Below are 235,899 nucleotides of genomic sequence, written 5' to 3' on the forward strand. Positions count from 1 at the left end.
TGCTCGCCAAATATTAAATCTGTCGGTGCCAAATGCTGTCGCAGTTTTTAGCCACCGACCTGCTCAATACGCCACGCGGAATTTCTGTCTTTTCTCATCACAAAATTCACTTAAAAATTCCGAAATTTCCACACGCCGATCGGAATAATTATGCCGTCACTTTACCACACTTTTGATGTATGAAACACTGCTAGATCCGGCAACTTATCGTTTCCATCGGAACTATTACTACATACGTCCGAACTATTTCGTGGCTAGGCTCCGAATCTTCTCTAGAATACTTTTAAGTCTTCTCCGCCAGCAGAGAAAGGCGCGGAAGAATATTGCTGTACCATTGGTTAGTTTACTCAACAGCCAATAACAAAACAACACTCTCCCGCGTCAGTCCGCGCTTTCCATCAATAACCAATCGCAAAATAGTAAACCTAACGACTGCATTTTTTACCGACGTAATTATCTAATATGCTGAAGTTTTGTTTATGCATAAAGTTATTTACTATTATTATTTATATCTGAATTAACAAAAAAAAAGGTTCAAATGGCTCTGAGCACTATGGGACTCAACTGCTGAGGTCATTGGTCCCCTAGAACTTAGAACTAGTTAAACCTAACTAACCTAAGGACGGCACAAACATCCATGCCCGAGGCAGGATTCGAACCTGCGACCGTAGCGGTCTTGCGGTTCCAGACTGCAGCGCCTTTAACCGCACGGCCACTTCGGCCGGCTCTGAATTAACGTTCCCTTTACCATAAACTTACTTTACAAATCTATTCTGCAAAAGTCGCTTTCGTCCACATCCATACTTCTTCGAAATGTTCCCACATTAAATCCCACTACATAACTCGTTAAACAATTATCTTCATATTAACCTTAAACCACACTCACGCATCATTCATACTGCTAAAACATATTTATAGCATTTTACATACACAAAAAGACATAATAACACTTTATGAAAATACTAGAACAGTTTATGAAAACATTCTATTACTTTAGTGCACTATAGTGGGCACAATCGAAACTAAAAGCAGAGTCCCCCTATCCAATATTGTCCTCTATCAGCTGATACATAAACTAAGTGCGCGTTCAGTCTCGCTTCAGCATCTGTCACTATCCAGCTCTGAGACACATCTCCCACTAAACTGCCGCCAAGGCAGGATCGTTATACGGCGCTACACCTCAAAGTCTTTGGATAGTGCTATCTGGTGCTGATCCGTGGCGTAAGTGTCGGGAATCAAAGTGTGCCCTTAGTAGTGATCAGTCTAAAGACATCGCTGTCCGCCGGCCACAGCCCCATGATACTCCCGCTGTAGCTCTAACGGGATTGCAGGATTCTTCACATCTGGTAATGTATGTTGGATATAAGGAGCCCATCTTAGCCTATCTTCGATAATCATTCCAAGACACTGAGCAGTTTTCGCAACTGGAAAAGTATGTTGTACCAGTTACATCGTCTGGGGAAATGGAATCCTATGGCGAGTAAAGATCATATGAGTAGACATTCTATCATAGATTTAGATCCACATTCTGTACACCACTCACACAAATAGGGCACTTGTTGGAACAGGTTGAAGTACACGATGGAAAAATATGTGGGCGTCGTATGAATTGACATCATACAGCGATATGTAACAGTAATGGCAGAGTTTATAGAAATTGCAGCCTACAGACCATATAGATGCATTAAGTATTTCCAAACATTATTTGACTGCTGAGACAACACGTCATACATACTGAATATTTTGGTCGCGTTCGGCAGAATTCGGTCGCGCTGGGTAATGGTCAATAATTTCGAGTCGTGTAGCTCGTGTAGGTTGTTTCCGTCACCTGTCAGACACCTTCTGTCGTGAACCAGTCGTCTGTAGCGATTAAAAAGTGTTTTCTGAAGTGTAATCACCATTAGTGCTGTTCTGAATCGCAATTACGGTAGTGCTGCCTATTGTTGCGGGGATGTTTTCTCGACTAAGTGCCTCTCAAAACAAAGTGGAAATCAAACGTAAACGTGTTACGCTTACGATACAACAGAAGCTTGACATTATTAATCGGACTGAGAAACGTGAGAATAAAAAATAATTATGGAAGAATATAAAATAGGTTCTTCAACATACTATGATATTTATAAAAAATGATCAGCTTCATAAGTTTGCTTCACAGACACTTTCAGTAAAAGACATCGAATCACGAAAAGTTTTGAAAAAACCCAAACTAAATCAGTTGGATGAAATTTTGTACAAAGGATTCTTGCCAAAAGCTCTCAAGGGAAACTTGTAACTGGGCCTATGATTATCGTGATAAATTGGTATTGTCAGAAGGCGAATGTATTTCTTCTTTCGGTTGGCTCTACCGATTCAATACTCGTCATGGAATTCGGAAGCTTGATGTAGGTGGCAATCTACGATCGACAGGTCCAAATGCACCGAAACAATACAAAGAAACACCATAACGTAGCTGCTAGTCAGATCTACAATGCCGATGAAAAGATCCTAGTTTGGCGTTGATTGCCTAGTTCAGTTTTGTAGCTATGGATGAAAAGTGCGCCAAAGCTTTCCTTTTTTTAAAAAATAAAAAGGCAAGGGGTGCTAACAGTTTTGATGTGTTCAAATGCTTCAGGTGACCACATGTTGACTCTTCGAGTTTTTGGCAAGTACAAAGAGCCAAGAGCTGTTAAAGGCATTTAAAATTATCCTGAAATATATGGAGAACATTTCAATCACTGAATTACTTCGGAATAGTTTAAGAACCGTACATTCCATTCCTGTGGTAGACAGTTCAAAATTGGGTTTACCTCAACAGGGCAGGGCTGTACTGTTGCTAGATAACCGTACAACGTCCCCTCCAGCATCTGAATACATCTCAGGAATATATTAGCCACTTATTACCTTCCAGCAAACGAAAACTCCCTGATTCTGCCAGTGGATCAGGGAGTAGTTCAAAATTTCATATGTTTTTTACAGAGCATATTTTTTTCTAGAGCATATGAATCCAGACTGTTCAGTGATGCATTTTCAAAACAACTGAACATTAAAAAAGCTATTTTTGATCTGCTTTGGTTCAAATGGTTCAAATGGCTCTGAGCACTATGCGACTTAACTTCTGAGGTCATCAGTCGCCTAGAACTTAGAACTAATTAAACCTAACTAACCTAAGGACATCACACACATCCATGCCCGAGGCAGGATTCGAACCTGCGACCGTAGCGGTCGCTCGCCTCCAGACTGTAGCGCCTAGAACCGCACGGCCACTCCGGCCGCGATCTGCTTTGGTGTGGAATAAAGCTAAGCCTACTAAACATCGTAAGTTTTGGCGTAAACTGTATCCCAGAGCCTGCAAAGAGGAAACAGATTCCGCTGTTCCAGTCGACAATGATGCTGTGTTAAACTGCTAGATGCTGCACAAAATGAAATTAAAAATTCGCTGCGGGATTTGTGTATAGACACTGACAATAAAGAACCTGAACACGAAGAAATATCAGACGAACTGACAACAGGAAGTGAGATAGGAGCATAGCTAGAACTTCAACCAGCAGGTATGTAATCCGATGAGGAAGAAGAGGCTGATGCAACAAGCGCAACATCTCGACCTTCCTGGAATGAAGCGGCGGCCGTTTATACGATTTGCTGAAAGCAGAAAATCATATAATACTATAGAACTTGTAAATTTGTGTACTGTATGGAACGAGTTTTTGGAGAAAAAATCAAATACAAAAAAACAAATGGACTTAAGGTCTTGTTTCAAGTGAATGAAATATAGAAATACGGTGTGTACCGAAGTAGACTACATAACGTACACAGACAGTACTGTACGATGGTATAACACTGTACTGTCCTGAACATAATCCTGAACATAACGTAACGTCTTAAAATAAAGTTACTGAATGTATACAATAAAGTTTTTTCACTTGTTCTCTAAAATGTTGTTTTATATAGAAGAATACATTTTTTTTATCAGTTTAACGAAAGCCGAGGTCACAGGCCCGTCGGCGGTCGCCAGTTGCTTACCTTGCGTTTCACACGCCTTACACTTCTATACGGAATGGAAATACGTGCACATCGTACATAGTGCTAATAGAAAACGTAATGTATTCTGTAATCCACTCCTAGTATACATTAAAATCTGTGTATGTACACTACTGGCCTATAAAATTGCTACGGCACGAAGATTACGTGCTACAGACGCGAAATTTAATCGACAGGAAGAAGATGCTGTGATATGCAAATGATTAGCTTTTCAGAGCATTCACACAAGGCTGGCGCCTGTGGCGACACCTACAACGTGCTGACATGAGGAAAGTTTCCAACCGATTTCTCAAACACAAACAGCAGTTGACCGGCGTTGCCTGGTGAAACGTTGTTGTGATGCCTCGTGTAAGAAGGAGAAATGCGTACCATCCCGTTTACAACTTTCATAAAGGTCCGTTTGTAGCCTATAGCGATTGCGGTTTATCGTATCGCGACATTGCTGCTCGCGTTGGTCGAGATCCAATGACTGTTAGCAGAATATGGAATCGGTGAGTTCAGGAGAGTAATATGGAACGCCGTGCTGGATCCCAATGGCCTCGTATCACTATCAGTCGAGACGACAGCCGTCTGATCCGCTTGGCTGTAACGAATCGTGCAGCCACTTCTCGATCCCTGAGTTAACAGATGGGGACGTCTGCAAGACAACAACCATCTGGACGAACAGTTCGACGACGTTTGCAGCAGCATGGACTATCAGCTCGGAGACCACGGCTGCGGTTACCCTTGACGCTGCATCACAGACAGGAGCGCCTGCGATGGTGTACTCAACGAGGAACCTGGGTGCATGAATGGCAAAACGTCATTTTTTCGGATGAATCCAGGTTCTGTTTACAGCATCATGATGGTCACATTCGTGTTTGGCGGCATCGCGGTCAATGCACATTGGAAGCGTGTATTCGCCATCGCCATACTGGCGAATCACCCGTCGTGATGGTATGGGGTGCCATTGGTTACACGTCTCGGTCATCTCTTGTTCGCATTGACGGCACTTTGAACAGTGGACGCTACATTTCAGATGTGTTACGACCCGTGTCTCTACCCTTCATTCGATCCCTGCGAAACCTTACATTTCAGCAGGATAATGCACGACCGCATGTTGCAGGTTCTGTACGGGCGTTTCTGGATACAGAAAATGTTCGACTGCTGCCCTGGCCAGCACATTCTCCAGGATCTCTCACTAACTGAAAACGTCTGGTCAATGGTGGCCGAGCAACTGGCTGGTCACAATACGACAGTCACTACTCTTGATGAACTGTGGTATCGTGTTGAAGCTGCTTGGGCAGCTGTACCTGTACACGCCATCCAAGCACTGTTTGACTCAATGTCCAGGCGTATCAAGGCCGTTATTACGACCAGAAGTGGTTGTTCTGGATACTGATTTCTCAGGGTCTATGCACCCAAATTGCGTGAAAATGTAATCTCATGTCAGTTCTAGTATAATATATTTGTCCAATGAATACCCGTTTATCATCTGTATTTCTTCTTGTGTAGCAATTTTAATGGCCAGTAGTGTAGATTAAATAGCCCTAAACACTGAAGGACAAGTGGAATCACCGTATAGTGTACTAAGAGAACAACAGTACTTAGCATCAGAGGATACAGATTTGACAGGGTTGATTAATATTTCATACTTCATCGAAGTATTCTGAGCAGTGCCCCCAGGTCATCAAAATGTGTCTATTTTAATGAAAATATAACCAGTGAATATAGAAAGAAATGAGATAGAACGAATAGATGAGGACAATGTGGAAATTTCTTTAAAGGTAAATAATGAGCTGATCAAAGACAGTCTTAATGTATAAGCGACAGTCATATGAAAAGCGAACACTCGGCAGAATGGGACCCTGGAATGATTCCATTCAAAAGTAATCGCCACAAGCTTTAAGACGTTTATCCCACTGGGAAACGATGTGATCAGTTTTTCTTCCGCAGTACGCCGTGGGCCGCTGACGGATCCACAACTGCACTCACACTTGCACCTCCTCGCCCTACTGAAACGGACGGCCACGCATCTCTTTCTTTAGGTCGCCAGAAATTTGAAAATTACATGGAGAAAGATCCGGGATGTACGGGGGATGTTACAGTGTTTCCACACCAAATTGTCCTCGTCCGATTGGCAGAGTAAGTGTGAACGTTACCGCACAACAAGGTAATTCCGTCTGACAGCATTCGGGGGCGTTTTGATATTCTGGCGCGTCGCAGATTCTGCATAGTGTCGTCACTGATTGTGGTCCACCGCTCGAATAGCTCGAGGAGCAGAGATTCTGCAGTCGACCAAGGAGCTCATCATTACCTTACCTCTCCTTTCTTTGGTCGGACATGCGTGGGATGTTTCCATTGCTGGCGTTTTCGTTTGCCCTTTGGCTGTCGGAATGCTGTCGGGCGGGCGCCCGACACTGCCAATCGGACGAAGACTACGCTCCAGCGATTTGGTCGGGAAACACCGCAACGTCCTGAGTAAAGCCCGGATCTTCCGCCGTGTGATTTTCACACCTTTGGCGAGCTGAAGAATGACATGCGTGTACGTCGGTTTCAGTGAGACGAGGAAGTGCAAGAATGAGTGCGGTTGTGGTTCCGTCAGCGGCGGACGGCGTACTACGCAATAGAAATTGATAGCATCGTTTCCCAATCTGATAAGCGTCTTAAAGCGTGTGGTGATTACTTTTGAATGGAACATTCCAGGGTGCCATTGTTGCGGTGTTAGGTTTTCATTTGACTGTCTCTGATAGCGGACATCTTTAATAACTTTCTTGTATTGATAGCGAGTAGTACACAATTCAGACCTGAATATCACCTTATTAGATAATCTACGCATTCTAAGGAAAGATTGGTAAAATTGCCAACATAATGAAGGTGCCATGCAAAAACGTCAAACTGGCTTGAAGTCCATTGTGGGAATGAATCTGCAAATAATTTAAATCCATAAAGTAGACGGGAGTAACACCATGTACGAGGTTTATTCGGAAAGTAAGGTCAGAACGGTCGCATAGAAGAAAACCGCCTGTGCTTTCTGCCAATTCTCTACGCTGGTCTACAGCTCGATGTCTGTGCCAGAACTTTGTGGTTCATGTGAGCAGAGATGAAACTGAGGGAGAGTCAATTATGGGCTCTGTTTTGAGTGATCAAACTGTTCCCGTGGAGAATGCTTGAGGAACACCTTCATTGCCCCTTCAGAGTGCGGCCGAGAACATTGTCATGCAGAAGGAAACGTATGGCAGTTATGTTATGTGGGCTGCATGACATCAGGCGAAATTTCACATCAGGCCCTCATACTTGGCAGCCCCTTATACTTGGCGGGAGACACTGTTGTTATAAGCATCTTGATGTGCTCACTGTGCGCTCAGAACTGAAAAGAGTGACGTGACACGATCGACGAGCATACTAGAGACACTGTCCAACACATCTATGCAAAGCATCATCGGATTTTCACTGTGGTTTCCATTTCGCACACAATCGGATCTCATTTTCCTAGTAGCACTCGTTTATTCTGTATATAAGAAAAAAATCATGCATCGCATTTCTCATTCAGAAATCGCATTTTAATATTGTTTGTTGGTGAGAGGATCGGGCTACACCTCGTGTAACAGACAGAAAAGTCAACTATTACGATTTAGAATTCCACAGTGGCAGAATCGTGACCTATCGGCTTACCATTCTACAATACTGTATCTGGTAGTGTTTGTGACGCAACAGATGCAGGCATGGAACTGATGGGCTCAGGAGGGCCACGCTCGACGCCATACCGGTTCTCAGCAGTCCCACACGAGTAGTGCCCGAAAGGACAGCGGAGGTATATAGCTCACAGTGCCGTGTGGAACTTTACAGCCATGTCACACGCCTTGAGTCAGGAAACTTTTGCAGAAAAATCAGAGATCCACACACCCAGCGCGACTGTGGTGTGCAGAACCGTGGGCTGCCACATGGCCACCACAGCAGCAGCTTCCTTCGATGCAGCACCGGAGACAGCCGCACTGCTGTGCTGAGCTGGACGGCACCAGACATGCGAGTGGCAGCACGTCTTGTGTTCACATGTGTCCCGGTTCTGCGTAATGCTGGAGGCTCTGAGGAAGACGAATTTTTGTACGTTTCATTCAGCAGCGTCATACTGCCCTAGTCCCTGACACGATGATACGACGAGCCACTGGATGTACAACACGACCACGTCTGTTTTGTGCAGCTTGTAATTCGGACAGCAGCCATTAAATTTCTGACTTGCTAAGTACGGCAAGTGGAAGAAAATGGCTCAAATGGCTCTGAGCATGGGACTTAACAGCTGAGATCATCAATCCCCTAGAACTTAGAACCTAACTAACCTAAGGACATCACACACATCCATACCCGAGGCAGGATTCGAACCTGCGACCGTACCGGTCTCGCGGTTCCAGACTGACGCGCCTAGAACCGCACGGCCACACTGGTCGGCCAAGTGGAAGAGAGCGAGTATAGATAGATAGCGAGAGTGATTTAGGTGAGTATGATAAACCTCTTTCCTCGAAAATTTCCTCTTTTATATTTGCTCTGCGCTACGACAGATGACGTGTCACTGATCTCATTTTCACTAGGACTGGAGACACGCGTGGCGCGCGGTGGTTCTCGCTTCCACCGAACTGAGTGGAATACATAAGTTCTGAATAATGTTCACCAACCTGCAGTCTTCTATAGTTGTTTCCTCCTGCGCAGAAAAAGCACGTAGTTCGTGAGTCCGTCATCTTCAAGCTGTAATAAACTGTTAGAGAGGAATCGGTATCGCAAAGGTAACGAAATTTTGAATTGGTTTGTCTAAATGGAATACCACTCGTGTTTTTTCTTTTTTTTACAGGCAGAATACGCGAAACTGCACAATTATAGACCAGTTTACGCGAATCACAAATAATTACTTGTCAATTACTTGTCCAAAAAACCAGATACTTCTAATTAAGGTCTTAAGCAATACGGACTGGTACAGACAACATGTCTGTCCTCCGAGGGTGCCGATCCACTTGTGGTTTTACAGCCGAACCACTTCGCCCGCCATCCAAGTTAGGCGCAATCTTATGATTTCCGAAATCCTTCGTCTGCCTTTTCCTTTAGCAATTGTTCATTATTCTGCTGGTGATCAATACTTTCGAAGTAATGGAACGATAGCTGCTGCTGAGGGATGCTTTTATATGAAAGACAAGTAAATTCACCGTTTAGATTCTCTAATATTAGTGACAGAAGTTTATCATTTTGGCGCGGTATTTGCGAACAAAGCAGTCAATCGCGGAGGAGGACCGCAGTATAGGCGCTCTTTCTTACGTTACACATACTGGATAAACCATCTATCACTGGTACCTCACACCACATTAATTCCTTTTCCCACCGCTGCATTTTCAGCTGCTCTAAGAAGAGCGTCTTGTAGCTGAATATGATGACTGTAAAGCCAGAAATATTACACAAGTCCAGTGCGTGTGCTTTATCTTAGAGGTTTCGTGACGTTACCTTTTAACATAATAACGCAATATCCTGACCCACCTCTCTACACAGAACGTTGGACCTTTGGTCTGCACAGCGCGCTCACTGACGTCTGCTCATGGGTTGCCGACAGACTGGCACTCCAGCACTCGCCAGCCGCTACGACCGACGAATTTTGGAATAGAGCTGAACCAGCGTTCAGTCTCTTACCCATGTGCCTCTCACCCGAGATCAGCTGGGCTCGATGGACATCCAGGTTAGAGCGATTATTGCTGCCAGAGCTGCCAGCTGCATGTAAACAATTTCGCTTCCTGTGTACCCCCGGATCACCCGCAAATTTAATCATGTTTTCTTCCTAGTACAGTATACGTGCACAGTAGCTAACATTTTGTTATTTTCTATGCTTCCTGGTGCTGCAATTTTAATAGCTAGTTCTTTAATTAAACAGGCCGGGCAACAAAGCTCAACGAGAAGCTCGAAATACTTAGCTCTGGATTGGAGTATGGTGCAGAAATGTCACTCAAGTCTAAAAAAAAAAAAAAAGGTAGTTGACCGAGAACTGGTGAGCTATTTACATAATAGAACAGGTCATGGTGAGATGACACTGCATGAATTACAGCGTCTGTAGAGGAACTTCTAGTAGAACATAGACTGCTACATAACAGGCGCACAAACAAAGTATGAGGCTAGAATAAATCCGTTACAGAGGCCGCACATTTTATATCTTCTGTTATGTCGCGGTAGAATTACTTTAAATATTGATACAATAGGTTTAAAATGTTTCCATTAGATCACATGCGAGCAAAACATAGGTAAGTGTAAAGAAAAGGGCGAAAAGAAGAACCAAAGGAATTGCTGCATGGGCGGCGTCTGTCCCTGGAACGCGGTACAGATGCCGACTTTTGTCGGGAGAAACGCCACGCGTAAAATAATAACAAAATAAAATTTAAACTGATTTCTTCAACTTTAATATAACTGATCATTATAACATACAACACAATAATATGCATACAACTGAGCAGTAACATGAACTGATTTACAGCGTACAAGGTACGAGGTACACATTTACATAGATTCTTTCTTTATACTTAGTTCTCTAGCGTCCTTCCTGCCACAATCTACATATATGTCCACACATGTAGAGCGTGATTCACGAAGCCACTGACTTCAGCTCACATTTTGGATCCAGTCGCCTTTTTTGTGGATAGGAAATAATTTTCCCAACATTCACAGCAGCGTCTGGTTTCTAAATTTAATGGGTTCTTTCCAATTCTTGCAACGACCGTCGTAGCTGATCGTGTCCTGACCTGCGCAGTGACGGATTTTCATACTTCAGTGTTTGTAGCTGACGTCAGTAAATTCTTTGGGTTAAGCTGTGGTGTATATCAGGTCTGATCTTACAGCGTTTCACTGCCTGGTGTACTGAGGCTACTCAGTTGACACCTAAGTCTTGGGAGAGTGCACGGAATTTTGTTGATTATAGTTGTGGGAACAGTTGCGTTAGTAAAATTTGCTGGGGTGAGTCCCGCGTGAGCCTGATTTAATTGAGAGATTGCTTTGTTAGGTGCTGAGTTTTGTGGAATCGGTGTGACCGATATCCCGTCTGCATTGTATGTTGAGTGGTCGCCCAGAGGTAATTGGGTTGCTTGTCGTTTTTATTGAGGTGGTTTGGGTATTGTGCGTGTGTGTATCGAGAAGGGAAAGCCTCGAACACGTGATGGTAGTTGTATTTTCAAGACCACTAGCTTGCAGCAGACAGCGAATTGGCTCATAGAACGACGAACTGTTTCACTATACGCTGATGGTGTGCACGTATCACTGAGTAGACAAGCGATAGTAAATGGAAGGAACCATTTAACGAGCTACACGTAGCTAAACCAAAACTTGATTCATCAAGGTGACGAGTGGCCGATTTAAATGTTAGGGAACTTAGCGGTTCGCGTGTGGTCAACGCCTGAAGAGGTCAAGATTTGTTTTTAAATTGTAACTTAAGGTTAGTTGAAAAGTGGCGGTGACATTTAGGATTTTTTTTTTTTTATTACTTGTTTCCGTATTGTAGGGACTGATAATATATTTGCTGGCACTCGTTCACTGGTGATAACCAACGTGTTTTGAGATACCTAGATGGAAAATAAACACAATTTTATTGGCGTTAAAGGAAACCTTCCAGACTATTTAATTGGTATCTAGTGTGAATATATCTATAGAATTTTCGGAAGTATAAACGAGTGTAATTTAGAAATATTGATACAGTGGAGTCGATATCACGTATAATGTGGTGTTTTTTAAATGTGTTTGGTAAAAGGTTCTTGAACGAATGAAATTATAAATAAGCTACTGAAAGTAGATCTTCTCAATATTAAAGAAACGATTTCAATTAAGGGAAAAAGTTTTCTAAATGATGAATGAGTTTAACCGAAGTAATTGAATTATTTACGGAAAGGCCAAAGATTTTGCTACTAACAAAGATTCGTTATTCTGTGACGCATGTGAAGTCTCATCACTTACATATTATCGCTGCGTCGAGTTGGAAAAATATTTAAGGGAGAATTAAAAATGTTTTAATTCCTAACAGTAGTGGTGGAAGTGTCCATAAACAGAATAATCCTTTCAAGACGGTAGACAGATTGGTATTTTAGTACAAATAATAAAATAGTTCCGAGTTTATGTCAGAGAGTACGTACTGCGTTGTGAAAAGCTCGTTGCGAAAGATAACAATTGCTAGTTGGATGTCGCATTTATCATCACGCAAGATAATTAGGTACTTAAATTAGAGTAATTTGTTGCTCTGACGAGATCAGTTTCGTAGGCAACGAGAGTGGTTCATTAAATAGGCCCATTTATTCACTACTGCTTAACTTCAGTAATCATTGGCGTGTGAATATTGTTAAGTGATTATTCGCAGTTCTGTCGTGGCTTGGTACGATTTCGGCGTCGTGTCTAGGCAGGGTGTTGTTCCCATTATTTGGCAGACGGGCTGTTTGCATGGTCAGCGGTTGAGGTGGCTGCAATAGTAATTGTACTAAGGCTGATTTCGTGTCCGATTAGTTCATTGCCAGTGTGATTGCGGCGCGGGCTAGATTCTTGTCGTCATCAGAGGCTCCTCTCCAACTGGAATCATCTGCAATTAGATAGCGTTCTGCAGTCTTAACATCTATTTAAAAATAAGAAACTGTGCCTAATTAAAGGTGCGTTGATCGACTGGTGGCCTAAGTACTTTGCGCAACAGGATACTCTGCAATAACGGCACAGAGACGTTGGTACAGTACGATCCCTTGTCGTTGTCAATCGATCTTGGGTACTGCCAATCACGGACCAGTACATTCTCTCCTGTCTTAGGTACGTCCGGAAACTCGGTTGTTATCAAAACAAGCGTTTCTAGCTGCCACTCATCATTCACATAATGCGACGTCAAAGTCAAAAAATTTCTCTTCTTGTAGTTATCAGACCACAGATCAGCGTCTAAAGCGCACATTTTGCTCTTTAAGGCACATATTAGCTTTGGCACCACTGTCAGCCGTATTTTTTCTGCCTTTTCTTTAATATGCCGCGATACAGTGGTAGGGTGCGCAAGAACATCTTCTACACTGACTTTGCCGTAAGTGGCGCCAACATTGATGAGCTCCTGCGAATAATTCTTGAAGCTAATCTTACTGCAAGTATTTAGCGGTAGCAAATCTATTCCACTCATATCGACCAACCTATCAACAAGAACGTTCTTTATGCTACTTGGTACTGCAAGTGGCCGGTGGACTTCTGCTCCGCAGTTACTTTTGCAGTGCCGAATCATACCTGTTGTGCTTGATTGGTACGAAAGTATGGTATCACATGTGGTACATTGCACGAAACCAGCAGAAGCCTGCGCGACAGGATCCACTACAAGTGCAAACGATTTCCAAGCTTCACTTTTCGTCTCCTCTTCCGACATGTCTTTCTTCTTCAGGACTAATGAACCGCTCCTAATTCTCTCCATAACACTTCTCTTCGTTTCATGAATGGAACGTTTACGACCTATACTTGGTTTATCCATAACGCTGCCTGCGCTGCTCAAAGCCAGGTCGTCAACTGCGTTTACACACGGTTTCTATTGCGATTCACTGGACTTGCATTCGGGAGGACGACGGTTCAATCCCGCGTCCGGCCATCCTGATTTAGGTTTTCCGTGATTTCCCTAAATCACTCCAGGCAAATGCCGGGATGGTTCCTCTGAAAGGGCACGGCCGACTTCCTTCCCCATCCTTCCCAAATCCGATGAGACCGATGACCACGCTGTCTGGTCTCCTTCCCCAAACCAACCAACCAAACTATTGCGATTCGGCACTGTAGAGCGCGCGGCGGTTGTACTGTCACCGGTCGAGATTGAGTACGCTCGAGCGCCCGGCAGTGCTCGACAGTCCAACCGATAACCGAGAGGTGGAGGACAAGCGCCGCATGGTGCATTAGGCGGCCACAGCCGTATCGCAGCGTGGGCCTTTCCCAGCCGTCGAGCAGCGGCACGAAATGGGAAATGCTCGAGCGGTTGTTTTCATCGAGATGCAGAGCTCCACTAGAGACACCACACACTCTTATCGTACTTCAAGGCTAATATGGCGAAGAGTAGGCTTACGATCTACTACAGTCACGCTTATGACTTCTTCTATACTAAGAACGCCTGATTGCAGCATGTGAAACCAACTTAATATACAATATATGAACATAAGGAAAACCTTTGTCGGAAGGAAACATGTACTCACCGCCGCATATCGGCTACAGTTTGCGTAATATCCCAGCAACTTGCACCATATCCGCATACAGTGGTTATTACAAAGAAACTAATACAGCATGCACAATGCTATCTATTGGTCGCGATAGGAACCTATATTTACATCCTGCGCAGCATCTCTGCGGAGCGGAATCTGTGCCGAATTTAAGCTGTATGTAGCGAGATGCTAAATGACACTCGTTTGGCTGCATGAAGCCTCAGAGAGTACATTATGAGAGGTTTACTGAAATGCCTCCAATATAACTCAAAGAAATTCGCATCATTTGAGAAGGCTGTCAAAGGCACCACAGTTAGTGGCCTGTCACTTACGGACAACACTGAAATTGGATTGACACTGGCAAAGGAAAAGAAGAAATGAATACTTCGTTCCAAACGTACCTTTACAATGTGGGGTAATGGATATACCATAGATAACGCAGACCGCGTACACACCAGTCTCTGCCATGACGTTTGTAACCAACATGTAAGCCACGTGACTCGGGGCAGCACGCTAAACTTGTCGCAGCAAGTTGACACTCTGTCATTACGCGCTATACGAAGTTGAGCTGACAGTTTTTTTTTCATTTATTCCTGAAATAAAGCATTAATTGTAACAAAAGAAGACTTGTCACATTGTTGTTATGGATCATGTACCAGTAAAGGTAATTAATTTTTCCAAAATACCTAATATTAATGTGACAGATATTGTTATTACACGTGGCCATTTGAAAATTGTTGACAGTTATTTTCACAAACGTCATATTTATATTTATTTGGTGAATCACTGTTTTGTTGCACAGTCAAACGCTTTTATAACAAATGAAATCCGTTTATACCCAAAATGTCCGTTTTTCCCATTATAAGCGTTTGTATTTTATAACTTTTGCTTAATCCAGTACAGATACCAAAACAATTGACATATTACAGTATAGTAGAAAGTATAGTAGGCTAGAGATTTCCTGTGGTGTGTTAGATACAAACTTTCTGTCATTTTAAAACGTTAGTCTTTCACCGAGTTTTTTATCTAAGGATGAACATACATCCTAACTTCCAATATATCTCAGCAAGCATTTTGAAGTAGTTCTCTCTCGCAAGTGAGGTTTCCATCAGTTTACCTAATCTGCAGGATACAACACAAGACTTATCTCAACATACGTGAAAGTTTTTACTTCTAGTATAAAGCACAACATTTTATCTATAACAAAAGTATCATAAATTGTGCGCTATAATTGCGTAATGACATACTCAGCTTCCTGCCCCGAGTTGCGTGACTTAGATTTGTTTCAGTAAAATGACGCCATGTGCAGCTTATATTATGGGGATACTGGAGTACACACAGAGCTTAATTTTCGCTCCACGGCAAAGATGAGTGATACAGATGTGTCAGTATCTTTGTGAAACAGCAGAAATCACTAAACTTGAACAAGACCCCAGCGTCTGACGCAGTCCCTATGACATCCAGTGTAGAATTTGCAGCTGAATGAGGCTCCTTCTTCACGGTAATATGCCATAGAACCCTCAAACATGACTCTGTGTTCAGCGGTGAGAGGGAAAACTCTGCTTACATCCATCTATAAGAAGGATACGTGGGGTGTTCACGAAACTACGCACCGTCGCCATTGACATCCACCTGTTGCAGAACATTAGAACATGTTCTGAGCTCAGCCGCAATGAGGTACCTCGAACAGAATGACCTCCTCCTTGAGAACCAGGATCCACTCCGCAAAAGTCGGCCATGCACGTGACGTTCTGAAAGTTATGGGTCAAGGCATACAAGTGGATACGGTTTTCTGGACTTCCGAAAAGCTTTCACGTCGGTTATCTATACAGGGCTATTACAAATGATTGAAGCGATTTCATAAATTCACTGTAGCTCTATTCATTGACATATGGTCACGACACACTACAGATACGTGGAAAAACTCATAAAGTTTTGTTCGGCTGAAGCCGCACTCCAGGTTTCTGCCGCCAGAGCGCTCGAGAGCGCAGTGAGACAAAATGGCGACAGGAGCCGAGAAAGCGTATGTCGTGCTTGAAATGCACTCACATCAGTCAGTCATAACAGTGCAACGACACTTCAGGACGAACTGCTAACTCCATTCGGCGATGGTATGCGCAGTTTAAAGCTTCTGGATGCCTCTGTAAGGGGAAATCAACGGGTCGGCCTGCAGTGAGCGAAGAAACGGTTGAACGCGTGCGGGCAAGTTTCACGCGTAGCCCGCGGAAGTCGACGAATAAAGCAAGCAGGGAGCTAAACGTACCACAGCCGACGGTTTGGAAAATCTTATGGAAAAGGCTGAAGCAGAAGCCTTACACCGTTTACAATTGCTACAAGCCCTGACACCCGATGACAGAGTCAAACGCTTTGAATTTTCGGCGCGGTTGCAACAGCTCATGGAAGAGGATGCGTTCAGTGCCAAACTTGTTTTCAGTGATGAAGCAACATTTTTTCTTAATGGTGAAGTGAACAGACACAATGTGCGAATCTGGGCGGTAGAGAATCCTCACGCATTCGTGCAGCAAATTCGCAATTCACCAAAAGTTAACGTGTTTTGTGCAATCTCACGGTTTAAAGTTTACGGCCCCTTTTTCTTCTGCGAAAAAAACGTTACAGGATACGTGTATCTGGACATGCTGGAAAATTGGCTCATGCCACAACTGGAGACCGACAGCGCCGACTTCATCTTTCAACAGGATGGTGCTCCACCGCACTTCCATCATGATGTTCGGCATTTCTTAAACAGGAGATTGGAAAACCGATGGATCGGTCGTGGTGGAGATCATGATCAGCAATTCATGTCATGGCCTCCAAGCTCTCCCGACTTAACCCCATGTGATTTCTTTCTGTGGGGTTATGTGAAAGATTCAGTGTTTAAACTTCCTCTACCAAGAAACGTACCAGAACTGTGAGCTCGCATCAACGATGCTTTCGAACTCATTGATGGGGACATGCTGCGCCGAGTGTGGGAGGAACTTGATTATCCGCTTGATGTCTGCCGAATCACTATAGGGGCACATATCGAACATTTGTGAATGCCTAAAAAAACTTTTTGAGTTTTTGTATGTGTGTGCAAAGCATTGTGAAAATATCTCAAATAATAAAGTTATTGTAGAGCTGTGAAATCGCTTCAATCATTTGTAATAACCCTGTATTTATTAACGAATGTACGATGGTAAGGGATATCAAATGAAATTTGTGATTAGACTGAGGAGTTCTCTCTGAAACGAAAGCAACATGAAGTCTTGGGAGGAGAGTCACTGGCATGCGTGAAAGTAACTTCAGGCGTGCTCCAGGACAGTGCGTTGGGACCCACTGTTATGTGTGTTGTATAGTAACGACCTGGAGGCAATATTATTAATAAATTTAGGTTTTTTTCAGACGATACACTTACCTGTGATAACGTACTATCAGAACCAAGTTGCTGAAGCACATTTTCATAACAGACAGTTACCATACATTTTACAGTTCTTTCAAAGACTTGTAAACGGCATTTAAACTCATGAATTGGACTATATTTACTGCAAGTATTCACACTTCCGCTTTTGCTCTCATCCAGTAACAACACAAGCATCTGCACATGCACTTTTTTGTTAGTTTAGGCTTGATACACACACTAGAGATCCAAAGGTATTCAATACAAATAACTGCCACCATTTACTTTTCATCTGCAGAGGCGGCACACTATGCTTCATTAGATCTCTGTGAAGCTCTTAAATACTTAGAGGTTATTTCTTTCTGGCAAACAACTTAAAATATTATTTGTTACTGACATAACAACTGTGTATTAAGAATCAATTTCTTTCATGAAATTGGCTCTCAAATGATTTCAAGAATTGTAGGAATAACATTACTGTGTATGTCAGACATCTGGAAGAGGCGCTTACCACAAAGTACACACGTGAAGCAAAAAAAAATAAAAAATAAATAAATAAATAAATAAAAATAAAAAAATGAAAATTCTGGAGGACGTGTGCTACAACAAGCTGCCAAGCTGCGTCTTGCCGATCAGCGTGACACTCTGTAAGCTCCGATATCAGAGGACATCGGAGCTAATCTCAATTGAAATCGATTTGTCGCCGATGTCTTGAGAGCGGAGAAGATAGTGCGCTATAGCAGCAGCAGAGATTTACCTGGTTTTGTACGAAGTTTGCGCTTTTTGAGTCAGCAGGCTACATGGATCCTGGTCACGTTCCTACCGTGATGATATTGGCGGTCGTACTGTCTTTGGTGGGCACAGCTGTAACGCAGCAGCCCACCGCAAGCTTTCCTGAGGACTTCATTTTCGGTGCCGCTACGGCCTCGTATCAAGTGGAAGGAGCCTGGAACGAGGACGGTAAGAAAAATTCAGTCTGAGCATTCATTTTTGTTTGGCTGAACCCACATTTTGCAAAGTCTCATAGGGCGTGACGACCAATTTAGGTTTGCTCTTACTGTGGTTAATACATTACGTTCTATCTCTGCCACAAAATTACCCCAACGTGATGCACAAGGCGATTCAGTGATCATCTTACAATCTTTCAGAGATTGTGGAGAAGGGTAAATGTATCACTCTGAGGTAAGGGACCCCGGTCCGGAAACGAAAGAGTAGAAAGTTACTTGCGAAAATCATTCTGATAGCTCTGACAGTGGTATACATGCACTAGTAGCGTTGTTGTGAAGATTGTAGGGCAGGACATTTTCACGGTGATAGTGTGGACAAGAGCTATGAGCACTTGTTCATTTCTGGTACTGTGAATCTCGTTTTTTCTACAAAACGAGACTCAGCTCTTAGGGCATGCTCTTTAGAGCCTGTATTCATTGGGCATGTTTTTCTTGTTTTGGTCCACACCTACTCCTTAAAAAAATATAAAAAAATGGAAAACACCATTGCAGTACAATAGATGGCTTTCGAAGCTGAACAAGTGCTCGTAGCTGTTACGTACGCATTTTAAATATTTGATCTCTCATGCATTTTCAGAGTACACGTAAGACTGCTTGCTTATGTATCGAAGATCTAGCAGTTTCAGGAAGTTGGATATGTGTTATTGGTTCCCACGAGGGCGCTAACATCGCATGGATGTCAGGAGACCTTCCGTGATGCCTTGAAGATGGGACTGGCTGTTAAGAGACCCCATCAACCACACACACACACACACACACACACACACACACACACACACACGGTATTATTTTCTTGTAAGGAATACATCCCTTCCTCCCTGTCATTTTTTTATATGCACACATGAGTGAGGTGCATTGTTTACATTACACAAAGCGTGGTAATCAAATCTCAGTCAGTAGTCGTTCTAATTCGGTGCTTTAAGTGTACCTTGGCAGCTGATATTATAAGGGACGATAAAAAAGAAACGAGCCCGAGGCGTAATTACAGAACCTGTATGTTAGAAGTATTGGGCCATGGCTGTTGAGACACTTGTCCCACTGTGACACAAGGCGGTGAATGGCTGTCTCATAAAATTCCCAGGGCTGCGATGTTAACCAGTTCCGCACATACAGCTGGACGTCGTCGTCCGAGGTGAACCGTTTGCCCCTCAGAGCACTTTTAAGGCGACCAAAAATTGCGTAATCACAGGAGAAAGGTCCGGACTGTATGGAGGGTGGCCGAAAACCTCCCATTTGAATTTCTGTAGGAGTGCCGCAACTGTGTTAGCCGTATGAGGCTTTACGTTTTCGTGGAGCAGAATGACCCCACGGGTGAGAGTGCATCGTTTTGATTTGATCGCTTGGCGAAGGGTGGTCAATGTTTGCGAGTAATGCTGGGCATTCACTGTTGTCCCATGCAGCAGGACGTGAATCAGAAGGGGGCCATCTTGGTCAAAGGGCAACGTCAGCATAAGCTTTCCTGGACTCGTGTGGATGGCGTGACTTTCTTTGGTGGTGGTGACCCAGGATGCTTCCACTGGAGACTTTGTCGTTTTGATTCTGGTTCGAAGTGACGACTCGACTCATCTCCAGCCACTACTCGTGCCAGGAACGCATTCCCTTCCCGAGGATAGCGCTGCAGATAAACAAGACAGCGGGTCATTCGATATGTTCCTGGTATGGTTGGGCACAGACTTTGCGCATGTGCGGTCGTTCCTTCATCATGATGTCAACACTTCCGTCGCTCAATCCGATCACGGCGCCTATGGCTTTCACTGTAACTCTGCGGTCCTGGGTAATGAGAGCATCCACCAGCTGGGCGATGTCATCGGTAATGCAGTGTGGTGCTCCAGACCGTCCATCATCGGCTAACGACACTCGTCCTTCCCTGAAGCGCTTGTGCTACGCCTTCACCCTTGCAAGGGACATGCAGTTTTCGGCGTATCCTTGTGACATTCGTCGATGAATATCCGTTCCTCCTACTCCTTCCGCTGTCAGAAAACTAGCAATACCTCTTTGCTCTTCTGTTGACGCCTCCATGTCGCTGTTTGCAATGCGACAGGCAGCTTTCTTCTGCCAGCTCTGGATAGTCACGTGACGTGCACTCGTGCCCTCTAGCGACGGGCTGTGAACTTCCACGCTCTGCTCGGAAACACCTCTCGTTACGCACGCCACGATATTACCCTCCTGTCACCGGTTTGCGCATTCCAGACTCCGGCTCGTTTCTTTCTGAATACCCCTTACAGTTTATCGTCAAAGGCAAAAAACAGAATGTCAGCATTGGCAGTGGAGATCGTCATGTGAGAATCTTGGATTTTGAGCAAGCCGCAATGAAGAGATTTAGTAGTGCAGCTTCCACCTACATTCTTTTAGTGACATGTGCTACGGTCGTAGCTCTTTGCACGCTATTGCAGCCGACATATGCACCAGCATCAGAAGACTTATGGCCGGCCGCGGTGGTCTCGCGGTTCTAGGCGCGCAGTCCGGAACCGCGCGACTGCTATGGTCGCAGGTTCGAATCCTGTGTCTCGGGCATGGATGTGTGTGATGTCCTTAGGTTAGTTAGGTTTAAGTAGTTCTAAGTTCTAGGGGACTGATGGCCACAGCTGTTAAGTCCCATAGTGCTCAGAGCCACTTGAACCATTTTTTTGAAGACTTATGTACTAGAAATAACTGGTGTGGAATATAATGCATTGGTTTCCGTATTAAGGTTCAACACACGTATTCTTCACAAATGAGGCCTCCTTCATGTGTGCCACACATTTTTAAGAGTTATGATAGTCTCATTTGTAACTAAATCAACCAATATGGTATTGCTGGTAGCTCTCATTAACAAAGGTTTGTCAGAATCTGTAATGGTTGTTAATGATTTTGTAAATCTGTATGTCTGCAAGCAGACTTACCAGCTGATTTTGCAGCCCAAAATTACGAAACTATTGTGCTGAGTGAAGCATGATGAATATTCCAACGTTGATACGCAGTTACAGCTTCCTGTCCACTTAGTGTAACGCTCGATAGATCGTGCAAATCATCTTGCGTTTCCAGAACATTCATCTGATTTGAAACATCATAATTTTGTTTTTTGGGGGGATTATGTGAGGACTCTATAGTGTGGTAATCGGTTCTGACGTATGCTATGATATTTCCGTTGCTATGATATTACGTCCTGAATCTGGGTCTCCATGTCATAGAGTTTTTAATGAGCCCCGAGTCTTTGAACATGCTATTCTTTGATTGAAAAACTATCATAAAGTGGAAGGGGGTGTACGGTGTCATTCTTTAAGAGACAACATTATTTCTTCTGCAGTAGCACAACCAAATTGGTGGAGACACATTGAATAGCTGACATTACTGTACCTAGAAAAATTGAGATTTTCATCCGTAAACGTACAGTGATACGAAAGCTATCTACAGTGCATTGTGTGATGCTTGTGACCGTGTTTGGTGTGCTGGCGTGAACGTAAGGAAATGTACGCGACCTCTCGGAAACTGTGGAGGTGTCGGGGATGATCGTAAATAATTAGTCAATGACAAAACATCGCAGTAAATAACATGCATACACGTATGGATGGAAATCGGAGACTACGTTTGTATACTTAAAGAACAAAAGTAAAGAAAAAGTAGAACGACAAGGAATACTATATCGAACGTACACGAACAGCATACAACCGTTGTGGCAGCGCGCTCAAGTACGGAAGTAGGTCTTGGAGGTATATGTTGGACTTCAGTAATAGAAAGTTGAGCGAAATGTTGGAAGCTGTAGTAATGTGACGTGTATGGGAATATCTTTTAAGGATGTACCAGAACAAAACCGAAATAGACGGCATTATGTGAACATAGACGTAGCTAGTCACTTTGCTTCATTTTTGAATCAATGGAAAGAGAACTTTGTTGAAAAAGGATCAGATTTGGTGCCATGGAGACACTCTTTCTTCAAGGTAATGTGCCAGTCATCGTTGTAATGGTCGCAAGCACGAGAGACTGTCAGTTCAGATTCGGATTGATCTCTTTGCTTTGCGGTCAAAATTTGGCCTTTGCTTAAGGTGACAATTTGGCTTGAGAGGTGAAAAATTTTTGTTAAACGAGGAGATGATAGCCTTTCGAAAGACACATTTCAGACGGATTCGAAGAACTGCAATCTCCCTGGGCTAAAGTGCATACTAATAGCGCAGCGTACGATGGGAAATAAGCTTATAGGAAATTTCTTCATTTCTTATTCGCCAGTCTTATGTGTATCCTCCTAAGTGATGCAGCACAAAAAGGGTCGATAACGGCTAAACGTGTTACGTATCAGATTGGAGAAAAATCGAGTAAACTAACAAATATGTCGGGAACAACGGCGACAGTACACAAAACTAGCAAAGCGAATACAGTTTAACAGATGAGATGACAAAACACTGATGTTTCATTCTTGACACTGGCTCTAGCGTATACAGGGTGTTACAACAAGGTACGGCCAAACTTTCAGGAAACATTCCTCACACAGAAAGAAAGAAAATATGTTATGTGGACTTGTGTCCGGAAACGCTTACTTTCCATGTTAGAGCTCATTTTATTACTTCTCTTCAGATCACATTAATCATGGAATGGAAACATACAGCAACAGAACGTACCAGCGTGACTTCAAACACTTTGTTACAGGAAATGTTCAAAATGTCATCCTTTAGCGAGGATACATGCATCCACCCTCCGTCGCATGGAATCCCTGATGCGCTGATGCAGCCCAGGAGAATGGCGTATTGTATCACAGCCGTCCACAATACGAGCACGAAGAGTCTCTACATTTGGTACCGGGGTTGCGTAGACAAGAGCTTTCAAATGCCCCCATAAATGAAAGTCAAGAGGGTTGAGGTCAGGAGAGCGTGGAGGCCATGGAATTGGTCCGCCTCTACCAATCCATCAAAAATGGCTCTGAGCACTATGGGACTTAACATCTATGGTCATCAGTCCCCTAGAACTTAGAACTACTTAAACCTAACTAACCTAAGGACATCACACAACACCCAGTCATCACGAGGCAGGGAAAATCCCTGACCCCCCCCCCCCCCCCCCCGGGAATCGCCAATCCATCGGTCACCGAATCTGTTGTTGAGAAGCGTACGAACACTTCGACTGAACGACTGAAATGTGCAGGAGCTCCATCGTGCATGAACCATATGTTGTGTCGTACTTGTAAAGGCACGTGTTCTAGCAGTACAGGTAGAGTATGAAATCATGATAACGTGCTCCATTGAGCGTAGGTGGAAGAACATACTGACGAAACTAAAATGAGCTCTAACATGGAAATTAAGCGTTTTCGGACACATGTCCACATAACATCTTTTCTTTATTTGTGTGTGAGGAATGTTTCCTGAAAGTTTGGCCGTACCTTTTTGTAGCACCCTGTATACAGTGTGATTCTCGTTAACGTTTAAAAACCTATGATGCAACGTAGATGAAGCTGAGACAAGTAATTACTTATTGACGCAAGGGCCCACGAATATCGGGAAATAATCTGAAAGTGGATGAGAAATGAGGAATATGTGACGTCGCCAGATGACGTACCTCGCCGCACGGTGCAGTGGTTGGACTTACCAGTCTGTCGAACCTAATCTACCCAACCCAATTCACGTATTCAGGTCGGAGTGGTTCCGGAACTAGGTGCGCGAATCCAGGTCGCTTGTCACTCAGCGTTCGAGTTTCGCGTCTGACAGGCAGCATCCATTTCATTGCGTTAGACAGTTATGTGTTTACATTGAGGTAAGACTCGTTATTTTATTTACCGGTCTTGCAGATTCCGCTGGTTTATTGCGAAGTACATAACAACAAAAGTCTGTCGTATTGCGTCACAAGGAGACGAGTATAGGCTTCCGAATTTCGTTGTCACCAGTTAATGATCTACATTTTCTTAACTAAATAATGTCTGTAAAGAAAAGAAAGATGGGACGAAAGGAAAGAAACACAAAATAAGAACACCTTTGGCTTGGTTACAGCGAGGATAGTAGTTCTGCGACTTTTACGTTTACAACAGATCATGTTTACAAATTTATTCGAAATTTGTTCCGTTGTGCATAAATGTGTAGTACAACCCCCTACTGGCGACAGCAAGGTCGACAAAGTTACTTGATGACTTCACATATTCAACATTTGTCACCCAATTACTTATTACTTACTTATCGCAGTGGCGTCAACGTCGCTTCGTGTGTTTTTAAACGTTAGTAATAAGCAGCATCAAGTATACGAAAAAATAAGAAAATTGTGACACTGAATACTGTGGCACCTATTGAGTGAGAGAATATCTTGAGAATACAACTGATTTTGGGGAACGGGGAAAAAAAATGGTTCAAATGGCTCTGAGCACTATGGGACTTAACTTCTAAGGTCATCAGTCTCCTAGAACTTAGAACTACTTAAACCTAACTAACCTAATGACATCACACACATCCATGACCGAGACAGGATTCGAACCTGTGACCGTAGCGGTCACGCGGTTCCAGGATGAAGCGCCAAGAACCACACGGTCACATCGGCCGGCTGAACGGGAAAGAATACCGAAAAAATACTGACTCACAGCAGCACGAACCAATCACAGCAGGAAATGCTCATCGATCCTGTACCAGAAGAAACGGAAAAACCGGTGGTTTTGAGAATGCGATCATCGACGGAAAATTGAAAAATATTTGAAGTCGAAATAAGGAATAAATAGTGTGCACGAAACTTTGCTACAGAAAGTGTAGAAGGAATGGAGAACTTGCCGGTTGGAATTAAAGAATGACACGACCTTATTACCACCAAAATGTCGTCAAACATGGTGGTCATAGCACTAAGTAGTAACGCCCAGCAAAGAGTACGGCAAACCTACGAAGGACAGTGGTAAGCGAGGGAAAGTGTTTCTAACAAGGGAACCTTCCCATCGTACCTCCCTCAGATTTAGTTATAAGTTGGCATAGTGGATAGGCCTTGAAAAACGGAACACAGATCAATCGAGAAAACAGGAAGAAGTTGTGTGGAACTATGAAAAAAATAAGCAAAATATACAAACTGAGTAGTCCACGCGCAAGATAGGCAACATCAAGGACAGCATGAGCTAAGGAGCGCCGTGGTCCCGTGGTTAGCGGTAGCGGCTGCGGAACGAGAGGTCCTTGGTTCAAGTCCTCTCTGGAGTGAAAACTTTGCTTTTTTTATCTTCACAAAGTTATGATCTGTCGGTTCGTTCATTGACGTCTCTATTCACTGTAATATGTTTAGTGTCTGTGTTTTGCGACCGCACCGCAAAACCGTGCGATTAGTAGATGAAAGGACGTGCCTCTCCAATGGGAACTGAAAACATTTGATCGAAAGGTCATAGGTCAACTGATTCTTCCACAGGAAAACACGTCTGATATATTCTATACGACACTGGTGACGGCATGTGCGTCACATGACAGGAATATGTTGTTGACCCACCTAACTTTTACACTTGGCGAATGGGTAAAAAGATTCTTCTGCCTTGCCCGATTAAGGTTTTCTTGTGGATGTGATAATCACTCCCAAAAAAGTGATGAAAATATAACGGACGGACAGATAATAATTGTCTGAAAATAAAGAATTAAACTTTTGACTCGGGGGAAAGGCTTCAACCAAGGACCTCTCGTTCCGCAGCCGCTCACGCCAACCACGGGACCACGGCGCTCCTTAGCTCACACTCTCCTTGATGTTTCCTATCATACGCATGGACTACTCAGTTTGTATATTTTGCTCATTTTTTTGATAGTTCCACACAACTTCTTCCTGTTTTCTCGATTGATCTGTGTTCAGTTTTTCAAGGCCTATCCACTGTGCCAACTTATAACTAAAACTGAGGGGGGTGCGATGGGGAGGTTCCCTTGTAAGGGTTAGCAAATCCGAAGAGGAAATAGTCCCCTAATCCGAAGAGTGTGAGGAAATGTTAATCAATTCTTGGCTGGGAATTAGAGACAGAACCTCGTAGAGACATTACATGCAGGAGAAGGAAAGGTATAAACTGTAAAGAAAGAGTCAATGGGACGTTAGACCCTAATCCATGTAACTTCATTAAAACCGGTAATAATGAATGATACAGATAGTCTTTCTGTTTCCAACTTATACTGATCAGCCAGAACATTATGACCAACTACCTACTAGCCGGTATGTCCACCTTTGGAACGGATAAAAGCGGCGACGCAATGAGGCCTCGGCGGGTCGCTGAAGGGAGTTGGCACCACATCTGCACACACAAGTCACCTGATTCCCATATATTCCGGGGAAGGGGTCGATGGGCTCTGACGCCACGTTCAATCACGACCCAGATGTGTTCGATCGGGTTCAGATCTGGCGCGTTGGGGGGCTAACACATCAATTGCAACTCGCCACTGTGTTCCTCTAACCACTCCATTACACTCCTGGCCTTGTGACATGGCGGGTTATCTTATTTAAAAATGCCGCTCCCTTCGGGAAACATGATCGTGAAGGTGTTTACGTGGTCTGCAGTCAGTCTACGACACTCCTTGGCTGTCATGGGAGCTCCACTGGACCGATGGATGCTCATATGAATGTCCTCCAGAGCATATCGGAGCCGCCGCCAGCTTGCCTCCGTCCCACTGTACAGGTGTGAAGGAGCTGTTCCTCTAAAGATGACGGATTCGCGCCCTCCCATCGGCATGATGAAGAAGGTATCGGGATTCATTAGACGGCGCAGAGCTCTGCCCCTGCGCCAACGTCCAGTGCCGATGGTCACGAGCCCCTTTCAGTCGTAGTCACTGATGTCGTGGTGTTATACTGGTAGATGCAAGGGTCGTTGCATGCGGAGGCCCATCGTTATGAGTGTCCGCTGCACTGTGTGTACAGACACACTTGTTCTCTACCCATAATGAAAGTCTGAGTTACGCCACAGTTCGCCGCCTGTCAGTTTTGTTGTGGCGTAACAAGACAGCTACGCCACACTGAAGTAGCCGAAAGGCACGCGTTAATATCACGTAGGCTAGATAGAGGTCTGAAACAGGATACGTAATGAATGGTAGCAAGAAAAGTACGTAGCTGCTATACTTAACTTTTAATCCGTCATTGGTTTACAACGTTCTTGATGAGACATTTCATACGATAACTATCAAACTATGTAAGGCTAATGGCGCCTTGCTAGGTCGTAGCCATTGACTTAGCTGAAGGCTATTCTAACTGTCTCTCGGCAAATGAGAGAAAGGCTTCGTCAGTGTAGTCGCTAGCAAAGTCGTCGTACAACTGGGGCGAGTGCTAGGCCGTATCTCGCGACCTGCCTTGTGGTGGCGCTCGGTCTGCGATCACACAGTGGCGACACGCGGGTCCGACATGTACTAAATGGACCGCGGCCGATTTAAGCTACCACCTAGCAAGTGTGGTGTCTGGCGCTGACACCACAAGTTTCACCAGTCTGCCCAGCCTATGACGTCCGACATCTGTAATGAAGGATGGCCGCCCAATCCCACGACCTCTGGCCGCAGTTTGACCTTGTTTTCAACACCTGTTGAAGAAACTCACCACAGCACTCCTCGAAAACCCGACAAGTCGTGCAGTTTCCGAAATGCTCGTGCCGAGCCTCCGGGCCATCACAATCCGTCCTCGGCAAAACTCAGATAGATCACGGGCCTTTCCCATTCTACACACGGGCAGCACGCTCAATGATACCACGTGCACAGTGCGTGCGTCTGACTAGCAGTCATTCCGCGCCAGGTGACGCTGCTATCCCCTGGACTCGTTTACGATCGATAGTATGTATGAGGTCATAATGTTCTGGCTGATCAGTGTCTTTATACAAAGTTATTCCTACTAAAGGACAGTATCAACATCAAAAGGTGGCCACAGTTTATAAAATATTGGTATCACCTAAGTTTTGATCGGCTGGTTTGCTGTTGGACAAACTTTCGCCATATAAATTGGACCTTTCCCTAGTTCTCTGTTTCCCTTTGAACAAACTGTTGTTGTTGTTGTGGTCCAGTCCTGAGACTGGTTTGATGCAGCTCTCCATGCTACTCTATCCTGTGCAAGCTTCTTCGCCGGCCGAATTGGCCGTGCGGTTCTAGGCGTTACAGTCTGGAACCGAGCGACCCCTACGGTCGCAAGTTCGAATCCTGCCTCGGGCATGCATGTGTGTAATGTCCTTAAGTTAGTTAGGTTTAATTAGTTCTAAGTTCTAGGCGACTGATGACCTCAGAAGTTATGTCGCATAGTACTCCGAGCCATTTGAACCAAGCTTCTTCATCTACCAGTACCTACTGCAATCTATATCCTTCTCAATCTGCTTAGTGTATTCATCTCTTTGTCTCCCTCTACGATTTTTACCATCCACGCTGCCCTCCAATACTAAATTGGTAATCTCCTGATGCCTCAGAACATGTCCTACCAACCGATCCCTTCTTCTAGTCAAGATGTGCCACAAACTTCTCTTCTCCCCAATCCCATTCAATACCTCCTCATTAGTTATGTGATCTACCCACCTTATCTTTAGCATTCTTCTGTAGCACCACATTTCGAAAGCTTCTATTCTCTCCTTGTCCAAACTATTTATCGTCCATGTTTCACTTCCATACATGGCTACACTCCATACAGATACTTTCAGAAACGACTTTCTGACACTTAAATCTATATTCGATGTTAACAAATTTCTCTTCTTCAGAAACGCTTTCCTTGACAATGCTAGTCTACATTTTATATCTTCTCTACTTCGACCATCGTCAGTTATTTTGCTCCCCAAATAGCAAAACTCCTTTACTACTTTAAGTGTATCATTTCCTAATTTAATTCCCTCAGCATCACTCGACTTAATTCGACTACATTCCATTATCCTAGTTTTGGTTTTGTTGCTGTTCATCTTATATCCTCCTTTCAAGACACTATCCATTCCGTTCAGCTGCTCTTCCAGGTCCTTTGCTGTCTCTGACAGAATTACAGTGTCATTGGCGAACCTCAAAGTTTCTATTTCTTCTCCATGGATTTTAATACCTATTCTGAATTATTTTTGTTTCCTTCATTGCTTGCTGAATATATAGATTGATTAACATTGGGGAGAGGTTACAACCCTGTATAACTCCCTTCCCAACCACTGCTTCCATTTCATGTCCTTACAACTGCCATCTGGTTTCTGTACTAATTGTAAGTAGCCTTTCGCTCCCTGTATTTTACCCCTGCCACCTTTAGAATGCTAGAAACGTAGGTTTGCCTTTCCTTAATCTAGCTTCTAAGATACGTCGTAGGGTCAGTATTGCCTCACGTGTTCCAATATTTCTACGGAACGCAAACTGATCTTCGGCTTCTACCAGTTTTTCCATTCGTCTGTTAAGAATTCGCATTAGTATTTTGCAGCCGTGACTTGATAAACTGATAGTTCGGTAATTTTCACATCTGCCAGAACCTGCTTTCTTTGGGATTATTATATTCTTCTTGAATTCTGAGGGTATTTCGCCTCTCTCATACATCTTGCTCACCAGATGGTAGAGTTTCGTCAGGACTGGCTCTCCCAAGGCTGTCAGTAGTTCTATTGGAATGTTGTCTACTCCCGGGGCCTTGTTTCGACTCAGGTCTTCCAGTGCTCTGTCAAACTCTTCACGCAGTAACATATCGTCCTTTTCATCTTCATCTACATCCTCTTCCATTTCCATAATATTGTCCTCAAGTACATCGCCCTTGTATAGACCCCCTATATACTCCTTCCACCTTTGTGCTTTCCCTTCTTTGCTTAGAACTGGGTTTCCATCTGAGTTCTTGATATTCATACAAATGGTTCTCTTTTCTCCAAAGATCTCTTTAATTTTCTTGTATCCCGCGTCCGGCCATCCTGATTTAGGTTTTCCGTGATTTCCCTAAATCGCTCCAGGCAAATGCCGGGATGGTTCCTCTGAAAGGGCACGGCCGACTTCCTTCCCCATCCTCCCCTAATTCGATGAGACCGATGACCACGCTGTCTGGTCTCTTTCCCTAACCAACCAACCAACCAACCAATTTTCCTGTAGGCATTATCTATCTTACCCCTAGTGAGATAAGCCTCTATATCCTTACATTTTTCCTCTAGCCATCCCTGCTTAGCCATTTTGCACTTCCTGTAGATCTCATTTTTGAGACGTTTGTATTCCTTTTTGCCTGCTTCATTTACTGCATTTTTATATTTCCTCCTTTCATCAATTAAATTCAATATTTCTTCTGTTACGCAAGGATTTCTACTAACCCTCGTCTTTTTACCTACTTGAGCCTCTGCTGTCTTCACTACTTCATCCTTCAAAGTTACCCATTCTTCTTCTATGTATTTCTTTCCGTCATTCCTGTCAATTGTTCCCTCTATGATCTCCCTGAAACTCTGTACAACCTCTGGTTTAGTCAGTTTATCCAGGTCCCATCTCCTTAAATACCCACATTTTTGAAGTTTCTTCAGTTTTAATCTACAGTTCATAACCAATAACAATAACAAACTGTCTTTCGCTAACTCCCACAGAATGCAAACCGACTGAAGTCGCAAGAAACATTATTTGAATGTAACCCTATGTTTTATAGTAAAGTGCGCAACGAGAACGCTAGCAGACTTCAGGACAGTCGAGCAGGAGATAACATTTCAACACGGGCCCTCCCTCTCATGCATTTTACTTACAGGATAATTGGTGATACTGTGCTCAGGTATACTCGATGGTGTGCTGGAGTACATACCAGGAAGAAGTGTAGCGTACCGAGTTGATTCTGTCACATTTATTCATAAAATAGAGCGAACTTACAAATTTCAGCAAACTTTTAAAAAAAACTTTCACTATGGTTTATTAAGGGGCATCTGTCTTCCACAGTGCTAGTCAGCGAGGATTGGACTCGGTGAAGAAAGCAACAAGAACACTCATCTGCTACAAAAACTCAGATACTGAAACATTACGAACGGCGAAGTTCACCATCTGTCGCGCAGTTCGAGTTGTGAAAACTTGCTTGCGTTCCCCAGCGGAAAGATGTCACGAAACGTAACCAGGATCACGATGCATGAAGTGAATAGTGACCAGATATGGAACAAAGTCGGACCTGACTGAATCTACCAGGGCTATTCAATAAAGAATGATCATAATTTTTTATTGGCATAATTTCTCGCGCTAAAATTTAATCTTATGATATTCTGTTAGCTTAATGTGCAAAAAACACGTCGTAGTAGTTTCGTGGTTGGGACTCCTGGTCCCCGCTTGTAAGAGGGGGTAAGGTCAGAAATGTTCAGTATCGCCTACCGCTGCAGTGGAGGTAACACGCGAGGAACACTACGCGGCTCTGAAATTCTGCTTTCGTCTCAACCAATCTTCAGCTGAGGCCTACACATTGTTACCGGAGGGTTATGGAGAGTCTGTTCTTCCCTACAGCACAGATCGATAGTGGTTTAAAATGTTTAAAGAGCGAAGACAATCAGTTTCAAAGGATGGTGGACTCGGTGCTCCAGTTACTGCTCTTACAGAAGAAAACATCAACACCGCTGCTGTCATTGTGAGAGAAGATCGACGAATTACCTTAAGATCACTTTCTGAAATACTAAAAATTTCACTGGGTGCCACCCACGCGTTGGTGACAGAAAAATTACAAATGACACGTGTTTTTGCGCGATGGGTTTCAAGATTGTTGATTCCCGAACAAAAGGACATTCGCGTGCAGGTCTGCATGGATTTAAAGTTGAGGTTAGAGGAAGATAGGAGTTTATTTCAAATGTAATCACTGCTGATGAAAACTGGATACACCATTTTGAACCTGAGGGCTTTCAAAACAATATGAATTGAAATGTGGTGGCCCTCAACTACGCACCCTCTGACTCAGAGTTGAAATATTAAGTTTTGGCTGGTTTCGTTGTCTAGGGGCTGGGATACGTAGTTGCCACATTACAGGCCAAATACTGCTGAGTCTACAGTATACGATAAGAATTCACACATGAATCGAATGGTCGAAAGTTTCTATCACTCGGAAATTGCTAATAATGAAAGTAACATGTAGATTTATAAATGAAAAATTGCAATTAAATAAAATCTGCGGGTGCTATTTTAAGGACTTTAAATGATGAGTACGCTAGCACAAGTACTTTTGAGAATGCAGTATATTTCTACAAAACACTTATTGGTGTCGATGGTCCAGCAATTAAATAAAATATAAGTTGAATAACAGAGAAACAACAGATTCATACAGCACGTAATTAGTTATTATCAGCAACGTAGCTCGCGAGATATTCACTTCTAAACGTACACTACGTCTTCACTGTAGAAGCGACGGAAATCTCACAAGTGCACAAGTCAGCACTACGAAATTTTGCTGTCTGCCGCGACCACGCGCAAACCGCTCCACACTCTCGAATTCTCTCCCGCGACTCTCCGTCTGTCGCGCCGTCGCGTCCAGCACCCCACGTGTCCTGCGCGACTCCCCCGCACCGCACTCTTCCGAACTACCTCGTGTCCTCGGAGACGATCGCTGTGATTGGCTAGCGCGCTCCCGCCGTGTCTTCAAGCCAACGCCCACTCACAAACATAATGAAACATGCGAAATACTGGAGTTGCATTTAAATAACTTGAAATTAAATAAATATTCCTACAACTGGACTATAACCACGCTCTAACACACATTATTAGATACATAAACAAATTAAATAAACATATATCAAAAGAATAGAACAAAAGGTAGGCCAGTAGCCTAATGTCTCTGTGCTCTCTAAAACACAGTAAATATTTAACCAATTTCTTCATGAATAGTATATATCGGATATAAACAAAGATATAGATGAATAAGTATATTTATAAACATTCTGCTACCGTTTCTTTGTCAAACTGTGGATTACTTATGGCCTGTCGCGATCGATAATAATTGGCCACTTTGACCTGCAATACCTCATATACTATTTAAGTTACATGTCTGTAATTCATACCAATTTAGGTTTACACTAATAGCTTTGTAAAGACACGGCGGTCGACGAAATCGGATGAAGCATTTATATTTTGGAAAATCGTTGCTGGGTGTTACTTGTATAATTTGCCGTCAGATATTAAACATTAAATTAATAAAGATATTGAAAATCTGATTACATCATCAGAACCGTCGTGCAAATAGTGGTAATGTACATGTTTCTTTTTGAGGTATCATTATTCATCTTTCCACTATTAATTTCTATACGAGCTGTGAAATGTCTGCCACTAAGGTTTTACAAAGTCCGCCATCTTTGACACTCCCGGCATGTCTCCTTCATCGAGACAGCTTCACCATGGAGTTGCCAGCCACGCGGTCGGGCTGGACCCCTCTTGCTTCGGCCAACGTCCGGCACCACGTGGTTGCTAACGAGCTCGGGGCTCGGCCTTGCCGCGCGGCCCGAGCAGTGGCCGCCAACTCTGAACTTGGAATATTTCCAGGGCGCCGCAACTCGCCCGTCACCTCACAAACCTGAGAGCAAACAGCAAAGCTCAGTGTGGAAGTCTCCTTCATCACCAACCCCCAAAAAGCAAAAGTGGTTGTTTCTGCTGAGAAAGTTACGGTCATCTCATTCTTTGATATTCATGAAATGGTTTATCAGCATGTTGTACTTGCACTCACATCAGTAACTGGACAATACTGCAGGGATGTCCTGAAAACATTGCAAGTCCATATGAGGCGCAAACGACCAAATTTCCGTGAAGCAGGCTCGATGCTGCACCATGACAATGTGCGGCCGCATATTGCCAATGTTGTTGCTGAATGTCTTGCAAAAATCAACGTGAAGTGCATCCCTCACCCTCCATATAGTCCGGATTTCGCCCCATGTGACTTTTTTCTATTCCCTAAAATAAAGAAACGCCATCGTGGGAGGCATTATCAATCATCAGAAGCTATGGTGAAGGCCGCGGAGGCGACTTTGAAGGGCCTCTCAAAAAATGGTTTCCAGCATGTGTTTGAAGACTGGCAGAAACGCTGGGATAAGTGCATCGCATTCATGGTAGACTACTTTGAGAAGGACCATCGAAATTATGAGGATGAGTAAAGGTATGTTGTCAAAAAAATATGATCATCCTTTACGGAATATCACTCATCAAACGATAAGAAAATTATCAGTCGTCAGATTTCAGTAAAAACGCTTTCGGCAAATGTATTAACAGTTACAGAAACTTCCTAACAGGGAGAAACTGACTCACTTCCATCCAAAACCACATTCCAGGTGCACGCAACAGTGGCCCCTCTTATTCAACAGATTTCCGAATAGCGACTGTGCACAAAGTTCAACCTGCTCCAACTCCTGGCCTGAGAGAGGAAGGAGCTCTGTGGTGGGGAAGTGACCAGTGGACAAAGCGGGTTAGCAGTGGTACCAGGCGTCTCCCCCAGTCGAAAGATAGCAGACATAACACCTGGCTCATCTATTCAGCATTTCCCTCTGACTCAACATCGAAGTTGTGAAGAAGCGTTCATGTTACATTTCGGTCTAAAGCGCCAAGCACCAGCCTCGGAAACTCCAGCATATGGCTGTTCACAGGCCGTGCTACAAGGCGAGATCAAGAAAACCCACTTGAATTAAGCTGCCTGAGTATGTTTGCAATGACACTCACATTCATGCAATCAATCAAGCACCAATGTGCAGAAAAGGTGGAGAAAGCTGCATGTGATAATGAATACCAAGCGTAATAAATACGAGAATAAAAAGTAATCAGATCGGTTCCCAGTGTGACTCTTTAGACGGCTTTCGTAAAAAAAAAAAAAAATCTGAGAAAACACAGGCAAAGGAAAGACGCTCTGCAGAACTCTACAAAATTGGAAAATCACGTGAAAGTGGATGACTGACACCTTTCAACATTATCTCTGGTCAAACCCAAGTGTTTCCGGCAGACATATGGGAATAATATCAAGCAGGCTTGAAAAAATAGTTATCCACTGTGGAGGTGCACGTAACCTTTTTGGAGGAATTTGTGTAATATTAGTAGGGACACAATCTTCGTGTCACCCCAAAGTACCGTTATCCAACACCCTAGCTATGACGTCAGCTGATGACGTCATCCACCATGGCTGCTGTGACGTCATCTGATGACATCATCCAAAAAACAGGCCATGATGTCAGCTGATGATACAAGTATGTGGCGTCGCGTGACGTTAGCTGATGACGCGATTGATGTCGTTCAAGATGGCTGCTGTGAAGTCAGCTGATGATGAGTGTACCGTTGTCCAAGATGGTGGGAAAGTGCCACGCCCCCCTCCCCTGCCCTCCACTCCCTAGGAAAAGGGCGAGAAGTTCAAATTCCATTAGGACAATGCAACAATGACCCAGTACACAGTACTGCCACCAGAGGGCACTGTCATCCCTCCCATGGTGTAATTCTAGATGGCGGTCTGTGGGGTAAATTGGTGGGAAAATGACTCAGCATGTGCTGGGCTACTGGAGAGAAGAAGGAATGTACTTTATTTTTTCGAACAATTTATTTAAGGACGGATTTCACATAGTTTATTTATTACACTGATACAAAACACGTAATCTGCCATGCTTTGGGTCACATCACATAGCCTACAGACCTGCAAACTACTCGTAAATTACCGAAATAACGCATGTTAATCGCTCTGCAGACATGTAAAGAAATCCTAAATTACCGAAATAATGCACTACACGGCACACAGAGATGCAAACTACTCGTACATAATGGAGCACACTGATGTGCAGACACGAAATCAACTCGTAAATTGTCAAAATAATGCAATACACGGTATACAGACCTGCAAACTACGTGAGAATCACCGAAATAATGCGGTACACTAATGTGCTGACCTACAAACTACTCGTAAATCACTGAAATAATGCATGTGTAATGCCCTTCCAACACACCTACAACGCTTAAACAGCCAGAAGTAATATAGTGACAAACACTAACTGCAGGTAAAAAGGCTTTCAACCTATCATCAACATATCAGAGGACCCAAGGGCGTGCATGCGTCCACGCCGCCGCAAGCCACCGCCGGATGCAAGCCAGCGTGAGCCACCACTCTCACGCTGCCGCCTACAGTGAGCAGATGAAAGTCGCATCTATTTTTGGGTATATGTTAGAGTTCTTTGAGTGTTGTACTGACGTCACAGAACTCCAAGGTGTGGGGATCACACTGGTACCATACGTGAAACGCCTCTTGGCAGCATATATGTTTACCATTGCTGACACTATACCTGTGGATACTGCTGTCACATATCATGCTACAGAAATCTGTTCCAGAATAGCACAGGCTGCTGTCTCCCTAGCGATCCTAACGGGATATAAGAGCTGCGTCTAGCCATGCACGCGTGCCCAGCATGGCTGACACATCGCCGCAAAGCATTTGCATGGTGTCTCACCATCTAAAAGGTTCTCAATGTTACACTGATGTCACATGGATATGTAAAGTAAGAGCCAAGTCGACCTCTCGGAAATTGTATAGTGTGCCAGAAAAAGTTAACAGTCACTTTTGTAGGAGCTTTTATAAAGTCTCAGCGTGTCTGAATGGAAATCCTTGTCCTAACAAAACCTGTTTACGAAAATAGCGCAGAATAACGCCGAATGCATTTCTCCTGATGGTCCTAACGTGGCACCCCGTCCATCATGTGTTACCCTTCCTGCAAATCGTTAAGTCCTACTTTCAAAACATCTCCGAAACACTAACATTCTCATCACAATGTAGAGGCTCCTACATCCTGGCACAAAGGATGTCTTGTGAAATAAATGGAGCATTATGATTCTTATTGAATTTACCCGCCGAATTACGGATGCAGACGAGACTTTCAGCGGCAAAAAACTACACTCCTGGAAATTGAAATAAGAACACCGTGAATTCATTGTCCCAGGAAGGGGAAACTTTATTGACACATTCCTGGGGTCAGATACATCACATGATCACACTGACAGAACCACAGGCACATAGACACAGGCAACAGAGCATGCTCAATGTCGGCACTAGTACAGTGTATATCCACCTTTCGCAGCACTGCAGGCTGCTATTCTCCCATGGAGACGATCGTAGAGATGCTGGATGTAGTCCTGTGGAACGGCTTGCCATGCCATTTCCACCTGGCGCCTCAGTTGGACCAGCGTTCGTGCTGGACGTGCAGACCGCGTGAGACGACGCTTCATCCAGTCCCAAACATGCTCAATGGGGGACAGATCCGGAGATCTTGCTGGCCAGGGTAGTTGACTTACACCTTCTAGAGCACGTTGGGTGGCACGGGATACATGCGGACGTGCATTGTCCTGTTGGAACAGCAAGTTCCCTTGCCGGTCTAGGAATGGTAGAACGATGGGTTCGATGACGGTTTGGATGTACCGTGCACTATTCAGTGTCCCCTCGACGATCACCAATGGTGTACGGCCAGTGTAGGAGATAGCTCCCCACACCATGATGCCGGGTGTTGGCCCTGTGTGCCTCGGTCGTATGCAGTCCTGATTGTGGCGCTCACCTGCACGGCGCCAAACACGCATACGACCATCATTGGCACCAAGGCAGAAGCGACTCTCATCGCTGAAGACGACACGTCTTCATTCGTCCCTCCATTCACGCCTGTCGCGACACCACTGGAGGCGGGCTGCACGATGTTGGGTCGTGAGCGGAAGACGGCCTAACGGTGTGCGGGACCGTAGCCCAGCTTCATGGAGACGGTTGCGAATGGTCCTCGCCGATACCCCAGGAGCAACAGTGTCCCTAATTTGCTGGGAAGTGGCGGTGCGGTCCCCTACGGCACTGCGTAGGATCCTACGGTCTTGGCGTGCATCCGTGCGTCGCTGCGGTCCGGTCGCAGGTCGACGGGCACGTGCACCTTCCGCCGACCACTGGCAACAACATCGATGTACTGTGGAGACCTCACGCCCCACGTGTTGAGCAATTCGGTGGTACGTCCACCCGGCCTCCCGCATGCCCACTATACGCCCTCGCTCAAAGTCCGTCAACTGCACATACGGTTCACGTCCACGCTGTCGCGGCATGCTACCAGTGTTAAAGACTGTGATGGAGCTCCGTATGCCACGGCAAACTGGCTGACACTGACGGCGGCGGTGCACAAATGCTGCGCAGCTAGCGCCATTCGATGGCCAACACCGCGGTTCCTGGTGTGTCCGCTGTGCCGTGCGTGTGATCATTGCTTGTACAGCCCTCTCGCAGTGTCCGGAGCAAGTATGGTGGGTCTGACACACCGGTGTCAATGTGTTCTTTTTTCCATTTCCAGGAGTGTATTTCGCTCTGATCACCATGTTGCACCGACAATTAAACCTTGAAAAGTGGCCTACAGATCGTCAAATACGGGAAGACTCTTACTCAATTACACTGCTCTGCGAGTGAGGACATGGGTTTGAATATTAGAGCGTGAAACATATCTCCAGCCCTGCAATATATCATGTATAGCTTTCGACCACCAGACACTCGTACATATACCACGAAGACAGGCAGCACTGTATATACTCCTCGCAAAACTAGATATTTTCCTGCAGCCAACAGTCACAAGTCATCCACTCTGACACGTGACCAGAGTGCCCTCAGCAGACCGAAGTCATTCTCAGAACTGTTCTACAAATTTGGGCTCGTTTTGCTCTCGGCACAAACGCGTTACTGTTTCTGGTCTGGACTTGCTTGCTTGCTTGCTTTTCGACAGCCATCTCCAGACTCTGGGATTACAACAACACGTGTATTTTCGCATTGGTTTGTCATAATATTATACCATTTTCGCAGTACGTCTCGATATCAAGAACACATCAGTAACCTACCAATTGCTTGCACAACATAGTTCCGAAGATATGAACTGGAAATTATTTCTCTATAAACCCGAAACTTTAGCGAGGTGGAGCGCACTGTAAACCACTGAGTAACTACAAACTTACCACATCTGTCAAGACCTTTACGTGAGAACTCGAAAAAAATAGAAGAAACTGATATTTCCACACGCGAATACCAACGTCGGTGATGTAACAGATTCCAAATCATCCCTATAATTTAAAAAATCTACTAATGTGTTTCTCATGTCGAGAAAACCAGCATACCTGTCTTCCACCTATCTTTCACCTGCTAGATGCACACACCACAATCAATGTTGCTTCAACTAAATAAAGGCGCGAAATGTGCAGAAGCAGTCAAACGAACAATTTACATGGGATGGAATAACGGTCCAGCGCAAACACGCAGCCATATTGAATCTTCTCAAATTTCCACTCGATCACGAAAGCTATCCAATAGATATTACGTATTAGTTTACTAGTCTAGAGGACAACACAGTTAAGTTAACTACATTCTCCACTCCAACAGGTCTCTCCATTTGGAGGGCTCCTACCGTTAACGAGAAACGTGAATCATTCCCACCACAATCAAAATATCCACGGGTATGCTGCCGGTCTATAGTGTCCAACGGGCACAATATTTCGGCGATCAAACATGTCGCCATCATCAGGTGAACTGACGGACTGAGCTCCTGTGAACGTGCCGGCACGGAGATCCGTACGCTATGGCTGCTCAGAGGGAACTGGGTTCGGTCGCGGCGGCGGCCGATTTAAATACCCTCCGCCCGCGGCGCGCTCCCTCCGCCGTCCGCGCCCAGCGCCACGGTCGCGCGGTGGAACAGATTGCGACGGCGTCTGAGATGACGTCGGTGTGATGGCTCTGTCCGCCGTGGTCGTCACAACTATACGTCTGCTCGATTTACTCTTGATTAACCCGATCGCTGGTTCCCAAGCCTTGCTAAGATTATAGCCACAGTCACGGTTTATGAGGTCGTCATTGGTGCGAATTTCGATGGCCTCTCTAACAACGCTGTCCCAGTATCTCGACGTCTGTACCAGAATCCTCGTGCGGTCATACTCCATGGCGTGATTTTCCGACAAACAATGTTCAGCGACCGCCGACTTGCTCGGATACATCAGTCGAGTGTGCCTCTGGTGTTCACGGCATCGATCCTCGACGGTACGCATCGTCTGACCAATATACGACTTGCCACATTGACACGGAGTCTGGTACACGCCGGCCTTCCTCAAACCGAGGTCATCTTTGGCGCTCCCCCCAGTGCACGAGTTTTATTTGGAGGACAAAACACAGTTCCGACCCGGTGTTTCTTCAGAATGCGGGCGATTTTCCCCGAGAGTGCGCCTGTGTATGGAATAAATGCAGTGCCTACCTCCTTCTTCGTGACTTCATCCATCTCAACAGGTTGTGCTGCAGTGGTTGGGCGGAGAGCACGTTGAATCTGCCACTCTGAGTACCCATTTTTTCGAAATACAGTTCTCAGATGTTCCAATTCCTGGGGTAGACTCTCTGCGTCAGAGATAGTGCGCGCCCTATGTACTAGAGTTTTAAGTACCCCATTCCTCTGTGAAGGGTGGTGGCAGCTGTCTGCATGCAAATACAGATCAGTGTGCGTAGCCTTCCGATACACCCCATGACCTAGGGTGCCGTCAGCCCTTCTCTTGACCAAGACGTCAAGGAAAGGTAATTTACCCTCCGTTTCAGTCTCCATAGTGAATTTGATGTTGGGGTGTATGTCGCAGAAATTGTTAGTGCTGTTGAACAGGTTGCAGCTCGACTTCCGCCAGAATCAGCCGAGGAAATACTTGTCGTGCGTTGACGAAATCCAAGCCGATGAAGTCAAATATCAGTAGTAAAGAGAGGGCGGCCATTCGTGATCTGAGGGAGCGCTCTGAAATTGTTGTCTTACCGGCTGACAAAGGCAATGCTACAGTTGTTGTCTCCCATAAGGACTACACTGATAAGATGCAGAGCCTGCTAAATGGCGATTCCTACCGGAAGATCAGCGTTGACCCTACAAAGAAGGTGGAGAACAAGACGAGGGCGCTTCTCAAGGACGCAGATTTACCGGAGTGTGACGCTAAGAAATTGTTACCCCAAGGTCCGGTACCGCCTAGACTATATGGACTCCCGAAGGTTCACAAAGAGGGGGTACCATTACGTCCCATTGTCAGCAACATCAGGGCACCTACATATTTGTTGGCCAAATACCTGACGGGAATATTAAGTCCTTATGTGGGTAAATGCCCTCATCACATCCGTAATTCCGTGGATTTTGTTAAACGCCTCGATAGCTTCAGGTTGGATGAGTCAGATATCATGGTGAGTTTTGACGTCGTTTCCTTGTTTACGAAGGTACCCCTGCGAGAGTCACTAGAATTGATTAGTCAGAAGTTTGACGAGAAGACCACTGAACTTTTTAGGCATGTCTTGACTTCCACGTATTTTCTTTTTAATGGAGAATACTACGAACAAACGGAGGGAGTCGCCATGGGTAGCCCTCTCTCACCGGTGGTAGCGAATTTGTACATGGAGAACTTCGAGGCGGAAGCCCTGTCGTCATCCGTATGGAAACCTACTTGCTTTTTCCGTTACGTGGACGACACGTTCGTCATCTGGCCACATGGTACGGATAAACTCCTTGACTTCCTTACACATCTAAACTCCATACACCCCAACATCAAATTCACTATGGAGACTGAAACGGAGGGTAAATTACCTTTCCTTGACGTCTTGGTCAAGAGAAGGGCTGACGGCACCCTAGGTCATGGGGTGTATCGGAAGGCTACGCACACTGATCTGTATTTGCATGCAGACAGCTGCCACCACCCTTCACAGAGGAATGGGGTACTTAAAACTCTAGTACATAGGGCGCGCACTATCTCTGACGCAGAGAGTCTACCCCAGGAATTGGAACATCTGAGAACTGTATTTCGAAAAAATGGGTACTCAGAGTGGCAGATTCAACGTGCTCTCCGCCCAACCACTGCAGCACAACCTGTTGAGATGGATGAAGTCACGAGGGAGGAGGTAGGCACTGCATTTATTCCATACACAGGCGCACTCTCGGGGAAAATCGCCCGCATTCTGAAGAAACACCGGGTCGGAACTGTGTTTTGTCCTCCAAATAAAACTCGTGCACTGGTGGGGAGCGCCAAAGATGACCTCGGTTTGAGGAAGGCCGGCGTGTACCAGATTCCGTGTCAATGTGGCAAGTCGTATATTGGTCAGACGATGCGTACCGTCGAGGATCGATGCCGTGAACACCAGAGGCACACTCGACTGATGTATCCGAGCAAGTCGGCGGTCGCTGAACATTGTTTGTCGGAAAATCACGCCATGGAGTATGACCGCACGAGGATTCTGGTACAGACGTCGAGATACTGGGACAGCGTTGTTAGAGAGGCCATCGAAATTCGCACCAATGACGACCTCATAAACCGTGACTGTGGCTATAATCTTAGCAAGGCTTGGGAACCAGCGATCGGGTTAATCAAGAGTAAATCGAGCAGACGTATAGTTGTGACGACCACGGCGGACAGAGCCATCACACCGACGTCATCTCAGACGCCGTCGCAATCTGTTCCACCGCGCGACCGTGGCGCTGGGCGCGGACGGCGGAGGGAGCGCGCCGCGGGCGGAGGGTATTTAAATCGGCCGCCGCCGCGACCGAACCCAGTTCCCTCTGAGCAGCCATAGCGTACGGATCTCCGTGCCGGCACGTTCACAGGAGCTCAGTCCGTCAGTTCACCTGATGATGGCGACATGTTTGATCGCCGAAATATTGTGCCCGTTGGACACTATAGACCGGAAGCATACCCGTGGATATTTTGATTATCAAATACGCCGGGAGAAACTCAAGAATCACATTCCCACCACAGGTCAATGGCGCTGCACGCCAAGCACACATAGACAGTATCATCCTAGGAAAAAAACCGGCCTCATATATATTATATCCCTGTACTTACGACTAAATGTTGTGATTGTGGTCTTAGTTGGACGACATTCGACAATGAGTGAAGTATCAAAAATACACCCTGCTGACAGCTGTGGCTCAGCAAACAGAAGTATCGGTACCATTCTTATGACTTAACATGCTGTTCCCTTTGCTATCACAGTACTCCACGTCAAATCCATACCTTCCTTATGACTGGACATAGTCATTTCCTTTGCACATGTCAGAACACAAACACATGCTTTATAAGCCTGATGCTCAAGGCAAAACTATCATGCACCCCTTACTACTAAGTATAGTACTGCACTATTTTTATAAACAGGTTCTGTTAGGACAAGAATTTCCATGCAGACAAGCTGAAATATCATAAAAGCTTCTACAAAAGCGACCGTTAACTATTTCTGGGACACTATACATTTTCTGAGAGGTCGACTTGGCTCGTATTTTACATAGCCATATGACATCAGTATAACACTGAGAACCTTAGAGATGGTGAGTCGCCAAGCAGATTCTTCCTCAGTGATGTGTCAGTCACGCTGGGTGCACGGGCATGGCTAGACGCAGCTCGTGTGTCCTATTAGGATCACTAGGGAGAAAACAGCCTGTGTTATTCTGGAACAGATTTCTATAGCGCTATCCGTGACGTCAGTATCCACAGGTATAGCGTCAGCAACGGTAAACACATGTGCTGCCTAGAGGCGTTTGGTGTGTGGGACCAGTGTGAGAGTGTCTTGGAGTTCTGTGACTTCAGTATGACACTGTAAGAACTGTTACTCTACCCAAAAATAGACGCGACTTTCATCTGCTTGCTGTAGGCGGCAGCGGCGTGAGAGTGACGGCTCGCGCTGACTTGCGTCCAGCGGTGGCTCACGGCGGCGTCGACGCATGAGCGCCCTTCGAGCCTCTGATAAGTTGACGATAGGTCGAAAGTGTTTTTACATGCAAAGACTGTTTGTGCAGTACATTATTTCTGGCTGTTTAAGCATTGTGAGCGTGTTGGAAGAGCGTTATATATGCATTATTTCAGTGATTTACGAGTAGTTTGTAGGTCTGCACATTAGTGTACCGCAGTATTTCGGTGATTCTCGAGTAGTTTGCAGGTGTCTATGCTGTGTATTGCATTATTTTGACCATTTACGAGTTGATTTCGTGTCTGCAGATCAGTGTACTGCATTATTTACGAGTAGTTTGCATCTCTATGTGCAGTGTGGTGCATTATTTCGGAAAATTAGGATTTGTTTACATGTCTGCAGAGCGTTTAACGTGCGTTATTTCGGTAATTGATGTGATCCGAAGCATGTCAGATTATGTGTTTTGTATCAGTGTAATAAATAAACGATGTGAAATCCGTCCTTAAACAATTTGCTCGAAAATAAATAAAGTACACTCCTTCCTCTCTCCAGCAGCCCAGCACATGCTGAGTCATTTTCCCACCATTTTACCCCCAGACCGCCATCTAGGATTACATCATGGGAGCGATGACAGTGCCCTATTGTGTCAGTACTGTGTACTAGGTCAATTGGACTCCAGACCTCATGGTGGACAGACCAGATGGCGGTACTGCCTCAAATTGTTTAAATAAAGACTGGAAGCAAAATGAACACTTATGTCCACCACAGGCCGAGTTCTCTTTCCACCCATTCCTAGGAAGAGATGGCAGTTGGATGACTTAAGTTAGTGGAGGTAGCCCAAGTTAGGTATTCTACCCCATTTTCTTAGATGAGTATAGGTAGCTGTGGTGCGCTGTATTTTCCTGATGGGATTTGAACTTACCACCATTTTCTGGGGGACAAAAGGGGGGGGGGGGGGGGTTGACCTGTCTTGCCTCCAAAATCCAAACTTCCCACCAGGGGGGCGTGGCAGCGGGTCGTGGCACTTTCCCACCATCTTAGATAATGGTACTCGTGTCATCAGCTGTCTTCACAGTTGCCATCTCTAATGACGTCAGTCGCGTCATCAGCTGACGTCACGTAACGTCACACACCTGCGTCATCAGCTGCCGTCAAGGCCGCCACCTTGTATGATGTCATCAGATGACGTCACGGTCGCCATCTTGGATAACAGTACTTTGGGGTTTCACGAGCTTTGTCCCCAACTAATATTCCCCTGGAATTAAGCCTAAGAAATATGAAACGTTGCGCCGGTTGGTGGGTATAATTACCAAATCCAATAGCTGTAATGGTCTTGTCAAGACATCTACAACACTTCACAACAACGTACACAGCTATATAGCAAAAAAAAAAAAAAAAAAAAAGAAAAGCCAAGAAATGCAGATAAAGATGCTAGAGAGCAAAGTTTGAAACAAAATTCATTACGCCTTACAAAGGCTTACTCACAAAAATAAACGCACAAAAGCAGAACTTTCTATCTGGAGTACTATTGTAGATTAGGAGACCTAAGTGCCGTGGAAGAACGCGTGTCGGCATTGCTGTACAGGGTGCCTCTTCTCCGAGTCGTCAGGCACATTTTCTCTGCTGCCATTGCTTTGCGTGGCTGCAGTCAGCCGAAACAAACACCCCTCATCGCGTCTCTCATGGGGCGCGCTGTGTCGAAGGAATGCGTCGGTTCGTTCCCATTGCAAACAAAGCTATTTTTAAAGTAGAATAGTGCGTGCCTGTTCGATAGAGCGCTCCATTATTAGTCTAGTGCGATATTTATCGATATGTGTTAACAGAGACGAGGAGTAACTACTACTCCAGCAGCGACTCAGTAGCGCTGCACGCTTGGTGGCAGTAGTAAGCGCGGCCCAGGGCAGCGCCGTCGCTGCCGCAGTACTGGTCGTTCTTCGAGTTTTACCGTCCCTGGTAATACATATCGATAAAACGAATATCGGACTAGACTAATTTGGGAACGCTCTATCGAATGTGCACGTGCAATTCTACTTTGAAATAATTTTGTTTGTGATGGGAACCAAACCGACGCTATCCGTTGTCAATGCGCGTTGCGTGAGAGACGTGATGAGCGAAAATCGTTTGAGCTGACACCAGATGCGCAGTGAACAAACGAAATTGCAAATTTCTCCTTCGTGGGGGACCACAGTCAAAAGAATTTTTTTAAAGAAATTTCCGCCATTTGACTTAATTGATCGTTTATTTTACACAGTCACGATTTCGGCCTTCCCACACACCCACAACGCAGAGTATTCCACCCCTCAGCCACCCCAGGACATCCGACTCGCCCTCAGCTGTCTTTGTCTCCCCACTCCCCACAATGTTCACACTCTTGTCAACTACGGCCGCGGTCGTCTCGCGGTTCTAGGCGCGCAGTCCGGAGCCGTGCGTCTGCTACGGTCGCAGTTTCGAATCCTGCCTCGGGCATGGATGTGTGTGATGTCCTTAGTTTAGTTAGGTTTAAGTAGTTCTAAGTTCTAGGGGACTGATAACCACAGCAGTTGAGTCCCATAGTGCTCAGAGCCATTTGAACCAACTGCCCTTCCCCCTTGACGCCCACTACCACCCATCTTCACTGTTCCTCTACTGGAGAGTCGTGTTCTGTTTCTGAGTTTTGTGGCAGTCCCGCCGTTATTCACGTGACGTGCAAGTTGTTAAATTAGTGAGTTACGACTTTAAAATATTACAGCAACGCTATCTTTTCGGGATCAAAATTTTATTGTGTGTCTTAAACGATTATATTCACACTCTGGACAAGGAGTATTACAATGTAATCGTGTAAGAGTTACCAACATGTGTCGTAAGGGCATGTTAAGCATGAAGCTAAACAAATATCTACCTCCCCTTTCTTGGTAACACATAGATCATACGGCTCACATAGTAGTGCCGCTTGGTTACGGTCTCTGCCACTGTTTCTGTTCCGGCGTAACGACTAACGCCGGTACGAATATGAAGAACGTAAGAGCAGAGAGGGCAGTGAGACGATGTCAACCAATAGCCCGCTGACCAGGACCGCACCACGGCAGGAGCGGCCTCTGCAAGAAGAGAACACAGCAGCCAGCCTCGGCCGGACAGTAAAGACGGACACTGGTAGACTCGGACTAGAAGTGAGCACTAGAAGAGCTGTTACTTGTGATCCATATCCATTACTTGCATGAACATTGTGTATAGCGAAACACATTGATTATTTGCACGTTGCCAATAGCTTGCGAGACGACATAACCAAAGTTAAATATCGTCAATCTACATTATTGTAATAAAAGCCATTAATGTGATTTGCTTGAATTGTTGTACAGCTATCCGAGAAGGCAGCATCCTTTAGGCAACCTATAAGAGACGAGTGGGCAGGAGTCCACAGTTTCGACATACGTTAACGTCACTTGACGAACAGAAGTGACGAATGCAGGTCGCGGGAATATAATGGCTGTTAAATACGCCATACTGTTAATGGTTTTTCACTGTGCACAATGTCTGCTATATTATGTATGTTCGATATGTACTCATGCCGTGTAATATGACAACTGCTATGTAAGACAAGGTTTTTTTTCTTTTTTTTTACGATGACATGTCATTGATAGGTCTGATGTATTTTACCATGTAAGTAATGTTTCAAAATACGTAATAACTTCTTGTTCGTACGCCAGCAAATAAATGATATGTATGCTGTATTAATTTTCAGTCGAACATCCGCATGAGAATGGCTGTAAAGCCGAAATCATGATTGCGTACAAGACGGGGCTTGTGCAGAAAGTAAGTTCCGATCGATTGCGAAATAGAAACCACAGTGAAAACAAGAAAAATTTTATTTGCAATAGGTACACCTTCCACCTACTTCTTTACATAGTCGTCGCCCCAGCTTCGAGTTTTGTCGTAGTGTTGTATCAACTTTCCAATATCCTCGTCACAGTAAGCACCCGCCTGTGGATCAGCGTGGATGACTCCCTTTTTCAGTCACGTAGCCTCCCATTTGCAATGAAGGCTCGCAACAAATAAAACCGACAAGTATAAGCAACATTACTATGAACCTCGTGTAGTACGTAATTTCGACTGATCCATGGAATTCCAAAGACACACGCTGGATAGCTAACATACTGCTGTATTTGCTACGAATTTATGAGTACCTATCGAACGTGAGCAGGACTGATGCAGCAGACGTACCTCTCCCCCCCCCCCTCCCCTCCTGCTCTACATGTGAAGCAAATAGGGTATACCGGGAAAAAAATTGGCAACAAAAATACAATTCTAGGACCACGTCGACGGTGGGATAGCTTTCCAACACATGTAACTCTCACAGCATTAGGTTACTATAAAACTGGCAAATAGACGTGCAGAGAATCATGCAGGTCATTGCCACATGCAAACGCGATTGAGAAATGGTCACAGTGAAAAAAGACAAAAAAAAGCTTGTCACCACACTATAAGAACTGACAGACTTCAAACACCGTATAGCAATAAGCAAATCTTCCGAAGACCAATCCAAAATGTGAACAATACATGTACAATGGCAACTGGAAAAGCGAGTTGCACACACCTGATGATACTGTAGCCAGCAGCATATTTATGATGAGATGCTACTCATATCTGCCAGCGCTACATATCTAGGAAGTATGAGAGCAGACGTCAGCATGTGAGCCTGCACACCGTCCTGAGAATACTGATTGGTCTTGAGATGTGCAACAAATCTCTTGCACGACTCAAAGAAAGAGTCATTTCATTGGCTCCAAGCATCCACGGGAAAAATCATATGCAAACTGAGAGTTGAGGGCAGTCTCCGAGGAGTAGCGGTCCAGAGCTGTTTTCCAACGGCTTTCGTCGTATACCCGGCACCGCCTGGGTCGCAGTGCCGGCCGCGCGCCGACGGCGATTCACAGTGACGGCAGAGTGCGCCGCCTGGTGAAGACCCGTAACAGCCAGACCAATAGAAACGTGCTAAAATGAACTCACATTACGCGCCCGTGAGCTGCTGCCTACAGACTTATTAACACAAAAAGTACTTGTACTCGTTATAATAATAGTATCAGTAGATGTACCACCACGAATCGGCCTCTCATATATCGTTAGAGCTACAATAACAAAATGTTGTTGATGACAAATCAAAAATCAGAACGCTAATACTTCCGGCAGGTCAGGTAGCAGAGTCTACATGCACAGCGAAACTTTATGAAGTCGATGGTACGGGGAGGGAAACGTCTTGAGACAAATATGCAGTAACCTGGGTCATGTCTGCCGTCGTGATGGGACTCATTAAGAAAAACATTTTGATAACGTATGTAGTGTTACATTACGATCAGTGTATTACAAGACAGATCCATACGCTGTTTCCTACGAAGAAGAAAAAAGAGTAATTTTGCTTACCAACTTCGTAACAGTTACTGTTTCGTCGCTGTAACGCATTTTTTATAAACCATTATAGACCGTGATTCTCTTTTTCTTAAAGTGGAGTATCAAGTTATTGCGTCTTACCATTGCCGGATAATTCACAGCACTTACATACCTAGCTAAAATAGAAGATGTATTCGAATTTTAGGAGTCATAATCAGAAAAGATGTGACGCCCAGTTCCATCTGAGCTAGTATTAGTCCCCTACAGAAAACGAATTTCGGACAGATCTCGGCAACCTTAATACATCAGCTCCACAAACAACGTCTCCTATACGTACCGGGAAGGTAAATTCTATCCTATATCGCAACCAGCCAGACCCTATAGAGCAGAAGCTTACATGTCATGTGCATTCTCACTAGAATGTTCCATACTGATTTGTCTATGACGAATCGGCAGTCGGCTGGATGTGCAACATAGAATAACACCAAAAAAATGGTTCAAATGGCTCTGAGCACTATGGGACTTAACATCTCAGGTCATCAGTCCCCTAGAACTTAGAACTACTTAAACCTAACTAACCTAAGGACATCACACACATCCATGCCCGAGGCAGGATTCGAACCTGCGACCGTAGCGGTCGCGCGGTTCCAGACTGAAGCGCCTAGAACCGCTCGGCCACCAGCGGCCGGCAAGCTGTAGACCATAATGCTATTGTCCGTACCGCGTTGAGCCTTTATCGGTCCAGTTTAGTGGGGATGGACGTGCCTCCACACAGTCAAATCTACATTAATACTATAAATGGCTGTAAGCTGATCCCATGTCACTCCATCTTAGTAATTTTGTATACCAACAACTTCGCTGTTAACAAGTAGGTCAGCCTCTGGAATGCACGTAACCACGTTCAGTAATTAAGAATATAGGGTGACAGTTCTGTAACCAACTATTCGAGCTGATTGTGAGTAATACGTGTGCCTCTTTGCGCGTCATATCTATTTGAACTCGCTGGAATCTTGTGTTTTAGATATCTCAACCTGTATTAGTACTTGCCACCTCTCTCTTCCATCTGTCATCTTTTATGTGTGTATGGTAAACACAGGATGACGATCATTCGTACCAACGACAGAAAACAAAATCTGAGAAAAAATGGAAGCACCTTCGATCACATAGTGTCGCTACGCTACCAACAACCTAATATACACCTGCTCGATACGTCCTTCAGACATCTATACAACCACCTGTTACGCGCTATCTTTCCATTACGAGAATCACTCTGACCAGTTCCCCTCACCTCTCAATGTTTTTAATACACTAGTAAAGCCTCTGGGGAACTTGACGCTTTTGGCGGATTTAGAAACCATAAATAATAACCATGTCTTCCATTCTTGATTCAGTAGCGTATACCAGACCCTTAGCTGTAACAAGTCTGACAAACAGATGTTCATCCCATCTCTTCCGCATTGAGAGGGGGAAGAAACACACTACGTGGTCAAAAGTACCAGGATACGTCTGTACGCGAGATTTCCGCACTCCTAAACATCCCCAGGTCCACTGTTTCTGATGTGATAGTGAAGTGGGAACGTGAAGAGATACGTACCACACATAAGCGTACAGGCCGACCTCGTATGTTTACTGGCAGAGACCGACGACAGTTGAAGAAGGTCGTAATGTGTAATAGGCAGACATCTATCGAGAAGTAATTCCAAACTGCATCAGGATCCACTACAAGTACTATGACAGTTACCCGGGAGGTGAGAATACTTGGATTTCATGGTGGAGCGGCTGTTCATAAGCCACACATCACGCCGGTAAATGCCAAACGACGCCTCGCTTGGTGTAAGGAGCGTAAACATTGGACGACTGAATAGTGGAACAACGTTGTGCGGAGTGACGAATCACGGTAAATAATGTGGCGATCCGATGGCAGTGTGTGGATATGGCAAATGCCCGGTGGACGTCATCTGCCAGCGTGTGTAGTGCCAACAGTAAAATTCGGAGGCGGTGATGTTATGCTGTGGTCGTGCTTTTCATGGAGGGGGCTTGCAGCCCTTGTTGTTTTGCGTGGCACTATCACAGCACAGGCCTTCATTGATGTTTTAAGCACCTTCTTGGTTCCCACAGTTGAAGAGCATTTCGGGGATCTTTCAAAACGATCGAGCAGCTGCTCATAGCGCACGGCTTATGGCGGAGTGGTTACACAACAATAACATCCCTGTAATGGACTGGCCTGCACAGAGTCCTGACCTGAATCATGTAAAACACCTTTGGGATGATTAGGAACGCCGACTTTGTGCCTCTCCTCAGTGTAGCACTCCGTGAAGAATGGGCTGCCATCCCCTAAGAAACCTTCAGCACCTGATTGAACGTATCCCTGCGAGAGTGGAAGCTGTCATCTAGACTAAGGGTGGGCCAACACCATACTGAATTCCAGCTTTATCGATGGAGGGCGCGAGGAACTTGTAAGTCATTTTGAGCCATTTTGATCGCATAGAGTATGTTTCTCCGGCATACTAATTTACTTACGAGGATTGGACCACGGCGACCCAGATGATTCAGTTACGACATCAGCGGTGGCCCACCACGCATATCTGCCGTTGTCAGTATTGTTTTTGGTTATCAGTCTCAATCCAGTGATTTCCTTACCTGACGGTGTTGCGGAGGACAATGTCTTGGATTGATAGAAGTACGTTTCTCATGCTTTACTATAGTACTTTGGAGCAATACTTACGTCTTCATCGTTGGAGTCCGTGTTCAGAATTTCCATGTAGATAACTAAAACTGAATGCAGACAGAACGTAGCTAAAAAACATCCCTCAGTCTTGAGTTTCAAGACATTTTAAGGCTATTTCTAAATATTATTATTACCTCAAGTGGACAAACTGCTGCTTTTCTGCAAGTTATCCGTTAGCTGACACCACAAGTATGTAATTGGTACAGAGTACAGCCGGCCGGGGTGGCCGAGCGGTTCTAGGCGCTACAGTCTGGAACCGCGCGACCGCTGCGGTCGCAGGTTCGAATCCTGCTTCGGGCATGGATGCGTGTGATGTCCTTAGGTTAGTTAGGTTTAAGTAGTTCTAAGTTCTAGGGGACCATAGATGTTAAGTCTCATAGTGCTCAGAGCCATTTATGTAATTGGCACAGAGTACAGCCGGCCGGGGTGGCCGTGCGGTTCTAGGCGCTACAGTCTGGAACCGCGCGACCGCTACGGTCGCAGGTTCGAATCCTGCCTCGGTCATGGATAAGTGTGCTGTCCTTAGGTTAGTTAGGTTTAATTAGTTCTAAGTTATAGGGGACTGATGACCTCAGAAGTTAAGTCTACCTTTGTAATTGTATATTTCACTTTTTTTACTAGATGTAGTTTAACATGCCTACTAAAACATATGAAAGCAAAGTAAGTAGAATGCCTGGTAAGATGGCCTGTTAGCCCTAATCTTGCCAGGTTAAATAAATAAACAAAATATAGCACGACAGTACTCCTGGTGAAGCACTCTGGTTACAAATATCAGTCCATATCTTCTTCCTCCAGTAAATCTTTACAACACTGACTGTTGCGTCTTATATTTATAGAAGAGGTAATTACAGCACCACAAAAAGAGGCTAGCACTGATGTGGAATCAACCATTAGGATTAATGCTGCGGTGCCTTCTAGGTAAGGGCGAGAACATCTGGGATCGGATGCTGCACGAACATCCAGAGTACAGCTCCAACGGCGACAATGGGGACGTGGCTTGTGATTCGTACCACAAGTACCAGGAGGACGTGCAGATGCTGAAGGCGCTCGGGGTGAGTCCTCTTCTCCGCTCGGGTGAGCGTAAAGTGTTTACTTGATTACAAAAGTTTATTTCTGCTAGGTACAGCTATGCCGTTCGTTGCAAATGGTAGCTTAACTCATAAAGATTTTTATGGATGCACTTCCTCATGTGCTCCGTTTGTTGCCAGTAGAACGTCTAGACAATATTCACTTTCTCTCCACGTCTTTGCCTCTACAGCATCTCGTATTCTTGGCGTAAGAGTTTCCACACCAGGTACTTGGGAACTGAACACTTTATCGTAACGTAAGCCGACAAAAAGATTCAAGAGAGGTTGTGTCTGATGAACTGGTGGCCACGATGCTAGACTGTCTCTACCGATCTATCTGTCCGGAAAGATTCTATCCAAGAACTGTTAAACATCTAACCGCCAGGCAAGCTGTGCAAGATCGTTTTGAAAAACTACCCTCTGTTGAAAGTTCTGTAACTGAGGCGCAACGTGAAACTGCGACATGTCCAGTTGAACTGTTGCCGTAACGCTGTGCTAAATGAAAAAGAGCGGTTCAATAATTTTGTTGTGCATTAAGCCACTAAGCTCATTCACTTCGGCCTGTCCCTCATCTGTTGTAACATAATATGAGATGCAGGTTCTACACCCTACATATGTGGACATTGTGCTTTCTTACATTCCCAGGAATGTGAAAAGCCTTTTCATCGGAAAAAGCCGGCCGAAGTGGCCGCGCGGTTAAAGGCGCTGCAGTCTGGAACCGCAAGACAGCTACGGTCGCAGGTTCGAATCCAGCCTCGGGTATGGATGTTTGTGATGTACTTAGGATAGTTAGGTTTAACTAGTTCTAAGTTCTAGGGGACTAATGACCTTAGCAGTTGAGTCCCATAGTGCTCAGAGCCATTTGAACCAGCCATCGGAAAAACAAACTTAAGATAATCATTATCTTCATTGATTCTTAACCAGCATGTTCCTAGAAAATGCTGCACATGTGAGCCTAGCATCTAAGCTCGAAGGAGTTGCACTTTGTATGCGTGGAAATGTAGCCATTTGGGTAAAACCTGCACCACAGTGCTCTGAGGTATGCCTGTTTCTCAGATTATACGACGCGTCGATTTCCGTGGAGAGTTTTAAAACGCTGTAGGCGCGGTTATCAGCAGTGTCGACACTCACCTCGTCACCACGCTGCCAGTCACTTTAAACTTTTCACACAAACCTTCGATGCTCTTAACATCTGGGACATCTCGAGCATACACACTTGGGAACCGCCGCTGAAATGACCATGTTTTCTGAAACGTGAAAAGACATTGTGCTCTCTACTGCATTGATGCCATTGTGGTCACCGGAACTTCTAAATTACGCCTCTGCGACAGGAGAGAGGGAAGAGAGAGAGAGAGCAGATGCGGCCAGAGCATATCTAGAAGTGTACCCAAAGGGAGTTCATGAGGTAAGCTACCATTTACAAAAGACAAACAATGGAAAGACATGTGGAAGTGCATCCAAAAAAACTTTATACGTTAAACTACCATTTCACACAAATCGCATAGCTGTATGTAGCACAGTTATTTAGGAATAAGTTTTACAGCCAGGAAAAATGATACATACGAGGGTGAGTCACATGAAAACCTTAAATAGTTTTTTAAATATTATTTATTGTGCAGGAGTGGTACAAAGCTGTATCACTTTTCTACATAATCTCCCCCACGCTCAAGTCCTCCAGCGCTTACAAAGTGCTTAAATTCCAGTAGAAAAAGATTCTTTTGTTAGTCCGTGCAACCGCTCATGCACCGCGTGGCGTACGTCTTCATCAAAACGGAACTTCTTTCCTCACATTGCGTCTTTGAGTGGTCTCAACATATGGAAATCACTTGGGGCAAGGTTTGGTGAGTATGGTGGATGAGGAAGACACACAAAATGCAGGTCTGTAAATGTTGTAACTATTGTACGGGCAGTGCGGGGCCTTGCATTGTCATGTTGCTAAAGGACACCTGCTGACAGCAATCCACGTCGCTTTGATTTGATTGCAGGCCGCCGATGATTTTTTAGGAGATCTGTATATGATGCACTGGTAACAGTGGTCCCTCTGGGCATGTAATGCTCCAAAATGACGCCTTTTTCGTCCCAAAAGACAGTCTACATAACCTTCCCTGCTGATGGCTCTGTTCGAAACTTCTTTGGTTTTGGTGATGAGGAATGGCGCCATTCCTTGCTCGCTCTCTTCGTTTCCGGTAGGTGGAAGTGACCCAGGTTTCGTCCCCAGTAACGATTCTTGCAAGGAAGCCATCACCTTCTTGTTTAAAGCCCCGAAGAAGTTCTTCACAAGCATCAACACGTCATTCTCTCATTTCAGGAGTCAGCTGCCGTGGCACCCATCTTGCAGACACTTTGTGAAACTGGAGCTCATCATGCACAATGTGGTGTGCTGACCCATGACTAATCTGTAAATATGCTGCAGTGTCATTCAGTGTCACTCTGCGGCTTTCCTTCAGTAGGCCTATGGCTTCAACTGCTGCAATGTTCTGTGGAGCCACAACTCGTTGTGCCTGACCTGGACGAGGAGCATCTTCCACTGACGTCACACCATTTGCGAACTTCCTGCTCCATTCGTAGACTTGCTGCTGTGACAAACATGGATCACCGTACTGAACCTTCATTCGTCGATGAATTTCAATAGGTTTCACACGTTCACTACGCAAAAACTGAATAACAGAATACTGTTCTTCCCTAGTGCAAGTCGCAAGTGGGGTGGCCATCTTTATACTGATACTGCGACGGTGTGTGTGCATCTGCACTATGCTCCACCTACAGGCCATTCTGAACGCTGTTTGTAGCATGCTTACCAACTTACAGGATAACGGCGCTAAACTTCGATTTGTTATTACAAATTTAAAGTTTTCATTTGACTCACCCTCGTACATGTTGAAATTTTCCGATTCTAGCAAACTTAAGCATCTCCTAGGAGAGGACACAGCAATCGGTGTAATTAGTGAACAGATAACCGCCAAAAGTGACGTATTACACTGCCTGAAAGTGAAGCACTCAGAAGGCATGGTAGGAACTCAATGTAACTTCGTACAGGTACATATCTTCATCGAGTATATACACGCGTTCAATAAGTAATGCAACATATTCTTTCCTGAAAGTAGTTTGCTTCAATTCAGGATTCCAACACACCATATTATTCCCCACTCTTTTGCCTTAGACATCCTGTTTCTCGACATTATCTCTGTTCAGTGCGACAGCCTTACATCACCTTACAGGGGGGACCTGTATGCTCGCATGCTACCACTCTACTGGTCGACGTCGGAGCCAACGTCTTGCTGCATCAGTAAACTCCCCATCACCCATGTACAGCTTCTCGCAGAGTGCATCCTTCGTTGGGCCTAACAGATGAAAGTCGGAAGGTGCCGGAACCGGCTCATAGGTGGAATGAGGAAGAAAAGTCCAGTGAAGTTTTGTTGGCTTCTGTCGGGGGGCACAAACTTGCGTGAATTCTTATGATGTAGAAGTTCGTTTGCGACGAGGAACACGTTGATATCGTTTGACCAGTTTCATGAGGGAAGCAAAATATACTTCAGCGTTGATCGTTGCACCATGAGGGAGGACATCAAACAGAATAACCACTTCAAAGTCCCAGAGGACCATCGCCATGACTTTACCAGCTGAGGATGCGGCTTTGACTTTGTCTTTGGAGGACAGCTGGTGTGGCGCCATTCTATTCCATTAGAAGTGATGAACCCGTTGTTCATTGCCTGTAACAACGTTCGACAAAAACTGTAACGATGAACAGATGGTCGTTCTTTGCTCTTTACGGTCTTCTTTTAGGCGGTAAGGATCCTAGCGGGCACACACCTTTGAGTTCTCCAACTGATAGACAAGTGTGTCAGCACTGTCAACAGGTATGTTCAGTTATGCAGCGAGTTTGATTGTGATCCGGTGATCACCTAGGATGAGAGTGTCCGGACGTTCCAACGCTGCAGAAGTCACAGGTGTATGCGGATGGGTGGCACGCGGGAGGTCGAACATGTTCGAGCAACATTTTTGCGATGATCACAGACGCCTCACCCAACGACTAACCGTGCTTTTATTCACTGCCAGGTCTCCGCAGTCATTCGCATGCACTCATAAATATTTTCGATGCTCTGATTTTCTGTAAAGAGAGACTCTTTGCTTGGAATGCACCTGCTTTACAATCGCCATTTCGAAGGCCACCTATCGAAATTTTACAAAACTATAGGGTCTGCACGGGGCATATTTCACGATGTCCCACAACAAATTCATTTTTTCAACCGATACTGGCCGAGAAATATATTGTGTTGCATTACAAACTGAATGCCCCTCGTAAATGATTAGAGCTGTAATTCTCTGTGTTACGTAGAACAGCGACCAGAGTGTATTATTCTTGTATGTATTACGTGTTATTACAACCTGTTAGGCCAAAAAACTGGCGAGAACAGCGTCAGATGTGGAGTGACCCCTGTGAAGAACACATCCGATGATGATGCTTGGTTTGTGGGGCGCTGAACTGCGCGGTCATCAGTGCCCGTACAAAGTCCGAAGTTTTTTCACAGTCCAATTTTTCACAGTCCAATCTAGCCACTGTCACGAATGATGACGATGATGATGAAATGATGAGGATAACACAAACACCCAGTCCCTGGGCAGAGAAAATCCCCAACCCGGTCGGGAATCGAACCCAGGACCCCGTGATCCAGAGGTAGCAACGCTAGCCACCAGACCACGAGCTGCGGACGAAGAGCACAGATGTCTCTTACTCCTGTAAAACAGCGTGTCACCTCGTGTCACTTTCAATGGGGCTTTATAGAGGGTATCGATACTGTCAAGCTCGTCGAACCCTGCAATATCAATTTGTGGAGCATTCGGATGTGACAGTGGTCCGATGTTGGACAGTACTCGTTGTGAAGTTTCTGGTGTACCACGTCTGATGACAGCAAGGAAGGACCGCTGTATTCTACATCGAGCACATAGTAACGCCTCTTATATATCCGTCTGCCATCCGAGAGCAAGTATTTTGCTGAGTGTATTATCGTCATCCTGCACCATTGGTCGGAGGTTAGCAGCAACCGAACTAGCAAATAATCGTCCCATACATAGGCTGGCTGCCATTAACCACTGAAATGGCTCCGTTCGGAGTGACATTGCACTGTGGCGTGGTCCTGTACTGTCACGGGTGACCATCGTCGTCAAGTATAGCGGAGACCTGCGGAGAGGTCCCGTTCTTCCACTGTCTTACGGAGGCGCAGCTGTACGTCATAGTGCGGCGAACTGTGAGGTATGACTTCACGACACAGTTGGTACTGACAGAGGCAACTCTGATGTCAGAGACATCCTTCGTCCTCGTGTTTACCTCTCACGCGACGGTATCGTGGTGCCGTTTTACAGCAGGTCAAACCTCGTCTACACATGGCACGTATTCTATGAACTAATGCGTGATGTTAAGTCAGACACGTGGTCAGCAATACATCCCATATCAGTCACCAATATAAAATTTGTGCACCAGTTCGGGTGTCAACTCTGTCGCGATTCAGTATCCACGATTTCAAGGACTAGTTACGAAGCTGTGGGCCATCTGCCCTCAGGAGAGGATATAACTTTTTTTCTTTCTTTCTTTCTTTTTTTTTTTTTATTCATCAGTATTCTGACCAGTTTCACGTGGCCCACTAAGAATTCCTCTCCTGCGCCAACCTCTTCATCTCTGAGTAGCACCTGCAGCCTATGTCCTCAATTATTTGCTGAACGTATTTCAATCTCTGTCTTCCTCTACAGTTTTTGCCCTCTACAGCTCCCTCTTGTAGTACGCAAGTCATTTCCTGATGCCTTAGCAGATGTCCTATCATCCTGTCCCTTCTCCTTGTTAGTGTACTCCACATATACCTTTTTCTCTCCGATTCTGCGCAGAACCTCCTCATTCCTCACCTTATCAGTCCACCTAATTTTCAACATTCGTTTGTAACACCACATCCCAAATGCTTCCATTCTCGGTTTTCCCACAGTCCATGTTTCATTACCATACACTTCTGTGCTCTAAAATTCTCAAAAATCTCTTCCTGAAATTAAGGCCTGTGTTTGATACTAGTACACTTCTCTTGGCCAGGAATGCCGTTTTTGCCATTGCTAGTCTGCTTTTGATGTCCTTCTTGCTCCGTCATTGGTTACTTTGCTGCCTAGGTAGCAGAATTCCATGATTTCATCTACCTGGCGACCAGCAATCCTGATAACTTACTCACTGTTCTCATTTCTACTCCTTTCATCTTTCTTAGATTTACTCAATACTGTGCACTCTTAGAATGTTCGTTCCACTCACCAGATCATGTAATTCTTCTTCACTATCACTCAGGACAGCAACGTCATCAGAGAATCGTATCACTGATATCCTTTCACATTCAATTTTAATGCCACTCCTGATCCTTTCTTTTATTTCCATCATTGCTTCTTCGATGTACGGATTGAATAGCAGTAGCGGAAAGATCATATCCCTGCCATACACCCTTTTTAATCCGAGCACTGCGTTCTTGGCTGACCACTCTTGTTATTCTCTCTTGGCTCTTGTGAGTATTGTATATTATCCGTCTCTCCCTATAGCTTATCAATATTTTTCTCAGAATTTCACACATCTTTCACCATATTACATTGTCGAACGCTTTATCCAGGGCAACAAATCCTATGAACGTGTTTTTATTTGTCTTAGGTGCCTTTACTTTTCCTAAAGCCAAACTGATCTTCATCTAATACATCTTCAATTTTCTCTTTCATTCGTCTGTATATTATTCTTGTCAGTAAACTTGTCAGCTCTTGCGGTCTTCGGAATTGTGTGGGTAATATTTTTCCGAAGGTCAGATGGTATGTCGCCAAACTCATACATTCTACCCACAAACTTGAGTAGTCGTTTTGTTGCCACTTCCCACAGTGATTTTAGAAATTCTGATGGAATGTTTCTATCTTTTCTCCGTTATTTGATCTTAATTCCTCCAAGGTTCTTCTAAATTCAGATTCTAATACTGGATCCTCTAACTTCAAATTCAACTCCTGTTTTATCTTCTATCAAATCAGACAAATATTGCCCGTCACAGAGAGCTTCAATGTAATCTTTCCACCTATCCTCTTTCTCCTCTGCATTTAACAGTGAAATTACCGTTTCATTCTTGCTGTTAGCTACCTTGCTTTTCATTTCACCGAAGGTTGTTTTGACTTTCCTATTTGCTGAGCCAGTCCTTCCAACAGTGATTTTTCTGTTTCGATTTCTTTACATTTTTCATGCAGCCGTTTCGTCTTAGATTCCCTGCATTCCTATTTATTTCATTCCTCAGCGACTTGTACTTCTGTATTCCTGAATATCTCTGAACTTTTTGTACTTTATTCTTTCATCGACAAAATGAAGTATTTCTTCTGTTACACATGGTTTCTTTGCAGTCACCTTCTTTGTGCCTGTATTTTTCTTTCCAACTTCTGTGATCGCCCTTTTTAGAGATGTCCATTCCTCTTTAACTGTACTGCCTCCTGACTCCTGAGCTATTCATTGTTGCTGCATGCATAGCCTAAGAGAACTTCAAGCATATTTCGTCATTCCTTAGTACTCATGACACCCTTACCAAGTGAATCAGTATATTTACCCGTGCCAGAGCCATACCTACGTCATGATCATACTATGTTCCTTGTAAATTTGACGCGCGTTTTTAATCGCTTTAAGAACGTGACATACCCTTCAACCCACGAGGTTTCGTTCCATTCGTTCATCCCCTTCTGCGTGCTTCACTTTGTTTTTTTCAGGCAGTGTATTTTAGCCTTGTGATGCCCTGTTTATTTCAAGGAACGATACACACAAGTTGACATTTTCCAGTTCTAGGCAAACGCTGGCATCTCATGGAGGGGACACAGCGACAAATGTAAGTAATACACAGATAAACGCCACAGGTTTCTTCTTGCTGAGTTTAGGTATTTCCTATCGTCAGACACTATCGTTAGATGTTCATTATCCTAATGACACCACGTCAGAGATTTAAAACTCCGTTCGGTACCATAATTAAAACGAAATGGTCTGAGTTGGATGTGACACTTATCTCGCGCCTGATCATCGAAACTAGTCAAATAGACCAAATAATTCGCGACCTGCACCTGTGCATTAATTTTCAGTCTCACAGTTATTTCCCGGTCTGCAAACAGCATTTTCTAAACCTCCTTAGCATTTATGGTAACCATAAAGTACTTTCGATACGTGTGAGTGGGTGCTGAGTAGCTGAACCTACCCGCAATAGGTGGACGTGTACCGGTTCTCCATCTCGTGGGCGCGCATCCTGCCCACCGGGGACCTCGACGTCATCAACCAGCCGGGCATCGACTACTACAACAACCTCATCAACGAGCTGCTCGCGAACGGAATTCAGCCTATGGTAAGTAATAAAGTATCTTGCAGCGAACTTTACTCACAATTGCTCCATCTGGCTGGAGAGACAGCATCAAAACATGGTTAATTGTTTTTCACGACATGATTAAGTCACTCTCAGAGAATGCACGCTCCCGTAATTTTTGAAAACAAAAAAATCCCGCTGTGTTTTCAGATATCTACAGAAAATACAATAAAAAGCAACAGTGATGTAACACAAGTAATTGATTCAGTGTATGGAGGAAATTAGTGAAATGTTTTTGGTTGTGTAACGGTATATTTTCTTGGACAACCCTTGACTTAAAAGGAAAATATTTATTGTAGAAAAGTGGTTGACCCATAGTTATGATGCACTTGCCTGTCCTGGAATCTAAGCATTATAAACGCACTATGACAGAAATCTTCGCTTTTGAAATTCATTAGAAGCACTCCACATCAATTTAACAGTACTAGTATCCACAGCTACAATACTAGAACAGCGTATGACCCACATTTACTCTTGACTAAACTTGTCAATGACTCAGAAATATGTTCATCATAGCGTACAACCACAAAAATCTTTGATCATATATCCAACAACTGATATTGTCTAACAAGAAGGAAAGAAAAAATTAAATATAGCTTAAAAACCGTTTCTTCCGAAAACATTCTTCTATTTTATAGACAAGACTCCAAAACCAACAGCATTAGTAGTATAGAAGACAATTCTGTTCACTTTTGTCGTCAAATTTAAGTACTATTCGTTAGTGACATGAGTAGTATGAAAGATTAATACGTTTATTTTCATGGAGTTTATGCTGCGGTGCTTTTTAGTGATGTCAGTGAGGGGAGTGCATATACCAAACAGACAAACGAATGAGACGTACTTACCCTTTAAATTGACTCGTTCTACATAATTTCAGCGAAAATTGTGCCATTGATTACGAATAAAGAACTTGAACAAGCTGATGCTATGCTGTAATGTGACGTATTTCATTTTGGATTTTCTGTTGCATCTAAAATGGTTCATGAAGTAAGAATAACGTGAGAAATATTTCATCAAGAACACAGTTGTCCAAAGTGTCCGCCTAGATGAACATCCATATAAGACAGACAAAACTATCCAATATCTATATACTTCACGAAGAAGTGCCTACAAATAATTCAGAAACTGGCGGGCAGTTTGCAGTCTGAGGGTCAAAAGCCGTATATCGTCATGTCTCCTTCTACTGTAGAGCAAATACTGATGTAAAACTCTCATTGGGTCTGATACCACTAGAATACTGTGTGTTAGCCAAGTAACTACTTAGCCACACGTCTAATTATGCTATTCCAAGCCTATCTGTTTGTTTTTGAAAGTGATAAATGCTCCCCTTTCATTTCAAATTCACAGGCGCACTGAAAAAAGCTGAGCACATAATTGAACGCCAGTCATAGCAACCTGTATTTTTCATTGCAAACTTTCCCTTCGTACAGGTACATACCATCGGTGGGATTGTAAATGATTAGAGTTGGAATTCTCGGTAACAGGTAGAACTGCCAGTACAGTGTACTAGTTTGTTCGTGTTTAGTTATGATACCAGTCCTGGTAGGGCACGTAAGGGGCGCTCACAGCATCAGACGTTGAATGAACGCTGTGAAGGACCACAGAAGTGCCGCCTACTCGTGTGAGACAGCGTTGTCAGAACCTTACAGTGTTTCAATGGGACCTCCTTGTGGGCCTCCATTTGGCCGATAGGTCCAGCGATGGAATATCCTGTTCTGTGAGGCATTTGGGAGTGGAAATAGCCTTGCTTGTCAAAACATTAGGGCAGGCATACTTGTCATCTAGGTTCCGGTTGACCACGTCTGACCACTACAACGGAGGATCGCCGGATTGTGCATCGAGAATGTTGTAACCTCTTCACACCTGTGCCACCCACCTGAGAACTAGTAATGGTCTCCCTGCAGCATCCCGCACTATTCGTCAGGGTCCAGCAGCAGCCACGCGAAGGGATTCCTGACCTACGAGCAGGGCGCCGTTTAACATCACAACACGAACGGCTGCATCTGGAGTGTTTCTGTGCAATGCTGACGAATGTCACCGCATTGTGTTCAGCAATGAATTGTGGTTCTGCACAACCGCAAATGACCTTGGGAGAGGTCGTATACTTACAATGTTATGGAGAGACACAGCGGTTTTACTCCTGTTGTCACGGTGTGGTGAGCTATCGGGTACGACTTCAAGTTAAGACTGGTAGTGATCCATGGAGCTCTAACAGCGCAACAGTACATCGTCGACACGCTGTGATGTCACGTGTTGGGCTGCACACGGAAAGAAAGCGGGCTACCTGTGCAGGGAGGCCCGGTGCGAGGCGGCTTTACCCAGCGTGGGAAATATCCACTTGTTATGAAATGAACTGGCACGCAACGGCAGCTGGGTGGCCGAACCGAGCCGGAATCTGCGAGACATTCTTTGCCCGCTTTTGGCGCGCCGGTTGGCGATATGCTGTGCTGACAGAACTGAAGCGCACGCGCTGCCATATTTCTCAAACGATTTCACAGAAACTAAGGGGTTAAAAAAGATTTTTTGTGATACATACAGCTTTATATGGTTCAAATGGCTCTGAGCACTATGAGACTTAACTTCTGAGGTCATCAGTCCCCTAGAACTTAGAACTACTGAAACCTAACTAACCTAAGGACATCACACACATCCATGTCCGAGGCAGGATCCGAACCTGCGACCGTAGCGGTCGCGCAGTTCCAGACTGTAGCACCTAGTACCGCTCGGCCACCTTTTCCGGCATACAGCTTTATAGAATGAGATTTTCACTCTGCAGCGGAGTGTGCGCTGATATGAAACTTCCTGGCAGATTAAAACTGTGTGCCGGACCGAGACTCGAACTCGGGACCTTTGCCTTTCGCCTTTGCCCGCGAAAGGCAAAGGTCCCGAGTTCGAGTCTCGGTCCGGCACACAGTTTTTGTGGTGTCACCGCCAGACACCACACTTGCTAGGTGGTAGCTTTTAAATCGGCCGCGGTCCGGTAGAATAAGTCGGAGCCGCGTGTCGCCACTGTCAGTGATCGCAGACCGAGCGCCACCACACGGCAGGTGTAGAGAGACGTACTAGCACTCGCCCCAGTTGTACAGACGACTTTGCCAGAAGGGGATCACTGACAATTACGCTCTCAATTGCCGAGACGATAGTTAGCCTAGCCTTCAGCTACATTTGCTACGACCTAGCAAGGCGCCGTATTCAATTGCTAATTACTATTATGAAGCATGTATCATCAAGAGCGATGTTCTACAATTATGGATTAAAGTTAAGTATTCCAGAAGCTACGTACTTTTCTTTATAGCATTCATTACGTATCCTGTTTCAGACCTCACGCCAGCCTGCGTGAGTTTAAGTGCGTGCCTTTCGGCTTCCTCTCATTGTGTCTAGACTGACTTGTCTAGACACAACAGTTTTAATCTGCCAGGAAGTTTCATACAGCTTTATTCAACGGGTTTGTGGTGAAGTGCCCATCGTCTCGCTAATGGTCATACTTATCGTGATACTCTCATTTAGGTAAGACGCTGGACGAAGTTGGAAAAAGTTTGCAATGAAAAATACAGGTTGCTATGATTTTGCGATTTTGCGTTTGGTGCAAATTACAACACATGCTGCTGTGAATAAAATTTAGCTAAGATTCTAAATTTTTCTTTGGACTTTGAACGAGGTCTCTGTCTCCAATATCGAGAAAATTGAGTTTATGTAGCATTTTCACTTCCGACTGCATGAAATATTCATAAAATACCTCATATCTCTTAAACTGGTCGATATATGGAAACGATATTTGGGCAAATGATAGCACACAATGAGGAGAGTATTTTGCCATGTAGTTAACAGACATAACGTTCTTACCCGCGTCGATATAGGCGAAGATACAGTTATTTAAGTTTCTTTCAATCAAGTGCTGTAATTTAAAAAAAAAGTCGTTAACAGCTAGTGAAAAGAGAAAATAAAAGTGAAATTCCTTATATTGTGTTACAGCTAATCATCAAAATGAGATTTCCCTTAAGCTATTGACCTCTTTGGTCGTCTATTGCTTGTTTAATAAGACACTGTGTTTCAAGATTCTGTCGCAGTACCTATTGCAAGGTGAGTTTTGTAGTTTATACTGTGTTTTGGCAAAATAATCAAAAGCAAACCTCCCAACATAAGAAATTTAGCCATTCCTCATAACTGACAGCGTTTCCTCAAATGATAATTTGTTAACAATTCAGATAAAAATAAATCGTCAACTTTGTAGCAATTTTGGGCGGAATCGTGTAGCCCCTGTATTTTTAATAGTGAACGATTGGAGTAGAAGGTTACCAGAGGATTTTCTCCTTGTTTTTCATCTGAGAAATGTGAAAATATTCCGCAGTAAATAGTGTACGTTATTTCCGTTCCTATTCTATTTTGAGTGAAGTGGTGGTGAACCTGTCCACCATAATTATCTTTTAATGTGTTAAAGATAAATTATACATATTTATAATCTATTTAAACTGTAATAAGTAGCCTCAAGCGGTTCGTAAAGTAATGACTATCATGTTTTGTAGCATTGTTATCCATAGATACAAAGATTTCCTATTTCTAATAGAACAATAAGGCTTTTTTGCTGCAGAGTAGAACTCAGCTTCGTCACATTGAAGGTGTGAACACACTGGCGACTTTGAGAACATTGCCATCTATTCGTCAAAGACCCAAAGTGAATATCACTGATGAATCTGAAGATATATTTAGTGAGAAAATTCACTGTCTCACTTTGTACAGGGATAGGAGTGGAAAGATGGTTCGCTATTTGCTGTACTTTTTCGTGCGTCAAATATAACTGAGGGGCATAAATCTTTCCTTTCTTAAATTTCAGCCCCAGCGGTTTATCATTAAACGTATGCTGCGTTACGGGATTCCCCTGCAGTGCAACAGAACTAGTGATTTATTTTCATCTCAGCTGTTAAACTTTTTTAGTCAGAAATCGCCACTGGTGACGCTTTTCGGAAAGAGGGAAGGGTAACAAGGGAGGCCAAGATAAATCGTTCCTTTTGTGCAGTTTCAGAGTAATCTGGGAGCCTAGTGTCTTTTTAATAAGGAGCAGGTAGTACTGAAACATGATATTTTTTTCTGCGGCTTAAACTTGCTGAAACGGTGGTTTATTAAGTAAGGAACTGAGGATGAATCAGGTCAATATCTTATCAAGAAATACTGTACTTCCTCGATATAAGAATAAACGTGTAATTTTTTCACTTATTTTGTTGTTAAAACCCATAGAAAATCTCGTTTCACTATCATTGGTCCTGAAAATTATATTGTTTCACTACTTAATGAACCGCTTGAGATATCTCGTTAAGGTTAAACCTGGTCATAAATATTCAAATAACATACAGGAACACAGCTGGGAGACGTCGATATTTTGACATGAGCACAAGCAGACAAAGGCATATTAAGTAGACAGAGGCAGCAGAGCGGCTACTTTCTGTTTTTATTGTGTAATATTAATGAACTGTTGTTAAACTTTTAATTTATTACTATTAGCATAATTTCCTTTCAATTGTATTATTTCATAGAATTGGCAGACAAGTCTTTAATCTTTTGAAATAAATTAAGCATTGTTCTTCATTGCCACGTCACATTGTAAAAGTATTTTCAGGCTGGGGTTGGTACCATTCTGCAATACAACGGATGTCCAGCGACGACGGCGAGGAACTGCCGTTTAGACCATGTGGGAGCAAGCCCTGCGCTCTGCACGTGCTCGCGCACCTTCAGCCACGACACGCGGCAATAGGGACATTGTGGTCCCAGCAAAGCCGTACCTATTCTTATGTCATGTGTTTGTTGCTCATTTCTATCGGCATCGTTATTAAAATACCTCTGATCCGCTTTTCCCAATTTCTATAATAACGGAATATTTGTAAACAATGTAAATTTTACGAATGAAAATTACGCCTTTTTTTAATTGTTTTCAAACGAAAAATTTTAGCACAGCTGCTACAGCTGATTGATATTTCGGTTTTTTTCTCGGTTATTACTAAAAATAGAAAGCTTGTTATAACCGAGAGCAAGGAAATACCGAGAAATACGGATTATTCAGGACTAAATACCGTTGTCCGTTTTTACCGGTCGGTTTTTCCCGCCCCTAACGCAGACTACTGGCTTTCTTTCTGTCCTACTTCACTCTTAGTCGTTTCACTATTTTATGACAAACGTGCTAGATATCACAAAACGAAGTACACTACTGGTCATTAAAATTGCTACACCACGAAGATGACGTGCTACAGACGCGAAATTAAATCGACAGGAAGAAGATGCTGTGATATGCAAATGATTAGCTTTTCAGAGCATTCACACAAGGCTGGCGCCGGTGGCAACACCTACAACGTGCTGACATGAGGAAAGTTTCCAACCGATTTCTCAAACACAAACAGCAGTTGACCGGCGTTGCCTGGTGAAGCGTTGATGTGACGCCTCGTGTAAGGAGGAGAAATGCGCACCATCACGTTTCCGACTTTGATAAAGGTCGGATTGTAGCCTATCGCGATTGCGATTTGCCGTATCGCGACATTGCTGCTCGCGTTGGTCGAGATCCAATGACTGTTAGCAGAATGTGGAATCGGTGGGTTCAGGAGGGTAATACGGAACGCCGTGCTGGATCCCAACGGCCTCGTATCACTAGCAGTCGAGATGACAGCCATCTTATCCGCATGGTTGTAATGGATCGTGCAGCCACGTCTCGATCCCTGAGTCAACAGACGGGGACGTTTGGAAAACGACTACCATCTGCACGAACAGTTCGACGACGTTTGCAGCAGCATGGACTATCAGCTCGGAGACCATGGCTGCGGTTACCCTTGGACGCTGCGTCACAGACAGGAGTGCCTGCGATGGTGTACTCAACGACGAACCTGGGTGCACGAATGGCAAAACGTCATTTTTTCGGATGAATGCAGGTTCTGTTCACAGCATCATGATGGTCGCATCCGTGTTTGGCGACATCGCGGTGAACGCACATTGGGAGCGTGTATTCGTCATCGCCATACTGGCGTATCACCCGGCGTGATGGTATCGGGTGCCATTGGTTACACGTCTCGGTCACCTCTTGTTTGCATTGACGGCACTTTGAACAGTGGACGTTACATTTCATATGTGTTACGACCCGTGGCTCTACCCGTCATTCGATCCCTGCGAAGCCCTACATTTCAGCAGGATAATGCACGACCACATGTTTCAGGTCCTGTACGGACCCTTCTGGATAGAGAAAATGTTCGACTGCTGCCCTGGCCAGCACATTCTCCAGATCTCTCACCAACTGAAAACGTCTGGTCAATGGTGGCCGAGCAACTGGCTTGTCACAATACGCCAGTCACTACTCTCGATGAACTGTGGTATCGTGTTGAAGCTGCATGGGCAGGTGTACCTGTACACGCCATCCAAGCTCTGAGTCAATGCCCATGCGTATCAAGGCTGTTATTACGACTAAAGGTGGTTGTTCTGGGTACTGATTTCTCAGGATCTATGCACCCAAATTGCGTGAAAACGTAATCACCTGTCAGTTCTAGTATAATATATGTGTCCAATGAATACCCGTATATCATCTGCATTTCGTCTTGGTGTAGCAATTTTAATGGCCAGTAGTGTATTAAAATGTGTACACGCTGGCGGTAGCCTGCCGTAATAGTCTATTACTAATTACCGACCCGACCGCCTGTCCAGGTGACTATGTACCACTGGGACTTGCCACAAGCTCTGCAGTACATCGGCGGCTGGCCCAACCCGATTCTCGCAGATTACTTCGTCGAGTACGCCCGGCTACTGTTCGACGAATTTGGAGACAGGGTGAGTGTGACGCAAAGCGCGCTGCAGTCAGTACGGTGTGGTGGGAGTGCAGTGAGCGGAGGCGGCGGCTCGTGTGGGGACAGGTGCGCTGGTGGATCACGTTCAACGAGCCGGCCTCGTTCGTCGGCGGCTACTCGTCGGTGGGGGTGGCAGCGCCCTCGCAGAACGCGTCCGGCATCGGCGACTACCTGGCCGCCCACACCGTGCTCAGGGCGCACGCGGGCGCCTACAGGCTCTACGACGAGCAGTACAGGGCTGCGCAGAACGGTCAGTATACTCTCCGTCCTCCTCATCTCAGCACTGGACAAGTCACCAGTGAGAAATCGTAAGGATGTATACGCGTTCGTGAGGTGTACTGAAATGGGGTAGTCACACTTCCACTAGTTCACTGAACAGAGTGGATTGTAAAAGAAAATCGAACCTCTGTCTCATAAAACGTAAAGAGGGGCTAGTCATGAAGAGACAGACGTAAAACGTGCAAAGAATTATTCACCAAATTTAAACAGTTAAGATGCTGCCATATCTCCTTATTAAGAGATACACTGTGTGATCAAAAGTGTCAGGACACCCCCAAAAACATATGTCTTTCATATTAGGTTCATTGTGCTGCTTGACTACTGCTGACCGGTGTGGGATTCGTACCAGATACGGTTGATAGAAGAGATAGAGAAGATCCAATGGAGAGAAGCGCGCTTCGTTACAGAAAAATTGAGTAATCGCAAAAGCGTTACGGAGATGATAGTACTCCAGTGGAAGACGCTCAGTAGCTCGGTACGGGATTTTGTTGAAGTTTCAAGAACATACTTTCACCGAGGAGTCAAGCAGTATATTGCTCCCTCCTACGTATATCTCGTGAAGAGACCATGAGGATAAAATCAGAGAGATTACAGCCCACACAGAGGCATAGACTGGAATAGAAGCGAGAACCGATAGAGGTACTCAAGGTACCCTCCGCCACACACCGTCAGGTGGCATGCGGAGTATGGATGTAGATGTAGATGTAGATCTAGATGAACATACGTCTTTCATATTAGGTGCATTGTGCTGCCACCTGCTGCCAGGTACTCCATATCAGCGACCTCAATAGCCATTAGACATCCTGAGAGAGCAAAATGGGGCCCTCCGCAGAACTCACGGACTTCGGACGTGGTCAGGTCATCGGGTGTCACTCGTGTCTAACGTCTGTACCCGAAGATTTCCACACTCCTAAACATCCCTAGGTCCACTGTTTATGATGTGATAGTGAAGTGGAAACGTGAAAGGACACGTACAGCACAAAAGCGTACAGGCCGACCTCGTCTGTTGACTGACAGAGAACACAGACAGTTGAAGAGGGTCGTAATGTGTAATAAGCAGACATATATCCATACAACAACACAGGAATTCCAAACTGTATCAGGATCCACTGCAAGTGCTATGACAGTTAGGCGGGAGGTGAGAAAACTTGGATATCATGGTCGAGCGGCTGCTCATAAGTAACACATCACGCCAGTAAATGCCAAACGACGCCTCGCTTGGTGTAAGAACCGTAAACATTGGACGACTGAACAATGGAAAAACGTTGTGTGGAATGGCGAACACGATACACAATGTGGCGATCCGATGCCAGCGTGTGGGTATGGCGAATGCCCGGTGAACGTCATCTACCAGCGTGTGTAGTGCCAAAGTAAAATTTCGGAGGCGTTGGTATTGTGGTGTGGTCGTGTTTTTCATGGAGAGGGCTTTCACCCCTTGTTGTTTTGCGTGGCACTATCACAGCACAGGCCTACATTGATATTTTAAGCACCTTTTTGGTTCCCACTCTTGAAGAGCAATTCGGGGATGGCGATTGCATCTTTAAACACGATCGAGCACCTGTTCATAACGCACGGTCTGTGGCGGAGTGGTTACAACGTCACTGTAATGGACTTGCCTGCACAGAGTCCAGACATTTGTACTATAGACCACCTTTGGGATGTTTTGGAACGCCAACTTTGTGCCAGGTCTCACCGACCGACATCGATACCTCTCCTCAGTGCAGCACTCCGTGAGGAATGGGCTACAATTCCCCAAGAAACCTTCCTGTACCTGATTGAACGTATGCCTGCGACAGTGGACGCTGCCATCAAGGCTAAGGGTGGGCCAACACCATATTGAATTCCAGCATTACCGATGGAGTGCGCCACGAACTTGTAAGTCATTTTCAGCCAGGTGTCCGGATACCTACTGTTGATCACGTAGTGCATAATCTACACTCCTGGAAATGGAAATAAGAACACATTGACACCAGTGTGTCAGACCCACCATACTTGCTCCGGACACTGCGAGAGGGCTGTACAAGCAATGATCTCACACACGGCACAGCGGACACACAGGGAACCGCGGTGTTGGCCGTCGAATGGCGCTAGCTGCGCAGCATTTGTGCACCGCCGCCGTCAGTGTCAGCCAGTTTGCCGCGGCATACGGAGCTCCATCGCAGTCTTTAACACTGGTAGCATGCCGCGACAGCGTGGACGTGAACCGTATGTGCAGTTGACGGACTTTGAGCGAGGGCGTATAGTGGGCATGCGGGAGGCCGGGTGGACGTACCGCCGAATTGCTCAACACGTGGGGCGTGAGGTCTCCACAGTACATCGATGTTGTCGCCAGTGGTCGGCGGAAGGTGCACGTGCCCGTCGACCTGGGACCGGACCGCAGCGACGCACGGATGCACGCCAAGACCGTAGGATCCTACGCAGTGCCGTAGGGGACCGCACCGCCACTTCCCAGCAAATTAGGGACACTGTTGCTCCTGGGGTATCGGCGAGGACCATTCGCAACCGTCTCCATGAAGCTGGGCTACGGTCCCGCACACCGTTAGGCCGTCTTCCGCTCACGCCCCAACATCGTGCAGCCCGCCTCCAGTGGTGTCGCGACAGGCGCGAATGGAGGGACGAATGGAGACGTGTCGTCTTCAGCGATGAGAGTCGCTTCTGCCTTGGTGCCAATGATGGTCGTATGTGGAAATGGCATGGCAAGCCGTTCCACAGGACTACATCCAGCATCTCTACGATCGTCTCCATGGGAGAATAGCAGCCTGCATTGCTGCGAAAGGTGGATATACACTGTACTAGTGCCGACATTGTGCATGCTCTGTTGCCTGTGTCTATGTGCCTGTGGTTCTGTCAGTGTGATCATGTGATGTATCTGACCCCAGGAATGTGTCAATAAAGTTTCCCCTTCCTGGGACAATGAATTCACGGTGTTCTTATTTCAATTTCCAGGAGTGTACATTAAATGTTTACTACAATAAGTCAAATATTAAAGTTAGAAGTTGTGTAAGTTACATGCCTTGAGGCAGCATGTCTTCTCGCGCCCGAATCACCTGGAGCATATTCATCTAGACGGCAGTTATAAGTGTCGAGGGGGGCATGAAAGCGAAGCAGTAGTTGAGAAGTAAGTGAGATAAGGTTATAGGCTGTACACCATGTTATTCAATTTGTACACTGAGCTAGTAGTAAAATGTAGACTGACAAGTGTAAGAAAAGCGTTTCAGAATGTAGATTGAAGAGTTAAGAAGTCATTTCTGAAAGTATTTGTATGGAGTAAACAGTTTAGACAAGAAGAGAATAGAAACATTTGAAATGTGGTGCTACATAAGAATGTTGAAGATCTGACGCTGGGTTCAGGCCCGAAACTACTGACGATTCAATAACATCATCTCAGAAAATTTCTGGCTGGTTGCAGTATTTCCAACAGTATAATTTACGAAGACAGCTGCGGTGTCCTCGAAGCAAATTGGATAAAATAATCCCTTACTAGCAGAAGAGCCACGTTATTTGGCACTCTACTATGGTACGCAGTTAGCTAGGCAACGGAAGCAGCAGTAAAAGCGACGTTGTAGTGTTAGACCTTCACCACTAACCTCGCACTCTACCGCGACTCTTTAAAGAATCGGTTCCCAGTGTGTAAAAGAATTTTAAAGGTCTAATTACTAAACAAATTAATTAATTGGTCCAATATTTGACTTTAAGCATGTAAATAAAGTATTATTCAAGAGCCAGACACAAATTATATTTCTAAAATGAAATTTTTACTCTGTAGCGGAGTGTGCGCTGAAACGAAACTTCCTGGCCTGTTCAAACTGTGTGCCGGAACGAGACTCGAGCTCGAGACCTTTGTCTTTTGCGGACAAGTGCTCTACCAGAGTTTTAATCTGCCACGACCTTTCATACAAACGAACACTCCGCTGCAGACTGAAAATGTCATGCTCTAAACATCCACCAGGTTGTGGCTAAGCCATGCATGTCGCCGTAATATCTTTTCTTCTTCCTGTAAATTTCGGAGAATAACTTACCTGAACTTCGGAACGTAGGAGATGAGGTACTGGCGGAACTAAAGCTGTGAGGATAGGTCGCGAGTAGTGCTTGGGCAGCTCAGCCAGTACAGCATCTGACCGTAGAAGCCCAAGGTTCCGAGTTGGAATCCCGGTCTGTCGCACAGTTCCAACCAACTAATGAAATAATCAAATGCATAAAGCTTAGAAAATACCTGAAACTTTGTTGAAAGTTTGTTGCATGTAGCTAACTCCTGTTATTATCAAACTCTGATGAGTGATTTGAGCTGCGTTTCAAGAAAAGATTTTACATGTACGTGCAGTGGTTATGCGAATACTTTTTGTAAAAAGTATTTCGAGTAGTTAGTAGGTAATAAGCAATAAATTAAAATGTAATGTCTGAGGCTGCAATTTTATTGCATAAATAGCGGAAGTGTACTAAACAATAAACTTTTCTCGTTTCATTATTTTATAGACACTGTTAGAGGGATAAACTTTCTAAAAGGTTTGAAATTATATTAAAGTGAGTTGGAAATCGATAAGTGCTCCCATTCTCAAATACTGGTTGTATATGTTACTGTTGTTGTCGTCTTCAGTCCAGAGACTGGATTGATGCAGCTCTCCATGCTATTCTATCCTGTGCAAGCCTCTTCATCTCCGAATAACTATGGCAAACTACATCCTTCTGAATCTGCTTACTATATTCTTTTGCTCTCTCTCTACGATTTTTACCCCCACACTTCTCCCCAATACTAAATTATTGATTCGTTGATGTCTCACAATGTGACCTATCAACAGATCCTTTCTTGTTGCGCACAAATTTCTTGTCTCTCCGATCTAATCTTGAAAATTGTTATGTAGCACCACATTTCAAAAGGTTCTATTCTCTTCTTGTCTAAACTGTTTATCGTCCATGTTTCAACCCGATACATTGTTCCGCTCCGTTTAAACACTTTCAGAAAAGACTTCCTAACTCTTAAATCTATATTCGATGTTAACAAATTTCTCTTCTTCGGAAACGCTTTTCTTATCATTGCCAGACAACGATTTATATCCTCTCTACTTCGCCCATCATCAGTTATTTTGCTGCCCAAGTAACGTAACTCATCTATTGTTTTAGGTATCTCGCTTTTAATCTAATTCCCTCAGCATCACCTGATTTAATTCGACTACATTCCATTATTCCTGTTACGATTTTGTTGGTGTTCATCTTGTATACCCTCCTTTCAAGGCAGTGTCCATTCCGTCCAGCTGCTTTATGTTCTTTGCTGTCTCTGACAGATTTAAAATGTCATCGCCAAATTTCAAATTTTTTATTTGTTCCCCCTAATTCCTACTCCAAATTTTTCTTCCATTTCCTTTACTGCCTGCTCAGTGTACAGATTGAATAACATATGGTACAGGCTGCAATCCTATCTCACTTACTTCTACATCTACATTTATACTCCGCAAGCCACCCAGCGGTGTGTGACGGAGGGCACTTTACTTCTTTACTTTACTTCTCAACTACTGCTTCCCTTTCATGCCCCTTGACAATTAAAACTGCCGTCTGGATGAATATAGTCCGGGTGATTTGAGCTCCGCGAGTCATGCTACCTCAAGGCATGTAACTTACACAATTTCTAAATGTAATGTGGGATTTATTGTGTCAGATCTTTTCAGTTGATTACATCTCTTAATGAGGAGATTACGACAGCATTTTAAATGTTTCAATTTCTTCAAATGTATAAAATATTGAAAATCCAGTTTTTGGTGTGCCTGGAAGCCAATAGACAGGCAACTTTCATTTGAAAACGTGCACCGTTTTAGTGATTTAGTAACATGGAGTCCAGTAACAGACAATGGTCGTAACTCAGCAGGTGATACATAGTGGTCAATGATGACCACTTTGACGACCTGTGTACAGACACTCTTTTACCTCATCCAGCTAACAGAAGTACCTATGGCACAGTCAGAAAATAACTGGGCAGAAATGCTCCGTGTTTCATGTAAAACTATATGCGCCATGTCGCCATCATAGGTCGAAAATAATGACCTGTTCTATAAGACTGTGATACATAACTCTAAAAAAGACGTAACCGCTTTCCTGGATCACTGTGAATACGGAAATCGTTTATTAGAAGAAAATTAAACTCACTCGTACCTGAAATCATGAACTGCGTTAGCAATTCATGGCTTAAACTGTGAACAATCACTTGAGTGCCTTCTGAGAAGTTGATTTCGGTGAAATTTCATGCCTCCACAACCCTTAAAGTACTAGGTGGGCTAGTGCTTGTACTTCTCTTCCGTGGATTTAAGGGGTGGATACGATCAGTTAGGGGGTTCCAGAGTAGCAGCCGAAGACATCATTTTTGGTCCCCTGGGGTGATTATCAATATCAGAGGATGCTATTAACATTGATGAATGCACCAGAAACACTTCAGCCCTTGCTGGATGATATGGAGAACGTTAAAATACTAGCAGTATTTAATGACTCCACGATATTACTATTGTCTCAAGAGATATGAGGGAACATGTACGAGGGACAGTAAGTAATGTAACACATATTTCTTCCTGGCCACATTCAGTTGAAAAAAGGGGGATTTGTTGCGAGACATCGTGGAATAGTCCTGTTTGAGCCACTGCAGTTTCATGAAGTTGTGATAGTTGGCGACGTCATATGTAGCGTCTGTAACGATGGTGCGTTCCAAGCAGACAGCTGTCATTGAGATTCTTTTCGAGTGAAACCAGAGCGTCGCAGATCTTCGTAGGCGTTTGCAGAATGTTCCCGCAGTCCTGGCAGTGATCGAAAGCACGTTGAATCGTTGGGCGAGACGTCTGTTATCATCGCGACAACGTCGAGCAAACCTGTCCGATCTCCCGCGTACTGGCCAGCAGCTCACAGCTGTGACACAATGTTGGAACGTGTGGATACTCTCGTTCAAGGTGATTGACAGACGTCTCTGTTGGTAGTGCTGACAAGTCTGTGCGCCCGAGAGGTACTCACAAAACTTCATTGGCCTGTTCTTCCTCATCCACGCTACAACCCGGTTCTCGCACCTTCAGACTTCCATCTGTTCGGTCACTGAAGGACGAACTGCGCGGAAAGCTGTACGTGGATGTTTGGGAGATTATTGATGTAGTAAGATGTCGCCTCCCGATGTCCACCAGTAGAGTGGTACCATGCGGGCATATAGGCCCTCCCAGTAAGGTGACCTAAGGCCGACGCATTGAGCCAAGATTACGTCAAAAATAGGTTTTCGTAGCCAAAAGAGTGAGGAATAATATGGTGTATTGGAATCGTGACTAAAACCAGCCTGCTTTCAGAAGAAAAGTATTGCATTACTTATTGGACGGCCCTCGTAAAGATACCAACTCCCAATGTCGAAACGAATGTTTCTTTTCTCGATGTTCTTGAAATAAAAACAAATTAGTATTGCCGGTGGATTACACACAGATAAATGTATTTCGCGACATCGAAATCGTCCTTCTCGTAGCGACGCGCAGAAATACACACATCAAAAATAGTTTTGCGTCACCCAGGTTCCCAGAACTCCTGAAGATAGACGTTGACTGTGGGTATTGTATCACAAACACAGTCCCTTTGACTGTTCAGAGATGTCACTAAACACGCCCTAAGATGTACACTATCATACATGAGCAGCGCCTATCAGACGGAGGGGGTCCGACAGCCGATCAGTTCCAGTCATTCCACCAGGAAGGAGGTACACGGCTCTTGTTGTCGGTAGTTCAGCCATGCCTAGACGGTCAATACCGCAGTTCGATCGCGTCTGCATTGTTACTTTGTGCCAGGAAGGGCTGTCAACAACGGAAGTGTCCATGCGTCATGTTGTTCAGACATGAAGGAGATACAGGAACTGTCGATGACATGTCTCGCTCAGGCCGTCCATTCTTGAATCCAAATAATTCCTTGGACAACAGTGGTATAATTCTTCACTCACTTCCTTCTTACAGTTTTTTCCAGTTTTATGTACAGCTTAGTACAGAAAGCAGTTATCTTTTCAGACAGAACTCGGTTCAAAATTACATTCACGAAAACAAAACCAGTCTGATACTCATATATCGAGAGTTAACCACGCAATAATGGTAAAAAATGAATATCTCATGGATTATGATTCATCATATTGCTGCTCAGCGAGTAACTTTAGTAGTTAATTAGTGTGAATATTTTTTATGTATGAATCTTTATATCTTGGTCATAAAAGGAGATAGTACAACAGACCGAGTCAAGTCGAAAATACGCTGCTCTGTAATCCTCCAAGCTGCAATACACAATGCATAATGTTGGCCCGCAACAAAAAAAGCAGAATACCGACTAGCTGTAATGGAAACAAAAATGCTTCAGTAGACATTTGACCTGACACTTCATGATAATGTGGGCAATGACGAAATACGCAGGTGGGATGCAGTGGCACCTGTCGTTGAGACGATGAGGGAAAGCCGTCCGGAGTGGTAGGGGCACGTACTTCGAGCAGACCACGATGCAATATCAAATCTGGTAGCAAATGGCCCCTCGGGAGACCGAGACAGCGCTGGCTAGATATCCTCCATATAGACCTCAAGACAGGGTGCAGCCCTTGATAATGTTGATATTCGTAGCTCTGTCGATTCCATCAGTAGTTTATTTTTTCATCGGAAAAACGGACTTCTTTTATTTGTACACACTTCCGTGAACTCACAACACTAATGCGTTACTTCCCCTCCAAGGCCCGATAAATATCGTACATTTCATGCTGAACTGTACAGCCTTATTATGGTCTTCAACATAGAGCAATAATATCACAGTCCGCAAAATGCAGATAGTATGATTATTTTCTTAGTCGTTGTAAGTTGAAGGCTCAATTATAAAACAACAGCAACACTAAGAAATTAATCTGAGAGTCTATTTAGTGTACGGTGAAAGCACAAGCTGATGACCGCAGATTCATTTTTCTAACTAACGTCACTAGTTTGAGAAAATGTATAATGATGGTACAGAAAATATCGTCGCGCACCTATCACCAAGAGAATCGTTTTAAACCACCCAAGTACTACATTCATACAGTCTCTGAAGAACAGATGGTCTTATTAGTGACAAGGTGACATTGTGTTCATCATCCGTTCAGTTGATCATATAATTTTCCAACGGTTTGCTATCTTCATTTACGCATGACTTAACGTATTTTCAATGTAATTAACGTTTCTCTTATCACCCGAATTCCCAGTATTTATTTCATTTTAGGAGAGCTCTTAACATCTACAATACGTTATCGTTTTTTTTATCAACGTTATGCCCGATGGTTCGACACGTAATGCGTCTCTTATCGCTGCAGGGCGCGTGATCTCTGATCACAAAAGCAAACACACTCTACAGCAGGGCTACCTTTTCACCGTGCGCCGGCGCTCGTCAGGTCACGTATTCATCTCTCGTAAATACACTATGTGTTCAAAAGTATCCAGACACCTGGCTGGAAATGACTTACAAGTTCGTCGCTCCCTCCATCGGTAATGCTGCAATTCAATATGGTGTTGGCCCACTCTTAGTCTTGGCGACAGCTTCCACTCTCGCAGGCGTACATTCAATCAGGTATTGGAAGGTTTCTTGGGGAATGGCAGTCCATTCTTCACCGAGTGCTGCCCTGAGGAGAGGTATCTATGTCGGTTGGTGAGGTCTGGTACGGAGTCGACGATCCAAAACATCCCAAAGGTGTTTTGTAGTAGTCAGGTCAGGACTCTGTGCAGGTAGGTCCATTACAGGGATGTTATTGTCGTGTAACCTCTCCGCCATAGGCTGTGCATTATGAACAGGTGCTCGTTCGTGTTGAAAGATGCAATCGCCATATCCGAATTGTTCTTCAACAGTGGAAAAGCAAGAAGGTGCTTAAAACATAAATGTAGGCCTATGCTGTGATACTGCCACGCAAAACAAGGGGTACAAACCGCCTCCATGAAAAACTCCACCGCACCATAACATCACAGCCTCCGAATTTTACTGTTGGCACTACACACGCTGGCAGATGACGTTCACCGGGCATTCGCCATACCCACACTCTGCCATCGGATCGCCACACTGCGTACCGTGATTCACCATTCCACACAACGTTTTTCCACTGTCCAATGTTTATGGTCCTTACACAAAGCGAGGCATCGTTTGGCACTTGCCGGCGTGATGTGTGGCTTATGAGCAGCCGCTCGACCATGATATCCAAGTTTTCTTACCTCCCGCCTAACTGTCATAGTACTTCCAGATGATCCTGGTACAGTTTGGAATTCCTGTGTGATTGTATGGATATATGTCTGGCTATTACTCATGACGACCCTCTTCAACTGTCGGTGGTCTCTGTCAGTCAACAGACGAGGTCGGGCTGTACGCTTTTGTACTGTACGTGTCCTTTCGCGTTTCCACTTCACTACCACATCGGAAACAGTGGACCTAAATATGTTTAGGAGTGTGGAAATCTTGCGTACAGACGAATGACACAAGCGACACCCAATCACCTGACCACGTCCGAAGTCCGTGAGTTCCGCGGAGGGCCCCATTCCTCTCTCTCACGATGTCTAATGGCTACTCAGGTCGCTGATATGGAGCACTGGCAGAAGGCGGCAGCACAGTGCACCTAATATGAAAGCCGTATGTTCATCTACATCTACATCCATACTCCGCATGCCACCTGACGGAGTGTGGCGTAGGGTACCTTGAGTACCTCTATCGGTTCTCGCTTCTATTCCAGTCTCGTTTTGTTCGTGGAAAGAAAGGTTTTCGGTATGCCTCTGTGTGGGCTGTAATCTCTCTGATTTTATCCTCACGGTCTCTTCGCGAGATATACGTAGGAGGGAGCAATATACTGCTTGACTCCTCGGTGAAGGTATTTTCTCGAAACTTCAACAAAAGCCAGTACCGAGCTACTGAGCGTCCCTCTTGCAGAGTCTTTCACTGGAGTTTATCTGTCATCTCCGTAACGCTTTCGCGATTACTAATTGATCCTGTAACGAAGCGCGCTGCTCTCCATTGGATCTTCTCTATCTCTTCTATCAACCCTATCTGGTATGAATCCCACACCAGTGAGCAATATTCAAGCAGTGGGTCAACAAGTGTACTGTAACCTACTTCCTTTGTTCGGGACTGCATTTCCTTAGGATTCTTCCAATGAATCTCAGTCTGGCATCTGCATTACCGACGATTAATTTTATATGGTCATTCCATTTTAAATCACTGCTAATGCCTGCTCAAATGGTTCAAATGGCTCTGAGCACTATGGGACTTAACATCTATGGTCATCAGTCCCCTAGAACTTAGAACTACTTAACTAACCTAAGGACATCACACACATCCATGCTAGAGGCAGAATTCGAACCTGCGACCGTAGCAGTCGCGCGGTTCCGGACTGAGCGCCTAGAACAGCTAGACCACCGCGGCCGGCCTAATGCCTACTCCCAGCTAATTTATGGAATTAACTGCTTCCAGTTGCTGACCTGCTATATTGTAGCTAAATGATAATGGATCTTTCTTTCTATGTATTCGCAGCACATTACACTTGTCTACATTGAGATTCAATTGCCATTCCCTGCACCATGCGTCAATTCGTTGCAGATCCTCCTGCATTTCAGTACAATTTTCCATTCTTAGAACCTCCCGATATACAACAGCATCATCCGCAAAAAGCCTCAGTGAACTTTTGATGTTATGCACAAGGTCATTTATATATACTGTGAATAGCAACGGTCCTACGACACTACCCTGTGGCACACCTTAAATCACTCTTACTTCGGAAGACTTCTCTCCATTGAGAAGACATGCTGCGTTCTGTTGTCTAGGAACTCTTCAATCACACAATTGGTCTGATAGCCCATATGCTCTCACTTTGTTCATTAAACGACTGTGGGGAACTGTATCAAACGCCTTGCGGAAATCAAGAAACACGGCACCTACCTGGGAACGCGCGTCTATGGCCCTCTGAGTATCGTGGACGAATAGCGCGAGCTGGGTTTCACACTATCATCTTTTTCGAAACCCATGCTGATTCCTACAGAGTAGATTCCTAGTCTCCAGGAAAGTCATTATACTCGACATAATACGTGTTCCAAAATACTACAACTGATCAACATTAGAGATATAGGTCTATAGTTCTGCACATCTGTTCGACGTCCCTTCTTGAAAATGGGGATGACCTGTGTCCTTTTCCAATCTTTTGGAACGCTACGCTCTTCTAGAGACCTACGGTACACCGGTGCAAGAAGGGGGGCAAGTTCCTTCGGTACTCTGTGTAAAATCGAGCTGGTATCCCATCAGGTCCAGCGGCCTTTCCTCTTTTGAGCGATTTTAATTGTTTCTCTATCCCTCTGTCGTCTATTTCGAAATCTACCATTTTCTCATTGTGCGACAATCTAGAGAGGGAACTACAGTGCCGTCTTCCTCTGTGAAATAGCTTTGTATTTCAGCCTTTAGTCTGTCATCCTCTGTTTCAGTACCATTTTGGTCACAGAGTGTCTGGACATTTTGTTTTCATCCACCTGCCGCTTTGACATAAGACCAAAATTGCTTAGGATTTTCTGCCAAGTCAGTACATAGAACTTTACTTTCGAATTCATTGAACACCTCTCGCATAGCCCTCCTCACACTACATTTCGCTTCGCGTAATCTTTGTTTGTCTGCAAGGCTTTGGCTATGTTTATGTTTGCTGTGAAGTTCCCTTTGCTTCGGCAGCAGTTTTTTTAAATCGGTTATTGTACCACGGTGGCTCTTTTCCATCTCTTACGATCTTGCTTGGCACATACTCATCTAACGCATATTGCACCATGGTTTTGAACTTTGTCCACTAATCCTCAACACTATCTGTACTTGAGACAAAACTTTTGTGTTGAGCCGTCAGGTACTCTGAAATCTGCTTTTTGTCATTTTTGCTAAACAGAATAATCTTTCTACCTTTTTTTAATATTTCTATTTACAGCTGAAATCACCGATACTGTAAACGCTTTATGATCGCTGATTCCCTGCTCTGCGTTTACTGTTTCAAATAGTTAGGGTCTGTTTGTCACCACAAGGTCTGATATGTTATCGCCACGAGTCAGTTCTCTGTTTAACTGCTCAAGATAGTTCTGAGATAATGCACTTAAAATGTTTTTGGGGGTGTCCGGATATTTTTGATCACATAATTATTCGATGGAAAATGGAGCAGGATCTTCAGTCCTTTAATACTTTGTTTTCTGGATACAAGAGAACTCTACTATAAATTAAACTGGCGGAACGAGTCCCTGATGACTCGCAAAAACCGAACTGGACAACATAACGGGTCATGGCCGTATGTGAATATTAAGGCTGCATTCAAGACGAAGTTAGGTATGTAATTCACAAAACAACCGAAGTATTCGTGTTCACGTATTACGCATCCCTGAGAGGACAGCCTTCCCATTAGCAGAACGATAAGCGTCGCCTCGCACCGTGGAAAAGCAAAGCGGCTCTGCCCAAGTTCAGGATAGGTCTATGCAACTATGCAATAGACACATCTAACTTTTTTTGGATACTCATAACATTACCAAAGAGAGTAGAGGCAGCACTTGGAACTAGTTTCACATTATTCAGTTCGTAGTGATAGACGGGAAAGCATGGAGTAGAACAGAAGTGATATCAGCCGTTCCGCAAGGTAGTGTCATAGGCCGTCTGCTATTCCCCATTTACATAAATGATTTAGGTGATAATCTGCGCAACCGCCTTAGATTGTTTGCAGATGACGCTGTAATTTACCGTCTAGTAAAATCATCAGACGATCAATTCCAATTACAAAATGATCTGAGTGTGTGAAATCTTATGGGACTGCTAAGGTCATCAGTCAGTAAGCTTACACACTACTTAACCTAAATTATCCTAAGGACAAGCACACACACACCCATGACCAAGGGAGAACTCGAACCTCCGCCGGGACCAGTCGCAAAATGATCTAGAGAGAATTTCTGTATGGTGCGAAAAGTGGCAATTGGCACTAAACAAAGGAAAGTGCGAGGTCATCCACATTGGTACTTATAGAAATCTGATAAATTTTGGGTATACGATAAATCGCACAAATCTAAGGGCTGTCAATTCGACTAAATACCTAGGAATTACAATTACGAGCAACTTAAATTGGAAAGACCACGTAGATAATATTGTGGGCAAGGCTCTTAATTGGCAGAACACTTAGAAGACGTGACAAACCCACTAAAGAAACAGCCTACATTACACCTGTCCGTCCTCTGCTGGAATATTGCTGCGCGATATGGGATCCTTACCAGGTGGGAGTGACGGAGGACATCGAAAGAGTGCAACGAAGGGCAGCTCGTTTCGTGTTATCGCGCAATAGGTGTGAGAGTGTTACTGGTATGATATGCGAGTTGGGGTGGCAGTCACTGAGACAAAGGCGGTTTTGTTTGCGGCGAGATCTATTTACGAAATTTCAATCACCAACTTTCTCTTCTGAATGCGAAAATATTTTGTTGATACCCACCTACGTAGGGAAATGATCATCATAATAAAATAAGGGAAATCAGAGCTCGAACGGAAAGATTTAGGTGTTCCTTTTTCCCACCCACCATTCGAGACTGGAATGGTAGAAAAGTTGTATGAAAATGGTTCAATGAACCCTCCGCCGGGCACTAAAGTGTGAACTGCAGAGTAACCATGTAGATGTAGATGTAGATGTAATCAGTAAGAAGAATGGAGAAAAATTCGAGGGGAAAAGCAACGTGGTCAGTATATTTGAGTCGCAACCAGGGAGAAGCGTGGTTCAAATCAAAACATAGCTGTACATGTTTAGTACGAGTATTTTACATGATTTCCACAAATCGCTAAAGAGAAATGCCAAGCGTGACCCTTCGAAAAGAACACGGACGAGTACTTTCTCCTGCCTTGCCTAATCAAGCTTCTGCTTGAAATTCCCATCCCAGTTAGCAAGCAAGAAAGTTAAACATCAAACAAGATAATTACGTTTTAGCTATAAGTATTCACCATTCATCCACTACTTGATTTCATTCGGAGGAACCAATTGCGCATCAAATCCTGATTTACTTGTGCTTCTCTCCATTTTCTGCCTGTTATGTGAAGCCAGACACATTTCTTCGCCTTTTTCGCCATTTATTGGGACCAGATCAGCTGTTCATGGCACAGTTTCTACAGACAAGTGAAAAAAACGAGAAACATCTTCAGGCGAGTGGCATAGTATCTTCACAGCTCAAAAGCCAAACACAGGCTCGCAGAACTGGCTCGCAATGCCCCTGTTTCTAATGTCGCATTTCTCACTAGCATTTTCCCGAACAGAAAGGGTTTATTTCAATAATTTTGTGATTAGCAAACTAATTTTGATAGAAGCATAAATTTTTAGAAATCTGAGAAATAGGGTTACAAGAATATAGCACTGGTTATTCAAATCTTATGCAATTTCACAAAATAATATAGTAGAATCGAAAGTTTCACCATCAACAACTATTCAGATGTAGTAATTTTGAAGAAAAAAGTCGGTTCAGCCAAAAGTGGAGAAAAGGAGGTCTTAAAGTCAAGGGTTGTATTACCTGTGTAGTAATTTTGGGTAATATACTCGTTGTCAGGTTAGACTGTTCACATAAATACATATTCCCCATTTCAAATGACGTATGCACTTTCGTTCCTGTTCTCTTGTTGACCCGCACAATGCCTTCCACTCCACAGTCACTTTCCCCAAAGGTACTGGTCTCGGGAACTTTCGACTAGCTGCGGATAGGAAGTATGAAAGGTGGTTACATTTCCGACGACTATGAAGTCATTTCAGACGAAGCATGAATTGTATCTTGGGTGAGGGGTGCTAGCTAAACTTTCATTATTACAGCAGTCAATACCTGTGTTTTAAATGCTCTAGATACTAACTTATATCTAAATTATAAGACACATTTTGTAACGCATTGTCATTTAGTGTAACGTGCTGGTGGGTCAAGCTGTTTTGTTATCGCGGAAGTGGATATCTTAATGTATTCTCAAGCCCAGGGTAGTAAACAGACATTCTACATAGCTATTAATTTTGGCCCTGTAATACCACTAATGTTAGGTGCAGCTCGTCTCAAATTAATTACAAATTCTACTGTGACATAACAAGAATGCACAAATTGATATAAATGAGAGTTTGGGAATTTTTCTAAAATGACAACACAACCTCTCGCTTTTTCATTCTACATTTAATTTATCGCTGCTTTCATGGTTCAAGTGATACATAACAAGCAAATTCAATTACTTTCAACTCTCAACAAAATAATTAACATTTAGACATTGAATATGTGATTATTAAATCTTTATCTCTATATTTGAGAATGTTATTACTAGCAAAACAATTAAATCTTCATCAGTGTAATTTACATCTACGTTGTCGTAGCTGTTCAATTGACTAAGTTGGTGGAGAATTTTATCTTTTAAGGGGGATAGGACGTCAAACGGGCCGACTTGGAGCAGGAGGGGCACCACAGGACGTTTTATTTTCTTCTGTCTATACTTTTACAAATAAATTCATAAAACTTCGTCACCATGACCAGGAAGGATTCAGGATTCACACTAGTAGCAGCAGCGGAAGTTCAAAAACATAACACAATAATTTTTTTTTTACATGTGAAACTTCCTCATTTTTTTTATTTTTATTTTTTTTTTTTTACTTACTAATCAAACTCTCATGTACTCAGTGGAGGGTATGTTAGTATTCAACTCCTGAAATTCTATATTCAAAGCGTACACAGGTTGGAGTCAGCAAACTCTCGACTCGACATTTAATGTCGCCTAATGCGCGTTGGTACATTACCAATGGGGAACTGCGGCGGCGTTGTCTCCGTGCTGGATCTGAAATGCGAGTTCCCTACGCTCGCCTCGACTAAATCGCTCAGTCTCAACTTTCCTGCGTTCTGTAGAACATTTAATTCTCCCTAGCCCAAATAATGGCTACTGCACACTCGCTAAGGGATGGAGCGGCGTGCACAATGCTCTGCCAGCAAAATTCCCGCAGGAATATGAACTATCACTTTACATCTGTCGTCACGATACGTGAAGTGTACGGCCCTCACTTCGCAGACGTAAAGGTCTCAACGTCTTCACTATTTCTGCACACATGGGTGTGGTCTGGTGGGAGACGAGAGAGCTCTGTTAATTTAGTTCTCAAAAATGCTTTTATGAGACGTGACTCTCCCCTCCATGTCTCTTCTATGCCGCACAGTATGGCTTCAGCCAACCGCTTCATCGTTATAGGTGAATTTTTATTTTTCTTGCCGGGTCGCCGCTATCGTTGTTAGTGCTGTCGAGCCAATTACCTACAGTCTCGGCTGTGTTTATTTAAAAGGTATTATATTGTTTCGCCTTATTTCTTTCTGCGCTGCAACTGGTTTTTTTTGTTGTTAATGTTAATTGGGGTTTCCCAGTGCCATTAGCCAAGTGCACAAAACTGCATTCACTTTATCTCATTTATGCATGCCCCTGTCGTTATAAGGGTAGATACTGTTTTCTTATTCGGTACATGAGATTATTACAATTGCTTCCTCTTAACAATATAGAGTTATTTTCTGGGGATTTTATTCTGTATCGTAATTGTGAAGCTCATGGAAGGTCCGAAAATTGTGGACGTCTTACAATGTGATCACATATAAATAATGGTTTGATTCAGCAAGTGCTGTAACTAACAAAAGCGTTTATTTTGAGTGGTGTTTGAGTGCAAAACGCATGTTTCACGCACAGCAATAAATGTTCATCATCCCACAATTTATTTTAAATTAAACGAAGTAGTTAAAAACAAAAGTGGGAACTAATGATATAAATAACACTTAATTTTTCTTTTATACGGTCTATTAAATATGTAATGTGCAGTACGTTCCTAATGCTGTGGGAATTTCACTAAACATAGTATCAAACACCTTTCAGCCGTCTGATTTCCAAACTGTTATTTTATTGGGCTACCAGTTTAGAGCAAATTCTTACGCCAAGTTCAGGACCCTTGACTGACGTGTAGGGAGACGCCAATCTCGGTTGAGGTCAACATAGGGGCCAACATTCAAAGACAGGTATCAGTAGATTTCTTCTTCGTACAGAATCACTATAAACGTCATCTGCCGACTTTTAGATAAACATGTACAAAGTGTACAGTACCTAAAGTTACTGCACAGGTGACAGATATTTGTATTACCCTTGACTTTAAAACCTCCATTTCTGCTCTTCTGAAAGCACAGATATTTACTCCAAAATTAATATATTTTAAAAGTTATTGATGATAAAAACTTTCGATTCAACTATATTATTTTGTAAAATTGAATAAGATTTGAATAATCAACGCTATATTCTTGTAACCCTAATTCACAGATTTCTAGAAATTTATACTTTTGTCAAAATTAATTCGGTAATTGTAAAATTATTGAAATAAAATCTTTAGTTCGAGAAAATGCTAGCAGGAAATGGAATATTAGAAGCGTAGGCCTTGTGCGCCAATTGTGCGCATCTGTGTTTAGCTTTTGAGCTCTGAAGAGGCTATGCCACTTGCCTCAGGACATTTCCCGTCCGTTCCACTTATCTGTAGGAACTGTGCCTAGTAACAACAAGTATTAAAATCGTCACAGACTGTCAACCCTTTTTCTTTGTGGGAGCTCTCTACGCCAACCACTTGTTACTGAAGACGTTACTCGGCAGACTAGGAGATGGTACCAACATGATGGCTGTCCTGCCCACAGTGTACGCAGTACTACAGAATTTCTTCACCAACTGTAACGCTCAAATGCGAGATGGCAAGTGATAGGTATCTTACACAGGGTGATTCACCTAAAACTTTCACCGCAAATATTTCCGAAATGAAAAGTGCTACTGACGTGCCGTTTTCACAGAATGGATTGGTAGTCAGCGGTTCGTATTGTCAGTTAATCGACAGATTGTTATGATACTTGTAAAGTGTATTTTTTGAACAAACATATCCTTTCAAACGGCAACAATGCCTACTGACATTAACAAACTGAACGTAGGCTACATTAGAAAGTCGGTGCTGTTTGTTGCAGGATTCTAGTGCGAGTCGCTTACGAGATATCGTATTTAGAAAAATTCCCACACCGTCACTTGTACGTTATCCGTGGTAGCAAACGTTGAAGAACAACACTCCTCCATGCCTAGTTGTATGGATTATGAATCGTAACGAGACAACTGACCATCACAGATTGTGTTCAAAATGAACACTGGCAGCGGCAATACGCGCTTCCAGTGTGATGTGGAACGACTGCTGCACACGTGCTAGTATTTCAGCGGAGACGTCTGAGCAGGTCGCAGTAAGACGTCGTTGCGTATCATTGGCCGTAGGTGGTATGTCCTCGTAGACAGCGCCTTCCAGCTTTCCCCGGACAAAAACGTCCACAGGCGTCAAATCCGGTGAACGGGCCAACCGAAGTACAGGTCGTCTGCGTCCAGTCTAACGACTTGGAAACAATTCGTGAAGCCGCACGGCGTAGCCGCGTGGTCAGGGGCGTCTTGCCACGGTTCGCGCGGCTCCCTCCGTCGGAGGTTCGAGTCCTCCATCGAGCATGGGTGTGTGTGTTGTCCTTACCATAAGTTAGTTTGAGTAGATTAAGCAGTGTGTAAGCCTAGGGACCGATGACCTCAGCAGTTTGGTCCCACAGGAACTCACTACAAATTTCAAATTTTTAAATTTACAGTTGGTGAAGAAATGCTGCAGTACTGCGTACACTGTGGGCGGGACAGTCATCATGTTGGAACAACAGGTTTCTCTTAGTCTGCAGAGTAACGTCTTCTAGCATCCGTGGAAGATTTTGTGGCCTATTAGTAGGCTGCAATAGTGCGCATTCTGTGTTCCGCCTATGAAATCGGGCGTGTGAGATGGTGGTTCACTATCCCACACTATACGTTTACACTCCATGTAACGAAAATGGTTCAAATGGCTCTGAGCACTATGCGACTTAACTTCTGAGGTCATCAGTCGCCTAGAACTTAGAACTAATTAAACCTAACTAACCTAAGGACATCACACACATCCATGCCCGAGGCAGGATTCGAACCTGCGACCGTAGCGGTCACGCGGTTCCAGATTGAAGCGCCTTTAACCGCACGGCCACACCGGCCGGCTCCATGTAACGAAGCCAGCAGGGATTGCCAACAGGTCAATCGTGCATGTTTCAGTGGTTTACGGGGCCATTCTTTGTATACGTGTCTTAATCACTAAACAAGATACAGGGTACATCTCGAGTATCCACTCTTAATACCCGTGTACAGAAGTTAACACGTTTCTCGTAGTCGTTTCCATGCAGCTCTTGATGGAGATGTATATATATATATATATATATATATATATATATATATATATATATATATATATATGATGGGGATGGGACCTATGTCGATGGAGAACGCATAGGACACTTGCCTGACTCATGTCACTTCCTCGTGCGACTGCGCAGCTGCTAACTTAAGGACCAACTGCAATAGCAGCAAGAACATTAATTTCTTCCTCTTCTGTCATCCATCACTTGCTTCCATTTGTTACGTTATCTAGATGTTACACTACCACTTTCAACTAACTGGCTGAAGAAGCTGATAAATAATAGCTGAGATGGTTGAGGTCTATTGGGGTATCTTGCCGCGTATTGTACTAGAACTAACCGCGCTCTTCCTATACTCCACACACACCATGAGCATGTCGGCTTTTTCTGCACTGGTGAATCTCATCGTCGACTCACGACCTGTTATTTGGACTGTCACGCCACTGACGAGCAAGTCGCAATGCACTCAAGAAACACACAAGCACACTGTAAGCAAACATAAGAACATCGTACCTACCAACTGCGCAGGTTGAATGGCACAAACAAGTGTGGTCTGGAAACTTTCCACAATAAGATATCTCGTAAACGACTTGTACTAGAATCCTGCAACAAACACCACCGACATTCTAATTTATCCTACTTTTAGTCCGTTAACGTCAGTAGGCATTGTTCCATTAAAAAAGTATGTGTTTGCACAAAAAATACACTTTTTAAGTAAAAATTATTATTACAGTCTGTTTATTACCTAACAATACGAGCCACTGACTGCCAATCCACTATGGGAAAACCGCACATCAATAGCACTTTCCATTTCCACAGTACATGCGGTGCAAGTTGTAGGTAGTTTGAAATTTTTGAAAACATAGCGATCTTAAAAGTAGTGAAAATTGAAAATTAAAACAGTCTTGATCGCAATGTTGTTAAATTTTTATTTTTTATTTTTTTATTAGAGTGAGTGACCGGTTTCGACTCTATGAAAGAGTCATCTTCAGGCTCTGTAAAGATATATTGCCAAAGTAGTATAGACCTTATAATAAGCATCAATTAAAGATCCATAAAGAAAATGTGCCTATCCGCCAAATTGTCAATAATATGAGTTGCCCCTCATAAAAATTGAATGAGCTTTTAAAATCTTTTTACGTTTATGAAAAACGTTTTAGTGTCAAAAACAGTTACGAACTAGCTCTGACAATCTATGATATAGATATACCGGATGGTGCTAGGTTTGCCTCACTAGATATAAAATATCTATACACTAAAATACCAATAAAAGAAACTATTGATATTATTAAAAATAACTTATTACAACATAAAATTATGGACACAGAAGAAGTAAAAGAGTTCATCGATCTACTAGAACACACATAAACTTTTAACTACTTATCTTTTAACGGTAAAATCTGTTTTCAAAAAGATGACCTATCAATGGGTAATTCCCTAGCCGGTACCATAGCAGATAACTTTGTTAATCACGTTGAACCACAATGCTTTGAACAAAACCCGGAAATTGCTAATAAAATCATTTACTATGAGCGATATATATATGATACACTTTTACTCTTCAATGGGACCATAGATGAAATAGATACCTTGAAAAATTGTTTAAATAGTATACATCCGAAACTGATCTTTACAGATAACACGAAATTCATAAAAGTATACACTTTTTAGATCTGACTACTACAAACAAAGAGAATAAACATCAATTTGCAAATTTACTGAAAACCGACAACAGATGTCTTTATTAACATCACCTCGTGCTATCCATCGAGACAGAAAAAAGCATTCTTCCAGTCAATCATCAATAGACTAAATAAATTACCACTCACCACAGAGGAACTACAGAAAGAGAGACTAATATTGAAGTCGATTGCTAGTGTAAATGATTTTAATCCCAATGACATTGACTTCATGTTTAATAAGATACAGGATGCACATAGTGCACCTGAATCCAGTCATCGAAAATACTCCAAAATGAGTTACATGGGGTATATCTCCGATAAAATAAATAAATTATTTAGAAATACCGAGCTCACAATAGGGTACTCGTTACCAATAACCTGCTTCAAAATAGACTCAGACACAATATTAATCAAAAAACAACAACTAATATCAAAATTCAGGACTATATAAATTACAATGTGATGACTGTGAAAAACAATACATCGGACAAACTGGCAGTAACTTTGCTATTCGGTTTAAAGAACATGTGGCTGGTACCAGTCGTTATAAATCCTTGTTTGGCCAACATTTAAAGGACTGCAACCATTCCGAAGGATTAATTCATACGAAATCCGTTACTTAACGCATTAGGGGAAATTGAAAGCTATGCACATCGTAAAAGTGAACCCCTAGCTCTACTCAATGAACAACTAGACTTTAGGGAAAAACATTTTTATGGCATTTTTGAAGACCTATTATAAAGAACTGCTCTTTCGTTTTCGTATTATTACGTTCAGTGTAGCCATGTATGGAAGTGAAACGTGGACGATAAATAGCTTAGACAAGAAGAGAATAGAAGCTTTCAAAATGTGGTGCTACAGAAGAATGCTGAAGATTAGATGGGTAGATCACATAACTAATGAGGAGGTATTGAATAGAATTGGGGAGAAGAGGAGCTTGTGGCACAACTTGACTAGAAGAAGGGATCGGTTGGTAGGACATGTTCTGAGACATCGAGGGATCACCAATTTAGTACTGGAGGGCAGCGTGGAGGGTAAAAATCGTAGAGGGAGACCAAGAGATGAATACATTAAGCAGATTCAGAAGGATGTAGGCTGCAGTAGGTACTGGGAGATGATGAAGCTTGCACAGGATAGAGTAACATGGAGAGCTGCATTAAACCAGTCTCAGGACTGAAGACCACAACAACAACAACAACGTTCATATAACTTTTTATATTAAGCTGACGCTTGTTTTATCATTAGGATTTTACAGTTACGTTTTTTTAACTATCTGTATCTCATTTTTATAATGGCTCTTATGTTAAAAACCACAACACAACAGCATATAAACTGTCACTTCACACTTTTCTTATTTTTTATTTTGTTATCCATATTTTTCCATCAAAGGATGCTAGTCGTCGCTTATTTTTGATGTCCGCTTTATACTTTGCCATAGCGGTATCAGGCACCTGGTTCCCGCCAATCATCATATACTTTGATTAGCATCCTGTTGCCAATATTATAACCTATAATATGTCCAACCTGACAAAGACAATTTCTTGTGAACAGATTTTAGAAAAAAACGTAATTTTAAGACGATTATAAACCTAAAATTTTATCCTTAATTTCGTCATAATGACGTATACAATGCTATATTGACAAAGGCGTCAAATTCCGCCAATTATAACCTTGTTACAGCACCATAGATTATCGCAGTGAGAATAAGACGCTATTTTCATAGCAACCGCCAACATATCTATACAAATACTGTTTTCGTGGTCGAAATGTCAACCCTTGAGATATCTTTCGCAGTACACAATAATCTGTGATCATCTGATGCCTGCCTCACCGGGCTAGGACGCCTTTTCCATGGCAACTATCGATGCACTTTAGTAACATCGTTCGGCTGTTATTACAGAAATGTTGGTGTGGTTCCGCCATAGTTCAGTTATTTTCTATGGCGCTGACATCGGAAGGGAACAAAATTAACCGTCTTTCTATGGCATCACATAATCGTAACATACGACGTATCTCCCCCTAGTACAATCTTTGACAGCACCACTAACGTCCACAGCGGAACAGGACACCATTTCCATGGTAACCCTCGATTATCCACGTAAACACTGGGGCAACGACAATCTTTGGTGCATATTTGTAGTTCTGAGCCTAGAAGGCAGCACACTCTAAGCCTTCTTTCATATGTACCATTTTAATAGTATAATTTATATTCATTGACGAATAATGATCAATAATTGACATTACGATCTATTCCAACTGTAACTGTTCCTTCGTAGTTATTTAATAAGTTATCTAATCATGAACGTGTTTTCTGATTGGCTACTTATGATGTCCTACTCAGAACGGTGGGTGTGACCAGCCATATTAATACCTGGTCCCTCTATGCACGCCGGCCGTTGTGTTCGAGTAGTTCTAGGCGCTTCAGTCTGGAACCGCGCGACCGCTACGGTCGCAGGTTCGAATCCTGCCTCGGGCATGGATGTTTGTGATGTACTTAGGTTCGTTAGGTTTAAGTAGTTCTACGTTCTAGGGGACTGATGACCTCCGATGTTAAGTCCCATAGTGCTCAGAGCCATTCGAAACATTTTGAGCCCTCTATACAGTCAGCAGTTACACGAGCCTCGAGGGTCGATGGAACGCATCTAGTAGTGTCCATCCACCGCTCTGGGTATAATTCATTACTATTTATCTTATATATATATATATATATATATATATATATATATAATGCTTATTATAACGTCTATTCTAAAATATATCCTTACAGAGTCTGAAGATGACTCTTTCACAGAGTCGAAACCAGTCACTCACTCCAATAAAATAAAATATTTTAACAAGATTGCGATCAAGACTGTTTTAAATTTTAATTTTAACTTCCCACCTAAGTTGCAATTTCAAAATGTCTGGGAGTAAGGTCACACTATCGCCCTTTCTCCTTGATTTTTTTTTCATCCGAAAAATACCCAAGTGGGCATTCTGCTTTACTGCATAGTGCATTAATGTCGCGTTAGAAAGAACTAAATCGACTGAGAAAAGCAGTTTTAATAATCAAAAAGTAATCAGAGAGGGAAAAACTTGTTTACAGAACAAATAACAGGTATTGAGTAAAAAAATTAATTACATGAGTAATTATCATTTTAAAAATCATTATTATTGCCCACGAAATGTAAACAGATTAAAAATATTTTAGGCAGCGTTTTGGCACTGATAGCCATTTTCATTCCTACCAATAGCCGCACACTAATCGTGGGCCCACACTGTAAATGCCTGGACCTGACCCCATTCTCAGTGCAGAAATCCTTTTCAGAAACCAGCAATCCACCCCTTTCCAGCCCTTCTCGTCTGCTTATTAAAAATGTGAGAAAGCTTTTCCCCTTCGAGGATTTCAAATGCCGCCATGCCGCAAAAGCTTCACTTGCCACACGCGAGATGATCATAGATTTCCTTTTCTTGTTTTGACGTAAAAACGCACTGAAACCCTATAGATACTTTCTCGGTGTCAAACTCATTTAAATTTTCCTCAAAATCGTCGTATATAAGGTGTCGTTCCGAACTCGGCAGGCGATGGAGCGGATTTCAAAGCCCCGCAATACTTCACAGCTTGTATCGATCTCCCAATGTCACATGGATCCGAGGGTTTACCGATTCCGTTGTCCTTACATGTGTACGTCATCGCTGCACAGAAAAAAATATTTCTATTATTTAATAATAATGCTTATTAATATTGTTGGGTAGTTATATTTATTATGAATTAGCTGAATAGTGAGCATTGCCCAGGTGTATATTTATTCCAGTTTACTATTAATCCACCTCCTCCACCCCCTCCCCCTCTGTCCACTCACTCACCCCCCCCCCCTCCATCTGCTCCTGCCTGTCTCTGTCCATCTCCTTCACCCCATTTCTTTGTCCAGCCTGTCAACCCCATACGTCCATCTGCTCCTTTCCTCTCTGTCCCTCTCCTCATCCTCCTCATCTAAGTTCAACTCACCCATCCCACTCTCTCTCGCTTTGTCTCCTCATCCACCTTCTCTTTCTCCATCTCCTCCTCCCACACTCTGTCCATCTCCTTCTCCCACCTCTCTCTGCCCATCGCCACACCACTACATCAATCTCCTTCACCCCCTCCTTCTACCCACCTCCTCCACCTCCCTCTGTTTGTTGCCCTCTCTCTGTCCATCTACTCCACCCACATCTGTCAATCTGCTCCTTCCCCTCTGTCTGTCACCACTCAGCCTCTAGTCCATCCCCTCATGTATTCTCTCTTTGTCCATCTCCTTCCCCCAAGTTGTGACCATTCTTCCCCCTCACTGTCCGTCCATATCGTCATCTTCCCTTCTCCCTCCATGTTATCACACTGTTAAGGGGCTGGTGGTTCTTACTCCAAAAGTATTTATTTTCAGATTGTGACTAATATATGTACCAAGTGTAGCTGAAACCGGTCCAGTTGTTTTGGAGGAGGTGTGGAACATACATACATACATATATACAGGGAAAGTTATTTGGTCTGACTCGATCGTTCGTTCGTTCATGAGCATTAAAATGTTCCCTGCTTTTTATTGTCCTCTGTTATAAACAGTTTGAACTGAAATTACTATTGCAGACAGCGTATCTCAGTGCACATATTAACATGAAGATAAAACTATTTGGCGTTCATGGTTCAGGAAGTTAAATCAAATCTGTTACTCAAAAACTACTCTCAAAATCAAACTGTGCACAGCCCAAAAGAACTCAAACACTGAAATTACGTAGCAACACTATGAAACATACACTGTTTACTAGCCCATTAAAAATCTGAATTGCAAAGGAAACGCATAGAATTTTTGCAATGGAGACGTGAGGTAAGAAACGAAAGAATGAATAAAATATGAAAAGAATTTCACCTGAAAAATTACAGCATAATCAGCGGCAATAGTACATCATGAAGATATCGCAGCAGCTAAACTATACTACAGTAAAACTGAAGCATTGGAAGAAAAATTGGAATGATTTTCTCAATTTAAAACGAAAAACTTCATACTTGAAATGAAAATACTAATCCGTTCATTATAATGGCAATTCTGTATTTTTTTAAACTCTTATTTCACAAGAACATAAACCTCACAGAAAATAACAGAAACTTCACTGTCTTTACAGAGGTCTTACAAGGCAATGCTTTTACGATTATGTAAATTGAAAAGAATTAAACTGTAATGACCTCAGCTGAGGTGGGGTGGTGAAATGTTCTGATGCAAGTATCGCTAACAATACTAGTATGTATCAGCAAAAACCATTACTTTAAAAACGTACCCATGATGCAAATCCATTCTTTCTCTTCCATAAACGCTACGTCTGTAAGTCCTTCCATCAGATTAATGATTCCTAATAACTTTCTTCATCAAAATCTTCTTCCAGTATGCACTATGCTGAAAGTTCAGCTAACTTACTCCATGTCCAACACTCGACTACACTCCGCTCTACAACTAATCCAAAGATACACAGTTTCAGAGATACTACTGTCACTGCCGTAAGTCGACTATTCCACAGAAGTCACACGCTACTGCTTCGCTCTCGTAACATGAAATTTCCACTCATTCTGACACTACCTGTAAATAAATGTCCAATCCACCTATATCTGTCCACTTTTCTTAATCCCCACCCCATTTGATAAAATTTTCGTACGTTTTTATGTTGTTTTACAATGTGAAAACTATGAAAATTTCACAAGATACATAAATATACAAAACTATAGGTACTATTATTCCAAGAATATGTCTCAACAGAAAACAGAGCTCCTAACGTATCCCTTTACCTCAAATATCGGTGAAATATGGCCTCATACTACTCATCATAAACTTCATCACACAGCATCATCAAAATATAGCAACAATGGCTTCAACGTACAAATACCCTCATATCTCATAAAACTTCATCAATTTCCCAATACAACGCTTATTCTCTGCTTAGTCTGCACAAATTGGCAGATACGAAAAACTACATCGTTAGCTGCTTACTAAGAAAATCACTTATAGTACGACTTCCATTCTTCACTCAGAATCAAGAAACTTGAGCAATTTTACCACTGTTTACTTACATAATTCATGAAATTGTATACAAACTTTCTCTATAGTTGTTTATCATGTACCAACTTAGCGGAAAAAAATTGATTGTATCCCTAATGAGCTACATAACATTCCACACATCTGCCAACAAAGTATTTACTCAACAAATCGATTTATGTGTGGTATGCGGTGCATTTCTGTGTACATAGTGACTCAAATTCGATTGCACACTCGTGCGCTGTTCTTTTAATTCTGTAGGGTCCGATGTAGAGACAGAAGAATTTCTAACTAAGGGACTTACCTTTACTTGATACTGGTTGAGATTTGACTCAAACTTTTTGTCCTACGTGGAATTTCGAGTCTTGCACCTCTAACATCATCTACATTTCAGCTTTCACCTTTTGAACGAGTATTACAGAAGGTCTCACACAGAATTTGTTATGCTCACTAACCTGAAACTGGTGTTGAAATCCCTTAGGTGATCGGTCTATGTGTAAACACTATCCCATGTTCTTGTAAAATTATGCTAAAGTCTTTCCTATCATGTTTATCACAGTTCTCTGGTTCATCTTTTGATGAATTAGTGTACTTAAATAATTACCTGATCTTAACTGTTGATTTATGTTTACTGTCAACAGAATCGGGTGAGTATATCATTATACAGGAAACATACGCGGCTGATCTCTTCTCCCTGTGAACGTAACTAATCTTCAAATTTTATAACAACATGTTGATCCAAAATTGTTAGATTAATTTCTGCATCATTATCGTTCACTACTTCTTTGTACTGATTAAAGAAATTGACGCCTAAAATTATTTGAGTAGAGGGCAACGGCACAATGAGAAAGTTCATAGCAAAACTATGTCCCTGACAAGTAAATTATAGAAAGGTCTCATGTTTAACTACAACAGTTGATGCAGTGATGGCATCTTGTATTTCAATTTTCGTAAGAGGCAACGTCGGGCAAAGTATAGTTTTTGTGCATTATTATATGCTGACTTGCTGATAACTGATATTGCGCTACCTGAGTGCAAAAGTGCGGTAAAACTATTGTTAGCAACGCAAATGTTGATTACAGGTCGTACAATTAGTTTTAGTCTTTGTGCGGCTTCACTGAGTGTGGCTTCAGCTGCCAGACACTGCAGTCATGTATGTGTGAGTTGCGTTTGCGAGTGTGTGGGTGTTTTTGTCGTTTGTTTTTGACAAAGGTTTTGTTGGCCAAAAGCTTATTGTCTGACAGTCTTTTTGTTGTGCCTGTCTGCGACTCAGCATCTCTGCTGTATGATGAGTAGCAACTTTCCTTTCCATAATATTGTTTACAAATACGTTATAGTTGTCACGGTTGAACTCACTGTTTCAAGGATATTACGAATAAGAAGTTTTGCAGTAGAGCATCGCTCTTGTAGTAAAACTTGAAGACGTGATGTTTCCCACAAGTGAGCCATCCTTATGTACTGGTACACTGTACGAAATAACGGTTGCTAGCCGCCCTCCAATGTAAACATTCCTGAATTACACATATTGTGGAAATCCGACTCAAACCAACATTAAAATTAAACGCAGTCTGCCTGAAAAAAAATTACTATTCAATAAATCGAATTAAAAACTGTTACAAAAGTAACGAAAATATGATTTTTATGTCGTTACTACAACTTAGAAACAGTTCAGATTAAAGATAGTCATAGATCGCAACTAGATTTTGGACGATAACGAGGGAGGGGGGAGGGGGGAAGGGGGATAAAGGACGTAGTAGGCTCGGATGAATTAAAGCAATCCCCCGAATATATCTTTTAGAAACGAAGGAACTATACCCCTTCTACTCTTCACAAATCGTTACCCATCGTTCCGCATCTGAAGTGGTTTTCATAATTGAATGTCGCCTGGGTGACCGAATTGGGCGATATTTTGCTATCTAATGAGACAAATTTGAGCAAACTGTTAATGAAATACAACCATCGCCGTTTGAGCTACATTTTTGTTTATCAGCTCGATTTTTGGGCGACACAGGCAAATCCAAGTGTACCGGTATTTTTAAACAGTGATGCTAATTTAATGTCATTTGTTATGGTGTTCATACCTCCGCTGCCTTGTGAAATACTGAAATATTGCAACCCCTAAGTTCTGTCAGTTTCCAAATAACTGCTCTAGATTGGTAATTAGACCGTAAATATTTTGGATTTACCATAACGCTAGTGGACGATCCCAAATGATTTTCTTCTTCTTTCTTATAACAAACTTATCCATAATTTGAAACTATCACAACAACACCCAGCACGAAAGTAGTAAGGGAGGACTTACATTAAATTCAACTGCAAGTAAGAACTGAACTGATCAGCAAAACAACAACTGAGTTCAAGTAAGGCCAACAATGTTCAGTAGTTGGTCTATGCTTAAATACGGGTGGGTGACAGCCGATAGTGCTAGCGATAGCTTAAATCTATCAATGGCCTTGTTAACTCGACAGCGCGTATCCCTTTTTCGTCGTATGACTGAAAATCAAAATATCTTTTAATTTCACTATATGGCAGCTAGGTCATGTGTAATTTCATTTAGATGATGGGGGTGTCCGGTCCTTACAAGTCAGCCCTTTGGCTCTGTCCTTGACCCATCTCGCAGATATTATTCTCTTCCTCAAAACATTTGCCAGAATTCGGAGTACTGATGGGGTAATTCCTGTGGCTTCAGAGAGTATCTCACAAGTAGCACTTACATCTTCTCCAAGAGCATGGGCCACAAGTTTCACACTTCGTTCGTCTGTTGACGTTTTTGCGACCACCACGAAAACGATTAACCCAACGTGAAATTGTACTACGGTCCACTGTAAACTCACCACGAACTTCATCTAACGCACTGTGAATTTCTTTCGGGTTCACGCCGCGTTAAGTTTCGAGCTTGATGTACGACCTCTGGTCCCCAACAGTCACAGTACCCGAAGCCCATGCAAGGTCCATTTGCAACTCTCGTCAATTTTACGTCATTGTACACAGCGAGAAAACAGAGACACGTGCTTCTTCCTCAAGCTCCCAACTACATCTAACGTAATTTTCATTGTTGTTGCATCTAACAATCCACAGTAATATCGACCGGAGCATTATTTATCAAATTCCCCTCACAGTTGATGGCGGCCTTCGCTGAAGCACTCCTCAACACGAAAATTTGTCGCTAAGTAATCGGTCATTCAACACAATTATGGTAGCAAAACCTAACTTCTTTCGTACGTTTGTAATAATTACGTGAAGTGAGAACCTACTTTGATCAGAAGCTCTTCGAAGCGCACTGAACGTGACTGTGAGACGATGTCCTGCCTTCTTGGAGTAACTATGCGTAACTGAGGAGATGTCCAGTGATACCTGTACGCTGTTGCCGTAGGATTGCAGCAATGTACGGACTCACAAACTGAAGTTGCCGGCTTTCCCTTGCTTGCCATCATGTTCATTCCTTCCCCTACATATTCCCTTGAGTACTAACTAATATGAACTTTATCTAATGATGTAAGGTAACAATGATAAACGTTGGAGAGGCAACACTTGTCAATTAATATATTATTACTAGAGGAAAAGATATAACATAATTAAAAATATATGTCCGTTTCTATGATGAAGAAGACTTGGGCGCCTACCACATGCACCCATATCACTAATGTAGACCGAAAATTAATTTCTAAATAAAAGAGAAACTAGTAATAATAAAAATGAGGTCTAGGATTTTGTGGTGCACTAACTCTCACGAACTGCGCAGTCTGAACACAGTCTTGTTCCAGGCACTATTGGGATCACGCTGAACAGTCAGGGCTACGAGGCAGCCACAAACTCTACAGCGGATGAGGAGGCGGTTGAGAGGAGTCTCCAGTTTCAGGTAATTTCCATGAATAAATTGATCAACGCAGGTACAGACATGTAATTGCAACACATCGTGTTAGCAAGAGTGCAGCTCACGTTAAAAGACGCAAAAATATCCTGTGGATCTGCTGTTGCTCCACCAACGAATTTAAATCAATGAAGCACTGTCCTGGGGTGGATATCATTCAAGGCTCGTAAATAAATTGTGAAAACAGTACGTACAATACTATAACGAATATTATAACTGGTTAAAAATACACTGAAGAGCAAAAGAAACTGGTACACCTGCCTAACATGGGATAGGGCCCCCGTGAGCAGGCCGAAGTGCCGCAACACGACGTGACACAGACTCGACTAGTGTCTGAAGCAGTGCTGGAGGGAATTGACACCATGAATCCTGCAGGGTTGGCCATAAATCCGTAAGAGTACGAGGGAGTTGTAATTTCCCCCCTACTTCCTAATTCCAGCTGTTGTCCACAATAAGCAAATTCTTTTATCAAAAATTTGAGAAGAGTGAAGATTACAGCAAACTTCCTAGTTCACTTAGATTTTCGTGTAGAGTTGGCTTCAGTTCTTCTTCTCTAGGGGTCTGATTCTTGATCTAAATAAATTTGAAGTTTGTTATTGCTGAATCTTTATGGTCACGATAATTTATTTTGTCGCATTTTAGTATATCATACAGTCCCTTGAATTTTCACATTAACAAACCGAAATTACATTGTTCGTTCGAAATACAAAATTACGTCCAATCACATGAAAGGCATGCTTACTACTTACCTCACTAAGCCGAAATACAATATTCCAAAGGATTTACAAGTTTTCTTGACAAATTAATTTCTATTAGTTTCGATTATTATGCCATAACAGAATCCAGAAACAAGCATAGTAAACAGTACTAGATTGTGGAAATTAGTAATAGAAATTCTGAGTGTGCCAAATAATTCGTGATTTCAAATGTTTCTAAAAAAAATAATTTTAACTATATATTCAAAGCTACTGCTTATCGATTGTAACATCGAAAATAAAGTAATTCCTTTTCATAAATTTTAGTTTGAAATATAACATATTGTGTATAAAATTGTATGAAAGTTTTTAGAAAAGCTGCTGAGATAATACTGATGTGTCCAAAATTCGAAAAATAATACTGGTATCGACAACTACAGTTAAGAAAAAGTAATGTTGGAGGAGGATGTCCCGTTACAGGATGCATATCTCTTCTGAACAGCGCGTTGCAAGGCATCCCAGATATGCTCAATAATATTCATGTGTGGGGAGTTCGGTGTCTAGCGGAAGTGTTTAAACTCGGAAGAGTGTTCCTTGAGCCACTCTGTAGAAATTCTGGACGTGTGGGGTATCAAATTGTTCTGCTGGAATTGCCCACGTCCGTCGGAATGCACAAGAGACATGTATGGAAGCAGGTGATCAAACATGATGCTTACGTACGTGTCACCTGTCAGAGTCGTATGTAGACGTATGAGGGGTGCGATATCGCTCCAACTGCATACGCCCCACACCATTACAGAGCCTCCACCAGCTTTAACAGTCCCTTGCTGACATGCAGGGTCCATGGACTCATGAGATTGTCTCCATGCCCGTACACGTCCATCCGCTCGATACAATTTGAAACGGAATTCGTCCGACCAGGTAATATGTTTCCAGTCATCAACAATCTAATGTCGGTATTAATGGGCTCAGGCGGGGCGTAGAGCTTTGTGCCGTGCAGTCATCAACGGTACACGAGTGGGCCTTCGGCTCCGAAAGCCCATATCGATGATGTTTTGTTGAATGGTTCGCACACTGACACTTGCCCGAATGGTTCACACGCTAACACTTGCTAAAGGCCCAGCACTGAAATCTGCAGCTATTTGCGGGAAGGTTACATTTCTGTCACGTTGGACGGTTCCCTTCAGTCATCGTTGGTCCCGTTCTTGCAGGATATTTCTCCGGCTGCAGCGATGTCGGAGATTTGATCTTTTACCGGATTCCTCATATTCATGGTACTCTCGTGAAATGCTCGTACGGGAAAATCCCCGCTTCATTGCTACCTAGGAGATGCTGTGTCCCGTCGCTCGTGCGCCGACTATAACACCGCGTTCAAACTCACTTATAGCTTGATAACCTGTCATTGTGGCAGCAGTAACCGATCTAATGACTGCGCCAGACACTTATTGCCTGTTTAGATTCTCTGTATTTGTATGCGCATGGCTACACCAGTTTCTTTGGAGCTTCAGTGTAGATCAGACACAAGCACATTTCATCTTTTTTCATCAATTGCGTGACAGAATTTGCAAGAAGGCTTAGTTATGTTACAGAAAATGAATTACTTCGGTGTTATTACGAATTAATTTTTAATGACATGTATAGAGGACTCAATACAACACATGAGAAAAAAATATTTCTATCGTGTTCGCCCTTGTATATGCTTTTAAAGGCCTTCAGTAACTAACAGAACATTTGCTTTAATGGTCCTGTAACGCTTATAATATTATCTTCAATTGTAATTCAAATGAGACCAGGTGATTAGATAAATAATTAACTGTTGTTACCTGCTTTACTACTCCTACATCTGAAGGGAGTAATCAACTCGAGTAACTAGTTATGAAGGTAACTAATGTTCAGGTTCTGCGAAATTAAATTATTTCGTGACAGGAAAGATTCTTATTAGTTAAACTGAGTTAAAATTGAAAATACAGATTCCCTTAAGTGTCTGCTCTGGACTAGACTCTTTCCTGTATTTCGTTGAAAATTCAATAGTCCGTGCCGAGAATTAGCGATCTCGTTGTGTAAAAGCAGCTGAAGATCTACGCCGGTCTTCTGTAAATTGCTAGCAGTATTTATGGCTTTGTGTAGAAGTTTCGAGAACTGATCCAGTTATCATTTGTTTCGACGATGCGTGGTAGTACAGCAGATTACTTCAAGACCGTAATGCAGACTCGTCAGCAAAAATCACGAACAAAATGTCCGACGGTCCTACAGAAGCCTTTCACAGAAGTTCACTCTTGGAAATGCACCGTTTATGAAATGAAACTTATTTAAATTTCTTTTCAACACTGTATTATATCGTTGAGGAAAATTAGAGTCTCTTCTCTTCAGTACCTTCAACATGTTCATGGAAATAGCAAAGTAAAATAAAAATGCCTTTAATGGCGGACAACAATGAGTTACAATTCTGTTCAAGATTTGTACAAATCTGTTCTCGATCGCATATTGTAACAGAGTGTATCATCTATCTCAGCTTTTTGCTTTAGATTTAGCTCTGACTTAGAGCACGACAAGTAGTGCCATCACGGCTGAGATACGTACTGATATTGTCTTAGTGATATTTTTGTGGAAAAATACAAATATCTCGTTCAATAACGTATCTGTGTCTTCACTCAACGAGGTTTTGGCCAAATGGAGATCTCGGCTTCCTGTTACTTGATTTCACTGCTTCTCGCCGGCAAGGAATCTCTTGGCTCACTGAGAAGAATCTCAAGAGGCGGTAGCTACTCGCAGTCTAGCCTCGGGGAATTTGTTTTTTTTAAAGACACCACATGAGCAGTACAACTTGCACAGGCTGTCGAGACATGATAGCCTCCCTAGCGTACCAGTAAAAACAGAAAATAGTCATGCCGGCTGCCGGATCGTGGCTTTTGTGGACGACTCTTACTAGGAAGGAGGGCACGGAGCCTGTAGATGCAGCTAGCGCCTTATGGAGACATGGGTTGACACAAAGGAGGTCCCAGTGGCTGTCCTATCAATTAGGTCTATACTCAGCTCAATGTCCCTCCGGAAAATCTTTAAAATAATTTTAAACTATTTCAGAACTATAGAACTGATGAAATAACATTTTCCCAGAGACACGTGAGTCTAAACTTTATCTTTGATAAGGACAGAAGTTGAAGTAATGAACTGAAACCTTTGCCTTAGCCTGGACTTGAACCCAGGCCTCCTGCTTACTAGGCAAATGTGCTAATCACTGCTTCACTGCAGCACTGTGGCTGCCTCATCTGGACACAGCACTCTAGTTCATTGTCTTCCCTAACAGAAACTTCAGTTCACACTTTCAGCTCACTTTCCCCTTCTCAGATTGTCATTATTGCCAAGGCTCTACGAAATTGGGACTGTGTTAGGGTGAGCACTGAACTTAGGTAGTCCACGCAGCTGTAACAGCCACAGTACCATGGTGCTGTAATTGGTAGCACATGTGTCTAGGAAGATGGCGACCTGGGTTCAAGTCAAGTCCAGGCCATGGCACAAATTTTAATTTGTTGCTGCAACTTCTATCCTTACTTCAAAACTATTTCTTAGTAATGAAATCTAGGAAGTACTTCGTTTCCCTTGGAGCAAAAAAAGCATGTTACACAGTCGTTGCGGAAATGATGGTAATTGCGTACATCATTCTGTTTCGAACTCGATTGGATCTACGGGATTAAAAAGAATGGGAAGTGGAGACTAACATCATGTCAAAGTAAACTTTAGCTCGATTTATTGAGGAAACAGATGTACCTATTCAATGAGGTGTCAAAGAGTTTCAGGCGTTCGTCTCAATAATACCGAAAACATGCCTTTAACAAAGGCACAGATACTACTTCCCCTCATTCGTAGGGCCTGTACCGTTGAGCTGCTGCTCATTATCCAAGGGATGCAACTGTAGGCAACAGTTGGAGAATAACCTCTTATTTTATGCACTAAAGAAATGCCTAAACACTGTATGTGTCTTAGTTACGTAATCTGTGGTCTTTGTAAAGTTACTGTTGAAACATTTTGTGGTCAAATATAATATAGCAGTTTCAGGTAGTAGGTAAGTAAGGCAGTAAGGTAGTGAACGCGATTTTTTTTTGTGATCAATACTTCAAACTGTACTCCAACACATCGTCGGAAATTGTCTGTGTTGTAAGAAAGACGGCTTGGAAGAAGTTACTTGGGTTTGTTAATAAGGGGTTGGACCCCTCATTTTTCCCTAATACAGTTGCGATTCTTCTTGGGATACAGGCATATAATGACTGTATAATCTTCAGCGGAATGTTATGCTACTCTTCGATCAGGACCTCTTCTAACTCCTGTAGTGAAGAGGAAGGTGGAAATCTGCTCCGGAGTCTGCGCTCCAATACCGCCCACAACGGTTCGATAATATTGAAATCCGAGGACTGTGCTGGCCAGGGAAGACACTGCAGTTCAGTTGCATGCTCTTCATACCACAGTTGTATTGCCCTGGGTGTGTGAATGGGTGCATTATCGTCCTGAAATATGGCATCATTGTTTCGGAACAACACTTGAATCATGGGGTGCACCAGGTCATCAAAAATGTTCACATAAACGTTGGCCGTAACACGGCCTTTGAGAGTAATGATGGGACCAGCAGAATACCATGATATGGCTGCCCGCACCATCTCACTTCCTCCTCCATGCTTATCCGTTGGAATCAAGCAATCTGGATTGTAGGGATCTTTCGGGGTTCTCCAGACGTAAGCCCGGCCCGATGCTGGAAATAACGAAAACGTGGCCTCGTCGGACCACATAACGTGCATCCACTGATCAGCAGTTCAGGATTTATGCTCCTGACACCATGTTTTACGCTTCTTTGCGTTGGTTGTCGTCATTAATGGTTTCCGTATAACAACTCGTCCACGAATATTCGATTTATGAAGTTCTCGGCGGACAGTGTCGATAGATACGGGGTCTCGAAGATGACTATTGAGCTCCGCAGTCACTGTTGCCGCCGTAGTTTTGTGTTGTTTTGACACAAGTCATGTTAGCGTATGACGATCTCTGTCATTTAGTTTTGATTTGCGCCCACTACTACGTTTAGACGATGATGTCTTTCCATGTTCTGTGTAGGCTGTCATGGGTGTTGAAACAGTTGCTCTTGACACATTCAATACATTGGCTGTCTTGGTTACTGACGCTCCAGCTAATCGGGACCCCACAATGTGCCCTCTCTGGAACTCTGTTCGGTCTTTCATTGCACGCCGACCTCGGCCTGTGAAGTATGCGATACTCGTCCATCGCAACACGTGCCTTACCTGCGTTGTTGACCGTCAAACACAGTCATCCCATTACTACCACTGTTCACATTATTTTGCCTATCGCCTGTAAGTTCATTATGGATATCATACTTAAATGCTCGAATAATGCCTTGGAAAAGTCATATAAACTGTATCGTTGGAAGAAGTTTACTTCTTCCTCAAAACGTGGCATAGTTTAAGAGTTGTAAAGGGCTCTTAACTATTTCGCACCTCAAGCCCATATCTAATCAGGGAAATGAGCTAATACGGACAAAAATATTGATACTTTGTAAGAACGTGGCTTATAGTTACTACTGCCATTTGCTGACATAAATCTGGTTACATTAAGTACTAACTGTATTGGAAGCTCGTTTCCTTAGATCACAAAAGTTTTAGTCGTCGTTACCTTATACACAACAATGCATAGCGCCGACTATGATATGTGAGGGAATAACTTTTCAAATACGAGGTTTCGGTATCAGCACTGACGCTACGATGAAACGTAAATTATCGTAATACATCTCTGTGAAAGACAGCCCAGCACTGTGCAGTGTCTGTTGCGTTCCTGTGTCTGCTATGTGATTCACGATTCAGTGTGCTGCGTGTGTTTCAGAATGTATCTCCTGGCGTTATGTTCGGAGATTAGACATTCCGAGTCAGGATGTTTGAGTCACTTTGTGAGAATTAGTTCCGAAGACCACACCTCACCTACAGATGTTTGTTTACAACTTAATCTGTTGTGACCTAGAAGTCAGATGTTTAGGTTGTTCGTTAACGTTTAGAATATTCAGCTTTGGAGGCAGAAAATGATCAACAATGTTTCTAAAATTTATAGACACCGCTCAAAAGGAAAATGGTTCCAAATGTGACACTAGTATTGCTACGTCGATATCAGTTTCTTGTCAAGTACCCAATGAGCACTAACAGAGTCCTCTCCCGCCAACGGCAGCTCGGCCTGTACGCGCACCCCATCTTCAGCCGGGACGGCGACTACCCGGCTGTGGTGCGCCAGCGGGTGGACGCCAACAGCCGAGCCGAGGGGAGGCCCCGCTCACGGCTGCCAACGTTCACACAGGACCAAGTGGACTACATTAAAGGTAAGAGATTTCTTAGCTGTATCTTTTGAGATTATGACCTGTTACAGGACTGAAGTGTGCTACATGCAATAGATACTTCATCATTCAAAGATTTTTAAAAACGCTCACAAATATTCTATCTCAAGTATCCTTCCTTTACACATGAAACGAGCCATCACTACACCGATTATTAACACATTTGGACGTTTCTTGAACCAGGACTGATATCTTAGAAACACACGTGAAAGTGTTCAGAAGCTTTTTAGGTGAACCTGTGTTACTATATTTGCACCTGTTAGACCACCACAAATCAAAATCAGCCTTGACAAAGAGCTTTAACCAAATGCTCACTGTCTCTTAACTGTTTTGTCTTAAATCATAGCTACATACTGAATTAATTCTCCGAGTCGATTTCGTGAAAGAGTTATGTAGGTTGCCCAAAAACATTTTACAGGTTTCACCCTTTCATATTTACTTGCCATCCTGTGACTGGTGAAAACGCTACAGAAAACGCTACAGAAAACACGTTTCTATGATGGCAACGATCTGCCGAGAGTGTGAAGATCAAACTCGTCGCCAACTCGGTCGGCGAAAATACAGTTGAATGACGAAATTATGGCTGTAAGTAAACAGCTTAAATCAATACCGAGAAAAATAGAAGCAACAATGTACAAATCGGTAGATAAATCAACAATTCTAGCTAATGCGAATTCGTTTTCTTATTCCATTACTAAAGCGTCCTCGCAGATACGCATGGTTGAAAACCTTACCAACCGGAACAGAGGCTACCAATTATCACACATGGAATCGCACCTTTTCTACCATTTGCGTTTAGCAAAGATGACAGAGTACGCAGAGGATTACGTTGAGCAACAGCCCGTATGAAAACAGAGATTAGAATTTCAACGATCGAGGGCGCCGTCAGCTAACCGTGTGTAGTCCATCTACACCATTTCATAAAAATATCTGGATGCAGATTAGTCGACATTCATGTTGGGTGTGTTCACCCTCGGCTTTTATTGGGGCTTGATTTCTGCTGCGGATATTTTCAGTGAGGTGTGTGACTGGTAGTGAATGTTGTGGTAATGATGTTGGACGCTGGGATATGGAAAGATGTCGATGTTATGGCTTAAGTCTCAGGTGTTCCACTGAGATCATATTGGGACTTCGGGCAGTCCATTCCATTTCAGGAATGTAACTGTCACCAAACCATTGCCTCATACATGCTATTTTACGACACGGTGCACTGCCAGCTGATGCAATCATCCTCTCCAAACTGTTCCTCTACTGTATGTAGTACACAGAGCTGTAAAACGTGTACGTATCCTTCTGCATTTAATGTTTTCTTAATCATAACAAGGGGACTGTACCAACGCCGTAACTCCAACTCTTCTGTCTTTCACTCTTGGCTCTACACCTGATGGCAGATAACGTTCTCCAGGAATTCGCTTGACCCAAACCCTTTCATCTCACCGACATAAGATCCAGCGTGATTTATCACACTAAAACACTCGTTTCCAGTCATCTACTAAACTGTGGCTACTGAGATGTGCGGCTTATGAGGAGGTTGCAAACAATCTGGTAAGTAGGGCGTTCACACCTAATACCGTTTTACATACCGTAAAGGAACCCTAAAAAAATTAAAATATGCTGAGGTGTTAAGAGGCTGGTAAAATTGGTGGAAAGTTCAATTAGCCACGTTAGCTGTTTTATTGTAGTCGCTCAGGGACTGATACAACCGGCTTGATACCATACACGTTCACCCTCAAGAGTTTTACTGCGTAAAAAAAAATTATGCAAACCTTTATAACAAACTTACTAGATATTTACTCAGTCCAGGATTTTTAATATCAAGATTAAAATCATGGCACGCGAATTATTAAAGAAAGGCATGAGCTCCTGTCATAAAATTACTTGTAAGGTCTGATGTACAATTTTATCTAAATGGCTTAACGTGTGAACTAAGGTGCCACGAAGAGCACTACCGACACGCGCGCCAACAGAAGTCAAACTTAATAACGTCAACTGTCACTGATAATTTATAGTTCACGTTCAGAGAGCACCAGACGTCCCTAAATTGGAAGTGTTATAAAAGTAATGGTGAGGGACGTCCAACAGGGGATACAAGTAGACCGAAATGAAACAATAATCTTTACAATATTGTCGGACTCACATGTGGTAACGTGAAACCGTACAGACTATTGAGCATCTGTACATTAAGCGTACCACTACCATCTTTACAACATCGGAAATTGTAGGTGTGTTGCTAAAATGAAAGTCTAGGTGAGGCGAAATTTCTCACTGTCCTAAATACTACGAAGGAAACATGACTTAAAGACGGTACTTACCACATATTAACAATTCTGATCTTAGTGAGTCAGTAGCACCATTGTTATAAAGTTTTGCACGAAAGTTTTTGTACGCGGAAACGCCCCTGGGGATGTATGTGTATTGTGCGCAACTATTGTACCAGTCTCTGAGCGAGAACAATAAAACAGCTAATGCGGCATATTCGACTATCTATCAATTTTACCAACATTTCAACACCTCAGTATGTTTTAATTTGTTTGAGTGTTCCTTTCTGTACTTATAATTGTGAGATGATGCTCGGCCATTATACCTCATCTGTTTTAAGTCCCGAATCCTAGCCACTGTCCTAGCTGGGCTGCTGGCAGAACTTCGGAAGTCACGAGTTATTCCTCCCGCAGATTTCACGCGATGTGTTTACAACCGACCTCTGCAATGCTGGACGGTCCCTGTCCCTCAGTACTTGAGTATGATCGTTCCTTTGCGTTTTCACTTCACGAGCACACCATCAACAACCGCATTTGGCAACTTTAGAAGCGGTGAAATGTCGCGATGGGCTTCTTATGCAGCTGACACTCAACGACTAGTCGACGTCCGAAGTCACCGAGCTGTCTTGATCGACCTATTCTGCTGCTACTCTTTGTCTGCTGACAACACAGTGCTTCCCACCTCATTGTTATACCGGTGGATTCGCCTCACATCGCATATAGTGGTCAATTCCTCGTAAAATAGGGGGATCTGGCTACTCTGGATGAGAGTATTGTAGGGGTCCAGTCCCAGACTCCTACAGTTGTCAGGAGACAACCAGGAGAGATACGGTGGCGAAGTCATTATTCTTGAGAGCGCCAAGAAAACATTGCCACTAATACATGTATTACGTAGAATCGAACCACAGCCAGACCTGCACAGTAGCGCACTATCAGCAGCGGAATGCCGGCGTGTGATCCATTCGCAGTACCATCAGCACAGTAAATCGTCAGGTGGCAGCTGTCTCGTCACGGGACTGCCATTGGCGCTTGGAATCTGGCGGCATTCAGCTCTCCGTAGCGATCTCCGAAGTGCTCTCTTGAACGTTGAAGATTTGAACGTGCAGGTCAAGCCTCCAGCAGGCCTGCAGGGTGATGACTGCCTCCACGTTCCGTCAGAGTCGTCTCGGAAGTACGAAGCACAGCTGACAGCTGTAGCATCCTTGCAGTGGTTCCATAGACGGTCGAAGAGAGCTAGGCGTGCTGAAGATCGATCTCCCCCCAAAGCTGGATACCTGCACCTGACACAAGGAGCAGTCAGCAATCAGCACTCGTGAATCAGTAACCAGACATTTATTAAGAAGTGTGGTGTGTTTATGTTGGAGCTTCTCGTGCGCTCTGCGGCGGTAGGGATGGCTGCGATATCACGTGCCCTCTTTTTCCCTCTCTGTCACCTATCCTACTGACTTCAGACTTTCGGAACTTTACATTTCAGAGGCTCTTTTCTACTGGCTCGACACCTGAACACTGGAAGTTGCCTTTTACATTGCCTTTGTTACGAAACTTTGCTTTCTCATTGTTATGATGACCTCTCTTGGCTTTCATCATGTCATTATACTTCGCCTGCAAACTAGGGTGCCCGGTCGTTCCCTCGTGCTGTGATAGCTTCCGTGTTTGCCGCAACTCACTCGGCATTTCCCCCTAGCTGGCAGTCTACTAGTGATCGACACAGGCGGTTCGCCTTACTGGAGCTGCCAAGATAGAACTTGGACGTATTTTTAGTGTCCGCCAGGGATATTATTCAGGGGCGTAACGGTATATACAGATAGCAGGTGAAGTCGCGCGTGATTGGCTCATAGCTGTAACGGCGTGTTTCGTCTGCAGTAGTTTCTGGTGTTGGAACATTGTTTCGAAGACCTCTGAAAACGCTTGCTGGGTATTTGAGTCCTTTAAGTGAGTGTGCTTTGGTCAGACAGCATATTTAATGCGTTCTGTGCTGTGAGCATAAATCTGAACTTTGGTCCGGTTATGAGAATTTCTTTAAAGTTCACGTAAGAAGATACTCGTCACCAGTTACACACTTTCGAAATTAGAACACTAGCATTTGTACGGAATGTATTTGATTATAACACAAACAAGGAATATGAATATCAGACACAATGCCAGCTTTGCCTCCTCACGCTACTCATAGTGACTCTCATACTTTCGGATGATTATTTTGGTTTGTACCTGTAAAAATCATTCGCTCCACCAAATGTTGCAGTGTACTGATTTTTGAAGAGCAACATGTCTTTCAAGTTTCTTTCATATGACAATAAGGATTTATGTAGTCTGTTTCTGCCAGTCCTAGCTGGTAACGTGAATTTTCAATCTCGTATTTATTACAGCCCAGAATACCAGAGTTTGTTTTCGATTCGGAATTACGGCTGAATGTTGGGGGGGGGGGGGGATGAAATGTCAGCATATTTCTTTCGTATTTGTAGTTGGTTGCTATAGCGTCGTTCACTATAAGTAAGTGGCCACACGGAGTTGCTTCGCGAGCAAATGGCTTTGGGAAAGTTTTATAGTGTCGTGACATACCAAACGAACAGATTTATCAATAATATTCACTGTGATATATACAGAGATTTCTTGTTATATTTGTTCTTCGATTTCATTATTGCAGTTAGTGCAGGGAATTGTGTCTCAAACAAGCAGCAAATCAGAAATATTAGGTATCTAAATTTTTATATTCACTTTATGAACTCCATGTACTGTAATTCTAGCCGGCCGCTGTGGCCAACCGGTTCTAGGCGCTTTAGTCCGCAACCGCGTGACTGCTACGGTCGCAGGTTCGAATCCTGCATCGGGCATGGATGTGCGTCATGTCCTTAGGTTAGTTAGGATTAAGTGCACTATTGGCCATTAAAATTGCTACACCATGAAGATTACGTGCTACAGACGCGAAATTTAACCGACAGGAAGAAGATGTTGTGATATGCAAATGATTAGCTTTTCAGAGCATTCACACAAGGTTGGCGCCGGTGGCTACACCTACAACGTGCTGACATGAGGAAAGTTTCCAACCGATTTCTTATACACAAACAGCAGTTGACCGGCGTTGCCTGGTGAAACGTTGCTGTGATGCCTCGCGTAAAGAGGAAAAATGCCTACCACCACGTTTCCGACTTTGATAATGGCCGGATTGTAGCCTATCGCGATTGCGGTTCATCGTATCGCGACATTGCTGTTCGCGTTGGTCGAGATACAATGACTGTTAGCAGAATATGGAATCGGTGGGTTCAGGAGGGTAATACGGAACGCCGTGCTGGATCCTAACGGCCTCGTATCACTAGCAGTCGAGATGACAGGCATCTTATCCACATGGCTGTAACGGATCGTGCAGGCACGTCTCGATCCCTGAGTCAACAGATGGGGACGTTTGCAAGACAACAACCATCTGCACGAACAGTTCGACATCGTTTGCAGCAGCATGGACTATCAGCTCGGAGACCATGGCTGCGGTTACCCTTGACGTTGCATCACAGACAGGAGCGCCTGCGATGGTGTACTCAGCCTGGGTGCACGACTGGGAAAACGTCCTTTTTTCGGATGAATGCAGGTTCTGTTTACAGCATCATGATGGTCGCATCCATGTTTGGCGACATCGCGGTGAACGCACATTGGGAGCGTGTATTCGTCATCGCCATGCTGGCGTATCACCCGGTGTGATGGTATGGGATGCCATTGGTTACACGTCTTGGTCGCCTCTTATTCCCATTGACGGCACTTTGAACAGTGGACGTTACATTTCAGATGTGTTACGACCCGTGGCTCTAGCCTTCATACGATCCCTGCGAAACCCTACATTTCAACAGGATAACGCACGACCGCATGTTGCAGATCCCGTACTGGCCTTTCTGGCCAGCACATTCCCCAAATCTCTCACCAATTGAAAACGTCTGGTCAATTGTGGCTGAGCAACTGGCTCGTCACAATATGCCAGTCACTACTCTTGATGAACTGTGGTTTCGTGTTGAAGCTGCATGAGCAGCTGTACCTGTACACGCCATCCAAGCTCTGTTTGACTCAATGCCCAGGCATATGAAGGCCGTTATTACGGGCAGAGGTGGTTGTTGTAGGTACTGATATCTCAAGATCTGTGCACCCAAACTGCGTGAAAATGTAATGACATGTCAGTTCTAGTATAATATATTTGTCCAATGAATATCCGTTTATCATCTGTATTTCTTCTTGGTGTAGCAATTTTAATGGCCAGTAGTGTAGTTCTAAGTTCTAGGGGACTGATGACATCAGATGCTATGTCCCATAGTGCTCAGAGCCATTTGAACCATTTTTTAATATAAATGCAAATAGGACTTGTGAGATGTATTATCAGTCTAGCAACGACGCATTACTTCATACATTACCAGGATATTTCTCGCAATTTCATTTTCTGTTTTTGTCTCAAGACGGAGGTATTCAACGGACTTTCCACTGGGCTATTATCAGTTCGTAGCTACGAGTGTAGGCTGACAAGTAATGCACACGTGCTTAAAACAATTAGGAAAACCATATATTTATAAATTAACCTAGTCACCGATAAGACTAACTCATTTCTCTCAACCTGTAACACGTTTTTTCATTCTGTCAATGAAAAACTCTCCCGCCTTTTCTCAAATCCAGGACTTGATAGTGGCCTACACCTCATCGTCCGAAATGTAGTGATTAAAATCTCATGGAGAAAGGAATGTGTGGAGTCGATTCGAACTACAGATTTCGCAAAGCCTCTTCAGTTGCGCACGTTGTGAGTGGACGAACTCCCTCATGTTGAAAGATTATAGGCGCCACGCTGCCTCTAAAACTACGAACCCGACATCGGAGGTTTAAAGACAGTCTGCAGTATACACTGAGAAGAATTTATCGTTGTCACTCGTAGCAGATAATCAGTTACGTAAAGTCGACGAGCTTTCCAAAACACAATCAAAAGAATTTTTTGCGAATTGTAGTGATTTGAACTTATTCGACTAGGAGAAAATGGATGTCTTTTCTCTTCTGGGTCGAAATGATGGACCTCTGACTCCTCCCCCGTCGCAGCATTCAAAAGTAAGTCGCCTCCTCCATCTCGGCAGCGCTACAGTAAATGCTCGCAGCATTGCAGTCGACACTGTCTCTTCTTGTCCGTTGGAGGGATTGCTTGCAACATTCCAGTCGACACTGTCTGTTCTCGTCTGTTGGACGGCTTGGCACTTATCGTGTACAGATTTTACGTTATCCTCATTGTTCAGTAATGAAGCCGACACGTTCTTTGGATACTCCAATATGGTTTTCCCTACGTTTTTCGGTGATTCTCCGATCGCCGACGAGATTGCGATGTTTATCATCAATGGCAGACCTGACCTCAGCTGCGCGTTTCAGCAACAATTACGTCTTTTCCAGGCTTACAGCCACGAAATTTTAGTACCCATCTGTTGCAGTAGAATTATCAACAGGATCATCACCACGACAACCGTTTAAACGGCGATGAATCTCACACGGAGTCAGTTTTTCAGTGTTGTGGACTGGCAAGACAGCCAATCCACTGTGACGGGTAGCCGAAAGGCACGCGTTTAAGCTCACGCAGGCTGGCGTGAGGTCTGGAACAGTTAAAGGAGGTGAGACTAGTAAAAAAAGGTACGTGGCTTCTAGAATACTTAACTTTAATCCATAATTGGTGAACATCGGTCTGACGGTACATGCATGACAAGATAAATAGCAAATGATAATGGCGCCTTGCTAGGTCGTAGCAAATGACGTAACTGAAGGCTATGCTAACTATCGTCTCGGCTAATGAGAGCGTAATTTGTCAGTGAACCATCGCTAGCAAAGTCGGCTGTACAACTGGGGCGACTGCTAGGAAGTCTCTATAGACCTGCCGTGTGGCGACGCTCGATCTGCAATCACTGACAGTGGCGACACACGGGTCCGACGTATACTAACGGACCGCGGCCGATTTAAAGGCTACCACCTAGCAAGTGTGGGGTCTGGCGGTGACACCACATTCAGCAATTAAAATTTCGACAGCAGCACACTCCTTAACTCGCGTTCACATTGCACTAGAACGCGCCTCCTTTCTTCCGCTCTCAAAATTGCGACACATTCAAATGGCGCGTACATATAGAGGGGGGACTTGTCTTCCGCGTGGCACTTGGCGCGTTGCTCAATATCATTTAAATAGCTTTCTACAAGCATGTGAGCACAACTTTTCATCTTACCCTCCTACATTCGACGAAACATGGCCGCCATGACGGCGTAACAACTCCCTCCCTGTGTACAGTACAGCCACTTTAGCAGTGTGGATAGTCTTGCAAGAATGGTCATGACGAAAGGGCAAGACGAACACAGCGCGCTAATAGACTGTGCAATGTGGGCAGCCGATGTCGGTGTTCAAAAAATGGTTCAAATGGCTGTGAGCACTATGGGACTTATCTTCTGAGGTCATCAGTCCCCTACAACTTAGAACTACTTAAACCTAACTAACCTAAGGACAACACACATCCATGCCCGAGGCAGGATTCGAACCTGTGACCGTAGCGGTCGCGCGGTTCCGGACTGTAGCGCTTAGAACCGCTCGGCCACCCCGGCCGGCTGTCGGTCTTCGCCGGCTCTCCTGAGGTGCGCAGATGCGCCCCGCAAGTGGAGAGGCGAAATATCGCGCGTGGTAGAAAACGGCGTTCAGCTGCACTCACGAAACGTCGTGGGGCAGTCAAGAGCACAACCATAATCAAACAGGTTTTCAAATCGAGGCCAGAAAAGCGAAGTGCTAGTCGTATTCTAGAATCGGCGCAACGAAAGCTTCAGTGGCGAGATACGAACTGCCGATCCTCCAGCCGGTTCGCGTATTTGTTTCCTGTGGAGGGACAACGGCCGTCACCGCGCGGCGTGTTTGACGCGTCCTCGGGGCTCCTGGCCGCCGAATGCTGAAGTGTGCTCCGTGGAGGTAATGCTGCCTAGAGATGGGCAAACTCGTTCATCCTTGGGAACTAGTTACTGCTGATCGTTCTTTTTTGGGAACCGTTCGTTTTTACTCGTTCACCGTTCATTTGTGCTTGGTATATGGTTCTTATGGAAAACTGAAAACTAGTAGTGTGGGTGACTGAAGGATGGAGGGCACCAAGAGAGGGCACTTGCCTCTCCCCCTGGAGTACAGAGTTTTTATTCATTACAGAATTCTTACACACTTTTAGAAGTAATTTCTGTGATTCTGCAGAACCTCTCGTTTAGCCAACCGTAGCCTTGTGCGGCTGATCGCAGGGAAATAATATAGGGTGGCGCACGGAAAACCGGCCCCGAGTACAGACTGCTCGCCAATTACGGGCGATGTGTTGTCCGTTACGAGCAGATACAACAAACAGACAAGAACATGAAAATCTCACGCGACGCGCGTAAGCTGTAGCTCATGGACTCTTGTAAACCTGTTGGTGGCTGTTTCCCAACTTAATAGACCACAAGGGTCTTGTATAAAATTCTTCGTTTCAACTTCCACTACATAGCTATGCTACGTTGTAAACAATAATCTTTTACACCCTATATATACTTCACGTTTTCTCTGAGTTCGTAGGCGAAGTAGAGACTTTATAGAAGCATAAAATAAAATGTGGTTTTCTCATACTTGTGTCACACGCTTAGCAAAAATTAGGTTTTTATGTTGCATTATTAAAGTTAATGCAGCAATAATAATAATAATTAAGTTCGCAGTAATAAAGTTTTTGGTTTGAAAGCTGCTTCTGAACAAATGTTTTTGAGATAATAAGTAAATACGATTTTATGGCAATCTATGTCGTTTCAAATGGAGAGGCACCGCTTTTCCTACTGAGCCAAAATGACCCACAACGCACGTTGTTTTTTTTTTTTTTTTTTCGAAGTAACAAAAGTAGCAGGTAACGCAAATTGAAAACAACCAAACTTAAAAATAATTAGAGCCTTCCTAAATGTAATGTTTTGTGTATGAAAGATACACGAAAATCGTTTCATATGAATTTTCTTACATTAAATAACCAAGCAAATTATTGAAAGTTAGCTGCTAAATCAAGTCGATGAAACCAAAAAATATATTAATAACAAAAAAAACTTGCCTTGTTAGAAGTATGTCTTCTGCTGTTCATCGATATAATGAAGTGAGCTGATATGCCCTTTTGTTACCTGAGAAGACGTACCTATTACATACAACGTAATTTTTATGTAATTTACGTAACTATAAAATACTTTTTGATTACCGGTCATGGACGCTGAATAGCCAGAAGCAAGTGCAAGAACAGTTTGCAACACATGTAAAATAGGCGAGCGCAGTGAACGAAACGAACAACTGGATACTGAACTAACTAGGAGCAGACGGCAGTGGAACTGAGACAGGTGGTCATGCGAAGAACGACGAGTGCGGCCGAGGGAGACCGAGACTGAGACGAGCACGCGACCGAGGTTGGAACGAGAACTGCCGAAGTGACCGCCGCGACCAAAGTTAACTAGTGAAATATGAACCGATCATTCCTCGTTCCCGGAAAGTATAGGTAGACCGCCGCGACCGAAGTGAACTACCAGCCGATCGTTCCTCGTTCCCGGGAACTATAAGTAGACCGCCGCGACCGAAGTGAACTATGAACCGATCGTTCCTTGGAATTCGTTCCTCGGTCCTTTCGTTCATCTTGGTGAACCGTTCCTTTGCACCCGTTCGTTCGCGAGCTACCCATCTCTAATGCTGCCGCCGCTCTCCGAGTCAGCCTCCACATCTAGCGTGGCGTTACATTTGAATGCAACATCTGTTTTCAATAGATTCGCCCTTGACCAATCCGAGCCACGATTCAGAAATACAAGGCGCCTTTGGAAAGTTCGGTGAAAGGCCTAAGAAAATGAATCGAGCCTTACAATCACCTTGAACTGCCCAGAGTCATTACCGTCAACTGCAACACGCTTCTGACATCGGTTGTGAGGCTGTTGGAAACTCTTGGAAAGCGATTCTTGTGAAATTGTTCGAAGCACTGTGCTCACGCACAACGTATTCGAAGCGTAAGCCTTCCGGAGCTGATCTAACTGGAAAAGGCGCCCATATTACATCAGTGAGTAAACCGTCGATCCTTAGAGCGTTATAAGTCACGTAATCTCTATTTGTGTAGAATGGTTTTGCTAAATGGCTCTGAGCACTATAGGAGTTAACATCTGAGGTCATCAGTGCCCTATAACTTAGAACTACTTAAACCTAACTAACCTAAGGACATCACACACATCCAAGCCCAAGGCAGGATTCGAACCTGCGACCGTAGCAGTCGCACGGTTCCGGACTGAAGCGTCTACAACATCTTGGCCACCGCGGCCGGCTTTTGCGAAATGCTTTTGACAGCTAGACGGACAGTTTATTCTCGTTGATGCTTTTTGTTTCGACAGTTAACTCACTGATGCAATGTGGGCGTCTGTTCGAGCTAGACGTTTACTTGAGATTGCCGCAATAACCGAAACAAGCCTGTAGTAAGGAAGTACCGCTAATAATTAAACTATTTGCAGCTTGCCTGGAATAATTCGTTATATACTGTCATATTATGACATATTGTACGCCGCGGGCCCGGCAAAAAAAGTGTCTTTTCAGCAAAATCTGCATCCATCAATTCGGGCAAATACGATTGTAATGCCATTAGGTAGTTGCTGTCGCCAACTCATCTAGAATGGGATTCTCTGTTATTCTGCTCTTTATCTAATAATTCCACATCAGATGTTCGAGGTAAATAATACGTCGTAGATCCATTCATACCAGGCACGAAATGATTAGATATGACGGTAGTATCTGTTCCCGAAAGAACAGTTACCGTGGATGACCATGCAGCTTTGCTAGAAATGAAATGATAATTAAATGGACACCCTAGCTGCAAACAGGCGTTGATGTACTTCATTGGGGACATGTTGAAAATGTGTGCCCCGACCGGGACTCGAACCCGGGATCTCCTGCTTACATGGCATACGCGCTATCCATCTGAGCTACAGCGGGCACAGAGGATAGTGCGTCTGCAGGGACTTATCCCTTGCACGCTTCCCGTGAGATCCACATTCCCAACATGTCCACACCACTACATTCGTAGTGCGCCTAATAGATGTTTGCCCATCATACTCATTACTCGTGGCAGATTAATCTTCCAGGTCCCGTACGAGTTCGGGCATAGCGTGTGCATTCGCACAAGGAGGTCAATGGCCGGGAAGCCATATTTTAACTATATATGACGGTAGTATCTGTTCCCGAAAGAACAGTTACCGTGGATGACCATGCAGCTTTGCTAGAAATGAAATGATAATTAAATGGGCACCCTAGATGCAAACAGGCGTTGATGTACTTCATTGGGGACATGTTGAAAATGTGTACACCATCGCAGGCGATCCTGTCAGTGATGCAGCGTCAAGGATAACCGCAGCCATGGTCTCCGAGCTGATAGTCCATGCTGCTGCAAACGATGTCGAACTGTTCGTGCAGATGGTTGTTGTCTTGCAAACGTCCCCCCATCTGTTGACTCAGGGATCGAGACGTGGCTGCACAATCCGTTGCAGCCACGCGAATAAGATGCCTGTCATCTCGACTGCTAGTGATACGAGGCCGTTGGGATCCAGCACGGCGTTTCATATTACCCTCCTAAACCCACCGATTCCATATTCTGCTAACAGTCATTGGATCTCGACCAACGCGAGCAGCAATGTCGCGATACGATAACCCGCAATCGCGATAGGCTACAATCCGATTCAAATGGTTCAAATGGCTCTGAGCACTATGGGACGTAACTTCTGAGGTCATCAGTCCCCTAGAAATTAGAACTACTTAAACCTAACGAACTTAAGGGCATCACACACATCCATGCCCAAGGCAGGATTCGTACCTGCGACCGTAACGGTCGAGCGGTTCCAGACTGTAGCGCCTAGAATCGCTTGGCTACTCCGGCCGGCCTACAATCCGACCTTTATCAAAGTCGGAAACATGATGGTACGCATTTCTCCTCCTTACACGAGGCATCACCACTACGTTTCACCAGGAAACGCCGGTCAACTGCAGTTTCTGTATGAGAAATCGGTTGGAAACTTTCGTCATGTCAGTACGTTGTAGGTGTCGCTACCGGCGCCAACCTTGTGTGAATGCTCTGAAAAGCTAATCATTTGCATATCACAGCATCTTCTTCCTGTCGGTTAAATTTCGCGTCTGTAGCACATCATCTTCGTGGTGTTGCAATTTTAATGGCCAGTAGTGTATTGTACAACAGGCAACAAAGATGTAACCCACTAACGTCTACCATCCTTAAGGAGACTGACATCTTCACAACATCTTTTCCCTACATGTATGCTACATAACTTTCGTTCCCGTGTAAATTAATTAACAAAAAGTAAACGTGCTTCAAAACAAAGAACAGCTTTACTCTGCTGCAGGTTGTCTTTATTAATCACTTCATTGTCACTAACATCATTGGGGATTCTGTACCTTTTTCTACATTCAGTGCTCCATTATAAAAGGGCAAATCCCCTCCTGAACATCCCAAGTCCCCGAAGTTTAATTTTGCCACTCCTTTTTGTGAGTTGTGAGTTGTGAGTTTAGCATAAAGTTTCCTTATCTTTGCCATAATGTGCTCATATCTTACTGAGCTTTTTTAGGCTTTTCTGTTCACAATGAGATGTTTCCGCGTAGAATGGGTGCAGATCAACCAGACCTATTTGTGCCTGTAAAGTAGTCCTCTCCTCCCCGCTTATCTCTCATTTGAGGCCCTACACTAGCCTTTTTGCATGCTTATTTTATTTCGCGACATTTGTGTTCCACTTTTTCGGGCCATGTAGCCAACCTTTTCCTTGGATTTCCAGTCTCCGTTGGTGATTTGTAGTATTCATCTGATATACCAGACTGCATAGTTTAATAAAAAAAGCTCACAAAAAGGAATTTCACACATGTCCTTGCAACATAAAAGAATTTCATGTAAAAAATGTCGGCCATGTTGTGTTTGACGTCATTACCAAGAAGAGCAACGATTGGCTGCAGGGTTTTGGTACTTTTCGTAAACTAAATAAGACTGGATTTGATACTCTCCGGCGTGAATCGCAAGTGTTAAAGGGCAATATATAGCGGATACGGTACGCTCTGACACGCTTTGACAGACATAACAGTTACTGTTACATAGGTAATGGTTCTAAGTAACGCACCCACCTGTTATCTCATTTTTCAGTTTTTCTAATGTGGTACCTTTTGGAGATGAGCTCCTCATACACGCGAATGAAAAATTGAGTGACTACGTTCCCCAAGTGCTGCAACCACTAGTCTTAAGAATGTCTACGACGTGTTTGCATAGCGCAATGCAGTGGGTGTGACAGATGAGGACTCTGCTACTACGTAACGCTATTGCGAGTCGTCATTCGACTGAGTACATTCCTGCATACTGTCGTTCGCCAGCAGTCTCAAAATGTACTTGAAGTCAGTAAACAACTGCGTTGCGGTAATTATTGTCCGGTAAGACGAATTGGTTACCCAGTCTTAGCGGGTTGCTCCACTAGGTGCAGTCACGCTGCAGTTCAAAGTAGCGAGCACTGTTATCTCGCAGTGCGAGCACGAAATATGATCACGGAAAATATCTCTGTGGTAGGCCGCGACAGCCTGTTATTAACGTCAGCTATCTAGTAGAGGAATAAAACACTGACAGAAGAAATGTTTCATTTTTGGCGCAGAGATATAGATTTCTCTAGACCTTTCCATCAGGGAAAAAATGTGAAGCAGTCTCCATGATTCAATTCAGGCACTTCTGCGTAATTAGCAAATAAATGCTAACTATTATACCACGTGGTCAGTTTTCTTAAACTGTTGTCTATATATAATGAATATGTGTCCATTCTCTTATTTCCTCATTTCTTACCTTGTCATCTCGGAAATTCTACAGGCTCTATTCACCACAAAGATAATAATGTGATCTGATCTATTTTCTACGTTAGCAATATTACAGTGCCTAATGAGGACTTTGTGTTTCAGGAACGTCTGACTTCTTCGGAATAAATCATTATGCCACAAAATTCGTGATATCCGGCGAGGAAGGTATATCGCCTTCCATGACTCGGGATACGGGGACCGTCCTAGTTGATACGCAGGTATGGAAAAAAAACTGTATGTATCACTTAGACGGCCATTTTGTGTTATTTCTACTGGAGAACAACACACTAAACACAACAAAACAAGTTTTCACAATGACTTTGGAAATGATACACTATTTTAACATACAACATGCCTGTTGTCCTGAAGAGAGGTAGTAGGACATTCTTATAGTTTTTTGCGGCTACGGAAACTATGTTTGTGATAAGAAAGAAGTATGCTGATTGTCGTTGTTCCACGCTATGGAGCTCATAATGCCGAATATTCCGCTGAGTGTCATTATCATAGTGTCATTATCATCATAGTGTCATTATCATCACGAAGCCAAATAGTTCCTCCAAACTTCCTTAAAATCCCTAAGTAATGGATGTGCGTTCGAAAAAATGTCCTGTAGCGTTTGCTAGCTTAAGTTTTTCGTCATTGCTTACAATCACTTGACGCGAATTCCAGGATAGTTCACTGAAGAATGACAAGTTTCTTATTCGTCACATTCAGCCGAAGACAACAAGCAAGAAACCGGTCAAAACGTTGCTTCAGAACGAACGCATTACTCTGTTGGGTTCCCGAGCAAATTTCATCAATATTGGCTGTTGTAAGTAGTAATTTGAGTACGGTAATAATGAATACAGCCTGCATTTAACTTGTAAAGAGCTGACTAAAAGCTAATAAATAAACAGAAAAATTACGTTCTGGACCATAGGCTACGAAAAAATAATGCAATTAGTCACGTGAATAGTTTCCATTTCTGTAACGATTTCGCCACCGGTATGTACTTCATTTTCTGTATATTGGTTTTGAATAAAGTGTGCATTGTATCACACGTTCTGCTATAATGCAGGTGCTTACTCTTCGGTGTGGGTGATATACACATACCCACGATCGTATTCACGCTAGTGTACACACACACACACACACACACACACACACACAAACACGTAACTTAATTTTTGTTACCGTTCACGGCAAGCCAACCCAGGTCTACATTTCAACAAGATAATGCCCGCCCGCATACGGCGAGAGTTTCTACTGCTCGTCTTCGAGCTTGCTAAATCCTACCTTAGCTTGCAAGGGCGCGGGGTCTCTCTCAAACTGTGAACTTTCGGAGCTCTGTAGGCAGAGCCCTCAAACCTGCTCTGGATGTTGACAATCTAACCTGCCAATTGGACAGAATATCCCTCAGGAGGACGTCCAACAACATTATCAGTCAATGCCAAGGCTGCTTGCATAAGGATCAGAGATGGACCAACAAGTATTGACTTGCTCAATTTGTGGAGCTCTTCCTGTTAAATAAATCATACAATTTTTCTAAAATCATTTGTTTGTCTGTACAAATACATCACATCTACCGATTTCCGCCCAATTCGCATACCCCCCATGGGGCTCATAATTCTTTTGTGAATACTTGCTTGCCTACCACGGGGCCCCAGCTTCTGCAGTGTTACTTCCTTTCCACACTGCAAGCTTATACTTCGACTCTTCCTTTCCCCTTCTATCCAAAGGTTTTCCTGGCGCAGACCCTGTTTGGATCTGGCTTATGTTTTGGATTAGAGTTTCCCCTTCCAGTTTTCTCTACGAAGTTTCATTAAAGAAATACATGATCTCCATTGTTGAGTTTGAACTACCATCAATTTTTAAAATTTCCCTAAAGTGCGGATCGTGCAGGGAGGGTTGCCCAGTGCAGTGTATGCTCTACCTTTGTGCCTTTGCATCTTTGCACCCTTCTTATTAAGAAAGTAATATATCCAAAACCCAGCATGGTAGCCATCCTGTAATCGGTGGGAGGGGGGGAGGGTCAAGTATCTGCACAGTAGTAGCCTCCCAGGCCATACAGGGTTCGCACTGCTGGTGCCCGAGCTGAAAACTTCCCATATATGCCAGGAGTATGTGCACATCATGACTTGGGCATGAGAACTGAAAAACGGATTATTGGCCAAGTAGGTGTTGCTAAGGCTAGTCCATGAGGAGTGCCCTAGTTTGGAGTGGGTGGCACCGCAAATGAAGCCACAAATGAGTCGCAAATAAAGTGGATGAAGTTATCTCCCGATGGTGGCCATGTGTTTCAAGCTATCTCAATGGAAGGAAAGTCCTCTTTTAATGTATAGAGATATGACCTTAAGATTTTCCTTTCCCTGGCTACGCCATGTGAGGAATGTAGGGCTAAGCGGCAAGTGGAAAAGTACGCCTTCCATTACTTGGTTTGCACAAGGGCTGGTGGGAATTCCTTCTTCACAGCAAAGCTCTTATTCTTTGGGGAGAACGTAGAAGACAAGTTTCTGGAAACGGCAGCCGTCTCTAAAATGAACAGAGGGTCAATCAAAACAACATCCCCCACCCAATCATAGGCGTTGCTCACCTGTAACAAGCTGGGTGACGTAACAGTGACTGTCACTCCCCATAATAGTCTAAATGTGATTCAGGTCACCATTTATCATCATGCTCTTGGTATCTGACGACAAGCTACGTGCCAACTTGGATCAACAGGATATTCAGTTTGTGCTTTGGATACATATGGGGCAAAAACTATAGGGTTACTAACAGTGCCTTCATCTAGGCCTTTGAGGGCTGTTCTTTGCCTGAAAAGGTCGAGATGGTGGTCTACCAATGTGGCGTGAAACTATACGTTGCCCCCCTCCCCCCTCAAATTCGGCAGATATCTTTGTGTTGCAATGCCAGCTCCTAGCTCAAAAGAAAAGGAGAGTCCAGTGGTGCCGACAGCACCAGATCCCGCCTGTTCCACTCCTATGGCCGAAGCAGAGGTTCTGGCGGCCCCTGAGGCCCGTGGCCTCATCACACAACAGAACCCAGACCCCTCAACCAGTGGCAGCAGGTGCCCCTAGGGACCTGCCTCCTTGGTCCCTTCATGGCTTCACAGGACATCGACAACATTACTCTACAGTGGAATTATAGCGTTGTTTTCCATCATCTGGCTGAGCTACTGCATCTTTTAAGCGCTTCATCTGACTTCTGCACTGTCATTCACAAGATTTGGTTTCCAGCAACGTAGACCCAGGCCCTTCTTGGATGCTGGGGATATTATAAGAATCGCGCTACCTGTGACAGGGCAATGGGTGGAATTTGCACATATGTTCTGGACACTCTCTGTAGCAAACTTGTGCCTCTTAATACACCTTTTGAGGCTGTGGCTGTTCAGATAAGGGAATTCCAGGATATTATCATTTGCGATGTTTACCTCCCTGCTGATGGTGATGTGTCTCAGAACATATAGTTTTCCCTGATTTCTCAGCTCCCCCACATTTCCTAATCTTGTGTGACTTCGACGCGCATAACCCTTTGTGGGGTGAAACCACGTTCACTGGCCATGGTAAAGACATCGGAAATTTACTGGCACAGCTTGACGTTTGCATCTCGAGTATTGGTACACCCACACACTTCATTGTGGTGTATAGGACTTGCTCGACACTTGAGCCTTCCATTTGCAGCCCTAGACTTCTTCCATCCATCCACTGCAGAGTCGACAATGAACTGTATGGCAGTGACCACTTCCTGATCTTCGTCTCCCTCCCTCAACATCGCTCCTGTGGACACCTTCGTAAATGGACTCTCAACAATGCTGATTGGGGTGCTTTCGCCTCTGCTATCGTCCTTGCTCCCAGCCTTAAGGAGACATTAATGAGGAAGTCAAGGATACAACTATAGCCATTGTTTTGGCACCTTATTTGGCGATACTCAGTTCCTTGGGCCCCTCCCATCGGAATACAGTATCTTGTTATGCATCAGATATCGCAGAGGCAATTAGAGATCGTAGGTGGGTTCTCCTGCGCCATAAGCGGCACCCACTGATGGTGCACCTCATTATGTTTAAACATCTCCACCCCCAGGTCAGCCACCTAATAAAGCGATGGAAACAAGAATGCTGGGAATAGCATATTTGAACCATCAGACCATTTACCCACCCCCTCGCAGGTTTGGGTCTCTACAGATACCAGACACCTGCTGATGTATCTGCTATTACCTAGAATGGCACTGTCTGCACTGATCCAGACGCCATCATTGAATTTTTTGCTCTGCATTATGCTCGAGCCTCTGCATCTGAGAATTATCAACTTGCCTTTCATGGCCTAGAACAGCAGGTAGAACAAAAGCAATTATTGTTTACTACACGCCACCTGGAGCCACACAATGCGTTATCGTCCCAGTGCTGAAACCTGGTAAAGAGCTGCTAGAGATGGACAGCTACCACCCCACTAGTCTCACCAATGCTCTGTGTAAGTTGCTCGTACACATGGTGAGCCAGCGGCTGTGTTAGCCCCTTGACACTCGGAGTCTTCTGTCTCCATGCCAGGGTGGTTTCCACCAATGCCGTTCCACTACTGAATATCTGGTTTACCTGGAGTCCACCATGCTAACCACTTTAGCCCGACGTCAGCACCTTACAGCCGACTTATTCGACCTGCAGAAGGCTTATGACACCACATGGCCGCAACATATACTTGCTACATTACATGAGTGTGGCCTCTAGGGTCCGCTCCCGATCTTTATCCAGAACATCAGGTTCGAGTTGATGCGTTCCACAGTAGCCTACATATACAAGATAATGCGGTCCGGCAGGGCCCTGTACTGGATGTCCCTCACTTTATAGTAGTCATCAACGGACTAGTAGCAGCTGTGGGGTCCTCAGTATCACCCTCCTGGTATGCTGACGACTTTTGCCTCTTCTTTAATGCGGGCGTCTCTGAACGTCGGCCACAAGGCTTTCGGTTTCCAGTCGCCAAGACTCGAGTGATGCACTTCTATCGACGTCGTACTATTCACCCATAACCAGAACTTTACGTCTACGACAAAGTGCTCAATGTTGCGGAAACCTATCGCTTTTTAGGTCTGGTCTTTGATTTTTGATTGAGATGGATTCCTCATCTTCGCCAGATAATGCGAACGTGCTCGCTGCACATTAATACACTTCACTGAGTAACAACAGCTGGGGTGCACATTGCACTACGCTTCTGCAGTTTTACAAAGCCCATCTTGTTTATGGGAGTCTGGTTTACAGTATGGCATCGACCTCAGCATTGTGGATATAGGATCAGATACACCACTGTGTGATTCCACTTGCGACAGGAGTGTTTGAACAAGCTTACACATGGAGGCTGGAGTCCCTCCATTGTGGATTAGGCGCCAACAACAGCTTGTCAGTTTTGATACCCATGTTTCCAGCTCCCATAAACATCTGGCGTACCATCTACTCTTTCCAAACACAGAAATCCATTTTCCACATATCTGAACAGTTGTTTCCTCTTCTACCACTCCTCCAGGCCCACGCACGTACTTTCCCGTTGTGCATCCGTCGGCCACAGCTTTGCTTTGACCTATCACATGGACCGAAGGACTCTGTCCGTCCTGAGGTCCTACTTCACCAATTTTTAACTATATATGACGGTAGTATCTGTTCCCGAAAGAACAGTTACCGTGGATGACCATGCAGCTTTGCTAGAAATGAAATGATAATTAAATAGACACCCTAGCTGCAAGCAGTCGTTGATACACTTCATTGGGGACATGTTGAAAATGTGTGCCCCGACCAGGACTCGAACCCGGGATCTCCTGCTTACATGGCAGACGCTCTATCCATCTGAGCCACCGCGGGCACAGAGGATAGTGCGTCTGCAGGGACTTATCCCTTGCACGCTCCCCGTGAGATCCACATTCCCAACATGTCCACAACACTACATTCGTAGTGCGCCTAATAGATGTTTGCCCATCATGCTCATTACTCGTGGCAGATTAATCTACCAAGTCCCGTACGAGTTCGGGCATTTTCAACATGTCCCCAATGAAGTGTATCAACGCCTGCTTGCAGCTAGGGTGTCTATTTAATTATCATTTCACCAATTTTTGTCAATCCTTGGCGCATCCTGGGGTTCAGAAGTAGTCTATACTGACGGTTCAATGGTTGCTGGTCATGTGATCTTTGCTTATACCCATATGAGGCACACTGAACTGCACTCCTTTTCTGGATGGCTGTAGTGTTTCTGCTGCCGAGTTTGTAGTCATCCCTCATGCTCTTGAGGATATCCAATCCTGCACTGGTGAGTCCCTTGTCGTCGACAGTAAGTTGTTGAGCAGTTTAGTCACGACCAGTGTTACCGTCGCCATCCCTTGGTCATGGCTATCCAAGATTCCCCGCATGCCCTTGAAGAATGTGGACGCTCAGTGACCTTCGTCTGGACCCCAGACCACGTCGAGATCCTGAGAAATCAACTCGCTGATAGCCTGGACAAACTGGCTACCAGTAAACTGACTCTTTGAGATCGGTATCCCGGAGACAGACTTCCTATCGGTATTACAATGTCAAGTTTTAGGAACATAGAATGTGCAATGGTTCACTCTGACTTCAGCAAACAATCTACAGGTGGTAAAGGAGACTGAGGATTCGGTGCTTCTCTTGCCATGTCGGTGTTGTTAGTCTTTCCTATGCAATTTCTGATTGGAGTACCTCTGGTAAGTGGCAGGGCTGGGGGATGTATGTCCCTTCATGGCAGTCTGCTTTTGGGGGTTGCTCCTTAGATGGGGCACCTTGCCTGCCTTTATTCCTCTGTCCGTCTTTCTTCTTTTTGTCCCTTATCTCGCCATCGTTGACCATTCGTAGACCCCAGTGTTTCCTTCCCTTGGGCTTTCCACAGTAAGCTATGTCTAATCTACAGTCATATATATAGCACTGTCTGTTCCAAGACAAAGGGACTGATGACCAAGTAGTTTGGTCTATCATCCAACCAACCAACCAACCCATTTGCATAATTCCTTCTGGTGCTTTTATTTTATTTTTTTCCCTTAGACTGAATTTAGATTCTTTCGGAAACTCGATGGTGTCGCGATCTTGTAAAACTGCATGTTTTCTAACGGTGTGTTGTGCTATTTTAGTTGTACTATTTTACTGTAGTTTAACGTTCCCAATGCTTGCGGCTGTGACTTACATAACTTTTATCTTAATATTACCTGCAAGCTAAACGGTATATGCGGCAAGAACCCTCATTTGTTAAATGACACAGTGAGAATGCTGAGTGTGGTGCGAAGTTGAGCATTGGATGCTGAAGGAGCACCAACATCGCAACTCACCTTAAGACCAACAAACATAGAGTGGAACTTCAAGATCAAACATACATTACTACCTATTGGTACATCTTGGCTGAATTTTCACAAACTATTCCACGTTCTAATTCATGTATCCAAACAGAGATTTTAGTAATCACAGCTTTGTGGACAGGTGAAAAAGAAGCAGACACAAGTTAGAAACAGAAAAGTTTCTGCCTTGTACGGGCTTCTGCAGTTTGATACTTAATAAAAATAAACTTCTGAAGCAAAAAGTCACCACTAAAAAGTAGGAGTTAGGTACCAGTAAGTCTATACCATCTTCAGTGTTAAATATGAGAAATTTGTGTCGCTATTTATATTCAAATTCTCTATGCAATACTGCTACTGACCTCTCGTCTAGTATGGTATATTAAGTGAAGTGAATTATTTTTGAACCTATACAGACTTTAATTCTAGCATGTCCTGAGTTTAACTCATTTGTAATTAGTTTTTTAGCTTTATTTTGAAAATTTCTATAATTTAGTGAAAAATAATATAGGAATCTTACCCATGAACAAATATTTGCAATGTGTGAGTGAATGCGTTTACAAGGACAACAGTGGGACACATGCTCTATCGAGGTTTCTTAACTCATCACCTGTCATGTGAGCAGCTAGCATGTAAAATGACCTGTTAGTTACCACCAAAAGACAGAGTGGATGTTCTTCGAGATCTTTACGCTGAAAACAATGTGGGTCGTTAGCGGTAATCGAAACGGTGCTCTCGGCGCTTGTAGTTCCCGACGATAACCAGATACCAGGAGCTGCTTCCGCGAATTCGAACATAATGCTTAAGTAATAAATGGGTACGACGAACCTACTTTAGTTTCAGGGGGGTAGCCTCGCTGCAACTCTTATTCCTGACGGTGTCCAGATAAGCAATAAGCATTCCCTGTACATTAGCATTTCGGCTTGAGGACTCTCTTACAGTTTCTCGCTGACGGTTTCTAATGCGCAGCTTGAAAACTTGGCCTCAGTCCCGAAGTTCACTTGTTTTGCTTTTCAGAACTACCCCACGGGATTCCGCAACCTTCTGAACTGGATAGCGGCCGAGTACCCTGGCTACCAGGTCATGGTCACGGAGAACGGCCTCCGGACTGGTGCAGGGCTCAACGACACGGACCGCATCGAGTACTACGTGGTGAGTACAGTGAGAAGACGGGCTCTCCGCTGCCCTTACAAAAAATCACAAACGTGTGTTGAAAAAATGAGTGCTTAGCGCGTAACAAAGGAAGAAACAAAAAACGAGAAATGTCTTACCTCTTCCAAATCGATTCCCATTTCTCCTTCTACAATATCGGCGCACAGTTCATCTCCCTTGTAGAGGCTCCCAATGTACACTTTCCACCAATGCACACTCTCCTCCACATTTAAGTGTGAATTTCCTTTTCCACTCCTAATGTGCTCGAACTTGCTTTTGAAAGAAATCACTTTTCCTTACGTTGAAGCTGTCCTTCGGACATTTTTCCTGGAGTCATTTTTGTTTTAGGTTTCTTCCATTGGCCTTCGCAGAGGTATCCATTCTCTTCAACTAAGCTGCCTGTTCTGGTATTCATTATCGCAGACCTACAACCTTAGAGAAATTCAAACGCACATCATTATTCCTCAACGTTTCAGTCCTCTGCTTTCTTATAAAGTGATTTTTCCTGAAGATTCTCCTAAGCTTTAGCCTACTTACCATCATTACTTAATTGTTGTGTGGTCTGCATTTTCTCTTGAGTCCGCATTGCAATCCAATATCTGGTTTCGGAATGTCTGTCTCACCACGATGAAATCCAGTTGGTATCTTCCCGTGTCTCCGGGCGTTCTGCAACTATACCTCCTTCTCGTGTGAGTCTCCAAGGATTTGTTTACCTGTAATTTATTGCAGAACGGAAGAAGTTATTCTTCTCTCTAATTCCTGATACCGAGCCCGTATTCTCCCATCAACTGTCTCTCAGTTCTTCCACTACTATAGCGCTCGTATCCTTAATAATTATTAGATTTTCATTTTTCTTTACATATTAACGGTAAACTGCCTGCGTAAAAATTTTTCTTATGCTTGTAAAGTCGTTGGCATTCGTTTGTTCTTTATTCGGATGAGGATAATCCAGTCACTGAACTGTTCACAGTAACTTACTCTTTGTTCTACTTTCCTATCCATATCGAGCTACTCCTATTATTCTATTTTCTGCTGCTTTTGATCTTACCCTATAAGAGTCTGATCAGGAATCCTTGTCTTCTTTGCATCTGACTTGACTGACGTCTACTGTATCTACATTGAGCCGTTCCATTTTCCTTTTCAGATTTTATAGCTTCGATAGCAAACTCAGGTGTCTGAAATTTCTCGCTCCGTCTCCTTTTTGTTTTCATTTATCCTCTCGTAGCCCTCTGCAGGATATCCGAATTGCAAATTAATCTGGAGTATTTTGCCAATGGAGAGATCACCATGACAGTTTTTCGGGTACAGGCCACATTTCCTCTCCATGCACGTTATGTGTGTTTAATGATACACAGAAGAAAATACGTTTTAAATTGGTTCAAATGGCTCTGAGCACTATGGGCCTTAACATCTGTGGTCATCAGTCCCCTAGAACTTAGAACTACTTAAACCTAACTAACCTAAGGACATCACACACATCCATGCCCGAGGCAGGATTCGAACCTGCGACCATAGCGGTCACGCGGATCCAGATTGAAGTGCCTAGAACCGCACGGCCACACCGGTCGGCCTGAAATTCGTTTTACCGTTTGAAAGTTTCATCGCGAGAAGTATCGCATAGCACCAATTTTTGGTTAATTGCCATATACAGGATGCTGAAATATAGTCGCAGTTAGAACAGCACATTTCGCAACGAAACTGTGTAAAAAGATATTTTATACCGCACTGAAACTGTGAACCAATTTTTACTTTATGTACATGCTTTTGTAAATTTAAATTGTCGTGTACGAAAAACAAGGCACTGTGATGAGGATTGTCATTTACGAACTCAAAAACTGAAGGAGCTAGCGCTAAAACACCTACAGTAATAATAAACATAGTTCCGTAGAGAAAAATAGTTTTATTTTGATAACATGATACAGTCTTCTTCTGAATGTCCTAGACACACTAGAAGCCCCTATGGCATCATAGCAATGGAGTTTCCCTTGCGCCACGACGAAAATTTTTGGCAAAAACTGGGAGAAAGGCAACTGTTGCGAAATCTCTTTGTTCTACATCTACATGGATGTTCTGCAAATCACCGTAACATTAATTATCTATTATTTCAATCTCGAGCAGCCCGCGGAATAAACGAACACCTGTATCTTTCCGTGCGAGCTCTGATTTCCTTTATTTTTTTTTAGGATGATCGTTTCTCCCTATGAAGGTGCGCGTCAACAAAATATTTTCGCATTCGGAGGAGAAAGTTGGTGATTGAAATTTCGTGAGAAGGTTCTGCCGCAACGAAAAACGCCTTTGTATTAAGGACGTCCACCCCAAATTCTGTACCATGTCCGTGACACTCTCTTCCCTATTTCGGGATAACACAAAACGTGCTGCGCTTCTTTGAACTTTCTCGATGTATCCCGTTAATAGTATCTGGTAAGGATCCCAGACCACGCAGCAGTACTCCAAAAGAGGACGGACAAGCGTAGTGTAGACAGTCTCTTCAGTAAATCTGCTGCATTTTCTAAATGTTCAGCTTGGTAACTGTCCCACACGGAAATGTAGTTGGCGTGCGTCTCAACTTTATATTCTCTTATTCCTCAGAGTTTAACAGCTTTCTTTCAAGAATAAACTGCTGTTAAAAGAAATTTCGTTCGCTTCTGTATTTAGTAGGTGCTGAAAATCGGTTATTGCAGTGGAGATTAGTAGTAACTCAATCGTAGTCAACTAGTATTCCAGGTACTTGATTCGAAGCACCTTATTAGTTGTTAGTGTAGCGAAGGAAGAAACTTCATGGTTTAGAAACATGCAGCGGTAACTAATTCTTATTCACGGCATTTCTTGAGCTTTCATTTTAGTTCTTGAAGGACTTTTTTAGGTGGATGCCTTTTTGCACGATCAACTTTCCACATTAATATTAGCTGCAGCTATCTGTTTACTAAAATTGCTCATCCTCATTTCGAACAAACGCCAGACCATGAAATCCACATAGTATAATTAAAATAATCACTTATTTATATAGTTCATGTAACACGTTAATGGGATTCACTGCCACGGTCCAGTCAGTCACCTATCTAGATAATTTCACATACATATTAATATGGAGGTCTCGCTATAAACAAATAATTGTTGTTTGTTGTTGTTGTGGTCTTCATTCCTGAGACTGGTTTGATGCAGCTCTCCATGCTACCCTATGCTGTGCACGTTTCTTCATCTCGCAGTACCTGCCGCAACCTACATCCTTCTGAATCTGCTTAGTGTATTCATCTCTTGGTCTCCCTCTACGATTTTTACCCTCCACACTGCCCTCCAAATCTAAATTTGTGATCCCTTGATGCCTCAGAACATGTCCTACCAACCGGTCCCTTCTTCTCGTCAAGTTGTGCCACAAACTCCTCTTCTCCCCCAATTCTATTCAATACCTCCACATTAGTTATGTGATCTACCCATCTAATCTTCAGCATTCTTCTGTAGCACCACATTTCGAAAGCTTCTATTCTCTTCTTGTCTAAACTATTTATCATCCACGTTTCACTTCCATACATGGCTACACTCCATACAAATACTTTCAGAAACGACTTCCTGACGCTTAAATCTGTACTCGATGTTGACAAATTTCTCTTCTTCATAAATTCTTTCCTTGTCATTGCCAGTCTACATTTTATATCCTCTACTTCGACCATCATCAGTTATTTTGCTCCCCAAATAGCGAAACTCCTTTACCACTTTAAGTGTCTCATTTCCTAATCTAATTCCGTTAGCATCCCATGATTACTTCAACTACATTCCATTATTCTTGTTTTGCTTTTCTTGATGTTCATCTTATATCCTCCTTTCAAGACAATGTTCATTCCGTTCAACTGCTCTTCCAAGTCCTTTGCTGCCTCTGAGAGAATTACAATGTCATCGGCGAACCTCAAAGTTTTTATTTCTTCTCCATGGAATTTAGTACCTACTCCAAATTTTTCTTCTGTTTCCTTTACTGCTTGCTCAATATACAGATTGAATAACATCGGGGAAAGGCTACAACCGTCTCTCACTCCCATCCCAACCACTGCTTCCCTTTCATGTCCCTCGACTCTTATAACTGCCATCTGGTTTCTGAACAAATTGTAAATAGCCTTTCGCTCCCTGTATTTTACCCCTGCCACCTTTAGAATTTGGAAGAGAGTATTCCAGTCAACATTGTCAAAAGCCTTCTCTAAGTCTACAAATGCTAGAAACATAGGTTTGCCTTTCCTTAATCTAGCTTCTAAGATAAGTCGTAAGGTCAGTATTGCCTCACGTGTTCCAATATTTCTACGGAATCCCAACTGATCTTCCCCGATGTCGGCTTCTACCAGTTTTTCCATTCGTCTATAAAGAATTCGTGTTAGTATTTCGCAGCTGTGTCTTATTAAACTGATAGTTTTGTAATTTTCACATCTGTCAAGACCTGCTTTCTTTGGGATTGGAATTATTATATTTTTCTTGAAGTCTGAGGGTACTTCGCCTATCTCATACATCATCCTCACCAGATGGTAGAGTTTTGTCAGGACTGGCTCTCCCAAGGCCGTCAGTAGTTCTAATGGAATGTTGTCTACTCCCGGGGTCTTGTTTCGGCTCAGGTCTTTCAGTGCTCTGTCAAACTCTTCACGCTGTATCTTATCTCCCATTTCATCTTCATCTACATTCTCTTCCATTTCTATAATATTGTCCTCAAGTACATCACCCTTGTATAGACCCTCAATATACTCCTTCCATCTTTCTGCTTTCCCTTCTTTGCTTAGTAGTGGGTTTCCATCTGAGCTCTTGATATTCATACAAGTGGTTCTCTTTTCTCCAAAGGTCTCTTTAATTTTCCTGTAGGCAGTACCTATCTTGCCCCTAGTGAGACATGCCTCTACATCCTTACATTTGTCCTCTAACCATCCCTGCTTAGCCATTTTGCACTTCCTGTCGATCTCATTTTTGAGACGTTTGTATTCCTTTTTGCCTGCTTCATTTACTGCATTTTTATATTTTCTCCTTTCATCAATTAAATTCAATATTTCTTCTGTTACCCGAGGATTTCTGCTAGCCCTCGTCTTTTTACCTATTTGATCCTCTGCTGCCTTCACTACTTCATCCCTCAGAGCTATCCATTCAACTTCTACTGTATTTCTTTCCCCCACTGCTGTCAATTGTTCCCTTATACTCTCCCTGAAACTCTGTACAACCTCTGGTTTAGTCAGTTTATATATGTCCCATCTCCTTAAATTCCCACCTTTTTGCAGTTTCTTCAGTTTTAATCTGCAGTTCATAACCAATAGATTGTGGTCAGAGTCCACATCTGCCCCCGGAAATGTCTTACAATTTGAAACCTGGTTCCTAAATCACTGTCTTACCATTATATAATCTATCTGATACCTTTTAGTATAATTGTTACGTTCAGTAAACTTTTTGAGCGACTGCGAAACTGCTCGTGGCATTTTCTTGTCTTTTCCTAACCTATGAAGAAGAATTTTTTGAGATCAAGTGTTACCTTTAATTGAAAAGCAGTCCCAGAATAATTGTACGGAAAGTCATGAATGTGTCTCTGGAAACTTTTTCATTAGCTGGAATATTATCGGCAACCACTCAAACTCTATAGTGAACAAGATATTTTGTATTCAAAACTAAATAACGGATACTGTGCATATGTAATCATTATTCTTACTAGTTTGCTCGTGGTATATTGTTTGGCAAGTCATTCATTGCAGTACATTCTCAATCGTGAAACATACAAAATAAGAAGCGAAAACTGGAAAATGTAATGGTAAAATTAAAATTTAAAAAATTAACCTCTTCCTTGCTTGTTTTAGGACTCTATTCCAGAATCTGCCTTAATCGATTTGGATAAACTGCAGAAAGCTTAAATCTTAACGACAGCATGGGCGCTCACCTTCGGAACTCATAGCCATATCAAAGTCACAGAAAGAGCAGGCAACGCGTCGCTTCATACAAGCACCGATATTACTGTACGGACGAGGTCAAATATTCGGATTTGGTGTCGCTAACTTTCACACGGGGCTAGCCACATATGAATTGACGGAGGCTCTTCTTCTGAGAAATGTTTCGCACGTTGACTGTTTTTCTGGACTCACCCTTTCTTGATTTGCAGCTGCTCAAACCTTATTTTAGCCGCGTGTGATTGATAAAATTAGTTGATTATGCCAGTGACAATGAGGCTGCGTCAAACTAGCAAAAACAAAGAACTATAGAGTTTTAATAAAACCTTCAATTATGCTTCAATTATTTAAAATGTTTTCGTGGGTCAGATACCAAAACTTTGGAAAGGCGTGATGAACCAATAGAAGTTTACAGATATTGAACTTGATGGTAGGCTAATGTGGTAGTGAAATGTACATAGTGTTTCCATGTATCGTCTGGAATTTTCCTCTGTCTGCTTCTTTGCCGTTGAAACATTTATTATAGCCATATTTTTTACATAATATTATTTTCTGTTATGCGAGAAGCCAAGAACATACCGAAACTGCTTTCGTCTCACAAACTGATTACGAAGAATTTCGCTACACTGAACGCAGTGAGGTGTGTAGATGTCATTTTTATGCATTTTATACACAAATTAAAGGTTTTTGCATTCATGTCATTCTTGTGGTTCAGAATTGTTCACAATATTCGTTTAATTATAGGCTTACAATTATGCAATGTTCCTATTCTTTTGTGAAAATGTCGAAACCTGAAAACTGCAGTAGTTCTGGCGACGATTTGTATTATAATAAAACACAAAAACAATTAAAAGAAAGAATGAAGGAAATTTGATTGGTAATAGTCCTTTCGCTTGCAATGAAAAGAGAATATTAGTACAATTGCATTATTATGAGATGTTCTGCGTGTATTGTTCATTCCCTTACCTTGCGTTGTTTCTTTTTCTGTGTCTATCACTATATATATTTTAATTATGTTTCTCGTCTTCTGAAACTTCTCCTCTTGTTAATTTTACGAAAATATGACCATGGACTTCTTTTCATCCATTTCGACTGTAGATGCAGGCAGCCGACTACAGGGACCACCAGTGCCTCTCTAGATGATATAAAATAAGAAGAAATTCTTCTTAACTTGGTTCTATTTCACTTTAATAAAAACGCTTAATGCTGTTATTAAGTCTTCTCTTATTCAGAAACACACAATATACGAAACACTCGTATCCGTCATACTCCGAGCAGTACAGCTTAAACAAACTTCTACAAACGAGAGAGGGAAACATAATCTTGTAAAAAAAAGTGAATGATGTTTTACGGTCATTTGTCTACGCTTTACTGCGCATTCATAACTAATGTCTTTTCCAACGCTTATAGTCGGTTTTCGATTCTGTCGTTATGGTTGAACTAAGTTATTTATGAGTTCCAAAATGTGCTTTTTCCGGTTTAAATTTTCATCAATAGAGACACCTAAAGATTCTAAAGTTTCCAGACCATTTCTTGTTTCCTCACCGTGTGTTGAGTTTATCGTCGGTTTAGTACCCCCAGAAGTGCAGAACCAAATATGTTGGGGCTTTTTAAAATGGATGGTGAGACCATTAACCAAATATGTTGGGTCTTTTTAAAATGGATGGTGAGACCATTCGCAGAAAACCAGTCAATGATATTTGTAAGAAAATTGTTTACCGTTCCTTGTGTTTCTGTGTGTATGCTCAGCTCGAGTACAATACAAGAGTCATCTCGAAAAGAAACTAATCCTGCTTTCTGACTGTTAGACAGAAGATCTTTTAAATATATGGGCAAAAATAATGGACTACAGACTGAGCCTTTGAGAAACCAATACGTGATTTCTCCCGTGTTAGAATAATGCCCGTGCAGTGCACTGATTGAATTAATAAGTACAACTTTCTGCATCCTTTCCGTTAGACATAATGGTTGAGTATACCATCAATAAGAGTAAAATTCAATTTATCTAGAGAATTCTGCGATTCCCACAGTAAAATGCCTTGGATAGGTTGCAGAAAATACCAGATGGCGTTGTTTCATTATTTAATCCTTGTAAAATTTGGTGAGTGAATATACAAATGGCATTTCCAGTAGAGAAACTCTTCTGAAATCCGAACTGTGATCTGCTGAGGATGTTACTGTAGCTCAGGTGTGGTAGTACTCTGAATGCATCTCCTTCTCAAAAGTTTTGGAAAGTTATGTCAGCAGTGAAACAGATCTGCACTTATTACCGTCCCTCCTGTCAACTTTCTTATGGCGAGGTCTGACAACGGCATATTTCAATCTCTCTGGAAAAATGCCCCTAATTAGTGATGAATTACGTAATTCAGATAAGACAGGGCTTATTACATTGAAACAAATCTTTAGTACTGTTTAGGATACATGATCAAAACCAGACGAGTTTCTATTTTTGAGAGAACAACATTCTTAATTTCAGGAGGAGTTGGTGATACATTCATAGAACTGAATTTTATGAGAGTTGCTTTTTTTAACATACTGCTGTGATATTTCTCTTTCACTATTTTGCCTTATAATTTCTACTGTATTTAAGAAATGGTTATTAAATATGTTTGTTGCCTGTGGCTCATCACTTGTAGCCCCTCCATTCAGCTCAGTTGTGATGTGGTCCTGTTCTGTGGCTGGTGGTCCTGTCTCTCGTTTCGCTACATTCCACAGAGCGTGAAGTTTGCTGTCGGAATTACTGATTTCTTATGTTATACACATGCTCCTTAATTTTTTAATACTTATCTTAGCAATTTTGAGTAGTTTTTGTAGTGTGCAACTACAACATGATATCTCCTTGTTCTAACCAATGGATACGTTTTTCTATTCCTTACACCACATATTTTAATCATTTTAGTGATCTATGGTTTTTTAATACCTGTTTAATGTCCTTTCTGATTCACTTTTGAGGAAAGATGTTTTCAAATAATGATATGAACTATTAATGGAATGGATTAAACTTTACGTTAGCATTTGGTTCATTATAAATTTTTTTCCAGTTCAACTCACGTAAACTATTCTTAGAAACATTTGTCCTGGAGTCATTAATTATTCTTATTTCCACTGATCAGTATAAATGCTTTAGGGAACTATCTTATCTCTCCTAACTGCGCATGACGATCAGAGAGAGTATTTGTTACTGGGTAAACGTTTACTTTCTGGCTTTGAACGTCATCAAAGAAAACATTATCAGTTAGGGTCCTTCTGTCTTTCATCATCCATGTTAGAACATTAATTACTAAGATCAAGTTTGAAGATCCAAATATCTTTTCCAGATCTGTTTCTTATCAGAATCCTTTAGAAAATTTACACTGAGCTTGCTGCTATCTCACAGATAGCATAGTAGTGAATTCAAATTTCATAAGCAGTTCAAAATTTCCCAGTGTGGATCTATGTACAGTTACAATTAAAAGTGAACTATTTTTCAGTGTGAATTCACGAGGACACAGGCTACAAAATCTACTTGTCTCAATGTTTTTGAACTTGTGTTCTATCTTGATATGTGTAAAAACTCCTCTTTTGCCATATTAGCTCTGCTTGAGTAAGCTGCTCGAGTGTAATTTTTTATATGTACATTATCCAACTCTGTGGTTACGAGGTCTTCAAATAGGCATAGAGCTCTCAAAAGTTTTGAAATAAACAAGACGCTCTTCTAACTTATTACTGTCCTCAGATACTCTAACGAAATAAGCAAACGTTACGTTACCGTGTATTAACTAAGCATTTTGTGGGGCTGTCCCGTTATTTTGACTTCTTTCAAAACAGGGTGCCTGAATCCTGTGTCTAAACTCAAAAAGGTACCTCTGTGACACAAGTAACCTCAGAGGTTTTGCTTTGTGTGATGGTGGTCCCTGTATATTATCTGCAAGAAGCACAGCTAACCTATCTTCGCCTCTCCTGTTTAGGTGTAGGCCATGTCTAGAATACACACATCTGCCAATTGCAGCAACAGGCTGTTTACTCATAAGAGATTCGTTTTCAGTCAGCAGCAGCGTACTCAATTTCGACTTCTGTTTCATCCAGGTTACCTCTAATGCTGTAATTTCTGTCCTTAGCTATGCTATTTCCCAACTCATCTACTACAGTAACGTTATCCTAGCACTTGGTTTCACAATATTTGTGATGTTATGCTGTTCCTAATTTGTACTGCACCATCGGGCATACTGCACACCCATGTTTCCTGATCTCTTCTACTGCCGACCTACACTTAGTTTCTTTGCTAGAAGTCTGCTACACCCTACTGTGACCTACAGCTGGATGAGGCCCAACCCCCTCTACTTCATGTACCAAGTGATTGAAGAGTTGATCTCCTTTCGCTAATTGATTGTTTTCTTTATCCTGTTACCACCATCTGTTGCCCACTTCAACCTATCTAGTTCAAATTTGGGATGTTTAATTCAGCCTGAATGGCACCAATCATGTCCTCCTGTTCAGCGATTCTCTTCTTTTTGTTACATAGGTTATAGTTGCATAGGAGAGTCTTGCTGAGTTTCCCATTCAGTTCACCACAGTCTCTTAAGAGAATTTATATTTACAGGGCTATTACAAATGATTGAAGCGATTTCATAAATTCACTGTAGCTCCATTCATTGACATATGGTCACGACACACTACAGATACGTAGAAAAACTCATAAAGTTTTGTTCGGCTGAAGCCGCACTTCAGGTTTCTGCCGCCAGAGTGCTCGAGATCGCAGTGAGACAAAATGGCAACAGTAGCCGAGAAAGCGTATGTCGTGCTTGAAATGCACTCACATCAGTCAGTCATAACAGTGCGACACTTCAGGACGAAGTTCAACAAAGATCCACCAATTGCTAACTCCATTCGGCGATGGTATGCGCAGTTTAAAGCTTCTGGATGCCTCTGTAAGGGGAAATCAACGGGTCGGCCTGCAGTGAGCGAAGAAACGGTTGAACGCGTGCGGGCAAGTTTCACGCGTAGCCCGTGGAAGTCGACGAATAAAGCAAGCAGGGAGCTAAACGTACCACAGCCGACGGTTTGGAAAATCTTACGGAAAAGGCTAAAGCAGAAGCCTTACCGTTTACAATTGCTACAAGCCCTGACACCCGATGACAAAGTCAAACGCTTTGAATTTTCGGCGCGGTTGCAACAGCTCATGGAAGAGGATGCGTTCAGTGCAAAACTTGTTTTCAGTGATGAAGCAACATTTTTTCTTAATGGTGAAGTGAACAGACACAATGTGCGAATCTGGGCGGTAGAGAATCCTCACGCATTCGTGCAGCAAATTCGCAATTCACCAAAAGTTAACGTGTTTTGTGCAATCTAACGGTTTAAAGTTTACGGCCCCTTTTTCTTCTGCGAAAAAAACGTTTCAGGACACGTGTATCTGGACATGCTGGAAAACTGGCTCATGCCACAACTAGAGTCCGACAGCGCCGACTTCATCTTTCAACAGGATGGTGCTCCACCGCACTTCCATCATGATGTTCGGCATTTCTTAAACAGGAGATTGGAAAACCCTCCCGACTTAACCCCATGCGATTTCTTTCTGTGGGGTTATGTGAAAGATTCAGTGTTTAAACCTCCTCTACCAAGAAACGTGCCAGAACTGCGAGCTCGCATCAACGATGCTTTCGAACGCATTGATAGGGACATGCTGCGCCGAGTGTGGGAGGAACTTGATTATCGGCTTGATGTCTGCCGAATCACTAAAGGGGCACATATCGAACATTTGTGAATACCTAAAAAAACTTTTTGAGTTTTTGTATGTGTGTGCAAAGCATTGTGAAAATATCTCAAATAATAAAATTATTGTAGAGCTGTGAAATCGCTTCAATCATTTGTAATAACCCTGTAGTTTAACATATTGCAGTACGTTTCAAGGGCGTTTTGCCCATGTGTACAGAAATGTGTTGATTAAAGAGAAGATGTCTTAATGTGAACTAACGTACGCTATTGTTTTGTTTACTTTTCTGCTGCTGGAGTAGCTATTGGGATATTTGCAGGGAGGAGGGGCAGTGGGTGGCGAGAAATAGATGTCCATTGATGTCTTCTGATGGTGTGGAGCTGTGCCTCGTTGTTTCTTGCAGCTGACACAACAGCTTGTGTGAGATGCACATAGTTTTGCATCAGTTGCTATTATGCGATACGCGTGCGATACACTTTTATTGTATCAGTTCTTCACTTGCTATTTTGCGGTCCCAAAGCTCCATTCGCCTTATCGAAACACTGATGAAACTGTTGTGTAGCATTGCATTATTTCATTGCTTCGTCTGGCACAGGATTGGATGTATTTATCTGTACACAACGTTCCTACATAGACTTAAACAATTTACACTAGTACAATATGGCGGCCTGACGGTTTGACAGTCATTTGTTTCAAATTCACACATCTTAAACCTGTTGCATTAGAATCGGCTTAAGGCTGCTGAAGAATTCTAAGGCTTTGTGTTCACTTAACTCATTAAGAATACCTTTTTTCTTGTATTACGAAAGAATATTTCAATTTCTTCCATTACACATATTATTTTACTTTCTTTAGATTTTGCGCAAAATTTCCAGCTTTTCTGTGATTTTCAAAGGGTCGTCCATGTCTTTAATGTGTGCTGCTGCTGTGATTTGTTACATTTCTTCAGTATGCAGCCGTATATATGCTCTTTAAATCGATTTCTGAAGTTCTGCTGTTTCTTCCAGTCTGGCGTATATGCTATTTGTTGCGTTGGCTACTGGTAATGGTTTAATGGCACATATGTCAAGATATGTAATTAATGATTTTGTACGGTGAATAAGCTTCCTACTTAGACTGCTAGTGGTTGTTAAGCTCATTTTTACACATGTGTTTCTGAATTATCAACCTAATTCATCAGACATTATATCAAAATTTGGCATTTTTACATATTTAATTTTTGGTGTCCCGTCAATTGCAAGTTTAGTTTGCTGGTTTTTGTTGTGTTTACTTTTTGTATGTTGTGGCATTGTGTGATGAGTATAGCGTCATATCCTATGTTTATGGCTGTGCATTTTACGATTTCCATTTCCTGCGGCGGTTCTGTATACTGAATTAGAAATTTCCAGGCTGTGTATAGTACTGATCTATACACAGCTTTCTTGAGGGAGATGGAATGAGCACAGTATGTTTATTGATGTTGCGTAAATTTTGGTGATACCATTTTTTATTTCAAAAGTAAGAAAATCTACTTCTTAGTACAGGTTTCATTTCTGAGACAAAGATCACCGAATTTCAGCAAATATGTTTTCTCGGGGAGAGTAGTTTCCTCAAAATTACATTGAGTAAATCAAGAAAATGGAGTTAAATTTTGGTCAAAAGATGGACATTATAATATATTCCTACACAGGGTACAATCTTTCAGATTATGTACAAGATGAATTTCTCTCTTGCAGTCTTATCTTGATGCTGTCCTACAAGCTGTTAACACTGATGGTGTTCCAGTGATTGGATACGTCGCCTGGAGCCTCATGGACAATTTGGAATGGACTGGCGGATTCTCGTGAGTAATAACCACTGTCTAGAATATTTGTTACAATTTATGGTCGTGCTTCAGTTTTATTCATATACACCCTTGATGATATTTCTTTAACAAAATGTGCTAGCATCATTAATGAAGGCTGCACGAAGCTACAACTGCCTGAAAAGTAGGCAGTAGCGGGGCACTGTTTAAACGAGGGTCACGGCGTGAAATCAGGTGAGACCCTAATAGTTTCCGGTGCGTCCGGTTTACAAGCAGTGAATTTGAATTAGGTTGGGAGACAGCTTGATTATTAGAGAGAAGTACTTCCTGTTAGCAGTACATGAAACCTTGTATTGTGCTGTATTAAATCGCAACGTTCTTTGGTGAGGATGACCCGGGCTTCTGAGGATAGTCTTTCATGTGACACATCGTTGATGCCGATACTCCACTATGGGCAGCACCACAGTCCCATTTTTTGGGCCAGCACCTGTGCTGGACGGCGCATGCGCCGTGTACAGTACGGGTGTCTGTATAGGATGAAGATTTCCAGCGTTAGCATCATTGTTCAGCGGGGCACTGCAACAATAGCCTCTCTCCTGAAGAAGGTGGACAAATTGATCGCTGAAATATCTAGTCATCTTGGTTTTAGCATCTATCAGCAAACTCGAGGTGAATACCATCATTAAAGAAAGTTGCTTGTGTGTGAAGTCAGTTTATGGACTAAAACTTTTTATACAAAAGCAAATCAAAGTAATGACAACATACACGTAAGGATAAAAGATTTAACAAAAAAATCCTAGTCACAGATTTTTCTGACATGACGTGGGAAAATAAATATCTAAATTTACTATACAGACGTCTTGTCTTCTACTGATGTTGAACTGGTTTTCCAGTTTACTTCCTTGAGGACTGATTAATTGTCTCATAAATGGCATGTTCAGCTCGTGCCCAGAGAGCCAGCAACAACGCATATAGTGATAAGCCAGAGCCTTGTGACCACCGACGTACTGTTGGTATAAAGCCGTCCAAACGATAGTAGCATCACTGGGAGGGAAATGACCGCTAGTTAGACACGCAGACAGTGCTCGTTGTATCAGTGGGCGCGCAGTCCGAATGCAGAATGGGGAAGGCGCGCGATCTATCTGAATTTGACAGAGGGCAGACTGGGGTTGCCCAGAGGTTCGACACGAGCACTTCGGACGAGTTGTCGCGTGTTCGAGGAGTGCTGTGGTGAGTGTCTTCAAGGTAAAACCGCGTCCAGACGCCGTGGGGTTGGGCGTCCACCCCTCATTAGAGGTGACAGACGTCTTAGGCTGGGCAGACAGGTAAAAACAGGGCAGGCGGCAAACTATGGCGCAACTAACACCAGACTTTAACGCCGGGCAGAATAAAAGTGTATCTGAACACACGGTGCACCGAACACTTCTAAGGATGGGCCTCCGCAGCCGACGACCTATGCATGTGCCAATGTTAACACCGCAACATCGCGACATCGAAAGTACGACTCAGGTGGGCATGTGACCATCGGTACTGGACGTTGGAGCATTGGGAGAGCCTTGCGTCGTCTGGCGAATTCCGATACCTTCTTCATCACGCCGATGGCAGGTCGCGAATCCGTCGTCTTCCAGGGGAACAGCTCCTTGACACATGTACTGCGGGGCGGAGACAAGCTGGCGGCTATTCCACCACGCTCTCGCGAACATTCACGTGTGCGTCCATGGGTGCAGTGGCACCGTGATGACCGAGCAGTATCGCACTCCGGCTGCAGCCCAGGCACACCTCTTCATGGCGCTCATGTTTCCCGACGTTGGCGCTATTTAACAAGATAATGCGCCGTGTCACACTGCCAGGAGTGTGATGGAGTGGTCTGAGGAACACAGTCGCGAGTTCCAGATGATGTGCTGGGCCCACAGCTCGCCAGATCTGAACCCGATCGAAGAAATCTGGGTTGTGACTGAACATGGCGTCAGAGGTCATCGCCCCCCTCCCCGGAATTAGGTGGCTTGTGTGAGCAGATGTGGTGCCAAATCGCTCCATCGACCTAGCAGGGCCTCATTGCTTCCATGCCACGACGCGTCGCGGCTGTTACCCACCGCCTATTATGTAGGTCGTCATGGCGTCCTGGCTGGTAAGTGTACATTTCAAAATCTCTACATCCAGTACCAGCGACGCACGTTTATGGTTACACGTTCATGACTTTTAAATGTACCGGGTGATCAAAAAGTCGGTATAAATTTAAAAAAATGAATAAATCACGGAATAATGTAGATAGAGAGGTACAAATGCTTGCAGTGACATGGGATTTTATTAGAACCAAAAAAGTACAAAAGTACAAAAAAATGTCCGACACATGGGGCACTTCATCTGATCAGAATAGCAATAATTAGCATAACACCGTTCCTCACAAGCGACTTCTAATCAAGCTGCGGGCCCATGGGGTATCGTCTCAGTTGTGCGACTCGATTAGTGATTTCCTGTCAGGAAGGTCGTAGTTCGTAGTAATAGACGGCAAATCATCGAGTAAAACTGAAGTGATATCAGGTGTTCCCCAGGGAAGCGTCCTGGGACCTCTGCTGTTCCTGATCTATATAAATGATCTGGGTGACAATCTGAGCAGTTCTGTTAGGTTGTTCGCAGATGATGCTGTAATTTACCGTCTAGTAAGGTCATCCGAAGACCAGTATCAGTTGCAAAGCGATTTAGAAAAGATTGCTGTATGGTGTGGCAGGTGGCAGTTGACGCTAAATAACGAAAAGTGTGAGGTGATCCACATGAGTTCCAAAAGAAATCCGTTGGAATTCGATTACTCGATAAATAGTACAATTCTCAAGGCTGTCAATTCAACTTAGTACCTGGGTGTTAAAATTACGAACAACTTCAGTTGGAAAGACCACATAGATAATATTGTGGGGAAGACGAGCCAAAGGTTGCGTTTCATTGGCAGGACACTTAGAAGATGCAACAAGTCCACTAAAGAGACAGCTTACACTACACTCGTTAGTCCTCTGTTAGAATATTCCTGCGCGGTGTGGGATCCTTACCAGGTGGGATTGACGGAGGACATCGAAAGGGTGCAAAAAAGGGCAGTTCGTTTTGTATTATCACATAATAGGGGAGAGAGTGTGGCAGATATGATACGCGAGTGGGGATGGAAGTCATTAAAGCAAAGACGTTTTCGTCCCGGCGAGATCTACACTCCTGGAAATGGAAAAAAGAACACATTGACACCGGTGTGTCAGACCCACCATACTTGCTCTGGACACTGCGAGAGGGCTGTACATGCAATGATCACACGCACGGCACAGCGGACACACCAGGAACCGCGGTGTCGGCCGTCGAATGGCGCTAGCTGCGCAGCATTTGTGCACCGCCGCCGTCAGTGTCAGCCAGTTTGCCGTGGCATACGGAGCTCCATCGCAGTCTTTAACACTGGTAGCATGCCGCGACAGCGTGGACGTGAACCGTATGTGCAGTTGACGGACTTTGAGCGAGGGCGTATAGTCGGCATGCGGGAGGCCGGGTGGACGTACCGCCGAATTGCTCAACACGTGGGGCGTGAGGTCTCCACAGTACATCGATGTTGTCGCCAGTGGTCGGCGGAAGGTGCACGTGCCCGTCGACCTGGGACCGGACCGCAGCGACCCACGGATGCACGCCAAGACCGTAGGATCCTACGCAGTGCCGTAGGGGACCGCACCGCCACTTCCCAGCAAATTAGGGACACTGTTGCTCCTGGGGTATCGGCGAGGACCATTCGCAACCGTCTCCATGAAGCTGGGCTACGGTCCCGCACACCGTTAGGCCGTCTTCCGCTCACGCCCCAACATCGTGCAGCCCGCCTCCAGTGGTGTCGCGACAGGCGTGAATGGAGGGACGAATGGAGACGTGTCGTCTTCAGCGATGAGAGTCGCTTCTGCCTTGGTGCCAATGATGGTCGTATGCGTGTTTGGCGTCATGCAGGTGAGCGCCACAATCAGGACTGCATACGACCGAGGCACACAGGGCCAACACCCGGCATCATGGTGTGGGGAGCGATCTCCTACACTGGCCGTACACCACTGGTGATCGTCGAGGGGACACTGAATAGTGCACGGTACATCCAAACCGTCATCGAACCCATCGTTCTACCATTCCTAGACCGGCAAGGGAACTTGCTGTTCCAACAGGACAATGCACGTCCGCATGTATCCCGTGCCACCCAACGTGCTCTAGAAGGTGTAAGTCAACTACCCTGGCCAGCAAGATCTCCGGATCTGTCCCCCATTGAGCATGTTTGGGACTGGATGAAGCGTCGTCTCACGCGGTCTGCACGTCCAGCACGAACGCTGGTCCAGCTGAGGCGCCAGGTGGAAATGGCATGGCAAGCCGTTCCACAGGACTACATCCAGCATCTCTACGATCGTCTCCATGGGAGAATAGCAGCCTGCATTGCTGCGAAAGGTGGATATACACTGTACTAGTGCCGACATTGTGCATGCTCTGTTGCCTGTGTCTATGTGCCTGTGGTTCTGTCAGTGTGATCATGTGATGTATCTGACCCCAGGAATGTGTCAATAAAGTTTCCCCTTCCTGGGACAATGAATTCACGGTGTTCTTATTTCAATTTCCAGGAGTGTATTTACGAAATGCGAAAATATTTTGTTGAGCCCAACCTGCATGGGTAGGAATGATCATCAAAATAAAATAAGAGAAATCAGAGCGCGCTGTTCGGGAGTGGAATGGTAGAAAGATAGTATGACTGTGGCTCGATGACCACTCTGCCAAGCACTTAAATGTGAATTGGAGAGTAATCATGTAGATGTAAATGTGGATGTAGAACAAAGTAAGACAAAGCAAAGATGATGTTCTTCACAGGAAATGCTCAATATGTCCACCATCATTCCTCATCAATACCTTTAGTCGAGGAATAATGTTGTGAACAGCACTGTAAAGCATGTCCGGAGTTATGGATTGGCGTCGGATGTTGTCTTTCAGCGCCCCTAGAGATGTCGGTCGACCACGATACACTTGCGACTTCAGGTAACCCCAAAGCCAATAATCGCACGGACTGAGGTCTGGGGACCTGGGACGCCAAGTATGACGAAAGTGGCGGCTGAGCAAACGATCATCACCAAACGACGCGCATCTGTCGGACACTTTGTGAACTTCGTTTCTTTTCTTTTTTTTGTCTAATAAAACCCCATGTCAGTCCATGCACGTGTGTTAATTTTTACCACTCTATCTACATGACTCCGTGGTTTATTAAGTTTTCAAATTTATACTGACTTTTTGATCACCCGGTATTTATTTATGTTTTTCTATCAACAGTCACTGTAATGGTTAATTTCATTTCAGTAAGTCATCCGTTCTTAGGTGTAGGTGATAGAATCAATACAATTTGTCGCCAGAATATTGCAAAAAATACATTTTCCTTCAGTGCATCAACATTGGTTCACATGTTGATAGTTTTCAAAAGTAATGCCCCGGAATTCACTGCTTAATGGACGATTATTATGCAGTATACATCTGTATCTATACGGCTATTCTGTAAATCACACTTGCACTCTGACAAAGTGTTCAATGAAGTGCCTTCACATCAACTCTAGAAGAGCGCGCGAAAAGAAAACGAACACCTGTATCTTTCCCTGCGAGCTCTGATTTCCTTTATTTTATTATGATGACCGTTTCTCCCTAGATCTGGCAGCAACAAGAATCCCCAGATCCCGTATCACGTCCGCGACACCCTCTCCCCTATTTCTCGGTAGTACGAGACGAGCTGCCCTTCTTTCAACTATCTCGATGCACTCCGTTAAACCTGTCTGGTAACGATCCCACATGCGGCAGAAGTGCTCCAAAAGAAGACCGACAAGGGTAGTGTAGACATTCTCGTTAGGAGATTTTTTGCATCTTCAAAGCGTCCTGCCAATAAAAAGCAGTTTTTGGTTCGCCTTCCCCACAACACTTTCTATGTGTCCTTTCCAGTTTAAGTTGTTCGTAATTGTAATTCATAGTTATTTACTAGGACCTGTTTTGCGCAGTATGGAGGATCAACTCCGTCCTTTGTTAATTTTTTTGGTATAAACCTCTCAATTGATACTATTTTTTTTGAATTCAAGTCACATCTGGTAAACAACTACACTGTTAATTTAGGAGAGGAGATTGTCTTTCAGGAAGGTATAAAGCAAATTTTTATTTGCTTTTTGAATAGATACATCTTTCGTTTATTGTTGGTGGATTTGGGAGTTACGGTATTCAGTCTCGCTACGACAACCCCATACCTGTATCCGTTCTGATGCTTGTTATTAGCTCAGGATTATTTGTCGCTAAGAGGTCAAGTGTGGTTTCACAGCCGTTTACTTTTCGAGTGGGTTCATGAACTAATTGCTCGAAATAACTATCAGAGAATGCGCTTAGCGTAATCTTGGATGATATTTTACGTGTACCGCCGGATTTAAACATGTATTTTCTCCAGGATATCGTGATTGAAGTCACAACCAACTATAATTGTGTGAGACAGGTTAAGTCACTGAAATTAGACTCAGGTTTTCTTTGAACATTGCAGCAGTTGTATCATCTGAGTTGGTAGGTCGATAAAAGAATCCAATCATTTTATTCCGGTTGCCAAGAATGGCCTCTACCCATACTAACTCACAGGAACTATTTAGTTCAATTTCGCTACAATATAAACTACTTCTCACAGCAACAAACACTGCACCACCCAACTGTATTTAGCCTATCCTTGCTGAACACCGTTAGCTCCTTCGTAAAAATTTCGTCTGAACTTGTCTTTGGGTTTGGCCAGCTTTCAGTGCCTATAACGATTTGAGCGTCAGTGCTTTCTATTTTCGCTTGGAGCTGTGGTACTTTCCCAACACAGCTATGATAATTTACAACTGTTATGCCAATGGTACCTAGATGTACGTTCTTCTTGTGTTCGATCTGCACCTTTTGAGACTGAAGCACTTTTTGTGTTTCCCCGAGACACTTTAACCTAAGAAACCGCCCAATCCACACCCATGTAGCTACCCATGTAGCTACCCATGTACCTGACTTCTGCGTGTAATGGTCTCCTGACGTATTTAGCAGAACCCGAAACCCCACCACCCTGTGGCTCAAGTTTACGTATTTGCATCCTCCACGGTCAGAAAACCGTCTGACCCTCTGATTCAGACCCTCCACTCGGCTCTGTAGCAGTTTTCACAATCGGTTGTGTCGACTGTTTTGCAAATGGTGAGCTATTTTGTCTCACAAGCATGACACGCAACCTTTACCATTTCAGATAGCCGCTCGAAACCAGAGGTAATCTCTTACAGTCCAAAGTAACACACATCATTGGTTCCGACGAGATCCACCAGCTGCAGTTGGCTACACTCTACGTTCTTCATGGCATCCGGAAAGACCCGTTCCACGTCTGGAATGATTCCACCTGGTACGCAAGCGGAGTGCACATTGGCTTTCTTCCCCTCCTTGGCAGCCATGTCCCTAAGAAGCGCCGTAACGTGCCTGAAATTGCAGGTCCCAACTGCTAATAATTCCACCCTCTGGGACTGCCCAGTTTTTGCAGGCTGAGAGGTTTCTGAAACAACAGCATCTGGATGAGAGACACTGTCAGGCACAGATAGCACCTGGAACCTGTTAGTTAGACTAACCGTGCTAACAGCGGAGGCCTTATGTTCAGTCGACTAGGAAGTCTCTTGCAGCCTGCGATGCCGCGTGGTGACCTCCTACCCGACCACAGGTGAGGGGTCAACCTCAGTGCCAGCAGTACTGGGCTGGCCACCAGTGCACACCGATCAGTGGACTCGTGGGTAGTGCTGAATGTCCGTAGGATCACCACGCTCGGTCCCCAACTGTGATGCATGTCCACTACAACCTCAAGCTGTGTAACAGAAGCCATTACAGCCTGGGGCTGACAGCGAAGTGTCACCGACGCAGTTCGCATTTTCACACAGCAATCACAGTTCGTATTCATACTAAAGACAGAGGAAAACTACACTAAACAAACAATCGACTATAACACGCGCTGCCGATCTCTGTTTTAGACACTAACAAACATAAGAACTGTGGATAGTAAATTAAAATAGATACGCAGAGATGCAAAAGCTAAACTGCCAAAGCACACAGATGAGACTAAATAATTCGCCCCTGGTTAGGAACTTGTAAAAGTCAACGAAATTGCGAGAACTGTGTCTATACCTCGTTCATCATAAGAATAAACCTGATGCAGATAAATACAAACGCGATGTTTGTTCAAGCAGCCGTAGCTCTCGTACACTGGTGTTGTTCCGCTCTTGGAGGTAGGTCCAACTTATGTATTGGATATCTTATTACTATGCCACTCCAAATGAAACTTTAAGACATTCTGATGTATTATCAGCCACTAAAGTCGTTCTTATTCGTACTTAGCTTACATAATTTTTGTTTCAAAAATCGTCAGTCTCTGTAATCTCTACTTGTGCTCTGATTGTCTCGCTGTTAATTAATACGTACCGTGAAAATGGATGACACTGCTTCCTGCTTCGTAGTGAAACACTCTTAATGGCGAGAAAGAAGTTTTTCTTAATGTTTTTCACAATATTACAGAGAAAAACCAGCTTAGACGTATTTAGTGGACTATATAATAAATTTAAGAAAGCTGATGTGATTGTATGCATACCGTATACTGTAGCGTCGTGGAATGACACTCGTGTATGCAGGTAGGCGGCGGTTCGAAACACATTGTGAGTACAGCTTTTTTTGTTCGGTTTGTATATGTCAATCACTTAAATATGAAATTCATGAAATATATATTTTAATTAACGCATACTTAACCATAATTTTTCAACAAAAATGCACGTCTTCCTAGTTTCTACTTATATTCGCACGTAAAATTCTGGTTTTCATTGCAAATATGCAATTTTAATTATCGATATTTTATATAAGATCGTTGAAGTTAAGAAAACATTAGACAATTAAATTTTTTGGGGAAAAATGAAAAATCTGATATACTTTATTTGAATATACCCCTTGTTTTGTAGGACAGACGTAGTCTCACAGAGTGATAAGCGTCGTAGAAACACGGAAAACAATAATTTCCACGGCGTCGAGTACACTGCACAAACGCCTCGTTTTCACGGTTGTCACCTTCACACTGCAATCTGAACCCAACAGATTTGCAGCAAAGCTAAAGGATTTGTCGCCAAAAGTAACGAGACATTTAAGCTGTCAAACGTGCTGTAAGTAATGCACGAAGCTTCGTGACACGTCGCTGCCGAATGATGACGAAATGCAGAACAGCATATCATAAAGGAGGAGGAGGAAATGCGGATTTTTTTTGGTGGCTTGCGATTCTGTTGCCGATCGCCTCGTTATCAACGTAGCAGTACTGAAATGTATTCCTTAGTGTCCGATATGAAAGGAGTTCAGAGATTACCAGACGACTAACTGTAATACCTTCAGTGGCTTCAATATTAACTACGTGGAAAATCAGCAGCGCGCTTTTACGCCACACAGAGCTCATGCAGAAAAATTACCTTTGTTACAGTCAGGAATTTCCATCACATTACTGTGTTAGCTAAAATTGAGAGCATGTCATGTTTTCCGTACGGTTACCCAAGAAACGTATCTCCTGAGTTTTGCTATATATTATTTCCTCCTGTAAAAAATGAATGACATTCAAACCTATATGGTTTCTCTGCTCGTCTCTTTTTACGTCTTTACTGCAACTGTTCACTTCACTGCAGTTTCGTTGGATCACTTGCCTGGCCAGTGCTGTCCAAATTCAAGGCGCCGGTGAAGCTATTGCCACGTATTGTCGCTGAGTCGGTTTAAGCGTAATGCGCAGCATAAAACGTACCCTTATTATCGTACTTGACTGTACTTGAGACAGCTTGGCTTCTGCGCCACGTGGAACGAGACCCAGTGAGGTCCAGGAAACGCGGAAGAATACTTTGTGTAATGTTTGCATGACGTTTATCCTTATTATGAACGGAGTATAGTAAATATTAAAGTAACACGTAGAAATTCAAAAACTAGACTACCAAACCACACAAATGAAACTATATAATTCGCTTCCGGTTAGGAACTCGTAAAATTTCACAAAATCGGTTACTTCCCTGTTGCATGTTTACCATGTAATCGTTACTCTGGTGTGAGTCCAAGTGAATTAAGTGTACGAGGCGTTCGTACATTTCTTAAGTATTTTATTGTGTGAGGAGGATTACGAAAGGTATTCTTACACAAATTTATATTTAATTGTGATCATGAAAGGGTATAGTGCAACCTGGGACGGAGATTGAATAATGACCAAGAACACGGAGTTATACATTCTTTACATGACCACGAACATTGAACTGTCGAAACTGGAAAGCAAGACAGCATGGACAGTGCAATTCACTGCCTTCGCGGTGAGTTGTCAGCTATGGTAGATCGAAGTAAGGGTAAATGTAATGATTTTTGTATATGCATTAGGATGTTTGTATAGGCTACACCTCCGTTTGTTCTTGATACTTCTCTTCTGCAGTCACAGTTTTACAAATGATACCGTAGTTATTCCATAATCTGAACTGTGAAAAATGTTACGTGGGTGAGACTCATTTCACTGTATTTAACGCGGTCGCTCTGATACTTTTGATTTTGTTTAAAAATCAGTGTACGCAGATCATAAACTCTTCTCAAGTTCAAAATTTTTTTTTTATTGCTCAGGTTTTTAGCTCCTTTGTTATCTCCGTGCATTCTTCAACAAACCAAATAATATTTTCTCGTTTTTATGTATTATGTATCCCATTCTTCTCCATTACTTTCTAAACAAGTCTGGAACATTTACAGTAACCACTGCAGACTCTTTAAATAGAGCCAAATGCGTCTGGTCCTAATAAGAATTTCTATAATCACAAAAGGCGGAAAAACTCCAATGTTACTCGTAGGATTATAACACTACTGTATGCTACTGCTATACCATAACCTTAAAGTAGGAGGCAGGTCGTGAAATAAAACTTTATGGTATAAAGCAACAGAGCAGTGTTACCCTCTGAGAGGAATTTTGTTATGTTGACCGCGTTGTACCTAACGGGGGTGGCTTACCGGAAATGAAAGTCAGAGTTACGTAAATTTTTGAACAGTACAAACAATATTTTACCTATCTACACTGTTCAAAGAACAAGGAAAACGGTCGCCAACCTAATTAGGCAAGAGGATGACTGACATTCTTGTTCAAGAAATTAAGTATGAGGTAACCTTAACGGACAAACACAACCTATATTTTGCCACACGCGAGTGCAACGAACTCTGACACCTGCATATGTTCACGGTTAAGATTGGAAGCTAACAGAGCAGAACAAACTATTTGCATAAATATAATAGATAACGAAACACACTATTACTTTCAGGGCTTATTCAAACTAAATGGTCTTTATATCATTACTATTAATATTCACTGCAGAATCATTAATTGGACATCGGTTCAGTATTATTGTTCAAATATTTCCTAGCTGACATAAAATTATGAATGTAGTTCACTGCATTACCATGAACTGGTCACAGGTTAAATATCTCTCAACTAAATACTATTCTATTTAGAATGAAAGTTAAATGGAATTCACAAACAGGTTACTTCTCACTGTCTTTTGAATAAAGAAATTATTGTTTTCATAAATAGTGGTAAAGGATAACAGGTGCTTAGTAAGCATCCAACTTTCCACAACTTTTACTGCATCCAACTTTCCACGACTTTTACTGCAGTGAGGCACAATGTTGACAAATTTACAAGAAACGGACTTACCTTTTAAAATTTACTACAGGCAGCACTATGATCATTAACTAAGCAAAACTTTATATCCCTCAGTTTTAAGAATTTAAATTTTTAAAAGAAACAGCAAATTGTCTATATTACCACCGTCTTCTACTTTCAAGTAAATGGTTAAATAGGTGACTTTGAAACTCAAAAAAAAAAAAAAACTTTAAATTGGACTGTTTCCATCACTGGGAGGCTTTCACAAGACTACATTTACTACCTCCCACAATTTTACTAAATCCACAGTAAATCTGAATACTCTCTTCTTACCAAAGATCAAACAACATTATTTGATTAAATATTTGGCTTTGAGGGTTTCATTTTTTCCACAAACTAGGACACTTGGTAATCATAACAAATGGAGAGGAGCCTGAGAGGTGTTGTGATAGGAAAAAAATCAAGGTAGGTACATGAATTCAGTTATAAGTTACCTTATATTTGTGGACACTAAAACATCCAATGAGCTGATCCTTCACTGTTCATTACTATAGTGCTCCATTATAGTGATTGTGCAATGTGGTGGCGATTGCATGTTGGTAGGTGGAAATGCAGGTAGAATTGCTGGACTCTGTCATTTCTTGGTGGTGATGATAGATACCAATCCCAGAATAGTTCCAGCTATTTATCCATCCATCCGAGGCACTGGAAAGCGGAAGGAAAAGCCTCTCTCAGAACCAGCACAATATACAACTTTTACATGGGCAGTGCACAGTTTGATAGCTCATCTCCGACTGACTCTTGTTCCACCTTTTCTACCTAGGCCAACCACAATTTGCGCACGCTACACAGTTTCATTCTGGAGGGGAACCACTACACCTTTTCATACAAACTAATTAAGAATCCTAAGTGAAGGCCAGCAGTTCATATAACAGTAACTAAACATATTAAACAAAACATATCATTTGCACATATAGGTAATTCTAAACACAATTATTTAAACAAATTCCAAATATATACAGCAAGTTTTGTCTCCTTCCAATTGGGACAAAGAATTTAAATGACACATATACTACATTGCATAGAATCAAACCATGACATCAAAGTTTTTACAAAGAAAGGAGTATACAATTTTGTGTTATCAATTCAATCCAACATCCTTTACAGAAGCTCAACGTTGTAACATTAAATAAAACAAAAGCAAAATAAATCAGTAGAGTATTAGAGATATGGTGTTACACATGTCCTATGTTTCATTGAAGTTTCCCGTAAGGGACACTTCAAGGAAACATCTATAACACCTAAGTGGTGTTGGCTACAAAAAAAAAAATTGTACCATCCAACTTCAGTTGGGAGGAAAAAAAAAATACATATTACAAACATACAGTATATACATTAAGAATTTTCATACCTTTCTTCCAAAACATATTCAAAATAAGACATTTACAGTAATTTTCATTTTCACACTGGTTTAAAGAAACTAATTTTCATCTTTACACAAGATACCTTTAAACATGTTCATTTTATACACATACAGTTCAAATAACAGACAAACAGTACACAAATAATCTGCATATTAATAGAATAGGTATGGACTTCAAACAAACAAACAAAAATAATACACATATACAACAGCACAGAACATTTTAACTCAACAAAACAGAAATTTGTCATTCAATATTTTTAAAGAATGTAAATATTCACAGGCACACAAGCATATTAGTGATCACAATACATTTTACAAGTTTCAGTAATTAAAAAAATGTTGTAAGATTCAGTTTGCATCCACATATGTACAAATATTTACACAAAATAGCTATGAGAACCTTTTCCGACTGATTCTTTAAATACAAAAGTAACTTTTCAAGGTTTGTTTTTCAAAATTATTAACTTTGAAGCTGCTCTTCTTTAATAGCAGTCCAAAATGTTTGTTGCACATAAACACGCTAACATATTCAGAATCTATCTTTTAGTTATCACTGCTGTATTTTAAAACAAGACAGTCCAAAACCTTAAGTTACACCGAAAACTTGGTCTCCAAACATCTACAACTATTTGAATAAGATTCCTTATTCATTTTATAATAACTTTTCACTGACTCCAATAATAATAGTTAGTCCATAACACATTGATCAAAAAACCAAACTTACTTCACTGCTTGCCACAGCACTAGCAGTCCATGTTACACATTCGGCCCATTATTGGTTTGGCAGTCTTTGTATGTAAACATTTCGGCACAAAAACACAATTTAGATTAAGAACACTAAAGAACACCTTTTTAAGTTGACACACTGCCCCATCCTCTAGGTTAGGCAGTTCATGATCACTTATCAACTCCTTGCCCCCACAATGGCGAGTCCTTTGGCTACTGCTCAGATAGCATATTTGGTAGTCCTCAACTTCAGGACCACAGCATTTTTATTCTTTTGTCTTGCTTTGCTGCCCAACAATATATTTTTGAGCAGTTTATTGTGTTCATCTCTAAGTTTTTTTTGTCATTATGTCACATCTTTCGTAAAAATTGCATTAATGGTATAAAACATAAAACCTGCAACTTTGAAACAGGAATTAGACACTGGGAATATTAAATCTTTCTTCACACCATGACAAAAACAGGTATTATGCACATCTTTAATCAAGAAAAATTTTAATGACTATTTGGTATAATGACAATGTTCAGGATTAAGAATTTCTTAGTATTCATTTATCATTGCTTTTCCACACACTGTTAGGCCATTACATATTTAATACTCAGTTTTGAACACATATTCAGTTTTTCAACACTATATTCATCCCTATTTTCAAAACCACTTACATTTAGTCATATTATGTTGTACATTTACCTTGTTTTCAGTATTCTTACCTTTTCTCATCCATATTTTTATTTCCAATTACTTTTCCATTACATTTTACCTTTACAATACCCACTATACTTACATTATTCTTGGTCATTTTCTAGTGTACCCAATTTTCTGCTTCACATCTCTGCCACAAACACCTACTGTGTCTTATATTATTATCACACTTTTTAATATACTTTGATAGAGAAGAAGGAAAGAAGATAGCTAAAGTTCTGAATGATGAAGAGGAAGGTTGACAGCACGAAAAGAAATGGAAGTAGTGCTGGCAACGACTTGAGTCCCTGGTGCTCGTCAGGCACCTGACAATGCAAAGAGTGCATGTCCCCTGAGGACACCACATTTCATTCATCATTAGTTTCTGTGGACATACAACTTCAGGGCAACTATATTTCTAACTCCTAAAGGCTTCCTTGACCTAGGGTACACAAGAATATAAGCATTTGTATGTGGAGTTCCTTTCACTTCAAAAGGCCCATTGTAAATGTACTTGAATTAAGAAATTTCACTAGATTTTTCATGGGTCTTCACTAAAACATAATCTCCAAGCTTAAATTTAGTTGTTTTGAGGTTATTATCATGCCTTTTGGATTTAGCGGCCGCTTTCTCTTTCATTCTTTTCTTAACTAACTCTTTTTTCTCATGCAGGTTAATTCCTACAATGGATGGGAATTGCAAGATCGCTTCAATAATACTTTTACTTTTGCGGTCCAGCAGAATTTCTTCAGGGGTAAAACCGGTGGTTTCATGGTATAAAGTGTTCATGGTCTTTTCAAAGTCGGTTACAAATCTGCCCCAAGCCTTATGGTTATGGTGACAGTAGGTTCTACGTAACCTTCCTAATTCACCCATATATCTTTCGACAGGGTTACTAGCTGGGTGGTAGGCCGAAATATATTTAACTTGAACACCATGTTGCTTCATGTCTTCTTTCCAGATTTTTTAAATAAATTGTGGTCCATTATCAGATTAGGAAATGGGGCACTTGAAGTAGTAAAGGAGTTTTGCTATTTGGGGAGCAAAATAACTGATGATGGTCGAAGTAGAGAGGATATAAAATGTAGGCTGGCAATGGCAAGGAAAGCGTTTCTGAAGAAGAGAAATTTGTTAACATCCAGTATTGATTTAAGTGTCAGGATGTCATTTCTGAAAGTATTCGTATGGAGTGTAGCCATGTATGGAAGTGAAACATGGACGATAAATAGTTTGGACAAGAAGAGAGTAGAAGCTTTCGAAATGTGGTGCTACAGAAGAATGCTGAAGATTAGATGGGTAGATCACATAACTAATGAGGAAGTATTGAATAGGATTGGGGAGAAGAGAAGTTTGTGGCAGAACTTGAGTAGAAGAAGGGATCGGTTGGTAGGACATGTTCTGAGGCATCAAGGGATCACCAATTTAGTATTGGAGGGCAGCGTGGAGGGTAAAAATCGTAGAGGGAGACCAAGAGATGAATACACTAAGCAGATTCAGAAGGATGTAGGTTGCAGTAGGTACTGGGAGATGAAAAAGCTTGCACAGGATAGAGTAGCATGGAGAGCTGCATCAAACCAGTCTCAGGACTGAAGACCACAACAACAACAACACATCAGACAAGACTGCTTTAGGTTTACCAATGGTATTAAAATACTCAGTCATCTGACTAAAGACTGCTTTAGCAGTGGCTTTCCTGATTGGATATAATTTAATACATTTGGAGAACACTTCCAACATTACAACAATGTAAGACCAATTCCCTGAGGTTTTAGGCAAAGAACCATACAAATCCACTGACAATAATTCTAATGTGTCCTCTGGTACTGTATTCTGCATAAAACTTTGATTTACTCTATTTGTTACTTTTGCCCTCTGACATACATCACAAGATCTTATTCTTTCAGTAATTTTCTTAGCAGCACATACCTTAATCATGACCACATCAGTTAACTTTTAAATACACTTTTTGGGACCACAATGACATAAGGCAAGATGAAAATAATCAATCACTTCAGTCTCAACTTCCCTAGGCCAACACACCTTCCATTCTTCAGTACTGGTATTCTTTTCCTGTATAAAACTCCATTAAATATCTTGTAAAATCTACTTATTTGTGGGAAATTAGGGTTACTAAAATTAACTTTCACTGACTTCCATATTTCATCCTCACTCTGGTGGAACCTCGTGCTTTTACAAATTTTCTCAATTCTTTTCCTAACTGGAACCTCCTTAATATATCTTATATGAAATTTGCTATCTCCATTACATTCCCTCGGTAAGTTATTCATACCCTCAGGCAATCGTGATAAAGCGTCAGCTACGTAATTGTCACTACCTTTAATATACAATATCTCATAATCAAAGTATTGTAAGTACAGGGCCCAACGACTCAACCTGCCAGTAAACAGTTGACAGTTTTTCAAAAAGGTTAATGCCTTGTGGTCTGTATGAATTATGGTTTTATGTCCCCACAAATAATTCCTAAATTTCTTTAATCCCCAAATGATTGCTAAAGCCTCCTTCTCTGAAATAGTATAGTTTTTCTCATATTTAGATAAAGTCCTACTAGCAAAAGCAATGGTCCTATGTTCTAAAGACCTAAAAACATTTTTAATTGTTTCCTGTTCTTTGGAGGAGGGCACTTTTCAATAGCATTAAGCTTTTCTGGGTCCTTGCCAATCCCAGATGTGGTTATTATGTGTCCTAAAAATTTAATTTCTTGTCTCACAAATTCACACTTTTTTAACTTTAAAGTGATCCACCCTGCTTGAAGAGCAATAAGGGTTTTGTTTAACAGGTCACAATGTTCCTCTCAGTTATCAGTAGCAATCAATAGGTCATCCACATATACAGTCAATCTGGCACAAAGTTCTTTTCCTAAAACAGAATCCAAAGCCCTAATGAAAACAGAAACAGAGGTATTTTAACCAAATGGTACAACTTTGTATTGGTAACATTTTCCTGTAACCAAAAAAAGCTGTATATTTCCTGGAATCTTTGTGTAATGGGATTTGCCAATATCTGGCAGTGAGGTCTAAACTGGTTAGATATAGTACATTATGGAACTTTTGTAATAAATCACCTGAATTTTCAGGTCTGTATACTTCTCTCCTGACAATTTAATTCAGTGTCCATGCATCAATGACTACTCTTACATCTCCATCCTTCTTATTGACTACAATAAATGGACTATTGTATTCACTATTGCTTCTCTCTATTACTCCGCATTCCAACATTTTATCAATATCAGCTTGTACTGCTTCTATCTTAGCTATAGGTATTGGATATGGTCTGACAAAGAATGGTTCGTGTTCCAGGACATCCATACGGTATTCAAAGTCATTTACGACACCTGGTTTATCAGAGAACACTTCCTTGTTATTATTCAAGATATTAAATAAATCCTCTTTCTGTTCACATGAGACCTCATGGAGAACATCAACAATTTCCCTAAAACTGTCAGTTTTTTGATCATTCTGCAATAAATCTTTCACATAGTATATTTTATATATTTGGGATAACCCATCACTTTCAGATTCTATTTTTAACAATATGGGTTCTACATTAACATCTAGGACCTGGTTGTCACCTTCAAATTTAATTTCTGTTGTTTTGGTTTCCCTATTAATCTTAACAGTTCCAGTGTTGTTGTTGTTGTGGTCTTCAGTCCTGAGATTGGCTTGATGCAGCTCTCCATGCTACTCTATCCTGTGCAAGTTTCTTCATCTCCCAGTACCTACCGCAACCTACATACTTCTGAATCTGCTCAGTGTATTCATCTCTTGGTCTCCCTCTACGATTTTTACCCTCCACGCTGCCCTCCAATACTAAACTGGTAATCACTTGATACCTCAGAATATGTCCTACCAACCGATCCCTTCTTCTAGTCAAGTTGTGCCACAAACTTCAATTCTCCCCAATCCTATTCAACACCTCCACATTAGTTATATGATCTACCTATCTAATCTTCAGCATTCTTCTGTAGCACTACATTTCGAAAGCTTCTATTCTCTTCTTGTCTAAACTATTTATCATCCACGTTTCACTTCCATACATGGCTACACTCCATACAAATACTTTCAGAAACAACTTCCTGACATTTAAATCTATACTCGATGTTAACAAATTTCTCTTCTTCACAAACGCTTTCCTTTCCATTGCCAGTCTATATTTTATATCCTCTCTACTTCGACCATCATCAGTTATTTAGCTCCCCAAATAGCAAAACTCCTTTACTACTTTAAGTGTCTCATTTCCAAATCTAATTCCCTCAGCATCACCCGACTTAATTCGACTACATTCCATTATCCTCGTTTGGCTTTTGTCGATGTTCATCTTATATCCTATTTTCAAGACACAGTCCATTCCGTTCAACTGCTCTTCCAAGTCCTTTCCTGTCTCTGACAGAATTGCAATGTCATCGGCGAACCTCAAAGTTTTTATTTCTTCTCCATGGATTTTAATTCCCACTCCGAATTTTTCTTTTGTGTCCTTTATTGCTTGCTCAATATACAGATTGAATAACATCAGGGAAAGGCTACAACCCTGTCTCACTCCCTTCCCAACCACTGCTTCCCTTTGATGTCCCTCGACTCATAACTGCCATCTGCTTTCTGTACAAATTGTAAATAGCCTCTCGCTCCCTGTATTTTACCCCTGCCACCTTCAGAATTTGAAAGAGAGTATTCCAGTCAATATTGTCGATAGCTTTCTCTAAGTCTACAAATGCTAGAAACGTAGGTTTGCCTTTCCTTAATCTTTCTTCTAAGATAAGTCGTAGGGACAGTATTGCCTCATGTGTTCCAACATTTCTACGGAATCCAAACTGATCTTCCCCAATGTCGGCTTCTATCATTTTTTCCATTCGTCTGTAAAGAATTCGCATTAGTACTTTGTAGCTGTGACTTATTAAACTGACAGTTCGGTAATTTTCACATCTGTCAATACCTGCTTTCTTTGGGATTGGAATTACTATATTCTTCTTGAAGTCTGAGGGTATTTCGCCTGTCTCATACATCTTGCTCACCAGATGGTAGAGTTTTGTCAGGACTGGCTCTCCCAAGGCTGTCAGTAGTTCTAATGGAATGTTGTCTACTCCGGGGGCCTTGTTTCGACTCAGGTCTTTCAGTGCTCTGTCAAAATCTTCACGCAGCATCTTATCTCCCATTTCATCTTCATGTACATCCTTTCCCATTTCCATAATATTGTCCTCAAGTACATCGCCCTTGTATAGACCCTCTATATACTCCTTCCACCTTTCTGCTTTCCCTTCTTTGCTTAGAACTGGGTTTCCATCAAAGCTCTTGATATTCATGCAAGTGGTTCTCCTTTCTCCAAAGGTCTCTTTAATTTTCCTGTAGGCAGTATCTATCTTACCCCTAGTGTGATGAGCCTCTACATGCTTACATTTGTCCTCTAGCCATCCCTGCTTAGCCATTTTGCACTTCCTGTCGATCTCATTTTTGAGACGTTTGTATTCCTTTTTGCCTGCTTCATTTACTGCATTTTTTTAATTTTCTCCTTTCATAAATTAAATTCAATATTTCTTCTGTTACCCAACGGTTTCTACTAGCCCCCGTCTTTTGACCTATTTGATGCTCTTCTGCCTTCACTATTTCATCCCTCAAAGCTACCCATTCTTCTTCTACTGTATTTCTTTCCCCCATTACTGTCAATTGTTCCCTTGTGCTCTCCCTGAAACCCTGTACATCTTCTGGTTCTTTCAGTTTATCCAGGTCCTGTCTCCTTAAATCCCCACCTTTTTGCAGTTCCACTACCACAATCTAAAATTACTTTTTCCTTGTCTAGCCAATCAATACCTAGAATCATTTCAGCACTTAGTTCAGGGACCACTAAAAAATCGTGTTCCAATTTTTGACTTCCTACTTCAGAGTCCATCAATACTTGTTTTTGAATGGGCTTGCTGGACCTGCCAGTAGCTCCTATAATTTTTACTCCACTAACAGACATTATTATTAACCGTGGTTTACATGAAATGTGATCAAGAATGATTCTGATATGGCACTGATTTGGGATCCTGTGTCTAAAAGCACTTGCAGCTCAGTGTTATAAACATTTACAGGTATTGTAGTTTGTTTAATAATTCTGTGCTCCTTTTCCTCCTGTTCTTTCCATAACAGATCCTGCTCAACCATAATGTCTTTCCAGGAAGTATTTACCTACTGATTTCTGTTGTATATCAGGTGGCTTTTTGGGTTTGTTGACCTCTACATCTTTACAGGATTTCAACAATTAACGTTCTACTATATTTATATCTGGAGGTTCTTTAGGTTTCTGTAAATCTATTTCTTTCATTACATAAGCAAAGCTTGCACTAATATAGTGTCATGTGGCGGCTGTTTCGGTTATGCATTCCGGATTTTATTTCGAAAATATGTCATTAACTTTTTCGTAACCTCTTTCTGTAAAGGTATTATTATGTTTGTCGACCTCCGAAAACTCATCTCTATCTGAATCTGTAGCCTCTCCTTCGTCTGAGCTGTCACCAGGTTCTATTTCGTTATCAGAATCGAGCAGAAAAGCAACTTTTAAACAGTGAGGCAGATTATCTCTAGATGTTTCAGCTACTTTGTTTTTTGAATTATTTTCTATACAATGCACATCTTTTGGACACTCAGGTACTTCTGTTGTATCACTTTGAACGATTTCAGCCTTAACTTCATACTTAGTATAATAGTCATATACATCGATAACCTTCATTTCACTGTTTCCTTTCAGGCTGTCTCTGGATCGTCCAACTCCAGATCGTAATCTGATTAAAGATTTCCACACCAGCCAGCTTTCATTGTGTCCTTCTTTAGCTCTTGGCATCTATCCGCGCAGATGAGGTGTCGACTTCTTCCATAACTCCAGCCTTGCCTTCTCTGGTGAAACGGATGTCCTCAGGGAGGTCTTTCGCGAGCTCAGCCGTTTCTGTGGTACATTATGTCGGTGCAGTGGATGGGCGCTGTTCTGTCCCACTTTCAGTCTCTCCTTGTTGGCAGCCACTGTTCTGCATGCTCATGGTGGCGCTATTCCAGCCAGGTGGCAGAGCTTGTCGGTTGGGGTAGCACTTAAGCAACCTGTGATCAACCTGCAAGTTTCGTTGAGAGCAGTGTCTACCTGTCTGGCACGAGATGACCTGCACCATACTGGGGAAGCATATTCGGGAACAGAAAAGTACAGTGCCATTGCAGAAGAGCGAATAGTTTGTGGGTGTGAGCCCCACTGTGTCCCAGCTAGTTAGCGAATGAGGTTGTTTCGAGTTGAGATTTTCATTTTGGTGTTCTTGCAGTGGGTTTCGAATGTCAGAGTTCTATTGTGAGTGATTCCCAAGTGTTTAGGGGCGTGATGATGCTGCAGTTGGATGCCTGACCATTCAACATGTAGCTAACGATTAGCTTCCTGTTCCTTAGGTGAAACGCACACACTTGTGTCTTTGAAGGGTTTGGTCTGAGTTGGTTTTGATTATAATAATTTGACAGTCTTCTAAGTGCAGTTGTCAGGCTTCTTTCCACTGTTTCAAAGCATGAGCTGTGTGTAGCAAGGGCTAGGTCATCTACATATAACAATCTCCTCGTGCCCAGGGTCAATAGCTGGTCGTTCGTATAAATGTTGAAGAGAACTGGAGCCAAGACGCTTCCCTGAGGTAGACCATTTTCCTGCACTCTCCATCGACTGCGTTGTCCTAGAAATTCAACAAAAAACCTGCGGTTTTGGAGGAGGGTGCTTGATCATATTGTGTAATTCTGCATGGAGTAACCGGTGATAGACAGTTATCATAGGCTGCTGTGAGATCCACGAAGACCACGCCCGTTACTTGTTGGGTTTCAAAGCCATCCTCTATAAACTGAGTGAGATTCAAAAGTTGCCATGTGAAGCTTCTGTTCGGTCGAAATCATGCTTGTTCGCGTATGAGAAGAGGGTCTATAACTGGTAGGATTCTATTAAGAATGATACGTCCGAACAGTTTATAAAGGTGACTCAAAAGGCTGAAACGGTCCTGTAGTCCCCTTTCATTATCATTTTATTTACTTTACAGTGATACAAAACTCCCTGTCAGGCGTGAGAGAAAGAATGTGGGTGTGTTTCATGTTGCTATAGGGTGGTTTAATTTGCTGCAGAGAATCAGCGTTAGTCGTACAGAATGGCCAACCCCTGTAGTTTTCAGGTAGGCAAAGAGGTTTGCTCTCCTTGCGTGAAAGTTATCGGTGTTAGGTTGGTGGCGGAAGCCTCATCTCTGGGTTTTCCTGGCCACGGAATCACGTGGGAGATGTTGGAGTGTGTGAGGAGGTCAGTCTGCTTCCAGCGCGTCGAGGGTCTGCAGCCGAGCTCTCTTCGAAGGAGAGCGAGTTGGTTTAACCACGTGGTGCTTTGTCTTGTAGCGAGAGGGGAGCTTTTAGCTTTTGGTCTCGCGTCTCGTCTTATAGAGATTGTTTAACCTTGTTGCAGCGAGTAACTCACTGACAGACTTCCAAGACAAACAGGGGTGATGCGGTGGTGTAGTCTCTTGCTCTAACTTTAGTAACAACGCCCACAAAAGCTTGCACACTTACATTTCTAGTTCTTATTAATTATTAGACTTCCTCCCGCGTTAATCTTTCATTGATTATACAGGGTGTTACAAAAAGGTACGACCAAACTTTCAGGAAACATTCCTCACACACAAATAAAGAAAAGATGTTATGTGGACATGTGTCCGGAAACGCTTAATTTTCATGTTAGAGCCCATTTTAGTTTCGTCAGTATGTACTGTACTTCCTCGATTCACCGCCAGTTGGCCCAATTGAAGGAAGGTAATGTTGACTTCGGTGCTTGTGTTGACATGCGACTCATTGCTCTACAGTACTAGCATCAAGCACATCAGTACGTTACATCAACAGGTTAGTGTTCATCACGAAAGTGGTTTTGCAGTCAGTGCAATGTTTACAAATGCGGAGTTGGCAGATGCCCATTTGATGTATGGATTAGCACGGGGCAATAGCCGAGGCAATAGACGAGGACACCTGCAATGGACGAGGCAATTCTTCGTGCAGTTGACGATAACCCTAATGTCAGCGTCAGAGAAGTTGCTGCTGTACAAGGTAACGTTGACCACGTCACTATATGGAGAGTGCTACGGGAGGACCAGTTGTTTCCGTACCATGTACAGCGTGTGCAGGCACTATCAGCAGCTGATTGGCCTGCACGGGTACACTGTGCTGCTAGAACATGTGCCTTTACAAGTACGGCACAACATGTGGTTCATGCACGATGGAGCTCCTGAACATTTCAGTCGAAGTGTTCGTACGCTTCTCAACAACAGATTCGGTGACCGACGGATTGGTACAAGCGGACCAATTCCATGGCCTCCACGCTCTCCTGACCTCAACCCTCCTGACTTTCATTTATGTGGGCATTTGAAAGCTCTTGTCTACGCAACCCCGGCACCAAATGTAGAGACTCTTCGCGCTCGTATTGTGGACGGCTGTGATACAATACGCCATTCTCCAGGGCTGCATCAGCGCATCAGGGATTCCATGCGACGGAGGGGGGATGCATGTATCCTCGCTAACAGAGGACATTTTGAACATTTCCTGTAACAAAGAGTTTGAAGTCACGCTGGTACGTTCTGTTGCTGTGTGTTTCCATTCCATGATTAATGTGATTTGAAGAGAAGTAATAAAATGAGCTCTAACATGGAAAGTAAGCGTTTCCGGACACATGTCCACATAACACATTTCTTTCTTTGTGTGTGAGGAATGTTTCCTGAAAGTTTGGTCGTACCTTTTTGTAACACCCTGTATAATCAATAAAAGATTAAACGCGGGAGGAAGTCTAATAATTAATAAGAACTAGAAATGTAAGTGTGCAAGCTTTTGTGGCCGTTGTTACTAAAGTTAGAGCAAGAGACTACACCACCGCATCACCCCTGTTTGTCTTGGAAGTCTGTGAGCTACTATCAACAGCATACTGAACGCATCATTGTAGCCAAGATTGACACAAAGCAAGCACAGCAGTCGCCGAAGTGTATATACCTGCTAGAAATGCAGCTGATTAAGACGTTGAAAGTATACTTGATGAAACAAAATAAATTATCCAGTTTCTCAAAGAGGCTAAAAATTTAATTTTGACCTGATGATGGATGTTCAGCAGTTGGAAACGAAAGAGTGGGATAAAATAGTAGTAGAGCATGGACTGACGAGTGGAATGGGAAGTCAAGTGATGGGAATTTGCTTAGAATGCCATTTAATTATTTGAAAAATATACAATGTTTATCAATTCTGAAGGATGGTTGCATGATTGGAAGTGACCTGGTAACACCAGAAGGTTTTACATAGGTTAGAGGAAGTATTCCGTGTGCTAGAATTTACATGTTGGAAATCGACAGTGAGTGTACGAGGAGCTTTCTGCCCATAAGTTCCAGAACACACCATCAGTTTACCAGCGCTAAAAGAAATTCGAAGAGGGTAGCTGTTTGTGCGATACACAACGTTCGGGGCAGTTGGGCAAGTCAGAACAGACAGTCGACTGTATGAAAGATGTGATGTAGCCAAGTCGAACGAAATCTGTCTGTCGAGCTACTAAAGAACTGAACAACCCTAAGCCAACTGTGCAGAAAATGCTTCGTAAGCGACAAAGAGTGAAGCTGCACAAACTGGTGCTCCTCCAAACCGTGAGCCTCGGTGACAACTTGCGCCATCTGCAGTTCTGCGTTGATATGTAGAAGCATCTCGAAAAGGACGACTGCACAAGCAAATTAATCTACAGTGAAGAAGGCTCTTTCTGCCTATGATTGGAGGTCAACCGACACAACATACGTATTTGAGGACAGAGAATCGATATGCAACTGTTGAACACATCCGCGATTCCGAGAAAATTAACGTGTTCTGTGCAGCGTCCAATGACAGAGTCTACTAACCTTTCTTCTTCAGCGAGAGTTCCGTCAGTGGTGCCGCCTGTCGCGATCGGGTGCAATTTTGGCTGATGCCGGAACTTGAGGCTGATAGCAGGCTTTTCATCTTTCAACAAGATGGCACCCCTCCACATTTTCATAAATGTGTACGAGATGGGCAAAGCGCTCACGAGACTTGACGCCATACGTTACTTCTTCTTCCTCTTTTTTCTTGTCTGTGGCGCTACATCAAGAAGTGCGTTCACGTTCCACAAAGTGTTTAACACTAGCGGCGCTGCACTGCAGCAGCTGTTGTTACCGCCACTCTTGATATGCTGGGCCGGTAGTGGGAAGAAATGGACCACCAGTCAGATGTATGGCCTGTGGTAAAGGGTGAACATCTAGAGAATTTACAAACGTTGTAAAAAAAATTAGGAATTTGTGGTTACGTTGTTCTCGGCCATTTATCTGTACCAGTTATTTGAAATGTTTCATGGACTATGTATTGAGGTAAGAAGAGCTGCTGACCTCACATGTACGCTAGTGTCCACGGGCGTCTTCCTCTAATCGTCTAACCATTCCATGACAAACAGGGGCGATGCGGTGGTGTAGTCTCTTGCAGAAGTTGAAGATCGCCATCGAATTGCTGCAAGCGAATAGGAGGATACAAACGAACACACATTTGGTTCCTGTATCATTCGTTGGTGAGAAACAACGGCAGATGTGTGGAACGGGCCAAATTGGATGGCATGTACACACGTCGAAACCGTAACCTGCCAACGTCGTCTACCGACGCGCACCTCAACTTCATAGCCCCGATGACATTTTTTCGTGCTCTGAATGTCTATAGCATGGCTTCACAACATACGTGCTCGCAGAGCAAGCTGTGAGCAACAAGGCGCGAGCTCGGAGCAGCGCGAACACGCTACCCCCCACTACCGGACTAGAGCGGAGAGTGGGGAGAGTCACGTGGGGCACACAACAGCTGCCGCCAGTCAATGTAAATCTGCGGCCACCTGCAGGGATATCACTCACGAATTATTACTGCAACAAATGAAACAAATAAAGGAGAATGTACACGTGCCACATAATTTTATTAGCTTAGTGTATGCCTCTACATTTGTATTAATTTGTGAACTGTTACACAATAAAAGGTGTCACTGAAGTGTGGGATTCTCGGTTATCTTGTACTTTTTGTCCTTTACAATTGCATTTATGTTCGGAGTAATTGTTTTTGTGCATTGTAGGCGCAGCATGCAGTTTAAATTTCGATCAGACAATGCGTTTCTCAGGCGCGTCTTGTTACATTTCATTGCAGAGAACAGTTGTTCACAAACATACGTGGAACCGAACATTGATATTATTGTAGCCGCCAGTTTGTGCAAACGAGGAAATCTATCCTGAGGGAAGTGTCTGTAGAATTACAAAATGTTTTTCCTGTTCTAAAATTTGTCTCTATTCTCTGTCACACTGCAGGTTAATAATTCCTAGTTGCAGCTCAGGACGAATCTTTTCAATATTCGCTGAATATGGATAGGCGAACAGATCAAAATCTCTTTCTAGTGCTGTCAGATCTTGAAAGTGTTGATGAAATTCTTCCTTAAAGGCAACTAAACTATGTGAATGACGTTCACAGTCTTTGTGAACATCTTTCATGGATGAGAATTTGGGAAAATGAGCTATATTTCCTGTTTCCAGCTGACTCACACAAAGTGTCAATTTCATTTTAAAAGCTCGTATTCGATCTATGAAATGAGTAATTAGCATATCTTTACCTTGTAGTGAAATGTTCAAAGCATTCAGATGGCTAGTTAAATCTGCTAAGACTGCGAGATCACATTTCCATGAAGGCTCTTTCAATTCAGGAACACACATGTTATTTATTTCCATGAACACATTTATCTCATCTAATAGGCAAAAAAATTGATTTAATAATTCGCCATGACTAAGCCAGCGGACCTCGCTGTAATAAGGCAGGCTACCATACTGGCTTTCTACACCCTCAAGAAAGCTTTTAAATTGCCTGTGTTGTAGTCCATGCTTCCTTATATAATTGGTTGTACGAACAACAACAACCATCACATTTTTTAGAGTGATACTCTTTGCACATAAGTTTTCCTAGTGGATCACATAGTGAACGCCCCGTATTTCATTCAGCACGGTCAGTTTTTGCGTTTTCTCCTTCAACAGCGCAACGAAACTTGATTTTGTTCCCTGCATTCGGCATGGTCAGTTTTTGCATTTTCTCCTTCAACAGCGCAACGAAACCTGATATTTTCTCTGTCATCGCTGGTGCACCGTTTGTAGACACTGAAACTAACGAATTCCACGAGAATCCTATATCTTCAACACTTTCTTCAACACTACTTAATATATCACCTCCGATTGTAGTGTTCTTCATGGCTATTACATCGAGGAGCTCTTCCCTCACCTGAAGATCTCTACTAACACCTCTAATAAATATGGCAATCTGCGCTGTTCCAGTGATAACAACACTTTCGTCCATAGCTAGATAATACGCCATAAAATCTTTACAGATATTTGCAAGCTGGCTCTGGACGTCGTCTGCCATGTCCTGTATGCGAGCATAATGGTCATGTTAGATAATGGCACAATCCGAAACTGTTCAACTTGAGATGGACACATATGTTCCGCTGCAACTACCAAACATTCTTTTATTAAATCGCCATCAGTGAAGGGGCGCAGGGATTTTGCTAAAAGCAAAGCAATTTTGTAACTCACTCTGAGAGCTGCCTCAGTTGATTTTTCTTCGTCGTCCAGATCTTCTTCGGGTAGCTTCCTTTTAAGTTTAATAACTTCCTGTGCATGATCTGGTCCATCACATTTTCCACTTCCGTAGTCTTTCGCGTGGTACAACATATAATGTCGCTGCAAATTAAATTTCCTGAAAGAATTCAGCGTTTTGTGACATACTAAACATTTTGCAACACCATATTTTTCTGTGAACAGATACAATTCCTCCCAATGGGGGTTGAACTGCGAAAGCATGGTTGGGGCTACACAACGGCGACTTGACATGATTCTTAACCAGCACCCCAGGGGCTCAGCATTCGTTTGCTGGGTACGGGCTTGGCGACCCCGGGGTTCCTGAGCTGGGGACTGGTAAGCGCCGCCAGTCCCCTGTCACCGTAACCTCTAAGCATACTTCAACGACCACCGTGCGGCGCGGCGGTGGAATGTTGTGTGTCTCAGGGAATGGGGATCTTGGCTTGACCGCCCGGATCGCGAGGATGGAATAAACCTCTATAAAAAACCCCTCAATCTCAAGGTGTGCTGCGCGCTGATGAGATGCATGGCTGTTGAGGTGGAACAGTCGGTAGCGGGCAACCTCTGGGGAACCTGCCGCACCTCAGTTGTATAAGGCTTACCTAGGCACGCGGGGCTCTGTCTAGGTGGACTTCTAGTTCCCTAGCTGCTCGTGGGACCGAGATGGATCCTTCGAAATTCTCTTTTCCTCCTCCCAGCGGAAAGGGTGGGCCGCTGGAAGGTTCTAACACCCAGTCTCTTAAGAGGGCCCGTGCAGTCAGTCCCCCTGACTCCGGCGCTTCTTTAAAAAGTCCAGTCTTAGGTAACAGAATGCATTCTGGTAATCCGAATGTGTTTCTCATTGTGAAACGGAAGGAGGGTAGTTTCGAGAAGGTTTCGCCCTTCTATATACAAAAGGGATTGGAGGGAATCTGTGGCTCCTTAAAATCGGTGAAGCGCTTACGTAATGGGACCTTGCTAGTGGAAACTTCCACTTCCCAGCAAGCAACTAACCTCCAATCTGCTAAATGCCTTGGAGAGTATGCCATAGACACCGAACTGCACAGCACCTTGAACTATAGCAAAGGTGTTGTGACATGCCGGGATCTAGCTGATATTCCCAAGGAAGAACTGCAACGTGAGTGGGCTCCGGAAGGTATCGTTGATGTCCAACACATCATGAAGAGGGTTGATGGCACTCTTGTCAAATCCGACTCCTTTATTCTGACCTTCAGTAGCACAACACTTCCTGAACATGTTAAAGCTGGCTTCCTTCGCCTTAGTGTGAGGCCTTATTTCCCGGCCCCAATGCGCTGTTTCAAATGCCAGCGTTTTGGGCATACCACCTTAGGCTGTAAAGGCGAAGCGACTTGTGGAAACTGTGGTCAGGCTGCTCATGAAGGAGTTGGTTGCTCGTCTCCGGCTAAATGTATTAATTGCTCTGGGAACCACCCTGTTTGGAGTAGGGACTGCCGCATATTTTTAGAGGAACGCAAGGTCCAGGAAATCAAAACAACCAAGCGTATCCCCTATGGTGAGGCCAAGAAGATTTATAAGTCGATGCAACCTCCCACATTTGCTACATCTTTTGCATCCCTGGTACAGAAGCCTACTCCAAAGGTCGATGCCTCAACGCAGACTGAGGTGGTGAGTGTTGGCACTAACACCTGTAGCTGCCAGTGCACTTGCAACGCAGCCAGTGTTCCAGAGCCAGTAGCCCCTACTCGAACGGCAGACAAAGGTACAGTGGCGGACTTGGTCCAGCCCCTCGCGCCTCCAACAGCTGAGGTTGTCCCCAAGCCCAGTGCGCCACTTACCACTCCCACATCCGCTCCCCCAAAGTCCACCAAGCCACAGAAAGCTACTGTGCAGCAGCAACAGCGGGTCAAATCCCGTGGTAAACCATCTGACCATGCGGATGTTGTTTTACGCGAGGCTTCATCTGACTCTTCCCCAGAGTTGATGGAGTACGATGTATGTGTGGGGCAATCATCTCGTCCCACGCCTGCCCCTCCACCTGCTGCGGTCTCCCCGCCCCGTCGGAGAGACAGGATGAAGGTGCTACCCCCAACATAGATGGCTCCCATACTCCAGTGGAACTTGCAAGGGTTCAGGACGCATGTGGAGGAACTTCGTCTACTTTCTCAGGGTCGACCATTGTGTCTCTGTCTCCAGGAGACGTATTTCCATCCATCATACTCCCCTGAGATATGAGGCTATACACTCCACAAAAAGGACGACCTGCGTGGAGAGAGAGCTAGAGGAGGCGTAGGTATTTTCGTCAGGACGGACTACCATTCCTCGCCTCTCTCACTTACGACGACTCTACAGGCCGTCGCTGTGTCCGTGCACGTGCGTCATCCATTGACTGTATGTTCACTTTACTTGCCCCCACATGATGCTCTTGATGAAGCGGCCCTCACCGACCTTCTTACACAGCTCCCCCAGCCATTCATTATTTGTGGTGATTTTAATGCCCACAATGTGCTTTGGGGCTCTGCAATTACCTGCCCCAGGGGTAGAGCAATTGAGAGGCTTCTCCTGTCATCCTGTGCCTACTTGCTCAATGGAGGACAGAGTACTCATTTCTGCACGGCGACTGGGTCGTTCTCTGCCATTGATCTCTCGCTTTGCTCTCCAGCTCTTGCCGCTAGTGCTCACTGGGAAGTGGTCGCTGACTTGCACGGCAGTGATCATTTCCCAATCTGGATTCACCTGCCAGATGGCGTGGGCCCCGACAGGAGACCACCACGATGGGTGCTCAGTGGAGCTGACTGGACACTTTATAGCCAGTTGGCCCAATTCGAACACTGTGCGAATGTTGAGGTGTGGGTGGATCATATTACCAAAACGGTCCTCCATGCCGCTGCGGCATCCATTCCACAGTCCACAGGTCACCGGAAAAGGCCACCTGTGCCTTGGTGGAGTGACGAATGCCGCTCTGCAATCAGGACCAGGCGTGCGGCTCTGCGGCGGTTCAAGTGTCGGCCGACTGCTGAGAATCTTGCTGCCTTTCGGGTGGCGAGGGCGAGATGTCGCCGCATTATTCGTGAGAGCAAGAAGAGGTCGTGGCAAAAGTTCCTGAACACCGTTAATCGTTCCACCAAGAGTTCCATTGTGTGGGAGACCATTAGGAGAATTTCTGGCAGAGGAGGGAGGTGCCCCATAGCTGCTGTACTGAATAACGGCACTCTCCACACAGATCCGCGGGACATTGCCCAGACTATGGCAGCCTATTTTGCGACAGTTACTGCCACAACCAGTCAGGATCCCGGTTTCCAGCGCCATAGAGCGGTTGCTGAGAGGTGTAGTCTGAACTTCCAGCCCACCTCTCATGAAGTTTACAACTGCCCTTTTTCTATGTGGGAGCTGGATTCTGCATTGTCTGGAGCTCGTGACACTTCCCCTGGTCACGACAGGATCCATTACAGTATGCTATGGCACCTCACAATGCGCAACAAAGAAATCCTCCTCGCACTTTTTAATGCCATTTGGGCGTCGGGTCACTTTCCTGACGCGTGGCGTGAGGCAGTTTTAATCCCTTTTTTAAAACCTGGGAAAGACCGCTCGAGCCCAAGTAGCTACCGTAGTATTGCCCTCACTAGTTGCATAGGGAAGACCTTGGAGCGGATGGTCAACCGCCGCCTTGTCTGGATGTTAGAATCCCGGCAACTACTTAGTCGCTTTCAGTGTGGGTTCAGGAGGTTTCGTTCCACCTTCGATAACCTTGCCCTCCTGGAGGCGGCTATCCAACAAGCTTTCCTACGCCGTCATCACCTTATAGGTGTATTTTTCGACATCGAGAAGGCCTACGATACCACTTGGCGGCGTCTCATCCTGGAGCAGCTTCACGAATGGGGTTTTCGTGGTTGTCTTCCTCTTTTTATTCAGTCTTTCCTCTCGCCACGATATTTTAGATACCGAGTTGGTGACGTCCTGTCTGATCGCTTTGAGCAGGAGAACGGTGTCCCTCAGGGTAGCGTTTTAAGTGTGACTCTGTTTGCCATCGCTATTAATAGCATTACGTCCATGGTGAAAAGTCCTGTCCAGTGTTCTTTGTTTGTGGATGATTTCTCTTTGTTCTGCTCTTCTTCAAGCCTTGCAACGACAACTCGTCAGTTGCAACTTACGATTAGGCGTTTGGATGACTGGGCGCTGAAGAGTGGATTTAAGTTTTCCACCGAGAAGTCTGTATGTGTTCTTTTTAACCGTTCTCGTTCGATTTTACCCTTTCCTGAGTTGCGCTTGAGGGACACTATTCTTTCTTTTAAAGACACGGTGAGATTTCTGGGTCTCATTTTTGACTCGAGGCTCACGTGGTTACCTCATCTTAAAGACCTGAAACGACGGTCGCTTCAGGCTTTAAGCATTTTAAAATGTCTTAGCCACAGTACATGGGGAGCTGACAGGACTTGTCTGCTCCAGTTTTACAGGGCGTTTGTGCGATCTCGGCTCGATTATGGGTGCACGGTGTATGGGTCTGCGAGGCCTTCGTACTTAAAGATTTTGGACGTTGTCCACCATGAAGGGCTGCGGTTGGCCACTGGGGCATTCCGAACTAGCCCCATACCAAGCCTCTGTGCAGAGGCTGGTGAACCGCCACTTCATATGCGACGACGGCTACTTACGGTACGCCAGGCGTATAAAACTTTGTCCACACCGTACACACCTGCATACCATACCGTTGCTAAGCCTCCTCTGGCACGGTTATTTCATAACCGGCAACGTGCGACGCAGCCCTATGGGATTCGCGCACAGGATTGCCTCGCTGCGATGTCTGTGGCTGGTCTTCGTGTTTTACGTCGCGGTTGGAGCAGATCTCCACCTTGGCTCCTCCGGCGTCCCAAATTTATTTTAGATTTGACTCGTTTTAAGAAAGATGGCACACCAGATTTTACGTTCCAATCTCTGTTTTTTAACATTTTAGACGTGCATCACGGTTTCACTGTCGTTTATACTGATGGCTCGAAACAGGAGACTTCCCTAGGCTGTTCTGTGGTGTTCCCTGATCGTGTCACCCGGATTCGCCTCCCTGCTGAATATACCGTTTTCGCAGCGGAGCTCCACGCGATCCTGAAGGCACTGGAGCAGATGCATCGTGTTCGGGGCGATCGATTTCTTCTCTGCTCCGATTCTCTTAGTGCCTTACAATCGCTGCAGAGCCTATACCCGACTGAGGAGATGGTCCAGTTGATACATGACCAACTGTACTTGCTCCAACAGCGGGGTAAAGAGGTATCCTTCTGCTGGGTGCCTGGTCATGTCAGCATATGGGGCAATGAACAGGCTGATCGGGCTGCCAAGGAGGCCTGCAGAGAGCAGGATGTGGTCCAGTGTCCTATCCCCTTGCAGTCAGTCATCGCTGCACTCCATAGGAAGTGCATGGAGTTGTGGGAGGCCGAATGGCTGGCGGTGTCGGCCAATAAACTGCGGTCGGTAAAGTCAACCACTCGGCCGTGGCGTTCCTCCTGTCGGTTGCTCAGGCGGGAAGAGGTGGCCCTCACACGTCTGCGGATTGGGCACTGTCCTGTGACGCATAGCTATTTATTACGGCGGGAGGATCCTCCGTTTTGTGCCACTTGTGGTGTGCACATCTCTGTCCGGCACATTTTAATCGACTGTATTTTATACCGTGATGCAAGGGCAGAAGCACAGGTTGTTGGGGATCTCCCTTGTATTTTAGCTGACGATGAGACGTGTGTGGCAAGGGTTTTTAAGTTTTGTGATGTGTCTGGACTCTGGCCTAAACTTTTAGGCTGGAGGTTTTAGTGTGTTGCAGAGTGGCTGACTCCTCCCTTTTTTCCTTGTGGTCAGCCAGCCACTTCCATCTGCTCCAATGTTTTAGCTCTCTCTACCATTTTCTTCCTGTATTGTCCACGTTTTACTGCTGACGCCCTGCATCATCCCACACTTCAGTGTGGGTGAGCCCATTTTTTCGATGATTGTTCCCCGTGTTCTCTGTTCCGTTTTATGTCCCTGTTCTGAGGTTTCCTTTTTTCTTGACACCCGTCTCACTATGATGCTGCACGGGCGCTGAAGACCTTGCTGTCGTGCGCCCACAAACACCTCTACTACTACTACTACTACTTAACCAGCGCAATGACTGTTAGAGCTGATCGTAGTGCTTTAAACGTTACGCAGTCGGCGCGAATTCAATAGGCAAGCTGCGGCCCTATTTAAACGTGCGCGCGCATTTCCCCTCCTCCCTACTCTGCGACCTTGAACCTGCTCGCGAGCACGTGCCTGAGCAGACGCGAGTACTCGCGCTCAAAACCGGCCAGTTGTTAAGCCCTGGTCTAGAGCCAGTGTGTGCTGCAGCTGTACCATTCCCTGTGTCCTGTGTCGTGCGGTGAGCACTGGAGCGGGGCTGTGTATTGGTTCTGTATCGACTATGGATGGCGTGGCTGCTTGCTAGGGGTACTTGTCCAGCACTGAATTCGTGAGTGACTATGATCCATGTAACCTTTGTTATAATTCAATCGTGTGGCACTACGAACTACTTCACTTCTGCTTGTGAGAGGGTCGCACCTTCTCGAACACAGTAGCTAACTATACAGAAATGGCTGATAACTATACAGGGTGCAAACAAAATTTAATTAAAAGTTGTGAATAGCTTTTCACTCCCTGCATTTTACTCCTGCTACCTTCAGAATTTCAAAGAGAGTATTCTCGTAAACATCGCCAGAAGCTTTCTCTAAGTCCACAAATGCTATAAACGTGAGTTTGCCTGGCTATGAAGACAAAACTTTTTCACAGACAGTGAGCTGCAGACCAGTGCAGATAACTGGCCGAAAGCACAGGCATCTGTTTTCCATGACGAGGATATTGGAAAGTCGATACAACACTACGACAAAACTCGAAAGTTGGAGCGGCAACTATGTAGAGAAGTAGGTGAAAGGTGTACCTAACTGTTACAAATAAAACGTTTCTGGTTTTCACTGTGGTTTCCATTTCGCGACCGATCGGAACTTACTTTCTGGACAACCCTCGTATTAAACTGATGGGTCAGTAATATTTACACTTGTCAGCACCTGCTTTCTTTGGAATTGGAGCTAGCACATTCTTCTTCAAGTCTGAGGGTATTTCCCCTGTCTTATGTGTGTTGCATACCAGATGGACGTGTTTTGTCATGGCTAGCTCTCCCAAGACTATCGGCAGGTCCGACAGAATTTCGTCTATTCCCGCACCTTGTTTCGACTTGGATATTTCAGTGCTCTGTAAATTGCTGTCTCAGTATCATTTCGCAAATTGTTCTCGCAGTATCATTTCTCCTCTCTCCCCTTCATCTACGTCATCTCTCATTTCTATGATATTGCCTGCAAATTCATCTCCTTTGTATAACTCCTCTATATACTCTTCCTATCTTTCCACGCTCCAAAACAAACAAACAAAATCGCACCACGAAGAAGTTACCCGAATGGGACTGAAATCGGTACGTGTGATGTGCATGTACGGACAAATCAATGGTCAGAATTTCAGAAAAGCTGGGTGATTTAGTCGAGAGAAACATTCACAATTTCAGCGAGTCAATAACGCGTTGCATCACCTCTGGCCCTTATGCAAACAGTTATTCAGCTTGAAATTGATTGACCGAGAGATATCGCGCTCAGTTCTATCCAGTCGGAGCTTTGGATCGTCAAAATCCCGGGCTAACTGGAGGAACCTGCCTACAATGTTCCAAATGTGCTCAACTGGGGAGATATCCAACGACACTGCTGGCCAAGGATTTGACAGGCACGAAGACAAGCAGTAGTTCACTGGCGGTGGCTCTTTTTTGCGAACCGTTCATTTTTACTCGTTCACCGCTCATTGTGCTTGGTACATGGTTCTTATGAAAAATTGAAAATTAGTAGCACAGGTGACTGAAGATGGAAGGCGCCAAGAGGGGGCACTTGCCTCCTCCTGGAGTACAGAGCTTTTATTCATAACAGAATTCTCAGACACTTGCAGTTTTAGTGATTCTGCAAAACATCTCGTTTAGCCAACTGTAGCGATATGTGGCTGATCGCAGTGAAATAATATGAGGAGGCGCACGAAAAACCGTCCCCGAGTACAAACTGGTCACCAATTACGCATGATTTGTTGACCGCTACGAGCAGAATAGGTAAACCTATAATAATTAGGCAGTGAAGAAATAACAAATAAGCTAATGCAAGCAACTTCGAAACAATAGATGACGAGTGGTGGACGACAATGAGCAGTCTAGTACTCGGGGCCTATTTTTCGTGCGCCAGCCAGTGCCGCTGAAATAGTATTGTAGGAGTTATCACATTCTCTTTACAACATGTGACGCCATACACTCGATTACGAAGCGCGGGCTTCATTCGGTTGTAAGTCTGTCTGCCTTCCATAACAATGAACATGCACTTTTACCTTGTATCAAAAAAGGCGGAAAATGTCGACTCGTGCGTGCCGTGCCGACGTCCTTTGCATTGTAATTACAAAAAATCTTGCCTTTTTACAAGTATTTCTTCTGCTGTTTATCGAAACAGTGTAGTAAGCTGATACGCCGTTTTGTCACCTGAGAAGATGTATACATACCCCGTAATTTTTATGTAATTTACGTAATCATAAAATACATTTTAATTTTCGGTCGTGGACGCTAAATAGAATACGAAAAAAAACCAAAAGTTCAGAGTTCAAAAACGATTTGAAACAGATCTAGAATGGGCGAGCGGAGCGAACGAAACGAACAAAAACAACTAGAAAGAAAGATCCCTTATCATTTAGCTACAATATAGCAGGTCAGCAACTGGAATCCGTTAATTCCATAAATTATCTCGGAGTAGGCATTAGGAGTGATTTAAAATGGAATGATCATATAAACTTGATCGTCGGTAAAGCAGATGCCAGACTGAGATTCATTGGAAGAATCCTAAGGAAATGCGATCCGAAAACAAAGGAAGTAGGTTACAGTACACTTGTTCGCCCACTGCTTGAATACTGCTCAGCAGTGTGGGATCCTCAGTTGAGGACGCGGATAGGAGGGGCGTGGGGTCAGCACACCACTCTCCCCGTCGTTATGATGGTATTCTTGACCGAAGCCATTACTATTCGGTCGAGTAGCTCCTCAATTGGCATCAGGAGGCTGAGTGCACCCCGAAAAATGGCAACAGCGCATGGCGTCTCGATGGTCATCCAGCCAAGTGCCGGCCACGCCCAACAGCGCTTAACTTCGGTGATCTCACGGGAACCGGTGAATCCACTGAGGCAAGGCCATTGCCTGTCAAACGTGAAGCAATGTGTTGTTGACTCGCTCAAATTGTGAAGCTGTTTCAGTTCAACAAATCGTCCAGTTTTTCTGAAATTGTAATCATTTGTTTGCTCTACATGTACATCACGTCTATTGATTTTCATTTCCCATTCGGATAATTTCTTCATGACGCGTCGTTTTTTTATTTATTTATTTTTTATTTTTCTAATTGCAGCAAATAGAAATTCTCTTGTAGTAATACTAATGAAGTTGGAAAACAGTTCTTGAAGGTGACGCATAGCTATTCCTTTCGTTTTGCAGGATGTTTAGCTGACAACATTGAAAGGAATATTGTGTGGCATAGTTGTAAAATTTTAGAGTAGTTTTTGCAAACGCAATAGATCGTATCAGAAGCGAGTAACAGTATGTATGTTACCTATATTCTGTGAAAAATAGCGCTGTCTTGTACTGACTAAGTAATTTCTTGTATTGATGAAGTACGTAGTAAAATACATTTTAATGTGTGAATGTAAAAGTTCGAACCATTGTGTAAAGGAAGCGTTAGCTATTTTTATAAATTTCGATTTAAACCAGTGGGGATACGTTGATACGTGTCATCAAGCTAAATTTTCTATTTTGGGATTTAGGGTTCGTGTTGTTTGTAGTAGGCCTATCTGTAAAGACTTCTTGGATTCTTGCTACACTCAGAATTCCTTGTGGTTGTGAATTTACCATTAGTTCTAGTTTTAGTCTCTGGCTTAGCGACTAGTCACATATATTTTGTGCATTCCATACATGACCAGTAGAACGGCTGTTTCTCTTTGTAGTTCGCCGGCCGGAGTGGCCGAGCGGTTCTAGGCGCTACAGTCTGGAACCGCGCGACCGCTACGGTCGCAGGTTCGAATCCTGCCTCGGGCATGGATGTGTGTGATGTCTTTAGGTTAGTTAGATTTAAGTAGCTCTTAAGTTCTAGGGGACTTATGACCTCAGCAGTTGAGTCCCATAGTGCTCACAGCCATTTGAACAATCTCTTTGTATTTCGTGACTTTTTAGTTTCTATCTTTGCAAACAATAGTTCATTGTCTCTTAAATGCACTTATCCATCGGATCATCAGTTCCTCAAGTTTTTCCTCGGTATGTTGCATCCCTTTTACGCACTAACTGCTTTGTGTTTATACCAAATTTTCTGAAGAGTGCAATCTTAATAGCATGTTTCAGTGTCTTAGCTTTAACGCTACGTAACTTTTTTTTACGTAACATTTTATCCGATGACAGGCACCGTAAAATTTTTTCATCTTTTTCTAGCAATTTTCCTGGGTCACCACACATAAACGTTTCATTCTATGTCTCGTGTGATATTTCCATAATGAGTCTTCATCCATTTTTGTCGACCACTAGGATCTATCATTACTTTAGATTCGTTGAAGAAAACCTCGTGGTTGAACTGTTTAATTGCTGTGTTGATAATCACTGAAGGCCCGGTGATTAACATGAACTTGTTGCAGCTGGCAGCCTAGTAACAGTCACCTCGTTCTACTTGTATATTACCTGCAAATGAGGATCTGTAAAACAAGCGTATTTTCCTTGCTAAACGGTTGTTTTAAGTAAAACATTTAATATTTTACTTGTATTAAATGGTTGTTTTAAGTAAAACATTACATATTATAAGGGGCGATCAAAATGTTTTCCGTCTGAGGGCGTTAATGTAGTGTTCATGTAGCTGCGATGTCGCTTATGCGACTGCGGTGGCAGTAGAAGAGGACCGACATGTGCACAACGGATTAGTATGGCTTTCGTGTCTTCCTGACGTGTGTGCGGTAAATGCGGAAACATGAACTATGGCGACCTTATTACGAGATTAGTCCAAAAATGGACAGCGTGCTGTTATTCTTTCCGTGGCCATTGAAGGGCAAACACCGATAGACATCCATCGGAGAAGAAGAATGCATCTGGGGCAGCATGGCCATTTAAAACCACCATTCTCGAGTGGTGTGCCAAGTTCTGAGCTCGTCGCGATTCGACACAAGACACCGGTCGATCTGAGAGACGTCCAGAAGTGGGGCCAACTAACGTGGGACACACTCCAGTATTCACCTTATACAGGGTGTGTAAATAAGGCTTCAAGGCTGGTCTCAGAACACAAAATTCATTGATTAATTTCGTGCACCAGACTACAATTCTTCAAAATAGATGCCTTGAGAATCCACACGCCACCTCCAACGAGATTTCCACTGGTGGTAAGCTCCCTAAAAATCCTTAACCGGAATGCTGTTCAAAACCCTCGTCGAAACCCTTTGGACTACTGCAACACTGTCAAACCGCTTCCCGTTCAGGTCTCTCTTCATCCAGGGGAACAAACGAAGACACTGGGGACAAGGTCAGGGGTATACGGTGGCTGCGGCAGCGTTGCCTTATTAAACACGGTCAAAACTTCAGTGACAGCGAAGCAGGTGTGACCAGTCGCAATGTCATGGTGGAGCACCCAGTCCTCTTTCTTCTCCGGGCAGACTTAGCGGACTCGATCCCTCAAACAGTGGACCACTCCAGTATAATACTGACCATTCTCTGGCAGGCACAAATTCTTTGTGTATCATTCCCTTTGCGTCAAAGAAAGCAATGAGCATGCTTTTCACACGTGATTTGCTCATGCGGTCTTTCTTCAGCTTTAGTGATGCGGAGGTGTTCCACTCCAAGCTTTGCCTCTTCGACTTTGGATCGTTTTCGAAGAGCCAGGTCTCAACACCAGTGACCACTTTGTCCAAAAAATCAGGTTCGGTTTGTAAATATTCAAGCATGTCCTGTGAGAGAGCCAGACTCCGCTCCTTCTGTTCATCCGAGAGGACTTTAGGGACAAGTTTCGTGCACACTTTTCTCATAATTAGATCTTCTGTCACTAGCTGAAACACAGTTTGGTGATTCAAACCCACTTCATCTGCACTCATTCTGAGGCAGAGACGTCGGTCACTGTTTAAAACTTGACGCACTTTGGCCAGATTTTCGTCGGTTCTGCTCGCTGAAGCCTTCCAGAGCGTCCATCGTCCTCCAAGTCTTCGCGGCCAACTTTGAACCTTTTGTGCCACATGAAAACCATGGCACGTGACATGGCGTATTCTATATAGGCCTCTTGAATCATTTCGAACGTTTCCGTACCGGTCTTGTTCAGTTTCACACCAAATTTGATCGAACACCTCTGCTCCAAGAGGCACTGAATTTTGGACGTTCCGATTTCTCGACGACGTTTCGAAACAGACACTCCCTGCACTCGCGATCTTTTCACTTCAGCGTTTCGCCGGCGAATGCTAGTGTTTGGCTTCCTTAGCCAACACCACCCAGCACCTGGCGCACGTGGTGAGACCGGTCTACGAGCATCGCTACTCACGAAAAAATCTGTCTTGAAACTCTATTTACACAGTAGTCGTGGCCTCTCCTTATGCGATTGCCACGGTCCATTAAAAAAGGCCTTGAAAGGTCGACGATTACAGTCGGAGGTGCATGTGCAGCAGGCGGCTCCGAACTTTCACGGAGCAGTACACAATGTTTTACTTAACGGGTATGTTTAGCCTGCGGCGCCGATAGGAAGATTACCTCAATGCTCACGACGATTCTGCCTGCTGGGTATACCGATTCTGGACACGCGGCCTTCGAACGCAAAAATATTTGGTCGCCCTTTACAAATACAAATCAATGTACGTTTGTCTAATGCTACTAATAACGTAGCATCTGTCTATAGTAAACACTATGAAACGTAATTTTTCTTTTTCTTTTGTTTACACAGTGTGAAGTTCGGGCTGTACGAAGTGGACTTCGACGACCCAGACCTGCCAAGGACACCAAAGGCATCCGCTGGCGTAATGGGCGACATTTTCAGGACCAAACAGCTACCTACCGACTTCTTGCAATCTTTTGTGTAAATCTCTGTGAAATTGTAATAGTTCCACGTGCTGTTGTAGTACGCCAGAACCCCATTATGATCTTCGCTTTTGTTGTTTCTGCCACCCGTGTAAAAACGTCAGAGTTGAAGTGTGACTTAATAGGTTATCATACTGTACTCGTAGGTTTCATTTTATTCGTTGATTGCTTCCTATACTCCTGCAATAACATATTTCCGTAAAAAAGACTCTTACTACCGTTTCATTAGCCGGCTGTCAACGTAATGAGAATGGTGGACTCTTCCTGAATCTCAGATTCTTAATATGCGATACTGAACACATAGAGTGTACTAAATTAGTACCGAACACTAGCTTGGTAACGATAACAGCACTTAGTACAGAATAAAATATTTTCCTGGGAGTTACCAGCATGTCCTTAAATACTGAGTCAGTTCAGATGTCTCAATAACAATTGAAACAACTCTCATGACGGGTGAGATACGAATGATAATGAGTTCACACATTACTTCATGCTTGTTAACTGAAAGTATCAACTCAGTTGACGATAGTAAGTTTGCCGTTGTAGATAAAACCACGCGTTGTACACTTATATTAAAGCAAAATAAAATATTTGTTTCAGCATAAAGCTTTGTAGTTTGGCAAATTAAGTGAACTGAACATCAAGTTTTTGGTTCTGAAAAAAGAATCCGGCAGAGCGAAACGAGCAAAATTTATGAAGATTCATCAAAAGTTAACTGTCGACTCAAAAGCAAGAAGGTTATCAAGAAATGTAGATCTCAAACAACACATTAAAGTGTTAATTTGTACGGAGTCTGTTAAAAAGAGAGAACTGTATCCAACACGAGAATGTGACTAAACAGAAGCATTAACTACACAACGATATAGTCTATCAGCATTTTACAGATGTTCTGGTATGGCTAGATTAATAAACAACATCTGTAGCCTACCAATCGCAAGTTCCTATCCATACGTATGAAAATAAAAGATTAAATCACGGATACAATTACTCACACAAGGACTGACAACGCCACACCATCTGAAAACAATTTGATAAGAACTCGGCAGGCGCAACTTCGCTGTTCGGTTCGCCCTAACATACAGCTGTGACTCCTCATAGATATTGTTCTGAGATAGTAAAAATTAATAATCCACAGTAACATGAATCACAAGATAGTCATTCATCATTACTTCATAAAAAGCATGAGATAGTAGTATTAGTCCGACCAAAGTGAAGCAACTGGAAAAATTCAAATAAATTACGGTTTTATTAGAGTAATTGCTGCAACAAAAATCGCATAAATTAGTACAACACATAGCATATAGTACACGTAATACAATTATATTTCGCTCGTCTCAAGAATCGGCAATATTAACAAAATAAAGTAATATTTTCCATCTGTTTGGTGAATGAAAACTGCCTATCGCGGGTTCATTATGGACGTCAAAGTAATCAATGCTGAATATTAAGTTCATCACACAACCTAATCAGTCACATTGCCACCAGATACGAGGGTGAGTCAAATGTTAAATATTTTTTAAATGTTATTTATTGTGCAGAAGTGGTTCAAAGGTCTATCACTTTTCAACATAATCTCCCCCACGCTCAATGCGAGTCCTCCAGCGCTTACAAAGTGCATAAATTCCTATAGAAAAAAATTCTTTTGGTAGTCCGCGCAACCACTTATGCACCGCGTGGCATACCTCTTCATCAGAACGGAGCTTCTTTCCTCCCATTGCGTCTTTGAGTGATCCAAGGTCTGGTGAGTATGGTGGATGAGGAATACACTCAAAATGCAGATCTGTTATTGTTGCAACTGTTGTACGGGCAGTGTGGGGCCTTGCATTGTCATGTTGCAAAAGGACACCTGCTGACTGCAATCCACGTCGATTTGATTTGATTGCAGCCCGCAGATGATTTCTTAGGAGATCTGTGTATGATGCACTGGTGGCAGTGGTCCCTCTAGGCATGTAATGCTCCAAAATGACGCCTTTTTCGTCCCAAAAGAGAGTCAGCATAACCTTCCCTGCTGATGGTTCTGTTCGAAACTTCTTTGGTTTTGGTGGTGAGGAATGGCACCATTCCTTGCTCGCTCTCTTCGTTTCCGGTTAGTGGAAGTGTACCCAGGTTTCGTTACCAGTAACGATTCTTGCAAGGAAGCCATCACATTCTCGTTCAAAGCGCCGAAGAAGTTCTTCACAAGCATCAACACGTCATTCTCTCATTTCAGGAGTCAGCTGCCGTGGCACCCATCTTGCAGACACATTGTGAAACTAGAGCACATCATGCACAATGTAGTGTGCCGACCCATGACTAATCTGTAAACATGCTGCAATGTCGCTCAGTGTCACTCGGCGGTTTTCCTTCACTGAGGCTTCAGCTGGTGCAGTGTTCTGTGGAGTCACAATTCGTTGTGCCTGACCTGGACGAGGAGCATCTTCCACTGAAGTCACACGATTTGCGAACTTCCTACTCCATTCGTAGTCTTGCTGCTGTGACAAACATGCATCACAGTACTGAAACTTCATTCGTCGATGAATTTCAATAGGTTTCACACCTGCACTACGCAAAAACCGAATAACAGAACGCTGTTCTTCCCTGGTACAAGCCGCAAGTGGGGTGGCCATCTTTATACTGATACTGCGACGGTATGTGTGCATCTGCACAATTCTGCCACTTACAGGCCATTCTGCACGCTGTTTGTAGCACGCTTATCAACTTACAGGATAACGGCGTGAAATTTCGATTTGTTATAACAAATTTAAGGTTTTCATTTGACTCACTCTCGTACATTCGAAGACGCTAGAAAAGGAAGCGGTAACACCTTACTTCGAACGCTTCGCAGAGTACATAGGGAGAATCAATTCAGAAAACATACGTTGCTCTCTCAATACTAATACTGGAGCCACCTTCTGTACCAATACTACACGAAGGTGACACATATCATGGGACAGCGATATGCATATATACAGATGGCGGTAGCGTCACGTGCTCAAGGTACAAAAGGGTCGTGCATTGGCGAAGCTGTCATTTGTACGCAGGTGATTCACGTGAAAAGGTTACCGACGTGATTATGGACACACGACGGCATTAACAGACGCTGAACGCGAAATGATCGTTGGAGCTAGGTGCATGACACATTCAGTTTCGGAAATCGTTAGGAAATTCAGTATTCCACGATCGACAGTGTCAAGAATGTGCCGAGAATACCACATTTCGGTATTACCTCTCACCACGGACAATGCAATGGCCGACGGCCTTCACTTAACGACCGAGAGCAGCGGCGTTTGCGTAGATTTGTCAGAGACAACAGACTAGCAACACTGCGTGAAATAAATGTGGGACGTACGACGAATGTAACCGTTAGGACAGCGATACAAAATTTGGCGTTAATGGGACACGACAGCAGACGACCGACGCGAGTCCCTTTGTTAACAGCACGACATCGCCTGCAGCGCCTCTCCTAGGCCGGTGATCATATCAGTTGGACCACAGGCCCGATTTCAGTTATTAAGATCTGATGGTAGGGTTAGAGTGTGGCGTAGACCGCACGAAACCATGGATGCAATTTGTCAATAAGGCGTTGTGTATGATGGCGGTGACTCCATAACAGTGTGGGCTGTGCTTACGTGGAATTGGCACGGTCTTCTGGATGTTTGGGTACTTGAAGGCGATCTGCAAGCACTCCTGGACTTCATGTTCCCAAACAACGATGGAATGTCAATGCGCCAAATCACTGCCCCACAATATCTGACTACTGGTTCAAAGAAATTCTGGACAAATCGAGCGAACGATTTGGCCACTCAGATCTCCCGACTTGAGCCCCGTTGAACATTTATAGGACATCATCGAGAGGTTAGCTCGTGCACAAATCCCTTTACCGGCAGTGCTTTCGCAGTTATGGTCGACCAGAGAAGCAAGTATTTCTGCAGGGGACTTCCAACGACTTGCTACGAGGAGCTGCTGCACTACGCCGGCCTTAAGGACACGATATTGTCAGGTATTGTGTGACTTTCTTCACCTCAGTGCAATTACAATCCCAAAGAAAGCAGGTGTTGATAGATGCGAAAATTACCGAACTGCAGTTTAATAAGTCACAACTGCAGAATACTAACGCGAATTCTTTACAGACGAATGGAAAAACTGGTGGAAGCCGACCTCGGGGAAGATCCGTTTGGATTCCGTAGAAATGTTGGAACACGTGAAGCAATACTGACCCTACGACTTATCATAGAAAACAGATTAAGGGGCTCCGGAAAGGCTCAAAATCATGAAAAGTTCAATTTTTACTTTTTTGCGTTTTCTGAATCTGCAGACTATTACCTTTTAATAGATATATAATTTATTCAATTCCGAAGACTACAACTATTTTTAAATTTTTTTTGAAATGTGTTCTACATGGGCGTGACCCACTGTGGCGCTGTTAAACTGCTGTCAAATGGTGTTATTATTAACGTCCGTGTTCATCAGGTACATTTTAGTGATGTGAGATAAAGTATGTGTTGTGGCTAACCTGTGATGGTTCAATATATATCGCTGGTGTGATTGTCGATTGTTTCATGTTTATTTACTCTGTCGTTATCTCGAAAATATTCGTAATTAATTCTGTTTCTTGAGTCTCTGTTTTGTTGAAGTATAATAATGAGTAAAAGTAAAGTTATTAGAAATCCTCTGAAGGCTTTTAAGAAAAGGAGAAATGTTGGAAAGCCAAAGGTATGTGTTATTACTGTAAACAATAACCAAGTGAGTGAACCTAACCTCTCAAGTACACCTGCCCATAGCAGTCAAAGTGGGAAAGAAAATGCTTCACAGAAGAAGCTTGGTTCAATGAGTGAAAACTATGAATGTTTTATGGGCGAATCGGATGTGAATGAAATATTTGATATGTCGGTTCTCAAAGGAATTTTTTCAAACTGTGTAAGATGTATTCATTGTAGTGAAGTTGGTCTGGAACTCTCCATAATAAAGCACGTAGGACTTGCTAGTGAAATACGACTGAAATGTGATAAGTGTTCATACATGACCACCTTTTGGAACAGTGTTGCAGTAACTGCAACTGAAGAAAATGGTAGCAAAATCTACGAACACAACATAAGATTTGTTTATTCCTTGCGTTCAGTTGGTAAGGGTGCTACTGCAGGTGCAATTTTCTGTGGCATCATGAATCTTCCAAATCCCCCAACCAAGTTTACGACCTATAATAAATTAATAGGGTCTAAAGTAGAAGATGTCTGTATAGAATCTATGAAGAACGCTGTGGAAGAGGCAGTAATGGAAAATAATGGTAACAGAGATTTGACTGCAGCGTTCGATGGTACCTGGCATAACGGGGACACACATCTCTTCATGGTGTAGTATCTGCCACCACTATGTATACAGGGAAAGTTTTAGATGTGGCAGTAATATCAAAGTATTGTAGATGTCCACAAAAATATAAAGGTACACATGAAAATAATTGCAAAGCTAACTATAGTGGCAGTAGTGGAGGAATGGAAGTGGCTGGTGTTGCCAGTATATTCCAGCGTTCTGAGGCGTGTGATAAAGTGCGATATATTAATTACCTTGGTGACGGTGATTCTAAAAGTTTCAAACATGTTCAAGGACTGAAGCCCTATGGTGATGATGTTGTAGCGCAGAAATTTGAGTGTATTGTACACGTACAGAAGTGAATGGGAACAAGACTTCGGCGACTGAAAGCTTCGTACAAAAAACAAAAACTCAGTGATGGTAAAGGGTTGGATGGGAAGGGAAGGTTAACTGACAGTGTAATTGACAAAATACACAACTATTATGGAATGGCTATTAGGCAAAATACACAAAGTGTCGACGAAATGAAGAAGGCTGTTTGGGCTCTTTTTTTTCATACTTCTTCAACCGATGAAAATCCCCAACATAGCTTGTGTCCCAGAGAAGAAGACAGTTGGTGTAAATATAACAAAGGATTGCTAATTGGTGAAGTGTACACTCATAAGCATAGTCTGCCTCATGCAATAATGGAGGTGATGAAACCTATTTTCAGAGACTTAGCAGCACCTGAACTGTTGAAAAAGTGTATTCACGGAAAAACTCAAAACCCCAATGAAAGTGTAAATAGTGTTATATGGTCGAGAATCCCCAAGACTGTATTTGTTGGAATAGAAACACTTCACTTTGGTGTGTATGATGCTGTTGCGACTTTCAATGATGGCAACATTATAAGGTGCAAGGTATTTAGAAATATGGGAATGAAGATAGGTTCTAACATGGTACGAGCGATGCTTGCTTTAGACAAGGAACGCCTTCGGGCTGCAGACAGGGCTGTAAAGAGTCTAGAAATACAAGCAAGAGTAAACAGGAGGAGGAACAAGAGGAAGCTGGAGGAGGAGTTTGCAGAGGATGAAGATAATCCATCCTATGGACCTGGAATGCACTAAAAAGTTAATCCAATCTTTGTCGCTCGATTCGCAAAACTTTTAATTTCTCATACTAATTACATGTTTTCTAAAGATCTTCCAAACATATTTGTTTCAAACTTTCAGTAAATGTTACACAGTACCTTCTGCATAATTTAACACAGCCTTTTTCCAAAAAACTGTATATTTTTGAATATATAAATAAAAAATTGCAAAAAAATATTGTGAATTTTCATTACAATTGAAAAAAATCATCTTTAATAACTGAACTAAAATTTTGTAAAATCCCTGTGTTAAGTTGTAGCCCATATTCCAATAAATAATCTGTAAAAAGTTCAACTTCCTACCTCAAATACTTTGTGAGGAAAGATGTAATTTATAAGCGTTATTTTAACATTTCAAGTATAGGGCGTTCCGGAGCCCCTTAAGGAAAGGCAAACCTACGTTTCTAGCATTTGTAGACTTAGAGAAAGCTTTTGACAATGTTGACTGGAATACTCTCTTTCAAATTCTGAAGGTGGCAGTGGTAAAATACACGCAGCGAAAGGCTGTTTACAATTTGTACAGAAACCAGATGGCAGTTATAAGAGTCGAGGGACATGAAAGGGAAGCAGTGGTTGGGAAGGGGGTGAGACAGGGTTGTAGCCCCTCCCCGATGCTTTTCAATCTCTATATTGAGCAAGCACTAAAGGAAACAAAAGAAAAGTTCGGAGTAGGCATTAAAATCCATGGAGAAGAAATAAAAACTAATGGAATGTAGTCGAATTAAGTCGGGTGATGCTGAGGGAATTAGATTAGGAAATGAGACACTTATAGTAGTAAAGGAGTTATACTATTTGGGTAGCAAAATAACTGATGATGGTCGAAGTAGAGAGGATATAAAATGTAGACTGCCAATGGCTAGGAAAGCGTTTCTGAAGAAGAGAAATTTGTTAACATCGAGTATAGATTTAAGTGTCAGGATGTCGTTTCTGAAAGTGTTTGTATGGAGTGTAGCCATGTATGGAAGTGAAACGTGGACGATAAATAGTTAAGACAAAAAGAGAATAGAAGCTTTCGAAATGTGGTGCTACAGAAGAATGCTGAAAATTAGATGGGTAGATCACATAACTAATGAGGAGGTATTGAATAGAATTGGGGAGAAGAGGAGTTTGTAGCACAACTTGACTAGAAGAAGGGATCGGTTGGTAGGACATGTTCTGAGGCATCAAGGGATCACCAACTTAGTACTGGAGGGCAGCGTGGAGGGTAAAAATCGTAGAGGGAGACCAAGAGATGAGTACACTAAGCAGATTCAAAAGGATGTAGGCTGCAGTAGGTACTGGGAGATGAAGAAACTTGCACAGGAAAGAGTAGCATGGAGAGCTGCATCAAACCAGTATCAGGGCTGAAGACCACAACAACAACAACAGTGTAATATCATGCACTCCTTCCCTTCAACGCCGGCCGAAGTGGCCGTGCGGTTAAAGGCGCTGCAGTCTGGAACCGCAAGACCGCTACGGTCGCAGGTTCGAATCCTGCCTCGGGCATGGATGTTTGTGATGTCCTTAGGTTAGTTAGGTTTAACTAGTTCTAAGTTCTAGGGGACTAATGACCTCAGCAGTTGAGTCCCATAGTGCTCAGAGCCATTTGAACCATTTTTTCCCTTCAACCGAGTGGCAACAGAAGTATCAGGCGACAGCTTTTCCGATACAGGAAACTGTCAACCAGCCTCTTCCGGCTCAGCACTGGCTCCTTGCATCAACTGACAATAACATGTACCTCAAACACAAAACGGCTTGGCACCGACTGCACTTAACAGCATGTGCTGCGCTAAATGGTAGGGTCCACAGAGGACTGCACACATCTGACAGTGGGCTGGCCGCCACGTTCAACTCCATCCATACAACTGACTCTTCACAAAAGCCGCATAGCAACTGCCCTCTTTCCTTCCTTCAAACACAACGCACTTACGTGACACCACCGCGCCCTAGGGGTTCCTCACTCCAAAGATCCGTAGTGGAACGTAAATACTTCCGAAGTAGCAGGCAGATATCGTAAGGGACCAGCAAACTGTAGGAAGACATACCAAAGAACTCTCCCGTAATGGACATGTAAAAATATGTAATTGGAATGAAGGGTGGATCAGACAACAGAAATAAGAAAAGGAACTAGAATCACCAACGGAAAGAGACTGATGTTTATCACTGAACTCATTCTGTGTCGGTAAGAATTGAGAACTATCAGTAGGGAGAATAATTAGTAGAAATAGATGAAACAAAGATAAGGTTCTGATGATGACATAGCTTTGCTGGCTGAAGATATGAATATTGCTAGTACCAGTTTGGATGCACTGAAGAATAGCCGTGGACAATGTGCTATGAAGATAAATCTTAAAAACGCTAAGATGATGGTGTCTGCCAAGGCGAAAGAAATAAATATGAAAGATATGGTAAAAGAAGAATCAAGATTTAATTGTTTGATGGCAGAATAAGTAGCAATTAGTAATGCATAGAAAATGTGTAGACGAGAGCAGCTATAGATAAATACATTTCGCATAATGAACAAAGTATTTTCTGTGTGTTCTTCATAAGCAACAGTATGCAACAACACAAGACAAAGGTAACTGAAATTAGAATTCTTCGTAGCTGGAATTCGAGCACTGCGAGAATGACAAGAGCACATTTACACGATTTCGGAATTTGAGTCAGAGGAGACAGAGAAGGTGAAATTGAGAGATATAAGAGGGTATATGGACATATTAAAGAGAGGGATTATTAGCAGGCAGTTGCAGATCACAAAAATGATTGGAAAAAATGGTTGGGTCATCCAGCGAGAATAGATCTCGGAAAACTAAGATTGCTACAGAATGAAGTGTAAATGGACAAAGCGACTGTGGTGTGCTTACTGTAAGACCTTTGGTACACACAACATCAGATTATTTGACTTGTCGCTCTAGCGAAGTAGGCGAGTGTCAGCAATATGTCTCGTGGTCTTATCGTGGCGTGTTTATCTTCTGCCGTTAGGTCAGACGATAAAATGCCACTTGCACACTTAGAGTAGCAGATTGACGGTGACCAACTTTAAACAGAACTTGATTAATTTTCACACACATTTATTAAAATAATAACAATCATACTTAACTTGATTCTGGATGCTATTTACAATTGACATTCTGAAGTTCCTTTGGTCTTGGTACGTTAATCTTATTCTCACATATCTCTGATACTTGACAAAGTGTCTATTCATTTATCTTCATGGCTATGTACAGGAATATGATAATCTTATTAGGTGCACACTTAAACTTGACTACAGACTAATGAAGACTAATTCAGACTACTGCAGACTGACTAATCGGAGGTCTGTACACTCTTTATAATACCTAGTGCGTTGAGGTATCACTGCACGAGTGTGATCCGCGAGGAGAAAAGGTTCTACGTTAGCAGCAATCTCATTGGCTGCATTAAATATTAATATGCGGATCGGCGGCAGCAGAATTTGGTCCGTCTCTAAGACAGCGCCATCTCGTGGTGCAGAGACGGACGAGCGCTGCGCCTGCGCTGTTGTGCTTAGCGGGGCGCGCTCTATTGGGAAAGTTGTGTACGCGGTGACTATGCAGAACTATGTCACTGCGCGAGTGTGATTCGCGAGGAGAAAAGGTTCTACGTTAGCAGCAATCTCATTGCGACGTAGAGAATACCACCTAATGAATAACATCGGCTTACAGTCTTTACACTGCGAAACTAAAAGGATGGCTAAGAGAGGAATGAAGAACGTCGAGTTTCCAGAAAAACAAAAGCTCGCCTCTAGGAGTTAGCACGGGGTTATGATGATGATTTAATAAAATGAATGATATGAATGCTAAAAGTATGTCTTATTTGAATAGTGGATTAGGCACTGTCTTTGAAGACTAAAAGAGCTTTAATAAGTAATATGCACAAGTTAAACTAGGCAGAAATGAGTGCGTTCTATTTTCAGAGACGAGTGCCTTTGGTGGAAGAATGGTTCAAATGGCTCTGAGCACTATGGGACTCAACTTCTGAGGTCATTAGTCCCCTAGAACTTAGAACTAGTTAAACCTAACTAACCTAAGGACATCACAAACATCCATGCCCGAGGCAGGATTCGAACCTGCGACCGTAGCGGTCTTGCGGTTCCAGACTGCAGCGCCTTTGGTGGAAGAGATGAACAAAAAGGGCAACCATGTCAGGTCTGGGCACCATAAAGGTGACTTCAGATTCTGTGAGACGTTTTACTCAGGGTACAATTCTAGTAGAAGAACTACGCATATATTTTCGTATATCAACTGTTAATCTGTATCACCATGACCCCATATCTTTCACTGCTGACTGATGCAGCACAGGAAATCCGTAAGATACGCAATTAAACATACAAGCCAAGATATTCATCTGCTTCGACCATTGTTAAGTGGAGGAGGAGAATGAGGGTGGGAAGGGAGAGGCAGTCTGTAGTAGTTCTTCCTAAAAGTTAACATATTAAAAAAATGAAGACTGAAGATTTTTTCATTTTTATCAAAACGTGAAATGAGGTCCAGAATAAAAGACTTTATCCTTACTATATTTCGAGTATTTACAATCATATACCGTTGAGGAAGCTTTAATCAGTTCATTACTTCAGTTGGCCTAACATTCCAACTGTTTCTGCAGAAATCGTTATGTAAAGAGCTTTACGGCTCGTAAGGGAAAGACTATTGGACATAGTAAACAAAGGAACTTGGTAAATTTAGAGGTATTTTGCAGGCTACCGTCACCAAGCCGATTGCTAACTTAGTTTTCTCTTCAGGTGGACGGAAGAGCGTTTCCCAGAAAGCGAGATATGTCAAATACTGAATGTTTCAAATTGTAGTGGTCCTTTATACTGTTACTTCATTAAATGCTTATCTCAATGACCACGTCTATATTACACATATGATAGCCTTTCGTTATCTTCGACTTGCGTTATCTGCACACTTAACGAGTCAATCCTGCGAGAACTTAAATACTTCACCTTGTTTACAAAAACAACAAAACTAATGATAAGATCAGTTAAACGGATACAAGATCAGTTAAACTGAATGATTTTTTCATGACTTTTGGACAGTAGATTAAAATACTCGAGAGGTACAGAAGTCAAGTATTCTTATGTCAAAATGTCGACAAAGAAAGTCATCTCTGTTTCACATAAATAAATAATAAAATGGTTCGATAACACCAGAGGAAGACGTAACAACACGTCACCGCCAATTTTTAGCTTTTGTTAGTTAGATGTTCCCAGCGAATGATTTTAATGATCATCGACTAAATTTATAATTTATTTATAAATATAGTTGCATGTTTACCATTTAAATATGAGATTACGTCACACAAAAGAATATTTATGCGAATATAAAAATATCTATATAATGTTTTTGATCTAAATTACCTGCAAGTATCTGAAAAAAAATTCAGAGTTGGAATAGAATTAGTTATCAAGGAAGAAGGTATTGTAGCTTATTTCTAGATCTAGCAATGCTGTTTATTAGTTGCTTAACACCATTGGTTAGTGTATGAAGATTTTTCTGAATTGAAGTCTATTTTGTTACAAAGTATGAAATTGATTTTTCCAACTCGTACTGTAAATATTGGTGTCATTATTGTGTACTTAAGACAAATTTAATTACTGAAAGTACATACAAACAATACATAGCTCCTCAAACAAGTATTTTCCGGCCGAATGAGTTTTTCTTGGGGCGCACTTTTTTCTTGTTTGAGTCATCAGTCTTCTGGCTGGTTTGACGCGGTCCGCCACGAATTCCTTTCCTGTGCCAGCTTCATCTCAGAGTAGCACTTGCAAACTACGTCCTCAACTATTTGCTCGACGTATTCCAACCTCTTGTCTTCCTCTACAGTTTTTGCCCTTTACAGCTCCCTCTACTACCATGGAAGTTATTCGCTGATGAAGTAACAGATGTCCTATCATACTGTCCTTTCTCTTTGGCAGTGTTTCCACATATTCTTTTCCTCTCCGATGCTGCACAGAACATCCTCATTCATTTTCAACATTCCTCTGTAGCACATATCAAATGCTTGGATTCTATTCTATTCCGGTTTTCCCACAGTCCATGTTTCACTGCCATACAATGCTGTGCTCCAAACGTACACTCTCAGAAATTTCTTCCTCAAATTAAGACCTATGTTTGATACTAGCAGACTTCTGATGGTCAGGAATGCTCTTTTTGCCAGTGCTAGTCTACTATTGATGTCCTCCTTGCTCCGTCCGTCGCTGGCTATTTTGCTGCCTAGATAGCAGAATTCATTAATTTCGTCTACTTCGGGACCATCAATCCTGATATTAAGTTTTCCACTGTTCTCATTTGTGATACTTCTCATTACTTCTGTCATTCTTCAATTTACTCTCAATCCAGATTCTGTACTCATCAGACTGTTCATTCCATTCAGCAGATCATGTAATTCTTCTTCGCTTTCACTCAGGATAGCAATGTCATCAGCGAATCGTATCATTGATATCCTTTCATCTAGAATTTTAATTCCACTTCTGAATCTTTTTTCTTCTCTTTATTTATGATAATAAATTATACGATCATCATTGAATTTCACATATTCCACTCTATCTTTACCTTTAATCCATATATGTTCACTTCTACTTTAGTGGCCTGAAAACTTCGCAGAATTACTCCAGATCCTGAAATTGATTTGATTTGACATTGTTGAAGGAAAATAAGACCAAGATTTAAGTGTCTCACTGGCGCCGTAGCCTTTAATAAGCAGAACTGCATATTCTGCGATTTTCTTGTTTAAGGCGAAACTCATTTGTAGAAAATCGGTTAATACATTTATGAAGCACCTTATTCACCATTTCCCGTAATTCTGTGTGCCTATTGCGGCGGCAGTCACGGCGATAATAGATCCGTCGGTTTGATACTTGACCAATTTCTAATCAGTAGCAATAATGATAAGCCAAATACGCAGTATTTAGCCAATTCTCTTTTTAAATAAAGTAATATTACCATTTCAACCTTCGGATCTCTTTTTTCCGGTTTTTGAGACAGTTCACAAAGTTTCTTTGTTGGAAACAACTTAAGAACTTCAGAAAGTAAGTTACACATGTAGTCCTACTATAAGACTGTAGTGAAACAAGAGTGGTGCATTGTCAGACCAGTACACATATTCCCGGTTTCCTGCAGACATAATCCTGTTGAGGTGTGGATAACAAGTGCATTACAATGTGAGATCGAAATTTTTCAGTAACTAGAAACATATTCCAAAGTTAAAGTACGCGGCTCAGTATGATTCTTGTGAGCAAAACGTGTTAATTACATATTCGCCGTGAAACTCTGGTGGTATATGGACCAAATACAACCTTCGGGGGCAAACAGGTGTGAGTACGCACTTAGCTGCAACGAGACCCCAGCCTTCGCAGCACTACTTCACTTTCTGTGCTGCAAGTCTATACTTCCACTATCCCTTTCCCCCTGTGCTTTTCCATCAGATCGTGGTGTAGACCCAAATCGGAGCTGGTACATGCTTTTGGATCCGGTTTTCCACTTCACTTCTGGCGCTCCCTGCATCTTTTCATTGATAAATACGCGGTCCCCATTGTTGGGTTTGACCTGCCACCACTTTTCCAAATTTTTTCAGATGTGCGGATAGTGCAATTAAGGTCACTCAGTATGGTGTCTGTTCCATCTTTGTGTCTTGTCACCTTAGCACCCTTCCTTTCCAAAAGGGTAGTGCACCCAAAACCCAGTACGGCAGCAAATCCTGTTGTGGGAGGGTTGTCAAGTACCTGCACAGTAGTAGCCCCCTGATCACACAGGGATCGCACTGTTGCTGCCCGAACTGATACCTCCCAATGAGTATGTGCTCATCATGACTGGGGCACAGGGACGGTGAGAAATGGATTACTGGCCAGGCAGCTGATGCTCAGGCTGGGTGCCGCCCATGGGGAGAGCCCCTGTATGGAGGTGTGGCACTGTGGGGAATGACTTACATATGAAGCGGACGAATCTTTCTCCTGCTGGTTCATATGGCCCCAAGCAATCTCTTCAGCAGAAGGAAAGAGCTCGTTCAACGCAGACTGGTATGATCCTAAAATGTTTCCTTCCCTGGCTCCACTGTGAGAGGAATGTCAGGCTAAGTGACAGGGAAAGAAATACTCCCCCCTATACTTGATTTGTACAAGGACAGATGGACACTATTTTTTGGCCAGATAGCCTTTATTCTTTGTAGAGACTATTGAGGACAAGTTTTGGGAAGTTGCAACCATCTTCAAAATTTTGATTAAAACAGCTTCCCCTGCCCAGTCACGGCCGTTGCTTGCTTGTAACAAGTTGGGTAGTATTCTTGTGACTATCACCCCCCCCCTCCCGTAATAATCTGGTACAAGGGATCATTTTCCGTTGTGACATCCTCATGCCATATGATAATGAGCTACGCACCATCTTGGAGCGACAGGTTATAATCTTTGCTATTATTTCCTTAAGGGACAAAGAAAAATAAGGTTGCTACTGGGGCCCTCATCTTGGCCATTGAGGTCAATTCGTTGCTTGAGACAGTCAAGGTAATGCTGTACCAATGTGACCTGAAACCATATGTCCCACCCCCATCCCCAATTCGGTCCTTCAAGTGTATGAAATTTGGGCTCATGTCTTCGCATTGCAGCGCAAACTTAGTCTGTAGTGACTGTGGAAAACTGTTTCACCTGAAAGTTCCTTGTGCTCCTCTATGTCGGCTGTGGAGAGCACCATTCTCCCCATTTAACAGACTGCAGCCAACTATGTCTGCTTCTCCCACACCGACATTGCGAGTAATGGCTCCTCAAGCACCAGGTACGCCAGTCCCCGTCTCCCAGCTGGAGATGCATCATCCCTGTCCGGTTCCTCATGCCAGGTTGGGGTCCCTCCTGAGGATACTCCCCTGCAACATTTCTGCTGATCTGCTACTGGATACCAGCCAGTGGCTGAAGGAGCCACAGGCTGCTGGCCGTAGGGCTTCATGATCTGCTTCAGTCACTGAAACTAATTCAAGGAAGCCGTCCCAGTCATTGAAGTCCCTTACAGAAAAAATTACAAAAAGAAGTCTTCCAAGACAAAGAAAATTTCCAATAGCCCCCACACCACTGGATCTCATATCTGAGGTGGCGATTCGAGTGTCTCCTGAGACTGCATACTGCACGACACAACGCGTCTCAGAACCTATGCATCTTGATACCATGTGCTCTCAACCAGTGGCAGCAGCTGATCGTGGGACATAACATACCTCCTTGCTCCCTTCCCACCCTCACAGCGCGATTCTGCAGTGGAATTGTAGTGTTGTTTTCCACCACCTGACTGAGCTACGACATCTCTTAAGTTCCTTCCCTCCTTTCTGCATTATTCATGAAACATGTGGCTACTGGGGTTATTTTAAGAATTTTGCTGATTATGATAGGTTGCCAGGTGGAGTTTGCACGTATGTTCTGAACTATGTGTGTAGCGAATTTTTGCTTCTTGACACAATTTTGGAGGCAGTGGCTGTTGAGGTAAGGGCATTTCAGCATTTTACCATCTATAATGTTTACCTCCCTTCCAGTGGATAGTGCAGTTACTCGGAACGTATTATCTGCCTTGGTTTTTCAGTTCCCATCACCTTTCCTAATCATTGGTGACTTCAATGCCCATAACACTTTTTGAAGTGTAACCATGGTCACTGGCTGCAGTGAAGACATCAAAAACTTACTGGTAGATCTCGACCTTTGTCTCTCGAATACTGGTGACTCCACTGACTTCAATGTGGCACATGGAAGTTACTCAGCCATTGATCTTTCTACTTGCAGTCCTGGTTTTCTCACATCCATCCACTGGAGGGTCGATGATAACCTGTGTGGGAGCGGCCACTTCCCAATCTCCCAGTCTTCCCGTCCTTCCCTAAACGTTATTCCCCTGGGCACCCTCCTAGATGGGCACTACACAGTGATGACTGGGATGCTTCCACCTCTACTGTTGTTCTGAGCTCCCGATTAATTAGAGGCGTTGATGGGACTGTCCAGAATGCAACATCAGCCATTTTATTGACAACTGAATTGGCAATCCCTTATTCTTCAGGACGCCCCCCCCCCCCATCACGTAGTATTACCTTGATGGACCTTGGAAGACTCCAGGGCCATTAGAGATTGTAGGCAGGATGTTCAACGCTGTGTCATCCATCAGTCGAGTTCCTCATTGTCTTCAAATGGCTCTGATCCTAGCTCTACAAGCAAGCAGAAGCAAGACTGCTTTGAATGGTACATTTCAATCATTGGACCACAAACGCCCCTTTCTGCAGGTTTATTGGATATTTAATTGAATGGCGCTGTTTTCCCTGACCCGGAAGCCATAGCCCAACATTTTTCTCTGCACTATTGGTACGTGGCCCCTTTAATACGACCCTGCACAGTCCAAACCACAACTATTATCAGGACAGGAAAAGGGATGACGAATCATGGTTGGTAGTCGTACTTTGATTTACACATAATTTATTAACATAAAGTTCCTGCAGATCATTTCCCACAATCTTTACTACAAGCAGCAGTTACTTAGTACAAGTTCTTATTGAAACAAAACAAGTATAACCATAAAATGCATGTAAAACAGTTCAGAAACAACTAGCAAACACAGTATTGTCGTGGCTCTGCCACACTTAACAAAATCTTACAACTGACAGTACAGTTCCTATCAGAGTGGGCCAGCCACTTAACTGCATTTGAATACTACACGGACCAACACGGCCCAAACAAGTTCCCCTCATGTGATATATAGATATGTAACAGAAGCAAGAAAGACTGCCATGAAACAAACTCAGATTACACTTAGTTGTAGGTCTATTTGTTTAAACATCAGAAAATCACACATTATAGAACGCGTTTTGCCCACCTTGGCGGAAGGAAAAGATATACTAATCCTTTTGTATGGGGTCTTCGGCCAAGGCAATCCGGCCCTGGCAGGGTTACGTAAACACAGCGGGACCTAGGCTGCGGGTTACACCTCAATCCCCGCGTTGGCGCTTACAGCAGCTTTTGACAAACACAGGACAACTGCAAACTCTCTGAAACACCCACAAAATATAAGGCAGAATCCTTGCATCAGACATACGTGTACCAGTCTACAAAATGTTCCGACCACAGCAACCACTGCCCTTTAAATTGAAACCACTTAAAGACGGTTCACCAACAATAATAATATCACTTAGGTGCACTTTTCAGTCACTTAATACAGTTATATCTAAGACTTCACTGCGAAGCCAATATTTAACCAGATCACACGGAGCTCATACACATACTTTTCAATTAACGGCTGTGTAAGGTCCACAATCATCTAGCGAGTGAAACGCCTCTCAACTCGTCGCTCAACCAAATACAGTAACGGCCAACTTACTTGATGTTTGCACACAGCACAACACAGCGGCTCAAACAACTTAACCACATTCCTTCAGGGACCTATCCCTTCATAGAAATCACGAATCTTGGGTGCCTGAGCTGCCCCAAAACACAGACTTGCCGACCAATACAATTGCGCGGTATATCATGCTGATAGGGCACACCCGGTCGCAGTCGACATTCCTCTCTCCGGAGACGTCCCACGCCTCTCTATGTTTTCCTTTTGAAAGCTAAAGGCCGACTCTTGTAGCCCGCCAACCCAGAAGAAAGCCACACGATATGCAAAGATCTCATGTACCCTCCAAAATCGATCGCAACGATATAAGGAGCGTACCCCGTACTGGCGCCAGTCCGCCAGGTCTCAATTATGCCTGGGCCTCTTCATCTGAAAACTATCAACCTGCCTTCCATGTCCTTAAACAGCAGATTGCACTTATCTTTCACTACATACCACCTTGAACACTGCAATGGTCAGTAAGTGAAATTCTTCAGTACCCTAGCCCTTTGCTCTGATACAACCCTAGGACCAGATCACATCCACCAGAAAATGCTCAAACCCCTAGCAGTGGATTATCTGCGTGAAATCCTGCCATCTTCAACTGTATCTGGAGTGAGCCTGAGCTCCCATCTCAATAGCATCCTGGTACTGAAACCAGCTAAGCATCCCTAGAGATGGACAGCTATCGCACAATTAGTTACATCTGTTCTCCGTAAGTTGCTTGAACGCATGGTAAGCCAGTGGCTGTGATGGCTCCTTGATTGTTGGGGCCTTGTGGCTCTGTCCCAGGGCGGTTTTCACCAAGGCCATTCCACTGCTGATAATTTGGTTTGCCTGGAGTCTGACATCTGGACAGCTTTTGACCGACATCAACGCCTTCTTGCTGCCTCCTTCGACCTGCAAAACACTTCCGACATCACATAGAAACACCACATCCTAGCTACATTATATGCATGGGGTATCCGAGATTCACTTCCGATTTTTGTCCAGAACTTCTTGTTGTACCATACTTCCCACGTTCGAGTTGGTGCTGCCCACAGTACTTTTCATAGCCAAGAGAATGGGGTCTAGCAGAAGCTGTGGGATCTTCAACATCACCCTCCTTGTATACTGACGATTTTTGCTTTTACTATCCCTCCTCTGGTGTGGGTGCTGCTGAACAGCGAATGCAGGGTGCCATTCAAAAGACGCAGTCATGGTCCCTCACCCACGACTTTCAGTTTTTCGCCACCAAGACTCATACCACGTACTTCTGTCACTGTCATACTGTTCATCCACAACTGGAACTTTACGTTCATAACCTGCTACTCAATGTCGTGGAGACTTATCGCCGTTTCGGACTCTTTTTCGATGCCTGGCTGATGTGGTTTCCCCATCTTTTCCAGTTTAAGCACCTTAATACAATTCGCTACCTCAGTAACACCAGCTGGGATGCAGTCTGCACTATCATTCTGCAGCTTTAGAAAGCACTAATCCTGTTCTGTCGTAATTATGCGAGTTCGGCATATGGTTCAGCATCATCCGTAGCATTGCAGTCACTGGACCCGATATACGATGGTGGGACCTCACATGCTACAGGAGGCTTTCGAACTAGCCCTGTGAACATCCCTCTCTTAGAGGCTCAGATCGCTCCACTATGGATCAGGTGCCAACAACAGCTGCTCAGTTATGCTATACATGTTCACAGCTCTCTTAAGCATGCAAACTACTGCGTCCTTTTCTTAATAGGGAAGACCACCTCCCACAACAGAGACCCAGAACTGCAGCCATAATTGCAGCTCGACTGCTGTGTCTCTGCTCTGAACTCCAGTTCCTCGACTGTTACCTCTTGTCTGGGAACAATTGTGTACGCCACATTGGCGTGTACCTCGATCTTGCATCTGTCTCGATTTATCCTCTGGACTGAAAGATTCAATTGACCCCATGGTGTTTCACCGCCTGTTTATGGCTGTCCTTGATGCATTTCCAGGTTCGGAAGTGGCATACACTGACAGTTCAATGGCTGATGCTCAAACCGATTGCAAAATGCAGTGAACTACACTCCTTGTTGAATAGATGCAATGTCTTCACTGATGAAGTGATGACCATCAGACGAGCTCCTATCTAGCTCGTTCTTGCACAGGCAAGATGAATCTAATCTGAAGCGACTCCCTGACCAGTCTTCAGGCTACGGAATTCTACCACACTCGTCATCCGTAAGTCACGAAAATCTAGCATCTTCTTTCTGACCTCCATCAAACTGGATGGCCAGTCGTCTTTATGTGGGCCCCCTCGACATGTTGGAACCTCAGGGAATGAAAGTGCTGACCCCAGAATAATTGGCTATTTTGCCGATTTAGGAAATGGAGGTCCCAGAACTGGACCTTTGGTCAACTCTACGCCATCAGTTGTTCGGTGCCTGGAACTCGGGATGATTTGACCTGGACCCCCAAACAAACTGAGGCCAATAAAGGAGAGCACAACCACTTGGCAGCATTGCGTTCACGCTTCTTGCAGGGAATACATTTTTGTTGGCTAAACATTGGCCACACTAAGCTCACTGACAGACACATGCTCCAACGCGAGGGGCCTCCTTACTGCCAACAGGGTGCCCTCATGACAGCGGTCCACACCCTTCTAGACTGCCCAGATTTGACTGCTTTGTGACATCTTAAACCTCTTGACATGCTACCTCTGGGTGTTAGCGGCAGTGGCACAGTGGCTTGACTGGTTTTATGTTTCACCTCCGAAGGTGGTTAAACCTCCTCTCTGTGAGGTGGAACTTTGGTCTCATTGACTGCATGAGGGATTTGAGCGGCACCCCACGCTTGCTCTGGCCCAGGGGTCCCATGGGGGCCCTTACTTGGCGGTCTGGCCTTGCCTTTAACGTTCCCACTTTTTATTCTCCTTGTCTTTTTTATGTTTGCCGTTTTTAACATTTTATCTTCACTAAACTTTTATTATCTCTTCTGTGCTCCTAGTTTCTTTGGGGTAACGGACAGTGAGGTTGTGCTGGCGCGATGCCGAGTCCACCATCCCATACTATCCTCATAGGACCTCTAGCTGCATTCTGGGCAGAGTGGCTCACGCACCTTACCCCCTCTCACTCCTCTCCTACTTTTCCTTGGTTTTATCTTTGTCTTATTGTATCTTGCTTACAATTAGGCTTCTCAGGATTTTCATTTTGTATCCTTCTTCTGAGGGCTATTCCCGGTTCGATACATATAGGCTGAAGGGACTGATGACCTCGCAGTATGGTCCCTGTGACTGCAACAGTCATCCATCCAACCAAATGCAATGTCACGCTCAGCCGTAGAGAAATGTTGTTAACAATTTGACCAAAACCACATGTATGTGAGTGTTGATGATCCAGTATACAGTTCACATATTTCACCATGTGATTTCCAACGTTTCAGCTAGCTGACAGAGCATCTCTGGGAAAGGAATTTTCAGACACTGAGCTCGTTCACACAGCGATTCTAGAATAGCTCAATCATCAAGGAGCGGATTTCTGTCGTCGAGAAACTGAACGATTGTTAAAACTTTCCGACTGCTGTCTACAGGGACTTGGTGCCTATGATGAAGAGTAATGTCAGAATGTGGTGGGAGAGAACGTATGTTCGAGGCTTCTACAAGAGAACCTCTAGGGTATGTTGATCCTACCATATTCTGAGTCAGCCATCGATCAAGGTATATTATAGGCTATTGTTGATTTACTTTCAGGTGTTGGCACTTGGGACGAATTGAAAACTATTTGGAGGACAGAGACTTCAGTGTATGTGTGTGTGTGTGTGTGTGTGTGTGTGTGTGTGTGCATTCCTAAGGGACCAAACTGCTGAGGTCATCGGTCCCTAGACCTACACACTGCTTAAACTAACTTAACGCTAAGGACAACACACACAGCCATGCCCGAGGGAGGACTCGAACCTCCGGCGGGACCAGCCGCACGATTAGTGACATGGCGCCTCCAACGGAGCAGCCACTGCGCGCGGCACAGAGACTACAATATAATATGTGTAAAACGAAGCATTTGACTAGAGGTAGGGAGATGCTGAATGTAAGGCTTTTGGCTGTCAAGAAACAATGTGTGTCATCTTCAACGATTACTGTATCAGAATATTATTGAAGACCTTTTACAAAACCCAGACGAGGTCTAATCACATTTATAGGTGTTCGAGGTAGCAAATCTGATGTCTAGACGCTCATTGGCGAGAAAGCGACTGTAATTTAGGGTGACAAAGCAAAAGCAGAAACGATGAACGCGGTTTCAAATGTTCCTTTACAAATGTAAATTCGAGGGTGTTGCCCTAATTTGATTCTTCCGTCACTGCAAGGATGAATGATATGGAAATTAGATCCGTTGGATAGCTGAACTCACTAAAACTGAACAAACCTCCAGCCCGATTGTATCGCTATATAATCTACCATAGATCCCTCGAATGAAAACTCGTCTACAAGAGGGATAGCAAAGTGTAACGTCCAATATCCTTGACCCATATTTGCTGTAGTATGTTAGAACACATAAGAAATATAATCTTATTCGCCTTGTGACTGTTCCCAAAGCCGTACCTTTGTACAGTAATCTTGCGTATCATATCTGCGACACCTTGCACTGATTCACTCTTCCTCTATTTCATATTACTTAAACGCTTGCGGAGAAATTTCGCGCTATTTTGCTTTTTGTAGCGCTGTAAGGGGCTTTCCTGCAAGAGATGATACGTCTGTGAGTTCCTCAACGCGTCTGTAAACCTGAAAAACGTGTTCGTCTCCCCAGTCAAACGTAATTTTGTTATCTGCAGTGACTGATCACCTGGCCAACCACGCATGTTTGCTGATGATACCCGGTCATCGAACGAACACATTATGTCCTTATCCGAATTACCAGAAAACATCAGGATCGGGCTGTCTGACTAACGCAAACTACTCCTTATAAATCGCAATTTGCTCTAGCAACTCTCTCTTGTCTGCGTTCGACTGTGCTACTTCATTAAGTAAAAATGGCATCGCATGCTACTGTAACGGAGACGCATTCCGAGGAGGGAGTTGTCACTGAGTTTCCTTTCGCGGAATGTCTACGGAGAACTGGCAGTGAACAAGAGCACGGTGAGCCGATGGGCGACGGGGCTGTCATCATCGAAAAAGAACGCGAAAACCTGTCAGATCTCCCGCACACCGGCCGGCCACACACAGCCTCAGGAAATTAAAGAAACGGCTTCAGTGTGTTCGTCGTCACAAAAATGCAAACGAACTTTTCCTGCTGCGTAACAACGCAAGAACTAACACAAGTGTGCGCACCCGAGGGGAGCTCACAAAACTACACTGGACTCTTCTTTCTCATCCACCGTTCAGCCCGTATCTCGCACCTTCCGACTTGCACCTGTTTGACCCAATGATGGATCCACGCCGTGAAAAGCAGTACTTGTATGATGGAGATGTTATAGGTTGGCTCCGACGTCGACTAGCAGAGTGCTACCAGTCAGGCGCGCAAGCTCTAATAGTAACGTGGCACAAGGTCGTCACATCGAACGGAGATTATGTCGAAAAATAGGATTTTGTAGCGAAATGAGAGGGGTATAATGTGGTGTATTCGAATCCTGAATAAAACCAACCTGTTTCCAGAAAAAAGTTTTGCATTAATCATTGAACACTTTTCGTAATTATTGCGATTCTTTTTCATTGTGAGCTTTCTGTCTCTGTATGATGTACATATTTCACGCACCCGAGTCTCTGCAGAGATCAGTAAATGTAAGGAGGTAAGCCTGGTGCCAATTGAAAATTTCACCTGGCTGTTCATTTTCTTCGAGCGCAGGAACGTCGGTTGTAGCGTTCTTCAGAAAAAGAGACAATGGCGCTACGCTACTGATTAACGCTTTCCTCGTATCAGAACCCTCGGTTTCGAATACAACTCGTAAGGAGACCACGGTCTAAGCCCTGTATAACTAAAATCAGCAAGGGTGCAAATATGGACCATGAAAGCTGCCTCGTATGATCAAGTGACAATTATTAAGAGTTGAAACAAGAGCCTTTTCGTAATGGGTCAAGGGATAACTGGTGCAAAACATGAACAGGCTATGTGTATTTACTATGGATAATGTCCCAGACCATTCGGTTATTACAGTAAAAGGCAGAGGAAAGTAAGCAAAAAAGCCGAATAATTGGCTGTTAATGCATCTCGAACGAGATGTTGCAGATAATAAGGAAGGTGTAGTTCTTGAAACTTCAAAAGCTCTGAAAGTCATCATTTCCATATAATTATTATAGGGTTTCCAGAAAAAAAATAACAGCACAGCCATTTTATCGCTACGAAAATAAGTTGGAGGCAACTGAAGGTCTTTGTTGTAAAAGCAACAAAAACTTCGTTGTAGAAAAGATCAGAACTTAGACAAAGCAGTATTTGACTCAGCTAACTTGCCGATCGAAGGTAACTGTGACATCGAAGAGTACCCCTCCGCGAGGCAAAAAGCCTTTCAGTTAACTCCTGCTGCAAAATAGCCTCCTGTCAGCACAACGAGTACTGTGACTTCTCTCTGTTTTCTTAAGTTATAATTATACTTTCTTCACCATTGCAAAAATACACTCTAAGATAAAAGAAAAATAAATAAATGAAAAAACGACGCACCACGAATGAATGATCTAAAAGGGATGGATATCAGTTGATGAGATGCACAGACAAACAAATGACCACAGTTTCAGAAAAGTTGTCTGATTTCTCCAAGAGAAAGAGCTTTACAAAGGGAGCACGTCAATAACGCGTTGGTCCACCTCCGGCCCTCACGCAAACAATTATTCAGCTTGGCATTGATCGATAGTGTTGTTGATGTCCTCCTGAGGGATACAGTGCCAAATTCTATTCAATTAGCCCCTTAGATCGTCAAAATCCCGAGCTGGTTGTAGTGCCCTGACCATACTGCTCCAAACGTTCTCGATTGGGAAGAGATCCGACCAACTTACTGGGCAAAGTAGGATTTGGCAAGCACGAAGATATCGTAGAAACGTTGGTGGGTGGGCGGGTATTATCTTGGTGAAGTGTAACCCCACGAAGGCTTGCCATGAAGGGCAACAAAACGAGGCGTGGAATATCGTCAACATATCGTTGTGCTTGGAAGGTGCCACGGATGATAACCAAAGGGATTCTGTTACAAAGTGAGATGGGACCCCAGACCATCTCTCCTTTTTGTCGGGTTGTATGGCGGGCGACAGTCATGTTGGTACTACATCACTGTCTGGGGGACTCCAAACACATCTTAGGCATGGAATCCCATCGACTAGGGCAGAATTAATGAGCCTCACTTCGAAGTCAGCACCTAAGACCAGAGAACACGGTACCAACCTGACTACCACCTGCCGCACGGCTCGACAACCAGCAGTGGTGTTCGGGGGTTGGTTGTCCAACCTTGCAGCACAGTGGGACATCGACGATGTTATACGCCCCTTTTCGTTGCTCTTCATATCAAGTCACCATGGGCTCAAATTTCAGCAAAATAATGGCTGCCCGCACATGGCGAGAGTTCCCACTTCTTGTCTTCCTGCTTTCCAAAGCCTACTTTGGCCACCAAGGTTGCCTGATCTTTCCCGAATTGAAAACCTTTGGATCGTTATCCGGAGGGCCGTAAAACCAGTTCGGAATGTTGACCATCTAACGCGCCAGTTGCTTAGAATATGACACGATGTCCCTCAGGAGTATTCTCAGCAACTCTGCCGATCAGTACCAAGCAGAGTAAATGTTTGCACATGCGCCAGAGGTGGACTAACGCGTCATTTGCGTGCTCAATTTTTGAAGTTATTTCTCTTTGATAAATCATCCATTTGTTCTGAAAACTGTTGTAATCCTTTGTTTGTGGCTGGCTCTGAGCACTATGGGACTTAACACCTGTGGTCATCAGTCCCCTAGAACTTAGAATTACTTAAACCTAACTAACCTAAGGACATCACACACATCCATGCCCGAGGCAGGATTCGAACCTGCGACCGTAGCAGCCGCGCGGTTCCGGACTGCGCGCCTAGAACGGCTAGACCACCGCGGCCGGCCCTTTGTTTGTCTCAGCATGTATATTACATATACCGATTCCAGTCTCATTCGTACCATAGACTTCCTGGAGTGTCATTTTCCTTGTTTTAGAATGTAGTCTGGTAATCGGACTTCGTCACAGTATTGCGCCCGATACAGTAACAAATGGCTCTGAGCACTATGGGACTCAAGATACAGTAACATAGCGCTCTTACTGTCGACGTTACTGAGTTACCGACAAAGTGAAAAAACTTTAAACCAATGGAGTAACGTAGGTGGCAGCTGTTATTTTCAAGCCGTTCCAGTGTCCCCCAAATGAGCGAGGGCAAATCTGCCACAATAACAGCTGCTCCACTATGCTAGCGCTCGGAACAACGTAAAACATGGAATTAACACAATAAACATATTTGAAACGCTTGTTCCATGATTCCTCGTTGACTGACTGTGATATGACAAACGAACCAAAGAAAAATCTGTGACCAGTTTAAGTTAGAATAATGAATATAAAGCACTTCAGTCGAGGAAGTTACTGTTACACAAATGCGTGCCACCAGAAAGTTTATAATATTGTATATGTTGTCATTGTCGCCTTTTGACTGCAAAATTATTTATTTGTGCAATGCTCGACAGCGTGGCCACCGTTATAGGGAAATGCTGCAAAATGCAAAAACAGAGCGTATACATAGAACGGCATTCACATTATGCCATTCCAAATGAAAGTGTATAAAATGCATATTTGAACCATCAGCTGCTTTTATTTTAAACCAAAATATCAACAGGTTTCGGTCCATCTTCACGGATAAGTATTAGAACGGTTTAAGTCACCACATTACATTAGTCATTACTTACATAATGTGCAGTGCATGCCATGAATATCAATATATGGTGCAGGACTTTTAGCAGCAAACATATGAATACTAAATGTATACAGAGCAGTACTCTTACAAATATAAATGAAAGTTACATAATAAAATAAAATTTTAAAATTACACTACTGGCCATTAAAATTGCTACACCATGAAGATGGCGAGCTACAGACGCGAAATTTAACCGACGGGAAGAAGATCCTGTGATACGCGAATGAATAGCTTTTCAGAGCATTCACACAAGGTTGGTGCCGGTTGCGACACATACAACGTGCTGACATGAGGAAAGATTCCAACCGATTTCTCATACACAAACAGCAGTTGACGGAATCGGTGGGTTTAGGAGGGTAATATGAAACGCCGTGCTGGATCCCAACGGCCTCGTATCACTAGCAGTCGAGATGACAGGCATCTTATTCGCATGGCTGTAACGGATCGTGCAGCCACGTCTCGACCCCTGAGTCAACAGATGGGGGGACGTTTGCAAGACAACAACCATCTGCACGAACAGTTCGACGGCGTTCGCAGCAGCATGGAATATCAGCACGGAGACCATGGCTGCAGTTACCCTTCACGCTGCATCACAGACAGGAGTGCCTGCGATGGTGTACTCAACGACGAACCTGGGTGCACGACTGGCAAAACGTCATATTTTCGGATGAATCCAGGTTTTGTTTACAGCATCATCTGTTTGGCGACATCGCGGTGAACGCACATTGGAAGTGTGTATTCGTCATCGCCATACTGGCGTTTCACCCGGCGTGATGGTATGGGGTACCATTGGTTACACGTCTTGGTCACCTCTTGTTCGCACTAAAGGCACTTTGAACAGTGGACGCTACATTTCAGATGTGTCACGACCCGTGGCTCTACCCTTCATTCGATCCCTGTGAAACCCCACATTTCAGCAGGATAATGCACGACCGCATGTTGCAGGGCCTGTACTTACCTTTCTGGATACAGAAAATGTTCGACTGCTGCCCTGGCCAGCACATTCTCCAGATCTCTCACCAATTGAAAACGTCTGGTCAATGGTGGCCGAGCAACTGGCTCGTCAGTCCGCAGCTCGTGGTCGTGCGGTAGCGTTCTCGCTTTCCACGCCCGGGTTCCCGGGTTCGATTCCCGGCGGGGTCAAGGATTTTCTCTGCCTCGTGATGACTGGGTGTTGTGTGCTGTCCTTAGGTTAGTTAGGTTTAAGTAGTTCTAAGTTCCAGGGGACTGATGACCATAGATGCTAAGTCCCATAGTGCTCAGAGCCATTTCAACCATTTCAACTGGCTCGGCACAATACGCCAGTCACTACTCTTGATGAACTGTGGTGTCATGTTGAAGCTGCATGGGCACCTGTACCTATACACGCCATCCAAGCTCTGTTTGACTCAATTCCCAGGCGCATCAAGGCCGTTATTACGGCCAGAGGTAGTTGTTCTGGCTACTGATTTCTCAGGATCTATGCACCGAAATTGTGTGAAAATGTAATCACATGTCAGTTCTAGTATAATATATTTGTCCAATGAGTACCTGTTTATCATCTTCATTTCTTCTTGGTGTAGCAATTTTAATGCCCAGTAGTGTATAGTATTTATCTTCCATTGTGCTTTGGCACATGTCAAACCTAAAAATCATCCGACTGCCTGATAAAAACAAGTGAAGTATACAGGGGTACGAGGTAATGAAATTAAACTTCACACGAGGAGAGGGTATTTCGTAATATTTCTGCGATTACAAAAACGAATCAAATTTACAAACAATCTGGCAGTATGAGCAAACTTACCAGTACGATGCTGACCCAGTCTGGCATGGATCCATGCAGTGATTCAGTTGGAAAGGGTGTTATAAAGCCGCTTTATCCTCTCATGAAGCTATCTGGCCCATGTCATCACGCACACAGTTCATAGGGAGACGTACCGCATGTGGGCGGGCATTGTCCTGTTGGAAAATGGCAGCCCAATACTGTAACATAAGAGGTAACACATGAGGATGCAGGAAGTTCACGATGTACCGTTGCGCCATCACTGTTCCCTCAGTCGCTACCATCCGTGCCCTATACCCGCTGCCTCCCCACACCATAATGGCAGTAATAACACCTGTCTCCTCTCCAAACCAGTGGAAGAATGAGGCCCCTTGTTGCGGCTAGGACTTTGGTAAATCACTTGGGCTTGATTTGGAATAGCTCACTCCCTGCAGCTATTGGAATAACCTGGCTAAGTAACTCTCTAGTACTTGCTCACCTTCCCGTCCAGGGCAGATTCTCCTACACTTTCATCAGTACGTGCGGCTGTTCTGTATCATCGAGTTTTTTCTATGCGTGCATGTGTGTTAATCATACTCATCATTTCAGCCTCTGTCTCGCCACTGTGTCTTCATCGCCACCGCCAGTTCATCTGTATTTCATCACCATCACATCATCCTGGACATCGCTGCTATCATCCTTGTCACATCTGAGACATTCCGTCGCCAGCCACCGACTTATGTTCCACCACTGCTCTTCACCATCATCTGCAGCGTCCCTCCAGCGGCTGCCCACACCAATCAGCGCCTCTCATTACTGTCCGCCGTCATGGATTATCCCACAACGTCTATCATCTACCCCTCCTCATGTCCAGCTCCCACAATATCAACATGTGCACCTTTATTCCTCTCACATCTCCCATTTCTCTCTCAACCATGTTCCCACATCTATCTCTGCCGCCCGAGTAACAACCCACTGAGCAACAGTAGCAACAAATGATGTCACAGTCATCCCTTCCGTTTTCAAGACCATCATCACATAAACCTCTGTAAGCCATGTAGAACCTGCATGACTCCCAGCTCTAACAATCTGCCACCTCACCCCTCCCCCCCCCCCCCTCCTTCAGACAACCATCCTCTCACCTGTAAGTTTGTAAGACGTCGTAGTCTCCTGACCTTCATTGCTTACATATTCCGCCCTCACAATCATATTCCGCACATCAAGACGCTTCGTTCGAACCCAAACTCGATAAGATAAAGTCAGTGTTGTATGAATTCATGTAAACGATAGGCAAATAACAAGTAAGCGCACCGTGGTTGAAATACTCGAGGCTGGCGTACACACACACATTCCAGACATGACGGTCACAGGAGCTTTTAGTTCAGGAGAGCAACCGCACGCCAGGAGGCCGGTCACAACCTATCTACGTCGGCCGGTGGCCGCCCATGGAGCGGACAGCGTTTGCCTGAGGGAAAGGAAGAACGACCCCGTGTTCGGCTTAAAAGCAAATTCTACTACATTGTGTGGGAGCGGCCAGCCTATGCATTCTTTACACATAGCACGCAGTTTCAGAGATTTTCACAGGGAGACAGCAAACGCCAAACACCTTAAACGAAACGTCATCCTCCCGTTTCAGAAGAGCAATGCTGATTGGCAGATGATGTTTCTGACGTCTTGAGCTGAAGGAGTAATGGAAGAGACCGAAAGATATACCCCTTCACGTCTGGCGTGTAGAGGGGCCGTTCCATTGTCGTTCTTGGAGCGAGAACACGTAACGAGAACGTGCGCGCTCGTACGAGTACTCAAAGAGCGAGGAACAAGTCTCTCCTCAGTACTTCGCTGGGAGAGCACCTCTGTCGAGAGCGATATTGAGTCCTTGCGATTAAGTGTTGTTCACTGTGTTGGCCGCCACACTTATTGTGCTGTGTGAACGGACAGAGTTATAGTTAAACGCCTGCAAGCGAATTTTTGAGTGGCATCGCGGTTGACCGGTTATCTGACCGGTGTACCACGCCAATAGCTAGACTAGGGGCGAGTAGGAGTCCTTGACTTCATCAAGGCGCAGGGAGAGTTTGATTGGCGAAGGTCAATCCAGATAGAACGAGAGTTATCTTATTTGTCAGCAACGAGCAGCGCAAGCAGCAGTCATCGCAGCCTACAGTATTGTGTTCTACAGTTCTTGTGAGCCCCATATTTCCTCCACAACAGTACACTTCACTGCATTTCACACGCGACAGCCTCTACCACACCTAGCAACATTGTAACGGATAATTATTCAAGTTGAGTAGGCACGGCTCTCAGCCATTCTGCCAAGTCAATAACAATCTTAAACTTTGTATAGAAATTTCATTAGTGAACCCTATCCTTAAGAGGTAACTTCACATTCTGAAAAGAACCAGGAAATAACTTATTCAATTCACAGAAAAGAACCAGGAAATAACTTATTCAATTCACAGTGCCATTGTGATTTCTCAGAACTTTTGCAAAATAAACAATAATTTTCGTTAGTTTCATGTTTTTCTTACACTAACTAGCACTACTCCAGTACCCAAGTATCCCTCTAGTTACGTAAGAAATTTTGTGAATTTTTGTGTCATTTCCTTACAGCGGACTACTCCAGAAGATATTTATTGCTGAAAGTTTTTCAGGCATTTCTCTTTAGAACGTTAGGAGCGTCTGTCTGACTTCTGTAGTAGTTTGGGGTTGGAAATTGCATTTTGCAGGATCCACAGTGTAAAGGGTACATCTCAGATTAATCCGTTGCGCAGAATGACAGAATAGCAACCCCACACGCTCACAAGTTAGCTACGCAATCCATTGAAACATAAGTTTTTACTAATTATTACGTTACTACACTTTAAATGTGCTGCAGTGCTTTATAGTGTATTGAAAAGAGTAGCACCATGTGAGGCAAATACTGAGGCTACAATTCATAAAATGTTCCGAGCTATTATTATCCCTTGGTCCAAGAGATTTCACTTTAAAACCCGACGTTTCGTCCCCACCTGCGGATGACATTTTCAAGGGTGATCGTAGCTTTGGTGAATGTCCGATTCACACCCTGGCTGGCTACTGACAACAGCAAAATTCTGTTTCCGCGAGCTTCCGTGCAGTGGCGTGACGTCACGTGTTTTGAATACGCGGACGCAGCTGGGCGTTGCCGACTGCCGTCGTCCGCTGTTACTGTCATAAAAATGGTGAAACACCGGTACACATCTTCTTTAGAACCGAAATCCAAATTTCATTCAATTTCACGCCCTCCTCCTTTCCACTGAAATTCCTGTTATGTTTCACAATCCCTACGACCTCTCTGTATAGCCTTTCGTCGTATCCGCTTGTGCCTGCCAATACTTGAGTCCGGTCAAAATGAATGTGATCATCTCCTGGCTATAAGGCAGGTTCTGCAACAGCTGATCTATCAATCTCCCCTCTTCTGCAATTGTTCTTGTGCTCTTCGAGTCATTTTTTTGACAGTTCTTTTTGTAGTACCCATGTACCTCTCTCCACAACTACACAAAATCCTATAAATTCAGCTTTTTCCAGGGGTTGGCGAGCATGTTTGGCCGATTTTAGATGATCTTGTATATTCCGTGTGGGTGTATAAACTATCGCAATGTTCCGCTTTCTCAAGAATTTTCCTATGCGGTGAGTCACGTCCTTAATGAGTGGCAGGAAGACTTTCGATTCCACCGGCGCTTGAGCATCACTATGATTTCTACGCGGTGGTCTTGACGCTCTTTTCACCTCTGCGAAAGAATAACCATTCTTGAGCGATTCAGTGGTGAGATGTTTTAATTCTGCGTCAAGCAGCTCTGGTTCACAGATTTTCCTTGCTCTATCCGCCAACGTTTTTATGACGCCTCGCTTTTGTTGTGGGTGGTGGTTCGAATCCAGGAGTAGGTAACGGTCTGTGTGGGTGGGTTTTCGGTAAACTGTATGGCCCAAGCTACCATCTTCTTTCTTGGAAACAAGTTCATCAAGAAAACTTAATATTCCACCTTCCCCCTCCTTGTTGGTAAACATCTTCGGATTGATCCAGTATGTAGTCGAGACAAGGAAACTGTGGAACAGGGTCGATGGATTTTTGACCTTCAGGCATAATTAGTAATGGCGTATTTTGAATTAGATAGGTTGAAGACAGAAAGAGACGGTAGAAACTGTGAGAAGACGATAAGCATTAAGCAACAGGAGGAAACCTCATACCGCGCGTCCGCTACGGTATGTTCGAATCCTGCCTCGGGCATGGATGTGTGTGATGTCCTTAGGTTAGTTAGGTTTAAGTAGTTCTAAGTTCTACGGGACTGATGACCTTAGAAGTTAAGTCCCATAGTGGTCAGAGCTATTTGAGCCAAAACCTCAGAAATCACTTATCAGATTCAGGATACCTGTCATTTTACTTTTTACCTGGAACTGGAGAATAGCAACAACTATTTTTTGAGTAAAGTAGACTGCGGTGGACTCGTAGGAACGACTTGCACGTCGAAAGAAAAAGAGTCTTACTGCGTGGTAGCAATCATGGGAGAGGTGTTGGCCAAATGCCACAATAAAAGCTGTGACTAGAATACCCGCTCACAAGCTTCCTGAAACCTTGTGTGATGTTTGGCCAGGGGACGGAGAGTGTGGGAGAATTGTGCAGAGATTTTGTTGTAGAAGATGAGGGACTAATAGTAGGAAACTCCACTCTCCATTGTTGCCAAATTTATTCAAGATGGCAGCGATGACGTCATCCAAGATGGCGGCATGTAGACTTGGCAACATTGCATCACCTCATCCAAGATGGCAGATTTTGGTGGGGGAATAGTCCAATCGCGCTACATCCACTAACCTAACCTCAAGAAAAAATGGCGGGAAGTTTGAATTTTGGCGGGAAAACAGGCCAATTGTGCTACGTCCACCAACCTAAGCCTCCAGAAGAAAAACGACTGCAAGTTTGAATTCCAACATGGTAATGCATGCAAAGACTGCACTTGTCATTATTATTATTATTCATTATTACTGACTATCATTTATTAACATTCATTATGATTTATTATTATTTATTATCATTCATTATCATTTATTATCATTTATTATTATTTATTATTATTGACCTGCCTCCACTAGAAAATTCCCTCCAAATTCAAATTCCAACATGATAATGGCTGCAAAACCTTACTGTTGTTTACTATTCATTAATTATCATTTATTAACATTCATTATCAATCATTGTCCTTTATTATCATTCATTATAATTTATTATCATTCATTATCATTCATCATCATTTATTATCATTTATTATTATTATTATTATTTATTATTATAGACCTACAGCCACTAGAAAATTGCGCCAAATTCAAATTCCAACACGATAATATCTCGAAAACTGTACTTCTATGCATTATTATCATTTATTATTTATTCAACATGTGCGATTTTCTCGGCGAGAAAGCCATTTTCCTTACATCCACAACAAAAATCTATCACAAGTTCAAATCCCGACACCATAATTGATCACACGTACGAACTTTCTTCATCACTTATCTTTTTTCACTGGTAGCCTATTATAAACGCATCAAAAAATAAACTGCTCTTATAGTAACGTAAGTCACGTCCTTCGATTTGAAAGGGGGGCGAGGAACTGAAGACTTTATTTCAAGCAGTACGGTCATCACTTGTTCTCCAACACAGTCAGCACACACATCTTTGATATCGCAGTGCAGTCACCACGTCACCACGACGTTCGCTGAATTAGTTCAAATCCTCGCCACCTCCAGGCCAGAACGCGGAGACACTGCCTATGCCTGTCACGTGAGGCGGCTGGCCACTAGCGCGGGGGGCGAGCCCAGCGATCGCTCCCACGTCGTAAACTTGTCGAGTTTGACGTCACAGCGGCCCCTTGTCCGCTCACCACATGTATTCGTCGCCTCCGCACGTTTCCCGCCAAAATTGACTGCCTCGGAGCTGAATCACACAACAGTCAACCGTTCCCTGCCACACTTTTGGCGCCACGTTCAAACCTGTCGATGCTGACCGCTCACCGTCCACCATGTGTCCCTGTGTGAGCGAGAACGCAGTGCTACACTTTTGGTGGCAAAGTTTGCTCGACAGTGGAATCCACCATGATTATATAACAGCACATTTGGACCGCACTAGAACGCGGTCGCGCCATAAACGGCCAGCCTCAGAGTCCGACTACGTAAACATCTTTGCGCGACCGTGAGCACTTAACGCCGGACACGATGGAAACTGTCGACCGCGTGCCAGACAAAGGATATGTTTGGTGCCAGAGTTTGACCGACAGTGTAATCCACCATGACCGTATAACAGTGCGTTTGCTCATCGCAAGAACGCTCGCTAAGTCAATCTCACCACCCCGCTATATTAAATAATTCAATTTATAATTTCATATACGTATGCAAACGTGTTCAACTCCCTAATTTCAACTACTTTTCGAGGACCAGACCGCCTCCTCCTCCTCCTAGGAACCAGCGCCAAGTTTGAAATCTGCCAGTAAACAAAGCTCACTTGCGCTACCGCCACCAACCTAAGAAAATTTTTTCAAACTAAGCCACCAGCACTCAACCTCTTCCTACACGTTTCTAGTAAACGGATTCACCCTGCACTAGGTCCATGGACTGAGGAACGAATTTACTTTATTTAGGAATGGAGTAATGTGTCACACCGACATGTCCCACATCATACAGACCTGCAAAACACTCCTACATAACTCATTTATAATGTTCTACACACACGCTTGCTGATTGTAAACAGTTGGAAATAACTCATAGAACAACCTACAGACATGCGAACCGCTCATAAATAATGCAAAACATTTACTTCCAAATAGCCAAACAACTGCTAATTTTCGGAAATAATTTCAGTGCATAGGCTGACGGAAGGAAGAACGAGTGTACTTTATTTATTTGCGACATATCTTTTTGAAACTTTTACTTCTCATAGGTTTCGATATGTAAGGCTGACATAAGGCAGTTTCTGAACTCCAGTAGTGCACTACACTTGACAACACAACCACACCCATCAAGATATTCATTCCAATCCAGACCTGTAACTCCTCTACAGATAAATTTGTCCAGTTATTTGTCTACTCACTCACAGTCTGACCAGATTGCTGTTATTTCGCAAAAACAGCTCAGACTGCGCTGTGCTGCTCGGGGATGTAAGGAAGGGCTGCACTCTATTTATTTGGAGCCCTTTTATTTAGTCGTGGAGTATATTTGTCACAAAACACAAGCACTGATCCGACTGTGGTCATCTGACACAGGCCATAAACACGTAAAAAACTCCTAATTTCACCACACAATAGCAAACAGCTCTTAAATAAAGCAGTACACAATATCAGCAGACAAGCTCTGTACTCTTAAACCCCCCAAATAAAGCACCGCACAGTGCACAGACATGCTCGCAAAATAGTGCAACAGGCGCGCCCAAACACCTCCAGCTGCCAAACCGACCAAAAGCCTCGGTTCGGCCTCCTCCAAACATGACCTCAACACAGTCGCATTCGCACCTATCACTGGAGAAATTGATATCGCCTATGCGCCTTTAGATTACGCTCCAAGGCAGGCCGCGCGCGCGTGCGGTCGGCGGGGAAGGGGATTCCAGAGTCTCCGGCCAAGTTCAGCTTCCGACCGCTCGTGACAGCCGACACCATTCAAAGCTTCATTGTTCTTCTCATGTATACCGCCAGCGTCTCAGGTCTGGACCTGCCTTCATGTCTATTGGTAGAATAGCTCATAGCTCATTGACACACTCGATTAACGCGGCCGGGAAAACATTTACTACTCGCATGCAACGTAGATGGTGACGGAAAAACCAAATCGCTCTGATCTGCGCTGCAGGCGCGTGTAATCATTGAGAAAGCCCTATTTATTTTTTTCGAACAACTTATTTGACCATACAGTGTATCTATCACGTTGTCACAAAACACCAATCTACATTTAAACTCATATGTCGCAGTGACCGAGTAGTTTATAACTCTGCATTCAATTTCTAGTGATTGGTCATTTTTGCACACAAGTACAGGATCACCGTTTTCGATATGGTGTGCTAAGCTCCAAGACTTGGTTACAATTCCAGAAATGTGGTGCACTTGGATGGATTAGGACTAGGAAAGCTCTATTCAGTCAACAGAGATGGAGTGTAGCTGTATTCATCTGCTCGGTTGAGGAATAATTGGGTAGCGATGTTGTGGGGTAGGTAGGTCAATGCCAAGGTGAGGATGGTCTTTTAATGTAAGAGGACTAGATAGCTCTGTGACCACCATACACAGAGAGATTGATCGAGTACTATGCGCGAGGTCTTAGAAATATGTATATCGTTGCCTGGTATAATTTGATCGTCTTTATGTGTTCGAAAATTAAGTGTGAATGGACGTCCTGAGCAGTCATCTATGAATGGTCGCAATGATACTTGCAAAGTAGAGGATGTATGGTTTAGCTATGATACCGAAATTAAGAAAACAGCCTGTCACATGATTGGCCAGTGTTGGACTTACTGTAAAATTTTTCGTGATGTCAGCTGTGATGGATAACATTATAGTAGATCGGTGGTGTCTTATCCATAGCATCTGTGCATTGGGCACGACATAATGATTGACTGACAATGCTTGCTTGAGTTGGGGGCGAAATTTTGGTTGATGGACCGCAACTTTCAGGGTTGCTAGCACCGAAAACGGCGATCCTGTACTTGTGTGCAAAAATGACCAATCACTAGAAATTGAATGCAGAGTTATAAACTATTCGGTCACTGCTACATATGAGTTTAAATGTAGAGGTGGTCAATCACTTTCGAGGGAAGTGGCTACAACGCCAGCGGGCTCTTCTATTTTCCTTGTGTTGTGGGTGTCCTTTATTTAAAATCATTCAATGTTATGCTGTCGACTGTAAGAATATGATTTATAAGGCGCAAGGTATAGTTTCCTGTGAGAAACCATGCATCAGTCCGTGTTAATGTCTGATTAGAATCAGACAATGACTTCGAAGTCGCGGCAGAAAGACGAAATGCTCGGCAGTATGCAAAAGCGTGTTAGATAACACAGTTTGAACAAGGGCCAGAGGCAGCTTCTCATTCGCTTAGAGTATGGGTGATCAAACTTTAAAGGGGTCTCTACAGCGTGTGTGTATATTTAATACGATATTGTTCATATAGGCATTTGTAGTTTGAGGTGTTGGTTTTGGTGAGCTGTTAGGAATTCTTGGATCGTTGCACTCTGAGTTATTCGGGGGGAGTATTGTAAATTCCGTTTGTCCCCGCTGGAGGTGGGTCACATTAGTGCCTTCATGACTTTTTCACTGTTTGATGGTAGAGGATAAAGATGATAGGGTGTCGAGGATCTGTTGTACTTGTACCTAGTTTGAGGCGTACAACATTGCGCGCATTTCCGGCGAATGGTCAAAACAAGGTCCTGTTGTAGTAACTGAGATCGTTCTGTTTATAGACAGGTTGCAGAAGGTAATAGATATTTCTTTCTCTGACTTAAATTGCAGAGATCAGATGGGTGCAGATAAATGCATACTCATCTATGCTTAGAAAGGGAGAATGCTTTTTTATTATTAAGTGAGTTTTGGGAGGAGTGAATATGGTTTTATATATGCGAGTGGAAATTATCAGTGAAGGATGAATGACGTCGGGTTCGCTGGCTGGGGGAGACACTGTTTACATGTCCTGTTGGAGATGAAAGGGGGAGATAGAGATCTGCGCTATTCATGAATCCATTTGTGCACTGTATGTCGTTTGACAATAGCTGCAGAGCAGATATAGGAAGAGCCGACTTCAGCATTCTGGTCCTGGGGTTGAGTGGACGGCTGTTTAGATGGACAGCTATGTGGCTTTGACATGCCGCCGCCGGCGCTCGGACACTCGCTTTGTAAGGCGCTATGGGATTAGTTTGAGCATTTAGTACTTATTTCAGTGGTTATTGGATTAAGAACTGTAATATTGAAGGTCATGTCCTCAGCGAGACCGCTGTGTAATTGAGTAAGTGTATTTACATATTTGAAGATATGTTTCGTGAATGGTGATGTTAAGTTGATGGCGCAGTTTAGCTACCACTGCAAAAAAAAAAAAAAAAAAAAAAAATAGCTGTCTGCCGCCGAAAGAAGGAAAGAAAGGAAGAAAGGGATAACCTTGCCCCCAGACCTGATGGATGAGTTATTAGATAAGAGCAAGCGATAGTTGAATGATACTATGTGTTCGGATATAGGAGTCTGTAAACGGCGGGGCAAGATTTTTCTTTATGTGGAAATTTATGCAATCTATAGATAGTGATATTCGACCGCTAGTGACAACAGTTAAGAGCGGAAAAATAGGTACAAATCGAGCTCTGGTAGAATGTTGCCGCAATGGTAATAATATTTAATTGAAGGTGGAGGTGGTAAATATGGATCAGGCTTTGAATATTGGTGTGAGTGTCGTATGTGCTTGGTGCTCTGTATAAGAGTTTGAGTCTTTAATTGCGTTTGGTATTTCTGAGTGTGTGTAAAATTAATTTTACTGTTGAAAGTTATAAAGGCACATTTGCATGCCGTGCGTGAGTTTCCTCGGAAACGCGAAATCTTAATTAAATAATTAATCTGTGAGAAATAAATAAAGCCTATGGCACAGAACTGCAGCGCTGTGTCGCTGATAAAACAAAAACACAATTACGATACTCTTATGTTTGATTAAGGAGAGAGAGGACTTGGATAAGTGGTGCGGGAAGCACGTATATTTTATTGACTGGCACACCGCCATATTTAATGATATATAAGATCACTGCGAGTTGCAATCTTACTAGGCACTCGAATCTGTAAAGAATTTATATTTATGAAAGTAAGTAGAATTATTTAACTGTAGGCTTATTCGTTGAATATATCTGATTTAACTAACTGTGTAAACTTTTTATGTTTAGTAGACAGTCACCTCTGTACGACGTATTGACATGGCTGGCAAATTATTCTAATATTGAGATTTAGATTTGAGTCCGCACCTACCGCAGCAGTCTTTGGAAACGATTTAAATACGAAGTCCGATTATTTGAGTCTTATTTCACGGTCAACTACGAATAACATTACATTTACGAAAAAGCCATTGTCAAGCGTCTGATACCGAATAATTAAACGTCACGCAAATATTAATTACAACCAATCACTATCATACAATAATACATAATTAATATTTTATTTTATTTTATTTTATTTATTTTATATTGGCGACTGCGTGTCGGACTTGTTATTTTGTCATTTGTTACATTGTTCTCTTTGTTTCATATGAAAACCTGGACGTGAATGTATGAGAAATAACAAAGATCTGAAGATATTTGCCAATTATAAAATTTTGCGGGAAGACGCAATGAAGCTTCCAGCAAAATAAGGTAAGACGCAGCATCTTTGCATTGGCAGGCTTGACCAGACGCATAATTCAGTGTACTAGCTCTTCAGTAGATTCTGTAGTATTTCTTTCGCGCGTAGCAGTTTTCAGTGATAAATTTCATTCTCAGTACTTTTCCTTAAACAATAACTTCTGCAACAATACCAATACACGAGTGTACAATATGGCCGACTTCTGTACGATACGTTGTAACATGGACAGCAGCCATTAACAATAATCCCATATTCAGTTTACATTTTTAAATTAACAAACAGCCATTGTTGCTACGAGCGATTCATGCTCAACTGCATTTTATTTTGAAACCAGTGTCAAACATTAATTTCTTGAAATATATATCACGTGTGGCATGGTCATAACTAGAAAACAATACGCAAAGATGGAACAGCAAAGACATACTATTCAGACGCAATCCGACTCGGACGAGAGACAAGTGTTAGAAAATGACTTTACGACAGCAACCGGTAGTGACGATTCATCAAATATTGACGCAAGTGTTAACGGAAGTTTTGACAATAGGCCGTCCACCACCGAGAAGACTGAATATTAAAGTAAAATTTATGATTACGTAGCAGTGAATGATATATAAATTTTTCACGGAACATTTGTGACTGTAGGTACCACTGACTTGGTATGACACCTGACGAACCGACAGACGTCATCTGTGAAGCGATCTTTTACTTCGAGAAATAGATTAGACGCACATCTCTCAGCAAGAAAAGCATCTACCAGTAGCCAAGGCCACACAGACACTATACACACACGCACAAAACGCGAGGAATCTAACAGCTTTCCGTCTCTTATTATTTTGAATATTTATTGAGTAGTGAAAACGCCTGGTCTTGCCTACTGATGTAATGAATGTTGTGTCTAACCTATCTTAATTTCAGATGACATCACAAAAAACATCGATAAAATCCCAGCAAAACCGTTAAAGAGGACGTAAATATCTGCAATCCATGTAATCAAATGTGACACAATGTAATAATTTATAGCTATGTAATAATGATGAAAACATGTTTATGTGTAACTGTATTATGTTTATGCTAAGAAAATATGTGACGTGTATATGTATGATTACTTATGTTTTTTTTTTAAACTGATGTATAATGTAACTGTTACTGTGTGAAAATTTGAACGATAACGAGTGCCAAAATGTGAAAAAAAAAAACTGAATATGTGAAGTGCATAATTCGTGCATCGTCTAGTGACATTACTACAGTACCCAACTTCAAGATGTTAACTGGATTAAATGGACACAAAGTGCCTGTCCAGAAAACAACACGACGGGTGGAAGAATTCTGGTTGGAACTTCAGGGAATGAAATGTTCTCGAAATGTGACGGACACTCTTACCTGGACTGTCCAAGGATCGACGCCAGCTATGTGCCGTCCGAGGTTCTGCAACCAAGCTTCCACGGAATATCGAAAACGAACTGCATATGGACTAATTACTCGACGGGTCACGTCTGATCTGTAATAAACAATGCTTTTTGTCACAACGAACTGCATCACAACGACTATAATGGAAATAGGAAATGGACATGCTTATGTATCAATCACGTTGTTATACAGCGATGTTACTGTGATCAAAAAACTTTACCACGACGACACTAACCTGTGAAACAGTACTGTGCAGTAGATGAATATAAACTGTAATAACGACACGATGTGTATAGGTCAACGCACCTGAAACAACAGAACATTTTTCGTTGAAGCATTTCATTGCAATGCTATGTAACTAAGAACATTCAACAATCTAAAGTTGTATTGTATTATAACAAATATTGTAATTTTAAAACTAAGTTACCTGTCATAGAATGTAGTCTTCATATGTAATCTTGGTGGAATATTTTCTTTGTGCAACGACTAAGAAATGCGCGCGCACACGAACAATATGAACTGCAATACTGTGCCGCGTGATCTAAATTTACGAAATAACGGCAGTGCCGCAGTTACACAGACGCTTCTGCGCATGCGCGCACTCTATCTGCCAACATAAGAACTTTTACGGCGCACCCGCGTCATTCAAATTTTGTATATAATGTGTAATGTAAGTCATGTAAATAGTTGTAGATAACTTAGATTTTCTTGTGCCTTTAGGTGAATTGCTCGCCTGCACGTGTGTCCTTTCGCCTCGCAATTCAGGGGGCAATATAAAGGCACATTTGCATGCCGTGCGTGAGTTTCCTCGGAAACGCGAAATCTTAATTAAATAATTAATCTGTGAGAAATAAATAAAGCCTATGGCACAGAACTGCAGCGCTGTGTCGCTGATAAAACAAAAACACAATTACGATACTCTTATGTTTGATTAAGGAGAGAGAGGACTTGGATAAGTGGTGCGGGAAGCACGTATATTTTATTGACTGGCACACCGCCATATTTAATGATATATAAGATCACTGCGAGTTGCAATCTTACTAGGCACTCGAATCTGTAAAGAACTTATATTTATGAAAGTAAGTAGAATTATTTAACTGTAGGCTTATTCGTTGAATATATCTGATTTAACTAACTGTGTAAACTTTTTATGTTTAGTAGACAGTCACCTCTGTACGACGTATTGACATGGCTGGCAAATTATTCTAATATTGAGATTTAGATTTGAGTCCGCACCTACCGCAGCAGTCTTTGGAAACGATTTAAATACGAAGTCCGATTATTTGAGTCTTATTTCACGGTCAACTACGAATAACATTACATTTACGAAAAAGCCATTGTCAAGCGTCTGATACCGAATAATTAAACGTCACGCAAATATTAATTACAACCAATCACTATCATACAATAATACATAATTAATATTTTATTTTATTTTATTTTATTTATTTTATAAAGTGCGAGAAAGATGAGTTGATTGGCGTTTAGATAGAGGCTACGTTTGTAATTCGAAAAGAGGGGATGAGAATGTTAAATTGATTGAAGGGCATGGTTTAGTTAAAGGGCCGTGTAATGTCGTGTGAGGAGCAATGCACAGTGTGCTACAGTGTCATAGGAGGTAAAGACATGTGCTGCTATGATGTGTCTAGCTTATGGAGGCTGTGCTTTGGAATTCTGTTACGTTGATATAAAGTTGACTTTCACCCGCGTTCGGTGGTCGCTGCTCGGGATCGCGGTCCTGGACGGACGTATGTGTCTGCTTTGACCGCTGACGAGCGTGTTGACCGCGCCAACTCGCGCTTGCGGAAGCCGAGCAGGGGCTGTGCGAGGTCTGAAATCAGACGGATGGGTGACTTCACGATCCTGTGGGCAGGGTGCGGAGTGGGGGTACCTGCGCACGTCTGCTGAGTTATTTTGCGACCGTATCTGCAAGCTCTGCTATGCGTTATTAGGATAGTTCACGAGTACTGAGCGTATGTACACATCTGTGTGATGTGTTATTTAGTAGCAGTTTGCTATAGTGTGTACTGAAATTATGCTTGGGTGCGTGTCTGTGGGCTGTGCAACTTGGCCCAGGACACATCTGGGATTGGTGTTTTGTGATAGCGTGATAGATACACTGTATGGTTAAATACATTGTTCGAAAATAATAAATAGGGCTTTCTCAATGATTACACGCGCCTGCAGCGCAGATCAGAGCGATTTGGTTTTTCCGTCACCATCTCGGTTGCATGCGAGTAGTAAATGTTTTCCCGGCCGCGTTAATCGAGTATGTCAATGAGCTATGAGCTATTCTACCAATAGACGTGAAGGTAGGTCCAGACCTGAGGCGCCGGCGGTATACATGAGAAGAACAATGAAGCTTTGAAATGTGTCGGCTGTCACGAGCGGTCGGAAGCTGAACTTGGCCGGAGACTCTGGAATCCCCTTCCCCGCCGACCGCACGCGCGCGCGGCCTGCCTTGGAGCGTAATCTAAGGCGCATAGGCGATATCAATTTCTCCGGTGATAGGTGCGAATGCGACTGTGTTGAGGTCATGTTTCGGGGAGGCCGAGCAGAGACTTTTCGTCGGCTTGGCAGCTGGTGGTGTTTGGGCGCGTCTGTTGCACTATTTTGCGAGCATGTCTGTGCACTGTGCGGTGCTTTATTTGGGGGGTTTAAGAGTACAGAGCATGTCTGCTGATATTGTGTACTGCATTATTTAAGAGCTGTTTGCTATTGTGGGGTGAAATTAGGAGTTGTTTACGTGTTTATGGCCTGTGTCAGATGACCACAGTCGGATCAGTGCTTGTGTTTTGTGACAAATATACTCCACGACTAAATAAAAGGCTCCAAATAAATAGAGTGCAGCCCTTCCTTACATCCCCGAGCAGCACAGCGCAGTGTGAGCTGTTTTTGCGCAATAACGGCAATCTGGTCAGAATGTGAGTGAGTAGAGAAATAACTGGACAAATTTATCTGTAGAGGAGTTGCAGGTCTGGATTGGAATGAATATCTTGATGGGTGTGGTTGTGTTGCCAAGTGTAGTGCACTACTGGAGTTCAGAAACGGCCTTATGTCAGCCTTACATATCGAAACCTATGAGAAGTAAAAGTTTCAAAAAGATAAGTCGCAAATCAATAAAATTACACTCGTTCTTCCTTCCATCAGCCTATGCACTGAAATTATTTCAGAAAATTAGCAGTTGTTTGGCTATTTGGAGGTAAATGTTTTGCATTATTTATGAGCGGTTTGCATGTCTGTAGGTTGTGCTATGAGTTATTTCCAACTGTTTACAATTAGCAAGCGTGTGTCTAGAACATTATAAATGAGTTATGTAGGAGTGTTTTGCAGGGCTGTATGATGTGGGACATGTCGGTGTGACACATTACTTCATTCCTAAATAAAGTAAATTCGTTCCTCAGTCCATGGACCTAGTGCAGGGTGAATCCGTTTACCAGAAACGTGTAGGAAGAGGTTGAGTGCTGGTGGCTTAGTTTGAAACAATTTTCTTAGGTTGGTGGCGGAAGCACAAGTGAGCTTTGTTTATTGGCAGATTTCAAACTTGGCGCTGGTTCCTAGGAGGAGGAGGTGGCGGTCTGGTCCTCGAAAAGTAGTTGAAATTAGGGAGTTGAACACGTTTGCATACGTATATGAAATTGTAAACTGAATTATTTAATATAGCGGGGTGGTGAGATTGACTTAGCGAGCGTTCTCGTGATGAGCAAACGCGCTGTTACACGGTCATGGTGGATTACACTGTCGGTCAAACTCTGGCACAAAACATATCCTTTGTCTGGCACGCGGTCGACAGGTTCCATCGTGTCCGGCGTTAAGTGCTCATGGTCGCGCAAAGATGTTTACGTAGTCGGACTCTGAGGCTGGCCGTTTGTGGCGCGACCCTTAGGCGCCGCTCGCCGCCTAGCTGGCGCGCTGGCCGTGGGGCTGTGCGGGCACCGTTGGTCGCTTGACGTCAGCCGGCCAGGGAGCGGCCGATGGAGCGGGCTCAGCCGTCCGTGCGTACGATAGCTGGCCTCTGGAGTTTCGCTGTGAGAGCATAGAGAAGTCAGTTGGAACACACCTGCATGACCGTAATGTCTGAAATAAAGAGTCATTTTCCAGGTATTTACAGAAGGCTATGTCCGTCGCGTGTATGGAGAGTGTGTGACGTAAGCGGGGCGGCAGCGCAGCGATTGTACAGTTATTACGCGCGCGCTAGAGCGAGTCAATTAGCGGGCGTGCTAGTGCGGTCCAAACGTGCTGTTATATAGTCATGGTGGATTCCACTGTTGAGCAAACTTTGCCCCCAAAAGTGCAGCACTGCGTTCTCGCTCTCACAGCGACACGTGGTGGACGGTGAGCGGTTGGCATCGACAGGTTTGAACGTGGCGCCGTAAGTGTGGCAGCGAACAGTCGACCATTGTGTGATTCAGCTTCGAGGCAGACTATTTTGGCGGGAAACGTCCGGAGGCGACGAATACACGTGGTGAGCGGACAAGGGGACGCTGTGACGTCAAACTCGACAAGTTCCAGCGTGTCCAGCAAAAACATGTTTACGACGTGGGAGCGATCCTGGGCTCGCCCCCCCCCCCCCCCCCCCGGCGCTAGTTGCTGGCCCCCTCACGTGACAGGCGAAGGCAGTGTCTCCGCGCGCTAGCCTGGGGGTGCCGAGGATTTGAACTAATTCAGTTGGAGCGCGGACGTCGTGGTGACTGCAATATCGAAGATGTGTGTGCTGACTGTGTTGGAGAACAAGTGATGACCATATTGCATGAAATAAAGTCTTCAGTCCCTCCCCCCCTGCAAAATCAAAGGACGTGACTTACGTTACTATAAGAGCAGTTTATTATTTGAAGCGAGTATGATAGGCTACCAGTGAAAAAAGATAAGTGATGGAGAAAGTTCGTACGTGTGATCAATTATGGTGTTGGGATTTGAACTTTGATTGATTTTTGTTGTGGATGTAAGGAAAATGGCTTTCTCGTCGAGAAAATCGCACATCTTGAATAAATAATAAATGATAATAATACATAGAAGTACAGTTTTCGAGATACTATCGTGTTGGAATTTGAATTTGGCGCAATTTTCTAGTGGATGTAGGTCTATAATAATAAATAATAATAATAAATGATAATGAATGATAATAAATGATAATGAATGATAATGAATGTTAATAAATGATAATTAATGATAATGAATAGTAAACAAAAGTAATGACTTGCAGCCACTATCATGTTGGAATTTGAATTTGGAGGGAATTTTCTAGTGGAGGCAGGTCAATAATAAAATATAATAACAAATGATAATAAATAATAATAAATGATAACGAATGTTAATAAATGATAATCAATAATAATGAATAATAATAATAAAGACAAGAGCGGTCTATGCATGCATTTTCATGTTGGAATTCAAATTTGCCGCCATTTTTTCTTCTGGAGGCTTAGGTTAGTGGACGTAGCATAATTGGACTATTTTTCCGCCAAAATTCAAACTTCCCTTCATTTTTTCTTGAGGTTAGGTCAGTGGACGTAGCACAATTGGACTACTCTCCCGCCAAAATCCGCTATCTTGGATGACGTCATGCGATGTTGCCAAGTCTACATGTCGCCATCTTGGATGACGTCATCGCCGCCATCTTGAATAAATTTGGCAACAATGGAGAGTGGGGTGGCACGAACCTTGTCCCCCTACTTATGTCAGTCACGATATTCTGAAGACATGGAAAGATATGAAGAGGAGCACGGAGGAACGGTGGATAGAGGTGTTAAAAATCCTTAATGAACAGCACATACCGCATAAAAACCGCCTGGCCATCGTCCAATATGCACTCGGTTTGTCAGGGTCAAACGCACCTTCAGACTGAGTGATTTCGTTGTTGAATACTATGTGGACTTCGGAAAAAACTTCACTTAAAATTGAAACACTGTGTGCAATTCAGAGTGTGTAATTCAGTATGGGAACTTGTGAAAATGTTTATGAAATTCTAAATCAAAACCAAGGTTTAGTAAAAAATGTCACTCATGTCACAAATAAGATTTTAGAAATAAATGTAAAATTATTAAATTATGTTCCATTTCTAATTTTAGCACAGTCAGGATGCATGGTCACTCACTTCACCTCAGTTCCCACCCACATGCACAAAACGTCCTACATTGACCGTGGCCGCCTTAAGCAAAAACCATTCAAAAATTGCAAGATTGAAAAATTTAATATAGGCTCTTGCGAAAATGTCTTGAAACTGTAATAAATATCCAGAATTAAAAATAGAACATTTATGTTAGATATATTATTTTAAAAGTAAATGAGTTCTTTTGTCGCCTATATTTCTTTCGTAGTTTCAGAGTAACCGACACACTGAGTCACGTGTTCATTGTCCCCATCCACATCCTCGAAACATCCCGCAATGGAATTTGAAACGTTGGCCGCCTTAGCATTTCTCAACAACAGAGGGCAGAAACAAAACAAATTTTCGGTAATATATAATTATTTTTGTCGCACTAAAAACATCATATAATTTTTATCTGGTACAAACTGTCGTCATATGGGCAGATGCAGACAATTTTATGGAGTTTCGCCCTCAAGTTGCCACATAATTGTGAGTTATTTAGTTTTATAATTGAAAAAAGTCTGCCACACAATTATGTCGAACGAAATGTTATAGCACTTTTGCGGCCTCGTCATCTAGACTTGGAAACGCTACCTGAGGAAGGCAACGTAGACGTGCTGCACAGTTTTAACGTTAAAAGTAATTGTCACTAAAACTGGAATTACCTTGCAGGTCAATTAGCTACATGGGCTCATGCACAGGAGCGCTTTCAGCTGAAATGGCAAACGGTCTAAAAAATAGCAAGGAAACAGATGTGAGACTGAGGTTTTCCTCAAAATGTTTATAAAACTATACTTGTAATTCTTTCAAAACCACAGTGAATTCTCCAAATCTCGCGTATTCTTCAATGGCAGTGAATTTTTATTTATCAAAATGTGTCCATTCTACTACACGATTTTCTTTTTAAATGCGCTCCCATCAGATCAGAACGAAGTTATCTTACTTACTGTGGGTGGTGTAAAATGCGAAGTCTGCAATCCATTCCGGATGTTCCAATTTTCGTTCCTTCGTTTCCTTCATAAATTCAACAATATCGAGTTTTACATCGAAAACTCGTTCCAGTCATACCCCTTGACTTAACCAACGCATTTTGTAGCGACTCACGACGTCTCCACGCTTTTCGTTCTTTTCCACCGTAGATGGTTGTCATTAACAATGGAATAATGTGTGCGATTTCAGAAATTTTACTATTCGTTCGACCAATTTCTTCACGTGCTCCAGGCCTGCAAATTTAGCACAAACCGTTTCTTTTCACGTACAGAACAATGAATTCCGTGTGTCGATCGTTACAATTTTTTGTTCTTTTATTGTCAACTAAATCTTTAAAATCCTTCTCCATAGTACTGTAATGTCGCTTCATAGCAAATGTGCAGTTCCTGTGGTCATGCGAATTGAGATGTCCCATCCTGTCACTCCCATTCAATTTAATGGACTGTGACGATAGATCTCTAGACTGCCTCTTTTTGTGCAAACAGTCACTGGGCTTGTGAACGTCCGTGGTACCACGAATGAATAGCGAAGGTTAAACATCGCTGACAGCACAGTCCTGCCGAATTCGAAGAGCTGTGTCGACTGAAAAGTGGCCATCGCAGTACTCAGTGAAATGTCGAGCTGTTACGGGTACTTCCGAGGAGGACCGAACAAAGGCGAGTGACAGCCCCGCCTGAGGCCCGCACATACTGCACGCGGCCGGCCCTGCTGTAAGCCAATAGTGGATCGCCAGATCATCCACGAAACTCAACACTCAATGAGAGACTACTTCTGATTTCATTCAGCCCAACGCTGTACAAAAAATTAGGACGATCAACAACCACATCGAAACGTTGTTAGGAGCACCTTTGTTTGACGAAGCTGTAGCTGCATCAGAAGTTGAGCCGACAAGATTCGAACAGCTTCTACAATATGCCAGAAACTCTGTGAAGTAACACACACCGATACTGGTAAGTTCTGCAGTCGCTGAAAAGA

At 43.3% G+C, this 235,899-nt stretch overlaps 1 protein-coding gene and 1 non-coding gene across 2 annotated transcripts; one reads left to right on the forward strand and one right to left on the reverse strand.

Annotated features, from left to right (window-relative positions):
- The first annotated feature begins 18,312 nt into the window (after positions 1 to 18,312).
- On the forward strand, positions 18,313 to 187,370 carry LOC124622405 (myrosinase 1-like). The gene is made up of 11 exons (XM_047148093.1): positions 18,313 to 18,528; positions 53,047 to 53,180; positions 61,427 to 61,561; positions 69,251 to 69,373; positions 69,457 to 69,640; positions 101,406 to 101,500; positions 108,421 to 108,568; positions 123,806 to 123,921; positions 132,014 to 132,148; positions 145,447 to 145,553; positions 186,642 to 187,370. Exons 1-11 carry the CDS (start codon positions 18,369 to 18,371, stop codon positions 186,775 to 186,777), a joined length of 1,473 nt encoding a protein of 490 aa, XP_047004049.1. The 5' UTR covers positions 18,313 to 18,368; the 3' UTR covers positions 186,778 to 187,370.
- Trnat-ugu lies at positions 129,451 to 129,525 on the reverse strand. Its single transcript has one exon. It is a non-coding gene; the product is annotated as a tRNA-Thr (tRNA).
- Positions 187,371 to 235,899: the final 48,529 nt, after the last annotated feature.

The sequence above is a fragment of the Schistocerca americana genome, chromosome 7 (assembly GCF_021461395.2).
Source record: "Schistocerca americana isolate TAMUIC-IGC-003095 chromosome 7, iqSchAmer2.1, whole genome shotgun sequence".
NCBI classification, from domain to species: domain Eukaryota; kingdom Metazoa; phylum Arthropoda; class Insecta; order Orthoptera; family Acrididae; genus Schistocerca; species Schistocerca americana.

Coding starts and splice junctions, on each gene's coding strand:
- LOC124622405 (XM_047148093.1), top strand. CDS start 18,369: ATGGATCCTGGTCACGTTCCTACCGTGATGATATTGGCGGTCGTACTG. Junction 18,529..53,046: donor AGGAGCCTGGAACGAGGACG/GTAAGAAAAATT, acceptor GGTGCCTTCTAG/GTAAGGGCGAGAACATCTGG. Junction 69,374..69,456: donor TCGACGAATTTGGAGACAGG/GTGAGTGTGACG, acceptor GTGTGGGGACAG/GTGCGCTGGTGGATCACGTT.